Below are 288,358 nucleotides of genomic sequence, written 5' to 3' on the forward strand. Positions count from 1 at the left end.
TATCTCTGAAATGCCTGCTCATGTCTTTTGCCCATTAAACAAATTAAGTTGTCTACTCCTGTATGATTGATTTGTAGGAGCTCTTTATAGATTCTGGCCATGCCTGCTTTGCCAGTGGTATGTGTTGTTCATCTCCTCCAGTCTCCAGCTGGTCTTCTCTGTGATTTTTTTTTTGATGAATAGATACTTTTAATTTCAGTGGTCAAGTTCAATCTCTTCTCTCATCTTTCCTTTCACTTTTGGCATCTCATTCAAGAAATTATTTTTTACCTGAGGTCAGAAAGATAATCTCCTGCATTTTCCACTTGAAGTTTAAAAATTCCAAATGTCTGCCTTAGGACTGTTCTGTCTCTGAGCTCCTGAATCTTTTCATAAAATGTTTCTGGAAGCCTGAGGTTATTTCTGTTCCCATGGGTCTCCTCTTAGCACAGAGGGCTTTGAGTTCTGACAAGTATGAGAGAAAGCCTCCATTCATGGAGTGGGCTCTGCAGACTCAGCTCCCAAAGGGCCCCTGTGTCCTGAGCTCTCTAACGGCCTCAGGCCCCCAGGGGGCGCCTTCACACCAGACATGGGACTCCCAGCGGTCTGTGGGGATTGGAGACCGAGCCCACCAGGGTTCCTGCTGCTCAGCTCCTGCCAGCGCCCTCACCCACCTGCAGGCTGCAGGGGTAGCACCTCTGCATCAGCCATGCTCTCCCCTAGCTTCACCCTGAGCCTGAACCACCAGAGCCCAGGCCTCTCTCCTTGTTTTTGAAGGAACTACACAGAAGTTTCCTAGCAGGTCTTGCTTTCAAATCTGCTCTCCTATCTTTCTCTGAGTTGTCTTTCTCCTTGGAATCTTCCTGATTCCCTAATATCTTTGGGGGGACAACTCAGTAAAGATTTTTTAATTGGGTCAGAAGCTATTGTTGTTTAAGTCTACCCCAAACCCTGCAGCATGTAACTGATGTAACTACAGCCTCCCCAAAGGATAAAAAAATAAAAATAAAAGCCCACCTCGGGGACACAAAAGGTAGAAAATGTAAGGCTGAGGCATAGCACCCTTTGCTTGTTTGAACACTCAGTTTTGCCTTACCTTTTTATCTCCATCAGTTATAGCTAATTGTGTCAATTTAGCTCAGTTTTCTTATCTGTCAGACTGAGTCTTGTCCATGTGTCCTTTATTACTATAAAGGGTTCCTGCAAAGCCTTCCCCCCATTATTGCCTCCCCCCTCCCGTCTGGTTATCGCCAGATTGTTCTTAATTTCAATGTCTCTGGTTATATTTTGCTTGCTTTTTTCTTTTGTTGATTATGTTCCAGTTAAAGGTGAGATCATATGACATTTGTCCCTCACTGCCTGGCTTATTTCACTTAGGATATTGCTCTCCGGTTCCATCCATGCTGTCACAAAGGGTAGGAGTGCCCTCTTTCTTTATGTTGTATAGAATTCTATTGTGTATATGTACCACAGTTTTTTGATCCACTCATTTACCGATGGGCACTTAGGTTGCTTCCTGCACTTGGCTATTGTAAATTGTGCTGCTATGAACATTGGGGTACATAGGTTCTTTTGGATTGGTGTTTCAGGGTTCTTAGGATATAATCCCAGCAGTGGAATTGCAGGCTCTAACAGCAGATCCATTTTTAGTTTTCTGAGGAAATTCCATACTGTTTTCCACAGTGGCTGCACCAGCTGCATTCCCACCAACAGTGCACTAGGGTTCCCTTTTCTGCACATCCTCTCCCACGCCTGTTTGTTGATTTGTTTAGGATGGCCATTCTCTCTGATATGAAGTGGTATCTCACTGTGGTTTTAATTTGCATCTCTCTGATGGCTAGTGATGCTGAGCATCTTTTCAGGTGTATCCGGGCCCTCTGTATGTCCTCCTTGGAGAAGTGTCTGTTCAAGTCTTTTGACCATTTTTAAATTGGGTTTTGTGTCTTCCTGGAATGGAGCTGAGTGAGTTCTTTATATATTTTGGAGATCAAACCCTTGTCTGAGGTATCATTGGCAAATACGTTTTGCCATATAGTTGGTTCTCTTTTCATTTTAATGCCATTTTCTTTAGCCATGCAGAAGCTTTTAATGTGATGAGGTCCCATTTGTTTATTCTTTCATTTATGTCCCTTGCTTTAGGGGACAACATCAGTGAAGATGTTGTTGCGTGGAATGTCTGAGATTTTCCTGCTGATGTTTTCCTCTAGGATTTTTATTGTGTCACGACTTATATTTAAGTCTTTTATCCACCTTTAATTTATTTTTGTGTATGGTGTAAACTGGTGATTGAGTTTCACTTTTTTGCTGTCCAGATCTCCCAACATCATTTGTTAAAGAAGCTATTTTTACTCCATTTTATGCTTCTTCCCCCTTTGTCAAATAAGAAAATAAAATAATTAAAAAATACCCATCTAGTAATTAAAATATATATAAAGATATTAAAACTAAAGGAACAGCCCTGACTGGTGTGGCTTGGTGGGTTGGGTATCGTCCCACAAACTAAAAGGTCACTGGTTCCGTTCTCGGTCAGGGCATATGCCTGGGTTATGGTTCTGCCTCTATCAGGGTGTGTGAGAGGCAACTGATTGATGTTTCTCTCTGTCCCCCCCTTCCCCTCTCTCTAAAAACAAATAAATAACACTTAAAAAAAAACTAAAGAAACAAACATCAATTTGTAAATTGTGGTTACTTTTGGATAATGGTATCATACTTTTTATTTTCATCATCGTCTGTCTATGTTTTGGCTTTTTCTATAATAGGCACATAGTACTTTTATTTTGGTATAATAAGTAATAACATATAATGCTATTTTTCCAAAGCAAAGCTTAAACACATGGAGTTTGGAGCAGTACTTGCGCTGCTGCTGTTTTCTTCTTTCTCTGCAGGCGAATTCCATCATCATTTTCACAGACCTGGGAACTGGGCAGTCACCTGATTCAGCCCACAGTGGCTGGGTACCATCTGCCCCGTAGGATCAGATTCTGCTTTCACTTGTCCCCATTGCTGAAAGGCCCTGGGAGCCCCTGTCACTCCAGCAATTCCCTGAGGCTTCTGGCGTTCCCTAGTGAATACCTCTATGAGAAAAGTGCGTGATTGCCGTGAGCACGAGCTCACGAGAATGTCAAAGACTGACACAGAACCGCAGGCAGTGAGAGCACCTCAGAAGGAAGGCCTCCTCGTGGAGGTGAGGAAACTGGGGCCTGTCCAAGGCACACAGTGAGTCAGTGACAGCTAAACATGGGGACCCTAGTGGCCAGGGTCCTGTGCCCTGGTATATCACCAGCCACAGGCTCTTAGACAACCGGCCTTCCTAGGTTCTGGTCACATTAATTTTGGGCGTGGGGAGAATTGGTCAGATTCTTTTTTTTCTTTTTTGACTATTCTTCAGCAACTTCACAGTCAGATGTATTTGGGGTTAAAGCTCACTGAACCCCATTTCTTATCTATTCAGTTTTGTGGCTCCTTGGGTCCCTTTGATGAAATTCTGATCTTGCTTAAATCTAATATGGTATGAAAATGGTGAAAATATCCTCTGAAAACAATCTGAAAGTTCCTCAAAAAGTTGAACATGGAGTTACCATATGACCCAGCAAATTATACTCCTGGAGATACACCCAAGAGAATTACAAGCATATGTCCACCCAAAACTTGTATACCAAAGTTCACAGCAGTGTTACTCATAACAGCCAAACAGTAGAAACAACCTAAATGCCCATCATCGGATGGATGGATGGACAAAAAGGGCTAGGTCCGCACCCCGCGATGTCATGTGGCAATGAAAAGGCATGGGGTACCAAGACATGCTGAACGTGGACGAAACTTGAGAACGTTTGCCGAGTGAAAGCAGCTAGTCACTGAAGACCACGAGGCCTGTGATTCCACTTACATGAAATGCCCAGAACAGGCAAACCCGAAGAGACAGTAGATGAGTTGCTTCCAGACACCTGGGGGTGGGGACACTGGGCAGCGGCTATGCCTGGGGATAGGGTTTCTTTACTGAATGATGAAAATGTTCTGGAATTAGATATTGGAGAAAAGCCACAATGAGAAATGCATTTTCATATAAAGACCTCTGTTCCAGCTAGATGCTTGCTCCTAAAAGAGCATTTATAAGCAGGCCTCACACTGTGAAAGGCAGAGCAGAGTGGTGGTGGAATGGGTCCATGTGGTGGACTAGGCCAGGAACGTGTATGAATGACCATGGACCTGGGCAGCGGTGTGGGGAGTGACTGCAGGTGCAGTGGGTGGGCTGGGCGGAGGAGGGCAAAGGGAGGATCTGGGGACAACTGTAATAGAATGGCAATAAAACATTTTTTAAAAGAAAAGAAATGTAGATTCTGAGTCTCTGAGTCACAGCCTGAGATTCCGCATGTCTAAAAATCCCCCAAGACAATGCTGTCCTTCTGGTCCCTGAAAACACCCGCACAGCATGTTACTAAGTCACTGGAAATGCTAAGCTAGAATGATTTATAGAACCTTCCTCAAGTGGCAAAACTTGGAGTAACTATTTGAAGTTGAGAGAGAGAGACAATAAATTCATATGGGTTTTATAACTAAAATGCTTACACAGACAGAGTCTGAGATACTACAAAAGATCTTTACAGTCCTTTTAGGTCACAGAAATATTTTTAGCCCTCCATGAGGGTCCAAAGTTAACATACACAATTCTAATTTGAGCCATAAATATTAATAGTTGCAAGGAGTGGCAACCTTTTCCAAGCACAGTTTACATCTGGTATCTCTTTTAATCTTCATGGAAGCTTAGATGAAGTCTAGGAGGTAAGCAGAGCAGAATGATTGTTCTTATTTCATAAATGACAAATTTGAGGCTCAGCCAGATTAAGTAATCTGTTAACGTCACTTGGATTGTCCCTGGTTCCTCCCTGCACCTGGGTCATGACCCCCTCACTCTTACGAGGACACAACACAGGATTCTGAGCTGTCTCAGATCTTCCCTCTGGTCCTGTGTGTACAAACAAGGCAGCTTCAGGGACAAGGAGACTAGAGAACTTCTAGCAAAGGGTATGGTCAAAGGAGCAAGATAATAGAGCCAGTAATATTTCTACACTTCTCCCTGACCCCACCCTGCGTAAGTCAGGACTAAAAACGGTCAGGCTTGCTGGTACTAAAACAAGCATGTTTGGGATGCAAACACCATCTTGTTATCTTCTTGCCCTTGTTGTTTGTAGGACAGCAGGAAGGTTGGAAGGTCTCCAGCCTTCAGCCTGTACCCTGCCTCCCTTTCACACAGTACGCCTGGGCCTGTCTGATTGGTGCCTGAAAACTCAGGCTTTTGGGGGGGAGGGGAAGAAGGGGAAAGGGGTAAGAAACCAACTCTCTTCCAAGTTGGAGCTTCTGGGTGTTAATTTATCAGTTAGGCATTCATGAGTATAAGGCCGTGTGTGATTTTCAACCTTGAAGGCTTCAAAATAGTGATGTTGCGGACCCACCTCGGGACCAGGGATTTTAGAAGTTTCCCAGTTATTCTAATGGAGAGCCAGGGTTGCAAATTGCCAGAGTAAGATCAAGGCTCTGAATAGACCCCTCTACCCCAACCCGCACAGGCAGGTTACGTCTCTCCCCACTCTCCTGTGTCCAGAGGCTTTGCTTACCCCGAATTACAAATGTCATGAGAATTCCGTTCCATACAAATCAAGTTGTGGTGTGAAATGTGGGCTTCCAAGGGGGCTGGCTCGTTTCTCGGCTCCACCACTTACCATCAGAAAGGCAGCACCTGGAGCGAGATATGGGTAGAGACCTCTGGGCCTGCATCCTGGACACACTGCTCAGCTTCCTAAGCCTCAGTTTCCTTATCTGTGAAATGGGGCTATTGGTTGTTGAGGGGATGCAGAGCTGGGAAGAGGACAGGCTTACATGACCCCAAGCATGAGTGTCTCCTTAAGTTTTGCATCCTAGGCACCTCGCTGGCCTTACTTTTAGTCCTTGCTCTGAGGGGCTGCAGGGTGATAATGCATGGCCAGTGCCCAGAGCAGAGCCAGCCACAGGTCAGATGCTCAACAAATATTGATTAGGAGCAAGAGCCAGGTCTACCACCCATCTCTTAAGTCAGTCAATTCCATTGGGTGCAACCCATTTTCCAGAATCATCTCCCTCCTGTTGCAGACACTCCCCAGGCCATTCAGGCGGGTACCCCTGTCTCTGCCCCGAACAGGTCCATCCACCTTGGGCCAGGCGAGCAAGCTTGGCAGCTCTGCAAAACGTTGCCTCACAGTCATTTTCCTGAAGGGTGTAAGGACCTTAGAACCAAGTGACCCCCTGTCAATGGGAGGAGATGGCAAAGAATGATCTCATTTTACACAAACTGCACTCTCCCCAAAGATAATCCTCGGCTTCACCCCAGTGCATCCTGCAGAGACTGGAGGGGGAGTGATGGGGTTCAGGAGAAAGAAATGGGGTGCTGGTTCAGCAGAAATGACAATTTGTCTTTCAGAACGTTTTTACAGGGGATAGCTGGCCCCCCAGGTGGACTTGCTGTCAAAAGTGTTAAAAGTTTCCAGTTGTGGATTCTTGAGGGCAATTCTGGAAAAGAGGCAAGATCCCGCTATCATGATATGTTGTTAAAATACAGCCAAGCAAGTGCCACACCAGGGACATTTACAGGAGGAAAGGGGACCACCTCTTCTTGGCAGGGGTGGGGCTGAGGTTGGGCTGGGACTTGAAGACAGAAGGCACCTGCTAGAGAGAGGGGAGGAGCCTTCCTGCCAGGGAAGAACGTTTGCGAGGGCTCTGGCAGGAAAGGACAGGGCCTGTGGGTGTCTGGGGCAGGGAGGGGGATGATTCTGGAAAGGGTTGCGGCCGGTGGTGAGGGCGGTGAGTACCCGGGTAAGGAGTGTATGGCTTCTGTTGCTTTAATGGGGCACTGAGAGACTTTTAGTAGGAGAGTAACATCGTAAGATGTTTTATTTTAACTTTTGTATGTTGTCTCCTCATGACAGAGACTATTACAATGAACTGTATATTTAAAAAGTTTCCGCTGCTAACGTGTTTTTACAGTTATTGAGTGCACATCAACTTCCCAGAACAGAAATTCTCATGGGGTTTTATTTATATAACCAATAATTAAAAGTAGATACATTCTATGTGTAGTATTTTAACACAATAACATAGTACATATTTTCACATCTATTGAATTATAAATCTTGCTAAATAATTATGAAGTCTGAGCAACTCTGCCAAGTCTATAGAAAAATATGGCTTACTATTTTTACTTGCATTTTCAGTTAAAAATAACTTTTCTTTGAACAGCTTCACCCGGGACTGTTGACATGCACCTGTGCTCACTGGGCAACCAGGCTGCTCCCGCTGCCGCAGGCACACGGGCAGATCATCCAGTAACTTCTGTGCTTCTAGAAACAGTAGCCAAGTTTCAGAGTAAAAATGTCTTCCCTGGTCTTTTACAACTCACCTTGCACACTACTTAGCTATTTTAAAACTTCTTGTACCTCCTCCCCTTTTTTCTTGTTACTTTTAATTTAAAAAATTCAAATCTACTGAAATGTTACAAGCACAATACAACAAACTCTTGTATAGCCTTCAGCGCGATTCACTAGCAACATTTTAATGCATTCTCTCTCTCTCTCTCTCCATATCTGCCATTTTTCTTCTGGACCATTTGAGAGGAGGTTGCAGATATCATAACTCCTTCCTAAATACTTCTGCAGGTAACTTGTAAAAACAAAGATACGCTTTTTATGTGATCACCATACAGTAATCAAATTCAGAAAACTCAACATTAATATCATACAGTAATATACATTCTTTAATCAAACTTCACCAATTAGTGCAACAATATCCTTTATGGCAAGTTTTTTTCTCCAGTTCAGTTTCCAATTCAAGATCACACATATCTTTACATTTTACTTCTCATTCTCTTCAATCCTCTTTCATCGAGAATAATTCCTTAGTCTTTGTCTCTCACACTGTTGCCATTTTTGAAGTTTGTCAGCCAATTTCTTTGTAGTGCATCCCTCAGTCTGGATTTGCCTGAGTGTTCTCTCATGATGAGGTCTGGTCTGCCCATTTTGGGCAGAAATATGACAGAAATGGTGTGTCCTTCTCGGTGCATTGGACCAGGAGACACTGGTGCCAGGTCTGTCACCACTGGTGACGTTAACTCTGACCATTTGGTTAGGGTTGTGTGTCCAGGTCTCTCAACTGTAACGGGGCCTCTTCCCTGTATAATTATGAATAATTTGGGGAAAGGACTCGCAACTGTAGAAATATTCTTCTTCCCAGCAAGTTTTCACAGGATGGTTTTATCATCTGTTGAAGATTTTTTTTTGCTCATATCATTTATTAGTACAATGTCACTAAATGGTGATTTTCTTACCTATTATTTCTTCATTTATTAGTTGACATGAAAATAAACTTTCCTTTCTCTTACCTTCTTATTCTTTACTAACTTATCTATCTGTATATATGCTTGTATTTATAAGTATCAGTATAAGCAAATTGATTTTTTTGATAGACATCATATGTTATCATCTTTCACTGTTATTTATTTTGATGCTGAAATCATCCCTAATTTGTCTAGGAGTAAACCGTTCATGGTGGCTCCTTTTTAAAAAAAATTTTATTTGTATTTTTTTTTTAGAGAGAGGGAAAGGGAAGAAGAAAGGGAGAGAAACATCAGTCAGTTGCCTCTCACACGCGCCCAGACCAGGGACTGAAGCCACAACCCAGGCATGTGCCCTGACCAGGAATGGAGCCAGCGACCTTTTGCTCTTTGGAACAACACCTACTAAGCCGCCCCAGTCAGGGCTTTTTAAAAAAAATGTTTATGCCCCTATCAGTTCTTTTTAAATGAATCGAACTCACTTCCATAACACTTTTAGCACTCTCATTTCCTGGGCCCCCAGTATGTTCCAGGCTCCCCTGGTGTTTCCCTGCTGTAGACCTGGACTCAACCGTTCTCCGAAGCGTCCTCACTCCTTTTAGTGGAGAATGGGTTTTAGAAAAATAAAACGAGACGTAGCAGTTCATGTGGGGAACACTGCTCTACAGGGGGCCAGACAGTAGGCCTTGCCCTGCCGTCCAGTCCTCGCCGCACATGGCACACGGGCGTCCGCGGCCCTTCACTCCCGCCCACGGGCTTCCCTGCGCAGACACGGGGGAGCCGCCCTCTGTGGCCTCTGCCCTCTTTTGCAGCCTCCTGTGTATGGAAGTGTCTTGGGTTTCACCTTTGGTGAACCCGAGAGCTTGTCCTGCTCTGAAACTACTCAACCTTCCCTACGTTCAAAACACTTATCCTGTCCTCCTTTCCCCCACCCCCCATCCCATCCCCCTGCCACTGTTTTCCAATGGGCTCCAGTCTTTGGAAATAGGAATAGGAAGATCTGGACTCGCCCTGACTGGGTGGCTCAGTTGGTTAGAGCATTGTCTTGATACCCCAAGGTTGTGGGTTGGATCCCTGGTCAGGGCGCACACAAGAATCAACCAATGAATATATAAATAAGTGGAACAACAAATCAGTGTTTCTCTCCCCCGCCTTGCTCTCTCTAAAAGCAATAAATAAAAAAAAATTTAAGATTTGGACTCAACTCTTGTTGCTCTATCTGTATGACCATGAACAAGTTGATGCTTCTGGACCTCAGTTTCCTCACCTCTAAAAGGGAGGACTAATCTTGAATATAAAAAAATAGCCCTGGATAGTGTAGCTCAGTGGATTGAGCACCGGCCTGGGAACCAAAGGGTCGCCAGTTCGATTCCCAGTCTAGGGCACATGCCTGAGTTGTAGGCCAGTCCCTGGTGAAAGATGCACAAGAGGCAACTACACACAGATGCTTCTCTCCCTCTCTTTCTCCCTCCCTTCCCCTCTCTAAAATCTTTAAACAAAGAAAGAAACAAACAAATAAATAAACAAACTTCAAAGTGTTTTATGAATCACAACAAGTCCATTAAAAAGTAAGGGGCCATTATTACTATAAACTAAATCCTCTGAAGTATTAAAAGCTTAATGAGCTTACCCTCTCCAGTTACCAATATTACTAGAAACTAAATCCTCTGAAGTATTAAAAGCTTAATGAGCTAACCCTCTCCAGTTACCAAGGCAGGCTGATGAACTGGGAATCACTGTGAAGCCAGAGAGATCCAGTGTGCTATTCATTACTTCTGTGACCTTGGGCAAAGTCACATAACCTCTCTGGGTCTCAGTTTCTTCATCTGTAAAATGGGATCACAACACCTACTTGTAGTTTGTTTCTGGGTGTCTGCTGAGTGACAGAGCTTGCTCCACTGGCCAGGGCCAGGGTGGGAGGAGGGCGGAGATGAGGATTGGGCTTCAGGGTGAGAGGGCATAGGGCAGGGATGCTCAATCTTGGCTTTTCCTTAGAATCCCATGGGGAGCTTTAAAAAAATCTTGATGTCTGAGCATCACCCTTATTATTAGATTCACCCCAGGCTAATTACATCTGAATCTCTGGGAGGTGAGACCAGACATCAGTTGTTGCTAAAGCTTCCCGGGTGATTCCAATGTTAAATGAGCTAATAAACCTAAATTGAACTCCTGCCTTTTCTTCTCTGTCCTTTCTCGGAACCATGACCAGAAAGAGTAGCTACTGGTAGCCACCTGGGCCAGAGGGTAGGGAGGTGAGGAAGGCACTTCGGGGTGGGCGAGCCTTTCCGAGTCCCTCTCCCCAGAGCGGCTGTGCATTGGGGCTGCCCGTTTGCTAACTGCAGTTAAGTCAAACTCGCCAAGTGACATCATTTGAAAGCTGAACAGGTCAGATCGTGGCATAAGGCCGATACCTCGCCACCCCCTCTCCAAGAACCTAGAATCTTATTTTTAAAAGCTAACTTTAATGATAGTTATACACTGAAATGTTGTTGAAGCTGCCTGTTCAAAACATCAACGATATACTTAAAGGTATAATAAGTACATTATGCATTTAACCTGGGGTTAGATGGAGAATTGTCATCTTGACCACATGTTGTGCTGGCTGGAAAGAGGCTTCCAGGAGACCACGTGGGCGCCCTCCAGCCAGGCCCTCCCAGGCCAGGCTGGCCCCTGGCCCGAATTTGAGTAATTTGGGTTTGGGAATTACCACCAAGCTTTTGTGTCTGCTTTATGTTCTTGCTAGCATGTTTTGGAGTGCCTCAAATTTAATGCCTGAACTTCCCAAGATGGAGAGTTGTATCCCCTTGTTTTGTCAAAGGGGTGGCAAGAAGAGCCAGAGCAAGACCCACGAGTCTTGGCTCCCTCTCCTCCTGGAGCAGATGTCTTTGCTTCCCGGAGCTCTTTCCCTTCCCTGGTAAATGCCTGGTTCCATCGGCAATGAGGCCCGCCCACCGCATACATCATGCAGTAAATAGTGCAGGTGCTTCTCACATTGTCTAGGGGACAGAACACCTGGAGGGTGTGGCGCTCTTTCAACAGCTGCCTATTGATCAGCTAATACGTGCCAGGTGCCCTATGTGCATTGTTGTGTCTAATTTGGCCCTGCACCCTGCAGGGTGGATATTATCCTCACTTGTTTTCCAATAATGAAACCAAGGCTCCGAGAGGTGAACTAAGTTGCTCAAAGTTCCACAGCTAGTAAGTGGCGAGACCAAGTATGGAACTCCGGGCTGACTGACAGACTCCACTCTCAACAATAAGCTACTCTATTCCATGTGGCCCAGTTAGCAGCAGCACCGCCACCTCCTCTGGCTTACAGAAAAATGAGGATCCATGAGCAAGTCCGGCTTCTCCCCAAAACAATCAACTCAAGAGGCAGTACTTTCGGGAGTCCTGCCGCTCTTCTGGAACGACTCCCTCCCACTGCCAGCACACAAACTGACTGATAGTTACATACCAAGCAGCAAGGAAAGGCCTTCCCTTCACTCTGGCATCGGGGTTCTCACTCTCATTGTGACCTCTCTGTTTGTGCCCGTCTGTGGCTGGTCCCCCGGGGCAGCAGAGGCTAGCCTTGCAGTATATTTATCTCACCATGTAGTCTTAATTTGGGGCGGGGCGGGTTGCTTTAACAACACATTTATTTCTCACAGTTCTGGAGGTGGGGAAGTCCAAGATCAAGGTCCCCACAGCTTCCTGGCTCACAGACAGCCATCTCCTCACTGTGTCCTTCCAGGGAGGAAGGGATGAGCAGGCTCCTTGGGGCCTCCGTCATAGAGGCACTAACCCCATTCCTGAGGGCCCTGCCCTCCTGACCCAACCACCTCCCACCTCCCAGCAGCCACTGGGGATTAGGTTTCGACACACGAATTTTGGGGAGGAGATGCAAACATTCAGTTTATAGCCGTGGGAAATTCCTCGAGGGCCTGGATGTGATCTGTTTGTCTTTGCCTTTGTTTTTTTACACACCTAGTTTGGAAACCCACTCCAAAGTAACTGAAGCAAGACGCAATCAAGCAGATGGGGATTTACCTGGGTACCGGGGTGAAAACTGACCATAGTGAGCAAGACTGGGTCTAGGAACCCAAGCATTTAAGCATCCTTAACCCTCCCTCCTCTCCCCCACTCCTAGTCCCCTCTGTTGTTCTCTCTCCCTCCCCTCTTCCCTCTCCTTCCTCAGATTCGCCAGATCTCCTGTCCCCTCTCTAGACATTCATTATTCTTCTCCTCTCTGACATCTGGTCTTGATTTTTACACTCCAGGTCCACACAGTTACTCGTACAGCAGTAGAGCTGGAAAGGATGTGAAAGATCACCCAGTGAAACTTCCTCTTTTACAGTTGAGGAAACTGAGGTCCGGCGGTGTTTTGACATCCGCAACGCCATGAATCCCTGGTCAGAACTAACCATGAAAGGCTAAGTCACAAGGTCCTCTTCCCACTGTTGCCCTGTCCCAGAGTTTTTCCCTCTCTGACACTTTGATTCCTTTTCCGGAGCCTGCTCCTGGGAATCCTCCATCAGGAGATGAGGCAAGGGGGGCAGGACCTGTGGCGTCTGTGGGTGGGCGCAGAGGGAGGAACAGGAGGCCACTCACCTCAGTCCTCGGCCACAGCCTGGGATGGAACACAGCCTGGGGAGGCGCTTGTCACGGGGCATCTTTTGAGGTGGCAGCCTCACGTGGCAGAAGAGTGGCATTTGTCAGGGTCCCTCAGGCAGACGTCAGTGTGAGGTCGCCCCGTGGTAGGTGGGGAATTCCAGGCCCGGGTCCTGCCCCCGCTCGCCCAGGGGGCCGGCTCTGGGCTCCTGTGCGCTCCCTGGCGCGTGGCAGGCGCTCGGTGGGTGAACTGCCTGTGAACCCACCTGGGGAGCCCCACGAGGGACCCAGGCACATTTCTGAGGTGTCCAGTCCCATTTGGGACAAAGAATGGCCTCTCGCACTTACTGTGCAGTTTCAGTCCTGAATGACTTTAGCCGGTTTTCAAAAATCCAAGTTACCATTGAAGGAAGAAGATTGGTTACTGTCGATGAGATTCGAGGGAAAGGCCTGCAGACGTTGAAGACCTTTCTACCGGAAGAGTTCCCGAGAGGCTTGGAGCGTGATTCTCAACGTGCTGCCCATTCGAGCCACCTGGTGAGCTTCGACCACTCCCCACGCCCAGGCCCCACCTGCCTCATTTAATCAGCCTCAGGAGACTGAAGCCGGCATCAGGATCACCAAGCTGCCCTCGTGGTCCTGGGGTGCCTGGCTGAGACCCCGGGGGAGTAAGTGGGGTCTCCCAGGCTGCTGACTTTGAGCAGGGCGACGACAGTTTGAAGAGCTCAGTTCCCAAGTGACTGCTCCAAACTGTCCCTCACCACCTGTCATTCCAGTTTACCCTGGCAGTGGGGCAGGCCCGAGCCCACTGCCTCACTCCGATTGCCTTCAGGTGCCGCCAGACCCGCCACTGTGGTTGAGCAGCCCTAGATGGTCACTTGCAGGTGGCTCCAGCCTGTGACGTGACTTGGGGCGGAAAAGAGGGAAAGAAACTGTAACAAAACAGCGGGTCTTGCTATCATCCCATTGGCTGGCCCCAGGCAGTCCTCTCTTTGCCTCTTGTCTTTGCTGCTGGAGAAACCCAGCTGTCTGCTGGTGGTCTTGGGAAAGTTACTTACTGTCTCTGGGCTTCGGTCTCTCCCTCTGTAAAATGGGAATAGCACTGACCTTGGGACACTGAAGGAAGGAGTAAATGAAATTATATTGACGAAGCACTGGCCCACTGCCTGCCCACGGGAAAGGCGGGAAAGGCGCTGTCCGAATGGTAGGCAAGGTTCGTATTCACTCCTTTGCCAGGCCCTTTATTAGAACACCAAAGACTCGGCTTATTTTGGAAGAGGATGCTATAGACGTTAGTCCCATTTGAGTGTGCCCAGGAAAGGTGAGGAATTTCCACTTCTGCCCTCTTAACCGCTCAGGTGTGACTACAGAGTTCACAGCCCCCTGTAATGACACTGGTCCAGCACTGCCCTTCCGGGAATGGCCACATTTCATTGCCACGGTGGAAAGCAGAATTCTGGGAAATGACTCTGAGTCATTATCTTCCATGATCTAAAAAAACAGCTCCCACCTCCGACGTACTTTCGGATGGTGGCTGTTTTCAAAGTTGGGCACAAGGGGGCTGAGGGGCAGAGACCCCCATTGGTGACAGTCATAATTCTTTGTTTACAAGATGCTTTCAGTCCTCAGAGCATTCCCCATAATCACTGCAGTGACCTTGGGACAAAGGCAAGGGAGCCTTCTACCCACTTTACAGATAAAGAAACTGGGGACTAAAGGTACTGAGCAGAACGGGGGCTGAAACATGCGACGTTCCCAAGGAAGCACACTGATCCCAGGAGCTCTAAGGGGAGACGCTGGGCGCACGTGGTAGCAATGCACTCTTTCTGGCTCCCACTTCCTGTCTGAACCACGCCCTGTTTGAGTGTTAGGAAGGACAGCGAAGGGGACAGACATGGTTCTGTCCCCAGGAAGCCCACACTCTCCACCTCCAATCTGCTCCTCTGTTCAGGGGGGTCGCTCTTTCCAACCCGACCTCAGCAATGAGTCTCTCCTCCAGATCTCCACCGGGCACACACCCCAGAAAAGGCAGCTCCTCTTGCCCATCAGCCGGACACAGGCCTCCTCCGAGCCCATGGTTTCTGGCACTCCCCAGTCTGGTCAGCGGGCGCCCACATACGGCCGGCGGTCAGAGCCCCACACACGTCGCCTTTCATGTCTCAGACATCCAGGGCCTGTGGGGCCAGCGGGAGGCTGGTGCTCAGAGGCCCGTCCTCACTCATCAGCCCAAAGCGAACAGAGGAGCCTTCTTGCTGCTCCCCTGTGTCCCTTTCCCCACAGCGTCAGTTACGGGTCCTTGGCCACAGGCCCAGCGCCTCCTGTGTCAGGTGTGGGGGGTGGGAAGGCAAGGCCCAAGGAGGCTGGAAGCTATTTTCGTCTTGTCCCCGTGGCTTAAAACACCAGCTTCTGTTGTGCCTCATTTAGATGAATAGTCTTGCCCTAAAAAAAGTTAAGGCTGTGACTCAATGGGGCTTTCAAGTTTCTCAGAATGTTCTGGGCTCCTGTCTGGGGCTATTCTGAACATCTTCAGATGGAGTGCGGTGGACACAATGACTAGGCAACTGGAAGAGCGTTTGGAAATCATGCCCCTGGATTCGGGGCCAGGGTGAAACTCGCTGGTGTTTGGGGGCCCAGCTCCCTGTTCCTGCCCACTTTTATTTTTAAATAGCGTGGGTGGGAGGTCCACTAAGCCATCCAAAGAAAAGTGTGTTTCTGGCCTTCCCAAGCAGAGGGTATGGAACTTGCAGGCACACCCAGGTGAGCCCAGAGACCAGGTCCCACCTGGAGGACCGCACGTGCTACCTACGTACCACCAGGGACATGCTCTTGTGGAAAGGAGCCACGTGGCTGGGTAAACACATTCATTTCACGCCTCTTCTCCACACCAGGCGGCTGAGGGAAGCTGGTGGAACAGGGTGCGGACCCCTTCCCCTAGCCCCACTGTTGAGTCCTATCCGTGCCCCCCTTTCCCAGACAGCACCCTCTGCTACAAAAGGATCTCTTTGCCTTGCTGTTTATCCACGCAGAACCCCCAGTGGCAGGAGAGCAATACAGCCCTCGCTTTGTCCCAGTGCCCAGCCTGCCTGGTCTCAGGCCCTGGGCAGGACACACAGACAGGAAGAGGCGTGAGGGCAGGCATGCGGGTTGGGGACTGGGCTCAGCCCCGCCCACAGTGCTGCCTGGCTGGGCGACCACGGCGGGAGGCTCTTCTCTTTGATGATTTCAGGGGCCGCCAATCTACAGAAACATTCCTACCAGCGGCTTTAGACGAATATAAGCAATAGTGGTGGGGCTTGTATGAGTTCTGAAGTCAGCCTTCGGTCACAATGTCAATGCTAATACCACTCGGCCATCCACTCCAACGTGGAGAGGCCTGCCTGAGTTACAGTCAGATGGCGGCAACAGCGGCGATGCTCATAGCGTGCAGCCTGCAGCGCAGGCTCTGCGGCCAGACTGAGGCACGCCGCAGATACTGTCACTGGTGGTTCCCACACCTAGAGAGTACTCGGATGCAACATATTTGCACTGCGTCCGACAACAACATCCTGTGAGGGCAGAGAATCACACCAACTTTGCGAATAGGAAATTCAGATTCAAACAGGCAAAATGTCTTGCCTGAGAATAGGGCCCAGGTTTTCTGACTCCAAGACCAGGGCTCTTTGTTAATTTATTATTTTTTTAATCCGCACTGGAAGTCACGCTTATTGACTTTGGAGGAAGGGGAAGGAAGAGAGAGAGCGGGGGAGAGAAACATAGATTTGAGAGACAAACATTGACTGCTTGCCTCCTGTACGTGTCCCCGCCAGGGACCAAACCCAAAACCTAGGCCTGTGCCCTCACTGGGAATCGACCCCATGAACTTTCGGTTTACTGGATGACACTCCGACCAACTGAGCTGCACTGGGCAGAGCAAGATCAGGACTCTTTCTATTGTTTTCTGCCACATGGACAAAATAACTCTTAAAACTGAACAACAAAAGCTCATTACAGTCAAGACATACAAAGTCTGTCTGGAAATAGCCCAGACATTGTTAATATAATGAGCAGGGTTTGCGTGACATCGATGTGAACTGGCAGCCAAGGAGAGTGGACTGGAATGTGCATGTGTGAACAATGACTTCACTGTACTAGTCAGTGGGGGCGGTAGACACTGTTGAGTGAGCGTGTGTACTGTGTGGCCATTGCATTCAAAATGACTGAGCAAGTAGAGCAATGAATCTGTATCAGATTGTGCGTTAAGTTGGAATATTCCTCTGTGGAAACGATTTGGGTGATTCAGGAGGCCTCACAGCTCTGGGCCACCGGTGACTGGGCAGCCTCATCAAGACAAAGCACCACTCATGTATCACGTCTCATGCACTACGTCTGTGCAGAGTTTTTTGGCAAAATGTCGAATCACACAGGTGACTCAGCCTCCCTACAGGTCAGGTTTGGCACCCTGAGACTTCTGGCTTTTCCCAAAACTAAAATCATCTTTGAAAGGGAAGAGATTTCAGGACTTTGATGAGATTCAGGAAAATATGACGGGGCAGCTGATGGAGGTTGGGAGAACTGCGAGGTGCCCAGGTGCCTCCTTGGAAGAGGACAGAGGTGTCATTGTCTTATGTACAATGCTTCTAGTATCTTCTTCAATAAATGTCTCTATTTTTCATATTACATCGCCGGATACCTTTTGGACACACCTCGTAGGTCAATATTTTTGTAAATTTTCATCAAGGGCCAGATAAAATCAAGCAGAGGCTTAGATGTGGCTTTTGAATGGTGGGCTCCCAACCTCATTATCTGCAGCTCTGCAGAGCTGCAAAGTCAGGTGTGACCTGCCAGGTGACAAAGGCTCTGTGAGGATGACCTCAGAGGAATGACGAAGTGTCCCCCAAGGTGACCAATGGGAACAGCCTGGGCTCTCTCTGGGCTGTTGGTGCGTGAGAGGGTGAGGAGAGAGGAAAGGAGAAGTCAGATGACTGCTTCCAACCAGCTGTTTTGAGGGAATTTCTTCACTGGAGTTCAACTGTTCCTCTTAAATTCCCACTTCAATTTAAAAATGAAAAATGAATATTTGGTGAAAGGCAGAATCCAACAGTCCAACCTGAAAAATGGTTCCAGAAATAAGGAGGAGCAAATGCAACCGGAACCCTCTGCCTGTGGCAACACCCATGGCAAAGCCCCGACTCTTTCATGCGGTTCCTTCCCCGCACCCTGTGGTCCTTCTTTCATCTGGTGCATATTTATTAAGCTTTGACTCTTAAGGCACCCATCCAGAGCGGCTGGTGGCTCACCCCGCAGTCACAGTTAGCCACAGCTAAGAACAGGAGCCCTGGCGCCTCTTCTCAGGGGCAAACCTGGCTCAGAGTGGCAGTGTGGTCTCCTCAGAGTGCCCCTTCCCTCCCTCCTTCCCTTTTAATCTGGGCCATTGTTCTCAGATGTGGTGAGGATGGTGAGTTCCCAAAGCACGGCTGTTATTTGGTTTCCATATTCAGCCCACCTTGATGCCATATGTTTACCATGAGACCCTTTTTTTCCAGCCCCTCTGCTTCTTAGAAACAGGTCCTCCGAGAACTGTCCCTTGGCTCCTCCCCTGCCACAGACAGCTTGTCGCACCCACGCCCCCTCATCAGAAGAGCCCAGAATGATGCCTTCCTTTTGTCACTGTCGGGAATCCACGCCCTAGTGGGGAGTCACGTGGCTGTCAGGAGCGTGGGGCCCAGAGCTCCTTCCTACTAACAACCGGTGGGGGGAAGTGGGGAAAGGAAGGGGGACTCTGTAGCAAAAGCTGACAGCACACAGCCCTGGGAGGCAGGAGCCCTGGGGGCTTCCTGGCTCTTGCCCTGCTCTTGCACCTTTCTCTTCTTCAGTGTCTTTATCTGTCTCTCCAGGATGGGGGCCTGATTTGGCTATGGGGCAACAGGGCGGCCCCTAGAGACAATGAGATATCACATGTTAAAAGATTCCAGTCCTATCTAAAAATTAGTTATTTTGGATGACAGATTGCCACAGGGACAGAGAGTCCTGCTGATCCCCTACCACTTGCTCAGGCTTTTCTGTGGCTGCAAAGTCAGATGAATCGCCTCTGTGATCTGGGCCTGCAGGCTCATGCCCAGGCGGCTCTGGAAAGGGTTGAGAAACCAGGAGCCTGCTACACAACAAATTCATAGGGCAAGTACTTAGAGACGGTATCGCTGTTGGTACCTATGGTTGTAAAAGATGCAGCGTGGTTTCAAAATCTTTAGCAAGAGTGTCTTCAAAGGTACCAGTGGGAGAATATTCGCTTCATAGGCAGGTCTTTGAAACTTCTTTTTCTCTTTGTGCATACATCTCTGTTTCTCCCTCTATTTATCCCATTTCGCTTATTTTAAAATTACTTTGCCTTTTTATTCCCACTTTTTCTGGCATTTCTCCCTTAAACTGATCATAATTCAAAACAAGATTAAAAACAATAATTATTCGAGGTTCATTGTTCTTACCTGTGTTTATTGAGTTTTAAATACCCTGCTCTGATTTTTAAATTGGATGGAGAGAATATTTTATGAATATTTCAAGCAAGAAAGCTTATTTTTCACCAACATGATAGAATTTTTTTTTACAGCTGAGCATTTTGAAACTATTTGCAGAGGATTCTTTTCAGGTCCTTAATGAGAGCAAAATCTTCCTCTCAGGGAAGTTTTTAGAAACAGCCAAAAAGGAGTTGAATTCGCCTCGGAAGATTTACCAGCTCTGTCCTTAGCACCTTGAAAACACACTTTTATTTCTTCCTCCCTGCCTTGGGCAGGCTCTCAGGCTCTTATCCCTAGTACTTTCTATGTCTGCCTGCTCAGTTGCGGGGTCTGGGAAGCACCGTCCTCAGACCTGAGTAAAAGGGGCCCTTGTCCTGGGCCTTGCACTTTATGGGGCCTGCTCTGGCCCTGCTCCAGCCCTGCCCTTCCCACGGAGTGAGGAGTTCATGGGGCCAAGTGGCTCTGCCCTGTGAGCCTGTGCACCCTCCCCCACACTAGACCTTCCCTGGGATGCCAGGAACTCCCAAATTCCCTCCACGTTCAATTTCAGGGCCCACACAACCTCTTTCTCACCTTGCACTACTGCTGTGTTTGCCCTTGGCAGAGAGGAGGTCAAGGGCAGCTCTGAGTGTGTGTGTGTGTGTGTGTGTGTGTGTGTGGTTTGCCAGTGGGGCTGGGGCATGGAGGTGCATTCATCTAATGCCCCTCATGGTGTGAGGCAGAGCTGGGAACGACACGGAAATGGTTCAGGGGGACCCACAGGTTGGGGCTTGGCGGTTCGCCCCTGCAATCATATTTGGACTTAGCATTTTAAGGAGTATGAAAATTCTAAATCTGAACTTGGCATTCCATCTTGTTAGGAAGGGATATTTGTCAAGGCTAGAGGCTAGAACATAGTTTATTTCACATTTGTTAGCTTGATTTATAATTAAAAAATCCTGAGGCCCATGTTTCCTGTTTGTCCTCTTACCCTGCACATGTTCAGGGGCCTGAGCTGGGGCAGGCCCGCTTCTTTGGCCCAGCGCCTGCCTCGCAGCCCAGCCCAACCCACCGCTCCCCAGCGGGGTCAGGCCCAGTGGCCCGGGGCCAGCCTCCACCCAGCCCTGACTTCTGCAAGCTCTGGGGAATTCCCACAACTGGGAACCAGAGCTGATGAATGGGTGTGGGGCTTAACTAGGTCACTGACTTGTCTGTTCCCTGCCCCCATAGTTTATTTATTTATTGTTGTTCAGTTACAGTCGTCCCACTTTTTTCCCCATTGCTCTCCCCTACCCCATGCCCCGCCAACTTCCACAGTCAGTGTCCCCATTATCTGTGTCTATGTAACTCCTCTATTCGTGGTCCTCTGCTTGCCCCCACCTGCCATCACCCCCATGCTGTGGACAGCAAGCTGGCTCTTCAGGCAGCCCCACAAGAGATCTGGGGCACGGGCAGCAAGACAGTTAGAGGCACTGGAAGGTAGCTGGGGCTCTGCCAAAACCTCAGTGTGAGAGTTCAGGTGGGACAGGCTGGGAGATAGCAGAGCCCAGACCCAGGGCAAAACCGTAAGTGAAGCCTGCAAGACCCATTACAGAGTCAGCTGCAGGAGGAGCCGCTGAGCACCAGTTAAGAAAGGGCAGCACTGCCTGCTGTGGTCTGAATGTGTGTGTCCCCCAGAAACGCGTGTGTTGGATCCTAACCTTTGAGGTAATGGCATCATGAGGTGGGGCCTTTGGGAGGCGATTAGGCCATGAGGATGGGCCTCTCGTGAAGGGACTAGGGCCCTAACAAAAGAGACCCAGAGAGCCTGTCCCTTCCCCCATGCGAGGACACAGTGAGAAGGTGCCCCACCATGATCCAGAACCTGCTCAGGCTGGCTCCTTGATCTTCGTGCCTCCAGAACTGTGAGAAGTAAAATTCCGTAGCTCGTTATTTACCCAGTCTGGTATTTCATTAAAGCAACCAAAATGGACTAAGACAGCCCCCCTCTGGAAACCCAGCACGCCTCTCGTGGAGGCGCCGTGAGGTGTGGGAAGGAGCCCGGGATCGGTGTGGAGTCGGAGCTGAGAGCCCGGGGCCTGCTGGGAGCAGCAGGGCTCCTCAGTGCTCTCCGAGGCACCCAGCTCTCCCAGGACCTCCTGCCGCCTGGCGCCCCGCTCTCCTCTGGACATTCTGTGGGTTCCGACGCGGGGATCCCAATGGCAACATGAGTGACGTGAGGACTGGAGCACGTGGACCAAGGCACTGACGCACAGGGCAACTGCAATTGGCAGGAGTCCTGCTCACACTCCAGTTTCTTCAGAAACTTGCCTGACGGACCTACCCCTTGCTGGAACCCTCATGGCTTATGAGTCTGGATGCATATTTCTCTGTGTTCAGCACCCTGTATTATGGGGCAGGCATTGCTTTCCTCCAACAGTGGCGAATGAGGCCTTCTACTCTAGTGAGGAAGATGGACAAGGAATCAAACAGACACATAGATACCACATTTCAGGTAGGAGTATGTGCCGTAAACAACATAAAGCAGGGCATGAGGATTGAGGGGACTGAGTGGGGAAGGATCATGAAAGGCCTCTCCGAGGGGGAGACACTGGGGCAGGGGCCCGAGGAAGTGAAGAGGCCCCATGGGTAGGAGCTGGCAGAGCGGGCGGCCAGGCTGGGCGGAGGCCCCGAGGGCTGGCAGAGTAGAGTGACAGTGGCAGGAGGCAGCCGGGGGCCTGGGTCACGTAGGGCCTCGGTGGCTGTGGTGAGGACTTTGGATTTTGTTCTGGTGATGGGATATTGTCGCAGGGTTTGATATAATATGACACACATAGGAAAGGGGACACTGGACTTCTGCGTAGACAGTGGCCTGGGGGAGGCCAGGTTGGAAGCCTGGAGCCTCCTGTGAAACTACAGGCCAGAGATACAGGCATGTGAACTCGGTCTGATGTTCTCATCCAGAATTCAGGGAGTTCATGTACTCAGATGAGCATAGGGGGCAGAATATATATGTGTGTTCTGTCCACTCACTGCCAACCAAATTTTAGCATCCCTTCATGCTAAATATAGGCAACAGATCTCATTAATATGAGCCATGCCTGCGACTTTGTCAGCCAAAAAGAGGTTGAATTTGCCTCGGAAGATTTACCAGCTCTGTCCTTAGCACCTTGAGAACAGACTTTTATTCCTCCCTCCCTGCCTTGGGCAGGCTCCTAGAAATCACACATGTTCTTGCAGGTATCTAGAAACATGGTTTACATTCACTGCTACTCTGAAAGTATAATAGTTAGCAGATCTTTTTACCTAATGTGGTAATAATAAAGCAGATATATTAATGTAAGTTTGTTATTTAAAATATTTTCAATATGACTGATTTCTTTTGTCATCCACAGTATCTATATTTCAATATGACCAATTTCTTTTGTTATCTGCAGTATTTTATTTTATGTGTTTAAAAACATGACTCTGACACAGTGGGCCATAGGTTCCTGGCAGGACTGGTGGACACAGTGTATATGTTGAGATACCATCAGGTTCTGGATGTATTTTACAGGAAGCAGCGGCAGAGCAGACTGATGGGTTGGTTAGGTGTGGAATGGGAAGGAAGAGGATTTGAGAGTCCGGGGTCATTGGCCTGCGCAGGTGGGTGAAAACCGGCAGCATTACAGGGAAGAGGCATATGAAGGGATGAGCAGGTCTGGGGGGACATGAAATAGTAAGTTCCATCTGCAGCATGTTGATTATTGGACAGCCAAGAGCAGAAACCCGGTGGACAGTCATACATTTGAATCTAGAGGTCAGGAGGGAAACCAAGGCTGGAGATTTGAATCTGGGAGGCATTAGTCTGCAGACTGTGCTTCAAGCCATAGGACCGAATGTGGCAAATACCACTGTGCTCATCTTCTGGTACACTGAGGCACAGAACAATGAAGTGTGGTACTTACTATGGGCAGAGCCTGTTCTTTAAGGCTGGTCCTCCTCTGCTAGGCAGCCCCTACTCTGCTCCAGGAGGCTGAAGCAACTTAGTGTGCTGGGGCAAGGCCCTCACATAAGGACTGCCGCAAAGGGAAATGATTTGACAGAAGAAGCCTAGCATCCGAAAGACAAGCTGTGTGACATTTCCTTCCATCTTGACGAGTGGAACATGAGCTCCTAAGTCAGACCTTTGCGCACCTGGGGAGCCCAGTCATTTCACATGCACAGGACCGCTCCAGCCACAACGTATTTCGGCCGAGATCACTTTAAAAAGGTGGTAATTTAACTGCACAGCCAGAGACATTCTCATATGCAATTGCTCACCTCGCTGCTAAACCTCAAACACTATTTACCAGGAGCACAAGGGTGGTTAGTAATTTTGTTTTCAGACACGAACGTGTGGAGCAGTCGTGAACAACGTGACTGACTGGCCTTGGTTTCCTTATCTGTTATCCAAAAGGGTTCAGTGGGGTCTTGTGAACATCCCCAGGGCTCTAAAATGAGGGTTTGCTTCCCTCTCGACTTGCTTCCACATGTGCGAATGCCCAGCAATTCTAGGAAAATTCTCCCTCCAAGTAGAGGGGTGGGGAGTTCCAGGTGAGGTCATCAGTTTCTGTGCCCGGCTGGCTGCTCCAATCGGGGGTGAATCTTTTTATAGTTTGGGGTCTCCATCCTGTTTAATCTCCTGAATAAGAAAGGAAATGTTCAGAAGTGACTAGAGAGGTGAATTTCGTGATTGTAGAACTCTCTGAACACAATACAAGAAGCCCAGAAGACTCCTATGTTTGAATCCCCCTGAAAGTATTTCCCAGGAACTCTGTAGCACACAGATCGTGGCCTTTGCACAGAGATAAAATGCGGTGCAATGGGAAGAATGTGGGCTTTGGAGAAAGAAGATTCAGCCCCGTTCTCAGAGCTGCTACTTGCTAGTTTTGCGGCCTGGGGACAAGTTTCCGATCACAGCCACCACAGGGTGCCTACAATGTGCCAGGTGTTTCAAAGAGAAGGTTTCTTCCCAGCAGGATAATCACTTCCATTTTGCACATGCGGAAACATTACATACAGTCCAGTGCAGGTCCCCAGCTAGAGGGTGTCCAGGTTATCTGGTGGGCCCCGGTTCTGCTCGTTATAGCAGGGAGGCCTGGGGTAGAAAATACACGTGGAGAACCTGAGACATAATTGTTGCTCAGTGAGCACCAGTTTTGTCTCTCTCTTTTTTTTTTTTTTTTTTTGTGCCAAAGCACATAATGTAGGCTCACAGTTCCAGAGGAGATTCTTCCCAATCTGTAACTCCTTTTCCTTCCTCTTCTCCATCATTTACTTTCCACCAGCCTAAGAGTCCTTGAAAAGTGTCTGTCGCTGGTCCAGGAATCATGTGCTCACCAGGAGGCTGCAGCTTCTGCGCCCTTTCCCTCAGCAGGGCTGAGCTCTGCCCTCGATGCCCAGGTCTGTGGGAGGAGCACTTCTGCGGAGCTTAGAACCAGCTCTTGTCCGCTGAGCACTCACCATGGGCCAAGCACCGCAGCCAGAATTTGAAGTGTATTTTCTCACTTCATCCTCAGAAGAGAACCATGAGGTAGGTACAGTTAATATCTGTATTTCAGAGATGAGAAAACTGGGTCTTAGAGCAGGCCAGTTGCCTCCCTAAGGCCACGCAACTCACCAGTGACAGCCGGAATTAGACATCAGGTCTGCCCGACTCCTAAATTCCTCATTTCCCTTAGAAAAGAGGCGTCTCTTTGGGCAAACTGGGCTTTGCCCATCTCTTCCCAGCTGTCTGCTTTGCTCTCCCCATAACTCAGTAAAACAAAAACAAGCCTCAAACAGATTATTTGTAAAATGAAGATTTCTAGGCATTTGGAGGGCCCAGGGCTCTAAGTAAAAAGTCCAGCCATGGCCAAAAGGAAAGCTCTATGTGTCATGTGGCAAAGGCCACACGGACAGTCACACCCTTGACTTAGTAATTGTACACCTGGGATCCCACTAAGGTTATATTTAACATAAAAACACCTCCCTGAGTATATTTATCATGAAGTTATTTTAATATCTAAAATTTAGAAGCAATATAAATGTCCAGAATAAGGAACCGGTTGGGAACTACTCTGCATCAACACGACTGGCCACCATGCAGCCATTAAAGTGGTGACTGTTTAGACTATTGAGAAATAAGCAAGCATTTATGGGCGTATCATATATGATTAAGTGCAAAAAATAGTGTGGAATACATATGCAACTAAGGCCAGTGTGTATGCACATGGGCAAGGTCTGGAAAGGGATTAACGAGAATGGAACTGGTGGTGTTGGGTTGGTGAGATCGTGGGGGCTTTTGTTTTGTTTTGTGTTTCCAAACAGAATAAAATACCAAGGAATAAACCTAGCCAAGGATGTAAAAGACCCATACTCAGAAAATTATAAGACACTGAAGAAAGAAATTGAAGAAGATGAAAATAAGTGGAAGCCCACAGTGTGCTCATGGATAGGAGGGATTAGCATCGTTAAAATGCCCATACTACACAAAGCAATCTGTAGATTCAGCGCAATTCCTGTCAGGATTCCAATGATGCGATTCACAGAACTATACAAATAGTTCAAAAATTTATGGAACCACAAAAGACCCTGCATAGCAACAGTGATACTGAAAAAGAAGAACAAAGTTGGTGGAATCACACTACCTGATAGGAAATTATACTATAGGTCCATAGTAATCAAAACAGCATGATACTGGCATAAAAACAGACACATAGATCAATGGAACAGAATATAGAGCCCAGAAATAAACCCACACATTTACAGTTGATTAATGTTTGACAGAGGAAGCAAACACATATAATGGGTTAAAGATAGTTTATTCAATAAATGGCGTTGGGAAAATTGGACAGATACATGCAGAAAAGTGAAACTAGACACCTTCCTATACCACACACAAGAATAAATTCAAAACGGATTAAAGACTTAAATGTTACACCTGAAACCATAACAATTGTAGAAGAAAACAGGCAGCAAAACCTTGAACACTGCCCATAGCAATATTTTATCTGATGTATTTCCCCAGGCAAGGAAAACAAACGAAAAAATAAACAAATGGGACTACATAAAATAAAATGTTTTTGCACAGCAAAGGAAAACACCCCAAAATAAAGACAACCCACAGAATGGGAGAGCATATTTGTGATACATCTGATAAGGGGTTAGTGTCCAAAATTTGTAAAGAACTTATAAAAATCAACACCCAAAAAACAAACAACCCACTTAAAAAATGAGCAAAGGACTTGAATAGACACTTCTCAAAACAGGAAACACAGATGGCCAATAGATATATGAAATGATGCTCAATGTCACTAATCATTAGAGAGATGCAAATTAAAACCATGATGAGATATTGCATCACACCTGTCAGAATGGCTACCATCAATAAATCAACAAACAAGTGCTGGCGAGGATGTGGAGAAAGGGGAATCCTTTTGCACTGTTGGTGCGAATGCAGACTGGTGCAGCCACTGTGGAAAGCAGTGTGGAGAAAATTAAAAATGGATCTGCCTTTTGACCCAGAGATCCTGTTTCTGGGAATACATATCTGAAGAACCTAAAACACTAATTCAAAAGAACATAAGCATCCTTATGTTCATTGCAGTGTTGTTTACAATTGCCATGATGTGTAAGCAGTCCAAAGCTCCTCAGTAGATGAGTGGATAAAACAACTATGGTACATTTACACAATGGAATTCTACTTGGCTATAAAACACACACACACAAAATCTAACTCTTTGCGACAGGATGGATGGACCTGGAGAACATTTTGGTAAGTGAAATAAGCCAGTAAGAGAAAGACCAATACTATATTTCACTCATACGTAGAATCTAATAAACAAACTGAACTAACAAGTAAAACAGACTCATAGATAGGGAGCAGGATGACAGCTAAGTGGGGAGAAGTTAGGGGTGGAAGGACTGAGCAAAAAGGAAAAAGGACTCATGGATATGGACAACAGTGGGGTGATTGTGGGGATAGGGAGGTATTAGAGGACTGAATGGTAATGAAAAAAACATTAAAATTTTTAAAAAGTAAAAAAAAAAGCAGTCTCTGCTCATGTCAAAAAAGTTCAGACAATGAAGGTGTGAAGCTGAAAGTATTTCCACTTCTCAGTGGCAGTTTCTATTGCATTTTCTTGTGCTATTTTCATGGATAAATTTCTAAATTTAAAAAGCTCCTCAATACTATTTTTAGCTATAAACACTGAAAAACAAGTCTTTTTTCCCCACAACAGGCAGTGTCTTTTTCTATTGCATCATCTGGATTCATCTAATAAGATTTTACTTTGTTTATTTCCAATTTTTTATTTGAAAAATTTCAGACATGCAAAAAATTTAGAATAGAATGTAATGGTCACATGTATACCTACTACTCAGTATAAAAACAAAGCTGTATTTAAAATACAGTTTTATGTTTAAGACCATTGGGTACACCCCCTAATCCCATCCCTCCCCCTTTTCTGTTGGTGGTCGTGACTTTCTCGAATTTGCTGTTCATCATATTTTTCTACTTTTGCTATGTACTTGGTTGGCCCAAAAATTTGGTTTTTTCCCATCAGATAGCTCTAGTAGTGCTTAGTTGTCTTCAATGTCATTCAAAACCAATTGTGTTAGATTATATTGTGACACCTGTCATATCAGTGTGCATTTAAAAAAACTTATCAAAATTGAATTTTTGTGCATCCATTTTACTACTGAGGATAGAAGAAAATACGTAACATTTTCAGCATATTACACTTTCTTATTTCAAGAAAAGTAAGAATGCAACTGAAATGCAAAAAGATTTGTGCAGTGTACGGAGAAGGTGCAGTGACTGATTGAATGTGTCAAAAGTGGTTTGTGAACTTTCGTTCTGGGAATTTCTTCCTCGATGATGCTCCATGGTTGGGTAGACCAACTGAAGTTGATAGCCATCAAATTGAGACATTAATTGAGACTAATCAATGTTATACCACATGGGAGATAGCTGTCATACTCAAAATATCCAAATCAACAAAGTTATTGGTGAAAAATGAAAAATGTGTCTTTTATTTTATAGAAAAAATGCCATATAGATTTTTTGCCAACCTAATATATATAGCCCTCAAAAATATTTGCTCTTGCTTTGCATGTCTTGTTTTTCTATAATTTATACTATACTGAATGTCTCCTTTCCAACTTGTTTATTTCACTTAATATTATTTCTGTGAGATTTATCCACATTGACATAAATCATTCCTTCTTGCTGCTGTTTAATATTGCTGTGTACGAATGTAGAAGTCCTTGTTGGTGTCCCACCTGCCTATATCTTCTCATGCTCACCATTTCCTTGCACACAGAGCTGGCTCCCCACATCATTGGCTGAGGGCTTTATTTGGCTGCTGGGGCCTCCTTTGCTCTGGACTTAACAGATGCCAGGAGCAGCCCTCATGCATGCCTGAGGGGAGATGATGGACAGATTCCCCACTCCTTTGCTCCTGAGGTGGAATAACTCTGAGTGATGCACATGCTCTTCACTGTCTCCCAGACTTCCAGGTGGGACTAAGCTCCAGTTAGGTGCCCACAGTGGTAACTGGATTGCTAATCACCTCAGATTGGGTTCTCTAGAAGCTAATGCTAAACCAGGGCTTGGGGCACAAAGTAAAGTTACTAGGAGTTAACTTCTGCACAAGGAAGTCCAATAACCAAGGAGTTAAAGAAGAAACATTCATCCATACTGGTAGGAAGGACGGAGAGAAGCTGATGGGGTAGAGAGGATTCACCACAAGGCAGCAACTGGAGACGGGAGGACTCAGTAGCTGGTGGACAAGGTGGTCCCACATGTATGTGCAGATAAACCAGGAGGAAAACTGGGGAGTGAGACAGACCATGAAGTCCAGGTTTCCAGCACAGGGAAAGAAAGCCTCAAAACCTCTGGCTGTTAAAATTTGTGGGGGTTGTGGTGGCTGGAGAAACTCCCAAACTCACAAGAGAGTTCACTGGAGAGACCCACAGGGTTCTAGAATGTACACAAAAGCACCCACCCAGGAATCAGCACCAGAAGGGCCCAATTTGCTTGTGGGAAGCAGTGGAAGTGACTGAAAGGGGGGGGGGAGTGAGAGCTGAGCAGGCAGCATTATTCCCTCTCTGACCCTTCCCCCACATAGAGCATCACAGTACTGTGAAGTGGGTAGCCCTGTCCTGGCGAATACCTGAGGCTCCACCTTTTATAACATAACATGTGTGCCAAGACAAAGAAAGATGGCCCAAATGAAAGAACAGATCAAAACTTCAGAAAAAACAAATAAGTGACAAAAAGATAGCCTAACCTATCAGATGCAGAGTTCAAAACACTGGTAATCAGGATGCTCGCAGAAATAGTAGAAAAATGGTTGCAAAATGGAAGAAAAAGTGAAGGCTATGCAAAGTGAAATAAATAAAAATATATGGGAACCAACAGTGAAGGGAAGGAAACTTGGACTCAAATCAATGGTTTGGATCAGAAGGAAGAAATAAACATTCAACCAGAACAAAATGTAGAAACAAGAATTTAAAAAAATGAAGAGAGGCTTAGGAACCTCTGGGACAACTTTAAACATTCCAACATCAGAATCATAGGGGTGCCAGAAGGAGAAAAGGAAGACCAAGAAATGGAAAACTTATTTGAAAAAAATAATAAAGGAGAATTTTCCCAATCTGGCAAAGGAAATAGACTTCCGGGAAGTTCAGGAAGCCCAGAGAGTCCCAAAGAAGTTGGACCCAGGGAAGCATATACCAAGGTACATCATAATTACATTACCCAAGATTAAAGAGGAGAGAATCTTAAAATCAGCAAGAGAAAAGGAGACAGTTACCTACAAAGGAGTTCCTATGAGACTATGAGCTGACTTCTCAAAAGAAACCTTACAGGCAAGAAGGGGCTGGAAAGAAGTATTCAAAGTCATGAAAGGCAAAGACCCACATCCAAGATTACTCTCTCCAACAAAGCTATCATTTAGAATGGAAGGGCAGATAAAGTGCTTCCCAGATAAGGTCAAGTTAAAGGAGTTCACCATCACCAAGCCCATATCATATGAAATGTTAAAGGGATTTATGTAAGAAAAAGAAGAGTATCACAACTATGAACAGTAAAATGACAACAAACTCACCACTATCAACAACTGAACCTAAACAAAAACAAAAGCAAACTAAGCAAACAACTAGAACAGGAAGAAAATCACAGAAATGGAGATCACATGGAGGGTTATCAGTGGAGAGGGGGAGGGAGGAGAATAGGGGAAAAGGTACAGGGAATAAGAAGCATATGGTAGGCACAAAATAGGGGAAAGTTAAGAATAGTATGGGAAATGGAGAAGCCAAAGAACTTACACATACAATCCATGAACATGAGTTAAGTGGGGGAATGCTGGTGGGAGGGGTAGTGGAGGGTGAAGAGAAATAAAGGGTAGGAAAAAATGGGACAACTGTAATAGCATGATCAATAAAATACACTTAAAAAGAGCAGATGTTCAGTAATTAGAAGTTTGCCTTGAATTATACATGCATCATAAAACATTATCTATGGTAATAACTCTTACTATGGGCAAGGCCCAAATTTAAGTTCTTTAAGACAGAAGTAAAAGGAACATATGTAGGGGACACATGGACAAAGCCAAAGGAGTGTAGGATTGAGGGTGGAGGGTGGAGATGGTTGGGGTGGTGGGAGTGGTGAGGGGAAAATGGAGACAACTGTACTTGAACAACAATTTTTAAAAAAGAGGTAAAATTTTCTCTTGAGCCTGCAGCATCCTAATTGCTTTCAGTTCAAAATAATCTATGAGCCAATGTAGCACATCTTGGGCAGGCCTTTATGAACCCCTTCATAGCACATCATGTCTACCGTAAGAGCACACCTTTTATTAGCTTCTTCATCTGTCACACTTTCCTGTCACATATTTGGGATCGCTTCCCATGTAATCTACTTGTACTCATGTTGTCATCTCAGGGTCTGCTTTTGGGGGAACTCAAACTAAGATAATGACTATATATCAATGTACTTATCTACTTCCCTGTTCAAGGACATCCAAGTTGTTTCCAATGTTTTGGTACTGCAATGAACCTTCTTACACAAGTCTCCTTGTGTACATGTTTTGGAAACTCTAAGATAAATACCTGGAGGGAGAATTCTTGGGTTACAGGTATGCAGGTCTTCAGTTTTATTAGGGATTTGACCAAGGCCCTATAGCTAAGGTCAAGATTGTGGCCATGGATATACTTAGGGTACAGGGTCAGATTAAAAAGGGTTTGTGCCAGAGGGACTTCATCATAGACCAACACTCATAATCCTACCTCTAGAGCAGAGCACCTCAAACATAAATGTTCGTACAAACCCTCTGGGGAGCTTATAAACTGCAGATTCTAATCCAGTAGGTTTGGGCTAGGATCTGATATGCTGCACTTTTGAGCTTTAAGATACTCTTCTGCTGCGCCACGGACCTCACTTAGAGTAGCAGCTCTAGAGAATGAGTCTGATTATGGGGCTATCAGAATATCAAAGTATAATCCATGATTTTTTGGGGCCATTACTGACCAAACAGGGTGAAAAGAGATGGCCTAACAGAGGGGGATGGCCTGTGGGTTAAACCATTAGGAGGTCAGAGGGAGTGGGGCATTATGCTACTAGGTATCTATCTAGAGACCACTGGTGGGTTTGGAGGCAGTGCCCATTCCAGGTTACTCCTCATTTTTGTCATGGTGGAGGGTATAGACCAGAGTGGTCTTGCAGGAATACAAGTCTATCTTGTTACCTGTCATCTGATTTTTCACCTCTTTTTCATTGTTGTTCCAGACAAAATGTTTGGCTGTCAATTTAAGGGTACTGTGACATTTGCTTTTGAAAAGAGTGCCCAGGCCAGCTGGGTCTGAACTTGAGTCCCCAAGAGGGTAGAACTGCTGGGTTGCTTTGAGGATTCATAGCCATGAACCAGCCATGAACCAGCCATGTGGGAGGGTTCTCTATTTATTCCCATAAATGCAGAGGGACATTTAATATAATCTAAAAAAAAAAACACAGCAAATCTTCCATTTCTATTCAAGATGAGGTAACAAGGATTGAACTTACCCTCCAAAAACAAACAAACAAAAATAATGGACAAAATATTTGAAACAATGACAACAAATGAGTGAGACAACAGATAGGGAACAAGTGAGGTGAGCCCTACAGTTACCTATCTCACTACCTGGAGCAAGTTTTCAGGCTGTGGCATGTGGAGGGAGAGCCCAAGCAGAGCCGAGGATACTCTCTGTAACAAGTAAACAGACATGGGGTCTAAGGAAGCCAAGGCAGCTACAGCTCATGGGGCAGAGTAGCAGAGAGGACAGAGCTGAACACAGAGAGCCCTATGAAGACCTGTGGAGGGTCCCCCATGAGCATGCATATGAATAAAGTCAGCCCATGCTTGTGAAGAATCACGCTGAGATTAGGGGAAGAGCCAGCAAACAGGACTTGAGGAAAAGTATTCAGAATGTACGTAGGGCAAAAAATAATGCCTGTTCCCAACAGTCAGAATAGAAAACCTCATAATTCAGGAGGCTCTGATTAGAATACCAAGAAGGGTCTTGCCTTGGGGAAAGATTTTAACTCTAAATTAAATGCAACTCTGATCTGGCCTAACAAATTAAAAAAAATAAGACCTGAAATGATAAAACAATATCCAATTAACTGCATTCCAGAACAAAACCCAAGAGTATTTATAAAAATACAAAAATATTCAACATCTTACAATGTAAAATTCACAATGTTTGGCACTCAAACAAAAAGTACCAGCATGTGAAAAAAGGCAGGAAAATAACAATCCAGGATGAGCAGAAAAATTGAGTAGTCAAAATGACCAAAAAGAATGCAGGTGATAACATTTATATACAATACTATTTCTGAGGGGCTATTATGACCATATTCCATATCTCCAGAAGCTGACGCAAACACTCAACATCATAACCAGAGACATAAAGGTACAACATAGACCCAAACTGCACTTTACAGAGAACTATGACGTCTAAGATGAAAAACACACTAATTGGGACTGTTAGCAGATTGGGCACTACAGAAAAAAGAAAAGTGAACTTGAAGTCATAACAATAGAAACTATCCAAAATGAAACTTAGAAAAAGACTTTAAAGATTGAATCACCACTGAACTATGGGACAGCTTTAACAGGCCTGACACATGAGTGAGTTAGAGATGGAGTCTCCAAAATTGGGCCCAGGGTCAAAAATGGTGTTTGAGGAAATAATGGCCCAAATGTCGTAAATCTGATAAAAATGGTAAACTCTCAGATTCAAGAAGCTCAACAAACCTCAAGCACAAAAGCATGACAAAAGCATGGGGGCACATCACAATCAGATTGCTCAAAGCCAGCGATTAAGAGAGGATCGAAAGCAGCTGAGAAAAAAAGGGCATTATTAAAGGGAAAGGAAAATAACGATGATGGAAGATTTCTTGTCAGAAACAAAGCAAACTAGGAGACAGTAGAATTTTTGAAGTACTAAAAAGAAAGAAATTGATTAAACCAGAATTCTATACCCATGAAATTTTTTTTTAGAAATGAAGATGATCAAGAGAATGAGAAGACAAACCACTGATTGGGAGAAAATATTTGCAAAAGACATAACTGATGAAAGACTGTTATGCAAAACATGGAAAGAACTCTTAAAACTCAACAATAAGAAAACAAACAAAGACTTCTGCCAAGATGGAGGAGTAGGTGGAAGCACTGCACCTTCTTGCACAACCAAGTTTAAAAACAACAAAATTTTAGCAGTAAAAATGCAGCCAAACTGCAGAAAATTGAGCTACATGGAAGTCTGACAATAACGAACCCTTCAGCCAAACCAGTAAGAAGGGCAGAGCCAGCAGCAGAGCAGGGTAGGGCAGGAAAGATCCACCGGAATGACCTCAGCGGGTGACCCAGGTGCACCAGCAGCCGTGGGCGGATCCCAGGGTTGGAGAAGCAGGCGGACTCACCAAGGGCTGCTCGCGGTCACACATTCACACACAGATAAACTGGTGAAGGAGCTAGCAGCAGGAAGCAGCAGAGGGAACTGCCATTGTCCCTCTCTGACCCCGCCCCCACATACAGTGTCACAAAACAGCGACCTGGGTGGCCCTGCCCTGGTGAACATCTAAGGCTCTGCTCCTCATATGTAACAGGCACGAACAGATCAAAACATGGCTCAAGAACAACTCAGAGCCCCAGAGCTGATAAATCTAAGCGATGAAGAAATAGCCAAACTTTCAGATGCACAGTTCAAAACACTGGTGATCAGGTTGCTCACAGAACTGGTTGATTTTAGTCACAAATTAGAGGAACATATGAAGGCTAAACTAATAGAAATGAATGGAAATGCACAGGAAACCAATAGTAATGGAAAGGAAACTGGGTCTCAAATCAAAGGAGTGGACCAGAAAGAGGAAAAAAATGACCAAACAGAAAAGAATGAAGAAACAAGAATTCAAAAAAAATGAGGAGAGACTTAGGAACCTCCAGGACATCTTTAAACACTCCAACATTCGAATTATAGGGGTACCAGAAGGGGAAGAGGAACAGCCATGAGTGGAAAACTTATTTGAACAAATAATAAAGGAGAATTTCCACAATCTGGCAAAGGAAATAGACTTCCAGGAAATCCAGGAAGCTCAGAGAGTACCAAAGAAGTTGGACCCAAGAAGGAACACACCAAGGCACATCATCATTACATTAGCCAAGATTAAAATGAAGGAGAGAATTCTAGAAGCAGCAAGAGATAAGGGGACAGTCACCTACAAAGGAGTTCCCATCAGACTGTCAGCGGATTTCTCAAAAGAGACCTTACAGGCAAGAAGGGGCTGGAAAGAGGTATTCCAAGTCATGAAATCCAAAGACCTACAACCGAGATTGCTCTATCCAGTAAAACTTTCATTTAGAATGGAAGGACAGATAAAGTGCTTCTCAGATAAGATCAAATTCAAGGAGTTCATCATCACCAAGCCCTTATTATATGAAATGTTAAAGGGACTTATCTAAGAAAAAGAAGTTAAAAAGACATGAACAGTGAAAGGACAGCAAACTCACAGTTAGTAAGAACCACACCTAAAACAAAAGCAAACTAAGAGGACAGCTAGATCAGGAGCAGAACCATAGAAATGAAGATCCCATGGAGGGTTAGCAACAGGGGAGAGGGAGGAGGAGAAGGGGGGAGAAGGTACAGAAAATAAGTAGCATAGACAGTGGGTAGAAAATAGATAGGGGGGAGGGCAAGAATAGTATGGGAAATATAGAATCTAAAGAACTTGAGACACATGGTCATAAACTAAAGGGGGGGGATGGTGGGGGTGAGGGTGTGCAGGGTGGAGGGGAATGAAGGGGGAAATAGAACAACTGTAATGGCATAATCAATAAAATATATTTTTAAAAATAAAATATTGTAAAATTTAAAAAAATAATAAAATCATGCTTAAAGAAAAAAAAGCTAGAAAACAGTGGGAAAAAGCCTTTAGAATTATGAGGGAAAATTATTGCCCATCTTGAAAATGTCTCTGTATTATGCATTTGAATCTTTAAAAGATAACATTGCCACTATGCTGTAACCTGAAACTAATACAAAATAATATTTAATGTAAATTAGAATTAAATAAAATGTTTAAAGATTAAAAAAAGAAAACAAACAAATAAAAAAATGGGTCAAAACCTTAACAAACATCTTACTGAGGAAGACATACAGATGGCAAACAAGCACATCAAAAGTTGCTTCGCAGTACATATGTTATAAAGGAAATGTAAATGAAAACAATGAAATGCCACTATATACCTATTAGAATAGCCAGAATCTGGAACACTGATGTTGTCGAGGGCTGGTGAGGGTGTGGAACGGCAGGAACACTCATTCATGGCTGGTGGGAATACAACATAGTAATGGCACTTTGGGAGACAGTGTGGCAGTTTCTTATGAAACTAAACATACTCTCAGCACATGATCCATCAGTCAGACTCCATGGTATTTACCCACAGCAGTTGAAAACTTCTGTCCAAAAAACCCTGCATACGGATGTTTACAGCAGCTTTATTCATAATTGCCAGGACTTGGAAGATACCCAGATGTCCTACAGCAGGTAAATAATCACAATACACATTAAGGGACTAAACATCCAAATTAAAACAAAGCTTGTTATATTGGACTTCAAAAAAAAAAGCAAGGCTCAGCTATGTGCTGTCTACAAGATACCCACTTTAAATATAGAGACACAGAAGGGTTCAAAGTAAAAGAATGAAAAAAATATACCATGCTAACACTAGTCAAAAGAAAAGTGGAGTAGTTGTATATAAAAGGCGCCGGAAGGGAGGGAAGAAAAAAAGAACAAAAAAAAAAAAAAACTAAAGACCACAGGCTATCGCTCCGCTTCACTTAACAGCACGAATAGACCAAAAATGGCTCTAGGACAACTCAGAGCCCCAGAACCGATAGACCTAAGTGATGAAGAAATAGCCAGTCTTTCAGATGCACAGTTCAAAACACTGGTTTTCAGGATCCTTACAGAACTGGTGGATTTTAGTCACAAATTAGAGAAGCATATGGAAGCTAAACTAATTGAAATAAATGGTGATACAAAGGATGCCAATAGTAATGGAAAGAAAATTGGGACTCAAATCAAGGGAGTGGACCAGAAGGAAGAAAAAAATGATCAAACAGAAAGGAATGAAGAAATAAGAATTCAGAAAAATGAGGAGAAGCTTAGGAACCTCCAGGACATCTTTAAACGTTCCAACATCCGAATTATTGGGGTACCAGAAGGGGGAAAGGCACAGCCACAACTGGAACACTTATTTGAACAAATAATAAAGGAGAATTTCCCCAATCTGGCAAAGGAAATAGACTTCCAAGAAATCCAGGAAGCTCAGAGAGTACCAAAGAAGTTGGACCCAAGAAGGAACACACCAAGGCACATCATAATTACATTAGCCAAGATTAAAATGAAGGAGAGAATCCTAGAAGCAGCAAGAGCTAAGGGGACAGTCACCTACAAAGGAGTTCCCATCAGACTGTCAGCTGATTTCTCAAAAGAGACCTTCCAGGCAAGAAGGGGCTGGAAAGAGGTATTCCAAGTCATGAAAACCAAAGAACTACAACCAAGATTGCTCTACCCAGCAAAACTTTCATTTAGAATGGAAGGACAGATAAAGTGCTTCTCAGATAAGACCAAATTCAAGGAGTTCATCATCACCAGGCCCTTATTATATGAAATGTTAAAGGGACTTACCTAAGAAAAAGAAGATAAAAAAGATGAACAGTGAAAGGACAGCAAACTCACAGTTAGTAAGAACCACACCTAAAACAAAAGCAAACTAAGAGGACAGCTAGATCAGGAGCAGAACCATAGAAATGAAGATCACATGGAGGGTTAGCAACAGGGGAGTGGGGGGGGGGGGGGGGGGGGGTGTAGAAAAAAAAACAAAGAAAAAAAAAGATGGGGGGGGGGAAAAGGGGGGAAACCGGGGGGGGGGGGGAGGGGGGGGGGGGACAAAGTAATGAAAAAAAAAAAAAAATACCAGGCAAAGTAGATTTCAAAGAAAGAATATTACCAGAGATATAGAGGGTAATTCATGATGACAAAGGGGTCAGTTCATCAAGATGACATCGTGATCCTAAACATCTGTGTATCTCATACTAGAGCTTCAAAATACATGAAGCAAAAATTGATAGAATGGCAAGGACTTATAGACAAATTCACAATTATTGTTTGAGATTTTTATAAAAGGTTTTACTTATTTATTTTTAGAGAGAGGAAAGGGAGGGAGAGAAACATCAATGTGTGAGAGATATGTGGATTGGTTGCCTCTCCCATGCCCCTAACTGAAGACCTGGCCCTCGACCTGGGCATGTACCCTGACTGGGAACCAAACCATCAACCTTTTGGTTCACAGGCTGATGCTCAGTCTACTGATCCACACCAGCCAGGGCTGTTGTTTGAGGTTTTAAAGCCTCTCTCTCAATAACTGACAGGACAAGTAAAGAGAAAAATCAGACCCAAATGGCTTAGTTCAATCAGAATAAAAGGTGCAGGAAAGGAGTGAGGAGGAAATTAATTAACTCTCCTGGAGGGCAGATAATAGACCAAAACGTGCAAACAGGGAAGATGGATCAGTAACTCTGGGGCCAAGGAAAAGGAGGTGTTTGGCAAGCATGGAGCTCTCTTGTTACTAACCATAATTAGGTCAGGAGATTTCCAGTTTCCAGAGTCTTAGCTATTCTTCTTGTTGTTTTAATAAATAATCTATAAGTTTTTTGCAATCTATAAGTTTGCAAAGAGCAACAGAAATATTGTTGCTCTTTGATCTCACAAAACCAGTCTGTAGCAGAATCTTTCGAATTCTATAAAATCAAACTGAGAGGACAGTCTGTGACAGAGAGGAGTCCTGCTTTTCAGTCCAGTCCCGTATGCACTGAGTGACTCCGAGCATAGAAGGCTTTAGCCAGGAAATGATGTTAGTCACCCTAATTCACTGTCCCCCAAGGGACAGTGAAGAATGGGCAGAGATACTGAGGAGACAATCTGTCTGTCTACCCTACTCAACATCCATCCATCCATCCACCAATCATCCCCCTATTTATTTATAAACCCATCCATCCGCTCACCCATTCATACGACAAGTAGCCACTAACACTGTGGGCCAGGGAGCGTGGGTTGGGGAGCACCTTCTCCAGTGGCTCCCTGACCCTTGGTCCTATCAGGAGTAACTGAGATTTTATATCTTATTTGCCTTCAGGAGAAGTTACCATCAAAGTACATTCAGATCATCGCTGTCCCTTGGGGACACTCTGGCAAAAACAGATATCCTGCTGCATGCAGCCATGACCTATCCTGTCAACTCAAGCCTTTTCAGATCAGGCCCTGAAAGCACTGGTCTCCAGAAAGCAGGGTAGAGTGGGAGACACACCCAGGTCGAACTGTGTCGAAAGGAGAGGGAACCAGTCAGACACGTGGTCGTTCTCCAAAAACGGAAACGGAGGTGGATGGGAGCCGAGGTTCGCTTCTTTCTCTCTATTTCTCCCATTCCTCCACTGTTTCTATCTCTCCTACCTTCTCCACCCAAGAGCATAATTTGGTTCTTAAGAGCCAAGAAGTTAACAGATGTGCAAACCTTTCTTAGAAATGCTGCAATAAATCCCATGTAAGAGGGAATTTGGAATCCTGAAGATAACATCAGCTTTGGAGTGTAGGTTCAAATCTCAGAACTCAGAAGTTGTATAATATTGTCATTTAACTTCTCTAAGTCTCAGTTTTCCCATCTGTAAAATGGGGACCATACCAACCTTGTGAATGGGGTGATTGAGAGGACTGAACAAAATAGTGCATTTGTAGGTATTATATTTTCCAGGCTATACAACCATAGGTACCTAAACAGAAAATTTAACTTTAATTTCCTGGGATTTAACTTTAAACACTGGCCTGAGCTCCCATTTTGCCTCCTGGTTGAATATAAATGAAAAACAGTAACAAGAAGACAATAGTAGATTCCAGGCAAATGCAGGCACTGGAGGGTGTTTCTTGGTCATTTCCATTTTAAACTCAGTCAAGTCAGTATTTTCTCCTCTCTTTTCTTCTGGGGTGTCTGTCCTCCTTTATCCTGGGGGGCCTAAATGTTATCACCATAGTAAATGAAGACACATTCTCTTGTTTATTCCCTGAAATGTGATCCATCTCAACTAGCCTTTGTTCCAGAATACTGTGGCATCTCTCTCTAGAGTAGGCCTTAATTTCTCTTGGAAATTCTGGTCCTTATAAATCCAAGATCGGATGTGTTCACTCAGGCCTTAACTATTTCAGACCCAGGACTCACTGTGCATCTACGTATCACTGTTACTGTTCTGCCTTTCCCAGAGAGCGAGGCCTCGGCATCAGAGGAAAGGGCTGAAACAGGGACATTTAGCCTCAAGGCTATTTGCCCCTCTCCCCTGCCTCTGAACTTGGAGAACCTCTCTTGTAATTGGCTTGTCTGTTTGTAAAAATTGTTCCCGTTACTTTGGGATTTTCCAACTGAATGTTGCCTTATTAATGTGAACAAGAACCAGGGGATTCCAGACTTAAAAACCAATTTTGAAAACAAAACACAGAATAGACAAAGTTTTAGCATCGCAGGAAGAATTTTTAGGTGGAGTTCCTCTTTGACTCTCAGCTAGTCCAGGGCTGTCCTTATTGGTCCTCTGGGCACTGCACAGCCGAAGCTCCTCCCTTTGGTCGCCCAGCTGACACGGGCTGGCACTGGCACTCAGTACTAAATCCAAAGGCAGTGTACCCTTAGATTAGGGCAGTCAAGATCCTTGTCTTATTCCCTCTGTTTTCCAGGACCAACTGCTCAGAACTTCCTTTGGCTGGGCCCATCCCCATGGAGTGAGAACGAGGAGCCACGGGGACCAAGGACAATGAGGGCCTTCTAGATCAGGCTCTGTGTACCTGGTGCCCAGGAATTCTCTGCTGAAATGACCCCAAGCCACTGTCCAGGGCCTCTGATGGACTCTTCCCCAGATCCATCCTCCCAAAGGTGGGCAGTGTATCTGATGTGCATGAGAGGTAGCCAAGCTCTGGTAAGTGCAGGCAATTGAATTTTGGTTTTGTTAAGGGAAAGACCCAAAAGTCTAAATTCAGGATCAATTCTGAAGAAGTGATATGTAGCATTATTCAAATTCATAACAGCTTTAATAGGAGAAACTTACATGCACAGACAAAGTAACTGCTTGCTCCTTGTGGCAGCTGGCCAGGAAGAAATCCACACCATCCCAGGACAGGGTCTCTTGTTTATAGAAGGTTAATAGTAAAAGGATATGGTGGGTAGTCACATACACCACCAGAAAGTAGACTGCAATTCTAAGTTAACAGATAACATCAGGCAGTTATTCACACTCTATACATTTAGTAACCTCCTTTCTGGGAGTATACCTTTTATCTTTGGGTGGTATTCTGGCTCTCTGGGTAGTCATCCAGCCTGAGGCTACAAAGAGTTAAACAGTCACAGAAGGTTAAACAGAGAGTTCCCAGCCGCCTTTACTGCTGGAGCCCTACCGCATCTCTGAGTCTGCTACAAGGTTGTTTGTGTGCGTGCATGCAAATCCTTCCGTGGTGAGGAATAGAATTGGGGGGTACATAGAGAAGCAGCATGACCTGGGGCCAGGGAACCCCTTTTAAATTCTTGCCTTTTCCCCTGAAATGTTAGTAGTGGGCCTGCCAAAGAAAAACAGATGGAAAATACCCAGAGAAAATGTAAGAATCATGAAACTAACACATTTTCCAGGACTCTTGTTTTGGTGTAGGAAAAAAATTATCCCCAAAGTCATTGCATTCATAAACCTGCACTTAAAGCTTAATTAATTTTTTTATTTAAAAAATCAGATAAAATATGCATTATTCCAGAGACTGAGATTCATTTGTTTAAAAAATTGTGATAGAGACTTCCAGTCAAGATGGAGGCATAGGTAGATATGGCTCACCTCCTCACACAACCACAGCAATAATTACATCTAAACTGTGAAACAACTATCACCCAGAATGGTCAGAAAATTTAGCTGTATGGAAGCCCAACGACTAAGGAATTAAAGAAGTCACATTCATCCAGATGGGTAGGAGGGGCAGAGATGTCTGAAGACATGGAGACATGGAAAGGGTGGTCCCACAAGCACATGTGGTAGATAAAAATTGGAAGGGATAACTCGGGAGTGAGGGACCCCAGCCTGACACCAGAAGACACAGTGCAGGGTTCTACTGCCAGGAAGATAAGTCCTGATAATTTCTGGCTGTAAAAACCAGTGGGGGTTGGGGCAGCAGAAGAAACTGCAGGATTCTCAGGCATCTCCTCTTAAAGGGCTTGCAACAGACTTAGGACTTACACAGACTCACTCCCTCTGGGCTTCAGCACCAGCGCAGCAGCTGGAAGGTCACCAGTGGCATACGGGGAGAATATGAAGTGTCTGACATCAGGGTAAATGCCAGGGGACAACTTCCTCCCAGACAAAACTCCAGAGGCCAGGCAGCAGCATTGTCCCCTTTTCTGACCCTCCCACATACAGAGCTACAGAGTTGTGACACTGTATTGGAGATTCCATCGACCTGGTTCACACAGGTTGCCCCACCCTGGCAATTACCTAAGGCTCCACCTCATCCAACTTGTTGGTGTGCTCTTCTACAACAGGCTGTGCTACTAAGATAGGGAGTCATAGCAGCTTTACCTAATACATAGAAACAAACACAGGGAGGCTGCCAAAATGAGGAGACAAAGAAATATGGCTCGAATGAAAGAATAGATCAAAACTGCAGAAAAAGAGCTAAACAAAATGGAGATAAGCAATCTATCAGATGTAGAGTTCAAAACACTGGTTATTAGGATGCTCAAGGAACTCATTGGGTACTTCAACAGCATACAAAAGACCCTGGCAGAAATGAAGGCTATACTAAGTGGAATAAAGAAAAATTTAAGGAAACCAACAGTGGAGTGGATGAAACCAAGAATCAAATCAATGATTTGGAACATAAGGAAGAAAAAAACATTTGATCAGAATAGCAAGAAGGAAAAAGAATCCCCAAGAAACCAAGGGTAGGCAGGAGGCTCTGGGTCAACTTAAAACGTGCCAATATTCTCATCATATATACGGGTGTTGGAAGGAGACATGAAAGAGCAAGAAATTGAAAACTTATTTGAAAAAATAATTAAAGAAAACTTCTCTTGGTGGAGAAGTTTGGTGGAGGGAGTAGACATATGAGTCCAGGAAGCACAGAGAGTCCCAAACAAGATGGACACAAAAAGAACCACACCCAAGAGACATCATAATTAAAATGCCAAAGGTTAAAGATAGAGAATCTTAAAAGCAGCATGAAAATAGCAGATTTTTTCCTACAAAGGAATTCCCATAAGACTGTCAGCTGATTTCTCAACAGAAACTTTGCAGGCAAGAAGGGACTGGCAAGAAGTATTCAAAGATGAAAAGCAAGGACCTGCAACCTGAATTTATCCAGCAAAGCCATCATCTAGAATGGAAGGGCAGATAAAGTGCTTCCCGGATAAAATAAAGCAAAAGGAGTTTAAAAATCACAAAGCTCTTCTTATATAAAATGTTAAAGGGACTTGTCTAAGAAAAAGATCAAAACTATGAACAGTAAAATGGCAAAAATACATATCTATCAACAGAACAGAAACAGAATCACAGATATGGAGATCATTTGGAGGGTTATCAATGGGGAGGGGGAAGGGGGAGAAAAAGGGAAAATATGCAGGGATTTAGCAGTACAAATTGGTAGGTGCAGAATAGATAGTGGGATGTTAAGAACAACAGGAAATGGAGAAGCCGAAGCATGATTCAGGGATGTGAACTAAGGGGGGGCGGTGATTGTTGGAGGGAATGGAGGGTACCGTGTGGAGACGGTTAAAGGGGGAAAATTGGGACAACTGTGGTAGCATAATCAGTAAAATATATTTTAAAATACCCGGGTGCATGAAAGGCAACCATATATTTCTCTCCCTCTCTCCTTCCCTTCCCCTCTAAAGATAAATAAATAAAATCTAAAAAAAAAATGCTAAAAAATAAAAATAAAAAAATAAAAGTTTAAAAAAAAAATGACAGTAGTAACCGTGATCTGTGTGGCTCAGTGGGTTTGTGTCATCCTGCAAACTGAAAGGTTGCCGGTTCAGTTCCAGAGTTCAAGGTTTGACTCCCAGTCAGCACACCTGTCTAAGTGGTGGGCCAGGTCTCTAGCTGGGGGCATGTGAGAGGCAACCACACATTGATGTTTCTCTCTCTCTAAAAATAAATAAATAAAATCTTTAAAAACAATGGCAATCGTAGGTCCTTGTGTTATTGTGAGCATAAAACGAGAATGCAGGCAGTGTCTAGTGGAGGAAAGCACGTGATACTTGCTAATACGATTTTCCTGTTCTTCCCAGCTGGTCCCTAAGATAATGTTCAAAGCTTCACCTTTTCCTTCATCTGTCTTTCACTGTCTGGTGGGATATAACTAATAAAAACCAGATACTAAGATGTTTCTTAATATCGAGTTAAGACAAGTTAGGACCTGCTTTCCCACCATGTGAGAGCAGACTGTAGTCCAGGATCAAAAGCAATTGCTTTTCTACTTTTCGGAGCTGCCAGAATTCCCTTAGAGTTGTGCACCTGGTAGCTGTGCAGAAAAGCCTAGAATCTGAATGATATCATTACAGCTCACGCCAGACCCCAGTCTAATGAAGATACGATTTCATGCATCTCGTCTGGAAAGAAAGGAAGAGCTGGAAAACCATGCCGAGGAGCCATGCAATCCATTTAAATGTCAAAACACACTACCTGGGGAGCGCCTTCAAAGGCCAGTGAAGTTGTAGGGGATGCGGCTGATGCCAGAAATCACGGGGGCCACCCCCGGCGGCGCTGCGGGGCGCTTTGCTGTTTCCACAGGGCTGCCGCAGACACAACTGCACACCGTTCTCCCACAGAGGCCGGGTGCTTGTCCAGAGAGCACCTGGGGACGGAACCCTCAGCATTCCTTAAACTGCCACTCGGAGAGCGTGACATTAGCTTTGAGAGAGAGGCGGAGCACTGTGTGCTCAGTAAGTACCCTGGGCCACTGGGACTCTGCAAAATCCCAGTGCCAGGCACAATGCCTTCAGGGAGCCCCCTCCCCCCAGGGCCCCTGGGCGCATCCCCTCCAGCGAGGAAGCTGCTCCTGGACGCGGGGTTTCGTCCCTCCTCTGCTTGCTCTAGAGAAACAGTTGCTCCTAACACGGGTGGGCATCAGGAGGCCCATGTTTTGAGGTGTAGCTGTCTGCAAAGGAGCTCTGGTCTGCAGATCTGATTGGAGGGAATGGTCCGGAGGGTGGTTCCTCTGAGGGCTGGGGCCGGATGCTCAGCCACCTCGTCGTGAGTGATCAGGCTGGTGCACTCAGAGAGGAGCAAAGGCAAGCAGCCAGCCAGATGAACCCAAGCTTTGGCGGCTACCATTTATGGACTCTGTCTGCAGGCACGGAGCACTCTTACAAGTAGCCTCACTTAATCTCACAACAACCTAGTGTTGGTTTTATTATTCACATGACACAGATAAGGAAACTGAGGCTTAGTAGAGTGAAGAAATTTCCTGAAGACACGCAGCAGGAAGTGGCGGGACCAAGGGCTTCCCATCAAAGTCTGCTTATAGAAAGTCAGAAGAGCAGCCCTGGGGTCCGAGAGTGCTTCCCGGGCATTTTCTAGCGACCCTTCTTTCACACCTGGCATTTTCATACTTCCAAGCACCATCACCTAAGATTCTACAAAATGCACTGTGTTCCCTGTGTGTAGAGGCAGCGCGCAGCCTGGCACGGCTCACTTGCAGGTCTGGGCCTCCTAGTCCAGGGCCCCCGCCACACCTCCTGGAGGCTTCTCTGTGGTTACCGTGACTGAGCCTGGAAAGTGCCCAGTGTTATTTGTCAGCTCTGAGTCTTTCAGCAGCACAAGGAGCTTCAGTGGGGGATGTGCAGGAAGAAATATGATTCTTCCCAAGGCCTGTCTATCAGCTCTGTGGGGGCAGAAGCAACCCCCTGGGGCCCCGCAGTTCTTAGGAGCCAAGGCCTTGGTATTTTCTCAAACTTGACAACATACCCCTCTCATCTACTGTTCTGCTTCAGGCTACTCCACTTTTTCCTAGTAGAGGAGGAAGAACCAGTGGAGGTCTCCCTCCTGGTGCTGGTGGTTTTTAACCCTCTTGGGCCCAGGGGAGTGCAGAACCAGGGGTCCAATGCCCAGGGCTGAGGCTGGGTCCAGAGCTGGGCCGGGCAGATGGAGCACACAGGAGTAGACTGAGCCACGCCATGCAGGGAGAGAGAATGTCTGAAGGAGCTTGTGGTGGTGGAGTGGGCTGGGTGCAGGAGAATGAAACTGAATCTGAGGGAGGGAGAGAGGCAGGTGTGCAGGAAGGAGCCAGGTGGAGCAGGGCCACAGGAATCAGAAGGCCCTAGGTAGAAAAGGAGTGAGGGGGCAGGAGTTTGGCTAGAAGAAATGGGGCCTGTGGAGCTGGCTGTTCTAGGCTGTGCTGGGCCCAGGGATTCATCAGAGTAAAAGAGAGAGAGAGAGAGAGACAGGTCACTCCAAATGTTCACTCCTATGAGGCATTTTGTACAAATTAAACAAAAAAACCTCATAGGATTCAAAACAAACTTTTACACACTCTGGCTTCCACTTTCCTTTCCAGCCTTACCTCCAATGGTTCTTTCTCTCTTTTATTTTTAAATTCTCACCTAAGGATACATTTATAGACTTTAGAGAGAGAGAAGAAGAAAGAGAAAGAAAAACATCAATGTGAGAGAGGAACATTGGTAGGTTGCCTCCTGTACACACCCCGACCAGGGATTGAACTTGCAACCCAGGCATGCACCCTGACAGGGGATTGAACCCACAATCTTCTGGTATATAGGATGATACTCCAGTTAACTGAGCCACCTGGCCAGGGCCACCAGTTCTCTTTTTTGTGTCCCCTACAACCCAGCCAAAAACCTCTGTGTTCCTTCATATGTCGCACTCTCCTCCCTCCGAAGCCTGCGAAGCCATTCACTCTTCGAGAAGGGCCATTCTCTGGCTCCGTGCCTGTGGGAATCCTGCTCCTCTGACCCCAACGGGTAAGACATGGAAGAGGTGTAACCAGGGAGGACTTTGGAAACAGTTATCAAAGACATGTAAATTAAAATAATAACAAGGCATCACACAGAGTTATGAAATCAGCAGACTGAAAAAACAAAAAACCAAACCAAAACAAACAAACCCACAAAACCACACCCAGAGCTGACACAGTTTTGTCAAGCAGGCGCACCTGCTGCTGGAGAAGTTGCAAATGGGCCCAGTCTTTCAGGGAGGAACCAAGGAGCAATGCACTTCGGGAGACATCACAATATTCATGCCTTTTGAGCCCCAACAATCTTACTCTGCAGGGCAAAGCTGAAGAAGAGGATATTAAAGAACAAGCTGCATGCATAAAGATACCCTTTATACCATAATTTTTAACTGTGAAAAAACTGGAAATAGCCCAATTATCATACAATAGAGGACTATACAGGAAATTATATTCACTAACAGATGGAAATTATGATGAAAACTATTTAGTGAAAGGAAATGCCTATGATGCTTAGGAGAGCACAAAGCTGTACCAGGACTTTGCACAATAACAACCATGTACACACGTGAATAAGGATGTGTTAGAGTGCACAGGGAAAGGCAAGTGATTGCCTGTTAGGGTGCTACTTTTATTAGGATGTTGTTGATGCAATAAAAGTCTTCTATAGAAAAAGCTACCCTTCCTTCAGTCCCCCGATTCACCTTGTTCCTGTCTGGGATGTGGTCCTCATCGCATCACGCGGTGAGTGTCAAGGCTACAGCACGCCAGGTTTAGCCTCCGTGGACTGTGGAACTCTTCAAGAGCAAGGACTCTGTTTTACCTTTTTTTTCTTTGTCTCACCTGGGCACTGGAATTTGCCTGGCACATAGTACAGGATCAGTAAATGTTTGTTGAGTGAATTCAACCACTGCTAAGAATCATATTATGCTGAAAAATAAGACTCAGCAAAACACTGTGCACCCTCTTGTCTCTTGGCAGAAAGCACTCAGGTAAATAGATAACTCTGCCATTTATTTATTTATTTATTTCCTTTTTATTGGATTTATTGGGGTGACTCTGGTTAATAAAATTATACAGGTTTCAGGTGAACAATGCCACAACACATCAGCTGTACACTGTACTGTGTGTTCGCCACCCCAGGTCAAGTGTAACTATGTTATTTTTCAAAGGCTTCCTGGGAAGGCACAATTCACAGTTTAAAAAGTTAGCATTTTTGCATCTGGAGAGAAACATAGATGCAACAATGCAAACAATACTTGGGAATCTATCTACTGAGGCTCTTGGGGAGTATTCACCTTTGCCTCAGAAGATGGCGAGATGTTTAGTAATTGAAGCCTCACTCTTGCTGGTGTGGCTCAGTGGATTGAGCACTGGCCTGTAAACCAAAAAGTCACTGGTTCGATTCCCAATCAGGGAACCCAGTTCCTGGGTTGTGCGCCAGCTCGTGAGGGGCAACCAAGTGTTTTCTCTCACACATCAATGTTAAAAATAAAAAAAGCGAAGCCTTGCTGAGATTTGTCCTTGAGGGCCAGCTGGATCCGGCCAGAAGGAAAACTATTTGTCATGCCTGCTGGGAGCCCCAAAGGTGCAGCACCTAGGTCCTAAGTCGGAGTCTGTCTGGTATCAGCCTAAATGTCAGGGCTGGCGAGGGGGACAGGAAATGTAAGAAAACGGCAGAAGCTCATCCCAAAGAGTATAATGGGAATTTGCCGAGAAGCTGTTTCTGAGTACCCAGGTTTTACTGAGTGCCAGTCATGCTATGCACCTGCCCTTTGGTTCCCATTTTGTTGATAAAACTTCAAGTTCAGAGCTATTATGTGACTTACTCAAGGTCAATAGCCGGTGAGGGGCAGGTCAGGGCCTCAAAGCAGCCACAGCAGGACCCTGCCCAGCCATGCCTTGCAACTCGTTCTAAACAGCCCGTTTCGGTTATTTGTCCAGGCAGGCGAAGGCTCTCATTTCCTTTTTTCTTTTTCCTTTTTCAGTTTTCAGAAGGTAAGTTAACGTTTTTTCAGGATTATGGCGAGGTGAGAGGAGGCTAATTCTGATACGTACAGATACCTTCTTTCGTGAAGCCTGCGACTCAGACTTTTTCAGCTGTCTTTTTTTTTTTCTTCCTGTTTTCAGCCTGATTTTACTCCATGCTCTTTGAGTTGCTGTGGTCATCAGTCATTTTCTCCTTCAGAAAATCACCCACTCCCTTCTATCAGTGACTCTTCCTGTTACTTGAGTGTATGAACCATTTGAAGGACGTATTTTCTTTGAAGGAATACAGTCTCACATATTGAGGATAAGGTTTGTAAAACCATAATATAACCATTTTAAAGGAAAAGTAGTTGCTTAGACCTTAAAGACAATTACTTCTTTGGAAGTCCCCCATGTGTGGGGTACAGGCCAGAAACAAGCTTTCAAAGAGACAAATAGTAGACAGTCTAGGAATTTGCAATAGCAATACAAAACAAATAAAATGCACATATATCACAAATATATGCCGCCTCTCCCAGTGCCTAATCAGGGTGTGGAAGTATGCACCTTAAAGCACTTTTATTATGAAATATGTCCAGTCTACACAAAGGATAGAGAAATAAAGGTCAAACAGCATTTGCCACCACCTAGATAAAGAAAGAATATGCTAAGTGCAATGAAAGCCCCTCCCCCAGCCACGGTCTCTTCCTCTTCCCACCCCAGAGGGAATCATTGTTCCTAATTGGTGTTTACCAAACCCATGAATGTCCACATTTGACATATAGCTTTGCAGCTTTCCAACTTTCTATAAAGTAAAGCATCTGTATGCACCTACAATTTGCTCTCTTTGCTTTTCTTCAGTCAAATTTGTGAGGTTTATTCATGTCGATGCAGGTGGTAAAACACCGGATTCTACTCTTGGAAAAGTGGGACACTCACCCTCTGAGAGTCGAGTGCAGGAATCAAGGAGACGGTGGAATCTATGTTCCATTTCACACTCAGAGCATGCTCAGAGTCACCTGCCCTGCGTACCTCTTCTCCTCCCTCTCTCTCCCTCCTTCCAGTGCAAGTATTAACATGTCACACGTGTGTACACAAAGGTGATCCCACTGTAACATGATGTCTTAGGTTGCAAAGCAGAAGTCAGGGATTATATTGTGCATCTTAGCATTATCCAATACAAATGAAATGTGAGCTACATAGGTCACTTGAAATGTTCTAGCAGCCACGTGTTGCAAAGTAAAAATAAACAGGTAATTTTCATAACATATTTTGACCTAAATATTATCATCTCCATATATAATCAGGCTAAAATTACTACTGAAACAGTTCGCACTTTTTTCATACCAAGTATTCAAAATCTGACATATATTTTACAGTTGCAGCATGAGTTGATTTGCACGGGCAATGTTTCGAGAGCTCAGCAACCACAAGGGCTGGTAGCTACTGTATTAGCACAGACGTACCTTTAGAATCTGACCTGCAGACACACCCTGAGCAGTCCTAAGTGGGTCAATAACCCCATTAATGAATGAACATGGGGAAGGTGGTTGTGTCCTTCCATGACACGAGAGGAAGAACCTTTGCCCAGGGTCTTTGGGTGGCCAGGTTGGTGCAGGGGAAGCAGCACCAAGGGGCTGAGGAGCCTGGCGGGAGGCCCCAGCACCATGACCCCCTTCCACAATCTTGGGAAGGTCACTTGACCTCCTAACATTTTGGGGCCTCAATTTCCCTCTCTAGGAAATGGGATGGTAAACTGGAATCATTTTAAGGGCTCTTCTAGCACTGACGACCCTGAGCTTTTCGCCTCCTGTGGCCAGTCTTCCTCAGAGTCAGGACAGTGTTGGTCCTCTGCCAAAGGGATGGGCTGCTGTTCGTCTTCCCGACAGAGGGCAAACAGACTCCGCGTGTCCCATGGAGCCTAAGTGTCAACCTTTGTTCCTCTGGGAGAACCAGGAGTCCACCCCAGGCCCGTGTGGCACCACAGAAGTCCACAGTTGGCAAGAACCACAAGCCAACTCCCCTGGGCGGCACGGTCCAGGCGGCGCTTTATTTAGACGAGTGTTCACAGAGACGCTGCAGTTCTGTCTGGGCGTATGATTATATGTTTGGATGCCGTGTGGTCTTACGGGAAGTCAAGAGCACTGACTGCAAACCCCAGCTCACGCCAAGTTCACTGCGCCCTGCCTTGGTTTCCCCTTTTCTCAAACTGGCAGTATCACTGTTACTTATGGTGCAACAGTTCTGTCCCAGTCCCCAGGCCCCTTTTTAAAGAGACACGAGCTTTTACTCTAAATGCAACCTAAGTCCAAGTTTCGAAGTACCTTTGGGCTGGAAGCAGCTCTGAAATCAGGTGAGACCTCGGGCTCCATCCTCTTTTCTCCTTGAAGACCCAGTGGTGAGAAGGAGGCCATGCAGCCAGGCCCAGCGTGGGAGAGCTGTGGAAATGGAGGCGAAACAGTAACTTTGACCTTACTCATCGAGCCCTTATTGAAAGGGAGGTGGGTGAGTGTACCCCTGGATGAAAGGACTGCTCTCGGCTAACTTTCTTTGTCCTATTGAGACAAGCACCAAAGGGACGGTCTCTCGGTCATCTCTCTTCAGTTATGAGAGGGAAGGAAAAGGAAGGGCTTTTTCTAACGTAAACTCTACCCGCAGTCAGGAGGCACCACCGGCCAGGGCACTCTGAATCTTGGCAAATCATCACTGAACACAAATCTAAAGTTAATATCGTGCTACTTCTGCCCACAGTATCTCCTTAAAGAGACACATCATCACCCAAACCCTATGGGCTCATTTGGAAATTACCTTTTTTCTGAGAGCTCATTTTCCTGGGCTGTCTTTGGTTTCAGCCTCTCAGGATTGTGACATTTATTTTAATTTGAAAAGTACTGTAGAATTCAGGCCAGAGCTCTGCCACCATCACCGCCGCCTTTGTCTACACCACAACCAGGCCGCCCTGCTCCATTGTGCACTTCCCGGTCCAGGGCACAGCGACGCCATGGGCGTGCTGCTGGCCGACCAGGGCCAGAGCCCGAAGGAGGAGGTGGTGACTAAGGAGGCCTGGCTGCAGGGCTGCCTCAAGGCCTCCTGTCTGTACGGGCAGTTCTCCGAGTTCCAGGACAAAGGCCTCACCTGGTACCAGTCCAGTGCCATCCTGTGACACCTGGACCGCTCCCTTGGGCTACGTGGGAAGCACCAACAGGAGGCAGCCTGGCGCACACGGTGAATGACGGCATGAAGGACCTTCGCTGAAAACGCATCATCCTCGTCTGCAACAACTATGAGGCAGACAAGGAGGACAATGAGGCCCAAGATGCAGACCTTCTCGGCTTCCCTGGGGCACGTGGCCCTCCCCATCGGTGGCAGCGGGGACCTGAGGACTTGTGGTGCCCTGAGCAGGAGGCAGGGGCTGCCTTCCTCTCTTTCCTTGGGACCAATAAATTTCCAGGAGAAAAAAAAGTAATTTAGAGTTCAGTGTAATTTATAAGGTTACATACACACCAGTCTGATTAAAAATTAATACTATGGAAGTGTATTAAATAAAAAGTAAGTGTCCATTCCATCCAAGCCAAACACCAATCTATAACCAGTTTCCTGAGTTTTATTTCAAAGCTATTCTGTAGATAAAAAACATATTTTCAGGCATTAATAAAAAGTTGTACTGTTTAATTTTAAAGCTATTTTAACTGAAGACAAGGTAGAAAGGTAGAAACATGTGGATTAAAAAAAGCAAAAAAAAACCCAACAACAAACAGAGAGAAGGGCCTGGGGTATAATTTTTTTAAATGATGTGTTGATGTGTTCAGTTTAAAAATATTTTGATGTGTTTCAATCATGCAAAACAAAATACTGTGAATCATGGATGGTTCCAAAGAAACTGCCTCGCATGATTATATATTTTTGTGTTCACTTGGCAAGGCCGTCTTAATGAGTTTACATAATAATATACAGAAAGCAGAAGCCACCAAATTAAACTGGAGTGAGCAAGGAGGGAAGGGGCGGGGAAACACAGTCTGTCTCACGAACTGCCACAGAGAAGAGGTGCGGAGAAGGAAGCGTGAAAGGCTGGAGAGGCCGGCGAGCTGAGCTCTAGGCCAGCGCTGTCCAGAGGATTTTCTGCAGCGAAGGAAGGGACCACGCTCTGCGCTGTCCCGTACAGTAGCCACTGGTGCTGTTAAGCACTTGCAATGTGACTAGTGCGACTGAGGATTGGCTTTTTTATTCCATTTACTTTTAATTTGCTTGAACTTGAACAGCCACATGGGTCAGTGGTCGCTGTACTAGACAGTGCAGATCTGGGATTCATAGCATCTTTGGGGACATCAGGGAGCACAGAGGAGAATTAAACAGAGGGAGGGAATAAGTGAGGGGAAAGTAAAAGCAGAAGGGAAAATAAGGAAGGGGAGGACAGGGGGGAACTGAGAGGACGGAGGAGCCATTGGGCCTTGCCGGGGAAAAAAGAGAAGGGAAGAGAATAAACACAAAAAGGACAACTACAAGAAGTGAGGGTAGGAGATGGGAAAAGAGAAAGGCACAGACAGCTGAGATCAACTGTCTTAAGTGACAATGAGTGACCCTGTACTCCTGGAAGGGAGCTTCCACCACCTCTGGCATTTGAGTATTCGGGGGTCTCTGCAACGGCAGCACAGGAACGTCCTCTGGGGGGCTGACTTCAGGAACAACGTCCCACCTACGCTGACCTTGGGAGGCCTGTGGACCTGAACTACCTCACCTGTGACAGGAGCAGGGGTCCGCCACCTTAAGGACCCCGACACCCTGACATGTAAAATAAAATGGCTCACTCCAAGGAAAACCCGCAGGTTTGATCCACCACTAGGTGTCACCATTAACCAAAATGAATTTTTATTTTTTATTTTATTTTTTAACCTGCAACATTTGGTGTAGGTCTCTTCTTCGAATTTATATCAGATCTACACATTTTATTTGATATTTTGTCACTTTGTCCCACCAAAAGCAAAGTGGTTTGCACCCTGGGAGCCTACTAAATGGGGATACCCATTCTAATTTGGTTTATTTTTCTTTTTAGTTAACATTTTGGTAAATGCCACAAACGTGATGTGTGTGCATGCACACACGCCCACTTGCTCGCTTGTCATTCATTCATTTAACATTCGCCCCATGTCAGGCAGGGGCCTCTGTACGGCTGTGTAAGTTTTGCACTGAACAACTGCAGGGGTCTCTGCGCACACATAGGGCTCGATGTGAGGGGTTCTCCCTGAGGTCACTCGGCTCCGAGGCGCTGCAAGACTGACCGGGGCCCAGGGGACGAAAGCATGGTCCCTATTTTTTCCTTCCTCTCTGTTTTCTCTCTTAAGAAAGTTAGTTAGTCGAAAACTTTCTTTGTAATTAGAGACATTTGTGCCCTATATAAATTTTGAGAGTTATACATACCGCATGTTGCTTTACCTTACATTCTCATAAGACCTAAACTTCTGTTCCTTTTCAAAAAAGTCATATCCCTCACTGAGCATCTTTGATGAATAAAACAATGTACTAAGCCAGCTAGAAAAGTCAACTCGTGGCTTTTGCCCTTGAGGAATTCAAGAAAAGGTTTGATTGCACTTATGACACAAAACAATACACTGAAGTCTTGCGTATCTCAACCTCACCTTTGACTAGGAGAGGGGTAGTAGCAGCAACTGAACATGAACTCGTTGACTAGAACCTCTAGACTCTGGGAAATGTACCAATTAGGTTTTGCTGTGTCACAAACCACCTTAAAACTTAATGGCTTAAAACAACAAACATTTATTATTTCTCATGATTTCGTGAGTCATTTGGACAGTTTTGATCCAGGCTGGTGTGGCAGAGCTCTGAGGTCCAGGGGTCACTCACGTGGGGTTGGCCAGCCTCACTCATAAACCCAGAGGTTGACAGGAAGTTGGTCAAGGAGACTCCACTGGGATGGCTTGTCTCCGCGCCATGTGGGCTCTCGTTCTCTACCAGGCTAGCCCAGGCTTCGTGGGGTGGTCTCACTGTGGTGGTCTCAGGGTACCAAAGTGCACTAGGAGAGGGCAGGCTGCCATGTGTAAGCCCTGGTAAATTTCTGCTTGTGTCATGTTTGCTCTGGTCCCATTGGTCAAAGCAAGTCACATGGCCAAGACTGCAGTCTCTGTGTGACCGAAGGATGTAGACACAGTGAGGTATGAATAAATTGAAGGCCATTACTGCAACAGTGTACTGAAGCAAATTAATTTAATTCCTTTTTATTTCAGTTTTTACCAAAATGATGGTAGTGCTTTTTTTACCTACTGCCCAGGGAGGCAAAAAGAATAAACACAGAAGAAACTGCTATATGTCACTGTAAACATTATTAATTTTACTTCAGTCTCTTTTTAAAAATCTTTTTCATGTCTCTTTTACAACACAATCTATTTCACTTATTGAAAATTCCTATCAAATATAAAATAATATTGAATGTCGACTGTAATTGAACAATAAAATTTTTTTAAATAAAGGTAATAGTTTCAGAAAAATTTCCATTGGTCTCATAATCTTGACCTTTAAATAGGTACACGTCAAGGGCTTTGTGTAGGCACCCACCTGACCCACCTAACTGTGTACTAGGACATTCTTCAGGGCAGAGACCTAGGAATGTCCGGCCACCTGCCGACTCCCACCACTGCATCTGTATGTTAGACGCTGCAGGCACATTTTGTTCTAGATGGTTGCCTAGCATGGCGCAGGTTGGATACCTGCTGTTACCATGCTCTAAGGATTTATCTGATCCTAAAGAGAATGACTAGGCATTTGTGGTGTCTGTTCTCATTCCGGTTTGCATGTTGCTGGGTGTTACTAAAGATAACCACACCTCTGCAAATTCACATTCGATCCTGCTGGAACCAAGATTAGGCAAGAGCATTACTTCACCCTTAGTAATGACTTCTTTTTCCTGTAGTTTGTGATCTCTACCATTTGATTTGATAAAGAAACATTTATTATCTGCTATGTGTGAAGAACTGCTGCAGAGGTAGAGATGAATAAAGCTCAGTTCTTGCTCTCCTGGAGGTCACTGTTCTATCTAATGGGGTGGTTAGATAACTAACAACTATAAGGCAAACCTGGCAGATAAGTGCTGTGGGGAACATTCGGGAAAGAACGATTTACACCAATGGGATGAACTTGAGAAGACATCATAAGAATGATGACGTCTGTTCTGCACCTTGATGAATCAGTAGAACTTCTCAATGTGGAGAAAGAGTGAGGGGATCCCCTTGGGAGGGAACCCCAGGGTAAACAGGGAAGGTTCAAGTTCACGTGTTCAGGAAAAGGCGATCAATCTCCCAGGGTGCTTTGAGGTTGGGCTATGTTGTAGTTAATGGAAAAGGAGGTGAGGCCAGCTTGTCAAGACACTGGATGTTACAATGAGGGCCTCCAATGGCCTATGACTGAAGTATTCTCATGATTTAAATTATTTTAGAAATGTTACTCTGTCCTCTGCAGCCCTGTTTTAGGCTTCTGGCTGTGTCACACAGCCCAGCCCCGCGGGTGCCTTGGGAAGGAGGCGGTTGGTGGATACGAGGGTCTAGTGTAATGACTGAGAGAAGCTTCTAGAGGGACAGCACGTGGCTGGCTCCCAGGGCTCGTGTGTGTGCGACTGCAGTGTGGGGTGAAGAGGAAAAGTGCCCCAGCTGGGAAACTTCTGTCTTGGGCTCTTTTTCTTCCCCACATTTTCATGGACAGATTACAGTTTACTCTGTAAACGGAAACAGTTTACAGTTTCCTTTTGTCTTACTCCACTGTAAGACAAAAGGAATCCCCAATCCTGCACCAGCAGGAGATGGAGCATGTGGTTACATTAGGGCAGGCTTAACTCCTGGGTGTGGGAAGGAGAAAAGAGGTGCAGATTGATCCACATTTACTCCAAGAACAGGAACTCTGTAACAGAGTACTGGAGGTCTTGGCCAATGTGATAAGACGGAAAAAAAAGAAGTAATAGGTGTAAGGATTTGAAAGGAAGTAACAAAACTGTCACCATTTACAGGTGATCTGATTATCTACATAGAGCACCTCACAGAATTAATAGAAAATCCTTTAGAACTAGGCTGTCAGGAACAAGATTTGCTCACAAAACTCGGCATTCTTCATCAGCAATTTTCAACCAGAAAATATAATAGAAAATAAGATATTTTTTCATAAGAGCAACAAAACTATGAAGTACTTAAAAATTAACTTACAAAAAGTTCAAAATAAAGTTTTGGAGAAAAATGTAAAACTATGATAGAAAATAATATAAGATGTGAATGAGCAAAGAGATATGCTATATATTGGGGAACAAGACTCTTTAACATGTAAAGGTATCTATTCTCCCCAAAGTTATCTAAAAATTCAAGTTGATTTCAATATATGCTCAACAATTTTTTGACAGAATGAAAAGGTGTCTTCAAAAATTTATATGAAAGAGGTGGGAGGAAGGAAAATTAGATATGGGTGGTCAAAAAGTACAAATGTCCAGTTACAAAATAAATAAGTACTAGGGATGTAATGTACAACATAACTACAGTTAACACTGATATATGGTATACACAAAAGTTGTTAAGAGAGTTGATCTTCAGCGCTTCATCACAATAAAAACAATTTTTTTCTTTCTTTAAATCTATATAAGATGATGGAGGTTAGCTAAACTTATTTGTGGTAATCACTTCACAATATATGTAAGTCAAATCTTAAACTTACTCAGTGCTCTAGGGCAATTTTATCTCAATAAAACTATGAAAATATATATTGAAGAATAAAATCAAAGTTCATAATCAACTGAGTCAATTTTGGAAGAAGAGCAAAGAGGAAGGACACGCCTCACTGTGCTCCAATGCTGTACACACTATAACGTTATGTTACTGATGCAGAAACACGCACACAGATGAAGGGCCAGAAAGTGCTCAGAAACGTACATGTGTGTTTATGCATTTGGGGGTGAATGTACCTGCCATATGGAAAAGAAGTCACCACAAATCAGTGGGGTGAGGGGGGCTACTTAGGAGATAGTGCAGGGAAAACTGGCTTACCTTCTGGAGAAAAATTAAGATGGATCCCTAACACCATAAACAAGGGTGAATTTCAGATGCATTAAATGTATGAATGTGAAAGGCAACCCATCAAAAGATAGAAATATACATATGTATGATATTAAAATTGAAATGAACTTTTTCTTTAAAAAAAAAGACCTAACACCCTGACCAGTGTGGCTCAGTTGGTTGGGCATCGACCCACAGACAAAGCTAGCTAGTTTGATTCCCAGTCCAAGGGCATATGCCTGGGTTGTGGGTTGGGTCTCCAGTCAGGGCATGTATGAGATAACCAACTGGTGTTTCTCTCTCACATCAGTGTTTCTCTCCCTCTCTTTCTCCTTCATTTCTCACTATGAATAAATAAAATGTTTTAAAAAATAATATCTATCTTGTATAACCAGAGGTCAAAAAAATGGACGAACTAAGCTATGCAAAATTATTGGTAATATAATAATAGATATCAATTTCAAAATTAACTGACAGGTGATATACTGAGAAACATTTGAGACTTCTAAAACCAGGAAAGGATTATTACCCAGAACATATAAGAAAGTGCTGCCAGACTTCTGCCAAGATAGAGGCATAGGTGGAGACACCATGCTTTCTCACACAACCAAATTTAGAGACAACAAAATATTAGCAACAGAAAACACAGCCAGAACCCAGAAAATTGAACTTTTCGGAAGTCTGATAACAACAAATTCTTCAGCCTGACCGGTAAGAGGGGCAAAGCCAGCAGCTGGTGGAGCGGGGTTGCACAGGAAAACTCGGTCAGATGGACTCAGGTGCTCGAATCCCAGGTGTGGGGTTGCAACGGGCAGACCCAGTGAGCAACCCAGTGAGCGACCTAGTGAGCAACCGGCAGACCCAGCGAGGGTGCAGGGCGGCGGGTTGACTGTGGTCTCAAATTCCTGCGCAGATAGACCAGCGAGGGGGTGCACAGTGAGACAGGACCCAGCAAGCAGGCCCCAGCGACGAGAGGCAGCAGAGGGAGCTGCCATTTCCCCGCTCTGACCCTGCCTCCACATACAGCGTCACAACCCAGCAACCTGGGTGGCCCCGCCCTGGTGAACACTAAGGCTCTGCTCCTCATACTTAACGGGCACGGACAGACCAAAAATGGCTTAAGAAGATCTCAAAGCCCCAGAGCCCATAAATCTAAGTGACCAAGAAATAGCAAAACTTTCAGATGCACAGTTCAAAACACTGGTGATCAGGATGCTCACAGAACTGGTTGATTTTAGTCACAAATTAGAGGAACATATGAAGGCTAAACTAATTGAAATGAAGGGAATTGCACAGGAAACCAATAGTAATGGAAAGGAAACTGGGACTCAAATCAAGGGAGTGAACCAGAGGAAGAAAAAAATGACCAAACAGAAAAGGATGAAGAAACAAGAATTGAAAAAAATGAGGAGAGGCTTAGGAACCTCCAGGACATCTTTAAACGCTCCAACATCCGAATTATAGGGGTACCAGAAGGGGGAAAGGCACAGCCACCAGTGGAAAACTTATTTGAACAAATAATAAAGGAGAATTTCCCCAGTCTGGCAAAGGAAATAGACTTCCAGGAAATCCAGGAAGCTCAGAGAGTTCCAAAGAAGTTGGACCCAAGAAGAAACACACCAAGGCACATCATCATTACATTAGCCAAGATTAAAATGAAGGAGAGAATTCTAGAAGCAGCAAGAGATAAGGGGACAGTCACCTACAAAGGAGTTCCCATCAGACTGTCAGCGGATTTCTCAAAAGAGACCTTCCAGGCAAGAAGGGGCTGGAAAGAGGTATTCCAAGTCATGAAATCCAAAGACCTACAACCGAGATTGCTCTATCCAGTAAAACTTTCATTTAGAATGGAAGGACAGATAAAGTGCTTCTCAGATAAGATCAAATTCAAGGAGTTCATCATCACCAAGCCCTTATTATATGAAATGTTAAAGGGACTTATCTAAGAAAAAGAAGTTAAAAAGACATGAACAGTGAAAGGACAGCAAACTCACAGTTATTAAGAACCACACCTAAAACAAAAGCAAACTAAGAGGACAGCTAGATCAGGAGCAGAACCATAGAAATGAAGATCACATGGAGGGTTGGCAACAGGGGAGTGGGAGAAGGAGAGGGGGGAGAAGGTACAGAAAATAGGTAGCATAGATGGTAGGTAGAAAATAGATAGGGGGGAGGGCAAGAATAGTATGGGAAATATAGAATCTAAAGAACTTGAGACATATGGTCATAAACTAAAGGGGGGAATTGTGGGGGTGGGGGTGTGCAGGGTAGAGGGGAATGAAGGGGGGGAAACAGAACAACTGTAATGGCATAATCAATAAAATTTTTTTAAAAACTGAAAAAAAAAAAGAAAGTGCTACCAGAAAAAGACAGAGAACCCAATAGAAAAATGGGCAAAAGCAATGAATATGCAACTCACAGAAGGAAATCCACTAGTTTTGCTCAACCTAACTAGTCATTAGGCAAGGGAAAATTAAAACAATAGCAAGGTATCTCTTTTTACCCATGAGGCTGGCAAAAATCAGGAGGTTGGCTGCTATCAAACTCTGGCAAGGTTGTAGGGAAGCAGAAGCTCTTCTGCTGGTCTGGTGGGAAGTACACGGGTGGAGCTATTCTAGGGCATGTTGAAGATAAACAGAGCTGACGCTAGTTAAAGCTGTAAGGACAGGTTTCATTCAGTAACTCATGCAAGAGGGAAAATGAGTCCAAGGTGAACTGAACTCAATTTCCCCAAAACAAAAGGCTGAAGACATTTTAAAGGCTGGGATGTGATAAGGGAAAGGCCCTGAGGGGTGTGCAGAGGCGTCAGTCCCTGCGACTAGGTCCCCTGAGTTTGTTAACTGGTGCTTATGCACAGGAGAAACAAATTTCTCCCATTGTTAGAATGGGGTGGGGGGGGGCAGTGGCTCAAGTTGAAGTAAGGTGCCCACGGGGTTCAGGGGCTACTGCCTAGCAGCAGGTGTTGGTGAGAACAAATGGTGAATCTTCCAGGAAGGCAGTTTAAGGAGGGATGTCACCTTCAGGGCTAGAAGCCATTCTAGAGTTTGGTCAGGTTTCTTAGCAAAGGAGTTTGGATGGAGTCCCGAGGTGCCTGGGGTTCTGGAGGTCTCAGGCACAACTGGCAGTCCATTGTGAAAGCACGTCTGCACAGATAATACAACTCAGCTGTGCCCCTCCTGGGCACATGCTTCAGAAGGGCTGGCATAGGGTCTAAAGGGTTGTGAACAAAGATGTTCATCTCACTGTAACACTGCTCACAGAGGGTTGGGGCGGGGGTTGCTAGGGGAATGGAAAAGTAAAGGTGGTAGCTAAATTTAAAAATAGAAACCATAAAAATAACATCATCTATTTCATAAGTACACATACCTATCTAAGAACATATGATGGAAAACATCAGAGCAAAGACCTATGGGAGGGAGAGGAATGGAAGTGAGTATCAGGGATGAAGAGGGAAAGAATCAAATGAAACCAGAACAGCTCCTTAGACAGACGGATGGTGAGGGAGACGTGAACTCCACTCACTGCGCTGCAGGGAGAAAGAGAAGGGATAGAGGGAAGGAGAGAGGATGAGGGGGAGAGACAGAGAGAAAGTGTGTCCCTCTGGCAGGGCGGGTGAAGAATGAGAAGCTAAGATGGGGGAGGCTGGGGGGAGTTGCTGGGCGTGCAGGTGGGAGGGGAGAGCTGTCAGAAGTACATCAGAGGCAACAGAAGGGAAAATGAACTATCAAGGAGTGTTGAGGACCTAGTTCTCTGTGCCGGGAGCTGTTCATTCCTTCTGGGAATAGACCCCAGAAGTTCTCTGAAGGTGGAAGCATTTATAATGGAGGATATACTGAATGGGGGTTGGGTACACATCGACCCCCAAAGTTTCTGACTCAGGAACTGGGAGGATGATGGTGCTGGTAACCAAACTAAGACCAAGGTAAGGTGGGAAAGACATAAATTCATGGCTTGGGATCTCCCAATCCATCACTTTGCAAAATCAAGATTCCAAGAAGGCATTCCTGTTCTGGGGGGGGGGGCAGGGAGGGAGAGGCAACATTCATTGTGCTCCTAATAATCACTGGTGTTTTCACGACAACAAAAAATTTGAGTGCTTATTGGACATCAGATATTGTGCTTAAGATGTTTGTACCCGTTAGACCATTCGCCACCCTATAGTATAGGTACTGTTAGTACCTCCATTTTATCAATTGGGAAACTGAAGCCTAGAGGAGTTAAGTACCTGCCCAAGACCACACAGTTTCTGCAAACCCACGTCTTCTAGTTCCTCAGCCCTGCGCTGTGTCAGACACTGTGCCGCAGGCTTATTCTCCTATAATTCCCACAAGTGTTCCCCGAGATAGGCTCATTATCTTCACTTCACAAATGAAAGCAAGGCTCAGAGCACGCGGATTGCTGGCCCAGCCTCTCCCAGCCAATCAGTGGCCAGAGTGGGATCCAAACCCGAGGTCTGCCCTTTTCACAAATATCTGCCATCTCCCTATGCTACTGCTCAGACCATTCCTCACGCTCCAGTTCAAACTCTACCTACAGGCTAAACGAGTCTAAAGAGACGATATTGGCCAATTGCAGAGTATGGACCTTGTTTGGGCTCATTTCAAACAAGTGGTTAGTAAAACCACCGAGAGGACTACTGGGAAAACGTGATATTAAGGAATTATTGAGGTTCGTAAGTGGTGGCAACACTGTGATTGTGTTTTAAATAAGGGAGTCCTTTTAAAGAAGGAATAAATACAGATGAAACGATACAATGGTTCTCATGAACTAGCTCCCAGATCCAAAGCATCTGCGTCATCTGAGGACTTGTTGGAAATACACAGTCTCGCCCCAACTTCGGATCTGCTGACTCGGAAACTCGGCATGGGGCGCAGCAATCCAGGTTCCCACAGGCCCTCCAGGGACTTCTGATGCACAGAGAATCCGAGAATCCCTGAAATAATGTGACATCTTGAATGTGTTTCAAAATAGCGTCGGGGAGGGGCAGAGCTTGGTGGGAGCCCAGATGCAACAGGCTGGTTGTGAGGTGGTAACTGCTACAGCTGGTGACAGGCATGGGGGCTCATTATAACCACATGCTGGACTGTTACATGTGCTTGGGAGTTTTCATAATGCAAAGTTTTCAAAAATGCAAACCATTTGCTCCGCCATGCCCCTTAACAGTTCTCGCCTCACTTCTCTTGGTCTCTTCCTTTCCAGCTCTCCTCCACCTGGAACATTCCCCCCTGGCCTCAGAAACACTAGCTCTGCTTATTCTCATTTGCCCCAAGTTTTCCAAAGCTTTGGGGCTCCTTCTATGAAAGTTTTTAAATGACCCGTCTCTTACCATCAGTCCCCATTTCCCCTCCCAGTGTTCTCCTCCCGCATGGCTCACGCCGCCGTTTGCAGAACCAGACTTCTCTGAGGCCCTCAGGACCACCTGGTGTCCAGGGCCTTTCTCGTCACTCACCGCCTGTGGTCTTTCTGCTGCTTTTGTTGGCTAATGATGCCCTCTTCTCCCAGACAGTCTGTCATTTCTTTTCTATCTTAACAGAGACCACAGCTGCCTCTTTTAATTTTAAAAAGAATTTAACTTATGTGTTTTAGTTTGTAACAGATTTGCTGTTAAAAACAACCCAGGCAATATAGAAAGGTAACAAGTAAAGCTTGTCCCCTTGTTTCCTGGGACACTATCTTTCTAGTTACTTCCTGCTGCCCTGGCTCATCCCTTGGCCAGGTCCGAGTTCCCAGGGGCCAGCACTCACTCTAGGGAACCTGAAGACCACAGCCCGCTGATTCTTCAGGCCGAAGGGTGGAGATTGTTGAAGCGGAAGGAGGTGGCCAATGAAAGAGAGAAGAGAACAAGAGCAGAGCCAGAGCGGGGACGGCTGGCAGCTGCCTGGAAGTGGGAAAAGAATGAAATGTCCCTCATGGATGTCCAGCTCTGAGGACTCCCCAAACCTGCCCCTTCAGTGAGTGACCCTGGTTCTCAGGCAGGGCTCTTGGGCTCTTTTAGGAGCTCTGGGGCCAGAAGAACCATTACACTGTTCAGCATGTAAACTTAGAACGGAGACTCATTGTTATACACTGTGGCCACCTCTGCTCTCGCTATGAACTTGAACCCATCCTAGGGGGTCTCATTTCCCCCACATGACCAGCACTACATGTACACTCACTTCCTCTTGTCCCCGAAGCCACCAAGCCACTGACTTACTGACAATCTACCCATTGTCATATTTATCTGATTCCATGAAATTGTATCTTTGTTGCTTTTCTAGGAGTTTCCTGACCCTCTTGAGGAAATCACTCAAGAAACTTGACCCCTGTTTTAAATTGCTAGTTGTCTCAGGTTTTGTGACTTTTTGAAACTTGTGTTAAGATGTTATCAATGTTAAAATTAATACTAGGTCGAAATGAGGGGAAGTGCTTATGGTGCGATGTTTGTTTTTTAAGAAGTAGTGTACAAAATATGGTATTTTTACTCAATAGTAACCAGGTAAATGTTTTTGTTGACAAGGATGGGAACGAGAATGGAATGTGCAAGTAGGAAGTTATTGTCAGGCAGGCCGGATCAGCGGGCAACCTCTTCACTTACAGATTCCCTCTAACTGAGTTTGTATATGGAAATCACTGGGCTGAGTGTTTCCCTGTGCTAGTTCAGTGGTGAAAGTTCTGTTTCCCGTCGTGGCCAGGCAATGCTTTGTCTAGCATTAGACTTCCTGTTGAGTCTTCACCAAGTCACCCTGTTGCTCATGCACCAGCTGGAGGGCCAAGGAGTTCGCGTTCACTTCCTGGTCCCTCCCTTCTTGGCTCGACAATGGCAACAAGTTCGCACTGCTTCTTTCCTGGCGTTCTCCCTGTCCTCGTCGTCCACTTCTGCTGCAGCTAATTATACGAGAGCAGCTAGGATGGGATTTCCCTTACTTACTATCTCGGAATTGACTTCTTTCCTATGAACTGGGCCTGTGAGAACTTGTGTTTTCTCCCAGAGGCGCAGTGCGCCCAGGGATCCTTCTGAACACAGACAGGTCTGGTGCCACCACTAAAAGCCAACAACCCCAGTTTCAAGCACCACTATACTTTATGGTTATGGATTGTGGTGTCCTCCCTAAACACTCAAAAGAATTTTACAAATTCTCACTGCAGTCAAGTGGCACGGTCTCTATTATAAAAATGGAATAACTGAGGTATTTGAGACATTTTGTCTTCCCTGTCCTCCAGGGGAAAGAGAATTTGAAGAGAGAGCCCAAATTTCTTGGTCCTAATTTTCTGATTCTTTGAACATCCTTGAAGAACTCTCACTGTATCTTGTCATCATTTTGTCTAATCCTCACCAAGGATATGTCTATTGATTTCTGAAAGAAAGGAAGGGAGAGAGAAATATTGAGAAAAAACAATAGATCAGTTGCCTCTTATATGTGTCCTGACCCCTCACAAGTCCCCCCAGCCACCACGGATGAGAGTAAATATGACCAAGACATGATGTGATCTGCTTGGGGAGGAGAAGTGGCCATTTTCCCAGAGGAAAAAGGTCATGAGCAGTGGTCAGTTTCTCAGGGGGAAAAGGCATTGAGCTCCTTCCTCCAGGGGCTTTTATTGGGTTGTAATACACAGGAATACAGGGCAGCAAGGATCAAACAGTAGATAACATTTCCAAGAAATCTGAGGGCTTACTATGAGTCAGAGTCTGTCAGGAACAGTTTTAGGGTTTCCTGCTCCAACCCTTACCATATGAATGAAAGCACTCTTAGCAGAGCAGATTTCACAGGTTTATCAGCAAGTCTTTGTGATGCCAGATTTTTCCCCAGGATATGCTCTAGCAAGGTAAGGAGCTGCACCCCTCCCCAACAGGTATTTAGACTTAAGGGGATAAGAGCCAGGAAGTACTTCTCCCAGAGAACATGGGGACCCAGGCTTTGTCAAAGCTGGGGGGTGAGAGTCCATTGCTTTTAGTTGCAGCCCCACCCCAGTCCTTCCATGAAGGCCTCCCAAGTGATCGAGTCTGGCTTAGGTTGCCCCCCCGCTCTGAGGGGTCTCACCCATCATTGACTTCCAACCAAGCTTTGGGGGCAGGGAGAGGAAACTGAGGCAGCATTTGCTACCAGAGACAAGCTTTATCTCCTGCGGCTCATATTCCAAAGGTCATCCCTCGCCCTTAGCCACAAGAGGTAGAGATACAATTCCTAGAACCAGGCAGAGTGATCTACAACACAGACCGGGAATCAAACCTAGGGATCTGACCAGGGATTGAACTTTCAACATTTGGGTGTATAGGATGACACTCCAACCAACTGAGCCACCTGGCTAGGGCCTCTTGCTGTCATTTTTATCACCCACAAACTCCTGTCAAGTAATAAGGTATATACAATATCAAAACTAAGTTTTGCATATTGTGTTTAAAAACTGAGATACAGACATAAGTAGTCTAGCTTTGACTTGTTCCATTAGAAAGTGAGTCCAAACTCTCACTTTAAGGATGAAGAGTGGGGTGGGCGAAAGGAAGTTAGCACCATAGGTAAGATTTCTTTACTCAGCTCAGTGGGCTCACCACGCAGCCTCTCCTCAGGAAGTGTCTCTAGTTTGCTGGCTGTGTTGTCTTGGGTAAGAGAACTCTGAGGCCTTGGCTGCCTTTCTATTCTGCTGGCCCCTGGATACACCTGAGCCCTTTCTCAGGGCTTGAAAAGAAGCTGGATCCTCACCAGCACTAGCCTCTGGCCAGAGAGGCAGATCCAGTTGAGTGGTCTGCTGGGAAGCTCCCTGGTCTTCACCTGCCCAGGCTGCAGAGCCACTGATGTGAAGTGCACCAGGCTTCCAGCCTCCTGAGCTTTGCCAGGTGCCAGGACGGAAACAAGGTGGCCCAGCGGAATGTGCCGACTCCAGCTGAAGAATCACACTGTGTGTCCCCAGTACTCTAGAACCAGCAGAGATGAATGCAAACTGAAATGCTGGTGCCTGGGGTTTGCTTGCTTATTTTCTTTGTAAGGAACTGAAATGAGGGATCAGCTTATAAATTCCTACACTTTTAGGGAATTAGAGTATCCAAGCGAGATGAAATGAACAGCTTATTGCAATAGTGTATGGCATCTCTGAGCTCAGGAATACCTCCCAGCTTTGAGACTCCTGGGAGTAAGAGTTTCCTGTGGTCAAGTTGCTCTGAGCCTATTGGTTTAGAAGGCATATTCGTTGCTTCAGTAGGAAGACTGTTGGGACAAAGGCTACATTATTTCAAAGACTGATGTGTAGAATTATGGGGGCAAAAGATACCTGAAAATCTCCACTCATCATTCTTCTCTTAGTGTTTACGCACTTTGGTGGGCTTACCCCAACTAGAAACTTTGGGGTAAAATAGTTGACTTGACTTCAGCCAGTCAAGACCTTTCCATAGCAGAGAACTACCCTTTATATAGTGTTAATTACGTGTCACTGTGCTAAGTTCTTTACATGCTTAGTTTAGTATATTTATTTCTTCCTATTGCTCATTGGAGTATACATACTCTATGGCCCTCATTTCCTTACAAAGTAGGAAACTGACACTCAGAGAGGTTAAGTGACTTGCCCAAGGTCATACAGGTAGTGAGTGGTCGAGGTGAGTTTCAAAACCCAGGTTCCTGTGATGCCAGTGCTCCTTGCCCTACACCACTTGGCTGCCCTAACCCTGGGAGGAAGTTGTCAGTATTGATATAATGACTATTCACTCTAGGCTGGCACCTGTGAGCTTGCTGGAATGTGGTCTGTGACTGTACTTTGGTTTAAAAAACAGGGGTGAGAGACGATAGTGCTTCAGACTGAGAACAAGAAGAACAGGATCTGGACCAAACCCGCAAGACTAGAGGAGAGTGGATCCAACCAGCAGCTACGAAAGGAGCGAAGGTTCTGAGAAACCTCAGGCTGTTATAGTCGAGTGACGTCTCCCACGCAGCTTTGGGGTCAGCTAACTATGGTTTTCAGAATAATTTACCTGGAAAGGGTAAAACATATTGCACTAAGGTTTATTTTTATGTAAATGATAAATTTCCCTGTGCATAGAATTTAGAATTATCGTCATTTTTTATTAATCACACAGAGTGCTTTAAAGAAGTTTTGACAACAAGCCATTATTATTCCCTACTCGACAGAAGCGGCAGCTGAGGGATTTGGTGGACAAGTAATTGGACCGGAGTGCCCAGTAACCATGGTGAGTGGTGGTGGGGGCCGGGCGAAAACTCTCAGTCCCTTGTTAGAATCCAGTTTTCATTTTCTTAGATTAGTAAACCAAGCCTGAGATCAAAACAACTTCCTTTCTTTTGTTTCAAGCACACTGAGGAGTGTCTAATCGACTTGTATACAGCAAGCGCTTTTATTCCGTTGTCCAAAGGATGTGCACACCCATGGTCTCATGCCACACCAACAACCCTGTGTGGGGTTAGACATTCTCACTTCAGCTGAACAGATCAGAAAACTGAGGCACATTCCGGGCAAGAGATTTGCTCAGGGCCCAGGCCCAGCTCTTGGCAGAGCCTCGAGTCTGGCTCCTTTCTTGCAGGTCACATTGCCCTTCAACTGATCTGCCTGAAACTGAGCAGGGTGGTAGCCAGGGTTCACACAGAGGTTATGACTCCAAGCCACAGCTGCAGAGTAGCTGTGAATACGGCTACAAGACTATTTTCAAAGACATGGATCAGTGGGCGCATTCGAGTCTTGGCCTCCAGATTCCCTCAACTGCTGCCTAGTCCATGGAAACCCCATGGACTTTTCCTTCCTTCTCCCGCCTTCTTCCCTCCCCTCCAGTTCTCACTCTTGTACTTTGCTCCCCACCCTCCTCCCTTGGTCAAAGCAGGCTTCGTTAATATAACACGGACCCGTGCGGTTGGGCTCAGAATCTCCGTTTCCTTCACTGGAGAACCATGTTGAACGAAAACTCTGTGGACTCAGGCCCCTCCTGTCACACTTTGGCTACTCCCTGCACCGATCAGAGTGTAGGGTCCCTCAGTAACCCACAGGGCTTGGGGAGGACACAGCCACACCTGTGTGCTGAGCATTACGCTGCCGCTGCCACATGGTGCTCCTGGTCAACAGATAGCTGACCACAGTGTCTAGAGAATTGGAGAGTCCCCTGTCAGAGGGATCCAGAAATGAAATGTCCCCTTTGGAGGCATTTATTAGGACAGCTGTGGAAAGAACCTCTGGGCCCTTGGAGACAGAATCATCTGGCTGAGAATTCAGGCTCTGTCACTCAAAAGCCTCATGAAGTTGTGTCTGGAAAGGCTATAACTTCCCCAAGCCTCAGAATCCTCATCCGTAAGAGGGCAAACCTAACACTATCCCCATAGGTAATAAGAAGAAAGGGCTAAGCAAAGTGTCAGGCAAACGGTAGGTACTTAATAAATGTCCATTCTCCTCCCACCAGTTCTTTGTTTAGCCCCATCCACACGTGCACTCCCAATTGATTGACACTGTTTGAAGAGTTAATTCTTACCTTAAGAAACAAAATGCTCTGTACTCCAGCCCTTACGCCTGAAAGGTGAACAATTACGTCAAACACTGACAAGACTTTACTTCAAAGGCTTCATGAAGTCACAGAATCTAATCTCACACTGATGTCTTCCCTCACTGCCCCAGGACAGGACGGGTGCCTCCTGGTTGTACATCAACCTTCGATCGCATGTATTACCATCATAATTACATAGTTATTTATGAGAGCATTTGTTTTATGTTTGCACATTTGCCAAGAACAAAGACTATGCCCAGCACAGTGTGGCCCAGAGCAGGTGAAGGAGGGAGGGAATGAACGGAGAAAGATGTTCACTCGCCTTATCTCGTTCCGGGGACCCAGCAACTTGGTCAGGTATCCCAGGGACCAGGCTCACACCCGCACCTTGCAGACTGACGTGCAGAGCCTGCGTCACTGTCACGGCCCTTGAGTGAGAGGTGGGCAGCCCGGCAGCCTCGACCATCTGGCACCACACCCCACATTCCTTCCCTCCTGGCTCCTCTGCCCTTGCCCTCATACTGATGTTTAAACTGAGGCATAATTGACAGGTAACATATTAGTTTTAGATGTGCAGCATCGTGATTCGATGTCTGCATACACTGAGAAATGACCACCACTGTAAGCCCAGCTACCATCTCTCACCATACAAAGGCACAAAGGCGTGTTTTCCCCTCATGATGAGAACTTTCAGGACTTCCTCTCCCGGCAACTTCCGAGTACGCACCACGATGTTATTCACTGTCGTCACCATGCCGCCTACGGCATCCCTGTGCCTTACTGCGTCATCGGAAGTGTGTGCCTCTGCACGCCCTCCACCCATTTTGCCCACCCAACACCCTTTCCTCTAGTCAGCGCCATTCCGGTCTCTGTATTTGTGGGTTCCGTGTTTTAGAGTCCACATGCAAGGGAAATCACGTGGTATTTATCTTTCTCTGACTTATTTCACTCAGCAGCTTTTCCTCAAGGCCCATCCATGTTGTCACAAATGGCAAGATTTCATTTTTTTTATGGCTGAGTAGTATGCTGTTGCAGATGTATGTGTGTGTATATATATATAGTATATATACAATATATATAGTATATGTATACTGTTGTATATATGTATGTATGTATGTGTGCGTAGGTGTGTGTGTATATATATAGTATATATAATATATAGTATATGTATACTGTTGTATATATGTATGTATGTGTGTGTATATATAGTATATATATATAATATATAGTATATGTATACTGTTGTATATATGTATGTATGTATGTGTGCGTAGGTGTGTGTGTATATATATAGTATATATAATATATAGTATATGTATACTGTTGTATATATGTATGTATGTGTGTATATATATAGTATATATATATAATATATAGTATATGTATACTGTTGTATATATGTATGTATGTGTGCGTAGGTGTGTGTGTATATATATAGTATATATAATATATAGTATATGTATACTGTTGTATATATGTATGTATGTGTGTGTATATAGTATATATAAATACATAGTATATGTATGCTGTTGTATATATGTATGTATGTGTGTATATATAGTATATATAATATATAGTATATGTATACTGTTGTATATATGTATGTGTGTGTATATAGTATATATATAATATATAGTATATGTATACTGTTGTATATATGTATGTGTGTATGTATGTGTGTGTATATAGTATATATAATATATAGTATATGTATACTGTTGTATATATGTATGTATGTGTGTGTATATATATAGTATATATAAATATATAGTATATGTATACTGTTGTATATATGTATGTATGTGTATGTATATATAGTATATATAATATATAGTATATGTATACTGTTGTATATATGTATGTATGTGTGTGTATAGTATATATATAATATATAGTATATGTATACTGTTGTATATATGTATGTATGTACGTGTGCGTAGGTGTGTGTGTATATATATAGTATATATAATATATAGTATATGTATACTGTTGTATATATGTATGTATGTGTGTGTATAGTATATATATAATATATAGTATATGTATACTGTTGTATATATGTATGTGTGTGTATATAGTATATATAATATATATAGTATATGTATACTGTTGTATATATGTATGTGTGTGTATATAGTATATATATAATATATAGTATATGTATACTGTTGTATATATGTATGTATGTGTGTGTATATAGTATATATATAATATATAGTATATGTATACTGTTGTATATATGTATGTATGTGTGTGTATATAGTATATATAATATATATAGTATATGTATACTGTTGTATATATGTATGTGTGTGTGTATATATAGTATATATATAATATATATAGTATATGTATACTGTTGTATATATGTATGTGTGTGTGTGTGTATATATGTATATCTCACATCTTCTTTACTCACTCACCTATTGATGGGCACTTCTATTTCCATACCTTGGCTATTACAAATAATGCTGCAATAACTATAGGGGTGTATATGTCTTTTCAAATGAGTGTTTTCATTTCCTTTGCATAAATACCCACTAGTGGAATTGCTGGATCATGCCGTCAGTCCATTTTTAACTTTTTAAGGAGCCTCCACACTGTTTCTCATAGTAGTATGGCTACTGCTCATAGTGGGGGCGACTGCTTTGTACTCCCACCAACAGTGCAAGAGGATTCCCTTTTCTCCACGTAGGGCACCCTGGCCAACGCTTGTTCTTTCGTCCCTTTGTGATGAGGGCCATTCCAATGGGGGTGAGGCAACAGCTCGCTGCGGTTGTGATTTGCATTTCCCTGATGATCGGTGATGTCGAGCGCCTTCCCACGTGCCTGAGGGTCACCTGCGTGTCCTCTTTGGAGAAATGTCTATTTGGTTCTCTGCCCATTTTTAAAATGGATTGTTTGTTTTTTCACTACTGAGTTGTATGAGTTCTTTATATATTTTGGATATTAACACCTGATCAGATATATGGTTTGCAAACACTTTTTCTATTCCGTGGGTTGCCTTTTCATTTTGTTCATGGTTCCTTGGCTATGCAGAAGCTTTTTAGTTTTATGTAATCTGATTTGTTTATTTTTGTTTTGCTTACCTTTGTTATTGGAGTCAGATCTAAAAAAAGAAAAAACCCATCACCAAGACTAATGTCAAGGAGCTTATTACCTATGTTTTCTTCTAGGATTTTTATGGTTTCGGGTGTTACATTGAAGTCTTTAACCCATTTTGAATCAATGTTTGTGTGTGGTGTAAGATAGTAGTCTAGTTTCATTGTATATTTCTGCCCACTTTGTCATAAATTAGTTAACTACATACGTGTCATTTATTTCTGTGATTTCTATTCTGCTCCATTGAGCTCTGTGCCTGTTTTGAATCTAGTACAATCCTGTTTGGTTTGTGATACCTTTGTAATATGGTTTGAAATCAAGGAGCATGATGCCCTCACTTTGTTTTTCATTCTCAAGATTGCTTTGGCTACTCAGGGTCTTTGTGGTCCCACACAAGTTTTAGGGTTGTTTGTTCTGTTTCTGTGAAAAATGCCATTCGAATTTTAATAGGGAGTGCACTGAATCTCTAGGCCGCTTTGGGTAGTATGGATATTTTAATAATCTGAACTCTTCTGATCAGAGGGTGACCTTTTAGATGAGGAGCTCTGTTCCCTGGAGCCTTCTGTGCAGGTGTGTCACCTGGTGGCCATCTGCCCCATTGTGGGTGTGAAGGTCTATTTTCCATCCTCACCCACTGAGTTCTGGCTGTTTATGGGCTGACACGGACGGCCCTGTCTGATGGCGGCAGAGCAAGTTGCTGCATGTTCAGCCACTCAGGCCCCAGGTGAAGCCACTGGCAGGTAAAGTCCCCAGAGTTGGAGACTTAAGCTGGTTAGCTTTGTGCTGTTTATTGGGGTAAGGTGGTGCCCTCTGCATTTGGCATCAACACTTTAGAAGTTTGGTCATTTCATACATTTCTGTTTGCTTTTGCCCTTTGCCCCCCTAAGATTTTTGTTTTAAATAACCATCCAAAGCACTCGGAGCAGTGGGTCTCAGTTTATAGTCTCAATTCTCTTTTAATTGCTGCCCATTCTTCCTCATTAACCAGATCTCTGACCTAGACATGCGCTGAACATTCCAATCCTCTCCTTTCTTTCCATCAAACCCAGTTCACAGTTTTCCTGATTGTTCCATGAAATCCAACCCACTTTTTAAAAACCTCTCCATCTCTGAGGATCCCTGGAGAACACTTAGAGATGCGTGTTTGAAGAGAAACTGAACTTAATTTTTAGCCATAAAGGGAAAACATCTGGGGTGGGAGAAACAGAATGCACGTGCCCGGCCGGGTTTACCTCTGACTCGTCCTGAGACGTGGGACGAGTGATTTCACCTCCAGGGTCAGCATGCGTGTCTCTGAACTGCAGGGGCTCCTGCCAATCTGTGGTGTTCCTCTAACACATTCATCTTCTAAAGCCCTTGATGACAGATCAGAGACATGAGTGTCTTAAGAACCACAGGGAAACGCTCACTCGCCTCTCCGGAGCTCACACAAGGCTCTTTGCTGGGAGTTGCAGGCAGAAAAGGTCATCCTTAAGCCTACTGTGGTCTGGAAACACTTGTAACAAGATTTCTTTGTAACTACTTCCTTAACGAGACTTTGTAGCCCTTTATTAACCCAAACAATGGCTGGACTGAGAGGGACAGGACAGTTGCAACCCTTGAAATACAGGTGGCATATGCTCCCTCGTAACCCCCAGCACAGAAGTTGCTCTATCCCTCCAAGACCACCACCGATGACGAAAGGCTTCACTGGTCACTGAGGCGGGCCTGAGAGTCCATGTGGGCCGAGGGCCAGGACAGACCTGAGAGGGGTGAGGGCTGGCCAGGCTGCGTGGCCAAGAGATGAGGGCAACATGGACCAGGCCTCAGAACCAGGGATCATGTACCAGTGACCGGGGTGGGCGATTGGGGTGGACACTTGTCAGCAGACCGTGTGGCCTGAACAATGTCGGTGAGCAGCAGGGAGCCAAGAGAGCAGAGCAGGGAGGAAACAGCCCAGCACCAGGAGCAGTGCAGAGACACTCAGAAGGCCGGGGGAAGTCAAACGCCAATGACAAGGGTGGGGAGAACAGCAAGTCACAGGAACAGTGGCAGGAGGATGTGGGGAGTACCGGAGAGAGCAGATTAATGAGAATGTTGACTTAACAACCGAACATAGGTTACATGGAAAGGGGGTCAGAACCACATGCATATGTGGCTGTATGTGTATGTATACACATTTAGATGAGTACAAATATGTGAGAAAAGTGGGTTGAAGGGAGCAACAGGTGATAATATGCACTGGAAACAGAACCCAGCCACTGATTTAGATCTAGTGTGGTGCTTGGCACATACCAGGTGCTCAGCCAATGACGTAAATCCCTTTCCGGCTACCCAGAGAAGTGACCCGCCCCCCTCTTCCTAGAGAATGAATGGACGTTACGAACCAGCATGAACCTGGTCTACTTACCTGGTACTAGGGGAAAATCTAATTGCTTAGTAAAGCTGTTCACTTGTATCTCACTGTGCTATTTACCTCGTCTTAATTCATTTCTTCACATCTAAATTTCAAAGACAAGACCTTATGAGGATACACTGGACAATCCACAGAAATTCTGGGTTTGAATGCAGCCCCTCTGTGGTCTCATCTAATCCCTAACGTGTGCCCAGTCCAGGCAGGCGTTCCGAAGGAGGGTCTTGTCCATATGGCACTGTATTCAGGGGGCTTCTCATTAAGGGCAGTGAGAGGCCAAGGCCACGGGAGCAAGGACCTAGACGTGCTCTTCCCTTTCCGATGGGGCCCGATCTCACCCACGCCTACCCATTGCTTTCGCGGAAAACTGGGTTCCCAAGGCAGCAGCCACGTTCCATTGGAGCACCCGGGCCATCGCCCCACAAAGCATGACTGAAGTCAGGATGACACCTCACCTGGGAACTGGGGCGCCAGACCTCCTGTAGGCAGAGCGTCCTTCCCTTCAGCGCGATGACATCACGGAGCTGAGTCGCTGCATAAAAGCAAGCCTCCAGGAGCCGGGAGCGCAAAGAACTGAAGTGCTGGTCACGGCGCCTGCGCTGCGCGCACGCGGTCCCGACCCGGCGCGCGCCCCGCTGGCCGCAGCTCAGTGACCAGATCCAGAGCGAGCCACCCTGAGCCCAAGGCAGCCCACTCCAACCCCGCAGGAGTCACCCGCGAAGATGCCCCACCACAGCCTACATGCTGTGGCCATCCTCCTGCTCGTGATCTTAAAGGAACAGACTTCCAGCCCAGCCCCTCTCAACGGTAAAGTTTCTGCCTCTTCCCTAACAGTCCTGGCGCGCTCAGTCACACCTGCACGGAAGGATTTCCTGCGGGGAACTTTAATGATAGAATAAAATCATTTGGGGGAAGCAGGGAAGGACGTGCTTAGTATCAAATTGCACGTTCTTAGAAGGGATGCTGCATATTCCTTCGGAATGCGCGAGCCCCGGTGGCTGGGGGAAACGCATTGTCTTCACATGGAAATGTGCTTGCGAATTCTCTGAGCACCTGCGGCTCAGGAGGGGTGCTTGGGGACTTGCTCACTGGAGGGGGGACCCAGGATTGAAAATATTGACACTGTGCTCCACTTCGCGTGCGGTAGTGCAGTGACTGGAGCATCCCGAGTAGTGTCACTACCAGGAAAGGCTTGCAGTCGTTCCCGCACAGAACCCCCTGGAGCTGCGGTGAGTGCTCGGCTTTGGAGGAGACACTCTTTACCATTGACTTTTACCTGCAAGTCAAAGGGATGATGCATAGCTTCCTTAATCATTGTTTTTCTCTGGAAGAGCTCTACTATCCCAGACGTACTTGTGTGTGTGCCCTGGCATGAGCATACACACCTTATTTCTGAGTGTAATTAGGGCCCTTAACCCCCAAGGGCCGGAGGCCGAGGGTGCAGGGGGGAGGTGGCAGGAGGGGTGAGTGGACCCGACTGTCAACTCAGGTCTGTGCAGTGGGCTTTGTGGAGCAGCCAGGGTCAGGTTGGTCGGTCCTTTGTAACCGGCGGAGGATGCCTGCCTCCTTCACAGCGGAGTGAATGCTGTTCTGAGAGAGTAAATGGGGACTTCCGTGGAAACTTCCTGGGAACCTGACTGTGGCTCCTGTCCTGGACAGGTGGCCTTCAGTTGTGGAGACATTTGTGGGTGCTCTGATTCCTGGTCCCGGGTTAGGCTGAAATATTTATAGAAGAGCCCGAAGTGACCATGATGACTGAAAACCTGCTCCCTGACTGGGCAGTGGTTGTGAGGTATCTGTCCGCTTCTGCAGCAGGAAAGCCTGGAGCTCCTTTTCTTCTTGGAGGCCACTGTGCGTGCGGGGCAGGGCAGAGGAGAGTGGGGCGCGGGGCTGTCAGCAGCTGTGGTGTTACTCTGAATTCAGTTCCAATCCGCTGGCTGGCATCATATGCTTGATAGCATCTCCTTCACAGAGAAATAGAAGGTAGGCGGGAGAGAGGAGTTACATTTAAGCAGGGATTAATTTTTAAAACTGCAGAACTTGACATGTGTTCCCCTCTAGAGAGAGCTGCCCAGAGACCTGGAGTTTCAGTAGAAGTCTCCCTTTTTGCCTCAGGCTGTTCTAAGACAGGAGGAAGAAGCAGCCATTCATCGGCTCTGTTTTCCGAAAGCCTGTTACTGCCCTCACTCTGGGGACAGCTCCTCCTCCTGGCCTGTTCTTTCCCTGCCCCATTTCCCTCCCCATCCTCCCCTGCCCTGCTTGTCCTTCCTCCTCTCCCCCCCTCTCTCCTTTGCCCCCCTCCCCATTCTCTCAGTAGGGCGGGGGGAAGCTTGCAGTAAAAGCTCCACCTTTGCCCCACACTGAGGAGCCGCCTGCCTACCTCTAGTTTCTAAGAGCAGTTTTTATTTTGCTATTCTGCATGAGATTCTTGGCTTTTTTATCTGCCTTGCGGACAAGGTCAAACTATCACTGAGGTGTGGAGTGTCTGTATTAACTGAAGGTTGGGATTGGAGCAGGTGAAGCTGGGCAATGCGGTCCAAGCTGGTCGGCCCTCGGCCTGGAGCGCTTAGGTTTCCCACAGCTGGCACCGATGGATGTCTGAGAAACACTGGTGGTGTGGAGGGAGGGAGCAAAATACGGTGAAGTCAGGTGTCTTCTGGAGAAAACCTTAGGTTTCTTAGTTGCTGTGGGGGAACCTTTCAATGAATTCTGCTGAGCCTGCTGTGTCCAGACCTGGTGTGGCAATCTGGGCATTTTCAAGAACTCAGGGAAGCTTCTGGCACCTGGGACAGGAAGCAGACAGGGCCCTGAACCTCTGACTTGGATTTCGATAAATACCGTTTCCTCCATGGGCACCCAGGGCTTTCTCTTTGCCCAGCACACAATGGGCTGGCAGGTTCTAACAGGCTTCCTGCTTGGCCCCTCCAGGCCTCTGATCTTCTCGAGACGGAAACAATTCCCCTCGGGCCTGCTCCCTCGGCAAGCCACCAAGGTGCAGCTGCAGCAGCCTTGGCTGATCCCTCTCGCAGGGTCATTTGGTCCTGTTAAGAATCCTGCCCCAAAGCTAAAGGCGAGGGAATCAGGAGGTACCATTTCCAAATAAAACAAGCACACACAGCACCTTTATACAGTCTGCCTGAGGTCAGTTCTGAGGTGCCGATGAACAGGCTGGGGCCTGACCCTCACTGATGAGCCCCCGAATCAGATCGCTGTCCCTTGAGTTTTACGATTTATGTCTTACGGTGCTTCCTTCCCCCCCCGCCTCCCACTCCTGAGCCCCCCCAGAGGCTGCCATTTATAACCAAAAGAACCAAGTCTTGAGGACCAGTTGGGCTTGCTCAGAGAGAGGAGGGCAGGAAAGTTTGCTCTGGATGTTGCTGCTTTTCAAGAACAAGTCTCTGGCCCTATGTCACCACCTGAGGCCATAGAGCCCTGTGTGTCTGCTCTATGACCTTGGTCCCTGAGCTTCCCAAAGTGTTGTGCCTGTGCCTACTCTGAGGATGAACACTACAAAAGCAGGAAAAACCTCAGCCTCGCAAGCTTAGGGGAGCAGAGCAGAAGATGCAGGATATTGGGGGTATGGTTTGATTTGGGGGAAAGTGCAACTTAAAAAACTCCTAGCCAAAGCAGATCAGAGGCCACAGCTGTTTTTCTGGGGGCCTCCAGGACCCCCAGAGGGGTCTGTGTCTCTCCAGGGGAGCTGTGAGGGTGAGCTCCCAGCACTCGTAAAACCTCAACCTCACATCCCGAGCCTCCAAGTGCCCTGCCTGGTTAAGTGGAAACAGTCCGGCTTCTCTGTCTGAAATCCACGATTGTATTTTAATAGCAAAACGCTGAAGGAAAACGGTCAGGGAAGAGGTTTGGTGTCTTCTGGAGCTTAGGTCGAAAGCACAGCTTTCTTTGTCCCTTTTCACTATTGTTTCACTGAAGGGGCCAGTGTAAACCCGGGGGTCTCATACAAGTGGGGTTCACCCACGGTTCAGAGTGTTTTTGTCCAATTGCTAAATCAAGGGAGGTTCATCTTGGACGCTTCACTCCTGTGGGGTCCCTGGCAGGTTTCAGGGGTTCTGTAGGCCTCTTGAAATTACCTGTACATGAACTCTTGTGTGTCTAAGCTTATGGGCATTTTTATGAAGAAAAGATCCCTGATACACATCAGACCCTTTGGATGGTCTGAACTCCCCCACCTCACGAACACTGAGGAGGAGACTCAAAGATTCCTCAAGTTCAACTGGGAACTTAGGGGTGGGATGTCAAGAAATGTCTAACCTGAACGAATTGTGAAGGAGCAACAGGGATGCATGCTTTATAGCGAAGTGGAGATAATACCAAAAGAATTAATTAAAGTGGACTCAAAGTGGGCAGCCCTGGGAGCAGGAAAAGGACCAGGGTGTCGGGGACCAAATGCTCTTTAAAAATAAAAAGCCTTGCAGACCACCTGACTCCTTAAACCGTGCACATGTGTATTTTTAACAAAATCACCAATTAATGCGGAGAATTAAATAATTAAAGCACTGAAGCAAAGAAAAGAAATAGAACAAGAACAGAAATGTGCAATTAAACCAGCTTTAAAAAAGGAAAAAGCAAAGTCCTCTTTTAGCTTTTAAAAATGACCATTGGCTTAAGTAGGAAATGCCCAGTTGTGATAAGTGACCAGTTAAGTTTTGCTGTAAATCACTTCCCAAGAGAGAAAGGGGATGTGAGAGCCTTCCTCTTCCCACTGTCCCCTGTGGGTCAAGAACATGGGGACATCAGGGGGAAGCTAAGAGACAGGGACTTAGGAGCTGAACAGTCCCCTCATTTGGTGTGTCTCCCGAGACACCCTGAGGCTCAATTCGGGGTCTTGGTCTCCTTCTGGGGGTGAAGAGGGAGGTGTTAGTCAGGGTAATGGGAGATCAGCTCTGCAAGAACTTTTTACAAAACTGTGTTTCGATGTAGGAACGAAGGACTTTTCTGTGCGCAGGGTATGGAGCAGGAAGCGGTGGGTGACTTTTGTCATCTGTGCATTTCTGTGGCCCCTGGATTCTAACTGGGATGAGGGTAGTGGCTTCCCCAAAGGAAAACGTTCCTTTTGAGATTAGTGTTCTTTATATACTGACATGAAGTGTTCTCCAGCATATGTCCTTGTTGCTTTTAAAGATCTTATTTATTTTTAGAGTGAGGGGAAGGGAGGGAGAAAGACAGGGAGAGAAACACCCATGTGTGAGAGATGGCCCGCAGCCCGGGCAAGTGCCCTGACTGGGAATCGAACTGGCGACTTTTTGGTTCTCAGGCCAAGTGCTCAGTCCACTGAGCCACACCAGCCAGGGCCAGGATATGCCGTTACGTGGGGGGAAAACAAGATGCAAAACAGTGTTTCTGACATATTGACAGTTTGTGTGGAAAAAAGGGGGGGCAGAATACAACTGCATAAGCACGTGCAGCCAGACTATGAAGGGCCTACCAGCTGTTGAAACTGGCTGTCTCGGGGAAGCAGCGAGATCCCGCTGGAGGAAGGGCTTTTGCTGTTTACCCTTCAGTTGCTTTGGAGTTTTGAGCCTTGCGAATTTATTACCTATCTAGCTAATAAAACTTGGCTTCTTTAAGATGTCTGCGGAGGCTTCTGCTCCAGAGGGCTCCTCCCTAACCCATGAACCCTGCACGAACTCACTGCCTGGTTCTTCCTTGGAAGCACAGTGGCTCCAAGGAGCAGCTGCTCTGCCCCAGACCCTGGAGCAATTTTAAGTTCTGGGCATCCACCACCTGTTCAGTCTCACCCATTCCACAATACGATCGGTATTTCCCCCTCCCTTCTTCAAACTCAGTTGCACTTACTTGCTTTGTTTTGTTCTTTGCAGGACCCGACTGGACCTACTTTGGTAAGTAGAGATCTTAAATATTTTTATGAGAAGATGGCCATGTAGCATGATTGGTGGAGATTCTGTGTGTGTAGGGTGGGGGTGGGGGGGGTTGAGGAGAGCAGCTCTGACGTTGTTGAAAGGGCAGCAAGGCCTCTCTGAAGAATCGCTCCACACAGGTTGCATGCTGTACTTTCTCTGAGCAGATGAGCCTGCTCTGTGCACTTGAACTTTGAATCATACTGTTAAGGCTTCCAGACTCCTGCAGGGATTCCTCCCAAACCTCCCAGGTGAAGATGCCCAGGGTACTTGCACGCTGCCAGAGCCCTGGGTAAGAGAGAGCTTTTCTCTTCCACAGGACACTTGCCCTGCAATAAACAAAGAATAAAGGGCTCTTTTCTGAAAGGTTGACTCAGGCCCCAGGACTTAAGCTGTCAGATCTCTACAATCAACTCCTTCTTGCCCTGTTTGTGAACAAGCATTAGGTGAAGTGGAGATGGTCAGTCCTGAGTGGAGAGGGACACTTAACCTTAACTGGGGAGAGAGGGACATCACCTGTTGCTGTGGGGTTGGGTCAAGTACGACATTGGCCACTTCTGGCAGGACTGCAAGATAAGCAGCTTAAAATCAGCTTAGCTGGTGTGTTGCTGTGAATTAGAAACTTGGTTATCAGCTGGAGGGGTAATGAGAGGCAGAGCACCTGGGTCCACTGGCAAGTGCAGAAATATTAATACAGTAGTCAGTAACCCACGGTCAACCACGGTCAAGAATATATATATATATTCTCCCCCATAAAATATGGATATATTTTAGAGAGAGGGGAAGGGAGGAAAAAAGATCAATGTGTGGTTGCCTCTTGCTCGCCCCCAACTGGGGACCTGGCCTGCGACCCAGGCATGTACCCTGACTGGGAATTGAACCAGCGACCCTTTGGTTCACAGGCTGGCACTGAATGCACTGAGCTGCACCAGCCAGGGCCATGGTCTAGAATATTAAATGGAAAATTCCAGAAATAAACAATTCATTGGCTTTAAATTGCGTGGCACTCTGAGCAGTGTGATGGAATCTCGACCTGTGCCATTCCGCCCTGTCTAGGACATGACTCACCCCTTTGTCCAGCACGTATGTGCTGCACGTGCTACCCACCCGTCAGTCACTGAGGGGCTGTCTTGGTTATGGGGAGGGGAGGGACCACACGCATGTGACTTTTAATAGTATACTATAATTATTCTCTTTATTGCTTTTGTTGTTGATCTCTTACTGTGCCTCATTCATAAATTAAACTTTATCATAAGTATGTATGTATAGGAAGAAACATCATTTATATAGAGTTCGGTATTATGTGTACTAGTCTCAGGCAGCCATTGGGGGTCTTGGAATGTGTCCCTGGTGGATAAGGGGAGGACTGCAGTAATGTCCTGTTGGGGACGGAGTCACAAAGGACTTACAAGAATGCTCGTTATGGTGAGCAGGAGGGTGGAACTGGCCTCCTGGGCATAGCAGGGGCGGTGACAAGCAGGGAAGTTGATTACTACAGTGGAAGCAGAATCCAGAGAAAGACCTGGCTTAGATTTGCAACAGTTAGCCTTTAGATGTTTGTTAGGCCAGGAGGCATAAGAAAGTCATCAATCAAGCAGCTACCTATAGGCCGAGATCTCCTTGGGTCTAGCATTGTATGGCTCCATTATTACTAACATCTCTCACACTCCTATGTGCAAAGCACTGTTGCTAAGTGGGTGGGTACTTAGAAGGGTAGGCTGTGGTCTCCAGCTGGGGATTACTTAAGGCTCACAATTCAAAGCTAAATATAATAGATAATAACAACATATAATAACTGGTTCAGCGATAGACAAGAATGCTAGGGCGACATGGTGAAGGAAGGTTTCCTGGAGGAGGGGTGGCTCTCACTCGGATCTTGGAGGATGGGAGAAATCAGTGGGACAAGGCAGACGTGCTGTTGGCCAAGATGATGATGGCATCACGTGAGTGCAGGTAAATAAGAACAAGGTAGTATTTGAGGGAAATCATTGAGAGAAGAGGTTATAGGGGGAGTGATGGATTCTGAGGTCAAACAGGTAGGTTGGGTCAAAGGGGAGGCATGGAGCAGCCGGCCAGGCCCTTCCCACTTTGTCCCATAGATGGAGGGGTGGAGCAGGGAGTAGTCTGTGTTTTAGGGAGAGTGACATGGTGGTGGGGAGTGAGAGGGAAGCATAAGCGGGAGGCAAGGGATTTGGCCTTTGTAAACATGTCATTCTGTGTCTTAACATCGGCTCATGGTGATGGCAGTAAGAGGGAAGGACAGGGCAGGGCAAGAGACCCTAGAGCAGAGGCGAGACAGACCCGAGGCCTCAGGGCTCCCTGGGCAGGTTCCACCTGTTGGTTACAAGAGCAGCGCAGGCATCTAAAGAAGGTGGGACTCCAGTCCTGGACCCTCTTCCATTTGGCCCCGACTAAGCCTTTGAGCCCCCCGCGTCCCACTTTCTCCCCCATCTGTAACCTGGGGGAGGTGTTGTCTTGCTCAGTGTTCCTGCAGCCACAGCTTGGGGTCAGCTGCATCAGACCCACCTGGAAGGCTTTCCAAGTATGCAGATTTCTGGGACGTAGCCTGGACCTGGGGAAGGGAGGGAACCTAAAGAGGTTGTCTATTTCATGCACTTTCTGCGGGACTCTTACATACACTCTATTCAAGAACCTCTGACCAAATGGTTCCCAGGACCTTTCTAGCCTGAGTCAAGGATCCCTGGCCCCACCTCTTCTACTGGCCTCCCAGATGTAGTGGGAACCATCTTGAATTTCCAACCAACTTGAATTTCCCCAGGGTTCCCTTCCTCTGCGTGACAACCCCCACCCCACCTAGGGCAGCATGAGATCGCTACAGAGAGCAGAGTCAGGAAGGTGTGAGAGGAAAATCTTATTGCCCCGTGGTTGTGATATTCCCTGAAGGAGGGCTTCTCTGTCCAGCCGTGTCGGCTAGTGCAGGCACATTTCTTCCTGACCACTAGCTCTGGCCAGCTCCCTGTCCCTCTGTCCCCCCCAGTGCAAGCAGCCCTTTGCTGAGGAAGCAGAGGGCAGAGTCTACCGCTGCATGCCACGCATGGGGTGGGGGTGAGCACAAAGGCAAACCTGGCTTTTCATTGGTAAAAGGAGCACATGTGACGTGGGGTTAGCCCACAGCGGGGCCAGCGAAGGAAGGCAGACGGAGGATGGCCAGGGAGGCAGACAGGCCCTGGCTGGCAGCTGGTGCCTGAGCTCAGAGTCACACAGGAGGACAGAAGACCTGACATAGGTGCTGAGGAAAAACTCTTTCCAAGCAGTGGGAGCCACAGTGAATGGGGCAAGTCCAGCCGAATGCCACGTGGTTTTCCCAGGGCGCAGACCTCAGCTACTTTGCATGTAGATGCTGCTGAGTCATCCTGATCCAGGGACTGCCTGCTGCCTGGAACACGTGGCAGGACTTCTAGAACCACATAGAAAGAGAATCCTGCCCCCGTCCTGCTCTACATGGAGTCACCAGGCTGACCCCTCACATGCCTGCCCTGGAGACAGGAGGCCCATCTGGTAGCCAAGATGGGCCAACTGCCCTTTGTCCACTCCTCCTGGGTGGCTGAAGCAGCAGCTGGGCATGTGCTGGGTTTGCAATTGCTGAGTGGGCCCTCCCCACCAGAACTCAGTCCCAAATCAATCCTGCCGAGCCTTGGCAGCTTCACCCACTCAGAACTGAAGGGCAGCTGCGAGTCAGGCTGTCCTGTGAGCTGCGGACGAGCTCTGGCTGGCTGCAGCCAGTCTGTGCTGTGAAGTGTCAGGACGGAGGGGTGCTTCTGGGGCTGGAGGCGACAGCAAGGAGGCAGGAGGACCAGTGCCGGTCACGTTCAGTGCGTGAAAAGTCATCGTGCTGTTCACTTATCAGCAGGCACTTTTCTGTATGTATATTATAGTCCAAAAAGAGTTTAAAAACTCCAGCTGGCTGGGAGAGTCATCCTTACCCTGATAGTATTTTTAGCCTTCCTCCAAGAAAAACAACAGAAATTCCTCAGTGTGTTCAGAACAAGAGGGCAACAGAAAAAAAATGACTCTGTTGGAACGGAAACCCAAGATCACATCACGTCACACGAGCAGAGAACGGGCATCACACTCCGTCCCGAGGAAAGCCAGACATTGCTTTGCTGCTCTTCCCACGTGAGCTAGTTCAGAAATGAACAAATTCCACTATTTGCTAGAGATCTGGGGATAATGAGACCCTTAAACCTTGAAAGCAGAAGGAATGGAAAGGGACCCTGGAAGCCAAGCCCGCCTCCTGGAGGGTGAGGGAGCCCCAGGCTTCCCTTAGTCAGGGCCTGCAAGGCAGCCACCAGTCCTGACCCTCCCGCTGCAGGGAACTCTGCAGTGAGGGTGGCTTGGCCTGGGTATGCGGGGCAGCGGGCTGCAGCTGCTCTCAGGCCCTCCTGCCCACCTTCTCCGCCGTGGCTGGCCAGCCCTCTGCTCTGGCAGGACACCACATGACCCAGAAATGTCACAGCATTCCTCCTGCTGCTTTCCTTTCTCCCAGACTATAGATTCTCTGCCTTTGGGAACCAGGAGGGGATCCTTTATGGAGCAAACATCGGTTCTCGGGGCTCCTGCCTTCTGCCTCCACCCACTTTCTGTCCTGAATCTGCTGGAATATTAAATTGCTATAAATGACTTTCCCTGGGAGCCAGGACAGCCTTCCAAGCCCGTCGCAAACTCTGAGAACCAGACGTGGGACACATGGAAGGAGGCTGGGAGGAAGACCTCTGTCCTTTCTGCCGTTAGTAGTGATGAAGGCAGCAGGTGACCTCACACAACCGCAGGACGAAAAGCAGACTAGGTGAGAGCTACAGGGAGAGCTTGGGGTGGCCGTGAGGGAGCGCGTGCAATGAAAGGACTGACTGATGTAAGGAGAGCGCCTGTTTTTCCCCAAAGGTCCAGAGGTCCAGCCCGCTAAAGCAGCTCGGCGACTTCCCTCCCAGTCCCGCTGCCCTCCTGAGGCTGAAGGAAGAGAGGCACAAGGCACTCTCAGGAGAGAGAGCAGGAGAGGCCAGAACGTGTTTTTCACTTGAGACTGACAATCCACCAAACTTCCATTTATTAACTCTGAGCTATAGTTCCAGTTACTTCTCACTGAAGTTGTGACATCCTACATCCGATTAGATGTGGTAATGATTTACCAACTTGTAACTATTTCTCATCTTTCCTAAGTTGCAGCATTGAGGCTTGTGTGGTTTGGAGGATCTTGGCCTGTAGCTGCCCAAATGCCTACATTTAGCTGGCCTTACCAGCTGGGTAAAAAGGTCGGAAAGCTGGCATTAGTTCCTAAAGGCAGGTATAGAGTCGGTGGGCAGGGGGCGGCAGGCTGAGGCAGAAAACCAGGAGGAAGTAGTGTAAAGCGCACAGAGCCCCAAACCAGGCAGACCTCCATGGGAGTACCTGCTAGGTCACTCTCTGGCTTAATGACCTTAGGAAAGTAACCTACCCTCTCTGAATCTTGGTCAGAGTAATAGCACCTACTTCTGGTTCTACAAGTGTGGTCCCCGGACCAGCATTATCAGCATCACCTGGGGCTTCAGATGCCCCGTCCCAAACACTGAGGGTTAGAGGTGAAACACGGGGAAAGAGGTTGGGAGGAAAAAGCCAAACCCACCCGTCCTTTCCTGCTCTTCAGGAGCAAGGAAAGCATTACGTGTGACTATTAGAAATGAGGATTCTCGGCCCACCCCAGATCTACCTGTGAGTCAAAAACCAAGGTCACCAGGGAGTTCAGATGCTCACTCAACTTTGAGAACGAACTGCTTCATAGATTTGTGAGGATTGAATGAGATAATATAGCAGGATTAGATAAGATATGTGTACAATAAGATGCTTTAGGAATAAGTTGTTTGTGTCATTTAGCCTATGGTTTATAAAATTGGTTACATTTTGCTTGAAGTCACAAAAGCTATGGACGACGTTAGTGTGGAAAGAGGCTAACCTTGACTGGCTCATGGGACGCAGTCAGTAAAACTCATCATCATTTTCTTTCCCTTCACCTCACCGAGTTCCGGTAGAATTATACCAGCGAACACGTGGGAAGATGCCTCGTCAACTCTATAATACCAAACAAACGTTGGTTTTGTTAGAAAGGATCTGAATCTCCATGCTTTTTTGAACTGCTGGAGTTTTTAACAGCAAGGAGGTTCTCCTTTTACAGTCTGAACAACCAAAGGGCCTGCCTTTGTGAGCAAGAAGGGGATTGAACAAAAACACGAGGGCTCTAAGCCTCGCAAGGGCATCACAGGCCAGAATGTTCTTCGTTGGAGCCTCGTCCTTCTCCCGAGGGTAAAGCCAGATCTAATCTCCGTGGGGCTTTCCTGGCCTCGAGGGACCAGATATCTGGTTCCATAGCCATGGCCACCTCTGCCATGCAGCTGAAGTCAGGGGAGAGGAGGCTAAATCCCTGGCCTCCCCACCCAACTCATGGTGGCTGGGCCCCTCGTACCTGGGTCTCTGGGCTGAGCCTTGACTTGGGGCTCAGAAGCAGATGCCTGAACCTGGGGCTCTGAGTGGCATAAGCCCAGCCCCACGCCAGGACCCTCACCTACCTGAGGCAGAGCGAAGCCTCGGAAGTACAGGGCAAGAGCTGGCTTGGAGACTAGGAGCCAGCCCTGCCAGGCCTCTGTCTGTTCAAACTTGCTCTTCCTGCTTCTTGCTAGCCTGGAGCCCCAGGCATTCAGGAGAGGGCAGGGCACCGCCCACCAGGAGCCAGTTAATGCCCTTGGCAGTTCTTCCGCAGCACAGACAGATAAACCTGTGGCTAAACCAGCTCAGAGGAAAGATTTAATGCAAAGAGGCTGAATTCAAAGCAGGTGAAGGCAGCTCCAGGCAGGTATTAAAAAGTCGGATTTCCAGAAGGAAGAGAGTGGATCAGAGATTGTTTCAGTTTCCTCAGAGGGACAGGGGGCTCTTTCTTGGTCTGTTACTGTCTTCCCCTGCAGTGGCAGCCACGAGGCTGAAGGATGCAGGCGCCACTGTGGAGCCAGGAGCACAGCCCAACTCTTTCAGAGGCTGCGCCACGTGGCCAAGAAAGAGAGCACCTGCTGCAGACAGACTCTAGTTCACTGATACTCAGATACATACTTTCCCCACATTTAGCATCTCTGAAACTGGGACACATCATCAGTGACATCTAGAAGCCAGGCAATACGGTAGTTCCCTCACAGTCACTGAGGAGCACCCTGTTGGATGCTAAGAACACAAAAAAGGAGCTGAAATGATTAATTCCAACAATTAAATAATGAAAACGGTCATAGTGAAAAAGTATAAAACTAATGGCTAGTTTGCATGCTATAGCATACAGGAATGATGGGGAATATTAGATCTTGAACTATAACTTTTTCCAATTTTCAATCAATCCAAAGTTCACCTATACTTTTTGATGGTGTTCGGTCAATATTATAAGTATTTCTAAACAAAGTAAATAGATGCCATTATTATTATTTTAGTTTACAAAAGCACTCCTTTAAGGAGCAAGCTTTCCAGATACCTGACAAGTATTCGATTTATGTCGACCAGGAAGGAACAAATACTAGCTACCACATCCTTCTATCTCTAAAGGACATGTCTACAACTTGTGTAACTCTGGAACAGTTTATTCAGCTTGTTAACCTTTTAAATGATTTTGCAATCATTAACTTGTGACTAGATCAGCTACGTGACTTGTGTGTGGGTGAACTGGCTGAGACGCACCCAGATTCTGTGAGGACGCTTGCAGGTTTAGGGCGAATGGTTCACGCCGTCCCACCGTCCAGGACAGGTGGCTCGGGAAGGCTCATTGGACGTGATGAGAGGGAGATTTACTTGTAGCAGAACACGGTGACAGTGGTGCCTGATACTGTTATAGGGTGGTCCCCACGTTGTGCCCAGTCTTCTGAGGATTGCTTGAGAAGTGGAGACAGGAGAAACGGTGACTCTGAAGGTGGTGGGACAGAGCAGCCTTGCAGCAAGTGACGCAGTCATGCAAAGAGCCCTTGTCCCTTTTGGCTTTGGCCACCAAAGAGCCCAGAGGCAAATTGGTGACTCCAAGTGTTTTTTTTCATATTTTTTACTTTTATTTTTTTAAGTATATATTTAAAAAGATTTTATTTATTCATTTTTAGAGAGAGGGGAAGAGGAGAGAAATATCATTGTGCTGTTGCCTCAGTTGCCTCTCCTGCGCCCCCTGCTGGGAACCTGGTCTGCAATCCAGGCATGTGCCCTGACTGGGAATTGAACTGGCAACCCTTTGGTTTGCAGCCCGTGCTCAGTCCACTGAGCTACGCCAGCCAGGGCTTTTTTAAGTATATTTTATTGATTATGCTATTACAGTTGTCCCGTTTTTTTCTACCCTTTATCCCCCTCCACCCTGCACCCCCCTCCCTTCAGCACACCCCCACCTTAGTTCATGTCCATGGGTCGTACATATAAGTCCTTTGGCTTCTACATTTTCTGTTCTGTTCTTAACCTCCCCGTGTTCTGTACCTACAAGTTATGCCTCTTATTCCCTGTACCTTTCCCCCATTCTCCCTCTCCCCATCTCTGCTGACAATCCTTCATGTGCTCTTCGTTTCTGTGATTTTCTTCCTGTTCTGGTTGTTTGCTTAGTTTTTGTTTTTTAGGTTCAGTCCTTGATAGTGGTGAGTTTGTTGTCATTTTACTGTTCACAGTTTTAATCTTCTTTTTCTTAGATAAGTCCCTTTAACATTTCATATAATAATGGCGAACTCCTTTAACTTGAACACACTTGGGAAGCACTTCATCTGCCCTTCCATTCTAAATGATAGCTTTGCTGGAGAGAGTAATTTTGGATGTAGGTCCTTGCCTTTCATGACTTTAAATACTTCTTTCCAGCCCCTTCTTGCCTGCAAGGTTTCTTTTGAGAAATCAGCTGATAGCCTTATGGGAACTCCTTTGTAGGTAACTGTGTCCTTTTCTCTTGCTGCTTTTAAGATTCTCTCCATATCTTTCATCTTGGATAACTTAATTATGATTTGTGTTGGTGTGTGCTTCCCTGGGTCCAATTTCTTAGGGACTCTCCCACCTTGAGTAACTGTCTATTCTCCTACGCCTTGCAAATCTGAAGATTCTCCCTGACAGTGCCCTTCTAGTTAATGGGTGTGTTTCCTGATGCTGAGCCAAAATGTTGTAACAAGTAGATTTCAGGAACTTTTTTCTAGAAGTAGCACCCTACATTTTTATTCTTCTTTTATGCTGCCCCATTTATAGATACTATTTCTAAAAGATTTGCTTTTACAAAGTAATGTATGAATGAAATAGTTATTTTCCCCATTTATTATTAATCAAGACAGAGATAACCAGTTCTCAATTATCCCCAGAGAACTGCTTCTCATTCATTTCACAGATATTTATTAAGTACTAAGTACCAAGTGTTGGACTAGATGCTAAGGAAATGAGGAATGGGGAATGGTCCCTACCCTGTGGGCCTGAGCATGTGGTAGGAGACAGTAAATTAGTCAGAGCCTCACAATACAGGGAGATGAAGCACAGAAGAGAGAGACCTCACCCAGTATTTTCAGGAATGACTGGAGCAGGCTCCTGGTGGAGGTGATGTCCAAGCCCAGGCCTCCGACTAGAAGACACACAAGAGCCAACCAGGCAAAGGAAAGGGATGAGAGGGCTTTAGGGCAAAGGGACACACTGTGCAGTGACGACCTCAGCTGGTACATCCTGGGGATTACCAAGGACCTCAATGAGCAGGGAAGGGTCTGGGAAGATGGGCCAGGGCCACGGTGTGAAGGGCTCATGAATCAGGATGAGGAATTGGGACCTCATTCTGGAGGCAACAGGGGACAGCTGATGTGTTCTAAGTAGAACACTGAGGTGATCGGATACGCATTTTAAAGGGATCATCCTGGCAGGCTGGAGAGTGGATTGAGTGTGAAACACTGGAGGAAGGGAGACCAGAAGGATGTGGAGGAGAGGTGAGGGATCTGAACAAAAGGAGGGGCAGAGGGGGCCCTGACCCGTTGGTCTAGTTCAGCTGGAAATGTAGACACCTAACGTGTAATTGATCCGTGTGGCCTGATTGAGGACAAGTGCCCAGGCCCCCTGGGCTTCACAAAGCATTCAGAAGAATCAATCAGACCAACGTTAGTGCCTAGGTGGGACCCCAGGGTGGGGAGTGCTGGGGTCGCCATGCTCCCATCCCAACTTGTAAGTGAAGCAATGGAGACTCAGGGTTGTCAGTGGTGTGAACAGATTGCGAGGAGCTGAGCCAACGCCGGAACTGCAGGACTGCGTCCCCTGGCTCTGGCCTCATGTGCTTTCCCGGGCACTTGGCAAGCATCTGTGCTGTGCCAATCACTGCACGCCCCGCACTACGCATCATGAGGCCCTGCAAAAGCCACTGAAGAAATGCATTCATTGTTTTAAATCAAATAATATAGATTTGCCAGAAACAAATTATGCCAATTAACTTGCTTTTCTTCCCCACATTGGGATAAGAGGCTTAGTGGTTAAAGAAAACATGATGGGCTTAATGCCTCTTGACAAAAAACACTTGATACGGCTCCTTGCAACACAACCGTGGGAAATGCAGATCAAAGACCAGGGTGGCTGTGAGGGGAAAACAATCAATGGAGTCCAGTCATCATGACTGTCGTGACACAGCTGGGAGAGATGCCGGGGTTCCTGTAGGCACAATCCTGAATCAATGCCCTTCTGGGATTCTCAGGAAGAGGACAGACAGCTGAAGGCGTGTGGGGGCGCAAACTGGGAAGATCAGTGCTGGAAGGGAGAACAGGTTGTAGGGGAGAGGCATGCGTGAAGAAGCATGCCGGAAAAGCGGAGCCAGGTGAGTGGGTGGGCTGCAGGGCGGGGCAGGAGGTGCATGTAGTGAGCAACACCGCGCCAGTGCGGCACGACGCCAGGCAGAGCCCCGCTGCACAGACGGAACACGGAGGAACAGCTGGCCTCCGTGCTCAGTGGTTCAGGTTATTCAGGAAGGTCACACACACACACACACGTGTGCATGCCCATGTCCATGTTCATATGGGGATCTGCATTCTTACAGGTGTCGGTACTCCTGTGCACACTCACACCTCCATCTCCTACACAAGACCTTGGAGCGAGTCTCTCAGCCACTTTCTGAGTTACATCTCGCTGCCTGGAGCCAAGCAAGGGGGAACTTACTGTGACTCCTTTGTGCTTCCTCTTGGCAGCTCCCTAAGAATCTCCCCAGCTCTTGAAAAACTTTAGTGTAATGAGGAAACTTGTCCATCACAAGGATGAAGTAGGGAATGTCCATTGCTGAGTAAAACTGACTGTGCCAGTTAAGGTTGACTGTGCAAAGATACCTGGGCAGAAAACTTGCTGTGCCCTGGAAAAAAAGAACAGCGGGAATTTGATGCTCACAATGCACAGGTGCCTGTTGGGGTAATAACCAAGTGCCAGCTTTCCAGCCAAGGCTAACTTGCTAAATTATCACTGAAGAATTTTCTCCCTTGATGTTGGTTTTTGAGCGTGAGCCCACTGCAAGTAGGGCAGTGTCCTAGGCCTTCCAAGGGGTCCAGGGATGAGCAAGGGGCCATTTCTAGACTGGAGGAGAGTTCCCAGAAGGAACTTAATGCCTGGCGTGTGCGGTGTGGCACCCTCCCCACAGGGGCTGCTCGGGCAGATGCACAGAGTGCAGCCCTGGGGGGTCCAGGTGATATTTCTTGGGTGGATGAGGAAAGAATTGTTCATTCCTCTGTTTATTTTTGGCCCTGGGAGTTGGAGAAGGCACCAGGGAGAAGGTGGCACTTGATCTGGGGTGGTAGGATTTCAGAAGGGAAGCCGGTCTGAAACAGAATGCCACGTCACCACGCATTTCTCCCTAGGAGTGAGAGGAGACGCAGGAGCCCTAGATCTGTTTTCTGGCGAGGTGAGGGGGGAACTCGCTCTGAAAGGTTGGGAAGCGGCCCCTAAGCACAAAGGAAAGAGTTGAAACCATTCAGTTTGAAAAGTCCTGGGAAGCAGCCTGTGCCGGAAGCCCATCCCACCTGGACACGGTCTCACACTACACCTGTGCTCCTTGCCGCAGCCCTGGGAGGTGGCTACGGCCACTTCTACTTCGTAAGTGGAGCTCAGGGGATCTAAGAGGAGTGTTCAAAGCCACACAGCTTGCAGGTAACAGAGCTGTGAGTGGCAGCTCGGTCGGGTAGCTCCAGAGCCCCCTTCCGCCTGCCTTTTATGGCCTTCCCGCCACACGGCTTCTCGCTGCATTTCCTGTCTCTCTGGAAAGGAGACGGCCTGGAGAAGAACCATCGAAAAGCAAGTTTTCTCCTTATCAGGGAAAACTGAGGGAGTATCTTTAAATAACAGCAAGAGTGCTGTAGGTTAGATATCAGAAAGCACTTTCTCGTTGTCAAAGCTGATTGGTAAAGAATTGAGTCAACAGCAGGTCAGTTGGTCGAGGGGCCAGTCAGCTCTCACTTTAGTTCAGGCGCCAACCCCGGGTAACTGCAGAAGGTTCACGTCTCTTTCTCAGACACCCTTGTTTCCTTATTTCCAGACTCCCCAGGGGACGTTTGTAAGGTCACATATCCCTCCATTGCTGCCTCTCCCCTCTATCTCTGGCACATTCACCTCTTGCCACCTCATAGCCACCACTGCTTCCCGGGCTCTGGACCCTCCAAAGCCTGCTGTGGTGGGGATGTGAGCTGTTGGGGTCAGAGCCCAGCCCTGCCACTTATACGAGGGTGACTTTGGGCACGTTACTCGCCCTTCGTGCCTTAGTCACCTCATCTACTAAATGAGAACATAGCACCTATGTCGTCAGGTTGGTGTGCAGAGTAAGTTAATTAGTACATGTTAAGAATATAGAATGGCGACTTCCGCCAAGATGGAGGCATAGGTGGAGACGTCGTGCTTCCTCACACAACCAAGTTTAAAGACAACTAAATAATAGCAACAGAAAACACAGCCAGAACACAGAAAATTGAACTTTTCAGAAGTCTGTTAACAACAAATTCTTCATCCTGACCTGTAAGGGGCGAAACCAGCAGCTGGCGGAGCGGGGTTGCACAGGAAAACTCGGTCAGACGGACTCAGGCGCACGGAACCCAGGCGCAGGGTTGGACCTGGTGAGAGAGCCTGGGAGCAACCGTGGGGAAACAGCGAGGGAGCAGGGCTGCGGGTTGACTGTGGTCATGCATTCGTGTGTGGATAGACAAGCCAGGGAGTGGGCGATTGGACGAGAGCCAGCAGCCCCAACGGCAAGCGGTGGAGGAGGGCTCCGCCATTTCCCTGCTCTGACCCCGCCTCCACATACAGCGTCATAACCCAGCGACCTAAGTGGCCCGGCCCAGGTGAACAACCTAAGACACTAATCCTCACCCAGCTGTGAGAAACAGCAGAGGGTGCCGCCATTTCCCCGCTCTGACCACGCCCCCACATAAGCGTCACAACTCAGCGACCTGGGAGTCCAAGGGTCCTCTCCTCACACTTAAAGGGCGAGAACAGACCAAAAATGGCTCAAGAAGATCTCAAAGCCCCAGAGCCTATAAATCTAAGTGATGAAGAAATAGCAAAACTCTCAGACGCACAGTTTAAAACACCGGTGATCAGGATCCTCACAGAACTGGTTGATTATAGTCACAAATTAGACAAACATATGAAGGCGAAACTAATTGAAATGAATGGAATTGCACAGGAAACCAATAGCGATGAAAAGGAAACTGGGACTCAAATCAATGGAGTGGACCAGAAGTAAGCAAATAATGGCCAAACAGAAAAGAGTGAAGAAGCAAGAATTGAAAAAAATGAGGCGAGTCTTAGGAACCTCCAGGACATCTTTAAACACTCCAACATCCGAATTATAGGGGTACCAGAAGGGGGAAAGGCACAGCCACCAGTGGAAAACTTATTTGAACAAATAATAAAGGAGAACTTCCCCAATCTGGCAAAGGCAATAGACTTCCAGGAAATCCAGGAAGCTCAGAGAGTCCCAAACAAGTGGGACCCAAGAAGGAACACACCAAGGCACATCATAATCACATTAGCCAAGATTAAAATGAAGGAGAGAATTCTAGAAGCAGCAAGAGCTAAGGGGACAGTCACCTACAAAGGAGTCCCCATCAGACTGTCAGCTGATTTCTCAGAAGAGACCTTATAGGCAAGAAGGGGCTGGAAAGAGGTATTCCAAGTCATGAAATCCAAAGACCTACAACCAAGATTGCTCTATCCAGCAAAACTTTCATTTAGAATGGAAGGGCAGACAAGGTGCTTCTCAGATAAGATCAAATTCAAGGAGTTCATCATCACCAAGCCCTTATTATATGAAATGTTAAAGGGACTTATCTAAGAAAAAGAAGTTAAAAAAAAACATGAACAGTGAAAGGACAACAAACTCACAGTTATTAAGAACCACACCTAAAACAAAAGCAAACTAAGAGGACAGCTAGATCAGGAGCAGAACCATAGAAATGAAGATCACATGGAGGGTTAGCAACAGGGGAGTGGGAGGAGGAGAAGCAGGGAGAAGGTACAGAAAATAAGTAGCATAGACAGTAGATAGAAAATAGATGGGGGGCAAGAATAGTATGGGAAATATAGAATCTAAAGAACTTGAGACACATGGTCATAAACTAAAGGGGGGGTAATGGTGGGGACGGAAAGGTAGGGTGGAGGGGAATGAGGGGGGGGAATAGAACAACTGTAACAGCATAATCAATAAAAAATAAATTAAAGAAAAAAGAATATAGAATGGCAGTTGGCAAACTATGGCCCATGGGCCAAATCCAGTTTACCATGTTCTTTTGTAAATAAAGTTTTCTTGAAACACAGCGGTGCTCATCCAGTTACATAGTGGCTGTGGCAGCTTCTGCACCACAGCAGCAGAGCCGGGTGGCAGCAGCAGAGAATGCACAGCCTCACAGCCTAAAATATTTACTCTCTGGCCAATTGCAGAATGCTACCAACTTCTGACATAGAAGGCTGCATGGCACATAGTAAGTGCTCACTACATGGTCGGTTAGACAAACCTGACAACTCTTTAGGACTTGGAGTGTAACAAAATTTGGACGAGGTCCTAGAATGACACTAGGCAATTACAGGCTAAAAGAAAAAGCCAAAACAGGTATTTCTGTCATAGCTGCTCCTGGAGGGCACAGCCATCCCTTTTCCAGGGGTCCCCTGCCATCATTCTGAGGGCAGAAGTCTCACTCTCCTGGCCTGGACTCCTTCTGACTGTGTTTCCTCTTCCCTGAAGCCAGGCCCCTTTCCTACCCCAGGGCGATGGCCAGAGAGAGGACCCAATGCCCTCAAAAAAACCTCCTCCCAAGTGAGCGGTCTGGCCCTTCCACGGGGCCCAGACGATGCCATCATGATAGTCTAGTCCAGGCCTTCTCAGCATGTGCGCTGTGGACATTTTGGGCAGGGTCATTCTCTGTTGTGGGGGACTCTCCTGTGCATCGTAGGGTGTTTAGAAGCATCCCTGGCCATTATGCTCTAGATGCCAGCTGCAGAAATGTCTGGGGACAGAAACATTCCTGTTGAGAACCACTGGCTTAGTCTGAAATAATTGTCATGGGGGCAACACATCCCAGTCCCAGACGGCTAAATGCTCATTTAGAAAGGCACCATTCTTTGCAGGGGCACAGACCTGTTAAAGATGCACCCAGTCTGGATCACTGGCCGGCTAAACAAAATGCTTAGCATCTCTGCCTGAAGCACCAGCAGTGTACAGCCGGGCCTGTGCTTTTGCAGAAATACTGGGCAGTTACCTGCCTCAGGTCTGTGTAACTAAGGAGACTTAGCCAAGTGCTCCCTCCCACCACGTGGGTAGCACCTCCCCAGGGACACTTTCTGGTCCTTCCCCCAGGATGTGGAAAATGTTTATGAACCCCAGCCTGCCCTGCCCCTGACTCTAGGCCAGTTTTCCGGTTTCATCAGTTTTTACATCCTACTCCACCTCGAGCAATGGGAAGAAACTGCTGTCAGCTTTAAAATAACAGTTTATTCGCCGACTCACCTATTCTGCTGACCAGCCCTTAATGATTCCCTTTGTGGGCTGGTCAGTGGGTGTCAGTGGCAAGACGCCACCGTGCTTGCCTTCAAGTGGGCTGGCGGTTGAGGGGCTAGCAGACGTGTAAACAGGTGATCGCAATGGAGCAAAATAAGTACTATGATAAGGTTCACGGGTTCTGTGGACACAGAGCAGGGACGAAAGGCCTCAACTTAGCAGCAAGGGTAGCACCAGACCTGCCTGAGAAGCTGACTCTTGGAAGACAAAGGAGCCAGCAGGGCTAGGGAAGTGTGTGTGTGTTCCACTCGTGTGCATTTCAGGGACGGGACGTCACCCCACACAGCCAACAGGAGTCAAACGACGGGCAAGAGCCTGGGCACAGTTAGAGAGTCATGGTGGCTGCCACCGAGTGCTGAGCTGTGTGATGGGACAGAAGCATCCCTGGGTCTCAGGGTTCATCATGTGTGTGAGCAGAGGCACTGACAGCCTTTGCTCCAGACTTCATCTCCTCGTTCTGGCCCTCCCATCCTCCCCAGCCAGTCCTTGTTCAGACTCGCGGCTCCGTGTCTGTGCCCTCAGAGTGCTTTTTCTCCAGGCCTTCGCTCTCCTCATAACACACACCAGACCAAGACATTCCACTGCTGGAAGTTCTTCAGCAGCCCCTCGAGCCTCCAGGATTAGCACCAAGGCCCGCAGTGCAGTCCCCAAGACCCCCATGACCCCAGTCCCCTCTCGGCCCATCAAATCCCCGGGGTGCGGGGTGTCTAAGATTGCACGCAGACTAGCGAGTCAGCCTGCCGTGGTTTCACGGATGCTGGAGAAGATAGGAGACTCCTGAGTCAGAGACATAGGACACCTGAATATAGTTAAGTCTTCCGTGCTGACAGGCTCTGCAACTTAAAGCAAAACAACATGTAGCAAAACCAGTTTTAGCGGTGGCCAATCGCTCTGAACCAGAGGCGAGTTGCTGCAGCATGTTGTCAATGTTAAAACGACTTTGAACAAAATGATGGTGTCCGAGCACCTCTGTGCCCGTGAGAGTGGCAGTGTGACATCTGCGCCCATTTCCCAAGTCCCAGTCTCACAGGGCGGTACAACAAGGGCTGGGTGGCTGCCACCTACACACGCAAACTGCTCACACGTGGCTGAGGAGACCCCAATCTGTTAAAGGGGGCATTTGGCAAACCTGCCCAACCTTGGCCCCCAAGGGAGACATTATTTACTGGTAACGAATCGGCCCTCTGCCCCAGCAGGAGACACTCTGTCTTCGGAGACAATTTGCTATGTAAGCATCCTTGAATCCGAACCCATGGATTCCATCAACTGTGGGTCAAGGCAGCATTTTCCATCCACGGCTGGGAATCCGGGGTGTGAATGGCTTACAGTATACCGTGCACTCTACATTTTTGTATGAGGGACTTGAGCCTGTGGATTTGGGTGTGGGGGAGGGCACGTTCTGGAACCAGTCTCCTGAAGATACTGAGGGACAAAAGAAGTTTTGGGGAGTTAAGAATTACACAAGAGTTTTCAGCTGGGTGCCCCTAACGCCCAGGGTGTTCAAGGGTTGACTGTAATTTTTTAAAAAAACGACCTTACCTGACACCGCGGGGTAAAAAGTCCTGGCGCCAACCACAACACTGCCAATGAGATGAGAAGGGCCCTCTGCACTTGGGCCGCGCGCTGGAACCACCTGGACAGCGCGCAAGGCCTCCCGTACCTGGACCCCACCGAAGACCAATTAAACCAGACCTCGGGCTGGGCCAGGGGCAACGCTGGAAGTTTTTGGAGATTCCAGGGTGCACCCAGGGTTGAGAAACACTGCCCTGGACCGGAGGTTCTCCGCGTGTGGTCCACAGACCAGCAGCAGCAGCAGCCCCGGGAACCTGTTAGAAATGCAGATTCTGGGGCTCCGCCCAAAACCTGCTGGCTCAGGCTCGCTGAGGCCGGGGCCTGGCGAGCCATCCGGGGTTCTGATGCACACTGGGGTTTGACGACCACTGTTCAGAGTCTAGACCAAGTAAATCCCAGAAGTTTTCCTCTCCCAGTGAGTGTTTGCTGAGCACCTGGCACGAGTTTGGTTCTGTGTTGTGAAAATACAGCCGTACCTCAACTCTCCTCTGCATCTGGTGGGTTAGAATCTTGTAAGAGAACTTCTGCATCAAACTGAGATGACCCTCTTTATGGCTAAATAATATTCCATCCTGTGCATACACCACATTCAGTTTATCTGCGCGTGTGTCTATGGGCACTTAGGTTATTTCTGCCTTTCGGCTAATGTGAATAATTCCGTTTGAGTCGAGTGGAACTGCTGAATCACATGGTAATTGGGTGTGTAACTTTCTGAGGAGCCACCAAACTTTCTCACGGTGGTTGTCCCCTTTTGCACTCCCACCAGGAACATTTGTCTGGGCCAGTGGGAAGAGTTCAGGAAACAGATAGTGGTGTGGGTTCTCCAACACTGTGAAGGTACTCAGTGCCACTGAATTCACTCAAAATGGTTAAAATAGTAAGTATTGTTATTTATATTTGGCCACAATAATAAAAGATTAATGAAGTGAGTCAAGAAAACAGGTTTAAAAAAGGAAGTTCTGTTCCTCGTGGTCAGTAATGAGTAACAGTCTTTTTAAGGATAGAGCCGGACGTCCAGCTCTACGGTGGATGAGGGCTTTCACGTCTCCCGCGATTCCTGTGTGAATGAGTCTGAGAAGACCAGCGGGCACGCCCTGTATGTACCCTGGCGGGTGAGGAGGGCCTGGCTGGGTTTCACTCTTGAGGTCGGGCTCCCCCCACTAGAACCCTGCCTGACGTCCCAGCGGTGCATTGCTGCTGCTCCAGGTCCGTTTGTCGAGCACGTCGATGGGCCAGGCTCTGGGGCAGGAGGCAGGGATACAAGTATGGATGAGCTAGGAGCCACGTGCAGGGGTTCGGAACCTTCCCCACACATCAGAAGCACCTGGTGGGCTTGTTCAAGGGCAGGTGCCTGGCGCCACCTCCGGAGTCTGATTCACAGGTCTGGGGCGGGGCCCATGAACCGGCACTTCCAACACACTCCCAGGTGGCGATGATGATGCTGTCTGTCCAGGGACTACACCTTGAGAGCCGCTGGTCTACTGGGGTAGAGGGATATTAAATATTATTTTGATAAGTGTGGGGGCTGCTGGGCAAGGGAGATGCAAAGGGCTCTTTCTACAGGAGCACCGAGGAGGGGGCAACACTCTGTCCTGCCTCCGTGGGTGAGAGGGGCAGGGAGCAAGTGCTGCAGGGGGCTGGAGGCGGGAAGCAGCGCAGTGTGTGGGGAGAATGCCCACAGCTCAGCATTGCTGCAATCAAGGGTGGCGGCGAGAGCAGGCCCAGAGAAGTCCAGGAGCGGGCAGCCTGTCCAGTGAGCACTCTAAGAGCGGGGCAGAGAGAGGAGCAGAAACAGACAGTGGTCCCCCGTTTACCTTCGGCAGCCTGCAAATCACACTCTCCTCCCTATAGAAGAGTCTTCCCTCCAGAAGGAACCCGACAGCGTCCCCAGTCTCCATGACACTCCCGGTTACCTCGCCTGCCCCCTCCACCCCGGCAATACTGCAGACGGATTACTGGAGAGGGAGGGCCCACCGGATAGGGCACGGGGGAGAGGAAGGACGTCCAAGGGCTGGCAGAGCTAAGCTGGCAGCCTCAGTCCTGCTGCACATGTCTCCTCACCCCCCGCCTGCAGACTGGCCTCCACTGCCGGGGCTAAACCGGACACGATGCCAAGAGTGGTTTGGCAGGACTCTACCCAACCTCAGCCTCAGTCCTCCCTCTCAAGCTGACCCAAACAAAAACTGAAATAAGAAAGAGACAAGTTTGATAAAAAGTTTGGATTGAAGCATCTTTAGAAAACTTTCCTGTTTGTATTGACCTACATACAATCCGAGGAAGAAGGATGGGCCTGCTGTGGCCGTCCTGCTCGAAGCTTCATAGTGGTAAATAGCCCTGACCCTCCAGCCCTTGCTCACTGACCTGGCTCTGATTCATTTGTAACAGTAACAGGGAAAGAGCTTCAACAGCAGTTTGATACCTTGCCTCTGTTTGTTTATAATGAAATCATAAGACCTCATCCATCAATCATTAACCTACACCCCTGCTAGCCTAGCTTCCTTCCCTTCTGGGAGAGATCGAGGGCTTTGTGGCCAGCTCTCCCCTGGGTGGGCAGGAAAACAGGCAGAGTCAGCAGAAAGTGGCCTGCTGCAGGGGACCTGGAATCCAGCCAAGGTGGATGCTCTGGGGACTCATACTACTGACTGGCTGGACCCACTGGGCTTTTATGAGAACCTGTATATCTTTTAGTCAACTTCAGAAGTGAACTTCAGGAGCTATAAGGAATATGTTAAATCTATTTTGAAAATGTGGCCTCTGCATCCCACCAATATCCTGGGGAGGTGTGGTATGGAAATGGGTTTAGAGAGGACCCGAAGGCTGCCTTCCCTTCTGTGGCTCTGGCTGCAAGACCGTGACTCATGGCTGGCCCCAGAGAGAGGTGGGGATCAGCCCCCTGAAAGGAGGAGGTAACAGATGGAGGAGGTTACTGAGCATGTGCTGAATGATTCTTGCTTATCCTGGTGGTAGGGCAGTGCCCAGCCTGGCCAAGGGGAAGCCGGACGAATCCTAGGGGCTCCTGAGTCTGCACCACACACAAACATCCAAGCTCTCGGCTGCTGCGGGGCCTCGGAGCGCGCTCTGCCCTCTCTCGAGTTTTGCTCGTGGCTCAATTCCACCCTTTAAGTCTCAATTTTAATGGCACTTCCTCTGAGAAGCCTGTCTGCACCATTGCAGACTACATTATTTTATTTATGTGTTGGTCGGCTTATTTGTAATTTATTGTCAGCCTCTTCCGCTGGACTGTGTGCTCTGTGAGGACGGAGATCAGACCCGTTGTGTTCTCCATCACATCTTCACACCTTGCGCAGCGTCTGGCACATGGTCACGCTTACTGAAGAAACCAGTAAATTACCTTCAAAATTAAACAGCATTCCAAGGAGGGTGCTAAGCGATTTGCTCCTTCACTCAACATTTGAATGCTCATTTTTATTGCAAATATAATCTATTGTATTAAACGCGTATTCGAATTTGAGACATAGTCTGTGATCACTTTCATACAAACATCCAGGTCGGGGGCCCTTGTACTATAGCCAGCTCCCCTCACAGACTTTGGAGGCTGACCACGAGATTTTACTATACTGAAATGTGGACTAAAGGGCTGTCCACACCCAGAATGTGTCAGTCTTGTACAGTTTTATCTGTCGGGGCAGTTCTGACCTGACTGTGTTTTGGTGACCAGTGCACAGCGTCAGGCCCGGAAGCCGGTGGCTGGCCCGGGCCCCCGGCCACTGCGAGCACAGTGCAGGCACAGACGGGGTGGGGGTGGGGGGGATCTGCCTCGAGGGGTGCAGCCGCCAAGCAATGTCGGGGGCAGCAGGGAGACCTGACTCAGGTCCAGAGACAAACCCCAAAACAAGATAGTAATGAGTGCAGTTTTGTTTTGGTCCAGAGTCATCAATAGAGTTCAAGTTACAAATAAATAAAAATGAAAATTTTTATTTTCACTATTGTTTTTATTACTCTTGAGTGAATAGAATACATAGTCAGTGAGAAAGAGTAATCAGACTATACCAGTAATTGCATAGTTCTTGTCTTCTCGGGAGCTCTATGTGCTTATATTGTAACGTATGTTATAATGTGTCGTGTACTAGGTGTGTAAGAAATGAATCAGCCCACAAAAACTTTTACTACCTGAAACTTGTATGTCAACTACAGTTGAAAATACATTTTTAAAAATATTCACTTACCCCTATATCATGTCTGCAAAAAAGTTATAAAACAATGAAATTGCCCTTCATTTGCTTCCATAAGTTATTTGCCCAAGGCAGTAATGGGTCTGTGTACACATACGTATGTGCAGAGTAAATACCCCCACGTTGGAGAGAGGTGAAAGGGGGCCTAAGGTCAAAAGAAACTTCAGAGCCATATTACCAGTCCCAATACCTGGGCCTTATTTAGACCGTGACTCAAACAAACTGTTAAATAAATTGGTGGGACATTGGGGAAATGTGAACACTCACTGAATATTTGAAGACAGAAGGAAACTACTGTTAACAGTTTCTAGATGTGAAAATAATACCGTGGTTACTTTTAAGAGTTCTTTTCTGTAGTTGTATATAAGCAACTACAGACTTTTTTCAAAGGAATCCACCGGAGGGGAAATGGGTGAGGTCGGGGACGGACCGGAACCAGTGGTGAATAGATGGGTACATGGGATATTATACCACACTCCCTTTTTGTATCTGTTTTGAAATCTTATGTAACTAAATTTTAAAACAAGACACAGATATATCCATAGCCAAATATAAGTTCGGCTTTTCAATATCACATAAGACACTTTTAGGCTCAGTGGTGCGCCTGCCTGCGTCCGCCTCTGGGGGAGAAGGGCGTAGCCCGCCTGTCCCCTCCCCCCCCCCCACGCCGCTCCCTGACCCCAAGGCAGGCCGGCCGAGTCCCTCGGGCCTGACTGGCCTTTCGCCCTGGGGGGCGCCTTCCAGGAAAGTGTTCCGGTCTGATCCACCCGGCAAACGTTCACCGAGCGCCTCCTTCAGCCCAGAGTAATTTCTGCCTCTGCTGGCGGGTCCTCCCCCAGCACCTTCTCAGGGCCACACTCCGTGAGTGAGCCCCTCTGCCCCCGGGCCCCCCTCCCTTCTCCTCCGCTCTTTCCCTCAGCACGGACGCGCTCGGATGTCTGTTAGAAACCCCAGTTTCCCTGGTGGCTTCATCCTCCTGTAACGTGCATGCATGCGCACTCTTCTCCATCCCTTTATGCCTGCATTTCTGAAATGAGCTTAAAGAGCCTTTTAAATCTCAATTTGTTAAGTGTTTAGTAAGTGCCGCTATGTGTTCAGACATGGTGGAGAGACGTGACAGAAATTGTAGCCTTCAGAAGGTCTTCCAAACTTCTAGGCTTGCAGTTCTAGTCTGGGACAGGTTTACGCTCTAGTCTGGAGCCAACAGTTCCGGGTGAGCCAGGTTGGAGGACAATTCAAGGCCATGTACCACTGCAGGCTGAGGCAGCACCGGGGTAGCTTAGGCAGGACTTGAGCTGGACTTGGAGGAGTGGACGAGATTTGGAGGGCTGAAGAGGGAGGGAGGCATTTCACGCCAACTTTTCGCATGAGAACACTTGTGAAGGTTGGTGGGCACAGCTTGTTCCGAGGACGGGAGGGCTGGCCTGACCACAGGGCCGGCTGGGGAGGGCCTCCGAAGGCCTTGGCAGGCGCACTGCTTTGTCTAATTCTGGCGGGCAGGGCACGCTGCAGACAAAGGGAGCCCAGGAATGGGCGGTACCAAGGAGCACCTCTACACCTGGTTAAACCTGATTATAAGAAAGCAGCGTGACAGCTGACAGGAAAGGCTGAGGACCCTGCAGGGGGCCTTCGCAGTGTGACACTGCGGGGAGGGCCTGACCTGGGGGCAAAGGTGGTGGTGGTGGTGGTGGTGATGATGGCAACTTGACTTTGTGGCCGAAGGAGAGCAAAGAATGGGCAGAGCCAGCCTGGCCCGGGAATTCTGAGTCTTGGGAGAATGGGTCTGATTGTCCTCTGATGAGGCCCTGCCCCATGAAGTTGGGCTCTGGGCCATAACACACCAATTAACCCCCCCATGTGGACCGTATTGGAACCCTGAATTTTACAAATAAACCATTAAAGACTTCTATAATTGAAAATGTTTGAATTCTGCCTGGATTCCATGACATTAAAAAACTGTTTACTTTTAAAAGTTTTTTACAGTTTTTTAAAGATTTTATAGGGAGAGAAATATCAATGTGCGGTTGCCTCTCATGCATCTCCTGCTGGGAACTGGCCTGCAACCCAGGCATGTGCCCTGACTGGGAATTGAACCACGATACTCTGGTTCACAGGCCCACGCTCAATCCACTGAGCTACACCAGCCAGGGCCTCTTGTTACATTTTAAAACAGAAATTTGGTCCACTTCTGTTTTACCTAAAGCAGAAAAAATTCACTCACTGGAAAGAACTGATGCTTTGCTTTTTTGTGGGAAAACAAACTGGGATATTCACATGATCTCCTTTATCATAATCATGGAAAGGGTCCAGCCAGCTGAAGAGGCAAAGACAAAACTCAAGAGAAAAGTCACATTTTTAGGTAGCTGGAAATAAACACTTCCTCTGGGAGAGCCAGTCCGAGGGGCGGTCTCTGGCAGCAGAGCGTGTGGCATGAGTGTGAGCGCTGAGACCTTGGTGAGAAACTGCGGCCTGAGCCACAGCTGCCAGCGAAGGGGCCAGTGCTGCCGTGGTGGCAACCACACACTGCCAGGCAGGGTCTGGGGGCAGAAGAGTTGGTTATGCTGGTGCCCAGCCACACAGCACCTCTCTCTCTCACTTACAAACCACAGACAGGGAGGCTGCTCTGACAATGTCCCCAGCTGTGCAGTAAGGGGACACCAGCCATCATGAGTTGGTGGAGGGTCCTATGAACTGCAGCGAAGCCCCATGGTTGGGAAGTCACCTCCCAGGCTACAGGACAGGGACCAGATTTCTTTCTCAATGAGTGGTCCCAGACAAAACAGATCCTTAAGCTTCTAAACTAGAAAGCCAGGAGGGTCAATTTTGAACTTGAGTAAGTAACACCATTTTCCGTTTTTTTCTTCACTTTTTTCAACCATTTTTTACTGTCGTTTGAATACAGTTGTCTCCATTTTCCTGACAATACCTTCCCCTGCCCCACCCATCCCCACCTCCCACTCAATCCTACCGCCCTTTGGCTTTGCCCAGGGGGCCTTTACACAGGTTCCTTGATGACCCTTCCCCTTCTTCTCCCCCCCATTATCCCTCTCCCCCCTGCCCTCTGGTTATTGTCAGTTGTTCTTTTTTTTCAATGTCTCTGGTTCTATTCTGTTCGATTGTTTGCTTTGTGGTCCTTTCTTTTAATGAGGAAAAAAGTTGTAGCGGGGAGTGGGAGGCTGGGGGATTAACAGCAGTGTGTGCTTCCCTGGGGACGACCCAGCATGGAGTCGGCATGAGAACCCGGCTCAGTGAACACGTGAGGGCCTGCTCTGTGCCAGGCACGGTGGACACAGCAGGGATGGAGGAGACTCGATTCCTGCCTTCACGGAGAACAGGAGACGGAGGAGACAGGTGCACAAAACCCCTGGATAAATACTGAAACATAAGGGCAGGGAAGTCCTGTGACTTAGGCAAAGTAACTCTGTTACTAAAGTCTGACTTTGGGCAATTTGGTTAATCTCAATTTTTTGATCTATAAAATGGAGCAATTCTTACTTTGCTGACACTGTAGCATTGTAAGGACTGAGGCTAGTAAAATAATTGCAACAATACTGAATGAAGATGCATCCGCAGCTGCAGGAGGAACAGAGAAGGCTCTTAGACCCTCTTACCTAAGGCCTATGACAGGCTCTCGAGGAGGGGCGCCCCCCCCCCGCAGACGGCAGCCAAGGCCCACGGCAGGCTCCCGATGCAGACGCTGCCCCTCTCCGGCCAGCCCCAGAGCAGAGGTGCCCTGTGCCCTCGTTCCTGTAGTCGGTTCCCACTGGTCACCTTGTCACACCGGACCAGCCTGGGCAGGAGCCACCCTCTCCAACTCGTTCAGACTCGCCTGAATCAGAGGGTGAAGGCACTTAGTTCTGGTAATCTTCACAGATCTCAGAGCTCGAGAGACAGAGGGACATTCCGGAACATACTGTCCAGTCCTCCTGTTTGTGAGGAAGAAAAGGAGACTTGGGTGCGGAGTGTGACCTGCTCAAGGGCTTGGAGGTGGTGGCACTGCTGGTACCAGCCTGTTCTCTGGGCCCTCCTGGTCCAGCAGAGCCGCTTCCCTTTCCTGGGAGCTTTTGCCCCCACGGACCCTGTTGCCTGTTTTGACCTCCTGTCTCCAAATACCGAATTCAGCCTAACATCTAAGAAGGCGTATTTAGAGCAAATAAAAAAATTCTTTTTGGATTTAGCAAATGCTCTTATTTATTTTTTAAATCTTTTAATTTAATTTTTTCCCCATTACCATTTAGCCTTCTTGATCACCTTTTCCCAAGCTCTCTGTTCTCTGGGGTCTTTCGTTGTCTGGGAAAATGCTTCTGAAATGCCTGCTGTGTGACCCGAATCACAACAAGGGCTCCCAGAGGTGAAAATGAGATGGCCCAGTCCCCAGGCAGCTCTTGGTTTAGTTACCCCTGACACGCTTTCTCTGCGACCTAGTTCCCGTAGTCACCCGTGCGTGCCTTTTCGCTTCCTGGGGCTTCCCATTCACGCCTGTCCGGCAGCTTCTGCCACCTCGACTGTGGGCCCAGTGAGCAGAGAAGCGGCCGCCCACCTCAGGTGCCTCTTCCTGACCCTTGGGGTTCTCATGGTACCTCAGGAGCGTGTCATCTCTGCTCCCTCTGTCCCCGAGGAATTTGGTTTTGCCCTCAGCTGAAGGACTGCCTTCCTCCAGTGTGCCCCTGGAGTGCTGGCTTTGGTGTCCCCAGCTTTCTCTCCCATCACCTCTGGGAGTCGCTGAGCTGCCTTGAGTCCGGGCTTTGAGGCCTTGGACAGGAAAACAGTGGAGTTCGGTGGAGAGTGACCTGTGCAAATGAGGACACGGTGCTCCGGTGGAAGGCTGAACTGGAGATTCTGAAGTCCCCCCAGCTCTGACATTTCTGGAAAGGTCTCTCCAAAGGCGGACAGCCTGAAAAACTAGTGGGATTCTACTGTGTGTGCCCAAACTGAAGGCCAACTCCTCAGCATTTTAAATGAACGTGGGCACCAAGTTTGACTTCAGACTCTTCCTGCTCTCAGATGAGGTCCCCTGGTTGGAGACGAGGTGCAGGGGGACAGGAGTCCGTGGCCAGTGTGCACACTTGTGAGACAGCGCTCTCGTCTATGGAAGCGTTCCCATACCCTGGTGCCCCTTCCACTTCTGCTGGAGTCGACACCCTTCCCTGTGCTGAAATGCTGATGAACGGGCCCCAGGTGGCAAGGCCTTGGCGCCTGACTCCGGGAGAGCCCACAGTACCACGTTCTCCTGGAACCGGCCGTGACTTGTCAGTTATTTGCTCCTCTGGAGAAACCTCAGCTTGGAAATCTGTTTAATTACCATGGGAGATAATCTTTTAAACATAGCTCTACATTCTTCAAAGTCTTTTCCCTGTGAGAGTAGGAAAGTCTACCTGAATGTGGGATTGGATTGTTTATTTTAATTTCCAGCAGAAGGACTACTACCTGGTAGTTATCTATCAAGAAGCCTGAGCCCTGGAGGATTTATTTTTTGAGTCTGTTCCTCCTCACTGGTAGTTTGTCAGTTACATTGTAATAATTAGTCTGTAGTCTTGTCATACTTTCTCTCAGCGTAAACCCTGCACTTGGCTCCATGATTCCAGGCCTATAATTACTTGGTATTTTTCAGGCACCCGCATCAGGCTGGGTTTCGTACTTACCCTAGATGTGTGTAGCGTCAAGGTTCTCAAGGGTCTCCTCGCTAGGAGAGGATCATACCTGTGACTCCATTAGCCTCAGAGACCCTGCTGGGGCTGCAGTCACTCAGACACCGATTTTTCCAACTTGGGGCACCCGGCAGACTCATTAAATCCTTCCCCACTAGCAGGCAAGCCCAGGCCAGCAGGGGCTTTCGCACTGCGTCCCACCCGGCAGCCCTGGGCCCAGAGCAGTCCTGCTTGTGGCAGGGGAAGTGGCCGAAGGTCAGCAGGTCTTCGTGTGGAGGGGGCGTGTGCTGTGTCACAGTATGAGCAACACACAAAATCGAGCAGAGCTGGGTGGTCCCTGGCCTGGGGGCTGCCCTAGGCCCTTCCCCCTCATCACTTTAAGAGCAAGCGGTCTTGAGGCATTTTCTGCACCTGGTTCCGTAGGCTGAGATCTCTGGGCCTTGAAGAATATACCTCTGTGGATTAAAGAAAGGAGGGATTGTATTGCATACAGAGTTGGAAGGTAAGGGAAAGAGTTTGTGGAACACTGATTAAATCTTGGGCTTAAATCTTTTTTTTCCAGGTCCTGACGGGGAGAACAGCTGGCCCAAGTACTATCCATCATGCGGGGGCCTGATGCAGTCCCCAATAGACCTGCACAGTGACATCCTCCAGTACGACCACAACCTTGTGCCCCTTAAATTCCAAGGCTACAATGTGTCTACCAACGAGCAGTTTACGCTGACCAACAACGGCCATTCAGGTGAGGGAGGCCCCAGGGAGCTGCGGGGACGTCTGGGCTCCCTCTGCCCCCTGCCTGCCCTCTTCCATCTGCTGGGGAAGGGGCTCCACAGAGACACCGGGGGAGGGGCAGGGGGACCGCTCCCTCCAGGCAATGCCGGAGGCCCTGGGCTCGGCCGCTCTGCCAGAGCAGCACCTCTCAGAGGCAGCGCACGTCTTGAGATGGGAGAGGGGACAGGCCTGAGCCCCTTGGCCACTGGCTGTGGTGTGGGAATGAACTCTTGGGCCTCAGGAACTCCAGGCGCCACACAGTTCACTGTGGGCATGCACCCAGCCTTTGGAGTCAGACAAACCTGGCCTGGAATTCTGGCTCGAGTGCTTATGAGTCATGAGACTCTGGGGAAGAATTTTAACCTCCTTGAGCTTCCGCCTGGAAAACGGGCATATTGGTGGGTACTGTGAAGATGAGGGATGATGTGTGCTGGGATCTGCCTCGCAAATAGCAATTGTTGTTGCTGTGATAGAATTCTACAGCTCAGCAGGTACTTCAGTAAAGGTTCTATCTTCGTAGCCAGGTGTGTAATGCGTGGATGCATAAACAAATAGCCATCCACTGGTCTAGTACCCGTGTTCCTGCCATCATTTTCCAAGGAGAACCAAGAAGGTACAGGTGCCACCAGAACTGCTTTAGTGAAATAGGGACGGACATTCTCAGGACGAGAGGCCAGGTTCCTGACCTGCAGGCTGCCTCTCTCCAGTCTCCACCTTGCTGTACCCGCCCGCCCCAGTCTGGGCCAGGCACGTGTTGTCTGCCTGACTTTGAGCTGGCCTCTCCACTTCCCACAGTGAAGCTGATCCTGCCCCCCAGCATGCACATCCAGGGCCTCCCATCCCGCTACAGCGCCATACAGCTGCACCTGCACTGGGGGGACCGGAATGACCCCCACGGCTCCGAGCACACTGTTGGTGGGGAGCACTTTGCTGCTGAGGTGAGTGAGGTGTGGGGCTGACAGAAGCTGCCTGGCGGTGGGTGGCCTGGCATTCTTCCATTTAGCTGATGTGCAGGTAAGATCCAAGTGCACAGGTGGGAGTGGGGGGCATGGCCTTCATGCTCTTCATACTGGCCCCATCAGCAGCATAGGAAGGTGTAGCTACTCTGGCCTCCCTGAAGCTCCTCTGTGGTCTTCTGGTCCCCTTTCTGTCCGAGACAGACTGGGTTTTTCTCTATCTTTTACTGAGTGATGCTGCTCAGAAGGCAGTGCTCCCGGAGGGGGGCACCGTGGGACACATATGCCCCTTTTCTAGACATCGCCCTTCTGCTGGCACAGACTAAGATCCCACCAGCTTGTCTAGCTGATGTGTCCCACTGCTGAATCATACTGGGCTGTTCCCCCAAACTTCTGTTTCTTCACACACCAAGCTGTTTGCACAGGTCTTTCCCATCGCATCTTTCCTTTCCCTGGACATGGATGGTGCTTTGAATATGGGGACCTAGGTCCAGGGCTACTCTTCTGTTGTACTTGGCCACATTCAGAGTCCCCACGGCCTTGAATTTGGAGGAGTGTTCTGAATATTTACAGTGTGATACAAGGAGATAAATACTACTGATCAGCCAGTGGGGCCCACAGTAAATACTGACATGACCACTTTCCTCTGTTCTTAATTGCTGAACTGCTTAATGTCTCAGGCTAATTATAAGTTGAGTTACCAATGTGGAAAGACGAGAATTCTGGAGCGGCAGGATGCCACTACCGGAGGTGCACAGGTTTCAGACCAGGCCCCTCTCTGAACCTCCGGGCTGCAGCCCTTCCAGGCTAACTGCAATGTGGAGGCACCTACTTTCTCATGGGGAATAAAGAAGGAGTTACGGTGTAGGCTGGGAGAGTCTGGACATTTCAAGTTATTTCTAGTTATTATACTTTCTGCTCTTAAGCCTCATCATTAGACCAAGAGTCGGGTGAAGATGGACCATAACGTCAACAACAGAGAAAATACATGGGGTTGACCCTAAAGTGGTGGGTTCTCTGTGCAGGGTCCTCGGGGACACAGAGATCTTCAGGGTTGAGTCTACATAAGCAATCTCGCAGTCCCGTCGGCAGGGAATTCCCTCCCACCCTTGATTCAATCTGAGCACAGAGAGAAAAGTGCTAAGACAGATCACAAGCTCAAAGTCAGGTGTAAAACAGAAACAAGGCCCAGGGCCTCTGGGGTTCAAGCCACATGGCATTCTGCTCCGCTGGGCAAAGCGGTGCCAGGCGAGGACAGTGCAGGGCCATGCGGGAGGCACAGCCTTGGGGGAGGAAAGGGTGAAGTAGGAGCCCCTACGAAATCCTTAACAGAGGACCAGCTAAAAGCAGCAATAATTTAATATAACTTTTAAAAATGAGAAAGGGCCACCTGAAAAGTGGGGGACACTGAGCTGTATTCAATAAAATATTCTTGGATTCTAAATATAACCATGTAAGATGGAAAAAGGCGTGGATAAAGAAAAACAAAAGAGAGGTAAAGTCTCAGTGTGTCATAGCCCCGAGAGGCAAAGGACCAACAAGAGTGCACGCGTCACATCTGTAGACCTATTTACTACTGCAGTATTTTGGGGAACAAGTGATGCAGCCTTTAGGATGAAAAATCAGATCACACATTGTCAGAATTTGCCATTATAATGTCTTTTTTTTTTAAGATTTTATTTATTTATCTTTAGAGGGGAAGGGAAGGAGAGAGGGAGAGAAATATCAATGTGTGGTTGCCTCTCATGTGTCCCCTGCTGGGAACTGGCCTGCAACCCAGCAGGGGATGCATGAGGGGGCACACGCCACTAGGCATGTGCTGTAACTGGGAATCGAACCGCAATTGTCTGTTTTGCGGGCCTGTGCTCAATCCACTGAGCTACACCAGCCAGGCCATTACAATGTCTTGATGCTTACCTAGACTTTGTTTTTCCCTTGAGACCAAAATATTAGACCATATATTTTAGTATGCATGAGGAAGACAGATAAATAATTTAAGCCTGGTAAAGAGAATCCCTGGGTTTTCTATACCCTTCTCTTTCCACAAGTCTAATTATAAGGTGACTCTCTTGGCTCTTGTCATGACAGCCCCATTATGTCCATCTCCATGTCATCAGTCCCCAACAGAATTGTCCCCAAAGAAACAACATCGGCAGAATTGGCTCCCTGGATAGTATTCCCTGTAGTGATCTTTAGTGTCCCATACCCAGGAGGAAATGTTACCTAGTTGTACCATCGTTGCTTTCAAGAGGCTGTGCCAAAGCCCGTGTGGAAGTTTTCTTCTTGGAAGCCATGGTCCCAGTTCCTGACCTTTCTTCCGCTGTGTTAAGTGTTGCCCCATCACTGGGCCCAGTCATGGGGGAATTAGGAGAAACATCACAAGTATTAAAATGGACAGTAACATCTTCTGTAGGGAATAGAGGAGGTAGTGGCCTTTGAGTGTATTCATCAAATGTTATGGGAGGGAAGCAATTTAGCTTGTTCATACAAAGAAGCTTGTCCCTTTCCGAATGCAAACATAGTCTTCTGCAGTGCCCCACAGGAGTCTCCCGGCACGTGTGGACTGCCAGCCAGCCTGCGACTCTGCCATTCCACTCCTAGTTGTTTACCCAGGAGAAATGAAAGCGTATGTCCGCACCAAGGCTTGCACACAAATGATCAAGAGCAGATTCACTTGTAGTAGCCAGTGTAGATCTGGAAGCTGGAAGTCCCAGAGCAAGGTCTCGCAGGGTGGGTTTATGGCGAGCGCTCTCTCCCTTGGCTTGTTGGTGGCAGTCTTCTTGCTGGCTTGTCTTGTCACATGGTGAAGAAAGAGAGCGTGTGACACCACCTAGACTTTATAAACCTAAGATTTCCCCAAAACTTCTCTCCTTCTCACTTTGATAATGACAACTTCTGCTTTGAAAAAATGAGTTGAGAATTTGTTTTTGTGAAGGTTAGTGTCTATATTCATGGAGCAAGGTTTTTGTTTTATTGCCAGTTAAAATACACCTGATAAAACCTTGATAAGACCATGTGGTGATTTTCTCTGCCAGAGGGATTAACATGTGTCCTCTCTGGACACAGTGATGAGTAAGTTACAGCTAGAGGTTTACTGCCCCAGACCCCTGTGCTTCCAGGTCAAGTGCAGAGTGGCTAGACAACATGAGACTCTTTTGGCCTGGGCTCCAAAACAAGTAAATGAATCAGAAGAGAGAAGTGCTCCAAAGTACCCAAGGTTTTTCATGGCATAAAAACTCATTCATCCACTCATTCATTCATTCATTCACTCATTATCTATTGTGCACATGGTACTTTCCAAGCACCATATCAGACTCTGGGACACAGTGGCTCAGTAAAATGCACAGTCTGCCCTGGCAGAGTGCAGGGAGGAATGAGGGAAAGGGGAAACTGGGGAGGCCATGAGCGGAGGGCCTGAGAGGTGTAAGCCACCTGGGGGGAGGTCTGTTCTTCCCATTGAATTCCAGCCTCCTGCAAAAGTGAAAGGTTCCCGTGAGTCGTGCACCCCCTTATAAGCAGTTTCTCGTCCACTGCAGCTGCATATTGTCCATTACAACTCGGACCTGTACCCCAATGCCAGCACCGCCAGTAACAAGCCACAAGGCCTCGCTGTCCTAGCTATCCTCATAGAGGTAAGAGATGTTAAAGGGGATTTGACATGAAATTTGAGCCTGGGATGCCATCAGACTCGGCATTTGGTTCCATGTACACCTGTCTGCTGGATGTGCGTGGCTCAGTCACATTTAGGCTGTGCCTTGCCTCCAGAGCGGGGAAGGGGGGGGAGGGTAGGGCATTCCCCGCCAGAGTTGCTTCTCTCTCAGCCTGGAGGTGGCACTGTCTGTGGCTGGGCAGCAGAAATGGGCATCTCTTTTGTGACACTGGAAAAATGAGCCCTAGTCCCCGCCCCACTGCATAAGGTACGGAATTGCCCAGTTGGGTGGCACATGTGAGTGTGTGTCTGGGCGGGAGGGTGGGAATCATTCAATTCTGCACCATCTGACGCTTGAACCCCTGACACAACTCCTGGTATTCAAGTTCTATCCTTTGTATGCGCCCTGGGATAAGTTCTTTCCAAATCCCAGAAAATGGGACTATCTCTTAATTCACTTGTGTTATTTTTCCCTAATGAGGCCGCATGTGCCTTGTGTCTTACTTGCCTTGCATGAATTCACACTCCCTTAAGTTCGGGTTAAAGGACATGACTCCCGGCTCACAGCCAGATAATCAGGAGCACAAGCTGTATATCTTGATCTGGGACACTGCAGCCCCAGTGCCTTGAGCTGGAAACATTATGTCCTGAGCTACAGGAGGGCGGGACCACTGTGCCACCCTGTGCCAGCCTAGTGACCCATCATGGCCTAGCAGTGGCGACCATGTGCCCCCAGCCAGGCCCTTCTGTGAGCAGTTGTCAGTTCAGGCTCGGCCTACAGAATTCTGCCCCAGTTCAGCCTGCCCTGTCTCTGTTGCAGATGGGCTCCTTCAATCCATCCTATGACAAGATCTTCAGTCACCTTCAAGAAGTGAAGTACAAAGGTGAGTGGCCCCAGGATGCGAATCGCCCTCTGTTGGAGAAGGATATAGTGGCTCCCTAGTGACCTGAAGGGAAACAAAAGCTGAGGGCAGGTGCTGCCTGTGACCAAGCCCTTGGGTCAGAGGGCCCAGGAAGGGGCGAGTTCACATTTCTGGGCTCAGCCACATGCTCAGCTGCTCCTCTGCCACGGTGAGCGAGGACGACGCCATCCCCCAACATGTCTCTCCAGACCGTGAAGTGCACATTCCGGGCTTCAGCATTGAAGAGCTGCTTCCTGAGAGACCTGAAGAGTATTATCGTTACCAAGGGTCCCTGACCACACCTCCTTGCCACCCCAGTGTGCTGTGGACGGTTTTCAGGAACCCTGTGCAAGTCTCCCAGGAGCAGGTAAGTGTCGGGCCTCTCCAGTCAGAGACCACGTGGTGTCACCCACGTCATAATCGATGACTCTGGCCTCACTTAGAGTTCACTGGCAGCTACTCAAGTGCTCTCCAAATGCCACGGGTGCGTGGGAAGTGCTGCAGCAGTTACATGGGGCTGGCAAGTCAAGTAGGAAAATGAATCCGTTTCTTTAAAAAGAGTTAAGTTGCATTTCCTAGTCTGTCCCTCTGTGGACGGTGTTCACCTCTCAGGTGGGAAGGAGCACACTTCCTTCGCAGGGGTGGAATGAAGGAAGGATCAGGTTAAATCATTTAACACACGCAGGAGCTGGGACGCAGCGATGAGTGAGTGAGGTTCTCTGCCCTCAAGAAGCTCACAGTCTAGTGCAAAACCGGGCAACGGAAGCCTCAGTGATCATCTCTGACCCGCTCGTTTTACAGGTGATGGAAGTGAGGGTTAGAGAGTCGACGACACTGCGGGATCACCCACCGCTGGTTAGTGACGGAGCTAGACCAGGCCACTGCCCGTCCCTCTACTCTGCAGCCCCAATTCATGGAGAGGAAACAAGGCTGTCAGGGGCCAGGCCCGGGGCCGTGCTGCACACGGGCTCCACCCGTCGCCCCCTCACTGTGGCTCCTTTCCAACTATGAGCTACTGATCTGAGTAACCGAGAGAACAGGCAGCAAGTAGGCGGGTAGAATGACATGATAAATGAAGAGGGGAAATGTGTGGGGAAGCAGAAACACCCTAACCCAGAGACAGCCTTGGAAACAGACTGTATAATCTACTCAAGTACATGAAAATTCCGTGGAACTGGCGGTCAGGTGACCTGCGAAATTCTGCCTCCCTCTTCCTGTTCCTTTTGATGGGACCCACTAGGCCCCTCTGATTTAGAGGTGGGTTCCAAATCAGGCTCAGGAGAGTAGTGCGGTCTCAGGGAGAGACTGAGGGGTGCCTTCTGCACCCCAGATCCCCCTACCTGCACTCAGATTTCAAGCACAACCTGAAGCTAACAGCACTGACCTTCCCCCAAGCCTGGGAGGTGGGAAGGTGGAGCAGCTCACCCCATGGCCAGTCACCCGGATGCCCGCAGGGAAGGGGAGCAGTTCTCTGGCTTTCCCGCTGCTGTGTGGCCCACAAGGCTCTGGAAGTGAGAGCTGGTAGTCTCTTCCTCCTGGAGGTCAGGCAAGGTGGCCGTCCCTCTGTCTGCAGGGTGTGCTTCTCTTCTCCCCGCAGCTGCTGGCTTTGGAGACAGCTCTGTATTGCACACACGAGAATGACCCATCCCCCGTAGAAATGGTCAATAACTTCCGGCACGTCCAGAAGTTCAATGAGAGGCTGGTGTATGTCTCCTTCCAACAAGGTGAGGCAACTTGGGGTGTGTGGGGTGGGTGAAAGGGGAGTGTGGTGCCAAGGCACTCGTTGAGTATGGAGTCGGGTGCTGGTTCTTGGGTTTTGTCCCAGATGCCTTTAGGTGGATTAAGCATAACTCTGGCCACCAAAACCACCAAGGTACATGAGCAGCTATTGCGTGTGGGTTTACTGAGGGTGCCCTTCACCTGCTCTCCACTTCCCTGAGCCTCTGTAGAAAGTATGAGCCAGGGCCTCCAGGTGCGTGAGCCAGAGCCCTCTTTGAACCTGGGAGTCTCCGTGCTATGGGGAGGGAGAATGCTCTGGGGGACCTTTCTGCTCTGGAGACCTACCCCTTCTTCTAAGGCGTACTACAGCACCCTTTTCATGAGATCACACTTCCGACTTCTTATCCTGGGCCATCTTAGCACCATGGCCCATCTCCAGCCGTGCCGGGTGATTCACAGCACTGCCAGCGTCATCAGTGCCCAGGGACACTCCTTTTCGAGGAGTCATATCCACAGACACAAGCAGCTTATGGTCTAATGTAGAAGGGCCATCCAGCGAGACAGCATCTGCACTCACTGTCTTTCTGTGTCATCTCCTTGAGGCTCGCAGGAGCGCAGGTCACAGGATCTGTGCATGAAATGACACTGAGCAGTCTTCCTTGTCTCTGGTGCTAGGAAAGCTCAGTTCTTCCTTTTAAATCGGCAGCCCTACCTCCCCAGGACATTCAGCACCTTTACCTGCTCAGTATCTACATCAATACTGCTCGAATCTAGGGGTCTGGGAAAGGGGGTAAAGGAACACTCTTGGGGCCCACACCCTTCTTCACGCCTCCACATGTACCTTCTTGCTGCAGATGCTTGAGCGGCTCCCAACACGGGAGTCTCAAGTGGTCAGAAGCAGGTAGGCCTGTGGAAGTACCACTCTGTCCTCTTACGTCATTCGTGACCAAACTGGTTCAGGTCTTCACACTTAAAGATGGCCCCCATCACCCACGTGCCAGAAAATCGGCTCTTGTCTCACCTGGTGCACCATTTTGTTCCTTCCTTATTGTGTGAGATTATAAATGTCACCTACTAAGTTTAGTGGAACATACGAAGATTGTATTTCAGAGCCCTTGTCAGAAAGCTTTAGAAATGTGCACTTCTGAGTCAACCCCAACATCTGGTCAGAATTCTGTCCTTTGTCAGTTACTTAATCAAGAATGGCCCAAGAATTTCCCTCTCATGTTCTCCTCTCCAGATACTACTAGTTAAGGTAACTTCCCTCAGTTTTTTGGTCTGAAAACTAAGCCTGTGAGCAAAGGACCTTCCTAAGGGTTGAGGATGCATTGGGTATGTGATGATGACTGGGAAATCATCTTTCCCAGGAAATGCTTCCAATGCACAGAATTACCCCTTCATCATCTATTCTGGACATAACTTTCTCCTTTCCTGTTCCTCTAAGTGGAGTATGTAGTAGTCGAAGGTTAAGTGGTAATACTTCAACTCATAAATAAAATAAAAAACTCTGCCTAGAGATAAGGGACTTTGCCTGCATAGGTAGAATTTTGCTTGTGATTCAAAGATAAGGATTAACTCTGTTCTCTGGGCTAGTGTAAATAAGTCACAAGTCACAAACCATGGGGGACAGAGTGACAAAGACTCCCCTTAGTTAGAAGTATGCTCAAGGCCTCACTTCGCTTCCTTGTGGCTATACGACATGGCCCAGTGAGGTCCTTTCTTGGGCCTTGCTTTCCTCAGCCACAGGACAACAGGTTCGACTGGGTGAGCAAACCACCTTCCAGTGCTAATGTGTTATGATTCCAAGCGGACACTAACAACTGCCCACCCTGACTTTACATTGCAGGGACAGTGTTTGAGGGCAGATACAGAGGATCAGAAGAAACCACGCAGGAACTTGAGTTTGACATCTCAAAGTAACCCTCCACTTGTAATCGTCAGATGTGGCATTGGGAGTAATTAGCCATCTTCTTAGACCGGCAGAGTCTAAGATGGTGCTTGCAGACCGGGCAGCGCAGTCAGACGTGTAGCGGGGCGCTTCGGTAGAACCCCCCAGCCTGGCCAGGGGAGCTGGAGGAGCCTCCAGGCAGAGGCCCACGTCCAGGCTTGGCATGTCCAGATCAAAGCCCAAATGCAGCTTTGCCACTGCCTCTCCTGCACAGCTCACCCAGAGCTGATGCCCTCAGGAGCGAGAATCCATGGCAGTCCAAGACAAATCTGTTCATTTGGAGGCTGATTATAGAAACTTAGCCAGAATTCTCCCCTCCCTCCCATTCCCAAAAGATGTAGGGAGCAAACGGGGCTGTCACCAAGGAGAAGTGAGGAGGCAGCCCCAGAGGAGGGGAGCTCCAGGCCTCACGCCCCAGGGCACCTGCAATCACAAGAGCCTCTCACCCAAAGTGGCGTGGGCCTCGGACATGCCATTTGGACTCCACTATCTGTACACTCTGCCACTGAGGCGTGTCTGTCGTCAGGTGTGGTTTACTCGGGGTTTTCTCTGGAAGCTGTCAGGAACTTCAGAGTTGGAAGATTTCACCAGGAGGAAAGTAATGCTAAGGAAACCCTCCGGGAGAGAAAGTTCGTGGACTTTGAGAGGAAGATCTGAGATTTAACCCGAGTGGAACATCTGGGACTGAACTGTTTCACTTGACCCTGCTTTCCCCTCAGCTGTGCTTCCAGCAGAAAATAGGACCCGGTTTCTGTGCTCGGAAGGGGCGCAGTCTAACCGTGTCTCAGTCCCGGGGCAGGCTTCTTCTGCCCACGCACTTCGGGCACTGGGGGGATGGGTAATTCTGGTTGTGGGGGACTCTCCTGGGCACTGGAGCATTAGCAGCAACCTGGGCTTCTGCCCACTAGATGCCTGTGGCAGTCCCCCCTTATTGTAGCCCAAAATGTCTCCAGACATGGCCAAAACTGCCCCTGATCGAGAACTACTGCCCCGAGGACTGTACACGGTTTTCCTAGGCCTGGACTGATGTTTCCCACTCGGATTGCGGGATTCTAGAGTTCCAGAGCACGTGCCCTGGTCTTTATTCTACTGCAGTACGACATTTTCAGTCTGGTGATGGCTATCCCGAAACAATAGGGTTGGGGTTACTGATACAGAACAATCAAACCCAAGAGAAACTCTGATCCCCATATTTTTTTAGCACTTGAGTCTGTTTTTCATATACTTCAGTGTGTCTGAGGCCAGGAGCCGTGGGGACAGAGAACTGCCCACCCGTAAGATGACACATCGCTGTGTCAGGGTCCAGACGTCTCACAGGTAGCACCTTTCTTCAGAATCCCTTCATCGTTCTCCTCCTTCCCTTTTGTACAGGTTTTCTTCTGTAAGTGTTGTTTTTTGTTGCCTTTGGTGAAAATGCCCACTCTTTACGGAGAGGTCCAAGTCATACCAGGCACTTTTTTCATCTCTCAAAAGGTGCCCCTTCTAAGTGGCACAGACGGAAACTGGAGCTGAAGAGGAGAAATAAGACTCCTCATTTCCTTAAGGTGGGACCCCGGAGGGAGGGAACACATCCTGGAACCACTGTGGGTACGGCAGGAAGTCAGGTGCCCAGCGTGAGGAAGATGAAGGACTACGGAGGCAGATTTACAGTCCAGAGGCACAATTCTTGGTTCCTTTAAAAATAGCCTCTTAGCCACAGACACCAACCTGGGTCCAGACAGTGATGGGTAATCCCGAAAGGGCCCGTCAAACACAGATGTTGTCTAGCCCGATTTTCAACATGTCAGGAGCCAGAGGAAGCCAAAGTTTCTATAATCAAGTCTTTAGTGGGCCTGCTCTGAGCAGCTGCATGACCCCCGCCCGAGACAGAGCCGGCGGGGGCACCTTCAGCCAAGGGTGTGGCAGGGGGTGGGGGTGGGGCTCCCACCCACCTCGAATGTGTGGAATAGCATGATTAGAATCGCTTGACCCTAAGGAGACTGGGTAGTTTCATGAAACCTTTAAAGAAGAAACAGAGAAAGAAAAGAATCTTACAAAGCTAAGATGGCTAATTATCTAATTTTTTAAACCAGAATGTATGCTTTGTGGTCATTGACCTTGTGTTTCTAAAAGTCCCTTTTTGTAAATAAAGTCTATGAGATGGGAAAGTATCAGTTCTTCCACAGTACACAAACGAAGGACCAGAGGAGTTCCTACCTTCCAACTCCCCCGGGTACAGGGGGCTGAACAGTCAGGCATAATCGTCAAACATGCTAAGCAGGCAAGTCCCAGTCCCTTCATCTAAGGCAATTTAGTGTTTTCTGAGCACACCCCAAGTCAGGCACTGCGGGGAACAGGAAGCCCCACCACGCGTGTTGTCTTGCTACTAACCACACACCTCCGGCAGAGAGCAGACTGTGTGCAGAAAAGCAGTGGGCAGAGGCGTCAGGCGAACAGCCCGAACTGCGTGCACGTGCACACGCGGAAACATGGTGCAGGGCCTCCCTCAGCCCGGCAGCCTCTGTCCTGTGCTTGCACTGTTGACTTCGCCCACACTATCCCCTTTGGGATGCCCCTGACCTCCTCCAACTGGGGAATTCTTTCAAAGCCCAATTCTAATCATGTCCTCCTGGAAGTCTTCTCCATTCCCCTGAAGGTGTGTTACGGGAGTAACGTGTTCGCCGCTGTGCGTCTTAGCGCACCACCGGGTGCTGATTTATTACTATGCAGAAAAAGAAAAAGATGTCTGTACCATCCACACTACAAGCCCCTTAAGGAAGGGATGACTGTGACTGGCATCGTGCCTGGTGCTCACGACGTCTGAAAAAATGTGACCAATCTGGCTCCCTGCCTCTCCCCTCACCAGTGTCTTCTCTGCAAAACAATTTGAACACAAGCCTGGCCAATTGTTAAATATTAGTTCTGTCTAATTTTGTTATCAATTTGCCGACAGCATTAAATCGATTCATTTGTTTAAGAAAACTTAAAGATCAGAACTTAGTTGCCAAGTTTTGAAAGCCTGACGGGGAGCTGCCTAGAGGTGCTTTCTGTGCTCTGGCCCGACAGGGATGGAAGGCCCAGTCCCACCACCCATCGTTCCTTCGGCTCCGGCAGACCGGCTGCAGAGGGAGCTGGCCATACCGCCCACCCCCAGGGCGCCCCTCGGGGCAATGTGGCTCTCAGGGCTGCAGGGATGCGACCTGGAAGGCAAAGCCCCTAGTCCCGTCATGGTTGCAGAAAACCGGTTCCCTCGTGTAATCCGGTGGGAATCTTTTAGGCAGATTTATAAAAATTACTTCTTTCTTCAGTTATTTGTTTACAGTGTGAATAAGTAAAGGTCCCCAGTTAAATATGTCCTCCAAATACAGGAATGTTCTGTGGTGACGGGAGGCATCTTCCTCCATCAGAAGGGGGCAGCTGGCATGTGGGCTGCTTGAGTCTATGACTTGTATGCAGCATAATGACAAGAGTTTTGCCATTTGAAACTGGATTACCAAAACTCTGCCTGCCTCTATTTTCACTATGTAATATGTCACCTACCAAAACACTCCATACTTTAAAATAATACTTTGAAAAGGATCATATTCCTCTTTATTAAAAATTCTGTTTGAATAAACAGAATTGCAAATATACCTAGAAAATGCTAGACTTGTTCCAGGAACCTCAAGCTGTGTCAATGAGGCGCTTGTTCCTCCGGCTGGACCTTTCTGTTTGCGCTTGAGGCTTCAGAAGACCTCAAAAGCAGTTAAGCCGCATCCTTCGGTCCAGCAAGATGCCAGTGGAAGAGCCAGCTCCTGAGCCAGCCAGACCAGGTAGCGATGCCCCTGTGGCAAGCAGCTTGCCGATCTCCTCTGGGGTCTGCCCCTTCCTGGTGAGGCATGTGACAGCCAAGCCCCTCTGTGTCTATGTGGTTTCCTCCTGTGTGTTGTATTGCTCTGTCTCTGCTCGCCCTGACTCAGACCAGAGCTCCTTACGGTAAGCAGATGCTCCCCCATGTCTGTCTGGTGGGCACCCTTTTACCAGCCAGCTCAGCGAGTCCCTTCGCTACTTCCTCATCCAGTGGCTCTCGGCAGCCACCTCTGTCAACCAGCCTGTCTTTTTCTCCCATCTGTCCCATTGATCTTTCCTGGGAACCGCTCGTCTTATTCACTGTTCAGAAACAAAACATTTCTTTGTTTAGTCTGCAGAGGAATGTCTCTAGCTCTGTCTCTCCTGTGCCATCTTTGAAGCAAGTTCTTGAGAGTATCCCAGAGGCTCTGCTGTGACACAGGCTTTGGTCTGCCTCTCTGGGCCTTAGTTCTCCAGTCGCCTCTAGCAGCTCTCCCTCCGCCCCCTCAAGTCTCCTTGGCTGTTCTACTTTAGTTAGTAGGTGCTTTGGTAGCTGCCTCCAGCCCTACCCATGGGACCCCAGCACTGTGGGCTTCATCCAGCTCTGCAAAGAAGCCCTGCTTCCTTGATGGTTGGTGCCATCTCAACTGGCAGGGGTTGGCATCCCAACATCTTCCTGCCATGGGCTGCCCATGGGGGTAATTCCTGTCGTTTAGCGGGTTATGCTCTTGCTTGCTCAGTCAGGCTGCTTTGTTTTCGCTGCAGCAAAGTCTTAGCTGAAAGCATCTGTCCCAGTCTCTAGGGCTTTCCTTGTCTTCATGGTTGCTCTGTCTCCTTTCACTGTCTCTAAGAGAGGTGACCCAGGCCCTGGAGTAAGGAAACTGGGCTAAAGCCCTGGGTAAATTTAGGCTGTTATTTATAGGGCCTAATACAGCCAAGGGCACTGCTCAGTGAACCAGGAAACCAGAGTCTCCCTCCAGACAAGACACCAAGGTTCATGAGGCAAGTCCCACCCCTGGAGGCCCTGCTTCTGCAGACTTTGCCCAGCTCCCTCAGACTGGGCAAGGAGCATCTCCAGCCCTGGAGCCGGCTGCTCAGAGGTCTGCGGCCTCGTGGCTCTCAGGATGTCTGAGCCAACTGTGAAAGTAACAACTTCAGAAACTGTCCAGTTTGGTCGGCTTAGCCAAGTGGTTGGGCTTACTAGTAACAGTCTTCTGTGGTGAGAACTAGTTTGGTACCACAAGCATCTGGAGTTTTAGGAAGAACAAATGTGTATTTCATCAACAGGCTTAGAAAGGAAACCATGACTAGTTAGGGGTTTTCTGGGTTGTTGCTGTTTTTAAGATTCCAGAGGCCCTGTCTGCCTCTAGGTACCTTAAAAAGAAAAAAAAAATTGCAATGCGCAGAGGCCCAGCCATGCAAGGAACAGAGCGTATGCTGTGCAAATTCTTGACACTCTTCCCAGGGGCAACTCATGCCCCGAGTGTCTCCCCAGGTCACAGACTGATGCTTGTGTTCAGGTTACAAGAGGAGGCCTGGGGCAGGCAGGCAGGCCAGGGGAGCCACTCTCTGCCACTTGGGAGGCCATGGGCTACTGGTGGTGGCTGACAAGAGCCAAGAGAACAGGTCACCCTGTCCTTTGTGGATAGCTCCCCTCCATACGGGCTCAGTTCACCCTTACAACAGCCCAGGACCACCTGGGGAAGCCAACCGGAGGGGCTGCAGACTCATTATGAGATTGTGGAGGACAGCAGTCGGGAAAGGACACAGGGCCGATGGCTCCCAGGGATCAGCCAGCCTATGGCCCCACGACGGAAGGGGTGAGCAAAACCTCACCCTGCAGCTTCGGGTCTGTTCCCTAGGTTGTCCAGTGGCCCAAGGGTAAGTTCCTGGCCCCCTGCTGCATCTTATACTTGGTCAGGGCTCACTCAAGGTGTCGGCTGCCTCAGTGGGCTCTAAGGACACATGCTCTGCTTAGTGTCGGGCTGGGTGGCCACCTTCCATTTCTGGCCTGGAACAAGCACCCCTCCACACACACACATACACGCACACACTAGAAGTTCCTACTAAAGTCAGGGAACCACCAGACAAGAGTGTATGTATAAACAGACTTTCTTTAGAAGGAGGACTGATTGGGAGAATAGGGAACAGTTCTACGAATCTGGAAGAAGCAGGCTGGGCAGCCCAGGGGGACTTCATGACTGGGCTTCTTGGTCTTACTGAAGACGATAGTCACCCATGACCTTCCCAGGGATGTCCCTGACTATGGGATCTCTCCTTAGATAGTTGGACACTATTTCAGCCCCACTTATCTGCAACAATAACTTGCTGAGAGAAGCTACAGTCCTGTGCTGCTGGTTCCGCACAGCACAGAAGGGAGACTGGCATGGAACAGGAGTTTCTTCCGTTCATCCAGTGGGGCCAGAGTGAAAATAGAACCAAACCATGACAAGACGAGATGGGACAGGGCAAAATCTGGTGACAGGTTCCAATCTGGTGCTGCCCCAGCCAGCCAGAACATGGCAGGTTCCTCACTGAGGAAGAGGGGTAGGTACCAGAGAGGCAGATAAATCTGCCCAAGTAGACTCTGATTCTTATCCTTCCTCACCTTCCACTTTGGCCACTTTGTATCAAAAGCTGGAGTCTTGGCCAAGCCAGGAGATGCTGTGACTAACAAACATCAGAGGAGGGAATCACGGTGTGAATCCCCTGGGTGGGCCATTCCCTCTACCCCATCTGCGCAAGCCCAGTACCTCCAAACAAAATGTGGAGCTTCGATGCATTGGTCAAACCTACCACGGTTTGGCTTGGTTAATTTTCGATCTTTTCCTCTCCTTTTGAAGTGCAAGACCCTACCTACGCAGGACTGAGTCTGGGTATGTGGCCGTCTGGCCGTGCATGTGCAGCTGGTGATCGCTGTGATTCCCCGTGTGATCGAGCCTGTGATACTTCCTGCCCATCCTCTGTGCTTCTCTGTGCTGTTGCTCTGGTTCCTGGCACCTTCTCACTGTGAGCCTTACTGTCAAATCACTCTGTGATTCAAAGATGAACTGCCAATCAAACGCTCCCCTAACGAAAGACCTAATCACTCTATATAGCATGCGTACAAAGAACCTATCTAAGATCTTCTGTTGGTCATGGTAGAAAGCCATTGCCTAAAAACATACCTGAGCCCAATGTGGAGGTCAGGTGGCTGGCTACTTGACCTTGAGGATGGACCCCTGGTTGTTTTGGACTACAAGGACTGTGCAATGGAACTTGGGTGGCAACCCTGATAAAGGGGCAACCTAATGGGCCGTAAGCCCAGCAAGCAGCAATGGAGTAAGTTCTTAGCCTGTACCCCAGGTTTCTCAAAGTGTGGTGCATGGACCACACACATCAGCATCAGCCAGAGGTGTTTGGTTAGAATGCAGATTCCTGAGCTCCACCCCAGACTGACTCAGTCTATGAGGGTTGGACTCAAAAAAAGTCTACATTTTAAACAAGCTCTTCAGATGGTTCTGGTGCAAATTTGAGATGCCCTGCTGGAGATGACCACACTTTGCAAACGGTCCCCTCTAAGTACTCCGGCCAGTCCTGCTAAGCCAAAGACCAGAACCTGAGACCACATGTGGAGAAATCACACCTTTTGCTGGATGATTGTGCAGCTGTCATTTGACTTTACACCCAGGTATCATCCTTTCAGTGGCTCTGGCTGGCGCTCTTGGCATCTGCATCATCCTGGCAGTATCCATTTGGCTTTTCAGAAAGAAGAGGAGGTGAGCTGGTTTTGCTTTGCAATGGGAGTGGGTGGCTTATGTGCCTATGAGGAAAAATCTGTCTGGGAAGGCAGCCTGCATGGTGAAGAGCCCCTGTCACCTGTACCAACACTTATCCTAGGAGCCATGGTTCCTTTGAATGAGATGCTGGTCGTTCAAGGGTCATTGTGCTTAGAGCTAAGGTGAGTCTGCCAGCCTTGCTGTCACTGCTAAAGCTCTGGACAAGCCTCTTGCTTTGGCGGGGTGGTCCCATTTGCCTAAATATAAGCAGCAAGACTGTCTTCCTTCTAAGAGCTATACATTTATTGGGGTGACATTGGTTCATTAAATAGGTTTCGAGTGTACAATGCTATAATGCATCATTGGTATATCACACTGTATTCACCCCCCTATAAAGTCTAGACTGCTTCCATCACTATTTATCCTCTTTACCCCCTTCTACCTCCCCCGGCCTCCCCTCCCTCTGATAATCACCCTACTAAAGTCTGTGTCTATGAAGTTTTTCTTAATCCCTTCACCTATTTCACCCAACCCCCCAACCTGTGGTACCCCCCCACCAACTGTCAGTCTGTTCTATCTGTGGGTCTGTTTCTATTTTATTTTGTTCATTAGATCCCACATGTAAATAAAACCATAAGGTACTTGCCTTTGTGAATCAAAAGTGAAAGTGAAAGTGAAGGGAAACCTGATTTATCATTCACATGAGTTATTAATTCCCTTTACTTATGTTTTTGTTGTCATGTTCATTTTTTTCTAAAACCTAATTTATTTTTCCTGCTGTGAAAAAAAAAACAACATTGTCAGGAACTCCGCTATGGAGTGCAAGGTTTGACGCGGGGACAGAAATGAGACCTACTTCAAAATGCAGGCCTAGTATTATCCGGTGTTAAAGAAGAACAGTTGGAAAATGAACAGGTTCCATTCTGGTTCATCTTTACCTGCAGCCATTCTCTCCTAAAACCAACAGAACTGGGGAAAGGCCCCCACAAGAGGAATCTGACCCTTAGAACTTGCCCCATTCCACAGGTGAGCCAGGCTGCGCTCTATCTCTCTCTCCTCTTTGACTAACAAGACTCTTGTGTTCTTATTGTTCCAGTAGCAAAACAGGTGACAGCAGTAAGGGAGTCATTTACAAACCGGCCATCAAGAAGGAGACTGAGGCCCACGCCTGAGGCCCTGGTGCTCCAGGCCCATCCAAGGAAGGACTTTGCTTTGGACAGTACACACTGTGTCTCCCTGGACACTTGAAATACCCCAGGGTTCTCTGGAGCTCACCCTGCAGAAGGCCAGAACCCTGCGGTGCCCCTAGCTGGGTGCCCCACCATCTGGATGCTATGGCCACTCACAGTGCAGTCGTGGATGGGAAGAGCTCGCCAAGGAGGCAGGGACTCTGAGCTGTCTGCTTCATCTGCATGAGACCAGTAAGAGGTCTGGGTTCTGGGGACACAAACCATGTTCCTTGGTGGGGCTGTTATTAATTCAAAACCACTTTTATTCAGGGGCTCACTCAAGTATGGTTTCAAATGTCCTGGAAATTCCACTCCTTGTCCCAGCCTTCAAACCAGAATGTATGCCCTCTGCTTAGGCTCTGCTGTTGATACTCAACTGTGTTTTCTCAGGGAAGGTGCTGCTGCCTCACTCTCATTTCCTTCTGCTGTGACAAAACCTTTAGTCTAACCTGGCAACTTGGGGTGTTGTGGGGGGCCATGGGGGTGGGAAGCATTGATACAGGAGGGGTCGAGGTGTCTGAGACAAAAAGAAAACAAGATATTCTTCAAAAGACAGTAGAGGCATTTTCACAGTTGTGTCCTTTAGATCAGACAGACCTTAGAGAGAGACACGTAAGATCTGAAAACTCTCGGGAGCCGTGTGTGTGAGAAGCACAAGCATTAGGCCCAAGCCCAACCTCCTACCAGTATGGTGGTTACATTTCATACCCTCCAGAGTTTTATAAACCATTAGGCTGCTCCTTGAAAATGTGCTGCTGCTTTCTCTCTCCTAGACGAGATATGAGTACTGAGAATCTAGAGAAAACAGGCAGATTCAAAATGATTGAAGAGCTTTGTCTCTTGTGCCCAAATTTCATTTCTGCCACCTTTGTGGGGTCCCTACTGTCAACCCAGAACTGGGACTTACCTACTTCTCTGACCGTGAGGATGCTGAACCATGGCTTGCTTAAAATAGACTTTCAAGGCATAACAGCAGGAAGTTATCTGTGCTGGGGCTGGCAGTGTGGTATGTAGGGACCACACTAAGGGGATGTTACATAGGGTCCTTGTGGTCTTCCCCCAAAGTCCCAAAGGCAGTTTATGAGAAGCCTGAATTCCTTCACTCCCCTCCCACTGATGCAAGACCCCATGGGGACATCTTAGATCCACGACTAAGCAGGGGTCCCCACCACCCGCCTCCCGCAGTCAGCACCTCGCAGCTCCCAGAGAACTTCCAGTTCACAGCCCCACGCTGACTGACAGCAACGAATGTCCTCTTGAAGCACCGGTTTCTTTGTCATCATTTTCCTTCTGTTCCTCCCTGACTCTGAGAGGTCTTTCTCTACTGTCACAACCTTTCGTAGCAACGCAAGCCCTATGCCTCTGTAGCTTGTTTGCTAGGCAGAGTTACACATGACCTCCTGGAGACCTCTGACAGTGCTGGGGCCTGGGCCGGCATCCCACTCCTGCTTTTAACGCCCCTGATGCTGAGCAAATGACAGCAGGGACAACCCCCGTGACCGAGCAGTGTGAATTAGGGAACGCTTTCTTGGCCTTGGCCCAAAGTTGCCACTCAGAAACCAACACAAATGGCTCCAGAGCCAAGGGACCAGGTCAGAAAACTCTCCACACCTTTTACAGACCAACTTTGTGAGGGAACAGAGAGATCACTGTACCTGACACAATGGCTTTCATAAGAAGAAAGAAGTGCTGGCTAGTGACAACAACGATATTTCCCTTGTCCTCCTCCCCCTTGGCACAGCCGGGCCCCTGTTTCTGCCCCCCCCCCCCCCCGTGGTTGAGACAAAGCAAAGCCAAGGAAACAAACACAAGGATCCCAGAGTCAATAGGTGACTGCCCTGCTAACCCTGAAGGGTCTCCTGAGGCTCTACCTTAGGAACTGGGAAACGTTTCCTCAAATTTAACTCATTCACTGACACCAGTTGCCACGAAAGGGAACCAGTGCCATGGTGAGGGACACAGGAAGGCCCCAGCTTATCTGCCTCTCGCTAACGCAGGTCTTGAGTCTCTCTGCTTTGCTTCTTTAGTGTCATCTGCTGAAGACCATTCAAACTGATACCTGTTTTCTTAACAGACATTCTAGGGTTCTGCTGCATTCACTTCCCTCCCACTCCAAGTTCAGACCTTGAACTCTTCCTGCCTACAGTGAGCCCTCTGCAGGCCTCCTGGCTGGCCCCTGGGGGCACATGGTTCTGCAGCAGCCCTCTGTCCCTGTGCCCCAGATGGACCATAGGCCACTATGATGAAGGTCCATTCAGCACTTTTGTGTGTATTGTATGAATGACTGTAATGAAGAAGCACACTGTAAATATGAGAAATTATAAATTAAAGTTGTTCACATGAGACTGGGTTTTTCTGGAGGTGAAGTTAAAGCACTACTATTGGCAAAGCACTTTGGAGTTTCCTATCTATGGTGGTAAGTAACCAGTCAGAATGAATAATCATGTCATTTGCATCTGGGTCTTAGAACATGGCTCCAAAGGAAAACACAGTGAGGTACCCAATCACTTTACTGAGCACGGAGGCCTGCGGCTGTGCTGCCCCAGGGTCACACAGATCACACTCAGGGCAGCTGGGAAGTCTAGGGTGTTTAGGGAAACAGCCTGGGAAAACAGTCAGATTTCAACAGATGTTTGGAAAAGATGGAGACATTCTTAACCATGGTGCCATGAGTACAGGAACCGAGTCTTATTCTCTTTACTGGGTTTTGTACCCAGTAGGCTGGTAGTCTTCCTTGGTTGCCTGACTGACTGTTACCTTGTTTTGAATCCTTTTTGCAAAACATGCTACCACCCTCCATATGATCTTTTTTGTCTAATTTCAGATTTCACATTCTGGTTTGCTAAAGCAGGCAGTCCTCTGAAGGTTACAAATAGGTCCATCAACGTTTGTTTGAGTTACTTAGAGAAGCTTCCAGCTTTCACTTCAGTGGCCCTAGGACCGAGACAAGTGCAAAAGACGTCATCTGCCTTCTCTCTCCACAGTCTTCCTGCCCCTGTTGCCTGAGCTCAAGATTCACCTGCAAGGATGCTCAGGAAGTGTGGTGGCCAGGGCCAAAAGTTGGCAGAGGAGTCTCAAGTCCTCCTTCAGTTTGGCCATTACCTCCTCACTGAAATCCAGCTAAGAGGACAATCTAGAGCTCACAGTCCAGCAGAAGTACTATAAAATATAATGTAAGGCACGTGACATTTCAAAGTTCTAGCAGCCCCACCAAAGTAAAAGAAACCAGTGACATTAATTTTAATATATTTTATATAATGCAATAGATACAAAATACCATAATTTCAATATGTAATCAGTATTTTACTATGAAATATTTTCATTCATTTTTTTCATAGTAAGTCTGAAATCATAGTAAGTATTTTACACTTCTAGACCATCCCATTTCAGTTGCTAAATTTTCATTGAAAGTAATTGATCTATATTTGGACTTCATAAAATTTACACTCAGAAAAGCAGATTCACATACTTCCTCCCAAGACACTTTTTCCAAGTAATTGAGTCAATCAGCTTTTAAATTTAAATGCATTAAAATGAAATAAACTGAGTTTCTCAGTCTCACAAGCCTCCCTCCACGTGCCTGGTGGCCGCACGTGCCAGGGCCAGTGCAGCCACCGTGCGGGTGTGGAAAAGTGACCTCTCCCTTTGCAAACCCTATGAGCTGGTTAAACCTAGAGGACTTCTGCACAAGAATAAACCCTGGCAGAAAGCTCTGGGGAGGGTGTGGGGTGGGGGATGGGGAATGGGAGGTAGAGAGTAGGGGTATCGAGGAAGGCAGATATGGAAGGCAGTAGAAAAGAGGGCTAATGGAAAATCAGGCAAGGCTGGCTGGTGTGGCTCAGTGGATTGAGAGCCAGCCTGCGAACCTAAGGGTCACTAGTTCAATTCCCAGTCAGGGAACATGCCTGGCTGAGGGTACATGAGGCATCCACACACTGATGTTTCTCTCCCTCCCTTCCCCTCTCTCTAAAAATTATATTTAAAAATATCAGGCAAGCCAGCTTGGGGCATCCCAGGGCCTCGTCAGGACGTCAGGCTGTGGACACAAATGCGAATGGTTACCTGCAGGGGCTAGGCAGGGAGGCATGGGCAGGGTTACCTGAGGTAGGTCCCTGGCCAAGTGCTAGCTGCAACCCCACCCAACCCCCATCTCCTCAGAGCTCTAAACATCCTGCACTTGACCACCTGGTGTCTTCACTCTTCTGGAGCCAGCCAGTCCCAAAGGGGTGAGCACCTGCAACCTCAGTCTCTTGAATTGTTAGCTGTGCCCCTATTAGAATAAGCCATCTTCCTGTCTTCCTGTCTTCCTTCCTTTGAGGTGTGGGAAGAAGTCTTGAGACCCACTTATAAGAGGAAACTGGACCTCTGGGGCCACCTGTGGGGAAGCGGAGGCGTCACCTATGCAGTGGGCACCATTCAGCCTCATCATCCATGTCCACACTGGAAATGGCCTGGCAGGGATACATGGCCAGGGAGCAGAGGCAAGGTGTGACACCGCCGCAGAGGAGGAACCCCGTGCCTCACCTGTGCCCTTTCATTACAGAGTGACTGCTTTAAGGGCCCACGGTGGTATGGAATTATTCACCATAAAAACTTAGTGCAAGCAGGTCAGAATATCGTTACGACTGCAGGTCAACCAGGGAGTCAGGATTGCCTCCTACTTGTATAACCTTGACCATTTCAATGCACCTGCACTCCAACGATCCTGGGAAAGAGGGAGCACTGCCTGTATCTTGTAAGTGGGAAACTAACCAAGGGCTCCGACTCTGGGCTAAGTCAAGGTCACGCAGCTCCTGCAGTGCTAGGATCTTCAGTGACAATGTGGGGTCCACCTTCCACAGCTCCAGTGACATGGAAACATCTTCTTACAACAGAATTTACTATATTTATCTCAGTCACATTGTAACCTCATAAAACCCCTCAGGCTAAAGGCACTAAAGTCATCTGTGCCAATGATTTCTGGAAAATCAGCAACAACCTCTTGTATCCAATCTGACTGGCAACACTAAACCCTGGCCTCTGTTCAGGGAAGTCTGACCAAGGAGGGACAAATGCAAGTAAGCAAAGAGGTCAGCTCGGCTCCTGGGATGTTACCCTTACCTCCTAATTCAGCAGAACAGTTTCCCAGGGGCACATTCACTGAACTTTCTCTTTTCCAAAGGCTGAACTGGAGAGAAGGAATAAACACACCCACACACAACTCCATCTGTACAAAATTCTAAAATACGCAAACTAAACTACAGTGACAGAAAGCAGATCAATGGTTGCCTGGGGATGAGGTGGGGGATGGTGGGGGATGGTGGGGGATGAAGGGACTGCAAAGGGGTACAGAAATTGTTCAAGTGATGGATGTGTTCATTACCTTGATTGTGGTGATGGTTTCTCCACATATGTCAGAACTGTTCAAATTTTACACTTTAAATATGTGCCCTTTATCTTGTATCAGTAATAACTCAATAAAGCTGCCCCCAAAAGGAGGTACACCCTGATACCTCCCCGCCCAGCCAAACGATGCCCTGCCGCACCCCGGCACTTCCCTGCAGAGCGCATCCTCCCAGTGCACGCAGGAGGAGCAGCCGGTGGGGGCAAGCCCAGGGGGAACATGAGCTCTGTTCACCTGGCTGGGTATGGCCTCTCGGTACTCTAAGTCACAGTCATTATTTCTGCTGAGTTCACTCATTCCAAATATTAACTTTTAACTAACTGCAATGAAGACAACAAACACAGGGCCTATGGGTTCAAGGGCAGACTGAGACCTCTATAGCAGCTCCATGTCAGTGACTACAGAGTGAACTGGCTTCTCCGGGAGGAGAAGAGTCCCCTGGTGAGTCAGGTAACAACCAGTCAGTCTATCGGCTGAAACTAGTGTCCCAAGCTACCTAGACAATCAACAGCAGCTCTCACGTGTCTTAGTTTCTCTCCTTCCCAACTATCCAACACATAACCATCTGAAAATCTTTCCTGAATATGGTGCAACCTTTCTGTGGAGAACACACATGGCTAGGAACTTACTCCCTGCCACTAGCCACTGGGTGAATGGGGCAAAAATCTCCTGTGATACTGTGATACACTAAGAAATACATATTTGGTCCCCAGTTCCTGGCACAAAGTTCCTAAATCTTATTCAAAGTAAGCCCCTCTGCCACACCTAAGTTTGTGCTAAAGAGGTGATGCTGGACGATGGGGGGGCTGCTTGCCACAGGAACCAACCATGTGATTAGTGGGTTGGTACTTTCGGCCCCACTCCCTGACCTTCAGGGAGGGAAAGGGGGCTGGGAGTCTAGTTTAATCACCAGTGGCCACTGATTTCATCAGTCAGGCCTACCCAGTGGAACCTCCGCGAGAACCTTACACTGCAGCCTCCAATATGCAATGGGCCTGAGCCTGGAGAGGGCACAGAAGCTCTGGCCCCTTCCCCAAACCTTGACTTCTGTACCTCTTTACCCGGCTGTTCATCTGTATTTTTTGTAATAACCTTTATAATAAACTGGTAAATACAAGTAAATGTGAGCTGTTCTAGCAAATTATCAGACCTAAGGAGGGATCATGGGAACCCACAATTTAAAACCAGTTAGTCAGAAGCACAAGTGACAACCTTGGACTTGCAATCGGAGTCTAAAGTGGAGGCAGTCTTGTGGAACAGAGCCCCTGATTTGTGAGGTGTGCGCTAACTTTGAACAGTTACTGTCAGAACTGCGACACAACGCAGAACATCCACAGCTGGGGCCTACAAGAACTGGAGAACTCCTTGGTGGGGAAAATCCACACATTTGGTGCCAGAAGTATTATGAATAACCCTTTCTTTCTCATACCTCCTTAATTCAAAAGCGAAGATTTAATGAACTTCTGTTTGCTAGGCACAGGTTAAGTGAGGGGGGTGCAACTATGATTTAGATAGAGTTCCAATATTCAAGGATAATTAGTATCACGGTCTGACTTGGGGAGGCAGGCAGAAACCACTAATCATAATACACAGAAGAGAAGTATGAAGAGGATACTAGGTGTCCACCAAGAGAAAAATGGCTAAACAAACTGCAGAGCTGTAAGATGGAACCCTACTCAGCAAAAAGTTGCAAAGTATGGCTGTATACAAACACATGGATGACTCTCAGAAAATTATGTTGGGTGACAGAAGTCAGACAGAACAGAGTACATTTTGTGTTATTCCATTTGTACGAGATTCAAAACAAGTGACAGTAATCTATGGTGACAGAAGCTGGAACCAGCAGTCCTCTGTGGAAGGCGGAGAACCATCCGGGGAAGAGGAAATGCTCTATGTCGCCATGGGGTGGTAGTTACACAGGTGTGCACATTTGTCAGAACTCCTCTAATTATACACTTCAGATCTGTGCACTTTACTGTATATAATTATTCCTTGATTTTAAAACATGCTAGGGAATCACAGTGGAGAAAGCCACTTGCTTTTCTGAGTCTAATCAGGGAAGACTTCACAAACAGTCACATATTCCAAATATACTCACTCTTTTTAAAGGCCATAAAGTGTTCTGCTCTCTGAGGCAAAGCTCTATTGATAAACATTTGTTGTAGATTCATTACAATTACCTGAGGAATGCATAACTCCTCCACTGGTTTACAAGTTAGGTGCAAAAAACCCTTCATCCCACCCTGGCTGGTGTGGCTCAGTGGACTGAGCGCCGGCCTGCAAAACAAAAGGTCACCAGTTCAATTCCCAATCAGAGCACATGACTGGGCTGGGTCCCCAGTAGGAGGCGCATGAGAGGCAGCCACATACTGATGTTTCTCTCCCTCTCTTTCTCCCTCCCTTCCCCTATCTCTCCCTCCCTTCCCCTCTCTCTAAATAAATTAATTTTTAAAATCTTTTTAAAAAGGCTCTTGGTCCCTAAGGATTATTTCATTTAATAACACAGTCAGTATAAACCTGGAGCAGTCTCATTTCAAATCAGAATGAACAGGCATCACATGGTTTTGAGTTCCGGGTCACAACAAATTTCTGTGTGGCCTTTCTAATGGCAAAGGCCAAGCTCGACCTCTTGGCTGCATGGCCTCCTCACCAAGGAGAAGAAAAACCAGGGGACTCTACCGGCTGCGCAGGGTCACTTGGTAGAAACTAAACTGTGCTCTCCTTGCCAATCAACTCCCATCTTCAGCCACAATTATATGATACTCTGTAAATTCACTATTTTACAATTAGATTTTTCCAGGTGAGGTTCTGGGACCTTTGAGGATTCTCCTCCATTTAAGCTTTAAGACGTCTCAATGAACTTCTATGCACCAAAGTGTTTCTGAACACCAGTGTGTTCAGAACAGAGAAATGAAAAGGCCTCATGATTTCACATCAGACAGCAGAGATTTATCTTTGAAAAAGGTCTCGGAGCTGACCAGTCATAAACAATAGAATGTACAGCCAAGTTTTATGAGGGACAAAAACTGTGATGTTAACAGATACTGAAGGACACATTATCCCCAAAAAGAGGAAACATGGGAAGTTAGTAGTGCCAAACGATGTTCTTATTGTTCACTAAAAAATGCCGGTCTGGAAAGAGTCTATTGCACTGTGTGATGAACACGAGGTCTGACAGTGCGAGTACGTGCGACGACAGTGAAACGCGGAAGATGGTACACACTGCACCTAGAGTGCCCACCTCTCCAAGGACTAAAACTTGATAGAATGAAGTAAAAAGCCACTTATTAAATGAGCAATGTAAACACTGTAGTCACAAACGAAGTGCTCTGAGCAAAGCACCTTGAAACTGTTTTGTTGTGACATCTACTCGGTCTACCGAGATTTACGAATGGTGGGGACCAGGAAAAACTTAGCTAACAAAAACCTAGCACTCTCAAGAAGTGCTCAGGAGTGCACTCTATGGATAAGAAGGAAAACCGGCATTTCTGAGGGAACCTAACACTCTCAGCAAACTCTGGAATGTTTTTAGAATGAAGACATTAACACTGGGAACAAAAACCATTTCCTATGCGGTCTGCAGATATCATCACTTGTTCTTTTCAGCTCCATTTTCATTAAGATGCACTGAAAGGGGCTACCCTGCCAGTTAGGCCAGGATCAAAGTAACAAAACTTCTCCAGTTACTACCACCAATTTGAATTAATTTAAAGTAAATACACATTTATTAGAGAGCAATGAAATCAATCTCTATCATTCACATGGCAACATATTCAAGAGCTGCAATGATAATTCACATTCCAAGGTCAACTTTATTATACCTACATTTCCCTCCAAACTGAGAAAGTTCTGTGTGGAGGGCAGCATACATCACCACCGCCTCCTCCTCTCCAAACACTATCAGGATTCGGAAAGCTTAGTGCAGACACCAGTGTTTGAAAGTTGCATATATATGGCAACAGAAGAAGACTATACTCTCCCTCTGGGCTTCCCTGGCATCAGGCAAAGCAAGGCTAGAAGGCTATTTGCAACAGTACCTAACCTACTATGGCAATGCTCTCATTCTAAGAGAAATCAGGATTACCACGTTCCTTTATGCACAGGTAATCAGGGGTTATTAAATAACCCTGAACTGAGACAACAGTCTCACCATCAAAGAAAGTTTTCTTCTCACCCAAGAGGTTTTTATAAATATCTCAGATTTTACAATATCTCAGCTTCTTTACTTAAATACTAAACTATCAAAGCAAAGAGGACATCCTCAGAGCTGAAGAATGACTAATATTAATATTCTCAGATTTGTCTATACTTTATAGATCAGTAAATATTCTATCAGGTTATCCATTTAAGACAATAAAGCCCAGTTTGGTGGCTAGCTTGTTCCCCTCAACTCTGCACAGTAAACTGCACTAGTCAGTCTCTGTGTCCTTGACATCTCCTATGACTCTTCAAATCTAGGGACAACCTTGTATAAAGGTGAAAAATTGCAAACTCCTGCAGAAGCATTAGTATAAATACTGAAGTAGACTTCAAAGGAATGACTTTAACTGCTTATGAGACTATTCACAGCCTTGCTAGAAACCCTACTGCTCTCAAATCGCTGGACTGAGAAATTCCAGTAATTTAAACATGGGAGGGAATTTAACTGGGAAAGGTTCCAGCATAGGTTCTGGGCCCTGGAACGATGATAAGCAGCTAGCCCCAAACACTGGCCGCATTTCCATTTCCCCGTGTTCACAACTCTTCCTCACTACGGGTTGTCGAACTCTTCCACCTGTCACATCACAGGGTGAGAGCCCTGCTATCGCTGCTCCGACTTCATCTGGATGTTCTACAGCACAGGTGGGACTCACTGAGGTTATCTATCACTTTAATGGATTGGAAATTTCCATTTCATACCATCAGGTTCCTAAAGCCATCAACTGGGAACAATTTCTAGTGAGTAAAGGCACAATTCACTGGCATTTCCCCTTCATAAAGGAAATCAAAAGCATTGTTTAGAAGCTGAACAAACACCTTGGGTATCCTATAAAGGAACACTGTATCTGCTGCCAAAACCCAGGGAAATTTACTAGATATACAGACTATACAGATCATGTAAAAGCCCGAATTTGGCAGTTTAAGACGTACTCCCAATTTTACACCTACACCATTCAGGAGGAAGTGCTGGTTAGTATCACAGAAGCAAATTAAAAGTGTTACCACCACCCTTTTGGTTTGTTTTTGCCATCAACTGCCCCCAGCTCCAGTGAGGCCTGTCAAAAGCTCCGTCGCTCAGCAGCCTGCAGAGCTGCTCAGAGAGAGAACAACGGGAGTCACCTCCGCGGCCCAGCAACTAGCGCTCGGCTGTGTGGCAGAGCCCACAAAAAGCCTTAAACTCAGGGAAGACTCACAGAATGGCACTAACATTCTCGGTTTTATAATACTTTCCCAGGAAGTCAGAAAATAACTTGGTTTTTAATGAAAGAAACTGAATCTATGCTCAAAAACAATGAATGCCTCAGAAAGCAAAACCTAGAATGGAAAAACTACAAATTAACAGCTTGTTAATCAATAGTTTACTTTGGCTAAATTATCATAGTAAGTCAGTGCAATTTATTATTGTATTCAGAAGCACAGCCTACCATGTTCTCATAAAGAGAGCAGTGAAGTACACGAAAACAGTTTACAGAGATGCTGGCCCTTCGGCATCCTGTGACTTCAGCACTGAAAAAGACGAAGGCTGACCAGCATCTGCCATTCAGCACAAGGTGGGTTAGGAAACAGCTGATCTGATTCTTATTCACCTGTGGCAGTCTCAGGAAGTTCCTATTTGGACACTGATGGTTCTCAACCTGGCTGCACGTGAGAGTCATCTAGGAAGCTTTTAAAAACTGCCAAACGAAAAAAAATACAATAAAATAAAAATAAATAAAAATTTTAAAGAATTGCCAAATGCCCAGACCAATGAAAACGGGAGGGAGAAGGCCAGAAATCAGTGTTCTTCATGCTTCCCCACTGAGTGGTTCTCACACGCAGCCCGGTCACACCGCTCCCTTTCGGCGAGTGTTGCATGAAAGCTGTATGTAGATACTTCTGTTCTTTACTAAATTCCACTGGGAAAGGGGAATTTTAGAAAAAGGCACAGTTGTGCTTCCTCCAAAGACACAGCTTACTGTTTGAGAGGTGCTGGTTCTCCGCGGTTACGTGGAGCGAGGGTTGAAAAGGAGGAAGTCCCTGTCTTGGCAGAGCAGGCACATTTTCAGGCTGCGGCAGCTGCCTCCAGCCACAGCGAACGCCCAGACGCCCATGAGCACCATGATCACGTATGCCGACACCAGACTTACTGCATAGTGAGGACTAACGAAGGTCTGCAAAGGAAAAATAAATCAGCTTGGGTAGTAACGGCTAGCTTATTAACATGTGGAGCAACTGAAGATAAAGGCAAATGTGAAATAACTTTAATAGCTGGGGTGTGCTTCACCAAACATACGATGTATGTCATACCTTGAGGAGCACCAAAACCCACAAAGACACACCGACTAAACTCGTCAACAGACACCAGCCCACAGATCTGTGCTTTATGGTATTCAAATGGCAGCCCTAGAGTGTAACCAGAAGCCAGAACCTAGTGGAATACCCAATAGACAAAACATGTTATATAACCAGGCCCAATTTATAATCATTTCTGTGTTAACTGGCTCTCAGAATTTGGAAGAAAGCCAGAGAAGTCCAAACTACTTAGGATGAATCCTTAGTACCCAAGGGAACACGAAGGAACAGCATCTCTTTTTCAGCTGCATGACTGCTGTGGGTTCCACAAGTTCACCCGAAGAACACGAATGGGGTGGGAGGCCAAGAGGACTGTGTTACACAGTGGGGAAGGACCACAGTGTCTATCCTAATGGAGCTCATACACTGGTAAGGCAGACAGGGAATGAATGAATAAATAAATAATTACATAATCACAAATTCCAATGAATACCAGATCAGAATAATTATAATTGTGATGGCAATGGGATAGGTAAAAATACAGTGACATACTTAGGGTGGTCGAGCAAAGCCCCGAGGAAGTGGCATTTAAACTGAGACATACAGGAGGTGGAGTGAGCCAGCCTGTGAGACTGAGGGGGGGAACCGAAGGAGCTCGGTCAGCTGAGAACTTGGGAAGCATCAATATCATCATGTGAGGTCAGAGACGAAGGCAGGGGCCAGCTACGAAGCATGCTGGAAGGGAATGTGGATTCTACACATAGAGCAATGGAGTGTCACAAAGTGTTTTAGGTGGGGGAGCTGAATGACTAGACTTAGATTTTTGAAACTGCAGAGAAGGATCAAGGGAGGCCGTGATGAAAGCAGCAAGACTAGTTAGGAAGATTTTTTTCACTGGATTGGGGAGAGTACAGGAGGGTGAGTTAGACCACGGTGGTGGAGGCAGAGACGGAGAGTGGATGGTAAGAACTGACAGGACTTGCTAATGGAGGGCGTGTGAGGGATAGTGAGAGGCCAAGAATAACTTCCATGTTTCTGGCTTTAGGTAAATGGTGGTGCTATTTAATGAGATAACAAAAACTTGAAGAAGACCAAGCATGGAGTGGTGGGTGAGAATCCAGTTCAAAGAAGATATGCTAAGATTGACTTACCTGTGAGATTCCAAAGGCAGAAGGCAGAAGGTATAAGGTAAGCAGTTAGATATATGAATATGGGGGAGGAGAGGTCTGGACTTGAGAGAGGAACAGAGGTACAGTCCACGCATGGCATTTAAAGCCACAGCTACGAGTGCTTACCCATGGAGCTACTGTAGAGAGAAGGGAAAAGAGAAGTCAAGACCAAGGCCTGAGAATGCTTATGAATTATTTGTGCTATCGAAGGAGCAAATTAGAGGTGTCAACACCACCTTAGTGGCTTGACTAGGTGAACAAGACTCAGCAAAGGAGTCTGAGAAGAGAAAACAGAAAGGTGAAAGGAAAATCAAGAAGATGTGATGCAGAAATCAAAAGAGAACACCATTTCAGAGAGAGGGTGGTGAACTCTTTTTAAGGTTGCTGGGATGAAAAGAGAACACTGTCCATTAGATCTGGAAAAAAGGAGGTCCTTTTGACCCCGACATGTGCAGTTTTAAAGGGGTGGCTGAGAAGACGCTAGCTTGAACCAGAAGTATGAGAAGTAAAGCAGTGAAGACAGAATTTGTGGGGACAACACTGAGTTCTGCTGTGATGGGGAACAGGAAGAAAAGAGTCCTGGGGAAAAGGCAATAAGCTGATGAGGAGATGGAAAAGCTGGTGATATAGGCCAGGACAAAACTGAAGAAGTGAAATCGTTAAGTAGGAAAGAGTCAGGTCTAGCCCCAGGTCAGGGAACTGACCTTTGACAGAAGGAGGGATCCTCTGCTGGGACAGGAGAAGGTGGGGAGACAGGTTCCCATCTAGCCACTCAGCAGAGGAGAGGACTGCCCTGGCTGGTGTGGCTCAGCGAGCCGAGCACTGGCCTGAGAACTGAAAGACCTCTCGTTCAATCCCAGGTCAGGGCATACGCCTGGGTTTCGGGCCAGGTTCCCAGTTTGGGATGAGAGGCAACCAACTGATCAGTTTTTCTCTCACAGTTTCTCTCCCTCTGTTTCTCCCTCCCTTTCCCTCTCTCTAAAAAATAAAATGTTTTTTAAAAAAACAAAGGGCAGGACCTAATCGGGTCAGCTGGTCACCACACACCTCTGTGTATTGGGTAGAGGGGAGCGCCTCCGAAGCTCCTCACACTCCCCCTCCCTGCACATGCACCTGGCTAAGCACCAGCCCTGCCTGTCGGCTCTGGCCGTAGAAATAGGCTAATTTTGCAGGTAGCACCTTATGTAGAAGGAATATTTTTCTCAAGAGGCACCTGTGGGCATGGTAGGCATTGAACATTTTCTGGATTCTTTTTCAGAATAATTCTATACATCATATCTATTAATTTGTAAGTGCAAATCATAAAAAATTGATTTGACTACACTGAATAAATTTTGTTCATAAAAAGACATCAGGAAAATATAAAGACAAACCACCTTGCAGAAGAAGTTATTTGTAATATATATACCTGACAAATGCTTCTTTTAAATATATAAAGATCAAATCAAAAAAAAAAGAGAGACAACTGAATGATAGGCAAAGGACTTGAACAGGCACTTTACAAAAGGATTATCCAAATGTCCAATAAGTACATAAAGATAAGCTCGACCTTCTTCCTTTGGCTGCTCAATTCAGGATGCTCTTTTTCCGGACAGCTACATAACCAACTCTGTTTCATGTCTTTGCTCAAATGTCACCTTCACAATGAAGCCTACTCTGACTGCCTAATTCAAAAAAATTCCACACCCCTCCATCTCCCACACTCTGGATCCCTCATAACCTTCTCTACCCTCCTTTTCTCCACAGTACCTATCAACTTCTAGCACGCTACACAATTGCTGATCATGTCTGTTGCTTATTGCCTCTCTCCCTCCACTAGATTATAAAGACAGGGATCTTTAGTTTGGTCACTGAACTGTTTTGTTCACCTAGAACGGTACCTGGAACATAGGAAGCACTCAACAAATTATTTGTCAAATGAATGGTCAATGGGATCCACAAGAAAGGCATTTGCTTTTTCATGTAACTTCCTTTCTGATTATAAAATGTATGTTGCTTGTGGTCCCTCTGCCCCCCAGGAGGCTGCCCTGAGTCCCCATTCCTCCTGACAACCAGGACAGGGCAAGGCCTTCCCCAGGATGAACCCTGGGCCCCGGGTGGTGGAGGGAATACAGCGACAGCCCTGCCCCGGGCTTACAGGGAGGTGGCGTGCAGCCGCAGAAGCAGGCGCAGGTGGAGTATGGCTCAGAGGAGGGGCCTGAGCACGGAGGGCATGTGAGAGGGCCCGTACAGAAGGCCTCATGTGTGGGAGCAGCTCTGGGAGTGGCTCAGTGGACTGAATGTCAGCCTGCGAAGCAAGAGGTCACCAGTTCAGTTTCCAGTCGGGGCACATGCTTGGGTTGTGGGCCAGGTCCCCAGTAGGAGGTGCGTGAGCGGCAATCACACACTGATGTTCAGTTCCCTTTCTTCCTCCCTTCCCCCTCTAAAAATAAATAAAATATTTAAATAAATAAATAAAATGTATGTTGTAGAAAAATTGGAACATGCCAAAAACTATATAGAATAAAAGAATCCACCCAGAGATTAACGCTGTTAATATTTTAATGCATTCTTTCCAGTCTTTTTTCATGAAGATTTGACTTTACATAGTTGCAGTCTTATCAAGGGAAACATTAGTAGCCTGCATCACCAGAAGGCTTTAGGTGGGAGATGCAGTCAGACTGGGATAAGAGGAAAAGGAGGCCGGTATAAGGACACCTGACATAACTTCCACAGGGATGGAGAGGAGGGCAACATGAGGCAGGACACCATCAGAAGAAAGCTGCTAAATCCTTTAGATGAAAAATAATAAGGGTCTGAATGAGGGAGTGATGGGCAGAATTCTGATGTAAATATCCGACAAACTGTAATAAAAGTCAGACCCAAGACATTTGATAGTACTTACAAAAGCATCTAGTCAAGTCTGATCAGATAGAGTAATGGTACAACCTTGGGGACAGTGTTTTAGCAATTTGTATCAAAGACTTTAAAAAATATTCATGCCATTTGACTTTATAACTCCATTCCTTGGAACAACATATTGAAAAAGTTTCCTGTACAAAATGTCCAAGACGGCATTATAATAACCAAAGTAGAAACAGAAGGATCAGTCACTTAAGCACCTATAATATAATCTTTATGTCATGGTATAAATCCATTAAAATTTATGTTACAAGGATTTACAAGGACATGCAAATTGCTTAAGATGTGTTACACAGCAAACCTTAATGCAAGACTATTTGGGGTTTGACTATATCTATTAAAAAAGAAAGACAGTAGAAAAAAATCTTTAATGAGATCAACCAACAAATTAATAGTTGTCTTTCTGTAGTAAGACTTAGATGATTTTATCTATCATTCATCCATTCTTTTTTTTAAAGATTTTATTTATTTATTTTTAGATAGAGGAGAAGGGAGGGAGAAAGGGGGGGAGAGAAACATCAGAGAGTGGTTGCCTCTCGCACACCCCCAACCGGGACCTGGCCCGCAACCCAGGCATGTGCCCTCACTGGGGATTGAACCAGCGACCTTTGGATTCACGGACCAGCACTCAATCCACTGAACCATACCAGCCAGGGCATTCATCCATTCTTTTAAACAACTTTTCTGAATTTCCTCATTTTCCCATGAGCATGTACTCCATTTAGAGTGGAAGCTACCATTTGAGACGTGGACTTGAGCTCCAAAGAACAGTTTGAGCACAGTGGCAATACTCACCAGAGCTGACACCAGCAGGTGGGTCAGAAGAACTACCAGAAGGGTGTACCAATTTTTCTTCTCACAGCCATCAAAAAATACAATGCCCCAGAACATGTGCAGCAATATGATAACCAGCGTCATGAAAGCTGAAAGACAGTCACCCATTAGTGCCCAGTTATATGAACAGCTGATGCCAAAGCCCACTGAACACCTGGTCCTGACACACAGGCCCTTGGGGTAGACCACAGACCACAGCACTGAGAGGGTTGACCAACAGGCAGAAGCAGGACCGTGACACACATTCGCTCCAACGGTGACGCAGAAAGCAACATTTCTGAACAAGGGGCCAGCTCTGCAAGAGCTTCTCTAGATGGTGAACCTGTTAAAAAGACAACTTGAATCTGGCTTTCAAGGAGTTCCTCGGAGGAATGATGCAATACGTGATATCTAATCAGCTCTTTCTAAATTAGCCTTCTGCACTCAATAAGAAAGACTTTCCTCAGTTAAAAGGAGTATCTTCAGTTTAAACAAGCCTTTTCACTAAAGTGAAATTTCTCCTTGGATTTTTTAAAGGCCAAAGGAAGAATAAAAATATTAAACATTACAATAATTACTTAAGATTCTTGTTTAGCAACTGAAATTGAATTTGATTAGCACACACAGGTTTTCCTGTGGAATACTGTGTGTGTCCTGGATAACATTCTTCCACTTAAAATGGTCAAGTTCCACATATTCTGAAAGCTTTAACATAAAAAAAAGACATACAGATTTCCCTTTTTTGGCCATTTAACGAGATACCACTAACACCTACCAGTCTGGCAAAAATTGCACTCTGATGATGCTCTTTCACACTGCTGGTAGGAAAAAATCTAGCATTATCTACTAAAGTTACAATCTGCATCCTCTATTTCACTCTGGCAATTCTGCAGGTAAATCTATGCTCTGAAGCAGTCAGTTCTGGAATCAACAGATGAGGACTTGTTAGAAATGCAAATTGTTGAGACCCAGCCCAGACTTACAGAAGGAGGTGCAATGAGCCCAGGAGCCTGTTTAAACAGCCCTCCAGTTGATTCTGATGCAGTCAAGTTTGAGAACTGCTGCTCTGGAGAAACTCCCATATATGTGCATGAGGAGATATACATGTGAATATTTATATCAGCACTATTTGCAACAACAAAAATGTCCATCATTACCAGAATACATAAACTGTAGTGTATTCACACATAGAACACTATATGATCTGCAGTATAAATGATCTCAAGAATATAATGCTGAGTGGAAGAAAAAGGCACCTTGTGAAAAAATGACTATTACTTCACTTACATAAAGTCAAAAACACACAAAACAAGGTTAAAAAGACAAAACCGTTGGGCTGGAGAAAAGTCGGCACATCTCATGACAGCATGCCACCATTTCTGTAAATGATGGTGAATGCTTTAATTAAAGCAGAAGAGGGATTTTTTAAAAAATTCTGGGACAAGGGCAGACTAAACTAAAATGACACATTTTAATCCCAGTGATGATCCTAGAAAGGGAAGCTGTCCTAAGACGCTTCATCTGTCTGGCGATGTGGTGGTCCAGAGGTGTCTACCGAAGACACTCAGGAGTTAAGTTTACATCAGAAAAGACCAGGGGAGAAACTATAATCTACACAGGCACAAATGCTCACACCCTAAGGTTTTTCTAAAACCTAGATGTCAATTAAATGTCAAGGGAAAGCAATGACACCATAAATATGTCATCTGTCTGTCAGCTTACATTTGCCCATCTGTCTATGCGTTACCACAAAACGAACACTGAAAACAGCCAATCATGCTCCTATGGTCAGGTCCCGGAGCTTGGCTACTTGGGAAATGCTCTCACCTAGGAAATTTCCAGTTTATTCTCATCTTTGTCTGTGAGCTTCAGACAAGGATCCTCAAGATATCATTAGCCCTGACCTTTCTCTCAAATTCTAAGTCCATATTTCTGTTTGCAAGACCCTTTCCTAAAAGGAAAGACCTTTGATGTACTGACCCTGTCTCCAAAGTCAAGTCTATCTACACCTGTCTGTGCCAGGCACTGTTCTAGGTACCGGGGGTACTGTGGTGCACAAAACAGTCTCATGAAATTCTGCCCCATCTTTCCAGTATACTGTCTTATCAACACAATATCTAACAGGGACCTCTGGGGTAACTACTGAAACACTGTACACTTCTACTTAACTGCGTATTTACTCAGCTAGCACTATTTTCTGGCTGGCTTCCATGGTCATTTTAAGTCTTTATACTACTACAACGTGCTATTTGGAATACTGGGATTTTATTGTTTATTCTCTCCACAACTGGTCAGAGGTCCAGCAGAAACCAGGACCTGGCCATCTGAACTGCTCTGCCACAGACACACTCCTCTCCGGTAAATGGAAGTAACTCCAACTAGAAATGCAGATGCTAACAGTATCTATAGGGTATTATCTTTTAACTACAAAACATTTCTCATTCATGTTCCTAAATAGAAAATTCTGAAAGTCCTTCAGTGTCTCTAACCCTAAAATTTATTTTGTTCTTGTATTCTTAAAAGTAGAAAAAACTTCCCGAAATTAACCATAAAATTATCAAAATTAGTTTATCATCCAGATTAATGAAAGATGTTTCCATAATTTGTAATGTTTTAAAACACTAAACAGAAAGCAGAACAATTCTAATAAGTACCATAGTGTGAAATTGTGCTGTCAAGTTCAATAATGGACTTTTTCTTCTAATAATCTTTTAAATCAAATTCTCTTGGTATAGAATGTTTCGATCTAACCCATTCCTAAGCAAAATGTTTCAGTGTTATCTTTAAGAGGCTACATTTAACTACTTGGCTCTTTTATCTTTCCTGAATATACTCCAAACACTCTAGCCCAGATTCATAAATACCCTCATTCTCACATCTGTCCCTCTCTCCTTCGTTCCTGATACCTACTTTTCTGTCCTTGCAAAGGCAATACCCTAGGATAGCAGCTAATTCTAATACGGGGTCCTGCCAGCACAGAGATTGCTATCTGCTGGTTTCCCCTGACTTCAGAGTATCTCTAACCACGCCAGGGAGAGCCAAGGGCTGCTGCTGGGTGGTGGCGGCAACACACGGGATGTGATTGGGCTTCTGGCTTTTTTCCCCAAGTAAGAGAAGGGTCTAGGGTGTCAGGGTTTTGTGAAATGAGGGACTCTCCTCCAACCCCCTTGATCGCAGAAACTCTCTGGATTCTTGAACAATCTCTAATGACCTAGCCCAAGTAGAAGTCAGGCCACAGAATTAAATTAATGTTTCTGAAAACACCTTTCCTATAAAAGGGGTTTAACTTTAAACTTTTGCTTTAAAAAATGTAAGAGAATTCTGTGACCTAGTTTATTGTAATACAGGTGTACATATATTACTAATCAAATAACATTTTCCAAGATTAAAAAGAGACATTTTGAAAATCTTAGCTACATAACATACCTATAAGAAAGGTATAGTACTATAAGGCATTAAGGCATAGTACTTAATACCAACCACATCATAAAGAACATGTCCTGAAAGCAATATGAATGATTACAGGTGTTTAAGTAGCATTTACCATTTTATATTTATGAAAATGCCCTCAAAGTATGTTTATGAGCTAAAAAGACTGCCAAGGATATAATTTTATGTTTAAAGTCCTTCTAGCAAATGTTGAAGAACAAAGAAATTCTCTCCTCAATAATTAGCTCAACAGTGGGGAGTCAGTGGGAAGCCCCTTAGGGGATGTAGATCTAATCCCCCATTCGATCAAAAAGTAGATCCCACAGGGCCCACTTCAAATACTTCCATTTTAGGAGTTTACTTCATTCAAACAGTCACTGTAGGAAAATTCATTCTCATTCTAAACCCAAATCTGCCTTCTGACTCAGTGATTCTCAGCTGGGGTAATTTGCCCCCAGGGGCATTAGACATTTGAGGTTGCCACAGGTGGGGGTGGGGTGCCTCCGGCACACAGTGCACAGAAGTCAAGGGCACAGCTGAGCATCCTACCACACACAAGACAACCCCCTGCAACCAAGAATTATCTGACCCCAACAGTGCTGAGAAAGCATGGGATCCTTGTTGATCCAACGAAGGCTCTTTGAATAATCACAAGCCCACTCTTCTCTTCTCACAAGTAACATGTTAAAAAATACTTGCAACTCTGTATCAGTCAGCTGTTGTCACAAAAATGCTACATAATAAACCATGCCAAAACTCAGTGGCTGGAGCTGCCATTTAGCAGCAGGGTTCTAGGTGGTGCCCACAGGAACCTGGGGTATAAATCCCTAACGGGGCACCCACCTTCTGGCAGCAGACAGTGAGGGTGGGCTCTCAGAATGTCATCACTTTGTATTAATGCTTCACTGAGTTCTTGAAATTAACTAGGAACTTTCCACGTTTACCTCAGGTCTGGAATAGTTTCAGCACCAGCAGATTTTACTTTTCTTTAAATGTCTGTTCCAAACTAGCTCCCAAACCATTGATTCCTGCTGTCATATATAAATCAAAAGCAAGCCTAGAAGAACTTGGGTGGAGACTTAAATAGAAGTTGGAGATAAGATTTGCTGTTGAGTTGAATGTGAACTTTGAGAAAAAGAATTAGAAATGACTCCAGCTCTTGACCTGAGCCACAGGAAGGATGGAAGTGTCAGCTGAAATGAGGAAATGCTGTCCCACTGCCTTCTGTCCTCCAGAATTTCTGATGAGCAGTCAGCAATACTTCAAGTCATTGTTCTACTGAAGCAGGAGAAAGTCCTCCTAGAGATGGGAAAGCAGCCTACCGTGGGGACCTGAATCTCAAGAGACTTCAATCTCAAGACTGATATCCAAGTAAACCTCTGTAAATCAAAACATTCAAGTAAATCTTTGGTGAAAAACTTTAGGATAATGAAAAAGGTGAAAAAGATCTATCCTTTAAGCCTCCAGGTTGATTAATTTCTTAAAAGAACCATAAAGATTTCCAAACATTTATGTATATAATAAGAATAGTCTAGTTCTGGGAAATTTGGCTAAGACCCATTTCAGGAATTGTGTTGGGAAACCTCAGAGTGCACCAATAAAATATGTTAAAGTGTTACAATTTCCCCAGATTGTACAATGCAGCAGTCCTGATGTGAACTTCCTGGTTCTCTGTAGCAGAGCTACGGAGATAGAAAGGTGAGCTGGTCCAAGTGGCTCCCGTGGTGAAGAGCATCCTTGGTGGGCATGAAACAGGTCAGTAAATGCCAGGAGTCACAACACAGCTGTGGAGCTGCACAGAAGCAAGCTGAGGTTGCTGAGGAAGGCCAGACTGATCAATGAAGTTGAAAACGGGGTGGGTTATTTTCCCCTTTCAGATTATTATGCTGTACAGACTTGTAGCCTAAGAGCAATGGGCTATACCAAACAGCCTAGGCGTGCAGCAGGCTATACTATCCAGGTTTGTGTAAGTGCACTCTGATATTCACATAAGGACAAAATTGCCCAGTGAGACATTCTCAGCACATATTCCCTGGGCATGACTTCATTCATCCATTAAGTCTCTACTCAAACAGCACTTCTTCCATAAGCTGTGCCTAACCTTCATTTTTTAAAATAGGTATTTATGAGTCCATCTAGAAACAAAATATTCCACAAGGTGCTAGGGATACTGCAATGAACAAGACAGTCCTCAGCATCTGGCTGGAGAGAAAGACCTAAACAAATCGCTACACAGTTGACCAATGACTACAACTGCAGTAATTACTACAAAGGAGAGGGACAATACCATCTGAGCATGGGTTAGAGTTTGTCTTCTGTACTCATGGTTCTTCCTCATCACAGTATTTATCACACTTCATTATAATTAGCTGTTGTCTTCATTCCCTACTATGAGTGGAAGGTACAGACATTTACTGAGATGTATTTCCATAGCTTGGTATAACCCCTATAGAATAAAAATGCTTAACAATTATTTGAGATGAGTGATTAAATGATCAAATGGACTCATTAAAAATATTAAATTAATGAGCCAGGATAAGACTTGAACTTAGGATTCCAAGTCCCACAGTCTAGCCTCTACTTAGCATTATCAAGTGATGGTAAGGATTCTACAATAAGTTAATGCTAGTCTACCACACAATGACAAATAAAACAGAATTTATATGTTATCTGTAAACTATACTTACCTATACCATGAAAACCCACGTACATACAGATATCGTGCAGTATACATCTTACACCAGCACAGATATACTAATTAATAACCCCTATATTCTTTATTTATTTTATTACTTAGGCAGTTATAGTGGAATATGTTAAAGTGACATATAAACTTAATAGATTCAACTGAAAAATTAAAAATGAGCTCATGCCTAAATAAACGGTAACAATAGCAATTATAAATAACAAACAAAATATATACAAATAATGGGTTATTTTTAAATGCAAAACAAGTAATTTTTTAAATGTAGAATTCAAAGTGTATGCTCCAAAGAGCAGTATTATAACAAGTAAGAGAGACTCCTACACACGGAGAAGTGACAAGTGTTCTTGTACTTCATAGGTGTACATTCCCAGCACAGTCAGTCTGCCTCCCTGATTTTGCTAGATAGTAAATATTTTATTTTAGGTAAATTTTCCTGTGAATTTACAGAAATTACAAATCCAATCCTCAAACTGCTAGCATATGTTTCTTTTACTTTCATCCCAAAGGATCATTTAAAGCTGGTCCTAGGAAAACCACCTAACTCACCAAGGTGGAATAGCACCATCTAGTGAAAGAAACAGAAACATATGTTCCACTAGGAGAATGCCACTTCAAAACAAAAGGCTGGTGTAAGCAGTGTAACAGGCAAATTTAAGAATACATAAAGATCTGTACCAGTAAACCCCCCTCAGACTATGTTTAGTTCATTTATATTGGACTCTAACAGACTTTAGCTATTAACATTACATTTGTTCTAAAAACCTGACAGTACTAGAATCATTTTTTTAAAATTCTAAGTATGGAATGTTTAAAAAGAAGATAATTTGCTATGTTGGAAGCACCACTAAGTCAGTATGACCCCTTAATACACTTTCCCGTCCTCTAACTTGCAGCCAGATGTAAAGGACTTTGCCTCTATCCTCCAGACCTTGGACAGCTGTTACACAGATGTACCAGGGAGAATAGTTTGGCAGCTGTGTACAGGATGGACGCACTTGGAAAGTGTGTTGAGGAAAAGACTGACCAGTTGGGGGTGGAAGGTAATCATTGACACAAGAAATGCTGAGGCTGGAACTGAAACGGTGAAAAGTGTCCAGTGGGTTTAGGGATCACTGTGACGTGCAGAACGTCTCTACACTTCTGTAGCAATATTCTTTAAAAGTTCGCCATACCTCCTTATATCTTCTCTATTATTAAACTGTACTGAAATGCTTACATCACTTTTTTGAGGGTCTTATTTTCCCTACTAAAGGCTCACTTCCTTGAGGATAGAAATTACTTCAGTGTAGAAATTAAATAAATAATTACTTAATTTTAAGAATATGTGAATGAGGTCACTTATTTCAATGATATAGCTTGTGCAGATAACAAATGATACAGTGGGGTTTTTAAAAATTACTCTTAAAAGGTTCTATTTATAAAATTTAGGAGAAATCGTATGTTAATTATGCACATTACCAACTCTCAAATGTGTGATCACTGCATCATGATGACAATTTTTATCTTGTGAAAAAAGCACTTTAAAATGATGTGGTCCTCTCATGCTGCACCTTTGAATAAAAGGGTCAACTCATCTATTATCATTTTTTCCTCTCACTTTCTAAAGAATATAGTGTGATTTATTTTTAAATATTCAAAAGCAGGAAAATCAAATATTAATTTTCTTTCAGATACATACATGAAGGTAAAACTTTCATGTTTTATTGGGTTGGCCAAAAAGTCCATATGGTTTTTCCATAAAATAAAAGATATATTTTTTATTTTCACCAATAACTTTATTGATTTGGATATTCTGAGCATGTTGGCTGTCTCCCACAATTGACTTCTAGTAGACAGAGGCCAGGGTGACACCGACATCCTCCAGTGCCTAAGACAGCCCCATAGCAAAGAGTTATGTGGCCAAAATGTCAGTAGCACAAGAAACTTCGGAAACCCCATTCAATCAGTCACAGCACCTTCTCCATACACTGCAGAAATCTTTTTTTTTTTTTTGCATTGCAGTTGCATTTTTACCTCTTTTGAAATAATAAAGTATAATATGCCAAAAAATGTTGCATATTTTCTTCCATCTTTAATATTAAAATGGTTGCACAAAAATTACCAATTTTGATAAAATTGTTTAAATGCACTTGATATGACAGCGGTCATAATACAATTTAACAAAATTGTTTCAAATGAAGTTAAAGAAGCTAAGTACTACTAGAGCCATTGTTTGGAAAAAAACTAAACAAACATATTGGCCAACCCAATACCTTCAAAACAAACATGTATACATGTTAAAAACCTAACTTTCAAACCTGATTAACCTAGGGAATTAAAAACCCAAAAGCAAGACAATGGTTACCAGTGAGGGAGGAGTAATGAGGAACAAAGGGCTCTAAAATCTTGCTAATGTTCTAGTTTTTAAGGAACAGGGATGATGAGTTGTTATTCTTTAAATGATACATAGATGTTTAATTATATATTTTTGATATATTACTTCATATTAAACAAGAACCATTTTTTTCCTCTCAATTTCAAGATTAAATTATACTGACTATCCCCAAAAGGGGCCAAAGTAACAAATTAATTAAAGATTAGAGCTGACTTCCAGTCAAGATGGAGGTGTAGGCAGACATGGCTTGCCTCTTCACACAACCTCATCAAAATCACAACTAAAACATACAAGTATCACATACATCAAGTTCTGGTTCCTGTCAGAAACTGAGTTGAATAGAAGTCTGACAACTACAGAATTAAAGAAACCACATCCACCCAGGGGCAAAGACATGGAGTGGGCTGGTCCTATACCCATGTGTGGTGAATAAAAATTCAGGATGGAAATCACAGGAGGGAGGAGTCTCAGACTCACACCAGGCCCACCCCCCAGCCCAAATTCCAGTGCCAGGAAGAGAAGTCCCCACAACTTCTGGCTGAAAAAAAACAGTGGGGATTAAGATAGTGGAAGAACCTGCTGGACCCTTAAGCAGTTCCTCGTAAAGGACTCACACAGAGACTCACCTACTTGGACTTATTCCCACGGAGCTCCAGCATCCGGGTAGCAGCTGGAAAGGAACCAGTGGCATGCAGGGAGAAACTGCAGAGGCCACTGTCCCTTTTCTAAACCCTCCCCCAACAGAGCCACAGAACCAGCAAGCTGGTGCCACAGCTGAGACTCCATCAAGCTGGCTAACACAGTTTGACCTGCCTTGGAGATCCCCAGAGACTCCACCCCACCCGACTTAAGGGCCCACCCAAGCTCCTTTTCCATATGAATGGCTGGTCTTGGCTCATGCTTCACAACTTTCTAAACCCTTTCAGACAAGCAACAGCTGGCCTCAGTGAGCCCCAGGCATGGCACTAGCAGCAGCCAGCCTTGATTCAGTTTAGCTTCTCCTATAGCTCAGGCATGGTGGCCCCAAGCAAACATAGGTTGGGGATGACCCTGGCCTTCAGCACCCTGGAAAACCCAAGGACAGTGCACCCCCAGTTGACAGCCACAGACCAGGCTGGAGTATTGCCACCCTGCCCCTGCACAACTGATCCTCCATGGAGATCAGAGGTCGATGGTCAGTGGTCACAGCAAATCCTTGCAGCTGACTGGTCTGGGTAAATCCCTCCCATTGATCTGCCAATAGCAACCAAGGCTCAACTACAAGAGGAGGGTGTACTCAGCCCACACGAAGGGTGTACTTCAAGTACCCAGCTTGAGTGATATGGGAGGTTGTGCCACTGGCCCCTACAGGACGCCTACTACATTAGGCCACACTACCAAGACATGGATTCAAAGCAGCTCTACCTAACAGACAAACACAGGGAGGCTTCCAAAACAAAGAGACAATGAAACATGACCCAAATGAAAGAACAGATCAAAGCTCCAGAAAAAAAGCTAATTAAACAAAATGGAGATAAGCAATTTACCAGATGCAGAATTCAAAATACTCGTTTTAAGGATGCTCAAGAAACTTAGTGATAACCTCAACAGCATAAAAAAAGATTCAATCAGAAATGAAGGCTACACTAATTGAAATAAAGAACAATTAACAGGGAAACAACAGTAGAGTGGGTGAAGCTAAGAATCAAATCAATGATTTGGAACATAAGGAAGCAAAAAACAACCAATCAGAGCAACAAGAAGAAAAAAGAATCCCCACCAAAGGAGCAGAGTATAAGCGGCCTCCAGGGCAACTTTAAGAGGTTCAACATGCACATCACAGGGGTGCCAGAAAGAGAAGAGAAAGAGCAAGGAATTGGAAATCTATTTGAAAAAATAGTGAAAGGAAACTTCCCTAATTTGACAAAGGAAATAGACATGCAAGTTCAGGAAGCACAGAGAATCCCAAACAAGATGGATGCAAAGAGGCCCACTCCAAGACACATCATAATTAAATGCCAATGGTTAAAGATAAAAAGAGAATCTTAAAAGCAGCAAGAGAAAAGCAGACAGTTACCTACAGGGAGTTCCCATTAGACTCTTAGCTGATTTCTCAAAAGAAACTTGGTGGGCCAGAGGGACTGGCAAGAAATATTCAAAGTCATGAAAAGTAGGGACCTACATCCAACATTGTTCTACCCAGCAAAGTTATAATTTAGAATGGAAGGGCAGATAAAGAGCTTCCTAGACAATAAAGAAACTAATGGAGTTCATCATCACCAAACCATTATTATGTGAAATATTAAAAGCATTCATTTAAGAAAATGATCAAAACTATGGACAATAAAATGGCAAAAACACATATCTATCAACAATTGAATCTAAAAAACTGACTAAGCAAACAGGAAGGACTAAGACAGAATTGTGGATATGGAGAGCATTCTGATGGCTGCCAGATGGGAGGGGTGCGTGAGGGAATGGGTGAAGAGGTGAGGGAATTAAGAAATACAAACAAGTAGTTACAGAATAGCCAGGGGGATATAAATTGCAGTACAGGAAATAGAGTAGCCAAATAGAGTTTATATATGCATGAGCCATGGACATGAACAAAGGTGGGGGATTGCCTGAGGGAGTGCGGATTGCTGGGTGGAGAAAGGCTAAGGGGGAAAATTCAGGATGACCGTAATAGCATAAGTAATAAAATATAATTTAAAAAAAGATTAGGGCTTATATTAAGATAAATATAAACTAATAAAAACAAAAAAGAGCATATAGCCTATAAAAATTCACTTGTAATAATATATCACTATATAGCAACACTGTTAATATAATAAAATAAAAATAAACTTTATACAAGCTAAATTCCACTCTAAAATTCTAAAATACTCTAACCAAACTTTTTATTTTCCTAGGTCCTTTACCCTGTGATGTCTAACAGTGTTTTGCCTTTACAAAGTATAACATAAATTTCTATTCACTTGAATTCCTAAGCCAGGAACTCCAAAAGGAAATGATCATTTAGACCAGAAGCCTGAACATTCACAGCTACCAGGCACCTACCTGAATTGAGGAAGAACTGGGGAGAGTCTCCATGAATACCCACTGTGCCTGGTCCCAAGGAGTCAGACAGGGTATTTACAAAGGAAAATACTCCACTCATGATTCCAAAGCCCAGGCCAGACACTAAAGAAACATAGAAACAACAAAAAAACCCAAATCATGCCATGGTTTGTTTTCAAATAAAACTTCCAAAGACGAGGAAATACTATTTTGTTGGAGGGGAAGGGTACACATGCCATTGGGGAAACACTGGAGAGCAGCCTCAGAAATGGCCAGTGCTTGGCTAAATGATGCATCAGTGAGAAGGGGGTAGAGAGGAAAGGAAATGAGTAATAGAATGTAGCGGAGAGAAAAGAAAAAGGAGAGAGAAAACATCTAGCAGGCACAGAAGCAACAGGTGAGGTAGAGAAGTATATGATGCTGAAGCTCTGGCTTTAGCTTATGACAGCAGAGCCTGCAGAATTCTGGTTTGAAGGCTCGGACCTGGGAGCTGCACTTGAAGGCTGACTGTGCACTGTAATGAGTGATCCCTGGGCCAAATTGGGTGATTCAACTTACACACCCAGATCCAGTCTTTAAAACACAATTCTAAATGAGACTATGCAGAGGTATTAACTATAGTAATACAAAGAGTTCTCCTAGTAAAACCAAAGTCCTGGTAACCACTCAGAGAAGGTAGCAGTAACCTTACTTAGAAACTGTTAATTACCCAAAGTGTTAAAAACCTAATTTTCAATTCTGGCTAATATTTAATGGACACACACCTGTGATCACTTCCCTTTACCTAAGGGCCTGAAAAGCTAGAAAAACAAACAATGTACACCAACAGACCAAGACACTAATCAAATACTGTATCTACAAAGATATAAAAGATAAAAATGGCTTTTATGCCAAATTTGATTTTTTTTCTTAATGATGCTATGCAGTTCTAACTTACCATAGGCCAGCAATCGCATAGAAGGTGGTGGCTCATCTGGGTTTACAATCTTCAGACCCTCATTGGCTTTTCTAAAATAAACCACACAGATAATTTTTTTTAAAAGAAAAAGTAGTATATCAGGAAAATACACAAGATACTTCAAAATCGAGATACTCACTGAGGCATTTGCAATGGTTATACTCTAAATGTAAAATCAATTTAAACAAAAATACAGCAAATTTTCAATCATGTAAAATGTCCCCCAGAGCAAGGGACATAAAGGAAAGAATAAACAAATAGGACTACATCAAAATAAAAAGCTTCTGCACAGCTAAAGAAAACATCAGCAAAGTGAAAAGAGAACCAACCATATGGGAAAATATATTTGCAAATGATACCTCTGACAATGGTCTGATTTCCAAAATATACGAAGAACTCACATGAGTGCACTCCAGGAAGACAGACAATCCAATTAAAAAATGGGCAAAAGACCTGAAGAGACACTTCTCCAAGGAGGACATGAAAAGGGCCCAGAGACATATGCAAGGATGTTCAGCAGCACTAGCCAGCAGAGATGCAAATTAAAACCACAATGAAACGCCACTTCACACTGGTCAGAATGGTCATCATAAACAAATCAACAAACCGTAAGTGCTGGCGAGATTGTGGAGAAAAGGGAAACCTGCTATATTGTTGGTGGGCATGCAGACTGGTGCAGCCACAGTGGAAAACAGTATGGAATTGCCTCAAAAAACGAAAATGGAACTGCCTTTTGATCCAGCAGTTCCACTGCTGGGATTATACCCTAAGAATCCTGAATCACCAATTCAAAAAAACCTATTTATAATAGCCAAGTGCTGGAAACAACCTAAGTGCCCATCAGTAAGTGAGTGGGTCAAAAAACTATGGTACATTTACACAATGGAACACTACACAGCAGAAAGAAAGAAGGAGCTCCTACCCTTTACAACAGCATGGATGGAACTGGCGAGCATGATGTTAAGTGAAATAAGTCAGGCAGTGAAAGACAAATAGCACATGATCTCACCTGTAAGCGGAACCTAATCAACAAAATAAGCAAGCAAAATAGAACCAGAGACACTAAAATAAAGAACAAACTGAGTAACCAGAGGGGAGGGAGGCGGGGGATAATGGGAAAAAGAGGGGTAGGGTCGTCAAGAAACATGTATAAAGGACCCAAGGACAAAGCCAAAGCGGGAAGGATTGAGGGTGGGAAGTGAGGGTGGGGGGAGTGGTGGCGGGAAAATAGAGACAACTGTACTTGAACAATATAAATAAATAAATAAAATTGAAATAAATGAATAAATCTTAAAAAAAGGAAAATGCTACCCTCAGAAAAGCAGCTAAATGAGTACCTGAATGATTAGAATATTGTTTAATAAGAAATGATCCTCAGAGTGATCACACCTGTGCCTCTGTTGTGGCCAACACAGATGTGTCGGGAATGCAAGGTGTGGCCGGTCAGTTCACTGCTGTCACTATTACTAACCCTTGTTGGCTAGAAACCTGCAACAAGGATCCTGCCTCAAAAGATATTTAACTTATATCGACTGTAAATATAAGTATCATTAAATTAAAGGCAATGCAGAGTTCAACAAAAATAGTAATAAGCAGAACAGAAAAGGTCTTTTGTTTTTCTAGACTCAAAAGAAACAACTGGCCATTTCAGTGTTTTCCATTTGATAGGGTCATTTGGTAGCACAGACACGAGCCAATGACTGTCAACTTCTTTCTCTGGAGCAGTAACTACTTAAAATGTCCAATTTTCCTAAAAAATAAACTTAGCTGTCACCGGAATGTTGTTAAACGCTACTTAGCACTTAGAAACATGGGTAGTAGTAATAACCTCTATGGACAAATGAACATAATGATGTAATAGAATCAATAAATTTTGTAGAACTTCTGTTTTATATAAATTGTCCAGTAATGAATAAATGCTTTTTTGCTATTTGGTATAGCAAAGTCCTGCTATGACAAATATATTAAATATATACACTCAATAAAGTTGAGTTAATAAAGTTCCTCATTCTATATTACAAGTTTGTGGGGGGAAGGTCTATGGCACTAATAGTTCTCCACGTCGAGGTGAGGAAGTGAAATGTACACAACACCATCGGCTTCCGTGTTCCTGACAGAACACACAACTGATGACGTAAGAGACAGTGTTCTTAACATGACCACAGTGCTGAAGTGGAAAAGTCTTTGTTTGCATTTACTATAGTTTCCAAGAACCAAAAAGAAAAAGCCCAAGTTTCTTACATGCAATCTTTGAAACACTACTGGTAAATCATTCTGTCTTTCTCATTTGTTCTTTTTTGCATGTGTGTGTAAAAGAGGTATAGTACCAAGAAATGTACATACAAATTAAATACACTATTGTAGAAATTTTTTAAATTACTTATGCCTTTTAACCATTCTTTTTTTTTTTAATCCTCACCCAAGGATATGTTCATTGAGTTTAGACAGAGAGGGGGAGAGAGGGAGAGAGAGACACTGATGAGAGAGAGAAACGTCAATAGACTGCGCCTCCCGCACACGCCCTGACTGGGGATCGAACCTGCAACCTAGGTATGTGCCGTGACCAGGAATCAAACCTGCAATCTCTTGGTGTATGGGACCATGCTCCAACCAACTGAGCCACCTGGCCAGGGCTAAAATTACTTATGCTTTTTAAGAAATTTTAGTAATGGTTACCTTAACTCTTTCAATAAATGGCAGATTCTAAAATTACCAAATATTTATAGTATTAGCATTACAAAACAAAATTGAAAACTGCAAAAGCTCCAATCCAAGGAAAAAAATTCTAATGTATGTTTTAGGCAATGAACATACAGGATCATAACTTGGATTTTTTAAGAAGAAATTAAGGTAGAAAGGGCTATCACCTGTGGCCACAAGCCAATTTCTCAGTGTGCAACTCTTTGTAAGGCTGAAAGTTACATTTCACTCATTCAAGATGAAGTACTATTCTCAAGGTCTGGCCCATAAAAAAAAAATTCATATTAAACTGCAATGATAAATATTTTGATTCAAGTCAATATATATAAAAAAGTACTGGTACAAACTCTCCACATTTTCATCCTGGCATCAAATTCAGATAGCAAAAATTTTATTGAGGCAGTACTTTAAATTTACATGTTCGAAATGTACTTTGGCAGTGGAAAACTTGAAATATTGATTAAACCAGTGCCTATATTTGAATGCAGTGCAGCATAAGAGAGGAACTTAAATACATAAATGTTACATGGCTACATAAATATTAGCCATGAATACGGCATTCCAATTCTCAAATTTGTTTTAACACATAACTACATAACACCCAACATTTCTAAAATCTGCCAGAAAGATACTGTACAATATTCCAAAGGCTTGCTAAAGATGCACTATGCAAAGACAACCAAAAGCACCTATTAATACAGGTTTATCCTAATATCTTTTTGCAAATTTCCAAAGGTCCTTCGGGAGCAATGAACATGGTTTTCCAGAAAGCCAGGTTTCTCTGAACTTGCTGGCATGAAAGCCTGCACACTGATGGCTATAATTTCCTCTGCATGTGGCCCTGTTCCCTCACTGCCCTCAGTAAAACGTCAACCAATGTTCAGTGAGTAGCCCTCTGTAACCACCGGGTATTGCCAATAAAGAGTTGCATTTCAGATGGGAACTGTGAAGAAACAAGCAGATATCTATTCAGTTACTCTAGGAAAGTCAGGTTTTAGAACCTAAAGTCCTTAAGGCTTACTAAATCCATGTCCTAAACTGTGAAAATCCATTCAAACTTTTGCTTCAAAATTAGAACCATCATATGTGAAAATGCAACCAACATGAACCAAAGATGTTGCAACAGGAAAACCCAGTGTGGTCTCAGGCTGAGTTCTTAAAGAGTACAGTGCCAGTCAAGGGCGGGAAGGGCCGCTGTCCTCCGCACTACTGTGACCACAGTAAGACTCTGCTGGGTCCTGAGCACTGGTAAACTCCAGGCACCGAAAAAAGGGACGTGGCTACTGGCATAAAAAACAGAGACTGGAAAACGTTTGGAAGCCACAGACATGTCATTTGAGGGCCAGGTGAAGAAATGGGGAATGGTTAGCTGTGAAGGAGACAAGATGACTACCATGTGACAGAGACTTCATTTGACTGTGTGGTTCCTGAGTGGGGCAAAGGTCAGGAGAAGGAAGATATTGATTATCTTAATAATACTCTATGGTAAAATTTAATTTTGAAATGATAGTAACTGCTGCATACCAGATGAATGTCCATCTGTTAAGGATACTGTGTTCCCATGGAAACTTAAATTTTATCTTTGATAATTGTTGGTTGCTTTTTAACATTTCTAAGGACTAATGGAAATTTCATTTTTAAACTTTTTCTAAGATATGACTTTTGCTTGTTAGCAATGGCTTCATGGTTTTCAATTTGAATTTAAATTGCTTCATTATTAAATTTCAATACCTGTTATTGAAAGCAATAAGTAAAAAATGTTGAAAGCCTAGCATATCAGCAAGAACAAATTAAGAGACACTGGTGAGGTTCCATCTTCGTTACATCCACAAAATTCATGGAGTGGTTGAACTATCTCATTTGCTGAAATGTTAAGAGACAGCACATTTATTATTCTAAGTGTTACTACCTAATAATCAAAGCCAATCTCATGACTGCCTGAAAAAAAATATGGTTCTAAGTTCAAGCTGTGTTTCAAATCAGTGGTTTCACGTGAGGTCCGCATGAATTCCAGATGACCTACTTTCTGGCCTAACATTCCCTAAAGGGAACTTACATGCATTATTTTTTTAAATGTGTTTTTCTATTACAGCTATGAAATTACATTAAATATAACAAAACGAACCCCTATTTTCCTTAATACAATCAAAATAATGGTATGTATAACCTCTTTAAGAATTATTTATTTTTAGTAGGTGGCAAAGGGAAGCTGACGCAAATTCTAAAGTGGAACTTTTTTTGTCATTTCTATATTTCTCTAGCTTTTTTTTTTTTTTTGCTTCATGGCACTTATCTTCTAACATATAATGTACTTTCTTATTCATTCTTTTGTTGTCGGTTTCTTTCCACTATAATAGAACCAACATGAGGTCAAAAACTGTCTTTTAATCATGATGTATTCCCAGTCCCTAGAATGACAACTGACAGTGGGTAAATTCTCAAAAAGTATTTCTGAATGAGTGAATGAAGGAAGAAATATCCACAAGCTAACCTAGTCAGGATTTTCAGGTTAGAAATGTTCTAATCCCTTGGCTTCAAACTATGAAGGAAGGCACCTCAAGTACCCCATTACATTGTTTCAAAATACTAAATCATAATTCAAATTAACTGCAGAAAAGGTCAACAAATATTTAACTTACTTTAAAAGTCTGTAATATGCAAACCGAAACATCTCTTGAACAAGGACTGAGATTAACACTCCAAAGATCAGCAGATATTTCTGCGTTGATTCATCTTTGTTGTCAGTAATGGATCTTGCCATGAACCAGACAAGGGAGGAAAGGAGTAGAGACACCAACCAGAAGAATGCTCTGAAAATTAGGGGGGAAAAGTCACAAGTAAACATAAGTACAGGATTAAATTTTTTTAAGTATCTGTAAAGTGATGCTCTGGATCCATTGTTCTTAATCAGTGGTGAATTCTGCCTGGTGAGACAAACATATAATCCAAGAGGAATCTGGGATTTTTCTGAACAATCATTTTTCTTTTATTTCGTAAGTGATCCTATTATTTCTTAAGTATCTACAGACTATCTGCCAAAGACTGTCTGGCTGAAAACTTTATTTACTACTCTTCCTAATTAATGCTTTGCTCATTAATGTGCCGATATAAGTGTCTTTTCCAGAAAAATAATGTCTACATCTCTACTAACAGAGTGGTTGGTATAAAATCCAGAAGTTAAAAACCTGCACTCTGATCTAGAGCAGTTTTCCAGGCCTGAGTTTTACAGCATTCCTGTGGATTTTAATAATTATAACAAGTTTTAACAAGTTATAACCTTTTGCCCAAATCTCTAATGCTTGTTAAATGATAATGTGATGCGACACTTTCAATACAGTTGTGACAGGTGAAGAAACTCAGAAAAGGTGAGCATCACTGGCCTCCCGGGGCTGTTTCTCCAGGTGCCAAGTGAGAATCAAGGGTGTAGGGGTACGTGGGAAGCCTCAGTAAGGGCTGCCAGGCAGAGGAAAACTGGGATTATGACCATATTCACCACCAGAATTCGGTATTTACCAAGCTCCTAAAAAGAGACTGACAGATGCTTCTGTGTGTACAGGTTTCCACTCTTTGGATGCACACCTGAATCACTTGGGGAGTTAAAAAAAAAAAAAATCCGTCGTCTTGAATCCCACCCTCTAGGCATTCCAATTTAGTTGATCTGGGGTAGTGTCGGGCATCCATATGTTTTAAAGCACCGATGCGCAGGCGCTATGGCTCTTAACCGCTGTGGGATTACAGAAGCCTGTAAGAACCTTAAATTCTTAATGTAGGACCCCTGTGTCCAGAAAAATAAAACATGCATATTAGAATTTATCCACATTTTTTTCATACAGTTTAAGTGACTTCACAACTCACTATAACTCACCCACGGACACTACGCAAAAACTCAGGAGCAAAGTAGCAGGGCTTTCTGAGACCCACAATGTGAGCTCCTTCCCCAGAGCCCGCTTTCTGGGGTCCTGGGTCTCTAATCCTTTCCCTACGGACCCTTGGAGGCCGGCGAGGAGTCCCAGAGGAGCAGGGTCTCGGATCTCATCTCAACCCTTCTTTCCTCCAAAACCCAACATAGTCCAGCAGTTTGGTAGGGACGCCGGGGGTCGCCAGTACCCTCCGGGGAAAGGGGAGTCCCGGGTCTGGGTTTCCCAGTACCACCGCCTCACCCGACGATGAGAAAGATGATGCGCAAAGGCTCCGTGGCGATGGTGACGACGTAAAGGGCCAGCGCAGGCCCGAAGGCAATGAAGGCGCAGCCGAAGAACACCGCTGCCGTCATGGCGACCGCTAAAGCCGGCCCGGGGCTTGGCAGGGACGTTAGGTGCACTAGCGCCCCAGGCGCAAGCAGAGCTAAACGCGGGGTGGGGCGCGGGCGTGGCGTGGAGTGCAGAGCGAGGTCGCGGGCGTGGTGGGGCGTGGCGTGGCGTGCGAGGGCGTGGCGGGGCGCCGGGGCGTGGCGGGGCGCCGAGGCGGGCGGGGGCTGAGGAGGGGCGGGGCGCCGAGGAGGGGCGGGGCGCCGGGGCGGGGCGGGGCGCCGGGCCTCACCTCTGGGCTCTCAGTCCTATCCAGCTTCTGGGGGCCCAGCCAGATAGAGCTGCGGTTCTTGGATTCAGCGGCTGAGTTAGCTGACGACTTTAGTGCCGGAGTCGTAGCGCCCCTGTTTGCATCTTACTACAGGAACATATAATCAGGCCATTATGTGCCAGCTGCCATATGCTAAGGAAGGGGAGGTCCCCAGAAGGGACTGGGGACCTCCCCTAAGATTCCAAAACAACTAAAGAAAAACAGCGCAGGACAGGTTTCCATTTCTAAATAAAAGGTCTTTTTTAAGCAAATCTTTTCATTTGCATAGTTCTGAGAACTTCGTACTTTATCATGTATAAAACCCAAGTTGGGTTAACGGCACCAGATGATAACCCACAGAGAGAGTACAGGGATGAAACAGTGGTGGAACCGGCAGTCCTCAGGTTGTGTTGGACAGCTGGTTTTATTTGTTCCCCACCCCACGCCCACCCCCGAGTCTTCACAAAAGTAATGGTAATATCTTCTTGCCCTGTTTTTGTTGCTCATTTGTCTCCCTCATTAAAAACAAACTTTTGGAGGGCAGAGGCTTTGTTTTGTTCTTTATTGTTGCCACAGCACCTAGAAGGTACTGCTCACTAAATAAATATCTGTTCAGTTAATGAAGTAATATAAAAATTGGAAACATTTGCTATTTTGTATTAATTTTAAATTTTCTGAGAGATTTGAAAATTAAAACCAGAAGGTAAGCTCTCTGATCATTCACATCTAAGAATTTTTCCCCATGTTTAATGGGAGTAATATAAATAATAACTAATGGGTTATTCTGAGGATCATATTTGTATATCAGTGCTGTGTGTTAGCCATTCTTACTCCTTCTTTTAATGTCTATCCTGAATAAAGCTCTTGGAAATTAACATTGAAAAGAAAAACACCAGTAGGCAAAAGTTGGGACCTAGATGAAGATGTTTTGCAGGTCACCTCTGGAAATGGTCCCTCAAATAAGACAACTGCAGGTATTTAAAAATATCACATTTGCCCATTTAATATAAACATATATGTATTTCTGTTCACAGGGAAGTAAATGGAAATATTCATTTTGAAATATCCAGCATCTATCAAAACTGAGGTTGGGATAACATTTCAAAGTGGTGGAGTGACTCACCATTAGATAGATTCTTTGGGGTCTATCCTGAATCAAAGTCATCAAATGCAATTCCAATATTTCAGGTCTGTGCAGAAATGCCTTCACAGAAGCACAGAAGCATAATATGTTCATGTCCTCGGCATAAATACTTTTACACAAGAAATGGCCATCTACAATTTTTCCTGCATATTTTCTCAAACTGATTATCATTGTTCAACATCTGTATAGATCCATGGTTTACTATTTGAGTTCGGGGCTAGAAAAAAGTTTTGTTTCTCCTGACAAATCCATATACATCATTCGGGAGCTAACTCGTCACACTCAGGCTTTACCTTGACTCCCAAGAAGCATGGAGCTAAATTTAATAGTCAATTATAGCGACTATTTTTTATTATAATTACTGCTATGGTGTCTGAATATGACTTATTCTTTTATCCCTATTTTAATACTTTGTTTATCTAAATTTTAACCATGGTCTACTATGTCTCAGTTAAAACTGCATGAAATACTTTGTAAGTTGGCAATTCAACATGCAGAGCTGAGTCACAGGGATGTTTATTTATGCCATCTTGACCATATTTCAGTTCAGTCTGAGTCCCCAAGTGCAGTTAAAAAATGGGAAGGCAATGGAAAATACAATGAGTCTCCCCTCTCCCGCCCATCTGCAAAGACATCTTTAACTGATGTCTGTTGGAATAGAAAAGAAGGAAGCAACTACACCAAACTGGCAATGTAACCAATAAAATAGTCATCTTCAGGGTTTATGGTTATTTACTAGAAAAACTTATTTCAAGTTTTCTCTGAATAATGGCACCTTAAATGGCTGTTTAAAAAGCACTTTGCACTGATTTCAACAATTCTGTTTACAAATGAGAAATTTCAGGCTAAGTAACAGTTCTATTAACTTCTTAAGTTTTTATGAATGTACCATTAGTTTTCCCCCAAGACCTAAAAATATAAGGGTACTAAGTGATTTGGGGAGTTAAATCCTTAAAAGATGACTTGGGGAAGGAGGTAAGCATACACTATGAATACCAAGTCTGGTAATCCCTCAGAACTGGGTGTGTGTTGGTGGTGAGGGGCAAAAGCAATATCACCTTTTAGCAATTTATCAAGTAAGGCTTTCACGGAGCTACCGGGTAATTCACAATATAGTGATGAATTCACTTGAGCTTTGTTTTCTTGCAGTGCTGATAGATGTATATTCACACAAGCCTTTTATTCATCCATTCAAAATGCATGTGGAATGCCTACTAAGAATCAGGCATAATGCGAGGCCTTGGGAGCTTGGTTGGTTGGGTGTCGTTCCACAAAGCGAAAGGTCACTCACTGGTTTGATTCCCTGTCAGGACATGTGCCTAGGTTCTGTATTTGGTCCCCAGTCAGGGCACTTATGAGAAGTTTCCTTTAAAAAAAAATGTCCCTGGCTGGTGTGGCTCAGTGAATTGGCCAGTAAACTCCTGTGAACCAAGGATTTTACTGGTTCGGTTCCTAGTCGGGGCACATGCCTGGGTTGTGGGCTTTGGCGTGCATGAGAGGCAGCCACACATTCATGTTTCTCTCCCTCTCTCTGAATAAATAAATAAAATATTTTTTTAAAATACTGGTCATTGGGAATACACCAATGAAACAGAGGCGCTCCAGTCTCCATGGAGCTTACAGTCTAGTGGGGAAGCCAGCCAGGCAGGTATAGGATGCTATTAGAATATACAGGAAGGGGAAGGGGCACCCAGCCCAAACTTGTGAGTTTTGGTAACAATAACACTCACCCATTCAGGTCTCATCTTCGAAGTCAGCAAAACTAGGAAGTAGGGAAGAAATGGAAGGACAAGGGAGTAGGCCTCAAAGTGAAAGAAAGGAGTTCAGGGTGTCCTAGAAATGTGAGAAGGACGAGCGATAAGCCTGGGCATTGTTTTTGTAGTTCTCTGTTCCTTTCTTATTCTCCTGCTCTCTTCTCTTGCATGTTGATGACTTTCTGCGGTGCTGTGTTCGGATTTCATTCCCTTTATTTCTAGTATATCTCTTACAGATCTTTGGTTTGTGGTTACCATGGGCTTCATACATACCAACCTATGTTTATAGCAGTATAACAGCAGCCTGTTTCATTGTCTCTTTTAAGTAGATGGTCACTTAAATTTAAACAGTCTAGAATTTTCACTCAGCCTCTGCATATTTACATTTGTTTTTCTTTTGTGTGTGTGTTTGTGTGTATCTCCTAGTTTGTAATTACACGTGATCTTCCTATTTTTGCCTTTGTACTATGTTGGTTAATCCATTGCTCTTTTTGGCCTTTGTCAGTGACATTTTTTTCTTTGCAATATTTTTTATTTGTATTGATTTTTTTTCTTCTAAAGATTAAGCCCTTTTAACATTTCTTACAATGTTTGGTGGTGATGAACTCCTTCAGCTTTTTCTTGTCTGGGAAGCTCTTTACGTGTCCTCTGATTCTAAATGGTTGGCTTGCTGGGTAATCTTGCTTTAGCGGGGCTCTGGTGCCTGCTGAGTCCACTTTTGAGGTGTCATTTATGAAACTAATTGGGTGGTGCTCCGGTGTGTTCTGAAGCCTCTTGGGAGGGGCTCCAGTGCACGCCAAAGTCAGTGTCTGCCTGTGTTCGGACCCAGGGTCACCTGGGTTCTACCTAAAAAGGTTCTACTGTCTGCAGTTGGTAGCTGTTTGTGCTTGGCTTGGAGGCATCTAGGAGTGGTTACACTGTGACCCCAGGTCGGCTGCCACTAGTGTCCAGCTTGGGGACATTTAGCAAAAGGTATGGGGCACAGCAAGGACAGCCACTGCTTGTTTGTGGTCTGTGGATCTTTGAGAGATTTTAGGAAAGTCTTCAGTGTGGGCCCAGGACAGCCCTTGTGCAGACTGGCCTCTCAGAGAGGTTCAGGCCAGGCATGAGAATTGTGTGGGGGCAGGTCTCAGGGTCAGGGAAGAGAAGTTAATGGAGACTCAGACTCGATTCCTGCCTGCACCTGCTGGATGTGTGTATGTGTGTGTGTGTGGGGGGGTGAGCTTAACAAAGGAATAATAGTGCCTGTGTGCACTTTAGTCCTGGAGAAAGCTGCCTCTCCAGCCCTTTGCCTGAAGCCAAACAATTTAGTTCCTCCCCACATGTCCCTGAAGCTTCTCCAGCTACTGTCTCTTCACTGGAGTGTTGGCGGTGAGTCTGTGTTCGAGGCCCTTGAACAGGACATTAGAGTTCCTGATGGTTTGCACAGCCAGCTGTTGTGAGGAATTCCTCTTCCTGGCTGGGGTGTTCCAGGGTGGGGAGCCCGGAGTGGGAACCCCTCATTTCTCAGTGGGGACCTCTGCAGCCAAGGTATCCTTCCTGATTCTTAACCACCACATGTGGATGTGAGAACAGCCTGTTTCATTGTCTCTGCCTCGCTTACCATGTTCAGTGTGGCTGCTTCTTTATGTCCTTAGTTATAAAACGTCTCTTCAGCTAGACTTTAAGTGATTCTCAAGGATAGTTGTTCTATAATTTAGCTGTAATCCTGATGTGGTTGTGAGATGAGGCAAACAGCGTTTGCCTACTCCCCCATCTTGACCAGAAGCCTATATATTTTAAATTAATAAATATGCATTTTATTTGCTCTGGGGGCATTATCATATACCCCTGGGACCAAGTTGAAAACCTAAATTTTGAATACAGGAAACATGAATAAAGGGGTAGAGAGGGTTTACTCAATATATCAATTCATAAACAGCATTCTAGGTGATCTAGCTTATTAAAAGGAAATACTTCTGTATTTAATAGAGATTTTAAAAGTGTAAGATATTTAACAAAGATTAAAGTACTGTAAGGTAAGGGCCAAAATAAAAGCCAGAGAATGAAGTTTCTCTTTTTATTGCTATACTTACTAAGGCATTGGTGAATTTCCTTCAAATCTTTCTTTAAATTGAGAAATAAATGGTGAACAAAACATCTCCTAAATTATACTCAGCTTTCTCCAGTGACATGTTCATTTTGACAACTGCTTAAGTTCACTGATTCTCTTGAGATCTATTAAACACCTACTATGTCCCAGGCTCCTTAATGGGTAGCGTGGACACAAAAACCAAGGGCTCGGTCCCCACCCTTATAGGAACTTAGAGTCTCATAGGGAAGGAGGGTAAACAGACCATTCAAACCCAGTGCAGTAACACTTTGGGCAGGCACAGGAGGGGACTAACCAGAGATGAGTTGTGACTGAAATCTTCCCAGGAAAAACCCCTACCCAGTCTTGAAAGATAAGGAGAAGTTAGCTGGAAAGGCCTAGGAAGTCAGCAGCAGGAGCAGCCTAAGCAAAGGAATGACAAAGCATGTTTTAAGGGAATGGCATTTCCTGGTGACGTTCATGAGCTAAGTTGTGACAAGATCTAAGAGAAAGATGTAAGGATGGCAAGGACCTTGCTCGCCAGGCTGAAGAGTTTAGATTTCACCCCAAGGTTATGAAGTAGCACTGAAGAATAAAATTTGGCGGTGGTATAAGATTCCAGTTTTAAAAAACCTGTCAGCACTGTTTAAACTGGATTGAAGCTGAATAAAATTAGAGACTAGGATGTTGATTAGGAGAAGCTGTAGAAATCCAGGCAAAAGATGAGGAGGCCTGAACAAAGACAAAGGGAGAAATAATGGATGACTACAGATCAGCAAGATGGAGGAGCTGGGACCCCTAAGACTTGGAGGTTGGTTAACTAGGTAGATGATAATGGGGAAAGGAGAACAAAGAGCGAGTTTCCCCTCCTGGGACCAAGGGCTGTTGGGGGGAATTGCTGGGAATGGGGGAAGGGCGGAGGCCTGAGTGTGAGGTAGAGCGGGTCGTTTGCTGTGCCTGGGGCAGATCCAAGGGGAGAGAGGTCCAGAAGGCAGACTGACTTTGAAGTCTGGTTCTTTGGAAAGAAGTCGGGGCAATATGTACAAATTTGAAAGCTGTACGAATATCCTATTGCTGCTGTGACAGATTTAGTGGCTTAAAGCAACACAAATTTACTTACAGTTCTGAAGGCCAGAATTATGAAATGATTGTAACCCGATTGTACCGGGTTACAATCAGGCTGTCAGGGGTGGGTTGGTTCCCTCTGGAGACTTCAGCAGCAAATCTCTTCCCTCCCCTTCCCAGACCCTAGAGGCCACTTATGTCCCTTGGCTGAGCCCTGCATCACACCTTTTCTCCATGACATCATTTCCTTTTAACTGCGACTCCTCCTGTGCTCCTCTCATAGGGACCAGCCCCTATGGGATCACACTGGGCCCTTCTGGGTAACCCAGGATAATCTCCCATCTCAAGATCACATCTGCCAAGTCTCTTTTGCTACATAAAGTAACATTCGCAGGTTCTGGGGACTAGAACATGGACATCTTTTGGGGCTATCATTCAGAAACACATCTAAGAGCCATAAAAAAGGGCAAAATTATTTTGAATCTTTTTAAAATAGATTTTTACAGGAAAAAGGGACAGAAAAACATTGATTTGTTGCTCCACTTATTTATGCATTCATTGGTTGCTTCTTACAAATACCTCGATGAGAGACAGAACCCACGACCTTGGTGTATCAGGATGACACTAACCAACTGACCTACCCAGCCAGGGTGGGTGAAATTATTTTGGAAAACTGGGAAAGACTGTCCCAGAAGCTAAAGGAGAAGAACATTTCTGGGAGGGAGCAATATACTGGTAAAATGTTGCCAAGAAGTTAACCAAGATAAGGACAGAAAACTGTCCGCCACTTTTTCACAACTAGGCTGTTGTAAACGCGATGTCAGTGAAGTGACAGGGAGGAAACCAAACTGGAGTAGGCTGAGGAATAAAGGAAAATGAGACAATGAGGACAGTATTCATAGACAACCCTTTGAAGAAGCTTAGCTACGGCAAAAAGAAGAGGAAGAAGAGCAATAGGCGGGAGGGACGTGAGGCAAAGGCGTGGGAGAGTTAGGGATGCTTAGATGCTAAGGGGAAAGGGTCACACAGAATAAGAATTTGAAGATATCATGGCTGTGAGTTTCCCGAGACGCAGAATAGAAGGGCAGGGAATAAATCCAGAGAAGGGCAGAGAGAAGCACGGAGGAGGAGGAGTGCCTCTGACAGAGGAGGGAGGCGAGGATGAGGGTAGATGTGGCGAAGCCAGCCCGAGGAGGCTACAGGTTGGGGAGGGTGAGGCGGCTCAGGGGGCATGAGACTGGAGTTTAAAGATGTGTCTACCAAGAGTGAAAGGAAGGAAGCAAGGTGCTGGAGAAGGACAGCGAAGGCTAGAGCTGGTTGTGGGGACGAAGGCAGAAGGCCACGACTGGCAAAGTGCACAGCTAGTGATAGACCACCATCAGGGCTGGGGCGCTAGAACTACCATGTTATTTGGAAATGACAACCAAGCACGAGAAACAAAACATGCGAGGTCTAAGGAGGGAAAGATGAGCCACGGAAGGCTGCAGTTCTATCACAGAGTAATCTCAGTGAACGAGGTATGAGCAGGAGATGTGGCTATTTTCGTCTTTAAACAACTCTAAGTCAGAAAGCTTGCTGAAAGTGCCATGGTTCGAGTCACACGCATGCATTTGAAGAAAGATTTTCAAACGTACAACCCATTTCAGAGAGTCATGATTTTCATTATGTATTTTTTTTTATTTTAGATGAACATTATTGTAAAAAAAAAGTTCACCTGGAATAAAATCCTTTAAAAAAAAATCACACAGCATCAGTATCAGTACACAGTTCATGAATTGGCTTAAGCGAGATTAACCACAGGACAGGTGCACTTCATTTGCAGGAGCCTTTCACATGAAGCCTTCGGAGCCAAATAAAATACACTGAAGCACACACAGTAGGATAGTTCTATGGAAAAACTAGGTATTTTCCATTAGGGGCATAGTTTCAGTCAGACAGTTTATGGTTCTTTGCATTAAAGGAACTACAGTGTCGGCTGCAAATAAAATAAAACCCATCTGTAAGGCCATAGGAATGAGTTATAATAATTAAATTCACATTTTTAAAAAAGGTAAGAAAATGAAGCAAGACATTCTATTAGTTCTTGGCAATAAAAAAATGCAACTGCATACGGTACAAGCATTTTAAAAACTAAAGTAAAATGTGAAAATATCCCTAAAAATAATTGTTTGCTAATTTTCATTTCTGTAAATTTTAGTAATTTAGATTTTCTTTCCTAGTGAGCATGACACCCATTAGTTTTATTAGTCTTTTATAAAAGACTGGTTCTACTGTAAAATTGTACTGGCATTTGAAATTTTATTAGCATGCCCTGTCTCTCTAGGTTTCTCTAGGACAAGGAATTTCATTTTTAGACATTCCTTCCCCCTTTCTTTAGCTATAACAAGAAGGAAAAAGGAATGTGTTTTCCATTAAAATAAAAACTCTAAAAAACCTGATGGCAGAAACGACTGCTTAAAACCCGAGGCAAGTAAACTAACATAATGAAGTGCTGTTTTAAAATGTTAAGCTTAGAAGCTCATCTTTAAAGATTAAGAACTAAATTTATAAAGAAATCCAAGTCATGAACTAGAAAAGAAAATCTGCTTCAATGTGTCACTGTTCACAGGGAAAACTTTCTATAAGCCTTAATACAGACTCTCAGGATTAGAACCTATAAAATGGAGTTATAATCTCTTATTTAGAAATTTCTGCAAACATTTATCTATATTGCACAGCTAAATTTATTAATGGAGACAGGGAGATAATACTTTTCTTTTGCACTATTAGATATGACACGTGTGTTCTATTCTAAACTACCTGCTACCTTTCCCGAGTTCGAAACAAAACATATAATCTAAATTGTGTTGGATGCTTAAAGGCAGGCTCACTGTTTTCCTATCAGGTATTAGAATACTAGTTAGCTAAATGAGGTATAATTAAAAATAGTCCTTCAAAGTAAAGAGTATAGTCTTCTGAAAATTTATAACAAAGACTGCACAAAATGTTCATGTAAATAGTAAGAAACCCTGCGGCACCTCCTAACTGATGCACAGGTGGGTTATTTTCTTATAATCTGTCTGAAGTAAAATATAGCTAAAATAAGTTCCCAGTGAAACATTTTACAACCAACTGATTTACATGCTACTTAGTTACAGCACATTTTCATTGTCTGATACCCTCAGACGCTATTTGAAAAGGTCTAGTCCAATCACTGGCAGAAATCAGCGCACTGATAATAAAGTGCGGCCACTGGACACCACTAATACTGCTGCAAAAATCTTCATGTACCTGATCCCTAAGACCACAAAAATGTTCACTTAAAACTAGATTTCTTCAGTTTCAGCAGGGAACAGACAATTATCTCTCACTAAATTCATCTACAGATAGAAAAAATAATGCACTATATGTACATTATTAAGCAAAATGGAATATTTATTGGGTCATTTTACCATGCAGAAGGTGAAATTCCTATGTTCTTAGCTCAAATTATATACAATTTAGCAAGACTAAATGTAAGAAAATAGCAAGGAAGATTTATTTCTATATAACAGAGAATATACCCCCAATTTGCTGCTACTTCAAAGAGCACCTTTAGACGTATCTAGCTTTTACAGGCTTTTTCAAAGTGAAGTTCATGGAGACTACTTATTAATCTACATAAGACAAAAGAGAGAAGGAATAAAACAAAAGCCAAGCATTCTATTAAAAAATTAAAAAAAAAAGGCTAACCACAGAATATGTCAGTTTTGGTTTGCAGACAACCCCTGAGATATAAATCAAAGTGTTAAGACACCAAATAGTCGGAGGTAACTTACTAAGAGAATTACATTCATACGTGGTGTCAGAGCACTTGCCTTTTAGAAACTACTTTGTTACCCTCCAGAAAGCTTAACTGCTCAGATCTTTTTTCAGAAAATTAGTGATACAAAATGTTTCTAAGAAACTATTTCTTCTTTCCAAAAACATCTAATTTTAAGACGGTAGACTTGCAGTCAACACCCAGTGGAGGAACGGCCTGCATCACTGGGACACCACCAGGTGCCTTTAAGGCTAAATTTTGTTAACAGTAAGTTTAGTGTATCCATCAAAAATAGCTCTGGAATATTTGCCGCAGCTAAATTGTGCATAAGTTTTCAACCAAGTAGTAAAGGTTGAGCAGTTCAAGCCTTTTAATGATACATCTGAATTGGAAGCTGCATTCTCTGTGGTGACAGAGTCCGTCTCCACTTTCATTTCCCATTCTTAACCTCAAGCATGATGGTGAACTCTGTGAAACAAAGCAGGCCTAAGAGGAAGCGTAATTACCAACAGAACTCATTTCCTTCTTCACCTCTTTACTACTCCCTTCAGCCTGATGACACTGAAGGCTAGAATAAAAGCAACGACATAATGGTCTTAATTTGGCACGTAAGTTAACACTAAGTACCTTTCTTATGTGATGGTTTCATCTACGAAAGTTATACCAACACCAGTGCTTCGTGAGAATGGCAGCTAAGCTTTTGGTTGGCTTTGGCCCAAATGACTAGACCAAGTTCTGTAACAATGAACCTGAACAGATGGAACTGGGTTCTACACATTCAACAGTAATTACTTTAAAGCTGAAATCTTGCTCATATTTTTCTCTAATGAAAAGGCAAGACTTTTCTTAGAGATGTACTAGGTCTAATTACTTTTTTTTAAAAGCTCGAGTAAAACCAGAAAAAAACATTGTTTTCACCATTACCAAGAGCTATCTCTACTAAATTTATGTTAACAAGTTAGTCTTTCTCCCTACAGGTAAGCTTTCTGCAGACTAAAATCTAAATCTACATCCCATTAACTCTTATAGAAAGGGAACTAGGTATTATGACTACACCAGCCAGCTGAGAAGTAAACCGAAGAAAAAACATGTGTGCTGATGCAGTGGAACCACGGATGCCGAAATAAAACCCTAAATGGTGCACCTCTCTGCCCATGTAAAGTTCCAGCTCCACAAGTTCACAACTAGGAACTCGACGACAAGAAACAGACAACAGGGGTCAAACAGGTTATGTTTTGGATAACTGAGTGGCTGCAATAGGTCAAGCACAGGAAAAGAGAGCAAAAACACACCTCGGGAAAAATGAGATTAATGTAATTTCCCAGTGCAGTTTTATAGATCAGGTAGAGGGAATTAACTGAAAAAAGTGATTTATTCAGCTATCCAGACTCACTGGCAAAAAGGTTAGGAATGAAGCAAAGCACTAAATAATAAGAAATACAGAAATTATGGCCTCTGATGAATAGCTGAGCATTTTTATAAATTTTCAAGTTAAATTTTATCAGAATTTAATGGTTCTTATTTAAGAAAATCACAAATCAGAGACCTTAAATAAATGCTATGAACACAGTAACACCTAGTCGTATGAACAGGACCAGGTGTCCTTTAATTTTAGTATACTGACCTCTGCTTTCAAAGCTCCACTCTTGGTATGAACATCCCCTAAAGCACAACTGTGTCTAGAACTTGAGGCAAAAGTGTGCGCATACGGGTCTATAACAGGGAAGGGCTGACACTGAGTGCAAAGTGAAAAAGAGCGAGCAGCTTCTGCAACAGGAAGTAAAACAAAGGGAAAAAGCAAGTCTTGCATGTGTCTCCATATCATTGCTTCCATGTTTGAAAAAGGAGCCTGTGATCCTGAGGGGCAGGAGGCCGGCGTCCCTGCGCGTTCCGCGCAGAGAGGTCTGGGTGTGGGGGTGCTCTCAGCAGCAGCCTGGCGGTGTGCCTCTGAGGCTGGGTGATCTGTGCTTTCAGAGAAGCGGGAGAGTGTCCTCTGGGCGCGCTGCAGTCTCTCAGAGAAAGTTCATCAAAGTAGCGAACAACGGAAGAAACTGGTCTTCTTTGATCGGTTTTCTGTTATTTTCACTGGTCCACCTGCCCCTGATGAATTGCTGTCATTCTAAAACACAGAAGATAAAGTTACCCAGAAGTTTCATGATCTGACCCCAATTATCTAAATCATAACAATTCCAAACCATACCATAAATGTGTATTCAGTAGATTACTTTATTAGAAAAGGAACTGGTTAAGCTCTGATGGTGGTTTCTTTGGAAATGGTGGATTAAAATGAGAAATATATTTTTAGGATAGCACTTTTTATACATATTAATATCAGGTAGGAAGCGCCCATTTCCAATTCCAAGAAATCATTGCCAAAGTTTCAAGTGTAATGATGGAAGCAGTGTTAAGATATTGGCAATCCTGTGTTAGAGGTAAGAAGGGTTGGTTACATTAGGTATACAATTACACTCAGAATTCAGGTTAAAATAAGTTTCAAGGAAACTTTAGCAACTTCAAGATCATAATTACATATAATTATATGTCACATAAAAACTGAACTAGATAATACTATGGCAACAATCTAATTTGTGCCATTATCATTTTGACTATTCAGATCAAAATTCAATTAAGTCCACTTAATGAGCCAGATGGAAGAACTGAAACAGCCACAGTTCAGAAATGAGAAACCCGAAGAAAGTAGAGTCAACGCGCAACCAGGTGAACATGTGAGTCAAGGAAGGATGAGTTAATGTGAATATAGTGTAATCAAGCGCATCGTTTTAATCAAATAAATACACAGCACAAATAAAACAAATTTATAAACTGCATAATGAAAATAAAAATTGTAAGTGATACAAACCATTTTTCTGTTGAGTTTTGTCATTATATCTCGTGCAAGTGTAAAAAATGCCTAAAGGTAAACCAAAAATTGCATTATTATATATTTATATCTTAAAAATAGAAATATAGAATGTTTTCATCCTGTATTTATTATTTTAAAGCCTTTAGTTGAAAAACAAACATAACTGTAATCATAGTATACACATGACTACCATATCTTATTTTTCAATCACATCATAAGTATTTACAATATTATCGAATTGTCATTCATCCATCAAATATTCTCCACACATAATATCTGACCCAAATTCCTGGATGACACATTTTTGGGTTACACGCCGCCTCCTCAGCACACCGACAGCAGCTCGGGGGCGGGGCTCCGTCGGAGCCTCCCCTGCATACCCAGAGCGGCACAGTGTCTGGTCCAGGAGATGCTGAGTATGTGTTTAATGAGCAAGCGAATAGATACGGTTTACCCTGTACCTGTAAAAGCTGTTTTTACAAACATCTCTGCCTTTTATTCCCAATGTCCTCTCTTTCAAATCACTTTCACTCTTATACCTGAGAACATACACAATTTTAACATCCCAGAATCCTGACAGTGCCAGCAGCTCAGCTGAATCTGCCACAGTGGAAATCAGTTTCAACGCCAGCAGAACAAATCTGACTTATCTCAGTGACATTTCATGCCTAGTGTCTGTGGCCCCAAATCACGCATGTCTGACCCTGCTATCCACCCCTACTTTGTTTCTAGGGAGCAGAGCCTCTCAAAGCTTCTTCAGTGGTCTCTGTGCTAAACCCACTGTTATGCCAGCCTCTCTGTTCCCAACCATGCCAGAGGCCCCAAAATATTCTGCAGAAGGATTATTTCCAATCAAGTCACACAGAAGCAACACACTAGTGGTGTGTCACTGTCACACTGGTTACCTGTGAGTGTAAATTTTTAAACGACCCCACCCCAGTTTTTACGAGGCTAACCACACTAAGTTAAAGCTCTGGGAAAATTGCTAACTTCTGCAGAAAACCAGGCCAGAATAAGCAGCCCAGGCTACTCCCAGCTCCACATTCCCGTAACTCAATGTCTCTCTAAGCTGCAGGTGTGATGAGGGTTCAGACACTGATGGAGACCCGAGCCTACCCCAGTAGGCCCGGGTCCGAGTTCATTCGGAGGGAGAAAACCCACGTGGGCCATCTCAGTGCACAAGCTTTTCTCCCACTTCACCATGAAAGCTGATGGAAGAGGCTCCCCTCTTTCTGATGGAAGGAAATCCTCTGGTAGCAAGCAGAAGGTAGCATTTTTCTGCTTATCCATGCTCATGTAAATAAATCAGTAGGGGCCCTGTTTCCTAACACCCATTAGCCAACCTGAAAAAATGGGTTTTATTCAAAACCAAGAAAAAGTTCTGATCGGTATCCACTATCCAATAGTTACTTAAGCCTTAACTTTAAGCCATGATGAATTGGTGAACAGTAAGTAGCTCTAGAAATTAACTGTTTACAAAATCATCATTATTACTGTTAAGTGAATTACATGTATTAAAACCTATTACATGTAATATTTTTATGATCTGTTTTTAAAAAGTATTAACAATTCTACCTTTGGTAAAGAAAATCTATTCTTAGAAGACTTTAGACTGATTTGGTTTCCTTCATCAGTTAATGTCTTGAAAATTTATTAAAGTACTCTGATAAACACTTTCTTATTTCTACTAAAAGCTATCATGTTACAATGTAGCATGCTTAATCTACTTCAAACATGCACCTAAGGGAATCTGTTCAATGAGCTGACAGTTTAATTCTTTCTCTCTCTCAAGTGAGATTAAGACTCTGCTGCTACAGGCTGCCATAGGGTGACATGAACAATGATAAATGAGCAGAGGAAGGCACTGCACTTGGTCAGCTAGTGTGGGATCTCCAGCTTCTGAAATACAGGGCAAAACTAACCTTAAACTGAATGTCTATCTTCTGTCAGTCAATCTGAACTGAGCGATCAAATACATTCCACGTGGAGGCTGGGTGCTAGAAATCCAACAACCGGGACCCACATAAAGGTCAAAGCTTACACAGAGGAGGCAGAGTTCACATGAGGCACTCACTAAGTCAGAAAAACACAAGGCTTTGAGCACTGCTTGAACAAAGGCACAAGACACCAAACCTTTCTTTCTTTCTTACCTCTTCTACATTTGTACTGGATTTTGCACTTGTCTCCAGGAATTTAATCCCATAGTCAATTGCTAACTGAAAGGCAAACAGAAACATTTAAATTCAGTGCAAGTTGCTTGAACATATAAAGCACTTGTGTTTTCTAGGTTTTTCAAAGTCCCAAAGGTGGAGTATTAGTTCGGAACTCCTGTGGTTCTCAAATCTCTTTGTTTTCTTCCATTGTGTTTGAAATTGAGATATCGAATTCCTAAGGGCCACCACACCACATCCACTCAAAACACAGCTTACGTACTTCTCTTTTTTCCTGATATACTTTCAGTTCTCAAAATATACTTGAAAGAAAAACTATGAGACACTCACATCTACCATTTGGGATTCATTCACCCCTTTTTATCTGCTCTGAAAGTACAATGAATTCTCCAACAGTTACTATACTGACTTTTCATTATTTTTTAGTAAACTGGTGCTTAGTACAAAAGAAAGCCTGAAATACGAAGTCCTCACTGCTTTGGATGTTATCGATTGTAACGAATATGAACACTTCCACATTTCCATCTACTCGTATGAGCTCCCAGTTCATTTATGACACTGAGATTAGAGAATGTTTTTAGGAGAAAAAAGTTTCAGTCAGATTGAAAACTTTGTCACACACACACACACACACACACATGCAATTAAAGCAAAATTCCAAGACTTAAAAAATTGAAGCGTCTAAGTCAATTCAGAAAATGTCACAGAAGTACTGTATTTTGCTGTGTATAATGCAGAGTTTTTTGGCCAAATTTCTGAGCGAAAATTAAGGATGTACATTATACATGGGTAGTACTAATTCAGTATCTGTATAAATGTTTTTAATTCTTTTATTTATGCTTACATGTTAAAAGTGTAACTCTAGAAAGCAATAACAATATCCATATGCAAAATAATACCCTGGAATATGACAATCAGTTTTATATATAAATTAAAAATTAAATTAAAAAATGAAAATGAAATATTTTTTTCCTGAAAGTTTGGGCCAAAAACTTGGGTGCTTATTACGCAAGAGCACATTACATATGGCAAAATATGGGTAAATATGTATATATAATAAACTCCTTTGCTTTGCAACACACAAATAGAGAAATGTCTATAAATGACCTATAAAATGACATCCATGGCTTGCTCAGTTACCAGTTTATCCATAATGACCTAAATTTAATGTGTTGTATAATAAGTCTTAAAAAACATAATGAGTTGGAAAATGGTTGCTGTTGAATTTCACCTATCCTATTTTCTTTCAAAGAGAATAAATTATCTGAACTTCAAAACTGCACATTTTCGCACTGATATGGGAGAAACAGCCTGAACTCTAAGCTGCAGGAATCTGAGAAAGAACCTATTTGTATGTCCCAGAAAAGAGCAAATTCCTCAGGAGTGAGTCATGACCGCACAGTCTACAGAGCTGGATCTCGAATACTAATTCGTACCATTCAAGCATGGATTACATCTCTTTGTTGCTCTTAGAGGATTAAAAGGTAGATATTCAAAAACTTAAATCAATAATCATACTAAGAAAATAAATGCTTAATGTGAGTAAATTTGAATCGTTAAGCATTCAGTCCAGATTTACCTTCTCCCCTCGTTCTTTTGACACTTGTCTTCTGTCATTCATGTCACACTTGTTGCCCAGGATCATCCTCTCCACATCCGAAGAGGCGTGCTGCAGGGAGAGAATCGGTGTCAGAGAGACAGCCTGGGAACAGCGCCGTCGTTCAACAGACAAATCCCAACCTGTCAGAAACCTACTCACGAATTCAATAATTAAGGCACATAATCTTTCACTCAACACAAGGCATGATTCAGAGAAAACTTTAAAAGATGGGAAGAGGGGAAAAGCTACAGTGGAAGAGGCTATGCAAACTTTCTCCCCAAAGTTTTCGGTCATTCTCAGCTTTTTGTACATGAACAAGCAGAAATAACTTATGGTTCTCTGACACGGAAACTTCCAAATACTAGTTTGGGTCAAAAAGAAAAAAAAACGTGGTGCCACATGAGCCAATGGGGAAGGTATTCTGGATTCTGAGTTACTTAGAAAAAAATTCTTATAGGTTAATATGAGGGTATACAAAATTACTTCTGAGAAGATTTCTTTCTGAACGTCAAAGCCACTTAAAAAATCTTAATGTCAATCAATTTGAAATTAAATAAGATTTCAAATATCTAAGATGGAGAAAATGTTAGAAGGGCAAAATGATAAGTTGCCGGACTAAAGATAAGCTCTCTGCCAGTCAAACAGAGGGTGGAAGAGAGAGAACCCGACAATCGGATGTTTTAATACTAGCTCTCCTTTTCAAAGGCAAGTCACTTCTTTCTCACCTCAGCTTGCTCATGTGTAAAGTGGGGACTTGCGTTAAATTATTCTAAGATCTGGCCCAAGTTTAAAATCCTCTGTGTCTGCCTCCGCCCCCACCCAGACCCAGCAGGGCCGTCAGACCGGCCCACAGGCTGCCGCCCTGGGGGCCAGGAGCCCCGTTTCAGCGCCTGGCAGCTACCCTCGGGACGATCTCCAGTACCACCGTTCTCTTCCTACATGTACCTCTTCGATGTTTCTTATCCAGTTTTTAATATTGTCAAAGGACTTTTCATTTGTGATGTCATAGACCAGCATAATTCCCTATAGGAGAAAACAAGATCTTTATTTAGTACTGCATACATTTAAAGTTAAAAAATATAATATAGATGCACTCCTCCCCTCCAGAAACGTTCTGGGTGTTTCCTTTCCTTTTCCTTTTCTTTCCTTCTTTCTTTATCAAAGGATTTCATGATACTATTGGGTTGGCCAAAAAGTCTGTTATGTTTTTTTATGTAAAATAAAAGACATATTTTTCGTTTTCACCAATAACTTTATTGATTTGGATATTCTGAGTAAGTTGGCCATCTCCCACTATTGGCTTCTAGTGGGTAGAGGCCAGGGGTGCTGCTAAACATCTTCCAAAGCATAAGACAGCCCCCCAGCAATTAATTATTTGCTCAAAATGTCAACAGAACCAAGAAACTTCACAAACCATTACTGACATGTTCAGTCAGTCACAGCACCTCCAGACACTGAACAAATCTTTTTTGGGGGGTTTCAGTTGCATTTTTAACCTTTCTTGAGATTATAAAGCATAATATGCTAAAAGTGTAGCTTATTTTCTTCCACCTTCAATATTAAATAGCTGCACAAAAATTCACCAATTCTGGTAAGTTTTTTAAAAATGCACACTGATATGACAGCTGTCACAATACAATCTAACAAAATTGTTCTGAATGAAAGACAACTAAGCACTACTAGAGTCATCTTATGGAAAAATGTAATGGACTTTCTGGCCAACCCAGTATTTTAAAGTACAGAGAAGCAAAAATAAATAAATAAATTCTTCCATTGTCTTGCTAGGTAAATAAATACTCTTTTAACATTTTCACTGTTAACCTTTAATGAATTAGTGATTATGGTAAAGATGATACAGCCTTTCTACCTGACCTCACATGATAAGAATCGGCACCAACTAGAGCTAAAAGAGTGTTTAAGTTACAACAGAGATAACATTGAGTGTAAGAGGCAATCACTTCTGTTGTGCACTTGTGTATTCCAAGTAGAAATTGTCTTGCTTCTTACTTCAATACTAAGATTGTAATATATTGTTTTTAAATTATTTCTTTTATATAGGCTGATCAAAATGTCACTATCGCTCTGGCCAGGTGGCTCAGTTGGTTAGAGCATCATCCGGTACACCAAAAGGCTGCAGGTTCGATTCCTGGTCAGGGCATATATTCCTAGGTTGCAGTTTAGACCCCTGGTTGGAGTGCATATGGGAAGCAACCAATCCATATTTTTCTCTCTCTCTTTCCCTTCCGCACCCTCTAAAAAACCAATAAACATATCCTTGGGTGAGGATAAAAAAGAAAAAGTCACTATCTAGGTAAATCACAGACACTTAAAATATAATACATTTGTCATACGACTTTAATGAAAGACACTGTCATCATGTTTCTAAAGATCTCATGGCTGGTGTTTCTACAGGGTCTCTCTTTTAAGTACTTTAAATGATATCTGTATGCTAACTATCTCAGAATCTATCACCAGACCATTCCTCTGTATTAAGTGCTGATCTACCCACCGACTGAGCCATCCCACAAGTGTTCAGTAAGCAGCTGCCGTGTGCCTGACCCTGCGCTAAGTCCTGCCAGCAGTGAACGAGATAGACAGGCTCCTTCCTCTCATGCATGGGTAGCAAACAAAACAAGAAACCAATAATTATACAATTAAATGTAATTTTGGTAATTGCTATGAAGAAGTACTAGGAGCTTGAGTACAAATGCTAACCTAATCTGACTGATGGGCTGGGGTGGTCAGGGAAGGCTTCCCTGAGAAAAAGACATTGAATTAAGGCCTCAGGGCAGAGCAGACCTGACCTAGGCGAGGGGCTGAGGCTGGCGTAGAGGAGAAACGTTGTAAATGTCTTGCTGACCAGGAAGGCCCAGAACCCACTGGATGTGAGTGAAAGAAAATCAGCTTGGCAAAAGTGCACAGACCCAGTGAGAGAAGAGCATAAGATGTGGCCAAAGAGACAGACAGGGGTCAGATGCGACTTGGAGACCACCACCTGGACATCACTTCCCAGATGTCCTTTCATGGTCACTGAAAACTCAACTAAGTAAAACACAAGGTTGTCTTCGTCCCTCCAAATCTTCGCTTCCCTCTTGTCCTCTCATTTTGATGAAGGGCGGCAGAATCCTGTCTGTTGGCCCAAGCAGCCCCTGGGAGCACTCACTTTCACAGTCAGTCAGTCACCAAGTCCTGCAGGCCCAACGACCTCCCCACCCCCGCACTTGAACTGCCTTATTCATATTCTCAGCAACTAACCTTTACCTGGGCTCCCTCACAGTCTTTAACTGGTCCCCTGCTTTCATTCTTAACCACTGCTAATCCACTCTCCACAGGGACACTAGCTACCACTTCACTGATCCCTCTCCATGGTACTTATAATGAAACTAAAATTTCCTAACAGGGCAGGCAGCATCCTTCGGGGTCTGGCTTCCAACTTTGTAAATGAATATAAAACAGAAATGGGAATAAAAATAAATCATATACAGTACAAATATCCACACAGACAAACAACCCAGAAAACAACAAAATGTTAACAAAAGCTATTTCAGGGTGGTTAAGATTCTGGATGATTTCTTGGGGTTTTTAAAGTTTTCTATACTACATGTAACCTTTTGACAACCAGAAAAACATGTATTATTGTATAAATGACAAACAGTAATATCCTCTATTATTGCCTGAAATGCAAATATTTCACTTTGGCCACATAGTAAAAGATTTTTTACAACTGTCAATGTAAATAATTTAAAAAAACAAAACCCAAAGTGAAGAACTATACACTTAAATGGTAAATTTTATGTATATTTACCACAAAAACAAACCCCTCAAAACTGAACTGGAATAATTCCTGATGCAAAGTGTTTTAGCTGCCTATACTATCAACATTAACCAAATAATTGCTATAGCTCTACGACCCTTTGGGCTACACAGACAACCCTGACCTTTACTGCCCTGTGCCTGTCGAGCGACGCTCTGGGTGGTTCACACAGGAAGCGTGAGCGCTGTGCGGTGGTTAAGGACACAGGCTCTGCAGTCAGAGGCATGTCCTCCGAGATCCTAGAGATGTTATTTTATCCCTCTCAGTCTCCATCCCTCATTTGTAAAATGAGGACAGCATGTTTTCCACATTCAATTCTTTTGAGAATCTACAAGATATTACATACAAGGTACTTAACCTAGAACTCAGGACACAGCTTGGACTCAATAAATGGCAGCTATTTTTAATTTGTATCTTTGGTTTCAACAGCAGAAACCCTTTGACTATTTCCTATGTAAGCAAACTGATATTATAAATTAGATGGAAATACAAACTCAAGTATACTAGTTAAAATTTTATATATCTGATATGTACCTATAATAACAACAGTTTCCTCAGGGTTCTTAAGACAGCGTTTGTCTATGAGAAATGCCGACAATGCAATGATACGGTCCTTTTCTCCAAAAGCCTGACTGTTCACCAGGGTTACTGTTAGGCCTGCCTATAAATGTTGTGAAGAGTTTAAAACAGACCGGAAGACCCTGTGACGGTGGCAGACCCCAATGTAGGGCTTACCGGCCCGCTGCATACCTAACCCAGCCCAACCGAACCTGGCAGAAGCACCACCCACTGAAATGAGAATGTGCCCTGGCAAGAACACAATGGCCCCAACAGAACGCGATGGCTCCGCAAGCCACTGGGACAGATAACCTCCGGATCTGGGACTCCAGCAGAGCAGGATGTCCAGAGGATTCACCTAAAATTGTTTCTGGGCCTGAAATTTTCCACTGCCTCACCCCTTCAGCAAGGATTTACTGAGCACCTACTACATGTCAGGCGCTGGCATTACAGCAGAACAAAAGAAACGAAAATGCCTGTCTTCAAAGCAGAAAAGACAAGACTGTCTTAGAAAAGCCACAATTTCTAATTATCTGAAGTAATGTGAAGAAGGTCTGGGCAGTAGATAAGTGAAAAACAATCTTCACATCTAAATTAAAGGACAAGTTTCAATGTCTTCCTTCCTCATACTGTGAACCAGAGCCCGACAACCACGGGAAACACTCTATACTCTAATCGTTCCTACCCACCTTCTGGCGAAAGCCAGCAGGCCAGTGTGGAAAATAAAAAACTGGTCAATAGAAAAGCTTGTATTTATAAAATGTCTCGAATTAAAATTACCTATGAACCACCATATTTTGCTGTGTAATAATGTGCTCCCATGTATAATATGCACCCACATTTTCTGCTCATTATACACAAGATTATTATACCCCTGGTATGTGATCATTGTACCCATGTATAACGTGCGTGCTTATTTTTCCCTCAAATATTTGGGCAAAAAGGTGTTTGTTATACACGGTGAAATACGGTATTCCAAATCATCCCTGCTAAGATGTTCTTATTTATCCCTAAAATCATGCCTGGGGAAAACAAACAACAAACAAACAAACTTCTTCCTGGCACAGAAGATAAGTCCCTTCCCTTTGATTATAATCTAAGTAAAACAGAGAGTAGCTGACAACTGTCTTTCTTAAAATGCTGACCTTTCACAATTGTAAAAGTATTACAAGGGTGAAGAGTGGGGAATACGTGCATTAAATGTCCAGCAGTATGCAGTGCCAAGGTGATAGAGCTTTGAAGAGGAATACCCACTATGTCTGTGAGGGTGAACTACTGGTACTCAAATAACACAGGGTGTGGCAGTGCGAGAGGAAGGGAGGGCAGCATGATGATAAAGGGGTCTGTGGTTTGGGTCACGTCTCTTGAAAGCAAAGGGATGGCCACCAGCCCTCCAGCTCTGTCACCTTGACACCACTCCCAGGAACACAAGTCTTTTACACAATAAGCTGAGTATGATGGCAGCTGATACCCACATTCTACTAGGTTGAGTTTCATGATCTCAACTGCTCGGTCTCCCAAGATTCTCTGACTACACTGAGTTTCATCAAAATCAAAAGTCCCAGCTAGTGCCTGGATTAGGCCTAAAAGCCAGAGACGAAGCCCTGGCCTGGGCCTGACATTCCAGACATGGTTCAGTACAGCTCTGCTTCTATGCTGCCTTGTTCGCCACTGTCCTCTCGGCACCACACAAAACCTGCTTTGAGCCAACAAGCAGTAGAAATGGGTTACATAAATGAAGCCATACGATGGAAAATAGCCAAATGATGAGGTTATGCTAACAAGGATAAGGCTAGCATGTAGCAAAGGACTTGGCAGTCAAGATTCTAAGCCTCAAAGAGTCACCTATCATTAGGCTGCTTCCTAGCCAGCGGGTAGGTGCTGGTGGGGGAGAATCCACAGAGCTGAGCCATTAAGAGTGGATATTGTGGACCTGGTGAGAGATAAGGAATGATAGTGGCAGGCTGAATGACGAGAGGGGCGAGGAATGAATACTTACTTACAAAGCTCGTGGTTTGCTAAGATATTGACAGAAAGAAAAAAATCACAAAAGTATATAGTAACTCAGGCTAATTACCTATTAATATTATGATGACTAATGGCAAAGTACACATGTACTAAATTAAACACAAAACATTTCTTTCACATCAAAAAATCCCTTTTCCCCATTGTACTAGATGTTAGCTTGAGTCCTATAAATTTCGACAAATGAATATTTGTGTTTTACTTTCACCTGAGAGTCACAAAGCCCCAAAAACACACTTACCATGGCTCCTCTATAGTACGCTGTCGTGATGGTTCGAAACCTCTCCTGGCCCGCTGTGTCCCTAAAATTTTAAACAAAGGGGAGAGTGATTTTAAAAGGCATCACCAGCATGACTGAGGAGAGACCTGAAACTGTAGGAGAGATAATTCTGGTTTGCTCACAAATGCAGCAGTTTCAGGAAAAAGGGGAATGAAATACAAAGGGAGCCTGTTGTGTGTCTGGGAGCTGGGGGCGGCGGTGGCCACGGGAGCCTGTCAAGAGTTCACAATGACTTGGGTGAAAAGCTTGGAGCTTGATGATAAAAGTGGCAACAGGAAAATGCATGGCCTGCTAGGAGCTGGCATACTGCATTAGTCCAACACGTGTGGGAGAGAACAGAGAAAAGTTCTACATCCCTGGACTCTTAGAGGTAGTTAGAACTCTTTTTACAAATGCCTAATGATTAAGGCATTTTGCTCTCTTGAGTGAAAGTCGGATTTCTGTGCAAAGAAAGCAATTGGGTTGGACGTACTACTGAGTGAATTCTGCTCGGCAGAGCACACTCAAATGGATCTCCTCATGAACTGTTCCAGCTATGGAGCCCATAATTAAATGGGAACCTGGAGTTCAACACATAATTGTTGACAATGTTTCCAAAGGCTTTAAAACATGAACAACACTACAAAATTACATAAGCATTCATATATTTTTGCTTTTTAGCTGATGCCATATTCTAATGGCATACCATTAGAATATATTCTAAAAAATACAAAGGTTTCCAATTATATTTATTGAAGTAATGCCTATAAAGCAGGTGAAATTTCCTTGGTATCGGGGAAAATCACTATTGCTACATTTGCCACTTAGCAGCAGAACTACCATATTTTTCAGACTGTAAGATGCACCTTTACCCCCAAACTTGGGAGAAAACGGGGGTGTGTCCTATAGTCCAAATGTAGCTTTACATTTACATGGGTGAAATATTATGTTATTTATGTTATTCAATATTTTACCACTTTTAGCCCTGGCTGGTGTAGCTCAGTGGATTGAGCGCGGGCCTGCGAACCAGACAATCGCGGTTCGATTCCCAGTCAGGGCACATGCCTGGGTTGCAGACCAGTTCCCTGCAGGCCAGTTCCCAGCAGGGGACACACAAAAGGCAACCATACATTGATGTTTCTCTCCCTCTCTCCTTCCCGTCCCCTCTAAAGATAAATAAATAAAATATAAAAAAAAATATTTTACCACTTTTTTGCTTCAATTTTTCCCCTATTTTTCTCCTCTAAAACCTAGGTGCATCTTATGGTCAGAAAACATATGCTAATTCACTCCTTGTGCTACTAAGACAAACTAAGCTGTACAATTTAATTATAGGAGGGAAAGAGGCACTTGCAAAAATAAACTAGAAATCCAATGCATCCCAAACCCAAATAAGAGATGAAGGCCCAAAGGAAATACAACAAATCAAAAACAGTAAATCCTTTAATACTCATGTCTACCTTAGAAAGTACTCTCACACGATGCCCACCATAGCCCAGGGTGTGGCATTACCACCACCCTTGTTCTGCACTAGAGGAAACAGGGGCTTGGGTGGATTGTGGTCCCAGCTTGGCCCCTAAGCAGATCATACCCTTGAATGGGACTCAAGCCCCTACCTCTTGGCCATTTAGTGCAGGGTCAGGCCTCACCTCACAGTCCAACTCTTCCATCACTGACCAGGATTAGCTGCACAGGGCACTTGTTTGGTACATGGCAAACAAGCCACGGGGAACATACAAACCAAGCACCTTTGCTTATGGTCAGAACCATATTTTGATTCTCACACTACTTGATTTAGAGCCAGCTCTGCAGTGAGGCTGGAGTAGAAACCCTTCTGTACTACGTCATGAAAACTACCATATCTTGCCATGTATAACACACACCTTTTTGCCCAAATTTTTAAGGGAAAAATAAAGTTGCGCATTATACAGGGGTAGGACTAATTCTGTATCTATATAAATGTTTTTAATTCTTTTATTTATGCTTATGCATTAAAAGTGTAGCTCTAGAAAGTGATAATGATATCTGTATGCAAAATAATACCCTGGAATATGATGACCAGTTTTGTTTCTATAAACAAACAAATAATTTAATTAAAATGAAAGATTTCTTTCCCTGGAAGTTTGGACTAAATATGTGGGTAAGCATTATACATGGGAAAATATAGGTAAATAGAGACCATTTTGCTGGGGAGAATATCCACAAGTACAGCCATGATGTTATATTAAATTCTAATTAGCTGATCACCCACAGGCTCCTGGAAGCACTCTCTATTGCTATGATTGGGACTATACAACACAGAATCAGAAATTCTCTTTGCTTTCCCCTTTAAAAACTGTTTTATAAGTTTAAAATATGTGGTTTCTTACTAAATACCAATAAATGAAAAGGGTAGCCCGTGGTAACCTTCACGATGTTTTCTGAAGATGTCTACTGGGGACTAGCATGCTGGTGGATGAAGCCGGCTCCGTGTCCCAGAAGACCTGGGTAGTCGTCTGGGCTTCACCACCAACCCAGACATATGCCCGGAGATGGACTTAGCCACACTAACTCCCCCCAGAAGAAGGGCTAGTGAATTTCAAGATAATGTTCTAATTCTATCCCTGTTCTGAGATTCCAAGAAGAAAAACAGCCTAAGAAATAGGTTCATATGTATGACTTCGCTATTTCACCCTGTGCAGTCTGTGTAGCTCTCCATCTCTAAGCTGTTTATCTACTGCTGTCATCATCACACATGAGATCAGCAAACAGCCCCAAAAACCTTTCCCAAGGCTCCAAATCCACATGGCTCCATGGAAGGCCCTGTACTGAAAGAAACTAAACCAGTTTACAGGAGGTTAAAAGAAAATCCATGAAGAGTTTCTGAGTTCAATCCAAAAATGTTCAACCTGGTAATCTGGAAGAACTGTATGTATTCATTATAGCTTGACAAATTCTTCAGGAATTAGCCAGTCAGATTTGGGTGATCTTAAGATCTTTGCCTTGCATATTGCAACATGAGAGATGTATGACTTTTTTTCTCCATTATTTCCTAGTCCAATGTTTCTCTTTTTATAACATAATGAGAAGATTTAGGCAAATAAATATCAGAGCTGGAGGGGAACTCAGATATTACCAATCTAATCAATCAATTTACATAGGAGGGAAAGCAGGCCCTCAGAAGGGAAGCAGCTGGCCCCAGATGTCAATTCAGAGGTAGTCCCGACTGGGGCAGATCTGCACTTCCTGTTCAGGGTTCCTGATTTCACAGCTGCAACAACTACAATAAAGAAGTAACTTATGCTCTTCTAGAATTTACTTTCCTCCCCTCTAAAATTAGCATTGGGGAAGAAGGAGTTCTCAGATCTCTTCTGGCTGTGAGTTAGCACTATCATTCCTTACCTTTCCAACTCTGAGTAGGGAGACCTTTGAATATTTGCTCACTTCCCCTTTGTTCTCATAAAGAAAATACATTTTGGGTATTACAGAATACCTCCAATTTATCACAATCCACATTTTAATGCCCGCTTTCAATTCCTGACTAAAGTAGAAACTCTGTGTATATATATTTACTTACCATATCTGAAGTTTAATTTTCTTTCCATCTAGTTCTATCGTTCTGATTTTAAAATCAATTCCTGCCAGGAAAAAAAAAGAAAGAAAGACATGCTAAATTTCTTCAAATATAATCCAAGTCTTATTAGGAAAAGGACAAAGATTTCTATTGAAAAAAAAAAAAAAAAGCTCTCCAACGCCCTGGAAAATGTGAACACAGGGTGTGAATGGTATGTTTCCTCTGAATACAGGCTGAAGAAAGGAATGCTAATTACCCTGCAAAGAATTCCCACACATGTTAAATGCAATGTATTATATGCCTCATTATTTTGACATAAATGGATCACATCCTTCAAGGTTACATAATTTAGATAGATTGAGAACATGCCTTATTTTTTACTTCCTGAAATACATGTAAACAATGTTTCCCACCCCTCATGCTCCATCCATCCCTAAAGACGGCCAAGGGGCCTCTTCACAATGTCATCCTTCACCTACTTCCACTTGTTTCTTTAAAACCTGCAACTGGCTAAGCCCCCTCCAAACCCACAAACAAACAAACAAACAAACAACCCTGCCTATCTGAGAGGGGGGGATGGGAAAGCCTGTACACTTATTTAGTGTAGCTAAGAAATATTTTACATATATCTTAATAAATGTTCCCTGCATCTTACTGGCTAGAGCTGAAACAACTAAAATAGTTTCAGCCCTGGCTGCACTTTAGAATTACCTGGGGAATTTAAAAAACAAAACAAAACAAAAAAACCAAAAACCCCTCATAACTAGGTCTGATCTCTTCCCCAAATTCTGAGATACTGACTTAATTGGTCAAGGGTAAAGTCTGCACATGATAATTTTTAAAGCTCTCTGGGTAATTTATTCTAACCTGAAACCAAATGGTTCAGAAGCACTCACCTGAGCTGACAGGTAGCATGTGACAGTCATTTGGGACTCAAGCCCTCCCTCGCCTATTTCCCCCCACCATGGAAGCTCATAACTTACTTAGCAATTTCATCTACAAAGCCCCACAAAGTCCTGGACAAGTATCCGCATGCTCCATCAGGAACAAGCTGCTACTCTTCCTGAAGGGAACTGTTAGTGAATACAACTCGGCAACCATTTACTAAATCCTCATCTGGCTACTCGGCCTTGTTTTTGTTTTTTTAATTCTTTTGCATTCTATACAGCACCCCATAAAGTGGTTTCCAAGACATTTCAAAAAACACATGTCAATTATGTATCCTCTAAATTGACTTGAACCCTCCCATTGCTATGTCACCGCAATGTTTCTACATAGCAGCACTGAGAGCATCCAGAAAGGCTGCTTGCCAGCTCCAGCTGCATACGATGCCTAGGCATAAACGAAGTGAGTCTTGACCTTCTACTCCGTGGGGCACTTTTCCCCCAGGGACCCTCTATAGGTACTCTCCTGTATCTTGAAATAGACAACAATCACACTCAAGCTAATCTAGCAGGACAGCTTCTCGATATTTCCCTCCCACCCCACTAATAACCACCGTTACTGTTAACAAGAGCAAACTGAGACCTGATATTCCCAGGGTATCAGGCTCACATTTCCTGTGGGTACCTCAGTATTTCAGGGTCAGCAGTGGCAGAAGCAAAGCTTAGCAAAACTGTATGAATATTATTGTTAGCACCACACAGATTTTTACTGTGGCCATTGTTCATCTAAGACTTAACATGCATTGATTTTTAAAAAATGATTTTTATTGTATTTTTTGCATTACCACTTAGTCCCCTTTGACCTCCTCTGCCCCCCGCATTGATTTTTATTGTGGTTTATCTTTTTATACATCTCTGAGTCCAGTGTAACAAAGACCCTCTAGGGATTCTCCACTATCCTTTATCTCTTTTTTGGTCCAGGCAGCAAGAACGCCCAACAAGTGCTCAGTAAATATTCCTTGATAATAACATTTTAAAAGAATCGTAACTTTCCAGATTCACAGAAACAGAAAATAGGATGGTAGTTACCAGGGACTGGAGGGAGGGGGTCCCACCGTGGAAAGGACAGTTGCGGTTTAATGGGTAGAGCTTAAGATTTGCAAAAGATGAGAAAGTTCTGGAAGCCTGTCTGACAACAATATCACTACACTTAACACTCCTGAACTGTGCATTTAAAAATGGCTAAAATGATAAATTTTATTTTATGTGGTTTTTAAAAACCAAAATAAAGATGAAAAAATCGTAACTTTCAAAATGCCTACTGTACAGCTGGAAACTTAACTTTCTCAATCGGAAGGCTGATGTCCAACATTCCATCAGCTAGTAGTTCCTTCACAGTTTAAGTAAGAGATGATGTGTATTAAATGCCTGTTCATGGGAATGCCCCCTTATTCTGGCTCACTGAGACTGCAACTCCTGGTCTTGCACGGCTGCTTTTGCCTGCAGTTGAGAGTCACGGGCGACTTTTCCACCTTCATTCAACAGAGCCATTTTCAGGCTCCCTTGAAGTCCCAGTTACTCTCCATTCATTTAACACACTTAGAAAACTTTCTACTGACCTAGCCTCTTGTTTTTTGTATTTGCTAGAAGGATTACCTTTCTGTTATGTGAGGAGGTTTTACTATTATCTGGGAAACTTAACCATCTTTTCACTATTCAGTGGTTTTCAGTGTTTGTAGGAGCTGTGAGCTGGTATTGAGCTTTTGTTTATGCGCCTGTTGGAGCCATTCGACAGACAAAGGCTGTGGAGCACAGTCAAATGAACACAGCTTGAATTTCACTAAAAATGGAAAATGCTGCTTATGTTATTATGGAAAAGCACTGGACCTGGAAGTCAAAAGACCTAGATTATAGATAGGGCTGTGTCATTTAACAGCTTTTGGGAGATTACTTAATTGCCCTGAATTTCTATATTCTCATCTTTAAAATAAATAGAGAGCATGTATCAGATAAATTAGATAATGTATTTGACTGTGCTGTGGGAACTCAGACATTCCATATAAATATGCGGTTCTACACATCCAGATTCTACTATCCCGCAGCTCTTGTCTCTTCCTGTGCGGATTATGGTAACAGCTTCCCAGGACACTGTGCCAACCACTCTCCCTGGTCTGATTCCCTCACAAGCCGCTGTGAGAATAACGCTCAACAATCCCCGTGGTAATGCCCCTCACTGTTTAAAAAGCCGTGGAGCCAACCTCCGACTTCCTCACCCTGGCAATACAGCCTTTCCCGCTGGGCGCACCGCTCTCCCCTCCGGACACAGAACCTCTCAAAGCCTCTCTCCAGCCTTAGCCTCTGTTTCTCCCAGTGGGCTACGCACGCCCTCCCCCTGCACGTGCCCGGCCGCCTCACTCAGCAGCCTGCTCTGAGGATGCCTCTCCACCCATGCCACCCTCTCTCTTCTTCCTTCCTCAGCGGTCCACTCAGCCATGCCCTTCACTTCCTGAAGGTCTGGCTTATGCACAGTAATTCAATCCTGTGTTACTTGGTTTATTAACATATCGTTCTGCTGTGCTCTCACTTCAAGCAAGGGCTCTGTCCTCTCTGCCAGGTAGGTTGCACACAGACACATGTACACAGTAGATACCAAATGGAAGGTTAAATACTCTTAGGAAACTACACAAAGGTTAAATGCTACTAAGTGTGGAGGGAGGTAAGAAAACCATGGAAGGCCAAAGTTTTCTTGGGATATGCTACAGTAGAATCTTTACATTATAATTAGTTTGAAAATAACATCGGAATATACAGTAGATGAATAAGCACCTTAAAAATTAAAGGAAAAATAACTTCCCGAGGCTACTCCAGCTTTAAAAGAACAACCAGTCATAAGAATAACAATACAATGATATCAATTAGGTGCTTTCTGCTGCAAACCACAGAAACCCCAAATCAAACCATCTTAAGGTGATTTGTTGGCTCATGTGACAAGCCCGGTGGTGAACCGGGATTCAGAGATGGCGTGGGCCAGGAGTTCCAGCTGTTCCTCTGCAGCTCCTTTGCCGCTGCCCTCCGGGGAGCATCAATTTCATCCTCTGGCTGACAGCAGTTCCTGACCACAGCGGCAACACCAAGAAGAAAGAGATCACCTTCCTGTGCCCCGTTCTTAAAAGTAAAGAACTGTTTCCCCAAAGCCTCTAGCGATCTTTCTTTCATGTCTCATTTTTGGATTTATAACCGTGGGAATTGTCATGTTCTGGGCGCTAGGGCTGAATTCCTGAGCCAATCGCTGCATGGGTAGTTGCCGAGATTAAATTAACCTCAGCCTATCCCAAATTTAGATTAATCAAAGCCCATGCCTGGAGCTGGGTTGCTCCCCCGAGATCCAGAGAGCTGCTAAAAGTAGGAGAACCGAAAAGCTGTTGAATCAATCTTATCTGTTAGAATAATCCGCAAGTCTATCTAATTAGTACAATTACAGTCATAGCCATACGCAACAGATAAATCATAACAGCTATCCCTACTACCCTGGCTGGCACGATGAATGTTATTAAATTTTGTGATAACTATAGCTCTTTTCTGAAGGTAATTTCGTCCAGGGTTCACCACAAACCAGAAAATATGAAGATGAAAAAGGACGATGAACGACCCAACTGGCTGCCACGACGTCTCCATGCCAGACCCGGGGGAGTGCCTGAGCCCGCAGCCCCAGCCACCTGGCTCCTTGTCCAGGCCCAGACGAGGAGAGACCGCAACTGCAGACGGGGGCTGTCGTACCAACAGCGGCGAGACCTGCGTCACAGCTCGTCCTGCCGTAAGGGAGCACCTTCTCTTTTCTTTCATCTAAAAGGACTATATCATCTCAAAAAACAGAGCTTCTGAAGGGCACTACGTTTTGGGTCACAATGCCCTTCATATTTCAATGCCTTTTGGAAAGCATCGTTTTCTTTTGGCAGCGTCTCATACTAATTCATGTTCGCAATAATGACCCTGAGTCATCCCAACTCATGAGCGATCCGTGAGCCACCAGGCTGTGTGCAGCCTGCCCAGCTGCCGACACCGCCAACACCTACATTCGAGGACAGGACTCCAGCGCTGCTTCCATGTTTCCTGAACGTGCCCTGTTGTCAACTTTTGGGGCTTGAAAGCAGTGCCAGTTTTCTCATTGACATTTATGCAATCAGTAAAACAGGAAATCTAAGTGATGAGAAAACACTCCCAAAGGACCCAACATCATTTCACTTTGAATTAAATCCACACACAAATAGATTTTCATTTTTTCTGAATTGATTCTCATGCTAAACATGCTCATACCTGATAGATGTTACACTGTAAGGAGGCAGGGAAGCAAGCATTAAGGAATCGCAGATTTCTCCCCCTACAAAGTACCCTAGGGATCGCTAGTCCAGCATTCCCTTTGTACTCAAGAAAACCGAGGCCCAAGAGACATAGCATCTTACCCAGACTCACAAAGACCAATTCAAAAAGGGGCTAAAAGTGGATTTTGGTGTTCCAAGTCCAGGCCTTCCCACGCAGACAGGTATGAGAATGTCCGTGTCCCCTGGGGAGGCCTCCTCTTCCAGGGTCAGAGCAAAACCCGGCACCGACACGCATGCGCACAGTAGGAGCTCACCTTGGAATATAAGGGAACACTCACCAGCAGTGGGCAGCAGCCACCCACCAACATCAGTGAATCTAAAAATGACGTTAAGTGAAAAGAGCAACTGCTGAAAGTTACAGTCAAACCATTTCTGCAAAATTTCAAAAATCCCCAAACCAACAGTATGTATCATTTTTATATATATCTAGGTATAATTTAGGTATAAAAACATTCATGAGAATGATTATCAACAAAATCAGGGCAACTGTTACCTCTGGAGAAGTGGGAGGGGAGGAATTAGGGAGGGGTTCACTGGGACTTCAACTCTGTAATTTATTATTTCTAAAACTGCATGGTAGGACATGAATGTAGAAGTATTTTACATTAGGTGTACTTCTGTATACCTGGAATTGTTCATAATTTTAAAAAAGCAGTTATCTAGAAAAGTGTCATATGGAAGCACCCATTCATTGGTGGTAGTAGAACAACCAAACCACATTTTAGAGATGAAAGGCACCTTCTAGATTCAGTGGGGAGGCGGAGCAGGCATGACCTCCTCCGGCCCCTATTCAATATAAAGAGGCTTGTGAACAAGAGCAAGACTGGGTCAAGTTCAGAAGTGAGGGTGCAGACCAGGGGCTCCAGGCAGCCAGGAATCCTGGCTACACAGGTTTTAAGCAGGATTCAGCAACATTTCCTTCCTTGCCTGGAGGAATAATAGGGGCTTCTTTTGGTCACTGTTGGGAGTGGCACTGGGGGGAGGAACAAAGGAGTTCTGATTTTTCATTCCAAAGGCTCGAAGGAGGGAACCTGGAAGGGCAGCTGGGGGAGGGGCTGTGCCCTAACCCTCTGAGCAGAAGATAAAGTGGTCCTACTTGAGGCCTCCTAGCTGTCCTCATTGTCCCGGCAACTCTCCAGAACGAGAGCTGGCAGAGACCTGGCAGTGAGGCTTAGTGAGGACTACGAAGTCAGCACTTGAGAAGAGCACCGCTTATCAGATATGTCTCAGAAACCTGTGGTGCACATGGAGGCAGCTGGAAGGAGGGCTTGACCAGCCACAGGAGGGAAGGAAATGCTGAACTTGACTCAAGCGCACAAATTAACAGACCTGACAGGGACAAGGAATTGGGAATGACCAGTATTGGGCCAACTTTCATTCCACAAAGCAGATATAACTTAACATGGAAAGGGAACAGGTTGACAAAATTCTTTTACACTAAAGTTAAATCAGTCAGACATCAGATATTAATAACATAACCTTTTCTGTTTCAAAGGAGAAAGGAAGCTTCCCCTGGGTTTGTAAATGGATGAATGGATGTCACTGCTGGAGTGTGGGAAAGAGTAGGAAGAAGGACTTTTCCTGGCCTTAATGCTAACTTTCTGCAGCCAGCCTTGTCCTGACCTTCAGCATAAGCTATGACATGACACATTTTTGCCCTGTGGGTGGTGTAACACACACGCATGCGCACACACACACAGCTCTCCCTTCTGTGTGGTGTGCTATCTTGGCTTCCATGGGGAAGTCTGTTGCCTGGCCCAGGAAAATCTGGGGTGAAGAAACATCAGGGATCTTTAACTGAGGTTTTAATCACCTGGAAATTCTTTTCAAAGTCCAATTTGGATGCAGTCAAGAGAGCCATGAAAAAAAATTCAGATTTCTGGGACATTTAGGCTTCCAGTGAATGACAGTAAAGCGAGATTCCAATGATGGGTTTAACATCAGTGAAGAAAAAACATGGGTTATCTATCCCCTTTGACCCATTTTAAGAAGCAGAAAGTTGACTGCACTTTTACAATGGAAAACACGTACTTTGTTTCAAAAGGGCATTTGGAAACAACATCTGTGATCCCAAGCTATGTGAATACGGGTTATGTGGTTTGTCTATTTACATTTCAGAGATATTCCAGAAACAAAGTTTCCTAAATACTAAAATCCACTTTAAGAAATGGTACATTCACTTCCTTACTCGGATGTTTATTGTTAATGATGCAGACACAGTGTAGATGGATCCTGCCAGTCTCAAAACCCTGACACCCACATTTTGCTTACACTATTTTTTGCAGGCTTTTAAACATAGAGATTAATAAAATTTTAGAGTAACCGACTTTAAAATAATTAGCTAAAATCTTTAATTAGAAAAACAGATTCCTGAAGTAGGAAAAATATGAGTCATAGATTGAAGCTTTAAAATATTTTTTTCCAAAATAAGTTAAGGTCTTGGAGAAAGTGTGTGAATGTAGAAATAAAGTTAAGAATGTTACTTACATTGAAAGAGAGGAGTTCAAGGCACTGTTTTTTAGTAAATACACATTTTGTAAGTTCATAAAAGCACATTTTCGCTGAGTACCAAATATTCAGAACCGTTTAATTTTTGTTTTATTTATATTCAAATTTACAATCTGTTTTTTTGTTTGAGAGTTAGAAAAGTCTAAATTTCAGAAGGAAAAACACTTTAAAAGTAAGTTTAGAAGACACTTCAACAAAGTGTGAAATGACCAGTAGCAGCCAAATATGTTAGTTTTGTGAAATCCAACATAAGACAAGGAGTATTTTTTTAAGTGGACTAACAAGTGGCCTGTGAATATAATTTGCCCTTAAAAGGGGCACCTGATATATTTTTTTAAAGAAGACAGAAGGAAGACTAGAACTTTTCAGACTTCTTTGGTCCTTCCATTCTGTGAGTAGGGGGTGATAAATGAAACCCCATTGACAGAGTAACTCAACAGTGACACACATTACTACTTCCTGCTGAAAAAGCTGCACATCTTGACACTGTGTTAGAATTTCCTGTTACTGAACTAAATTCAACTCTTGGCATTTTTCAGAAGAAAGCTGTATCCATAAAAATCTAATCACACCAACAAAAGATAAACTCTAATTCTAGAAATTAGGAAGGGTTTACTCATTCTTCTTTGAGCCATATACATATGCATGGCAGATACAAAAGTAGCATGGTTAAGAATAGTTTTAAGTAATGTCTATATTTGAGAGTCTCCAAGGGCTTTATAGATTTAAGTATAAAGACTTAAACAACACTTTAAATGTCTTTGGGAACATAAAAAGGCAAAATGACAAATCATTATATGCTAAAAAACTACTAAAATAGAACTGTTTGTTGAATCACAAATACGAGGCTCTGAAATGCTAGAACTACCAAAATACCAAGAGAGAAAAATGCAAATAGCAAACGAAGTGTAGTAACACAGCTACAATCCCAGGAGGGATTGAGAATTTTAATCTGATTAAGGAGCCAGCAGAGACTGTGCAGGAGTCAGCTTCCTGTTTGAGAATGGCCACATGAATCCGTGACCAATCTCTTTTGCAAATCTTGCACTTTCAAAAGGAAATGTGCTTTAAGTGTTACTCAGTCTGTAAGTAGCAATGTAGAGTCGGGAGGTTTTCCACGAACATATGTTTTATCTTCAATAAAATCTCTTTATGAAGAGCCTAATTTATGAATTAAATCTGAAGACTAAAAAATCAGAATACCTCTAAGATTTCCATCCCTTTCCTGTTATTAATTCATGAGCATCTCAAGAACCAAACTGATCCTAAATGAACTCAGTTGCATCTCCTCTGTTGCATCTACTATTTCTGAGAAAGTGTACCTTTTTAGCAGGCAAGCCACTCCAGTATGAATCGCTATCACTTTCCTAAACCTGGAATTTCCTTGTTTGCACTTTGACAACTCAGGGTCAGGTATGTTTCATTTAAGGGTGGAGCGAATACTGTGGTTATTCAAAAGATAAAGATAAAAAAGCAAATCCCTGAATTTACATACTATTGCTATGGGAAAACCATACTGCCAAATCACTGGAATTATCACTGGAAAAAATTAGAACTATATTTCAATGATGTTGCACCAAAGATGCAGTGAAACTGACCTATTAAATCTTTCCAAGTATTGGTCATGTACCATATTTTCCATTCATCTGGAAGTAAGTAAAAGTAGGAGGGGGCTCGGGGATATTACAAAGTAGTAAGTAACAACACTACATGGTGCCAACTAACAAAAAACAAATGATACATATTTCTCCCTTTGAGAATGAATTCTTAAAAAGGAAAAACAAAAGAGGTTGTTACAAAGTAACATATTAGCAATTAGGGGTGAAACAAACTCTGGCTACAATGTTGTTATTAGCCAGGAAAATTTCCAAATCACTTATTTAAGAAAGATTTCAGCTTATACTGGAGCAAATTGCAAAATTTAGTAATTCTCCTCACCAAGTTAAAACAAACCAACTTTTTTTTTTTTTTTTTTAGGTTGGATATCTGTATCAGATTACTGGAGGATGAAGAGAAGAATCATCCAGTCATCTTCCTCTGCAATTTACCTGCCTTACCTCTCCCCATGCTCTTCTCCTACTGACTTTTATCTGGATAAGAGGAAAGTGATCAGAGATTATAAAATAAACATGACAGCAAACTCACAGTGCTCTGAATCTAGTCAGCCAAAAGGGCTTTTGTTGATCAAAACCAACATTGAGTGCCACAGGAGTACAGTAAAAGTAAGCACCACTTACAGCTCGCTGCAGCCCTGGTGACAGATGGACAATGATAACAAGCCACTGCTAATGAGGAAGGTTAAAACAAACAGATGGAGTATACGAAAGTAAAAGGATGAGACAAAAATCAACAAAAATGGCACAGATTATAGTTTTTCCCCAATCAAAAATGAAAAATTTCTACTGATGACTGTATCATCCTGATTTATAAACACAATTTCCTGTAATAAATGCTTAAAGTTACTGATACTCCCTAACCTTCATATCACGTAAACAGTTAACACTTCTACAAACCAATTATGCATCTCTCATATATATATATATATATATATATATATATATATATATATACACAGTCATCCATCTCTAAATACTTAAAACACTTTTCTAACTTTATAGGGTGATAAAAGATTCTGAACCTAACTATTTCTTTGACTTGGCTTTCAATACAGAATACAGTGTTACAGCTGCCCTGGGAAACCCAAGATCTTCTCTAACCTATGTTGCAGACTTAAAGATGCCGCCGGGAATAATGAAGGAGTTAGAGCACTTCCTTTAACCCCATTGTCCCCTAGCTAATGGCCATTTGTTTACTTCAAATACACAAAGGATGAGTAATAATCATATTCAAAGCATAAAATGAGTGGGTTGTCAAAATATGCTACAGCGTACTTCACATTCGATCATTAGTCACCTTAATTCCAAATCCCAATGTTGGTTGGGGGTGGGATGGAAGAAAACCTAAACAATATTGACAAGAGACCATTTTTAAAAAGCCACACTGATACTATCATGGCTTGGAAGGTCAGCCAGTGCCACATAAAATAATTTCTCCAAAGCTGATAAAAAATTATTTCCAATTATATTTTATCAGCTTGTTTTTTATAAAACCAACTTCAAAGTGTAATATCCTATCCAAGTCCCCCAAAGTTCCCCCACCCACCCCCAATACCAAGGAAGAGGCCTCAGGTGTTAAAGCAAGAAACTAACTGCACAGTTTCTGCTGGCTGGCCCTCAGTCTTGGATAGAAGAATTATCCACTTTATGTTTCCCTTTACCCACTTCTTTCAAGATACATAGTTCTTTCCAAATCCTGAAGAAGCATGTTAAAGGTCATGGAATGACTGGCACCTGTCTTTCTCAGTCAAGTTTTACAAAGTTACGAACACAACTTGGTTTTCAAACAGGTCATGATTAGGCAGTTGACCCCAGTGACAGACATGTAAAAGACAAAAGACTCACTTGGAAGTCTCTAGCCTGACCTTGGGTTCTAGAGGGCAGTGACCTTACTTCCTCAACAGAGTAGCTGGGACTGAACGACCAAGAGCTGTCTTCTCTTAGGTAAGCACAGACCCACTTCCTTGAAAATAGTACCCCCTCTGACACACACACATCCCTTCCCCTTCCTTACTTCCTACAGAAGGCCTTGTGCCTTTTTCACCATGATGGAATATTCTGAAGTCATGAAAAGTAATCCTTGATTATAATCAAGATTATACAGAAACTTAAAAAGTATTTGTTACAATGTTATAAAAGTAGCAAAGCATAAAACGTACTATGTCTGTAACTATGCAAAAACACGTGCATATGGTCAGCAACATGTAAAAGAGCAAAATGGTTATAATAGGGGATATTACTGTACAGTGATTTTCAGAATTATGAACTTAAAAGTTTCACTTATTCTTTTATTATTTTTGCCATTGAGCAATTTTGAAGAAAATATTACACATGCTGAAGTTGAAATAGAGCTCACAACTATACTTCAAATTCTGGGTTGAACGAGCTCTGAAGGACCACTCTTGCAGAATCTTACCATTGAGTATAACACTGTTTCTATGAGAGGGAAACAACAGCATAAAAAAAGCACACCAAACAATTCACACACTGCATCTGAAGGAACCGTGTTAACTGAAGACTTCGGCCATTATTTACCAAATAGCTCGGACAAATGTTCCTCTTTCTCTAGTTCCTGCAGCCACCTGAAAGAGAATGTGTGGCAGACAAAGGGACCGAGAAACATGAGCTTGCTTTCACATTGACGGATCCTCACGGCATCTGCAGAAACAAGCCCAGGAGGAAAGGCATCCATCCTCCGAAGACTGCATTTTCCCTGCTGTCTCTGTCACTAATTAACACAGATGATTCTGAGTTTGCCATACAATAATTTATTAATCATGTCCAATTAGCCTAATCAGCTGTAAACCAGGAGAGGGCAACAGTGCAAGCTGCAATAAGGCGAACGCCTTGGACTCTGGGAGCTGCCCAGCTGAGGCCCCTGTGAATGCCACACACACCCGAAGGGCCAAAGTAACCTTGGGGAATCATTCGCATTGTCTATTTTCAACTCGTCTTTCTATTCATAAGGACCTATATTACAATGTGGATTAGAAAAAAGAAACATCAGGTATTTATAGATTATTTAAAAAGTAAACTCAGGGGCAGAGGGTAGAGAATTCTGGGTTCTTAGGTGTATAAGGGTTGACTGGAGCCAGAGTGTTTACATACATAAACAGCTGAGAAAACACTAAACAAAAGAAATGACCATCAAGCTGAAAATTTTACATCTGCAACTGAAAAGGTAGTATTTTACAATGTTAAATTTACCTCCTCAGTGTTTTACTGGTGCAAAAGTACATTGGTAGAACCCTAACTGTAAGCCTCAGTTACTGATACTAAAAACAAAAGCAGCTTTGTCCACTCACATGATCATTTTACAGACACACTGTCATTTCAAGGATGTCCTTAGGCAAGCCTGGGGCAGGGTTTCCCCATCTGGTGGCCACAATGTTGCCTTCCCACTCCGGACAGCATCGTCATTAGGTCAGGAAATGCATACGACAGTGATGCAAAAAAGTTAAGAAACATGATACACGATGACTGTGTAGTTTCACCCCCAAATGATCTGTCAGCAGAATGAGGAAGGGGGTGAAGGAAAACGTCACTGGCCCTTTTGGGAAACAAAGAGAACACACCTTTGGCCTGCTACTCTTTTATGAGTTTCTGAAAGTGACAGAAAAAAAATTATTCATTCAAAAAACCTGATTTAAATTTACTTTGGATGAACCTTTGCAGGTCTCAAAGTTGAAGTCCATGCTTATAGATACTGATTCTGCAACCAACTCTTCAGCCCACATGTGAGTATAATCCGTTCTCAAATTATAGAACAGAAACAGAAACTGACAAGCTTCACTTGGGCTTTACAAAAGACAGGGCTAGAGCTTTCTCAACTACATGATAGAATGAGGTTCAGCTTAGTCAGACGTAAGTCACACTTAATGAAAATCAGGTTGACTAACGAAAGAGCAACTTTTAAAATTTAATTGGACAAGAAGTATTGAGCCCACATGAACCTGACACTGTACCAGGCACTAAAAAATACAAAGAAGAAAAGTTATGGGCCTCAGGGAGCTCCTAGGCTGGCAGTCACTAAAATTTCCTAATGTGAAGATACACCGTACTTGTACCTTTTGTTAAAGATAATTTTCTAAGGCCTGGTCTTCAGGAGCAAGAACTAACAACAGATGAACCAAAAGAAAACATTTTCTTAAGATATGAATCTGCCTGCTTTGATTCTGTCATTCCCACAAACAAGATTATAATTATTTCCCTAAAGGCCGAGAGTAAACAAGTGACATTTGTCTATTACAAATGGCAAAAATGGCAACAGCAATTTTTCACTATTGTTTAGAAACCAATTTGGCTTAAGCTTTAAGACAGTTGTTTTTTTTTTTAAGTACTCACTATCCTATCACCTTGACATTCTCTCTCAGCACCCCAGTATATAAATTATAGTCTTTTTTTCTTTTTAATCCTTACTCAAGGATATGTTTTTATTGATTTCAGAGAGAGAGGAAGGGGAGTGGAGGAAAGAGAGGAGTAACAGAAAGAGAGAGAAACATTGATGTTAGAAAGAAACATTCATCGGTTGCCTCCCATACGCACCCTGACCGGGGATCAAACCTGCAACCTTTCGGTGTACAGGTCAAAACTCCAAACAACTGAGCCTCCTGGCCAGGGCTATAAACTATGGTATTGATCAAGTTTCAACTTCTCTCTGAACTCTAAGAGCTTTGATGACTAGCTGAAAGTCAAAATGAGCAAACATCTTATTTACAAAGAATGTTTATATTAAAAACTCCATCAGTGTTAAGCCATTATTAGTAATGGCCAGTGAGTGCAGCAAACCTATGTAGTTCAGTGCCGGGTTTTGAGCCCCAGACTCCAAAGTCCTCTGTATGATAAACATGATGAAAATCTTTTAAAGAGCTACCTTTTACGCTACTACTATGTGCCAGGTATAACTAGGAAATGGGCACCATCTCCCATTTCACTAATAAAAAACCTGAGGCTCAGCAAGGTCAAGTACACTCATCCAAGATGACAAGCTAGTAAGTGGCCAAGCTGGGATACTTGCTAAGAAGGAGAATTCTGTGACTCGAGTGGCACTAACAGCAGAATCTCCTCTCAGAGTCCTCCCTGGAAGTCCTGACTCAGGCTATGAAGGATCTGTGAGGAACCAGTTCCCATCAGCACGGAAAGCTGAACCTAGTTCTCGGTCATCTCTAGATCAGAAAAGGAGGATGGGTCCACTCGGAGGGGACCCGAATGGCAGGTATTCGTTTTTTGAAACTTCTGAGGGTGCTTAGGAGAGTCATTCCATAAAGAATTCTTATTCTAGAATAATCTGAAATAGATCTGATCATCCTGGCATGTTTCCAACTGGAAGACCCAGTCACTACAAGTCTATTTTGAACCAAAGTAAATTTCTCCCCCAGAGCAAGGCCCAAAGTAAGGAGAGTTCAGGTGAGGGGCAAAAAGCTCTTATGAATGAAATCTGTCCTGTGTTAGCCTTCGAGGCCGGGATTGTGACCCACTCCACCGGGGAACAAGCTCTTGGTTCTATAGGAAAGTTGGGAATACGCAGAGTATTACCAGTGGTCAAATGTACATCCTGGCCATTTGAAAGCTACCTTTTAAATACCCATAAATTTCCTCCTACAGGAGATGAATGCTTTCTACCTAATTATAGTTGCATCTTCCAATTCTCTGGTTATAATGAGAAAGAAACAATATTGAAAATAACCATAAATGCTCATAAAAATTAAAATATGATCAGCTGGTAGACTGTTCTATAGCATCTCTGGGGCTCCAAACCCCATGCTTTTTTACTATATATACTGCTTCATTAGGAGACATTTTGTGGGTAAGGAAATGGGTTGTTTTATACCATTTCTAAGACTGTACCATAGGAAAAAGACACAAAAAGACAGAAGAAAACCTCCATTATGGAGCAATATATCAGTCAGGGTCTAATCAGGAAAAAGAAAGCACTTCAAGACTTTACAACAGAAGGAATTTACTACAAGGACTTAGTTACACAGTCATAAAGTTGCTGAGAGCCAAGTGCAACAGAAGGTAGTTAAGGTTTAGCAATAGCAGGAAGCCACAACCACCCCTAAGGCAGAGAGACAAAAGGAGCTGGGGTTATGGGAGCTGAAGGCCTAGAGTCATCTGACCAGAGGGTGGAAACATGAGGGCCTGTCCAATGGGACCTAGAGCCCCAAAGAAGCAGGGTTCCTTCCCCTGCTTTCTCCCTTTTTCCTCCCCTCCAATCTCCTGCCAGTGTCTCTGACTGGCTGAACCCAGACTGCAGCCACCTGAGCCAGCAGTCTGGTCGGAGGGAAACCTGACCAAGGACACAATCAACTTTTAGCTGCAAGAATTGACTGTGTATCACTGTAGTAAGCCACTGAGACCTTGGGGCTGTGTAACAGCAAAAGCTGATACTACTAAAAACAGCAAGCAGGTACATAAATAAGCAGACAGAAAACTCAGATAAATGAAGCATCAAATGTGAGATAATATTAACAATTATTTTCAATAATTGCTTTGAGAAAAACAGTCCGACCATTAATTTGTAAGCCTGGGGCAGAGGGCAGGCACCTGTACAGATAGGTCCCCAACCATGCCCCAGTCCTGAAGAAGCAGCACATTTAAGAACCCGTCTAGCTGGAAGTAGAAAACAGCCCCGGCCATTTCCATCTTGCAGCTTTACAATCAACCGGGCAGTTCAGGACAGGATGACCTGGTGAACTGGGAGTGTCCGATGCTGGCAAGTGGGGGGGGGGCCCTCCAAAGAGGAAGCGAGACACTGAGTCAGCCCTGTTGCCGAGCTGTAAGCCAGAGGAGTATCAACATAGCTCAAGGGTAGCCACTGACATGCTTACTCCAGCTTTTTGCTTCTAATACTTTCATCACACCACTCACAGTTCAGCCTCATTAGTTATCTATAATCCTTTCCTTGGCCCAGAATAGACAGGGAGCACCCACCGGATGTGGGGGTACCTTTTTAGCTTATGGAACTCTACAATTACCCCCCTTAAAATACATGGCCCCACCCAACATAGCCAACCTTACTTTGTGCAATTCCTTAGCACACACCCTCAGAAATGCCTCCTTCATGTTCCACTCTGATATTCTCTGCTTCTACGCATTTTTCAGGACCCTTCCACTGTCTGGAATAATCTCCATCCTTCCCATTAAAATTCAGTAACTCCACTTCCTCTGTCCTCTAGATATTCCAGTGAACCGAATCTGCTCTCTACCCAAATTCCTGCAGAATTTACAATAAATATTATTAGATATGGCATTGAATTATTATTTGATATGTTTTGCTTTTCCACTGAGACCTAGGCAGAGAATATAGCACAGTATGCCACTAAGTAGGTGATTAATACATGTTTAAAGGTATGATTTTTTTTAAAGCCCTTTAGAAGCCGGAGCGTCATCTTTTACTCGAAGCACTGCTTCTGGACCCTCCCTCCTGTGTGCCACGCACATCACAAGCACCCGGGAGACACTTCCTGACATGGAGTAATCACTTCTGAATACAATCAGATTCATGTGTCTCCAAACTGATGCTGCAGTGCATCTTAATGACCGACAAATTAAGTTACTTATTTGTATAATAACTTTAGGTGATAAATGCAAAAAAAGAAGAAAAGGAACACACTTAAACACTAAAATATTTAAATTTTAGAGAAAAGAATAAATCACATAACACACTACGTACTAAGTAAACATAAAAGAGATGTCTATCTAATCCTTAAAATCATATGTTAATTCAGATGAGCTCAGGAGTCTGGGTGATTTTTTAAAATGCACACTCAATGAAAGAAATACTGATTCTGTACTTATGTTAGGAGGATCAATATAATTGCTACCACAAGGGGAGAAAACAAAGAACTGGATATTTCACATTGGTTAGACAGTTTTACTTTATTCAGAAAGTGTAATCTCTTAAAACATTGGCAATGACCACAAAACCGTACATTGCAAATGTCTCTGCTGTGTTCGAACTTCTACCATTGCTCCAACAACCAGAACAGCGTATAGGGTCCACTTTGAGAGAAAAGGCAGAAAACAGAAAAAAGAGACAGTAATAAGCTCATTGACCCAAAAGACCCTAACAAAAACGCAGGAGGTCAAACCAGTAGTGATGCCCTCCATCCACAAGGGCTTGACAATTGAAAGGCCCAGTTTTCTTTCATGGGGAAAAAGGGGGATTTCTCCGATTAAGTACAACCTCTATAGAATTGGTTTAAAATTTTTTTTAAGTCTTCAGCAACAAATTCAGCCACAGCAGTAGCTTTCTAGCTTTTTCTGATCCACATTTAAGAAATACTCTTTATATCACAGCATATTACACACACATATATATATATACTTAAACAACTGAAACAAAAGCTTCAAAAAAGAGCACTTGACCTAAACTCCCTGTTACCCTTGTACATATGACTCTGTTTTCTTTTCCATTCTCTTACATTCTGGTCTATTCTCTTTCCATCCATTAAAATAATAATAATAATAATAATTAAAAGTTGGTCTGGACACACTAAATTGACTTCATTACCCAATGGGATTGCAACCCGCACTGAAAAATACTGGCCTGAAGAACATCCTGGAAGTCAACCAAAGGTCACATGCCGTTTCTTTCTTTCTTTTAAGGAAAAAAACCACTGCTGATGAGGAAAGGCCACTCCGCCTTCACTTTTTAGAGAGAACGAGAGGAAAACAATGACAGCTGCAGCCCCGGCAGGGTGGCTCGGCTGACTGCAGCTCACCCCACACACCAAGGGCTGCACGTGCAGTTCCTGGTCAGGGCACACACCGAAGCTGTAGGTTCGATCCCCGGTCAGCGTGCATATGGGAAGCAGCTGATCAATGTTTCTCTCTCACATCAATGTCTATATGTGCGCGTGCATGTGTGTGTGTTTTGTGGGTAACGTAAGAGAAAGCATCAGGGCGGCTAAGACTCAGAGGAGACAATGGAGAATTCCAATCATGGAAATACTGGGCAACACGCCCAATTTTTTTAGCATGGCATTGCCAGAGGTTCTGCTTCCTCTGTCACTTGAGGTGTTTTGATCCATTGCCTAAGGCCACGAAGCAAAAGAGAAAAAGGGCCATCACAAAAGGGCAGAAGAATCAACATGGTTTGATAACTGACCTTACTTCAAATGCATGGGACAACACCCTTTAAATGAGGGAATTATTGCCTGCATAATATCAAGGAGTCTGGTGTAAATCAATCCAGAATGGCTACAGCACAACTTGTATCAAAGAACAAAATGCAGCCAAACAAAATGGGCACCAAGCTAGACAACCCTATAGAATGGAATCAAAAGATGTTCCCCAAGATGCTCTCCTGAGACCCCTTCTCCCCCTCAACAGAAAACAATGCTGACAGCTATATTGGGATAGGCTATCATGAATAAAAGCAGCTATCACTTCTCAACCACCCATTTAGTTCCAAGCACCGTGTTAGGCACTTTAGTGATATATACCTTATCACTAGTCTCATTACCTGATAAGGTATGTAGCGATATATACCTTATCACTAGTCTCATTACTATCACTAGTCTCATTTGTGTATGCCCTTGTTTTACACCAGAGGAAGCTAAGGTCCGGAGGAAGGCTAGAGTCCAAATCACAGAGTGGGTGAGGGATGGTTATAACAGAGGAAGGGCCCTGGGACTGATAAGCAGACATCCATTTTCAACTTGAGATGCCCTGGGTCCCAACTGGTGCTCTGGGGCGAACACAGCATGTGGCCACAAACAGCAACAGAAGGTATCTGCTGTGTTAGGAATGGGGAAGGGGCTTAGGTTCCTGTTCCACTGCAGACACTTGACTCAGTGGTAATGAGGTGGAAGGTATGAGGACATAAGAGCTCAGGGTACCCTACCAATGTTAAAGACCTTGATAAACAAGAAAAAAATATATAAATACTGTATATGCATTTCATAAAAAATATTTTTTCTCTTTTCTTAAAAATAAAACCCCCACTATATGCAGTTTTTAAGTTAGGAGAAAAAAGCAGAATCGTGAGCTCCCAAAAGCAGAAACCCACATTTCAAGGGATACACAGGAAGGAGAAATGAGCCGCTGCTGAAGCTGAAGGCCAGCGATCCGCCTAGTCACATCCATTGTCAGAGGGCCGAGCTTTGTACACTGTTCCAAACTGAGCACGCCCATTTCCAAGGAATTCAACCCCACTGCAGAACTCTTTTTTAACTGAAGTTAAGCTCTTCAATGACTGCATTAGACAGACCCTTTATCTCCTATACTGTAATACCTTGAAAAGAATGACCGATTGGAATTTTTAAGCACTTAAAATTTCTATATTTTACAAAACTGTTGGAGAGAATAAAGGCACTTTCATTTGTTCCTGAGAGCAGATATGACATAGGAGTAAGTGGGAGATGGAGAAAACTATTTGCAAGGCAGAATTTACCCATTTTAAATTTCCATACTCATAAACAAAAGCAGTTGGAAAGAACTTGTGTAAAAATTCCCCTCAACCAGAGGAAAATTGTTTTTTTTTAGTTTAGTTTTCAGCATCATATTACAACTTAAATTAACCACTTAAGCTTTTATCATTATTTTTAAAATGAATGCTGCATTGTCTGCAGTCATAAAAGCACAGGCTACTGAATTTAAAAGAGGCACACATTACGGTCTTAAGCACAAGCAGAGTGAGTAAATGACCAAGATATCCTTCAGACACTACAGTGGCTTGTCTGGGCGCCTGGCACTATCTGGAGAACCGTGACTTACTAAGCACCGGCCCACTGACCAAAGTCAAATTATGACTGTTCCACTAACCTAACCTCTGTCTTCCTCCCCGCATCCCACTTCCATATATATCTACCTGTGTTGGTGACACAGTGCCTAGAAGACATTTAGTCTCATCAGATTTTATTTGAACCATAAAGCAATGATCTAGAACTTAGTTACAATTTCAGGTACCAGCTTCCTAGGAAGCAGAAAAATGAAAATTAATCTATGTACAGTTTGAAATTGTCCCTAGTTTTGAAAAGACATTAGTCAGAACCTTAAGAAAAAGAAGGTAGAGAGGGAAGGAGGGAGGAGAGAGGGAAGACTTAAGACACTAAAACATGCTTTAGTTCTTGCCAAAGTCTTATAAAAACCTAACACAAACCTCACAGTTAACTACTGGCAGTGACATGTGCTTTTAATTATATTCTGAAAATGTGCAAGCAAGCAAGGCAAAATTATATCATGATTCTCATTTGTAGTTATCATGCCCTCACTATGGGAATATATAATCACATGCAGACATCTGCAGATGATTATACATGAAGATGAGCCTTTCAAGATCAAGCTTAAGAGTTCTAGTGTCTTTCTCTACATACAGCAATCGCGAGGCAATTCACTAAAACTGTCCTAGTGAAAAGGGAAACATGCGGGGAACTCCAGAGGCTATCTCCCCAACAGGTACACAAATTTTATAATAATTTCCCTGATCCCCACCTTCCTTCTGACTGTGAAGTTCAGAGGACATTTCCTCTCCCCATTTGTATTTATAACAATCACTTTGTACTTTATAACACTTTTCTTTGTACGGATTCTCTATTTTTTCCTGAGTTAAAAGTAGTGCCAAATTGTCACTACAGTATCTTGACTCTTCTGATCCTCGGTCAGAATTTCCCCTCCCCTAGTTGAAAGTGACATTTTCTAGTACAAAACTTTCCAAACAAAATGAGGTTAGACCAGAATAAATGAGTCACAGCTGAGCATGGACTGAAACAGAAAATGTGCTGGTAAAATCCCTCCCTTAAAAACTTTATCTCACAGCCCGGATGTTTAAAAGCGATAAACACGGCGACCTATGCAACGACAACCTGGATGTCAAGTTTTTGTGGCTATTTGTTTTTGCTGTGAACTAACTGAGCATGCTCTGTTATGCTCCAAGGGTGCTTCTCCACCAACGGCGCCAACTCAGAAGGCAGGACCACAGTGCACTGTGCTAGGAAGACAGGGCTCCGAATGATGTTGAACGCCCCGTCAACTGGGGGCGTTTCACCTCCATCCCATGTACATAAGCTGCATTGGTCAGTAGAGATATGGCAATGCTAAGGACAACGTGCTGGTGGGCAAAATTCCACCAGGACCGAAACTGGATTTAACTGGAGATTCTGGACTCTACCTCACTCATTTTTACTTTTAACAAGATATATGTAAAGGAGGCATTTGCTCATCATAGTACAAAAAAGCTTTATAAAGAAAATTTCAAACCAGAGCTTTCTCTAAAGTCTTACATATTCTTTCCTGTTCAAATGGCCATCATAGTTAAGATAAAACAGGGTTAAAGAAGCCTGTCAGTGAGAGAAACAATGAGTGCATACAGCCTGGAACGGAGCACTGTTATAATATCCCACTAAGTGAGACAATCTCCCAACCTCCCAGCACGTAAAGGGGCAAGAATTCACTCAACTTGGCTGTAGTTTCAGGAACATCTGTGAAATATTTCCCCATAATCTCAATAATTTCAATACTTCTGATCTACAATGGATATTCTACTATTTGTTCCCCTGTCAAAAGAGTTAGGCCAGAGAAGCCAAAAGAGATTTTAATGCAAAACACTTAAGCCAAAGAAAGCAAAGTTAATCATTCACTTTTATTTGCACTTTTGAAGACTAAACATACATCTGAAATAAACCTCAGAATCCTCCCCCAAACTCTTTTCCTGCTTTTATCTTTCGATATTGCAAAGGCTCCAGTAGGTCACTGGGTAGTGGTAGCTTTTGGCAAAAGAACTTTCCTTAGGATGAGTTGAGGCCTGGTCCTTCAAGGCTCATTAAAACCATAGCACATGGTATGGTTAGCATGCTTCTAGAAAATGCCTGTATATGATGTTAAGTTTTCATTCTCTTCAACAGACAATGTAATTTTTCATCTTTTATTTAAGTACCAGTCACTCATAACGCAAAACAAGCCTACAGTTAAGAAGGCCAGGACTGGTCACAGCTGCAGCTGCTGCCACTACGGTCACTACTCAGCACTGTGCCCACTCCTTTTTCAGTAGAAAAGACGAGACAGACGAGATAGGAGTAAACGCTTCCTTCTCCATCAGGGTCTTCCATGTCAGAAACATTGCCCTTTCCACAAGTCCACAAGGACTGCAGTGCTCCAGTGGAAAAAGCTGAAAAGTGACTTTACCACAAAAGGTCTGACACCCAAAGGAAGAGGCGCTCTGTGCTGCAGGACGGTTCGTACGAGGAGGCCTGGCTGGGTACCACCTGTCTATCTCCTCTGCAGGTTTCCTTTTGCACGATTCACACTCAGGAACCAAAGATTCTGGGGGAGAGGGCAGAGCTAGACAAAGCAGCTAGGAAAGCCTTTTTCTCTTTTTAAAGAATGAAAGTGGCAGGTCTGTACCTAGCTCAAAAATGGCCTTCTCTTAGACACCGAGAAAGCCTCATTATCTAGATCAGACCAATGTGCGCAGGGTGCCCACAGCTCAAGAGAAGGCCAGAGGCAAAGAAATTATAGTCTATCATCTGGGGGAAAGATTTTCAGGATGTCCTCTGTCAAAATGAAATCACTTTTCAACACAGGTGTCACAGGAGAATGTCAAACAAAATGTGTAATTTCTCAATTTAACCACCTCAACCACAGCCTACCTAAATCCAGTACTAAGATATCTAGAGATGCAGTCCGAGATTATTTTACCTTCAAAAGATAAGTGGGAAATCCTTCTCCTTTCTGTCCTCATCTGAGGACACATTTTATTAGTTTTAGAGAGAGGAAGAGCAGGGGGTGGGGGAGAGAAGGAGGGAGTGTGTGAGAGAGAGACAGCGATGGAAGCTAGAAACATCAGTCCGTTGCCTCCTTTATGTACCCTGACTGGGGATTAAACCCGCAACCTTTTTGGTGCATAGGACAACGCTCCAACCAACTGAGCACCACAGCCAGGGCTGCACAATCATTCTTAACATGTTTTAGTAAACAATTATAAATCTAATTTCAGAATCATCCAAAAAAAATCTAAGCTGCCCCCAAAGGTGACAGCTTTATTTAATCAAATTATTTCATCCATATCACTCTGAAATTTCAGTTCAATGACATTTTTTTGAGCACCAAATACACTGTTTGGCAATACAAAGAACCAAAAAATAAAACGAGCCTTTGCCCTAAGAGAAGTTATCATGGAAGTGGGGAGTAGGGTAGGTGGAGAAAAAGAAGACAGTTCTACTTTTAATGCAGACAGATCATAAAAACTGCCATGCCAAAGTCCAAAGTACTGCAGGGCTCAAAGTGCCATTGAGGAAAGAGAAAGCATCTTCTGATGGGGGAGGGCAAGGAGAAGACTCTGACATGGTAACATAAAGACACATCTTGGGACTTCCTGTCAAGATGGAGGTGTAGGGAGACGTGCTTCACCTCCTCAAACAGTCACAAAAAGCATTACAACTAAATCTCAAAACAAATAATACCCAGAACTGTCAGTAAATCAACTTTATTGAAGTCTGACAACCAAGGATTTAAAGCAGCCAGGTTCATCCAGACAGGCGGAACGGGTGGAGAGGCGCAGCGTGGTGCGGAGACGCGATGGGGTGGAAAAGGCAGGGGCGGTCCCACATTCACATGTGCTGGATAAAAACTGGGAGGGATGCGTTGGAGTAAACGATCCCAGCCCCAGACCAGACTGCACAGCCCAGGGTTCCAGTACCAGGGAGATAAATCCCTATAACTTCTAGTGTAAAAACCAGAGGGGTTTGGGGGAGTGGAAGAAACTGCTGAATTTTCAAGAAGCTCCACTTAAAGGGCCTGCAGGGTCTCAAAATGTACGCAAACCCACCTACTCTGGGATTCAACACCCAAGCAACCGCTAGAAGGGCACCAGTCACATACAGGGAGTGACTGAAGTGACTGGAAATGGGGTGAGTGATAGGCAAACCTCCAGAAGCCACCAGTGGCACTGTCCCCTTGCCAAGCCCTTCTCCTACATAAAGCAACAAAGCGGTGAAGTGGGTTGCCCCACCCTCAGAGTACAAGGCTCTGCCTCACACAATTCACAGGTGCCTTTTTGACAATAGGCCACACTACTAAGATAGGGAGTCAAAGCAGCTCCACTTAATACACAGAAACAAACACAGAGAGGCTGCCAGATTGAGGAGACAAAAAATGCAGGCCAATGAAAGAACAGATCAAAATCCCAGAAAAAGAACTAAGTGAAACAGAGATAGAACAAGTGCAACCTATCAGATGCAGAGTTCAAAACACTGGTTATCAGGATGCTCAGAGAACTCCCTGAATACGGCAAAAAAATAAAAGAAGAAATGAAGGTTATACTACATGAAATAAAGAATAAGCCACAGGAAACCAACAGAGAAGGAAACGAATCTGGGATTCAAACCAACGATTTATAACATAAGGAAGAGGTAAACATTCAACCAGAACAAAAAGAAGAAACAATAATTTTTTAAAAATGGGACAGGCTTAGGAATCTCTGGGACATCTCCAAACGTGCCAACATCTGAATCATAGGGGTGCCAGAAGGAGAAGAGCAAGAGCAAGACATTAAAAACAGAGTAAAAAAAACATGAAAGAAAACTTCCCTAATTTGGTGAAGGAAATAGACATATAGGTGCAGGAAGCAGAGTCCCAAACAGATGGACACAAAGAGGACCACACCAAGACACATCATAATTAAAGTGCCAAAGATTAAAGATAAAGAGAATCTTAAAAGGAGCAAGAGAAAAGAAGAGAGTTACCTACAAAGGAGTTCCCATAAGACTATCAGCTAATTTATCAAAAGAAACTTTGCAGACAAGAATGGACGGGCAAGAATTATTCAAAGTGATGAAAAGCAAGGACCAACAACCTAGATTACTCTATCCAGCAAAGCTGTCATTTAGAATGGAAGGGCAGATAAAGTGCTTCCCAGGTAAAGGAGTTAATCATCACCAAGACATTATTACAGGAAATATTAAAGGGGCTTATTTAAGAAAAAGATCAAAACCATGAACATTAAAAAGGCAACAAAGTAACAACTATCAACAACTGAATCTAAACTCCCCCCCCCCCCAAAAACTAAAAAACCAACCTAAGCAACCAATCAGAACAGGAACAGAATCATAGATATGGAGATCATTTGGAGAGCTATCAGCTTGGAGGGGGAAAGGAGAGAATGGAGGAATGGTACAGGGAATAAGAAGCAATTGGTTGGTGCAAAATAGATTGGGGGAAGTTAAGAATAGTATAAGAAATGGAGAAGCTAAAGAATATACATGCATGACCCATGGACATGAACTACAGGAGAGGGGTATTGCTGGAGGGAAGGGGAGTACTGGGCAGAGAGGGTGTAAAGGGGCAAAAACTGGGACAACTGTAATAGCATAATCAATAAAAATATAATAAAAAATTAAACACAAAGGACGGGAGATGGAGAGATAAGTGACTTGAGGAAGCAGCGAATTTAAAAGATTCTGTCCCCTTATTTGAATGGGGACAGTTTCAACAGGACCGAAAGAACAGCAGAAAGGGCAAGAGAAAGAGAAGACGGAAGATGTAAGATAGGAGGGGACACTGCCAGAGCTCGGTCCCAGGACAATGGGCAGGTATCAATTAAATCAAGAACATCAACCAACAGGTCAGCCTAGCTCCTTGGGGAGAAGGGGAAAGGAAATGAGAGAAGGTGAAAATACCCAGAAATTAGAGATAGTAAGAAAGTTGAGGAAACTCTCGGTAGGGAGTCACGCAGTCTTTTCTCGGAAACAGATGCAGAGGGGAGTCACTTGCTGTGATCTGAGTAGGACATGAACAGCTGGACTTGAGGACAGTACCGTTAGCTGTCAAGTGTCCATTCAACAAGCTATTACTGAGGGCCTTCCATGCCCCAGAAAGTGGGCATTTATGCCTAGGCATAAATGAAGTTAACAGCCATTTGTTATTATAAATATTCTGGGTGAAAGAGAAACAGGTTGCTTTTATCGTTCTCACATCTAGAAAAAGACCAGAAGCAATAACAGGTGATAATTATACATCCTTTGAAGCTTATGTATGTGCTAATGGATGAGATACCACTATTGCAGGAGCCCAAAATCCACTCCTAAGAAGGAAATATATGGTGTTGGTTCACTTACCCCACAAACAGATACAGTGTGCCTGCGCAACAGATAAAGGAGCTCTGAAGAAGCAAGTTCCTGTTCTCCAGAAGTTCGCAATCAGATGTGATGTCCCGAAAGCCTCTGTCCTTACCATCATTTTGGCACACTGGAATGCTTGGCGCATTAACTGAACCCACCATCACAATCTTTATGCTTCATTAGAAGACAAGACTCCATCCATATGAACATTTTTAACAAGACACTTCTCCAGATGCAACGTCATTTTAGGGAAGGGACTGGATCAGACTTCCATGGCATGGTTTTGCAGCGCCATTCAACCTGAAAATTAACTCTCTCAAAACCACTGTAGCTTTTTAGTTTATAGATCAAATGTGTACTTCCCTGCACATAACCCTGCTATATGTCCTTTCAGCTATGGTCAGAATAAAATTTATCTTCCTTCCACTGACCTTTGAGACCCTTCATGATCTCATCCCTGTCACCTCTTTTTATGGCGGGTTTTTTTTTTTTTTTATGTTTAAAAAGATCTTTTAAACTAGTGAAGAGCATCTCAACTCACTCTTCTGGTTCAAAGCAAGTAGGGTGAAAAACCAAACCCAATTACAGACTTCCACCTACCATGTATTTTAGTCATCATCATATACTAGATAGCACAAGAAGGAAAAGTGTTAAAAGGGGGGAAATCATGCTCTATGCTTATAATGACACGTTTGTTTCACTAATTCTCTTGATGAGACAGTTAAATGACTGAAAAGAAATTAATAGAACATATCAATATTATTAAAATGTGAATAATGATTTTTTTGAGATTAAAGTATTGTCATCTTGACTATTAGGTAAGGAGAAGCCTATTAACTAACTTTCAAGTTGGGTAATTTACTCCACTAAAATAGGCAACGGTATTTCAAGATTTAATGTATTGTTCAAATTCATGTATGCAAACAAACTCATTAAGATTCAGAAGACTTCATTTGGAAACTCACTGCACTTAAAATTCAGGGCCCCGACAGAGGATATTTACACTGAAACCTTTGTCCTTTCTAAACAGGGTATTCTACACTGACTTGGTTTTTGTTTTTATTTTGACCCAAAGGATGAATTAAAAATGCCCTCAGAGTTTGCAGCAGCTGGAAGGCTGCGTAAAAAGAACTTGCCTCTTACATTACACTGACATTCTGGGCCCAAGGTCAAGGACTGCTGCTCTGGGACACCTTCTTGTGCCAGAGGATGCCAGAGACAATCACCTTCACTCTGGGAATGAGTTTAAAGACAAATATTTCTTTCTAGCTTTGTAAAATGCATTATGTGGTCCTAACCTTTAAGAACTAATTTTCAAGAAAACTGAAGCACATCCCATTACGTAACCAAAATGTCACTGAGCCCTACTGTGGGGTAGGCCCTGTGCTAAACGCTTCATTACAGGACTACTAAACCGCCGCGCAACAGTCCTCTGCAGACGAGGGCACTGGGACCAAGGAGGTTAAAAGAACTGGTGACACCACCCAGCTGGTAAGGAGTGGTGCCATTGTTGAACTTGCAGCTCATGGTTTTCTTAAAGATAACCCATCTTTTTGTTTGTTTATTTAAATATTTCTGACTCTCTTGGGACAAAAGGCACAGTGGTTAATAACACATACTCTGAAACCAAACTGCCTGGATTCAAATCTGAGTTGATTCCACTACTTACCAGCTGTGTGACCTCGAGAAGTTATTCAACCATTCTGTGCCTCAATTACCTCATTTGGAAAATGGAAAGAATAATGGAATGCACCTAAGAGGTTGCTGTGAGAGTTAAACAGTCCATAAAAAAGTGTTAATTCCTGCAAAATGCCTAGAGCTGCACCCGGTATACAGGGAGAACTTGGTAAAGGTTAACTCTTATCATTAAGAGCATGTGTTCTAACAGTGAAGGCCCCAGGACCTTCACTCACACATGTTCACACACAAATGCCTTTTTGTGTGTGTGTGTGTCTTCCACGTGCCAAAGACAGTATACAAACAATAATTCATTTCATTCTCAAAAATAAAATGAAACAAAAATCTAGCATGGGACTTACTATCCTTCCTTTATCAGTAAGGAAAATTGGTTAAATAATTTGTCCAAGGCTCACAAATACCTAGTAGCAGGATCAGTATTCAAATTTGAGACTTTGTCTCAAAAGCCCAAGTTCTTTTATTTACACAATGTTATTGTGAGTTCTCATTTCCACTTTTTCTATTTTGTCAGGGAGTCCATAGGTTATCATTTAGGAGCAGAGTTTGGGACGGGACTTCTGAGTATACACAGCACAACATTTCCTTTTTGCTTATGAAGAAATGGAAGCCTAGAAAGTTTACTACTGACTTGCCCAAAGTCATACAATGAATGCCATCGCTGGGTACCACACTGCCATTTCTTCCTCTCGGATGCTGATGACCTGCCTCTAGGAGGGCCTCACCCTTGCTTCTGAGCCTTCAGGGGCTCAGTGAAACCAGTGACCACTGTGCTAATCAAGAATCCAATGGCTAAGTGGGGACCTAAGGGCTTCCCTCTCAGGCAAGTTCATAAATTTTAGCAGATGGATTTTATTATACCAAATTTAGCTACTTTCTGCTCTCTGGCTCACTGTGCCATTCTGGAGACTTGGGGTTAGCAAACAAATCAGGTGTTAGGCTAATCTACAATGTGCTGTGACTCTGAGGAAAACTCTGCCAACCAGGGCTTTCCAAACAAAACCCAGAGCGGAGACAGCTTCGCTCTGGACAAAAGGAAAGGACAGGCTCACAGGAGGTTTAAATCTAATCTGTCCAAGGAAGGAAGCTCACAATTATAGCAGCTTTTCCTAGTAATGTTATAGTCTATCTAAGGCCAGTGACATACAAACTTAATCCTATGAACCACGTGGAGAGGCAACGCTGAGATTTCCAACACAGTTTCCTTAACACAAACAGTTGGACTCATAATTAAACATGGTCCCCTCCTGCCCACATTCTGCTGTGTGTATCTTTGATTGCTCCTATGGGACGGGGTTAGAGGTCAGGAGACAACCCAAAACCACAAGTCCACTGACCTCCCAGGGCCAACGGCAATGTGATGCATGTCTGCAATAACTCTTCTGGGTCCTGTCCACAAAGAGGTTGATCTCATCTTTGCACTCAACACGTCTCTCAAGGGTTTGCTGCTCAGTTTACACAGTTCTCACAGACCACTGGAAATGACCGCTACCACACACTAAGTGCCAATGCGCTGAGTTCCATGAAACACTCCAGGACCTGTTAGGAGGCGCCCAGAACCGAAGTGTGAGGCTGGAGTCCTGGCCCCTCTACCTGCTTCCTTGGTTGATCAGAACCTTAGCTATCTTGCCTAGAACATGGAGATAATGATCTCTGTCCACACACAGGAATATTGAGAAGTTTAAATTGTGATGTAAGTGAAAGCACTTCGTAAACAGTACAGGTCCCAGTGAAGGGAAGGGGCAACTGAGACTGCTCATCTCCTAACTGGTCTCTGGGTATAAAATACCCAGGGACTGAGCACTCGGGATAAAAGTGCAGACTCCCGAACAGGTTTAAAATCCTTTCTAAATCTGCCCTCTATTACCCTCCAACTTCACCTCTCGTTGCATACCCCGCTTCACTCGAGGTTTTAGTCGGACAGGATTTCTCCGAGTTCCTGCAGAAGCCCTGCCGTCTGCAGATGCAGGGAAGAGTCGTCCCTCCTTAGGCTCTCCCATTTTACCCAGCCGACGCCTTTGGGTTCTGGTTTTAGTTTAGGTGACATTTCCTCCTAGGAGTTTGCCTCTACCTCTCCTCTGTGCTTTCCTAACACAAATACAAGTATTTACCCATTTCTGGTCATTTTCATCATTGTAGTAAAACGGCCTGGATACTTGTTACTCTTGCTACTCTCAAAATTTGGGGACTAAAAATGCTGTTCATGAATTTAGTGAACCTACCAACAAACCACTGTTAGTTGACTAACAAATCCCTGAAGCTCTCTCTCCCAACTTCTTTTTACTGATTAAGACAACAAAGGCCGAAAAAGAAAAAGAAGAAAAAGAAAAGGCCCCGAAAGGATTAAAGACTTAGCCGAAGTAAATGGTGAATGGAGGGTGGAGAGGTACTCGGACCCATATCTCCTAGTTCGGTCTGATGTTTCTCCCATCAGATGTAGTTGACTAACTACATCCAGATTTTATGCTATACCATCGATGTCTTTTCACAACAGGAGAACTGAAGGTATATGGGGTATAAGAGACACTTGAATTCAAAAAACCAAAGCCCAAGGCCAGGCTCTGTGTGACCTTAACCAGTCTCCATGCTCCTGAACCTCAGGCCCCTCATCTGTCAAACAGGAATTCAGCATCAGCATTACCTAGGCAGCAAATGGCTTCTTATTATTTTAGGTTCTATTTCACCTACTTTGCCCTATTTTATATTAAGAAAATGAGATAATTTGAAAATATACACCTCCTTTGAAGTAATATTTTTACAACTTTCCAGTAGTTATTCTGGTGCAATTTGGCCTTATTATCAAATTCAAGGCATTTTGAAGGACAGGGCTCGAACACAGTGAGCCGTTTCTTTATTCCTACAGAAGCTGAACTGGTAAGATCAACACAGGCTAGGCTTGACTGAACTAATGTTACTGCTTCTTCCTTCTGTCTTCATGTCATCAAAACACTGGTGTCCACCTGCGAAAGAGCCCTGGCCCTTTTTTCTTTACAGACACTACTTGGTTTCCCAGATTCACAGAAGGCTGCGGCCAGAGAAACTCTGAAGACCATGAAGCCTGCACTTGCCTGCATAATGAGAAAACAGGCCTAGTCTAGTGTCCTTGGGAGGAACTTGCGCCATGACTGGCTGGAAACATGCAGCAACTGTTTTTCAGAGAACTACACACTCTATTTCATAATAATAAAGAGATAATTTGATCGAAAGCGTGATGAATCATACAATGAGATCACAACATAAATTTAAAATGGAATGGTGTTTATCAGAGTTGAAGTCTGAAGGGCCAGGACAGAGACACACCTCTGACTATAACTATATAAGCATGTTTTAAATTTTAATTATAATGGAATTTTGTGAAAGTGAAAAAAATTATTTTGATTGTCTCATGAGTTTTTCATGCTTCTATAAGAACTGAAAATTTTCAAAACAGTAGTTGAGAAAATAAGAAATGCACTCACTCAAATTACTGTCTGTGGCTGATGCCCTTACCCGTGTCACTGTGTGCCACCGCTCTATGTCAGCTGTGACTGGGACAAACACCATTTCTCAATGTGCTAGTTCTAAACAGTAAGAGAGTGATGCAGTCAGAGATCACTATTCATTCTCCAACTATTTGAGGCTGGAGTTTCTAAACCCAATAGTTTACTCCAACAGCTAACAAAAGCAAGTGAATACACAAGTAGCCAAAGAAAAAGATAAGGGAGGAAGGTGGGGTGGTGCTTTCATTATTCTCGGTCCAATCCAATCTTTTGTCCCCAAGTCTTGGTATGGGTGAGGTGTTAATGGAGGAGTGAAATGAGAAGGTGGTCTGGGTCATTCTAGAAATAGAAGTTAACTCCCAATAAAGGATTGTTTCCTACGCCATCTCGTAGGAAACAAGAAGAAAAAAGTTAAGTATTCTTTATTGGAAACCATAAACAGCTACTCCATCCAAATTTATAAGCAAAAACAAATTACAGTAGGATTAGTCACTTACATCTCAAAACATAAACTCTTTTTTTTTTGTAATGGATTTTGTATATTTTTGTTGTTAAACAAAAACTTTAATTTCCATGGCTAAGAATCTTTTGAAAAGAAAGGGTTTATTGGGCAACTGCCAATAAGAGGGGGCAGGGGTGGGGAGGACCAGGTCCTGGGGCACGAAGTCTAAAATCAACCAGCAGCAGCACCAGGTGACGAAGACAACACGTCCGCCACCTGGGAGTTGGCCGGCCTCTTCACTCATCCCTAAAGTAGGGGAAGAAAGAGGTATGTCGCTCATTGGCTGTAGGTAAAGGGGGTGGGAGAGGGTGAACAGGGGCTAGCGCCGGGATAGGTGCAGAGTCTGTATGGAAGAAGTATTTGCTCCGTTGGACTGGTTATGGGCAACAGTCTGAAAAGTTTGTGTGTAAACAAGATGCGAAGGCTCCAGGGATTTGATGGCGCCTGCTATCCCTGCTGTTAGATAATAGCCACTTGGAAGTTAATTCAAAGTTCCAACATACTCTCAGGAATGTGAACAGTCTGGTTAGCTGGGTCCCAGCTATTCACAGCTTAACTGCTCTTTCTCTCACTCTACACCCTACTGTAATTTAATTAATTAAGAACATCTTAGAATTTATTTTTTTGTCAGTGTGTAGGACATTAGAATATTTTGCAAAGCTATCCCAGATAAACAAATATTGCCTAGTGTCCCAAGAAACAAACTCTTACAATTCAGCTCTTAAATACATCACTTATGTTTCATGGGAAAACCTCTTCACATATTTTAGAGATTGTCCTTCTACTTTAGTATCAGGAAAATATCTATGAGTTATTAAAATGGTTACTGCCAAGTGCTTTGCCAAAACACGCAAAATTATAATGGGATGTGGGGGGTGTCACATCAGTCCAAGCTGTGCCAGTGGAAAGCTGTGCAACACTACACGTTGCTTAACTGCTTTGTGGTTGGTGTGCGTCATGATGAGGAGAGATTCCAACCTGACCCAGCTTTTGCGAGGTGCTCTGAAATCCTACAGTGCTGTCAGGGGCTGCAAGCAGCACCGTCGTCCAGTCTCTCTCAGTGGTGACAAGAGTAAACCTGATGAACATGAAGGACATGTAGGGCTTTAGCGTTTTCTCCTGGGAGCCAAGAATTAAAGTTCATGTCCAAAGGTTCAGCAACAGGTAAATACTAAAGGGGCTAATTAAACTGATGCTGAATGCTACAGGTAGGAGAGCAACAAAATACTTCATCACAGCCAAGTAACAGGGCTGCTGTGGAGACTTTCCAAATTGTTTCCAACACTGTACATGGCTTCCCAGAGGAAGTCCTGAGTAACTAAGTAACAAAAAAATAAAACAAAAGGCAGGCTTATTTCTTCTTCTGCAATCAGGCATCTACTTCCTTTAAGGTTCTTATTAATTCAAGTCAAAATATAAAAAGTTCCAAAACACAAATTCAGGGGCTTTCTTACATTCAATAGGAAAAACGAGAAAAGGACATATCTCTATATACAGTATATCCAATAATCACTCACCGATATTATTTCTAATACTGAAATTTAGACAGACTGCACTGGACTGTTCCGTATTCACTTCAGAAAACAGGCAGTGTATGGGCATGACGCTGCCATCCTCTCCTCCCTCCACCGCTAGGGCAGACACCAGGGATCCCCGACAGCCCTCGAGATTGCTGAGCTGAGACGGGACCTCAGAATTCTCTATGACATAGGATTCCAGGTGGTCTCTACCGACCTGTCAGTAGTGGCGTTCATGCTAAAGCCTATTTTGTCCAGCCTTTGCATATTCCTTAACGTACTATGCCAAAATATTGAAATGGATCTTCTTTGAAGATCCATTCTTCTTTGGATCTTCAAAGAAGATCCATTTCCTGATAGTTTTGAGATACAGTAAAACCTGCATTTAAGCTAAAAAATGGTATTTTTTCCTTTAATAAGAGCAGAAAGCACAACTGCAAACACTAGTTTTACTCCAGACACTATGTATGCTATTCCAGTGAGATATGCAAATGGTTCTATATAATAAAGGTTTATATTCATCGTTTTAAAAATAGAATTTGGCTTTATTCAACACAAACACCAAGTTCCAATCCACTCACTACCCTGTCACTCAAACGAGCTGGGCAGAACACAGACACAAACACGGCTCCATCTGCTAATTAAAACTGGGCACAAAACTGTTAACAGGCATCTGTTGCATTGTTTGAATCTAATGGGCAGAGACGAAGCTGAAATGGCTCTTCAAAAGCAAATGCAGTGATTTCACTCATTTTCTCTTCGGTATTTATGTTAGTGGGGATTTGGAAGCACGGTGTTAAACAGCTTATTATGGAGTCTGGAAAATAAGTGAAATAAGTTGCATATTTTAAAACATCCCTTTAAAACCGATCGTAGAAAGACATACAACATTTTATACTGGGGCAAGTAGCATCCTTGTACAAAGAGTTCATATTCATCGCTTTTAATCTTATCACAGATGTCACCTACAATACTCTGAACATAATACCTAAAACACAAGCAATACTTTACAGCTTACACAGTGCTGTCAAAGTTCATTATCCAGTCATTCATTCATCCAACTGAGTGGTCATTTAATACAGGCCTAGGAGATTTAAAGATAAATAAGACTTGATTTCTGCCCTAAGGCATTCACAGCAGTTCTGAAAAATTGGTATGATGTTATTACACTTGACAATAGATGAAAAAAACTAAGGCCAGGGAATGGTCTAACTCACAAATGGCCAGGAAACTAGGAAAGGCAGATGCCAGGACAAGAACCCAGATCTGGCCCCAGACCCACTGCTCTCCTGAAGGCATCATGCTATCTTCCTTACACCAAACACGAACAAGTCCACTTCACTGGCTACTTACATGTCAGAAGCTTCACATTATGTTTATTCCACAATAGTAATGCTAACAACCTAAATCTACTGCCCCAACCCCACTCCAATCTTCCTCTCATCCTGCTATGAAAATGTCTTTCCTACAAAATTTTTCCAAGTAGCAATCCTGACACATACAAGAGAGCTGGTACCAGGACCGCTGTGTGTGCAGGCAGTCAGGCCCAAAGGAGAACCAGCTCCAGGCCATGCCGGCAGCATCCTGGCCATCCATCCGCTTCTGATTCCATGGTTCTCTCAGATTCGGTCATCAGATTCCATTCCAAAGTCAACTGCTAAATTTTTCCTTGTCTTCAAAGACTAGACTTATTTCCCTCCAAGACTGTATGCAAACCCATTTCCCTCCAGCTCTTCTCCGTGGATCCAAACCATCTTGGTGCTGCTGCCAAGAGAATCTCTTCCCTGATTTGCTGCCACACAGAACAGCTGGCCAAGATCCTTATTACAGTACACTTACGCTTAAGACATACCGATGTCTGTAGTCTAGACTCTGTTTCCCCACTCCCCTCCTTAATTTTGGGGGCAGCTTTTTTCATTTACTAGAACATGAACTGAAGACATGAGGTTAACCTTTTATTATCAAGTATTAAATTCTACCTTTTCTGAGGTACTGTTATGACTTTAAAGCTATCACTTAGAAATCTACTGACAGCTTTGAAAGAACACAATGAGATTAAAATAAGGCTTTATGTACAAAATGTTCAATTTGAAGATGAATGTTCTGTGCATATTTTTGTTTGAAAAGATGAAATGAACAAAAACAACTACGAAAATTAAGATCAACTTGCTCAACGTTATCTATCTGGATTACACTCAGCCAAATGTTGATATCATCTTGGATAAAAATGTAAACATGACAAAGTTTGTTTTTCCATCAATAAGTCTTATTTTAAAAAAAAGCTTTGAATTGCTACCAATGAGAAACAGTTTTTAATTTTAAGCTGGGTCGGCAAACTTTTCTGTGAAGAAACAGTAAATATTTTTAAGCTTTGTGGGACACATATGGTCTCTGTTGCATATTCTTCTTTGATGGTTGATTTTTTAATATCCCTTAAAATATGTAAAAACCATTCTTAGCCTGTGACTGCGAAAAACAGGCTGCAGGCACATGTGGCCTATGGGCAACAGTTTGTCGACCCCTGATTTTGAGAAAAGTGAATCCAAGGGGAAAAAAATGCAATGTTACCAAATAAAACACCTAAAAGTGCTCCGGTGCAAGGAGGCTGCAACAATAACCAGCACAGCACTATTAACATGGTTTCATTAGCTATTTTGCACATCGAAGGAGTTTTAATGACAGGATGCCCTTTGATCTCCTAACCTGAAACTGTCGACACAGAAAGGGCAAAGGACAGCTACAGTATGCTGAGCTACCCCTGCACTTACTCCTACAGCACTCTGAATCACTGCATGAGCATTTACCATTTCCCTGAACAGAACTGGCTAATCAAAGCGGGGACATTTCACTTTCTCCACATAAAAGCCTATGTGCAAAATCTAATTCCTTTCTAGAAAAGGTGGTGACAAGTTTATGAAAATGGTCATACTGATCAGAAATAGTAGCAACTTGATTGTGAAAAGTGACACAGATTTGCATTTGGGGTTCACTGGGGGCTCTGCTACAACCATCCATTTGATCTTGACAACATCGACTTAACCTTAGCTTTCTTATTTATAAAATTAGGGCCGGAGCATAAAGTAGATAATCTTTAAGACTCTTTCTGCTGTCAAACTATGACTACACTAAAATGAAACCACTCAGGAAGTACCCTAACAGGAAGACGGTGGGGGGGGGGGGGGGGGACAGCAGGGGAAAGACAGCAAAGGGAAGAGGCTTAGGCTGTCCTGGTAGAGGACAGGCCTTGGTTTTCTTTTTCTTCTACCAGCACCATATTCAGTACAGGCCATTCCAGGATGTCAACCTGCCCTTGTATCAGTATTAAAAGGCACCCATATCCCATAGAAAAGATAATAAAAGCTAACTGTACAGCCGTTTCCTAGCTGTCTTAATGTTACATTTTATAGACATTTAATTACACATTAATTATGACGAGGTAAAAGGTTTGGAGAAACCTATCAAAAAAATTTTTTTTCAGTTCTCAAGTATGAATACCGAAAGAGCAAAACGGAAATGAGGGGAGCCAGGACATCCGAGAAGACAGCAGCACCTTAGAAAAGTAAGAAGAGAGTACCTGCAAGACAACCGCATCTGTAATGAAAATACCTAATGGTCTCCTCCCTTTCATGACTGCAGAAGCCCTATTAAAAGTGTCTAAAGATGGCAAGATGCCTTTTTTAAAACTACTGAAAGTGTGACAAACCAAAATTGAGTGTTAAAAGGTACCCTCCTGAGAAAAAACAGGCCCTGGGCACACGTATCTACCAAAACACACACACACACACATACACACACACTCACTCGAACCCCAGGTGGTAAGCAATGGGTCTCTGTGACGTGGACCTTATCAAGTTTTGTCAGCAATGCTGTAGCAGGCAAAGTCCAGTCATAACAGCCCAGGAACTTACACACTTAGGGACTTCAAAAACTCAACACTGGGAGGAGATGGCTCACTAGCTCTACTAACCTCAGCGACTTCAGATCCCTGGGGGTGGGATGGGGTGCGGAGAGAGTGGGATGTTGCGGCTACAGATGTGGACGCTCCAAGCCTATGTTTGCAGTCAGTGGAAAGTGTGTGGAAATTTTTACTAGGATGGTACTAACGCTCACCTTTCTTTCCTAACTTACTTCCAACTACAAAGCATTAGGTGTCAGGTATATAAATTGTTCTACTGTTCAGAGGCAGCGTGCTGCCACTTCCTGTCGGGGCTCTGCGGCTGGACAAGAAGCATGGAGGGTTTCCCCTTCCTCATGTCAACCGAAAACGCAGCTCACAGCCTCTTTTTACCACATCCACCCCACAGAAAATGCAAAGACTAAGATTATTCGTGAGATTCACCTCATTTAACTGTCTACCACCTGTTCTAAACAGTTCCAGGACCCTGTTTTTCATGCCTTAATAGCTGCAACCCTCTGCTGAACTGAATTTCAATTAAAAAACAAAATCCATGCAAGATTCTCATCCTTCAGAATAAAAAGTAATTCTTAAAAGCTACTATTGTAAACGGAAGTAGTCCCCCTCACAAGAAATGGGGGACAAAAATTAAGGCAAAAAGGGGAAAACTAATAAAACTATTACGAACAAGCAAAGGTCATCCAAGGAGCTTAACAGAAAGAGCATCTGTAGGACTCCCGCACTTTCAAAGCAGGAGAATGCTTCTGGGAGGGTCGCACATGGAACGAACAAAAGACTACCCACTCGGGCTGTCAGAAGTTGTCGTTTACCAACTGGACTGCTGCATGCATTCAACAACATAGGACGGGCTCTGGCCGGGTAGCTCAGTTGGTTTGAGCGTTGTCCCAATACTGAAAGGTTACAGGTTCCATCCTTGGTCAGGGCATATACAGGAGCCAACCAGTGAATGCCCAAATGGGTGGAACTACAAACTGATGTTCTTTCTGTTTCTCTTTCTTCCTCTCTCTCACTAAAATCAATAAATTAAAGCAAATAAACAAACAAACAACAACTACAAAAAACAACGTAAAAGGGTTACTCAGGGTTTTGCGATTAGTACCAACATCAAAATTAATGCCCTTTAGTTGCTGTAACAGCTCCAACCAAATCTCTAAGGAATATACTTGAGACATGACATTTAAAATCTGCTTCCTCAGAAAAGAAAAAGTCCCACTCAAGACTGCCTGCCAAGAACTTGCAACTCAAACTTCCCTAAGCCTAGACATCAAAACACCCGGGAGGTTTCAGACCACTCAGTCCATATGGAAGAGGCCAGAACAAACCAACCAACCATTATCCTAATACTCGATTTGAAAACCACCCTACAACCAAATATTCTTTTTTTAAAATGATAAATTATCCTTCAAACATACAAATAATCAAATACACTTATTACCGTTGTACTAGCTCCCTACAATAATCTCCAAAATTCATGGTGAAATAGGACATAAGAACAATTTGAAAGATGCTTAAGTGAGCTTCTCTTAGCAGCCATAAACACCACCCAGACAACGAAAAGCTAAGATTCTTAAGGTACTTAAGTAACTGTCGCTATTTAACAAGGAAAATAATGTTGTATAGGCAGTGTAAAACCAGCTCTGATTTCATCTTCAGTTTATAGTGAGAGAATTTGTTACCTATACAGTCTTCCAGTACAAAAGGAGGACAGCTCTCAGCCAAGATCAGAAAACACTGAATCAATGGAAAGTATTGTATGTTGTGATTCACTGAGCAACTAATAATTAAAACTAAAGCATCATATACAGGGAGGCAGGGAGACTCCTCAGCTAAGTTACTGAACATTCAAGCCCAAGAATTTTAAAAATTGAAAAGTGTTGCTTTGCAGGAGATGGTGGTTAAGGAGTCATATTTTCCTGACCACACCATTCCCCAAAGTCACTAATTCTCTTAATACGGGTAACACTCACAGAACAATTTATTGCTCCATAGGCACCATCCTATAGTTAGTCACTCTTTCTCTTTTTCCTGCACTTGATTTAAAAAGGAAGTAAGGAGAGAAAATGGTAACAGTGCTCCCTGTTACTGAAGAAAGTACTGCTTTCCATTTCCTCTCCTTTTGCCACCTTCTCTGTCTTCACTGCTCAGCCTCGGTACTGTATATCCTGCTTCCTTTTTCCGTTTTTATCTCACACCCAGCTCTCCTTTACTTTCTCCACCAAGTACCCTCATTGTATCCTCTGGTCCCCTGAACTCCTCTCCCACCTACAGTTTCCTTCTGCCCCCTACTATGACATCTGTCAAGACCTCTTATGCCTCTCATCCCTCACCTCCTGATGACTTATTCCCCTGAATTCCCTTCCCATTGCTGTATTCTCACCACTCTTGTCCCTTGTGTCCTCTGTTCCTTTACTTCATGTCCCTCCCATTACTCCAACCTTTCATTTCCCCCTTACATTTCCTTCCTTTTTCCTGTCTTTTAATCCATTTTACACCCACTATGCCTTTCTCTCTCACCGTGAGATTTCTTGTGCTCTCCCCTGCCACACACTTTGTCCCTCTAAGACGCTTCCCTGTCACCTCCCAACCCTCTCATTTCCCCTAACACCCCTAGTCCTTGTTCCTCCGGTTCCCCTTCCCCGTCCTTTGCCCCCTCGCATCTCCGCCCGCTCCTCTCCCTCACGCCTTTACCCTCTCCCACTGCCCTCGCCGTCCCGCCGTCCCCGGGGTCCCATCCCCGGGGCCCCCAAGGCCCCCTTGCACCCGCCCCCTATTCACTCCTAGTCGCTGTCCGGGGCCCCTCCCTCACCGATGGTGGAGATGAAGGTGGTGTTGAAGGCGTCCTCGGAAAAGCGGAAAAGGAGGCAGGTCTTGCCCACCCCCGAATCGCCGATCAGCAGCAGCTTGAACAGATAATCGTACGTCTTCGCCATCTTCTCGCTCCGGCCCTCTGACCGGGGAGCGAGAGCAGCGGCGGAGCGAGGAGGGGAGGGGGCCACGGACTGGGGGGCGTGCCCGCCCAGCCGCTGCTCTTAGCCCCGCCTTCACCCCGCCCCTTCCCTTACAGAAGGCCTGCGCGCCCCGCCCGGCCAATCCGCGGGGGTTTTGTCATCACCGCCCTGCGCTCCCGGGGCTTCATGGGATTTGTAGTTCTTCGGGGGGGGACTTTCGGGTGTGCCTGGCGCCGGCTGTTTGGTCTGCCCCAGAGAATAAAAGATCCCTGTGGGCGGGGTGACCAGGTGGACTAGGCGTTTACATCCCAGCTAGCAAGGAAGGCTAGGTTTCAAACTCTGCTTGTCGTGCCGCAGGTACTTCGCCATTTCTTTGTGTGCAGGCTCCTTTCAAATACAAGACCTCGGAATCTTGAGTCCCGCGGTTCCTGCTTGTCTTCCGCCGGGACCCAAAGCTGAGAGGCTTTCTTTCCAAATCGTTGGTGTGGCGCAGCCTGTAGATTATCTGCAGTGCACTATCGGGCTTCTCCTTCAGTTTCTGCCCTGAACCTCCTCAAAGCCCCCCTCCAGCAACCCCTAAGTTACAAAGCTGTAAAAGAATGATTGCTCTACTAACCACATTCCTATTCTCTTCTTCAGGCCTGCAGACCATAGCCAAATATGATGGGTATTTTAGAGGATCTGTTTTATCAGGGGTATCCAACCCGCGGCATAGACTATGCAGACTGCTCCCCTGCTCCCGCAGGAGGATGGATTAAAGAAACAAAACAAAACTGGAATTGAAAACATTAAGGGTGTGCTACAGGTCTGTACCCTTAAAAATTGCAAGCAGCATGTGAGGCAGGAATTATAACCATGGGAATCTAGAGGCAGTTGAATTTTTGTCTTGGTTTAGCTACTTAACTGCACACAGGCAGGTCGTCTGCACCTTGGCTTTTCTTGTCTGTAAAATGGGAATAAAACAAGCTGTTTCGTAGGATTGTAGGGAAAATGAAATGAGACACTGAATGTGAAAGCACTTCGAAATTCATAAGGCATTGTATAAATGTTAATAGTGATGGTTACCTTCTTCAACCCTTCAAGGCAGGCTCTCACTTAAAGGATGACTAATGCAGGGGGGAAAATTCCCAATTTAACCTTTTATATCTTACACTACTCTTTATTTTTGTAGAAGTACTACTTGTTCAGGCCTCTTTCATTTGCTGGCAGAAACCCAACCAGACCAAGCTGTCTGAAAGGAGTGTTCACTGGCTCAGATAAAGCCGAAGGACAAGTAAATAATAAGGAGGTCTGGGACCAGAAGCCCCACCCAGACAGAGGCTCCCTGTCTCTCATCTCTTCTTCACCCTTCGCAGTTTTAATTCTAACATGTCAAATACCAACAGATAAGAACCATGTGAACAAAAGCTCTTTAGAATCTTAATTATTTTTTAAGAGGATAAAGGGGTCTTGAGGCCAAAATATTTGAGAAACATTGGCCTAGGCATTTCCTTAGATCTAAGGAAACACCTTCTAGAGGTTGGAGGAGGTCATTAAGGGACCCACTGGACTCAACCATTAGTGGAATAAGGAAAAAACTTTCTCACTTTTCTGCCACCTCATGAGGAGGGATCCTGCCTCCTGCCACAGGCTGAGCCTCCTTGCCCCAGCTAGTTCTTGGGCAAGTCTGTGAACTTGGCATTAGCCAAGGCTGAACAAGTGTGGACAGCTCAGTTCTACACCTTCCTCTTCATTCTGGAAAAGAAGAAAAAATCCGCAAAAACCAGTGGGATCTTCTTTCTTTTATAAAATGTGCACTAATTAAAGTAACTTTTAGTCCCACTATCTGCATGCAACTGTTGGCATTCTCTTTGTGTGTGAATAAGAACATGCCGATGTGGTAAAGAACTTAAGTTCAGAAGAGAAGTTATAGTTAGGAATGTTAAAGTCCCTAAGTTTCCTTAAGGGAATTTCTTAATGGGAAATTTTTAAAATTCCATTTTATTTTCACTTCCCCAGTTTTTGTCTACTACCAAGTGTATATAACATTGGTACTTTCTAGCAGGTAACTATGTGCACCATTGCTGAACCATCCAAGTATTTTGATATATTAATATTACTTCAAGAAAAATCCAATTTTTCTTTATGCATTATTAATTTTTATATTTTGTATAAAATATAAAAATTAAGTAACATAATATGTTTCTTAGATATGTGATTTTGGTGGTAGTAGCAGTGTTATTGAATCAAGGCATTTTGCTCAAAGGACTAGACAATATATTTGTAGATCTGAGAGTACCACAGGTAACAGTTGGCTGTTTGCCACTTTCTCCAAGTGGCATCTACAGATAATTTTTTAAAGGAAATCACATCACTACTCTTTTGCCAGTTACCCAAACCCACTCTTGAAATGCTACATCTCTGCAGAGCACTAGGCAGACCGGCACATTCCATGTGACCCTGAAAACGTTTATTGAACCTTTTGCATGTGGCAGCTTGACTTACAGAAATCTAGACATCCAAGAAGTTTATCCTCTTTGGTTTTTGCCAAGCCAGCACTCTTTCTTCCTGCTTTTGGGAAGCTGCTCCTCCCCCACTGGTGACTGTGAATCATGGTACTTTACTCCTCCAGCCACAGAGATGGGCATATGACCAGGCTGGGTACATTTGAGTTCTTTTTTGTGAATTTTCTAATGATACTGAAAGGAAGTCTGTCTGGTGTGAGGTCTGTGTGAACTCTTGGTTTTGACCAGAGCTCTAGTTCATTTTTCTGTATTCTCTTGTTGCTGCCCTTCTCAATAGATTTAATTTGTCATTGGGCTAGCTTTCCTTGTGGTAGCAAGCGGGACTGCCATGTTGCACAATTCCAAAGGCATTATTCACTTCTTACAGTAGTTTATTCATCTTAACAGTCAAAGACCTCCAAGAATCTATACTCATATTCTTGAGAGTCTGTGTGTTCTCTAGGAAAACTTTCAAATTAATTCAAGCATTCTTTAACTGGTTTAAATTCCTCTGTGAAACTTGATTGCAAGAAATGTCACCTTTCTTAATTGCTTAAATGAAATTCTATTTGGCTGAGACTCCTTCTCGTCAAAGGCTGACACATTTGGTAGTAATCATTATTGGGACTTTTTCTCCCCTTAATTTTATCCTACAAGAATCCAGGTGCTTATGTGGTCTTGAAAAATTAGGGGCACAGCATCCTCTGCCTGTCAGTCTGCACCCATCCATATTGATGCTTCTGTCCAACCACTTCTGAGTTCTGGTTCTCTGCCAGCTGTTGAGCACAGCTGTCCCGGTGGGCTACAAAGATGTCCTTCATGATGATTATTTTCACCGACTGATGACTCAGCCATTGAATAAGTTGTCTGTTATCTAATAATAGTTTGTGTACTTCTTTGTCTTCTCCCTTAAAACTTGAGCTGATTGAATAAAGGGACATTGCTAATTTCTCACTTTGTTCCCAGAATACCTAGCATGATGCCTTACACATAGTAGGTGCTCATTTGAGTTGTTGAATGAGCAAACATCTGACCATCATGCCAGCAGTCTAGGTATTTTAAAAACATCTGGGACACCTTCAGTTTATTATTTGCTGCACTATCTAGGTTTTTTTTTGGCCTCACCAATACTCTTTTGGTTGTATTCTAAGCCATGTATGTACGTTATTCATTCTCTAAGTATACTATTCATTGTTGTGTTTAAGAAATTAGTGTGATTATATATTATTTATTTAGCTTGTCAAGATCATATTGAATAATAACTCCTCAAAAATACCAACTTCTCTTTATCACTTACATGTCATCAAAAATATGCTATTTGTTTAGTGATATTCCAGTGGGATAATTCTATAATTATTTTTATCAGAGAGGGGCTAACTATACTCTTTCTACCCACTGATGTTTCCTGAACAATCACAGAGAATATTGTCTACTCAAATATTCATTAAGCTCACACTATAAAACCAATGAAGCAAGGCAACCTGGAGAATACAAAGAGATCTATCATATGTATGGTCCCTGCCCTAAGTTTATTTCCCAGCTAATCTAGGAGAGGATGCATACGTGAAAAGTTTAATGATCAGCAGGAGGCAGATATTTGGCTGGTACACACTTCATTTATTCTGATGGGTCCGGTGTCTATTCTGATTGGTTGGTTTTAATTAAGATTGATTAGGCATTCATTCTGGTTCGGTGTCCATTTTGATTATTTGCATATACATTCTGATTGGTCACACTCCCAATCTGATTGGTTAAATGTTCATGCAAAACTGATACTAAAATATTTTGCATATTACAACTGGATGCAAAAGTTAAATAAAAATTATATTATAATCTAAAAACTTGCTACATGAAAGTACAGTATCTTCTTGATCAACAAATCTGTATAAAGGTAGCTTCTTAGAACAAAGTCAGCAAGGTGTAGAGGGGATGAGTAGACAGTCCGCATCCCTCAGGCCTGGGTTCATGAACATAATTGAATGGAAGACCATCTATGTCATGGGCCCCTAGAAATAGGCAAGCGCCATGGTCAATGACCAGATGAAGGCAAAACTCTTTTCTTCAGAGTTGAGAGCAGATACCTAATCTCCTAGAATAGACAAGAAGCCACCCAAGTTGCAAATATTCTGGGGGGCTCCATTTCTAAATAGGGTTTAAACCACAGAAAGAGGAGGTACAGCTTAGCTCTCATAGAGAGTTGGCTCAGTATTTTACTCTACTAAAGGGGGATGGGAAGGACCCATTCTTTTACCTCTTGTATTATTTCTTTCTCTGATAATAAAGTTTTTGACACTAAAACATGTTAGTAAAATTACTTCCTTTCATTAACCTCGGTGTTGCTATGTAAGATTGGTGTCAGATTGACCATATGCAGTAAGTACTAGGAATTTTGAGTGCAGTTTCTTAATAAGCTTGAGTGATTAAAGAAAGACTTTCGGGGCCAACTATAAAATGAACTCTGATCCAATGGCAAAGTTAAGACAAACCAAAACTTACAATCAGCATCATAACAGGTACTGGGAAACTTATGGTAGCAAATAATAGGACACTAAATGGCTTAATTAATAAAAAATATTTATTTAATCATATACTGAAATAATAGTGACAGGTGAGTAACCCAGCAGCTCAAATGACATGGCTGGGACCTGGTTTTCTCTCTTTTGGTTTCTTAGCAATGCTTCCTCAAAGTAACACTTATTTCAACAGGCTGGTGCCAGGTGGTTACAAAATGTCTTCCTGAAACTCCTGGGACTCTTGGTTTCAGATTCAGACAGAGAAAAATGTAGAGAATCTTCTTTCTTGAGAGTTCAAATAAATAGTCTAGAACTGAGTTCCCTGAGCCGTGACTGCCCTTGCCTGAACTAACCCTGGGGCCAAAGAGAATGGTATAAGCCAACTGGCTTAAACCATTGGAGCTGAGAGTGAGGTCAAACTCACCCTAAATCACAGGGTTCTGTTAAAAATAGAGAAGATATAAGGAAACAAGGCTCAGAAGCAGCAAATGAATACCTCCACCTGTTTCAGTGTCAAGTGCATATTGACATTTGTATCACGTACTGCTACATAGTTGGTTATGTTGGGACTTCTGGAGGGGTCATGGGTTGAATACGGGGAAATTCTGACTTGTCATTTTCTTAAACAGATCTTGAACTGGGAAGAAGAGGCATGAAAGAAACATCGTTTCCTTAAGAAGGGGACGTGTAGTCCAAAGTTAGAATTAACATAAGCACCTAAACATCTGGTCCCTTTTCTACCCTACTTTAGCAACCAGCTAAGGTTAAACACTCCCACAGCATTGAACTTTGTAAATTCTCTGTCAGGCTCAGTCGAGCCTGTTCTGGGATTCTGTAAAGGAAAGAGGAGTGAACTAAGCATCTGGTGACCTGGGTTCTGTTCCCAGCTCTGCCAGTAACTAGCTCTGTGACCTTAAAAAAGAAAACCGCCTTTCTGTGGCTCTGTTTCCTCATCTGTAAAATGAAGGAGTACCAGATTAGATAATACTTTTGTGTCTATAAATTCCTCTGGTTCTTGAATCAAAGTTCCCTTAACAGATGACCTGAGGTTTGCCGTGGGGTTTTTGGTTTTACAGACAAACCAAACACCCTGGTGAATCAAGGGGATTTATCAACAGTTTCCAGGCCTAGCAGATCCCATGGAGGCCAGACAGGGTGCTGGGAAAGGTGCCGAGACTCCTAGTTCCTTGTTCTAAATAGCATTCAGTTCACCCAATGACTCAGTTATCAGGACTTCTCTCTTTACAAGGCGTGCAAAGTTTCAGTCCCCTCTGTAACAGCAGCAATAATTTATTGGGTTGCCAATCTATAGGGGTAAGTGAAAAATGAAGTTCTGCTTTGTATTTGGAACCATATCCAATTAGATTCTTGCCTCAAATTATTACTGAATAATTTTTCTCTCCTGAATAATTATCTATTATTGAATAATTATCTCTCCTGAATAATCTTAAACATAGACTATTTTTTTCCTAACTTAGTAGCAAGGGCTTATAGATAGAGTTAATCAAAGAGCAGGTTGAATGCCCCAGAAATTATGATAAGCCACACTATCTCTCTTGAAATTCTTTGCTCTCAATGTTCAGGCAGAACCAAAGAGTTAATATGAAATCAAGCAGAACTCTTGGATTACTCATTTTTAAGATTTATAATGATAAATTATGGTGATAATCTAATAGAATGCCTAAGAAATAAAGCTGAATAGGTGATTCTTTTGAGCAAGGATGAATATTCAGATTAAGAAAAACTGCTTATGAAACTGCAGTCCCAGTAATTCCCCACCAATTACTTTCTGAAACTCAGTCCCTATATGATCTAACTGGGACTGTGTGGAGGATTATCACAACATCTCATTTCTGCAGTGAATGGCATCATTCGACATTTAATATTCATTGAGGCTTTTAGGAAACAGAGAGGTTTCCATATGTCTCCAGAGCAAAACATTTGTGTTTGCCATCTGCTACTCAAGAGTAGTTTTGTTGAAAAAGAATGCAATTGCTTGGTTCTTTAATGACTTCGAGGTTAGACTATAGTGTAGTTGGGGCTGTGGGACAGCCCATTCACTGCTGGGAGAATTCTGTTGTTTACTTAGGCAACAACTTAAAGAATTCTTTACAAACAAATGGCATGAAAAGAAACTGAAGCCTAATATTATCTTTTTTAACTCAATGCAAAGACTATTGTGAAGTGATGTATGAGGTTTTTTTTGTTTAAGTTGGCATTAAGGACACATTACCTAGGACACAGGACTTTAAGGTCAGTATAGCAAGCAATGGTTCTCTTTTCCTAGTCCTGACCAAAGACATACATGGCTCAGTACTTTAAAAAATAATAATAATTAAAGGATCTCCTTGAACTCAGTATCAGAGAAAAGGCAATTTAGTCTTAGCCACCCAGGAGCTAATAACCTGGGCTTTGGACTCTGCGGTTTGTTTCTCCTTCCCTCTTCTCATTGGCTTCTTGAATTGTGGGTAATTCTCTGCTCAGTACATCTCCACTAGCCTGTGAATATGTACCATTGGTTTCACTTAATCAGAAGTAACTTCAAACAACAGGGTTTAACCAAAAGTGAAAACCCTGAGTTTTCACTTTTTTTACAGATTATCTGTAAATTCTATTATTGATGTTTTTCTAGCCCTCCTCACTGTAAAATTTCATTCATTGGGGTTTTTAGCACATGAAATATAAGAAATTGCCAAATTGAAGGGGCCTAGTTTGGCAAGACTAGCAATGAGATCTCACTCATGGATGTCTGATTTCTTAGACTAGTTTCTGCTTTATGATGCTATTAAACCAATAAATATAGAGATTGTTGTAATGCTTCCAAAGTTCACACCTCCACATACTAGGTGAATCAGCAGATATTAACAGGCGAAACTAGGAGAAAGGGTTTCATGGTCAAACCCTTCTGAGAAATGCTGCTATCACAGTGTTTTGATGGCACAGCCTCTCAGACCCTTAATAGGCTGATGTGCCTTGTGACTCCATAACTGGGTGTGGTGTGCTCTTCCCCAGAGGAAGAGTGGTGTGCATCCTGCCTGAGGTCCCTCTTTGATGAAGCATCTTATGGGACCTGTGTCCTGCAAAATATATGTTGAGAATCTCTGGTTTAATCTAAGCCCTTAGTTTTAGATATGCAGATCTAAATAGTAAAGTCCTGCTCTTATGATGAAAATCAGCATGTTTACAGGAAGCTGTCTGGAAGGGAGGCAGCATCCATTACTAGAGTTTCTGGCAAACTGGCCCCAGAACACCTGTTCCTACCTCCTGGGATTTTTTTCCTAAATCCCGGAGCAGGGCTTCCTCATGCTGCTTTGGTTCCTTATCCCTTATTGGGCCCACAGAGAGATCAGCCAAGGGCCTGGGGGTGCCACATGGCTGTTTCCTCCCTACCTAGGCCAGCTGCTTTACCCCCAAGTTCTGGGGGACTGGCAGACATTGTACTAAACTGAAGTGAAAATCACCTTATGTGCAGAAGCACATTTACCTAGAATTCTGAAAGTGCAAAACAACAGATTTTTAAATAAACATTCTGGATGCTGTATTTTTGTTTCTGTTTTTTTTTCCAGAGAAAAACACCACTAGTAAGTAATTAAGCTAACATTCACTTTTTTTTCTTTTGCATTATTCTGTATTTTGAGTGAATTGTAGGATATATCAAAGGGTCACATCACACTCAGGCTAATTTCCTATAGTGACATGTAAATTCTGTAAAATGATCTGCACAGTAAAATGTTTTTAGAGATGAATTATTTAGATTTCTTGAAGGCATGAATCATATTCACATTGTATCCCTAATGACTAACACAGAGCTTGGCATACATTAGTCATAAAGTGATAAATATGTTTGCATTAATTACTAAATTATAATCTGATGATTGGACTTTCAAAAATAATGGTAATATTATACTAATGGAACTAATAACATACTACTTTTTCAAAAACCTCAAAGATAAATTCCTTGACCTGGCTAAGATTTATAAGCTGGTTAACACTCCTTATTGCAGTCCGTTCTTTTCATAAACTGCACTGTGGTGTGCTGCCTCTTTTAGGCAACAGTGAATGACGTCACTTCAATATCTGACTTTTAAACACACGCACGTGCGAATTGGAATGAGTCAGTAATAGCCAGTCCTAACTTCCAGTCATTGCAGAATTCCCCTTTCAGCCACTTGGACTGTATTAAACATTCTGAGGGCTATTAGCCATAAAATGAACCTGAAGAAATGTGTAATCCTAGAGGGCCTTCTGAGTCATCAATGAAGGATGCAGTTATGTTGGTAAATTAGTTTGTGTTCTATATTTCCATTCATTTAGTACATTATTTTTTTACCTACAGTGTATAAAACAATTCACTGGGTGCTCTAAGAAAATAAAGATGAAATTGAGATAGACCATCCTGTAAGAAGCCTATGACCTTAAAGGAGAGATGGGGCACACAAGTCAATAATTACAATGCTGGGTAAAATTAGGAAATGCCAGTAATGTGCTGTTTTGTTAGTTTCTGGTTCTTTCCAAATTAATTTTTCTGTCCAAACTGGCAGTCTGCAGTTAGGCAGATTACCCAGTGCATTAGAACTTCCCGTTCCCTAGCTGCTCTGGATAAGTGAGAGTTTACGTCACTTGGTATCGGTGATGCCAGGCTTTACCAGCAGTCATCAGTATCCTCCGAGAGCCACGCTTCTTATTAAATGGCAGGCCAGGATCCCCCCGGCAAGTGGGGGTAGCCAGTACTAAGTCACTTAGTTTGGACATACACTGCACTTGAACTGAGCAGGCAAAGAAGATGAATTGCATTGATGTGAGAACATGAATTGTGGTGGGGCGGCTGCAGGTATGCTTTCAGGAGGTTGGACACTTGTGTGGGCAGCAGCTCAGTAGTAGACAGGCCAAGTCATCAAGTGACAACCAGAAATGGGGTCATATACACATATAAAGTGCTCCTGACTGAACAGATAGTAAATTTCTTCGGAGGGGTGGGCGGTGGGAAGAAGACTATGGGAGCCAGAGAAAGACCTGTCTGCCACACCCTAGAAGTGACTACCACCTGATGCTCTGGATTGACTCACAGAAAGTGCTCCTGGCTCTGCAGAGTAGCTCTGACTGAGCAGATAATGGATTTGTTCAGGGTGGGGGCGGCAGGGAAGGGAGAAGACTCTGGGAACAGGAGAAGGACCTGTCTGTCCACACCCCAGAAATGACTACCACCTGATGTTGTGGATTGACTCTTATTCTGATTTGGGCCATATCTTTATCTCTGTTTAGAAAGCAAATTTTTTTAAAGACTTGATTTATATGACCAACATGGGAAGGTCATTAAGGAAATACATCATTTATGTATCAGGAACAAGGCCTTCAGGGAAGGTTGGACTAAAGCCTTTGAGCTGAAAATCCAGAATTCAATTCCATCAGCATTGTTAACATATACACGTGTTAGCGTAACACATCAGCAACAAACCAGCATCAAGGCACACACTTTACACATTTTCCTATTGCCATCTTTGCCTTGAGAATTGATGATAAAAATACTTCTTATGTGTGGACATAGTTCCTTTAAAAGTGTTGTGAATCATTAATTTAAACAAAATTGAGGTATGAGTTAATAAGGAAGCTCATAATTTTAACTTACTTGCTTGTCAACCCAGGACTGTGATATGACTCCGATTCTGAGGGAAATTATAAGGACAGAGGGATCTGTTTTACCCGGCAGCTCCTTGCAACCCTGGCTGGTTCAAGGACACCTCCACAAAGGCAAGGTAGCACATACCCACCTGGTGGCCCAGAGGGTCATGCTTTTTTTTTCCTCCCACTTGGTCCATTTGGGCAAAACGAAAGCAGGGGTACCCACCCTAGGATCACCTGGCAGGGGTGTCTAACCCATGGCCCACAGGCTGCATGGGGCCCAGAATAGCTATGAATGTGGCTAAACACAAACTCATAAACTTACTTAAAACCTTTTTTTGCTCATCAGTTCTCGTTAGTGTTTGTATATTTAACGTGTGGCCCAAGACAACTCTTCTTCTTCCACATCTCTGGTGTGGCCCAGAGATGCCGAAAGGTTGGATGCCCCTGCTAGAGCTTTGATATCTGTTTTTTTTATGGGAATGCAACCTCTCCAGTTAAATATTTAAGTACAGAGTTTATTCATTTAATTTCTAGCCCTTATACCTACCAGAGACCATGCCTACTGCCCAGAATGAGTAAGTTTTCTATGAGAGGCAGCAGACAAACCACTTGAAACATCTTGTGCCTCTGTGTTTTATAGTTGAACAATTACTTACGGCTATCCAGATCTGTGCAGGTTCCAGCATTAACTCATGCTTTTGGCTTATTTATTATTTGGCCAGATATATTAGCTCTTAGGTCTTGGCAAGCATAACTCTTCTCCTGGGGACCACTCTTTAGAGACCCCTACCCCTGCCCTTTTCTGGTCACTCCTCCTGGCAGGGCAAGGAGTCCACAGGCCAGATGGATTTTTTACTCAGAGCCATGCCTCCCCTATTAGGTCACACTCTGGGTTCCCAGCCCCCAGAATTCTTGCCCAAAGCCCTGCTTCCAGGACTGGTGTGGGCCTCTAATCTTGATCTACCCTTCAAAGGGCCGACTGTGCCGCTGGTGTGGCACCAGCAGCCCAAGTGGTGGCCAAAAGGCGGTGGTGATGTCGCCAGAGCTTGAACATATGGGCTGGGATCCTCATCGTGTGTGTGTGAACCCGTCACGGTGTGGGCTGGGCCTGCAGGTGGGGAAGAAGGACATTGGTCTGGGCCAGGACTGCTCTGCCTGAATCACCACATTCTGGTGTGGAGCTCTGAGCAGCCGGAATACTCTAAATTCAAACCCGTTTTCTAGGTCATTAGGAACATATTTCTGTTAGGATAGAAAACTAGCTTGTTAGCTTCGGCTACAATTTTTAAGTATTTAGATACATGGTGTGTGGGTCTCCATTTTTACTCTTGTCCAGGGCCCCACCAATATGGGACTAGACCTGCTGTTGGAATAGGTTTGATTTTAAGTTTGTTTAAAATTAGAATATGAAGGACATGGTAACCGAGGGTTGCAGGGTGAGTAGTGGGTGGGCTGCTTTTTACCAGGTCGAGTGTAGCACTGCTCCCCAGCAATGTTCCAACGATGTCTCAGTGTCCTGGCCCTGCCCCCAACCCGACAGGAGAACTTGTGTGTGTGTGTGTACACATGCATATGTGTATTCAACATCCATTAAGAACCAGAAGTATGTGATTAGCTATTTTCAAATAATTCAAGCCCCACACTGCTGCTCTGGTCTAGATCATTGCTGCTTCTCTGCCAAGCATCCTTAAGCTGCTCGGAGTTAAGAGCCAGGCACTCTGAAGGCCTCTTCCAAGCAAAAAAAGAATAAACTAGACAGGGAATTGGGCCAGGTGTCCTTGATTGAACACCACTTCACTTCAGCAAATCCCTAAGCCTTTCTATCTGTGTTGTCAGCTGTAAAATGAGCAGACAGATTTGGCCCCACCGCAGAGTGGCAGGTTTAATTAATGATGACTGGGATGGGCTTTGTAATGTAAAGTTGTATATAAATGAAAAGGGAGCCCTGGAGCCCTTTTATCCAAAGTCTGGAGTGCATCCTGCCTTCTGCTGCCACAGTTAAGCCTCTAAGTCCTGATCACAGACTGCTGCAGACTTCAGGGGTCCCGACAAGCAGAGCTGGGCTCACATTACCTGGGCAGAAAGCAGGGTTTCTGGTAACAGGAGTGGCGCTCAGAGTGAGTAATCAGCACATGGTTCCGATTTCTGGCAGCACCAAGATCCACTGGTCCAGCTGGCAGCAGGTGATGGAATGGTTTCTGCAAAGTACAAAGAACAAGTGTCCCGATTTATTCTTAGGATGATCCTGGGAAGATCCTTGAGATCTAGGTGTCACGCTGAGGGGAGAGCTCTTTCTCAAAGACCTCCCCTGTACTTCTTCCTGTTGGCACTGTCATGGTTTGTTGGCTGACAGCTCACCTTAGAGGTGTTGTCTTCAGGGGCAGTGTGGGTAAAGCCTGTCTAGGACCCATTCCTTCCTTTAAAGTCTTGTGTCTTATTCTTGGGGGTCACATCCCACACTTCACCTACAGACATGGGTATGTGATTTCCCAGAAGTCACACCCAGACTGGTGAGAACCAGGGAATTGTTGATTACTTTGGCTAACATGGGATTTCTGTCCTTCTTACACAATTCATCTAAAAACATGCATATGCAGTGAATCATAACTTTTAAATACTTAGTAGGCATGCTCTCTCTTTCCCGTAATCTCCTGGAGCCTTTGTGTTTCTGGGATGGAGTAAAATATTCACTATTATGTCATAACTATGTTTGTACAGCTTCTTACTTAATTTAGGAGACCTTGATCTCCTTGAAAATCCTGAGAGGGTCTTAATCATTTTCTCATTGCCCCTGACATCAGTGCCTTCCTTAGAGGACACACACACATACACACACACATTGTTCAATGTGTTGAAAATAAAAAGACATAATGAAGGATGAAAAGTAACGGGATGAGGAATGCGGTGGAGCACAGAGTGTGTAATCAGCACATGGAGAAGAAGGCCTAATGCCCATTAGGGAGCTTCATTTTCAAATATTTTTAAATGTCTTGTTGGAAGATCTAAGTATATTATATTAACACCAAAGGCCTTCAAACAGACTTAGACCTCTATCTTGGTTCTGCAAGTTACCATTTGTGGGAACTAAGGAATGCTACTTGACCAACTCTGTGCCTTAGTTTCCTCATCTGTAAAATGGGAATAATAACACTGTCTATCTTACAGAGATGCTGTATAGATTAAATGATAATCCATGTAAAGTGCTTTACACAATGCCTGACGCAAAATGAGTGCTCATGAAAGCATCTTTATCATCATCACCATAGATTGTAGGGGAAGGAGTCTTGGTTGCTTTGAGAGCCTAAGAGGATAACCTTCAGATTTAACAACCAGCCCCCATAGTTCCATTAATGCCACCTTATTAATCTGAAGCACAATCCAGTGGGTTAGAACCTCCATATTTTCTGCATCTAGCCCCTGATTTCAGATTATATTCTTTGGATAGTTCAAGAAGTATGATAAGGTAGTTCTCATTCAGACAATATAAAAGCTGTTTTAAAAAGACACTTTACAAATTAATTACTTGAGCCTATGCATAAGTAATTTTGTTGCTTGTAAAATATATTGTTAGGCAGTGTGGATCCCTGTAAACAGGCATAATTCCAATATGTTGGTATGTTTTTAGTTTAAACTGGCTTCTCTCCTCAATATTTGGTCCCTAGATTTGATTATTCTACATGAAAAAATGTTTTTGTTGCATAATATTCAGCACCAATTTGCTGACATTCATGAAGGTGTTTTCAGTGAACAAACTGTGTCCAGCTCATGTTCAGTGGTTCAGGGAGGAAGCAGAACACCAAGCAGCAAGGCAGCCTGAAGGATGATGACTTAGACCACCGAGGGGAGTAGCCTTGTGGGGTCTCCATTCAGCCTGTGCCTCCTTTCCAAAGAGCTTCCTCCGTTCCCTGCCCCAGGGTGGCCCCAGGAGTCACTATCACCCCGAGTGCCCAGAGATGATGAGCACAGACACTCCTGACCCAAGCTGAGACAACCAGATTCTTTTCCAGGGCACCTGGAATGGGGACATAGGCCTTCTGGTCAGGCACTACTGGCCCCAGAACTAGGACAGCACATAACAGGGAACAGGCATGGTCACTTTCACTGTGTGCTCTGAGAGGCAGGAAAAACTGGGATGGAGACAGAGGACACCGAAACAGTGTCAGGGAGAAGCAGAGATGAGAAACCAGGTCACCCCTGAGAGAAAAAGAGACGTGGCAAAAAAATAGCCATTTCCATTCCCAGTGGCCTCTCGGGCTTTGTTCTGACCCCCATGAAGCCCAGCTACTCTTCCTGCCCTGGCCCTGGTCCAGTACACTCTCCATTTTAGTGCAGGCAAGCTTCGGACATATCTGTTACACGAAACCCAAGGAGCCTTGGCCAAGCGAGTGAGCTGGCGCTGAGAGAGAGGCTAAGCCAGGGATTCCAGTTACACGGGCAGGGTCTGCCTCATGAGGACTGCCTGGGTGGTCCAATCACACTGGCCTGCCAAAATCAGGCATGCACACAAGTAATTTTTGCTGATGATAAAATTGGATGGAACGGATTCAAAGTTATTCCTGAAAGAAAGTGCTCAGTCACTTCCTGATAAATAGATGGCTTTATACATGGTGCACCCTGAATTTTGTCCAACCCTGAATACTTCTACATGGTTATGTGTGTTTGTGGCTGTCATTGGTCATACATGTTGTGGCAAAAACAAAAAACACTGCATAAGCACCGGTCTCTTCTAACACTTTGTCAGTCCCCATTGCTGGCCACTTAACACTCATCCACATTTTTGGCCTTGCGCCAGATTCAGCGACAGATCCCGTCTCTAGCTGAAGGCTCTGAGAAGCCTTGTTTCAGTAGTTTAGGGGACACAGTTAGGTTACCCTGTGACTTGTCCTGCTCTGATCAAACACCCTGGTTCTGGCTTCTGGGCCTCTGCCTTCATCCTGACACTGAGTCTCAGTTTTGACTTCCTCTTGCAGGACCAGAGTCCTTGATTGTTCAGGCTTCAGCCCCTGCCTCCATAACCTGACCGAGACTGTGGTCTCTTCAAAATCAGGACTCTAATTTTCTAATGTCTATTTTTCCCAAGTAACATACCTGAAATGCAGACCAAGCTGGAGGTGTGCTACCTGTCCCTTGCCCCGCCTGGCCCACACTGCCAGTCTGGGTCACTCACACTGTTTTCCCAACATCGCCCACCATTCCACCACCCCCACTTCACCACTGCCAGTAATCACATTTGTTCCACTTATGGGACGCCTGCCTTTTGCTCCCTTCCAGACCTTTCTAACCCTGAATCTCTCTAAGTCACCATATGACCTGTTACTACTTGAAGGATCCACGTGGTCCTGCAGCTCTGACTGCCTAGCAGACCCTGTCCACTGACTTTGACTGGTCACCAGTTACAAAGCCCAGCACAGAGCAGGGTGGCAGGGGGACAGTGAGGTGTGGTGAGCCTGACATGAGCATGGGCATCCTAAGTAGATCTGGTTCAGATCCTTGCTCTTCTACTTCCACAAGTTTCTTAATGCCTCCAGAACACCAAAGGATTGTTGAAAGCAGCATATGAGATAATGTGTCTGGCAAAATTTAGCAGTTATTCAATACAAAATTTAGTATTTAATAAGATACATCTTTCTTTCTTTTTTGCAGTTATATTTTTCAACAGATTTATTGGGATATAATTCACATATTAGTCAACCCGCTGTTTTAAAAGGTATAATTCAAAGGTTTTTAGTATATGTACTGGACTTAGATTCCTTAAAATGCAATTATAGCATAAAGGGTATGAGGTTTAATAACAGTTAAAAGACTAAGGATTTTAATGAGCTCTAAGTTATATAAATCAATCATGTGATGCCACTGAATTACCCAAAAGCTTATGTGAGACTGGGCTGTATTGATGCACATATAATTCCAGAATAATACAAGTAATGGTTCCATGTTATTCCGAGCTGGCAGGGTGTGAAGTCATTGGGCCTGTTTTAAGGGGAATGTGGACGAACTGGAGCGCGTCCAGAGAAACAGAAAGGGTGATGAGAAAGTGCAAAGACTGCTTGTAGGAGCCTGGGATGTTAATCCTGAAAAAGGAAAGCCACCCTCAATGAGCTCGGGGGACGTCATTTGGAAAATAAATGAGTGTGTTTTTTATGTTCTCTTCCTGGGCCCGAATCCAGGAAGGGTTAATGTGAATTTTGTTAATTTAAATTAAAAAACAAGGAGATTTGGCCCTGGCCAATGTGGTTCAGTTGGTTGGAGTGTTGTTCTATAAACTGAAAGGTTGCAGGTTCAATTCCGGGTCAGGATACATGCCTGGGTTGTGGGTTTGGTCGCCTGTCTGGGTGCATGCAAGAGGGAGCTGAATGTTTCTCTCTCACACTGATGTTTCTCTTCCCCTCTCCCTCCATTCCCCCCTCTCTAAAATCAGTCAGCATGTCCTCAAGTGATGATAAAAAAACAAAAACAAAAACAAAGCAGATTTTTACAGGATATATGGAAAAATTAGAGCCCTGGACAGGTGGCTCAGCTGGTCGGAGCATCATCTCATCCACCAAAAGGCTGTGGGTTCCATCCCTGGTTAGGGCACGTAGCCAGGTTGCCGCCTGAGGCAACTGATGGATGTTTCACTCTCGAATTAATGTATGTTTCTCTCTCTCTCTCAAAAAGCAATAAATACATTTGTGGGTGAGGGATTAAAATATAATAGTGATAAAAATAAAATTAACAAAAGAAAAAAAAAGAAACAATTAGAGCTGTCTAAAATTGGGATGGACTGTTTCTTCCTAACCTGAAATTCTGTGTTTAATGTAAACCTGTTTATTTGCAAGTCAGACAGCAATGTGTTATAGAACTCTCACTCTGTTATATGTTGTGCTCAGGTAGGCCAAATAATCCAGTAGGTCAGCTCTTCTTTATTCAAGGTCATCTATTTTGGGCTTGTCTAGTCGTCTATTCTTTCCCTGATGTTTCATTCCCACTCTCTGCTTTTTGATCAAGGAAAGAGAATAGGAAGCCCCGAACTTCCTTTTATTTTCATTAGTAATTCTGATGGTAGGGGAAATATTCCTAAAATAAGTCTATGGCATTACCTGAACAAAACATTGTGCTCATTTATCTCTTCCCCATTTTAGTACATGACTTTGTCTTAGTACCTGACACTGGCCACAGTGGCAACATGTATGGAAATTAGCAAACACTACAGGTCAGTAACACAACTCTCCTGCCCCAGCTCATTTCCCAGTGCTCTGCTGCTTCGGTCTAGGCTACCCAATGACTACCAAGCTGGCACAGTTAATAATGAAGGTAGACCTTCTATAGATTTTTGGACTATATGTCTCTATAAAAATGCATACTTAGAGCCAGTGGTATTTACTTTTATCTAAAGGCAATCTGAAATTTAAGTAGTTTAATATAGTTAACTAGTTCCAGATGAGTGGGATACGTAGGGGAAAATATTTGCAGAAGACTAGAGTCACTCTCCCCTGCCTTCCAGGCCATATCTCTTTTTCCTTTCGGAAAACCTATAATAACCATGGTCTGCACAGCTACTAATGGAGTGACCACATAACAGACTAGGAAGGCATCTCCAGGACAAGGGCCCTTAGCAAACAGAAAGATAAGCTGTGTTGTCCAGTGCTTGGCCTGCACAAGAAGTGGCTTCTTGTGCCACCTTTTGGATTTTGCAAGAACAATCACTAAGCTTTTTATCAAAGGTAAGACTCCTGCAAACATTTTCTGCAGATGGAATGTATTCATAATCTTCCTTAAGGCATAACTATTGTAAAAACATTGCATTTTACAGTTCATTATGAAGGAAATCACCATCAGGCCAAGATTCCTAGAGCCAACTAATTTCTATATCATCAGCAAGCTCTAGCAACCACAACTGAGCATTTATTGAGCACTTACAGTATGCTATACACTTTAAAGCATTATCTTACTTTATATTCATTTAACCTTATGAAATAGGTATAAACATTTTCATTTTAAAGATGGAGAAACATAGAACTTAAGTGGCTATTAGAGTTAAAAAGTTTCTGTGCTTCTAGGAAACAGGGTTTATATTAGCTACTTCTTTGTATACAGTAGACATTCCACAGTTGAATAAGTTTTTTCATATGAATAAATAAAATACCATTCTTAATACTTTGAACCCTTGGGCTCATTAGCCTTTTAATCTGATTTTATCTAATGGTAAAAGAGAATGATTTCATTTATTTTGCCTGTAACACACTTTCCAAGGGAAGCACTCACTATAATATCTCGACAACCCTAAAATGACTTAGGATTATTTTCCCAAGTTTAAAAACAAGTTAACTGAGGCTTAGCCAGAATTAAGTGGTCATTTGGTTGTTTTATCATACCAGGTTGAGGCAGAGGAAAGGTCAAAGGCATGTGTCACAAAGAACCTCATAAAGTTACAGCTAGAATAGAAGGGCTACAGGGAAACTAGAAGGGCAATAGTTATTAGTCCTCAAAGAATGACCATCAGGTTAGTTGTCTTGAATGTGGCACTCGGGGGTCTCATTCAAGCACTTATTATGCAGTTTGAGGCACGTGGGGAGATGAGACCAAATCATGATCTTAAGAAGGCTGTGGACTTTTAGGGAAGAGAAGACATAGATGCATAAACATAAAAGGAGATGAAATTACAGTATAGTACAAGAGCATAAAACAAAAGACCGCACAAGATAGAAATAGTTATTAAGCAATGATTAATGTAGGCAATAAGTGCTGCAGGAGTTCTGAAAAGGGAGAGATTACATTTGCATACATTTTTTGTTTACCCAGCATCTTCACAAAACATCTTCACTGTGAGATGTGAGAAGACAATAGAGTCTGAGAGAGCACTTGGCCTCTAAGTAGCTCACTTTCTTCCCTGGAGACTCATGCAGATCCTGACTCGGAATGTCTGAAGTGGGGCCTGAAGGTTTACATTTCCAAAAACGTCCTAGGTTTTCCCAATGCTGCTGGTCCATGAGGTGGCAAAGATCTGCATGGCTAGGACTCTGGGCTGTCTCCCTTAAGGTGCCCATATCCATCTCAAGCCACGACCTGTTAAACCCGAAGTGCTCCATAGTCAGAGACGATGTACATCTATCTCTGGGGTGACTAGGTTGGATGACTGAAGAGCTGATGGACCACATCCACACAGCCTTCCAAGCTAAGAAGGAGCACATTCCGGCAGGGGATCCCCATGTCTGGGTTCTGGCAGATCACAGATGGCCCATGCAAAATGGGCAACTGAAGTTAGCATATTGTAGGGACTATTTACAAGGTTGAGGCAGGGTTAACAGAAACCAGCAAATGATTATAAGGTATCACCTCAGGTAGAAGGGCCAGAAGGGGAGGAAGCAGTGATTAGAATCCCATGAGAGCTGAGGGAAAGGAACACCTGAGCAACTGAAACCCTTAAAGAAACACAGCCACTTGGGAGAAAATGGCCCATCAAGGAGAAATCCATGGGAGTAAATAAATAAATCCATGGGGACCCCAGCACTGCTCTTCTCCTGCCCCGTGATTTCCTGCTGATGCCTCCCATGAGTCTAACCCAACTAGAAACCAGAGGGCGAGAGAGCCCAGCTGTGGTAGCCCATCAAAGGCAGCCTCCTGGGCACAGACTGAGTGGTTTAAACAACATATATTTATTTCTCAAAGTTTTGGAGGCTGGGAAGTCCAAGGTCAAGGGCATCAGCAGATTTGGCGCCTAGAGAGAGTCAACTTCCTTGTTCACAGAAGACACAGGCTTCTCACTGTTTTTAAATGGCAGCAGGTAGCTCTGAGGCCTCATTTATAAAGGCACTCATTCCATTCACAGGGCTCCACCCTGATAACCTAACCACCCTCCAAAGCCTCCACTTCCCAGTATGAACATATTGGGGATTAGGATTCAACATATGAATTTTTGGGGATACTAACATTCAATCTGTAGCACCAGCTCAATAAGGGCTCAGCCTCAGTCAGAAATTAAGTTGGTATGAAAAATAAAGAAAATGACAGCATAGTCTGTGCCTGAGACTCTTATCCCCTTATGGAGGGGAGCTTACCTGAGAGTGTCAAACATCTTTATGAACGACAGGCAGGTGTAAACTCTTACAATGGAGCTTCTGGAACAATGGTTGTGACTCTGTTGAAGAAGTGGTATGTAGAGAAGAGGTGGGCTTTCCAGAGGTTGCTGCTGATTTCAGGAATGTGTTGAGAATAAGTCATGTGTACTTTGAAACCTGCAAGCAGTGGGCAATAGAAGGAAGAGAAAAAAGAATGCAACCTTTTTAAAGTTTGCTAATGACACAGATTTCTCTGAGCTTCTCAGAAAAAAAATGCCTAGAAAGGCAGGAGTGTGAAAAGTTACTTAGGGCTCCCACCTCACACCCCAATCCTTTCTTAAAAACAAAACTAAACTAAACCTCTGACCATCTTTCTGGGAAAAGAAGGGCATGAGCATGAGGAACTCTAACCCAGAGGAAAATGGGACCTGACCTACTTAGAACCAGTCCTGGCCAGCTTGAAATTTAGCATGAGTTGGGTTCCCAGCTTACTCCCGACCAGCTGCGAGTTTTCCCAGTGTCCGAAGTCGGTAAAGGGGGAAGGGAGAGGAGATGGCTGCACACTTCTGAGGGGAATGGAGCCAGAAGCTGACTGGGAGAGCTCAGTAGCACCTTCTTAGACCTGGCCAGCTCAAACAGCTGGAGAGCTCTTAGGCAGTAAACAGAACTCCAACAGGCATTTCCTGGTTCTTTGGGAAGCCAGGTGGGAGCTCCTTCTGCAGGATCCCAGGGGACAGTCTACCAAGGCAAAGGGACTCTGGGCCCCTGCATCTTTCTTCATGTTCCTTCATCTACCATCTGCAAAAACCAGAGGGAGATTTTAGGAGAAACTGAGCTCTGGAGGGGGAGGCAGAGTTATAAAAAGAGTTCAGGTCTTCTTGCCCTTGAGAGTTTTGTTTCTCATGCTACCCCAGTTTCCAGAAGTTGGAGGTTTTGATGCTGTACTGGACACTGGTTAAGGAATGGAAGCAATAACTAGGCCTGATCATTAGAAGCTATTCCGATACCTAATATAGATCAAGTGCCAAAATAAATTCTAGGTTAATTAAGAAGTCAAAGAATAATGATCACAACAAAAGAATTAGAAGACCCTGACTTGTGTAGCTTAGTGGATTGAGTACGGGCCTGTGAACCAAAGCATCACTGGTTCGATTCCCAATCAGGGCACATGTCTGGGTTGCAGGCCATGTCCCCAGGAGGGGCTACATGAGAGGCGACCATACATTAAGGTTTCACTCCCCTTCTTTTTCCCTTCCTTCCCCTCTCTCTAAAAATAAATAAACAAAATCCTAAAAAAAAAGAATTAGAAGAAAGTATAGGCAAATATTTAGCTGTTCCTAAGGTGATCAAGGCATTTCTTTAAAAAAAAAAAAGCAAACTAATAGGTTTAAAATATAAAAGCATACTTGGAGATACTGTGGGTTTGGTTCCAGACCACTTTAATAAAGCGAACATCACACTTAGGACAGATGTAATCCTTTTGCTGGTGGAGGGTCTTGCCCTCCATTTGTAAAACATGCAACATGTGATGTGCAATAAGGCAAGATGCAATAAAACAAGGTATGTCTGCATTATACAGTATATATGTACATATATAAATTTACTGTATGATTTTTAAATCACCAAAAACTAAAATTAATAAGACAAAACTAACAGAAAACAAGTCGGGAAAATATTCGGTTAATATCCTTAATATAGAAGAACACAGAAGTATGAAATAGACAACCATCCCAACAGAAAAGTGCTCATAATGAGCAATAAGCATATGGGAAGTATTAATACGACAGTGAAATATGACAAAATACCATATCATTCTTCTGGATTCACTGACATGAGGAAAAACATAATATCCAATATTGTCGAGGGAGCAAAAAAGGGGCATTTTCAAACATTTCCACCTGGAAGGTAAATTGGTTTGACACTTTTGGAGGATAATTTGGTAGTTTATCTTATATAAGTCTGCAAATGTGCATGACTTTTAACTCAGCAATTCCTCCTCCAGAAATTTATCCTAAGGAAATAATTGAGTATGTGCACAAACACTTATCTACAAGAATGTTTACTACAGTGTTATTTTGTGAAACATTGAGGGTCGGAAGTATTGATTTTGGGATTGACAGAGTTGGGTGGTGGATACATGGGTCTCCATTATTGTATTAGTTTTCTATTGTTGCTGTATCAAATTACCATGAAGTTTGTGGCTTTAAACAACACAAATTTGTCATTTTACAGTTCTCCAGTTCCGTCTGATCCAGGTCTCACCCTTCAAATTGAGGTACTGGCAGGCATGTGCCCCTTCTGGAGAGTCTAGGGGAGAGTCCATTTCCTGTCCTTTTCAGGCTTCTGGAGGCAGAACACATTCCTTGGTTCATGGCCCCCTTCAGCCATCTTTAAAGCCAGCAACATAGCTGGCTTCTTCATCAACACATCTTTTTCTTTGATTAGCTTTTTCTGGCTTCCTCTTCCACTTTTAAGAACCCTTGTAATTACATTGGGCCTTCCCAGATAACCCAGGATATTTTTCCTGTTTTAAGTCAGCTAATTAGTAACCTTAATTCAACTTGCCATCTAACTACAGGGCCTGGGCATTAGGACACTGAAGTCTTCGGGGGCCATTATTTTGCCTACACAAGTGTATTATTCTATATACTTCTTTCTGAACATAGTTAATATTTATTATTATTTAAAATATTAAATACCTAACTCCAAGTTAGCATTTGGATGAAAGGAGGTTATATCTTCAAATGATGAACACTGTATGTACCCAGTAAAAGTCATAATTAGGAAAATGTTCATTATATACTAAGTTCGGGGAAAAAATGAAGTCTAAAAAGGAATAGGCACAAGATGATACCAATTATGTTAAAACTCAAAATAAACTTATATGTAAGTGAATAAGTGTGGAAGGAAGGGCATAGGTCAAAATGTTTAACATGTTAATCTCTGTGCAGTGATTTTAATTTTCCAAAATGTGTATTTTGCATATATTATGTTTGTAAACAGAGAAAAAGGCAATTAGAAAGTCTATCTAGGACAATTCACTGGTCAAGGGTCTTCCTGGTTTCTTAGCTTTCGATCACATTCCCTCACACACTCATCCCTCAAGCTTGTCTTCCTCATCAAAACTATTTCAGACCTGTGACACACTGTTTTCAGGCCTGAGCTGTCCATTCTGCAAAGTTCACACACCCCCTGAAGGACAGGAGGGAGCCTTGCAGTGACGTAAGCACGGTAGAGAATCCATGCTTCTTAAAAACTTTGTTAGGGCCAAGCAAACCCAAGGCACAGCCTCAGCCCATAAAGAACTTTAGTAGTGTCTTGGAAGCCTTGAAGCACAAATTAGGAGTCTATTCCATAATCTCCCTGGCACATATTAATAGTTTTAATTAGTAACATTGTTTTTAATACATAAAGGACAGTGTCCCAGTGAAAAAGGAGCAGATGGGCTTGGCTGCCAAATCGTGACTAGCGACGCCACCCGAATGCCCTTTCCGTAGCCTGCGCAGGAGGGGGCTTCCCGGCCGGGCACACAGCGTGTCCCCTGGTCCGGGCTCCGGTGGCCCCAGCCCTGCAGCCCGTTAGGTTCGCGAGGTTCGAGGTTCACAGAGTTCGTGGGGTTCACGGACTCCGGGCACTCGGACCGGCACAACACTCACGTCTCTCCTCCACTAGGGACGCGCGAACCCGGCCGGAGCCCTAGCAGACCACCGAGAGGAGCGGCTAGAGCGCACAGCGCCGCCCCGCGGCCCGCCCCTCCTCTCCCGGCCTCCTCTCTCCCGGAAGTTGGTGCCCGGCGCCCCGACCGCTTGCACCCTGCCAGAGGTGTCGCCTTGGAGAGCTGGACGGCTGGCTTTGCGAAAGGATCGACATGCCTGTGAGTTGTTTACTTTCAGCCTTGTTTCGGGTTTCTCAGTGTGTCCACTGGCCGGGGTCGGGTCAGCCCGACGGCTCCGCGGGCCCCTGGGGCTCCGTGCGGAGCTTGGCGACTCGGTTGGGATCGCACAGCCCTTCGCGCGCGTGGCGGACTTGTTGGGACTTGGCTGGCCAGCGACTTGTGCGGCCCTGCCAGGGCGTGGGGTGGGGACACCTGGGCTGGGCGCTGGCGTCGGTGGGGGTGGGGGCGTCAGCGTCCCCGGGGGTTTACCCGTCCGGGTTTTTGGTGGGCTCGCGCCACGAGGTCGAGGTGTTTAAAGTCCTTTTGGCTCTCTGAGGTTGGGCTCTTTCGGGCTTTTCGGGGTGCTCGCCCCCTCAGCCCCCTCTCCGAAGCGATTGTCGGCTTGTTTACTTTTTCAAACGGACTTCGCAGTTGCCTTACGCGCGGCCGCTCCATCCGGGACGGTCACTCCTGCGCCACCCGGAGCTCCTGTCAGATCCGGGAACCAGGGCGGGAACCAGGGCGGACGGGAGGGCGTGGGGTTGCCCGAATCTCCCCCGGCCCGGTCTCGCCCGTCTCAGCGGTTTCTCGGCGCAGCCAGGTCGAGGTCGTGTCCTCGCTTCGCGCCCGGGTTTTGGTGGTTGTTAATGGGGACCGTTTCTCAGCTGAGCGCAGAAGAACAGGGTTAGCCGTTCCATATGTTTCCCGATCGTCAGGGAGCGCCTCTGTCGGGCCCGGGGGAACGCCAGCGTCACAGAAAGTGCAGATGGACGTTAAACTGTAAAAAGTACCCCCCGAAATGTTGCCTCCGCTGAGTATGACTGTTGTTTTTGCATGCGTGTGTCACGCCTGGTTGAATCTGCCAGCATTGTGTTTCCATTTTAGTAGTAATAACAGGCTGTTTTATTCAGTTGGCTAGAGATTTACTACATCCGTCCTTGGAAGAGGAAAAGAAAAAACATAAAAAGAAACGACTGGTTCAAAGTCCAAATTCTTACTTTATGGATGTAAAATGTCCAGGTACATTTTCAAATTTAATTCCTTTCCCAGTGAAAATCTCAGTAGTGGGGGGTGTATATTTTTAGGGTCCTCTGTTGAGCCGAAGTGGGATAACAGAATTGAACCTTTTCGTAATAAACTATTCAAACCGCTGTAGAAACATTTTGGGGAAAGAGGGATGAAGATGAGTCTCCAAAGGGAATATGACTTTTGATTTACTAAGTCCTTAGGCTGATAAGAGGATGAGTTTTCCTTTTCATGATGCAATGAAAAGTCTGTTGATTCTTCAGTGTGAGGCCGTGCTGCCCAATATGGTGGCCGTTGGCTGCGTCCGTGGCTGCTGCGCCCTGAAATGTGGCTGGCAAAATGGAAATATTCTTTAAGTGTAGAGTATACACCAGATTTTGAAGTAGCACCCCCCCGTTATTGATTACATGTTGAAATGATAATATTTAACAATTTTGTGGCTACTAGAAAAGTTTCAGTTACACGTACAACTTGCTATCGTACAACACTTAAGTACTTAATCCTTTGCAAAGTCTTTACTAGAAATACGTTGAACAAGTGCCGCATTTTCTGCTTTTCATTTTTAACATGGCCCCTTTTTAGGCTGCTACAAGATCACCACGGTCTTCAGCCATGCACAGACAGTGGTTCTCTGCGTAGGCTGTTCGACGGTGCTGTGCCAGCCAACAGGAGGAAAGGCCAGACTCACTGAGGGTATGTCGTGCGGCACTTTCTAACCTAGTGCTGAGATTTTATCATTGTAAATGTCTCTCCCTTCACTAAAAACCAGTTTAAAAGAGATCCTAAATTCAGAGTTACCAAAATAATTTTGTCTTTTACTATGTACACTTTCAGTAAAGAGTGCCCTATTTAATTGGGTAAGTTTATACTCTTGACCTTGCAAAGAACTCCTTTGAATATTATTTTTCTTAGTTTGGAACACTGAATTCTGTTGTATTTAGTCATGTAGTTTGCCTAATTTTGAATATTAAATCAGAATGGAGCAAAAGAATAACTATATACAATAGGACATGGATTTTTTTTAAACATAGGATTTAAAATTTTCTCTTGTAAAGAATGTGTTTCATGTGTATTGTAAGACTCAACAGTTATCATTGTTAACTAAATAACAGATAATACGTAAATTTAAATGCTAGAGGTTTGATATTTATGGGTACCTACTTAATGGTTAATAAAAAAAATCTAATTTTGTCTCGACTTGTGTGGCTCAGTTGGCTGGGTGTTGTTCTGCAAAGTTGCCGGCTCTGCTGGCTCAATATCGGGTCAGAGCACACGCCTGGGGTACAGTTCACCCGGTTCAGCAGCATGTGGGAGAGGCAGCCTGTCGATATTTCGCTCTCTCCTTCCTCCCTCTTTTCCCCTCTCTAAAAATAAAAAAATTAAAAAATTAAAAACCTATATATTTTAATTCCCCTCTAACTTTTGTGCAGTAAGTAAAAATAATAGTTATGTATAAAGTTTTCTGTAGTACAACTTACAGATTTAGAATTCCATTATCATATTTGAAATTTGCTTGTAGATTTAGAATTCCATTATCATATTTGAAATTTGCTTGTGATATTTTTGGGAGCTGTGAATTCCATGTTGTTCTCACTGGATGAGTTATAAGTGGATTTGTAACAAAATCAACATCTATTTGCTGTGACCTGGTAGGATATAAGAATGAAGTTAATGTACTTGTAGTATTTCCAAAACCTTTATATTATGCCAGTGTTGAGTTTTAACTGATGAATTCAGGCTCACGGTCTTAAATACACTCTATCAAAGCATTTGAGAAACAAGAGTGACAGTTATAATCACATCAGAGTAAATTCAAATATAAACGATTTATTACAGCAAATTTCTGGTATAAAAGGATAAATAACCTGTATATCAATATTAATGTAATATTCCTAAAACACAAGTTTTTTTACTTAAGTACTTTTTGCCATTAAAACTAGACCAAAGAGCCCTGGCTGGTGTGACTCAGTGGGTTGAATGCCAGCCTGCTAACAGAAAGGTTGCCAGTTCAGTTCCTGGTCAGGGTACAAGCCTGGGTTGCAGGCCAGCTCCCCAGTTGGAGGCGTACAAGAGGCAATCAATTGATATTTCTCTCCTTCTCTTGCCTTTTTCCTGTCTCTAAAAAAATTAGTAAAAATAAAAAATACATATACCAAAAATAGAATAGACTTGTGTTTAATATGCTGTTGTACTTCTATTGCAGGGTGTTCATTTAGAAGAAAGCAACACTAATGATCCACACAGCTTCCTGAATTTGTGTTATATCACAGAAAGCCTTATCAGTTTAGTAATTCTACTTAATCTACCAAGATAACATAATTACATTTAATTTTGTAAGTATACAACAATGATTTCCTATTTTGGTGTCAGTTTTTCAATAAAGTTTTGATTATGGGAAAATTCCCCGTTTTTCTTTTTTTCTAAGTATGTGTGCATGTTATAAATTAATATATATATCTTGTATGTGACTTTGGTTTAAATGTATAAAATATATATATTCTGATTCATTTGTGCTTCATTTCAAGAGTGGAAGCCCTACATACTTGATTTTTAGTCCTTTTCCAAATTTCTCTAAATGAGGCTAAACAATTACAAGTGGAAAGAAGTCTCTTGTTATTTATAAATATAATTTTGCTGTTGTAACTCTGGAAACACGTTTTAGAAGTACATATTTAATATAATAACAATCAAAGTGTAATGCCTTGGATTTATGTGGCCCTGATAATACAGCATAATTAGGACTGCAGTTGGGGCTTGAGTTACAGGGAGCTCCTTTTAGGGTAGAGAATTGTCCCTGGACGGGTGACTCAGTTGATTTTGTAGCATTGCCCTTACCTCAAAAGGTTGCAGGTTCAATTCCCAGTCAGGGCACATACCCGGATTGTGGGTTCTCTCCCTGGTCAGGGCACATATGGGAGGTAACCAATCAATATTTCTCTCTCCCCTCTCTCTCTTCTCTCCCTAAAATTAATAAAAGCATGTCCTTGGGTGAGGATTAAAAAAATATATAGCATGGATTGAAAAAATTTACAAACATGAATATAAGATCGAGAGATCAGCAAAAGCAAGCAAGAAAGAAGGAGACAAAGTACATCCACTCATAGAAAGCTACTTTCTTTATACTTCAACCAACTCAGATATCCCTCTATTTACCTTTATAAATCAAAGTGGAAAGTGAAGAAATGGGCTTAGGGCCTAGAATGACAGAACAACCTTTTATTAGGGTATATAAAAACATCAGTTGCTTTTGGAATTTTATGAATTCAGTGTAATCTCCAATATACACCATCTATGGCTGTTACAACAAAATTTCCCAGTATGTTCACTACAATAGGCCATTTGTGGAACCAGTCTCCAAGATGGCTCCCAATGATCCCTACTTCTGAGATTCACCCTTTATATAGACTTCCCCCAAACTGAATCAGAGTTGGTCTGTGTGACCAATAGAATTTGGTATAAGTGATGTTACATGTCTTCCAGGGCTGGATTATAAAGTACATTGTGGCTTTGCCCTGTTCACTCTTCACCTAATCTAAAGGAGGCCTTTCAGTCTTTCTGTAAAGATAGTCAAGCATACCTATGGAGATGCCCATGTAATGAAAAACAGAACTCGTGTCAAATCCAGCAAGCCCTCTTGCCTATAGCCACAAGGGTGAGCCATCTTGGAATTGGATCCTCTAGCCCCACTCAAGCTTTCAAATGACTGAAGCCCCTGTTAACATATTTCCCACAACCACACTAGAGACCCTGAGCTAGAACCACTTAGCTAAGCAGCTCCCAAATTTAGGAAACATGGAAATTGTGGGATGGAGTAATCTGTTACACAGCAATAGACAACTAATGCACACACTAAGTGAAAGAAGCCAGACATAAAAGGCCACACATCGTATGGCCTCATTTATATGAAATGTCCATAATAGGCAAATCCAAAGAGATAAAAAGTAGGTTGGCAGTTTCTAGAACCTGTGAGGAAAGAAATGAGAATAATGGGTATAAGATTTCTTGAGCGAAGATGTTCTAGAATGGATACAAAACCGTATGGGCATACTAAAACCCACTGAGTGCATACTTTAAAAGGATGAACTTCATGGTATATGAACTGCGAATTGTACCTGAAATAAGTTTAATAGATTTTGATACTGGGAGAGTGTAGCTCTAACAAAAACAGTTGTGGATTTGAAACAGAGCAGTGAAGAGAAGTTGGAAGGACTTTGAAGACAGTATTAGTGCAGGCCCAAGGAGCCTTGACAAAACTGTTGGGAAGTATTGGGTTGGCCAAAAAGTTTGTTCAGTTTTCTTCTGTATGACAGCTCTAGTAGTGCTTCGTTGTCTTCAACTTCATTTGAAACAATTTTGTTACATTGTACTGGAACAGCTATCATAGCAGCATGCATTTTTTAAAAAACTTAACCAAAATTGGTCAATTTTTGTGCAGCCATTTTAATATTGAAGATGAAAGAAGATGCACAACATTTTCAGCATATTATGCTCTCTTTAAGGAAGGTAAAAACACAACTGAAACAAAGAAGATTTGTGCAGCATATGGAGGTGCTGTGACTGGTCGAACATGTCAAAAGTGGCTTGCAAATTTTCTTGGTATTATTGACATTTTGGCCAAATAATTCTTTGCTGTGGGGCTGTCTTGTGCACTGGAAAATGTTTAGCAGCACCCCTGGCCTCTGCCCATTAGAAACCAGTAATGGGAGATAACTGACATACTCAGAGTATCCAAATCAATAAAGTTATTGGTGAAAATGAAAAATGTGTCCTTTATGGAAAAAGCTAAACAGATTTTTTTGACCAACTCAATATGATGGCTTTTGAGGAGGCTGCAGTGTGAACTTAAGGAGAGTAAGTTAAATCTTACTAGAAATTGCCAGAAAAGGCATTATTGTTATGTAGTGGCAGGAAGTTGAGCAACACTGTTGCTTGCAGGGACATAGAAAATAAGTGATAACTGGGTGATCTGGCTGCAATTTCCAGTGTTCATTCTGCTTCCTGGCTTCTTGCTGCTTATATGAGAGAGGTAAGTTAAATGAAAGACTACTAAACAAAAAGGAATTCATATCGATAGTTTTTCAAAAACTTCCCAGATTCCCCAGATGGCAAAATAATGCTAAATTTAAGAAATGGCTTCAAGACAAAGACAAAATAGAGGGAACTTTCAGGGAAACATGATCTAAAGATGAAATTGAAGATATAACCCTAAAAGTCTTAAAACTAGAAAAAAACCGAGATGTTTTATTAGAAATTTAATGGTGTTTTCTCCAATTGTCTCATCAGAATCCCAAGCTAGAGGTGGCTTATTTTAAAGAAATTTTTGGGTATGGCTTTTGTTTACTACCATGAGTCCCAATGAGATTTGTAGGAGGCTAGCAAAGTTTTGAAGATTTATATTGGAAGATACACTGCTAAGTAAGACTGAAAGGAGAGAGTACAAGAGGCTGTTGGACCCCCACATATCTACAAGGAGAAAACAGACTGAAAAAACGTCCCACTAAGCTGCACACACATGCTGCCTTACGTTAGAAAAGAGTAACCCAGAAGACAGAATCAAGAACCCAAAAATACTTAGCCAAGTATCAAGAATTGTTCCCAAGTCTTGAATATTGATCAAGGAGCTTCCAACCTGTGTCTGGTTGGATTCTGCAATTCCTATGACTTGCATGTTTTCCATTTCTCCACTATTTGAAGAGGATCTATAATAATCCTATATATGTCATGCCATTGGATGTTGTACATGTGAGGGGCAAATAACTTGTCTTTAGTTTACAGGTCTTCAGATCAATAGAAACTGTACTTGAGTTACTGTACTTAAGGAATTACCCACAAGGAGCCTCATTCACCCTTAGACCTGATTTAGATGATGGATACTGGGCTTTGAGCTGATAACATAATGAGATGAAGTTTTGGGAGGACTTGGGAGGAAGTAAATGTATTTTGCATTTGGGAAAGCCATGGATCATTGGGAGCCAGAGGTTAGACTATGGTAGCCAACTTCCAAGATGATCGCTACCTCCTGATATTCACACCCTGAGTAATCCCTCTAAGAGAGTATCAGCGTTGGTCTGTGTAATCTATGCAAATGTGATGGCACATGACTTTGGAGACTAGATTATAAAAGACAGTGACTTCTTCCTGGCTGGTTTCTTGATTAACTTGTTCTGGGGAGGCCAATTACCATGACATTAGGATAACTCAAGCAATCATACAGAGAAGCTCACATGAAAAACAGGCCTCTTATCACCCACAAGCAGACAACTGATTCTTACCACCAGTCATGTGGGTGAGTCATTTTGTAAGCATTTTCTCCAAGATCTTGTCTGCATTTTCATCTTAGATTCTGGCATCAGACCCACCCAGCCAAGCTACTTCTGAATTTCTGAGCCTCAGAAACCTCATAAGATAAATAAAGATTTGCTCTTTTAAACTGCAACAGATAGACTAATATACTATTTCTCATAGTCTTGTTTCTGTCATATTAAAAGAATAAGGGATCCAAGATGGCAGTGGTGTAAGATGCTGAATTCGTCCACTCCACAAGCACACTGAAATATACACCCATATAGACAGCAGTTACTCATGAGAGACAATGAGAGAGCTGAATGAAACAGCTTCTGAACAACAAATGACAGGAAGAGGCTGAATAGAGAAGGCTGGGAAACTGCGGGAGCCCTATGGAAGCTGTGGGAGTTCTATGAGGTCATTGGTACCAGTGAGTGAGATTGTTTACATCCCCCTCCACCTTGATAGGGTAGGAGTTCTATTCAGGTGCTCTGGCTTACGTGGAAGGGTACGGCACCATATTCCTGGACACACTGCTTGAGCCCATTTTGGCTCCCAACAAAGGGAGCAGACAGGATCAAAATGGCATTACCACACATACCTGGTCTCCCCACCCAGAGCCACTCTGGCTCAGTAGGCCAGTGTTCTGGATGCCATTGTCACCCACTCAATTCCAAAAGCATCTGCGCACACAGCCTACACAGAAGTTGCTTCTACACAAGGCCACCTTTTCAAGACTGGGGGAGAGAACTATTTTATCTAGTTTATATTAACATAGAAAGTCAAACAAAATGAAGGCAAAAAAAATATCTCTCAAATGAAGGAGTAAGAAAAATCTCTAGGAAAGAGCTGTAAGGAAACAGAGTTAAGTCATTTGCCTGATAAGGAATTCAAACAGCCCTGGCTGGTGTGGCTCAGTGGGTTGAGGTCTGGCCTACAAACCAAAAGGTCACTGGTTCAGTTCCTAGTCAGGGCACATGCTTGGGTTGCAGGCCAGATTCTCAATTGGGGGCATGAGAGAGGCAACTGATCCATGTATCTCTTGCACATCGATGTTTCTCTCCTTCTCTTTCTGCCTCCCATCTCCTCTCTCCAAAAATTTATAAAGAAAATCTTAAAAAAAAAATAAAAGAATCCAAAGAAATGGTCATAAGGATTCTCACCAAACTTGAGGGTAGAACAGTAGAATATAGTAGAATAGAAGGACTGAGGAAGCACTTCAACAGACAGAAACTATAATAAAGAACCAAGCAGAGCTAAATACAAACTGAAATGAAAAATACATTAGAAGGAATCAACAGCAGATTAGTTAATAGAGAACGGATTAGTAACCCAGAAGATAGACTAGTGGAAATCAATCAGAACAGCAAAAAGAAAAAAAAAAAATCAATCCCCCCACCCCCAAGGGATATGCTCACAGCATGGTGGTGTTAGAGGACCTCTAGTCCAGGTCTCTCCCCTTGAAGTTACAAGTTGGACAGCTGCAATTCAGCTAAGGATTTGCTGTTCAACACAACGTGTCTGAGACATCACACACTGAGATGACGGTATGGTCAAAGGTGGGCATATCTGAGCAAACAAAAACAGGGCAGGGAGGGGGAAGGATGGAAAAAAAAGCCTCATATAGCCCCAGGCTTGCCACAGCCCTAGTGGATGCAATAGCAGTGGGGCAGCTCCAACTGGCACACCAGACTCAAGGGCAGAGACAGCAGTCGGGCCGAGGTGCCTGGCACACATTGAGACTGCCCCCCACCCGGGGCAGAAAAATGATGTAAAAAACTCACAGTGCTTCAATGCCCCCCAGCACTAGACAAAGGATTCTGTAGAGGACGCCCACCCCATCTCCCTGTGGCCCACTCAGAAGTAAAATCCTCTCTCCTCAGATCATGAAAGGACTAGAAAAAACTTACCAGCCTAAGCAGACTGAACTCACTGTGGCTAAACCCATGAAGAGAAGCAGAACCCTGGATGTACAAACCCACTGTCCCCCGCCCCTGGCACTGACTGTAGTGCAGCCTCGTGGAGGCAGGTAGGTCAGCTTAGAGCAGCCCTGTCAGTGCCTTCTGGCTACAGGAAGGTGGCACCAGGAACACACGGGACCCTTAGCCTGCCACTTCCAATCCATGGGAGTGGTGCTCTGAGACTGAGGTAACGGGCCCCACCTCCTCAAGGAATTAGAAACATTTCCCACAGTAAAGGTGACACTGTACCATAGAGATCTCAGAAGCCCCAGCAGTGCAAGTAATTGGAAATAAAACTTGTGCTTCAGTGCCACCTACTGAAAATCAAACAAACAATCTACTTATCCACCTGCTAAACAGTGAAGTGTCAAATTTACAAAGCAGTTTTCATTCCCACAAATACCCAGGCAGAAAAATAATCCACCAAGCACAATGACTAATCAAGATAACAAGGGAATTCAGAAAGACAATAAAAAATCTCCAGAAAAATAAATTTAAAGACATTGAAGAATGTGATTTAAATGACAGAATTCAAGATTTCAGTTCTAAAAAAAACTCAACAAGATACAAGAAAGCTCAAAACAATAATTCGACAAATTCAGAAATAAAGTTGATGAACAAAAGTACTTAAGCAAAGAGACTGAAACTATAAAAAAAAAACCGACACCCCCCCCTCCCAGAAATTCTGGAGCTAAAGAACTCAATAAAAGATACGAAGAATGAACTAGCAGGATTAGGAAATAGAGAAGACCAAGAGGAGGAAAGAATTGGTGACACAGAAGATGGAGATTTTGAAATGGTTCAGGTGGAAGAAAAGAATCAAGATCACAAAAAGAAGGAAGACAGAAAGCAGAAGGAACTATGTGACTTCACTAGAAAAAGGATTGTAAGAATAATGACTATACAAGAAGTAGAGAAGGGAGCGAGACAGCCTATTCAAACAAATAATTAATAAGCAAATCCCAAACCTGCGAAAAGAGCCATGTCCCAGAATCCAAGAAGCTAATAAGAGAACACCTTATTATCTCATCCCAAAAGGCCTTTTCCAAGGCACATTATATCGAAACTGTCAAAATCAAATGGCAAAGAATTCCCAAGGCAGCCAGGGAAAAGAAAACAGTATCCTATAAAGAGAATCCCATTAGACTATCACTGGGTTTTTCACCAGAAGCCCTACAAGCTAGGAGAGAATAAAACCAAATATTCAAATTATTTAAAGAGAGAAATCACCGGCCAATAATAATATATCTAGCAAAGTTATCCTTTGGATATGAAGATATAAAGGCTTTTCAAGACATACAGAAGCTGAGGAAATTTACCCAATACAAGACCTGCATTACAGGAAACACTGAAGTGTGTTGTTCTACCAAAAACAAAATGGTACAAAACCATGAGCACAGTAATTAACAGACAGCTGCAAGGGCAAACACAGACTCAAAGTGAAGGGGTGGAAAATGACTCTCCAAACAAATGGCATCTGGAGAAAAGTGAGTGTAGCTGTATGTATATCTGAGTATTTGTGAGGACACAAAACTAGCCTCAACAAATTTAAGAGACTGAAATCATGCCAAGTATATTCTCCAACTACATACAATGCTTTGAAAGTAGGAATCAACTGCAAAGGGAAAGCATATATGCAGATCAAACAGCATGCTACTAAACACTGACTGTGTCAAAGAAGAAATAAAAAAATCAAAAGATATATAGAGAAACATGAAAATGATAATACAACTAATCAAAATTTGGGGGATACGGCAAAAGTGGTAATAAGAGGGAAGTTTATATTCACAGGCCTACCTCAAGACTCAAGAAAAATCTCAAATAATCCAATATTTTGCCATAACTAATGAGAAAAAAAAGAACAAATGAAGCCCAATGTCAGTAAAAGGAAGGAAATAATGAAAATCAGAGTAATTTAAATGAAATAGAGAACAAAAAGACAACAGAAAAATTAATGAAACAAAGAGTTGTTTCTTTGAAAAGATTAATAAAATTGACAAATCTCTGGCTAGATTCACTAAGGAAAAAAGAGAAAAGACTCAAACAGAATCAGAAGGAAAAGTTACAACAGATACCATGCAAATACAAATGACTATAAACGATACCATAAAAGGCCAAATTTGATAACTTGGAAGATATGGACAAGTTGTTAGAAATATATTGAGTTGGCTGAAAAGTCTGTATGGTTTTTCTGTAAAATAAAAGACATTTTTCATTTTCACCAATAACTATTGATTTGGATATTTTGAGTATGTCCGCTATCTCCTGCTGTTGGCCTCTAGTGGGTAGAGGTCAGGGATGCTGCCAAACATCTTCCAGTGCATAAGACAGGCCCACAGCAATGAATTTTTTGGCCAAAATGTCAGTAATGCCAAGAAAATTTGCAAACCACTTTTGACATGTTTGATCAGTCACAGCACATTTTCTGTACACTGCATAAATCTTTTTTGTGTGTATTTCAGTTGTTTTTACCTTTCTTGAATAAAGTATAATACACTGAAAATGTTGTGCATCTTCTTTCATCTTCAATATTAAAATGGCTGCACAAAAATTCACCAATTTTGGTGTTTTTTTAAAATGCACACTGATAATGACAGCTGTCACAATACAATCTAACAAAATTGTTTCAAATGAAGTTAAAGACAACTAAGCACTACTAGAGCCATTGTACAGAAAAAAACTAAACGACCTTTTTGGCCAAAACAGTATAACCTTCCTAGACTGAATCATTAAGAACTGGAAAATCTAAATAGACAGACCAACAGTAAGAAAATTCAGTCATCAAAAAACTCCCCAAAAGTAAAAGTCCAGGACCAGATGGCTTCACTAGTGAAGTCTTCCAAACATTCAAACATTTAATCCATATTCTTCTCAACTCTTTCAATAAATTGAAGAATAGACAATACTGCCTACTCATTCTACAAAGCCAGAATTACCCTGATACCAAAACTTGGCAAGGATGACACACACAAAAAGAAAATTACAGACCAATATCTCTTATGAATGTAGATGCAAAAATTCTCAACGAAGTATTAGCAAACTGGATTCCTCAATATATTAAAGAGATAAAACATCACAATCAAGTAGGGTTCATTCTGGGGGTGCAAGGATGTTTCAATATATGTAAATTGATCAATGTGATATACATTAAAAAGATAAAAATTATATGATCATATTTAATAGAAACAAAAAAGGCATTTTACAAGATACAATATTCATTTGTGATTCAAGTATTCAATAAAATGGGTATAGAAGCATGCCTCAATATCATAAAAACCACATATGACAAACCAAAACTAAAATTATACTCCTAGCCACAGCAATCAGACAAGAAAAAGAAATAACAGGCATTCAGATTGAAAGGGAGGAAGTAAAACTCTATTTGCAGATAACATGATGCTATATATAGGAAACCCTAAAGACTCCACCCCAAAACTGTTAGAATAAATGAATTCAGTAAAGTTGAAGAATGTAGAATATATAGAAATCTATTCCAAATATATAAGGATAATGCATACAACTTAATGTCAAAAACCCCCAAACAATCCAATTAAAAAATGGGCAGAGGCTCTGATGAGTGTGGCTCAGTTGACTGGTCAGTTGACAGGGTCAGTTGACTGACCCTGCAAAGTGAAGGGTCACTGGTTCATTCCTGGTCAGGGTGCCTGCCAAAGTTGTGGGTTTGGTTCCCAGTTGGAGTGCATATGAGAGGCAACTGACCAGTGTTTCTCTCTCACATCAATGTTTCTCTCCCTCTTGTTCTCCCTTCATTCCCCTCTCTCTAAAAATAAATAAATAAAAATATTTTTTCAAAGGGCAGCATATCAAATAGACTTTTCTCCAAAGAGGACATATGATGGCCCACAGATATATGAAAAGATGTACAGCATCACAAATTATCAGGATAATGCAAATCAAAACCACAATGACATACCATCTCACACCAGTCAGAATGGCTATCATAAAAAAATAATAATGAGGATGTGGAGAAAGGGGAACACTTGTATACTTTTGGTGGGATTGTAAATCAGTACAGCCACTATGGAGATTCTTCAAAAAGTTAAAAATATAATTGCCATATGACCCAGCAATTCCATTTCTGGGTATTTATCTGAATAAAATAAAAACACTAATTTGAAAAGATATATGCGCCCATATGTTCATTGCAGCATTAATTACAAAAGCCAAGATATGGAAGCAACATCAGTGTCCATTGACAAATTAATGGATAAAGAAGTTTATATATACACACACGTGCGCGCACACACATATACACACAATGGAATATTATGTAGCAATAAAAAAGAATGAAATCTTGCTATTCACAACAACATGGATGGACCTAGATGGTATTATGCTAAGTGAAATAAGTCACATGGAGAAAGACAAATACCATATGGTTTCAGTTACATGTGAAATCTAAAAAACCAAAACAAATGAATAAACAAATCAACAGGTGATAGGTATAGAGAATGAGCTGATGATACCAAAGGAGAGGAGGTGAGGCTGAGGGGTTGGGTAAAAAAACAAACAAACTAACTATATTTGGAAGTTCCTGTTGAATGAGATTTTTCTCTATATCACACATTCAAAAAGTACATATTTTTATCAGAATATTTTATTTCAAGAGTTAACATTTTTTCCCAAAAAGTAAATAAAATACAGTTATTTCCCTGAGTATAAAGAACTAACCCTACAATAAGACAATTACAAAAGTAAGTAATTAGAGGTACATACTTTTTGCATTCAATTTTACTTACATTACAAATTTATTCTTATCAAAACCTCTATTTTGGAACTTTAACATTTAAAAACAGTTCATTTTTCCACCTGCGATGCTAAGGAATGTCTGACCTGTCTTTATCAAATTCCAGAGCAATCTTTAAAGCAGTGCTATTGAGTCCAACAGACTGCATGTTACATATGATAGAAACAACTATTCCTCTCGGAGGAACCTTGTTATACAGAGAGTCTGCGTCCAGTTCTTCAGGAAGGATCAGCAGGACACTGCTGGCACCCACGGCACCTCCAGTATGTGAGGCATAATGACGTTGCTTCCTGCAAGATCCGTATGTTTGCTTCTTTTCCACAACACCCCATGCCATCGCGTATTTCCCCTCTTTATCCCAAGACATTTCTGTGTTAGGGACTGGTGTCCAAATCATAACCATCGTTTCTGGTTTGAGATATCCAGGTAAAAGGTTTTCATTTGAGTTCTTAAACAGCCCGGCTTGGTAACCGTACAACATTGCATTCCCAAATTTCAGAAGGTCACCCACCGTAGACAGAAATCCACCACCAGCCCATTTATAGGAGTTATCCACGTAAGGTGTGTTGACAAGACGTCTCTTTTTATTGTAAACATAAAATCTAAAACAAAATAAGAATGGTCATTAAAAATTTAAGTCTATTATTGACTTTACAGATGAAAATGAATAGGAAAATATACATGAGAGATTGAATTTCAGTGTATTGATCACACGTTTTTAGGAACTAACCACTAATTTTCAGTGTGAGTCAAATCTTAATTTTACAGATAACTGAGTAAGTGAGTCTAATTACCTTATGAATTAAAGCATCAAAGGTAACTTTTTTTTCTATTGGTATGGCTTGCTCATGCTGAGTGTATAAAAATTTTAATGACTGCAAAAAAATTAATGATTAAGATTACACATGATATATTTGCCCATGCATATGCAGAAACACCTATGGTTTGGTAAATATTCCTTAGGCATAGTGAATCATGTCCCACATGTGAATTTTGCTAAGTATTGGGTTGGCCAACAAGTTCATTCGGTTTTTTTCTGTAAGATGGTTCTAGTAGGGCTAAGCTGTATTTAACTTCATTTGAAACAATTTTATTAGATTGCATTGTGATAGCTGTCATATCAGCATGCATTTAAGAAACTTATCAAAGTTGGCAAATTTGTATGTAGCCATTTAAATACTGAAAATGGAAAAAATACTTGACATTTTCAGCATATTATGCTTCATTATTTCAAGAAAGGTAAAAACAACAACTGAAAGGCAAAAAAAGATTTGTGCAGTGTATGCAGAAGGTCCTATGACTGATCTAATGTGTGAAAAGTGGTTTGCAAAGTTTTGTGCTGGAGATCTCTCACTGGAGGATGCTCACACCTGCCCCCCCTTCTTTCCTCAGGCATGTAACCTCATTTTCTTTCTTTTAAGCATTAAAGGTTCTCAGGAGACTTACACCCAGGGAATCAGTAGGCACAGCACCTCGTCCTGGGTTGACCCCCTGAACCTCTCTCCAAGGGCCCTTCTTGTGCCTCTGTAACTTGTTTCCTGAGTCCGCACAGCTCAGCTGGCTCACTTCTGCCTGTATGACTTTCCTTCTAAAAGGCCAAGGCAGCTAGCTCTCTGAGCAGCCTGCTCGGTTGTTCTTGAGAGTACTTTCACTTTGCTTGCTAAACTTTCCTTAGTTCTGGAGTTCTTGGCTCTGAATTCTTTCTTTGCCAAACTCAAGAACTGAGAGCAGACATTGCCATGAACACAACTGCTGAAAAAATTGAAGAAAGACTGCATTTTATTTTGCTCAAAACTTTAGCCAGAGTTGGCCAGCAAGGTGAAGCACCAATACAATTTTTTGGTTTGCATTTACAGTTGTCACATTTGTAATGCTTTTCTGTATTAAACTGTATCTACTTTTATGATGTCTTCTAATGTCATGAATAAATTTTAACATATTGAAATATCTGTTATTTATTATACATTATATTCCTTTTCTTCTTTGTATTCTAACCAGAGTACTGAGTGCAGGTATATATGATTGATGCCTTTCATTTTGGTGTATTGAAGAAGGTATTATAAAATATTTGTTAAATTAGGGGGCAGTTGGTCTAACAGCATTGAAACTCACTACCCAGAATGATTTATCCCCCAGTTACCTCTTTGATTTCATTACTTACAATACCTTGCTTTGTTTCTTTCATGTCAGAGTTATTTCGTATTGCAACAAAGCAAACTAGCTTTCCTTGTCATTCATGTCTTGGCTTAACTAACATGGCCTAAAAACAAATATATTTTAAATAAATCCCACCCCTCATCCTCTCCTTGTTACTTCATATCCCACTGCCATTTTATTTTCTTCATATCAATATGAAGAAATTCTTATTTAAATTATAGTTTATGTCTCTTCCCACAGAATATAAATTTGATAAGGGCAGGAACCTTGTGCAATGATGATTCCTCTACCCAGAATGGTTTTGCCATCCAGTAAGTGCTCATTAAACATGCTGAGTAAATGAAAGCACCATTTGTTAGTCAAATATTTTAATGGCAACATCTTGCAAGGCACTAAAGACGCAAGTAAAACCACATACTGTGGTTGCTCTCGGGGGTTAACAATCTTGTTGGAAAGCTCTTAAATTATTTTCAAAGCACCATATGAATCATATGGGGATTTTGTTAAAACACAGCTTCTGCTTCAGTGGGTCAAGGAAGGGCCTGAAACCGTGCAGTTCTAACAAGCTCCCAGGTGATACCAGTACTGCTGGCCCCAGGGCCACTCTGACTAACATAACAGGCTGTGAGATGACTGGCTGAAATGGATGCAAGAAATTCTGAGCACTAGTGAGAGGAAGCCTCACTAGATGGCTGCTCACACAGGCCAGGCTGGTGAAGAAGGTAGTTCAGTTTGGCCAGAGCAGAGAGCTAGAAGGGATAAGTGGCAAGAGGTGATGCTGGAGGAGTAGACATGAAACACGTGACTAAGGATTGATTTCCTGTGCTATGCTAGGAACTTTGACTCCTTCACCTTATTTCACAAAATGCTCGCTTCCTAGATCCTAAGGAAAAAAAAACCCTTTTATATTTTTATTATTTTTTAAAATATATTTTATTAATTATGCCATTACAGTTCTATTTCTCCCCTTCATTCCCCTCCACACTGCACACCACCTCCCCCACCATTCCCCCCCTTTAGTTTATGACCACGTCTCAAGTTCTTTAGATTCTATATTTCCCATACTATTCTTGCCCTCCCCGTCTATTTTCTACCTACCATCTATGCTATTTTCTGTACCTTCTCCCCCCTTCTCCTTCTCCCACTCCCCTGTTGCTAAACCTCCATGTGATCTTCATTTCTATGGTTCTGCTCCTGATCTAGCTGTCCTCTTAGCTTGCTTTTGTTTTATGTGTGGTTCTTAATAACTGTGAGTTTGCTGTCCTTTCACTGTTCATATTTTTTATCTTCTTTTTCTTAGGTAAGTCCCTTTAAAATTTCATATAATAAGGGCTTGGTGATGATGAACTCTTTGAACTTGACCTTATCTGAGAAGCACTTTATCTGCCCTTCCATTCTAAATGAAAGCTTTGCTGGATAGAATAATTTTGGATGTAGGTCTTTGGATTTCATGACTTGGAAAACTTCTTTCCAGCCCCTTCTTGCCTGTAAGGTCTCTTTTGAGAAATCAGCTCACAGCCTAATGGTAACTCCTTTGTAGGTGGCTGTCCCCATATCTCTTGCTGCTTCTAGGATTCTCTCCTTCATTTGAATCTTGGCTAATGTAATTATGATGTGCCTTGGTGTGTTTCTTCTTGTGTCCACCTTCTTTGGGACTCTCTGAGCTTCCTGGACTTCCTGGAAGCCTATTTCCTTTGCCAGATTGGGGAAGTTCTCCTTTATTATTTGTTCAAATAAGTTTTCCACTTGTGGCTGTTCCTCTTCCCTTTCTGGTACCCCTATAATTCGGATGTTGGAACGTTTAAAGATGTCCTAAAGGTTCCTAAGCCTCTCCTTTTTTTGAATTCTTGTATCTTCATCCTTTTCTGTTTGGTCACTTTTTTTTTCCTCCTTCTGGTCTACTCCTTTGATTTGAGTCCTAGTTTCCTTTCATTACTACTGGTTTCCTGTGTATTTCCATTCATTTCAATTAGTTTAGCCTTCATATGTTCCTCTAATTTGTGACTAAAATCAACCAGTTCTGTGAGCATCCTGACCACCAGTGTTTTGAACTGTGCATCTGAAACTTTGGCTATTTCTTTATCGCTTAGATTTATCGGCTCTGGGGCTCTGAGCTGTTCTTGAGCCCTGTTTTGATCTGTTCATGCCTATTACAAATGAGGAGAGGTGCCTTAGGTGTTCACCAGGGCAGGGCCACCCAGGTTGCTGTTTTGTGACACTGTATGTGGGGGCAGGGTCAGAAAGGGACAATGGTGGTTCCCTCTGCCACTTCCTGCTGCTGGGGCCTTCGCGGTCCATCTCACTGCTAGCTCCTTCAGTCTCACTGCTAGCTCTTTCACCAGTTTATCTACGCGAGAATGTGTGACCGCGATCAGCCCTGTGGGTCCAACGCCTTGCGCCCTCAGTTGGTCCGCCCGCTTCTCCACACCTGGGATCCGCCCAAAGCTGCCTGCGCACCTGGGTCGCGCACCCAGGTCATTCCGGTGGATCTTTCCTGCCCAACCCCTCTCTACTGTTGGCTCTGCCCCTCTTACCGGTTTGGCTGAAGGGTTCATTGTTGTCAGACTTCCATGTAGTTCAATTTCCTGTGGTTTGGCTGTGTTTTTGTTGCTAAAACTTTGTTGTTTTTAAACTTAGTTGTGCGAGAAGGTGCAGTGCTTCCACCTACGCCTCCATCTTGGTGGAAGTCTCCCTTCTTATTCTTGTTACACCTTCCAGATCATAGTCCTTTCTCTCTTCTCATTTACTGTCCACATCTCCTGTTGCCATGCACTCACATTCTGCATTCATTCAACTCCTTAAAATCTGGCTGCCATTCCCCATCACAACCAAACTATTTCTACGGGTTATCAGGGATCTTTCATTCCCCTTTGTACAGTCCTCATCCCATTTGCCCGAGTGTTACCCAGAATGCCCCTGACACCCCTCGGGCAATCCTGCTCTGAGCTGTCCTCCAGCTCTCCATCCTATGGCTCCCTATACCCCTCCAGTCCCCAGTGGCTCCAGTTCCCTGGGTTTTTTCTTCCACAGAGATAACTGCATCTGTATCACAACCCCTGTTCCAAATTTACAATAAAAATTTCTGCTAGCATTAATAATTCTCAAATTTTGTTTTGGAGGAGGGCAGGAAAGTTGTTTATCAGAATCACCTCTGGACCTCCTCCCTCCCAAAATTATATCCTCCCTTCAAAATTAATAACTTTGGAGGGACTGTGGGCATAATTAGAAAAGGAACTCTTTTTCCTTCAAGATTCTTATTATCTCCCCTAAAAGCCCAAGTGATAATATTGGGTGATGCAGGGGCGGCCATAAGTATGTGCTCTGAGGATGAAAAAGGAGTCTACAGAGAATCTTAATATGTTCTCTTGAGAACCAATGACTTGATAGGTGGTCTTCTCATGTCTCAAAATGAACATGGCTAAAATTAGTATCTTCCAAACCTTCTCATATTTTCCCTCTCCATTAAAACCTTGGTTGACTCTCTTGCTGCAACTCTTATATCCAACAAGATGCTAAATCCTACTATTCAACCTTTGTTTTGTGTCTTATCCTTTCTTCCTTCCATTCCTATGGCCACTCCCATATTTTAGATCCTAATTACTTTCTGTCTAAACACTGATTACACTTGGAATTCCAAGCCAATCAAATCTAAAAGAAGCCAAATAACAAAAATACATTGTCTCATTCAGAAACATAGTTCTTAAAGTGAACTCCAAGTTTGTAAGCTAGGAGAGAAAGCAGTATATTTCGGCTAATAACCAGCTTTGTGCAAACCATTTCAAACCACTCATATCAAGGCTAGAAATTAGAACTCTTCTGTTATTCCTCCTTTAAAACACAAAACTATGGAGAATTTCAGATTTTAATCTAGAATTCTAAACTTTAAATAGTTATATTTTAGACTTTAATCCCTTGATTCTTTTTCATAGAGTACAAATTATGTACTTTTCATAAATATGATTTATTCAGCTGGATAATAACTTTCAAATTCACAAGGAATTTCTGCTCAAAACAAATAGGGTATAGACACAAGTTCCTGAGTAGGTTACGAAGACACCTTTGTATCTGAATAACTGATGGAATGATGCCAGATGACAAGCAACCTCTTCCTATCTGCTTAAGAATCTCTAGATTCTGCATTAGAACATTATATAACCACAGAAATCTATATCTACAAACTTAGAAATTCAAAATACTTTTATGTTTAAAATGCTTCTTAAATGTACCACTTTGTATTTTATTGTTGTGAAAAGTTTAAAACCCCACAAGATTTAAAATGCATATTATAAAAACCAATCCACTTTAACATTCAGCATTAACATCTGGATTGAATTTACGACTAAAGTCTGTCAGCCAAAGGCATAAGAAACAAGGTGTAATTTTAAAAGATAATCTAGAAAATAAAAATAATAAATAAGAATAAAAAAGAGAATAACAGAAGGTAAAGGCCATACCTATACTGTAAAAATGTAGCAAACACTTCAGAAAACATTCATTTTATTTAATTTTGGACCCCAATTATAAAAGAGACTTTTGTTACAAGTATTGTGCCAAACACATAAAAATATGAACCAAGTCCCCTGGCTGGCTGACTCAGTTGGAATGTTGTTCTGTGCACCAAAAGGTTGTGGGTTTGCTCACCGGGTAGGGCACATACCTAGGCTGTAGGTTCACTCCTGGTTGGAACACATACGAGGCAACCTATAGTTGCTTCACTGTCTCACTCTCTGTCTCTCTTTCTCTCTAAAAATATCGATAAATATATCTTTAGGTAAGGATTAAAAATATGAACAAAATCTAGTAATAAGCTAATGCGTTGACTAAGGATTCTGGTATCAACAAACTTTCAATAGCAAGAACATTCACTCCACTCCCTTGCAGATATTTGCTTAAAGGGTCATTTAGTTTATTTGTCTATACAGAATACACCTGTTATACAGACTCAATACATATATTTGCACACACCAAATCAATATTTTTATTTTTACATTAAAAATGATTTTACTCAAGAAAGCAATGTACCATGCTAAAAATGAATTTCTCTGCTTTCTTTACAAGTAAGTGTGGCCTGTGGCTAAAATTCTGGCCAAATAAATGTAAGTAGTATGTTGGGGTGGGATTCTGGGGAAAGGCCTTAATAGGTGACAGAAACTGAGAGACATTTTAAATATACAAATGTACACACAGAAAAGTGATGAAGACAATAAATATTTACTCTTGGATACAGTAACTCTAAAAAAACATGACCAGGATAGCATGGACATATTTAATTTAGAATTATGACCTATGAGTCAGTAGACTAAGTAACAAAGCTAGAGACTTTTGCTGGAAATTTTATTTCCTGCAAAATGGTAACATAAAACAAATTAATAGAAATATGCATTTACTAAGTTTACTTTAAGCTTTTATTTAAAAAAAAATACATATGTTGAAATGATTCCTTTTACTCCCTGAACTCTCTAAAAAAGGTGGTCCCTTTGAGCTCTTTTCAAATAATTACTACAAAAAAGAAAAAGAAAAAAAGAGGAATCAGTTGACTTTTAGAGGCTCAAGTACATAATAAGTCAACTAAAATTAAAGCAAATGGACAGAACCTTTTCCTAGGCAACATTCCTACCATACTCTTTTATCAGTAGCCCATTTAACTTAAATCAATCGATCAACTACCCCTGTAGCACCACTGGGTACTACTAAAAATCTGAAGAAAAAACCCAGAGCAGATAGGAACCTTTAATAATATAAATGGAATCCCACTGTCTTTTTTCAAAGAATGGGAGATAAAAAATGAACTCTTCATCATATGCCAGATAGCTGCTCTGCAGTCTGTACACTCACAGAGGCTTCATTTTTAGTTTAGAAAAGCAGCTCCGTGATACATAATCTTCTCTCCCTTATATATGCCTAGATCTAAATCAAAATAAGGTCATGGATCTATGCCATTTTTATTAGAGAATCTTTTAAAGATCCAATTGAAAACCTATGGTTATTTGTCAAGTTTTCTTATGCTTTCCAGTAAAATAAAATGTTGTACTGGAAAACAAGCAAGCACACAAACACACACACACTAAGAGTCTGAACTGGTTGAGAACCACAGGCCACTTTTTAAATTTATATTTTTAGTTTCTTTTTTTTTAATCATCACCCAAGGATACATTTTTATTGCTTTTGAAGAGAAAGGTAGAAGGGAGGGGGAGGGGAGAGAGGGAGAGAGACATGAATCAATTGCCTCCTGTGTGTGCCTGATGGGAGGTGGAACCTCCAACCCAGGTGTGTGCCCTGACCAGAGAGACCAAAGCTGCAACCTCTTGGTGTACAGGAAGATGCTCCAACCAATGGAGCCAGCTGAGCCACCTGGCCAGGGCCAGGAAATTTTAAATGAAAATTCATCACTTGTTGCTAACCCAATTTCTTTCAGGTCTAAAAAAAAAAAAAATCTTCAGACTGACTAGGAGTGCATATTTAATTCCTTTAAATAAGCTGATAACTTTAAAATGGCAACTTAAATACAACAGATTAAACAAAACTCGTGTGGAGACAGAAAGATAAAACTAAAAATATTCCACAATTTCATCTATTTCAAGTACTGTTAAGGCACTTAAAGTGTGTGCATATGGAAATAGGCAACAGTAGATTTGTTAAATGTTACCTTTTTAACAAACCAAATAATTAGAGTAAAATGGATAAGAAGACAACATAACCATAAAATTCTTACTAGCCATTAGCTTCAAAATTTTCTCCCAATGCCCCTTTACAGATTACTAGTAAAAATTATGATATATTTTTCATTTGCTATATTTCAATGAAATGACTTTCAAACTTTTACAGTGGAGAAACCTGGCAGGTACCACCTCAACAAAGAAATTAAAATTACCATCACTAATGATGAGACAGATAGACATCATGAGACTTCTGCTACAATGGACATTATTGAGACAATTGGCAAAATTTGAATAAGGTCTGTAGATTTGTTAAAAAGCATGTGTCAGTGTTAATTTCCTCTACTCTATAAATGAAAAAGAAAACATGTAGAAAAGCTCCCAAAATGTGTCAAGTTGATTTTGGTAAGGAAAATTTGAGTTTTAATTGATAAAACAGTATTAAAAGTAACCATTTACCTTGCTCTGTTGTAAATCACTGGTTCATTTTCTTCCTGCACAGTTGTCAGCATATCCAAGTCATGAAATATTTTCTGCATATAATCCAAAAATTTATATCCTGAAGCTCTTTCAACTATGGCTGCCAGTAGGGTATAGCCGAAAGTTGAATACAAAAACTGACTACCTTGAGACATCATTGCAGGGAGGAAAAAAGAAAATGATGCATTATTATTTAAAAAGATGTAAAATATTTTCCCACTGAAAATTGGTATATACCTTAAAATTGGAATATTTCACTTCAGCATTTATAAAACATCACGGATAATATATTAAACTTACTCAGCTTTGTAATGGCCCTGCTTATTCCATGCCCCTAACACAACAAAATGATGATCAGTATACTTAAAATTTTACATGAATCTACTTCTTTCTATAATAATAAAATAGACAATCCTACCTCAAACATAACAAATATCCTACAAACTGGCAACAAAATAGGAAGGGGAAGAAAAGCAAATTTGGATTCTTGAGTCAACTGTCTTGTTCTGAATATACTCACTCCCCATTATTTAAGGCATAAATAGTTGTACAAGTTATTTTAATAAAACATATGTAGATATAAAACACTTTTTTCAAATATATATTACAATACAAATAAATATTCAAATACATATATTGTTTCAAATATTAACTTCTCATTTTAGATTCTGGAAACCTACTAAAAATGCATGAGAACCTTATTTTTAAAGACAAAATCCACAATTATATATTAATGTCTTCACTGTTATTAATTACACCTATATAATACTTACGGTAAAACATCTTTTAAAATGAAAATGGAATAAAGGAAATCTATGGTAAGTTTGAAGATATTAAGTGGTTTCAGTAGGCATCATACCAAAAGGTATACAAGAACAAAAAGTTATTTTTATAAATTAGTTTTTTTTTGGAGATAAAATTAAGTTGGTGAACACAAAATTTCTTTAAGGAATAAAGGCAAAGTAAGTTGAGCAATTTAAATTTTAACTAAATATTAAGATACTAGCAATAGTTTATCATGTCCCCTTTGGTCCAATTTGTTTGGACCATTCAGAATCCACTAATGACCGAATAGCCTCCATGAGGCTAAACCTAAACAACTAGCTGCATGGATGCTAGGCAGGAATTATGTGTTAAGTTCTTAACTACTGTTAAGAAATGCAGACAAGCCCTGGATGGTGTGCCTCAGTTGGTTGGCGCTTACCAGTAGACCAAAGGGTCGTGGGTTTAATTTCTAGTCAGGGCACAAACCCAGTCAGGGCACAAACCCAGGCTGCGGGGTTCAATCCCCATTTGGAGCACATATAAGAAGGCAGCCAATTAATGTTTCTCTCTCTCTCCCTCTCTTTCCGAAAGCAATGAAAAGCTAAATATCCTCTGGTGAGGGACAAAAAAAAAAGGAAAGAAATGCAGACAGAAGGCAAGCACTGGACTAATAACAAAATCTGTGCCATAATCACCTACCACATTGAAAGCATTCAGGATGGTATTTTGAATTTTCTGAAAATTAATATTTCAATAATAATGAATTTGTTAAAAGAAGAAATTAACACTCACCAGGTTTAAAGAACAAAGGATCATTTTTAAATAATCTTAGGGATTCAATTGTATTTTCAAACTTTTCTTTCAAATATAATTCACCTTGTTCAAAATCATTTTTTTTCTTGACAGGTTTGGAATTTCGGCCTTTGGCTTCATCCTGCTCTACCTTAGCTTTAGCAAAGTCATTCCTTTCATTACTTTTGCCTCCTTTTTCTTTTAACTCTTTTTCTTGGTCACATTCTATTTCTTTCATCATTTTCAAGGCTTTGTAAGCTTTCTCTTCTTTCACCTTTTTCATGTCCTTTTCATAATGACGAATTCCACTTAAATGGGAAATCAATAATCTTGTTGTGACAGAAACCTAATTGTAAAACATGAGAATTAAATGCATTATTAAACTATAACAAAAACTATCCTCAGAATAATACCTCAGTAATAGTTTCCATTTTAAACTGCTGTTGGAAAAATATGTAATGTACAAATCTTTAGCCTCAAACTTCAAGAAATACCCACTTGGTTATCATCTGGATTTTTAAAAAAACTAACAATAATTAAAAACAAACCAGAGAGCCCTGGCTGGTTAGCTCATTTGGTTTTAGTATCGTCCCCAAATGCCAAAGTTGTGGGTTTGATCCCAGCCAGGGCACATGCAAGAAGCAAACAATGAGTGCACAAGTAAGTGAATGACAAATCAGCGTTTCTCTCTTCCCCCATCTTCTCTCTCTAAAGATCAATGAATTAAAAAAGAATTTAAAAGAAACCAAACTAAACCAAAAATCAAAGAAGCCTATGCAACTTTTTAACTACTATTGAATGTGCCATTTGTCAAATGACCTGTTAGTTTCATTACCTTTTCACCTTCATATTCTTTTTCTGGGAATTCGGGAACATAATGTTGTACCGGAATATCAAGATCCAGTTTCCCTGCTTCCCACAATTTGGCAAGAGCAACCATGGTAAGGCTTTTGCTGATACTGGCAATTCTCATAACTGTCTCTGGTTTGCACGGTACACGGTTCTCCACATCAGCATAACCTAAACCTTTGGGGGAAAAAAACAAACAAAAAAAAAGTCATTACTAATTAGCTTCATGGCCAAAGGAGTCTTGAAAAACTGAAATAAAACTGTCTTAAAATATCCCGTGTATTCATTTAAAGAAAAGATTTCATTAAAAAAATATATACATTTACTTATTTATTTTTGGAGCTAAAGGAAGGGAGGGAGAAAAAGAGGGAGAGAAACATGGATTGGTGGATTGGCTGCTTGTGGTGTGCCCCCAACTGGGAACTGACTGCAACTCAGGTGTGTGCCCTGACCAGGAATTGAACTCATGGCTTTTCCTTTGCAAGGCCGACAACTCAACCAAACTGAGCCATGCCAGTCAGAGCAATATGCCACTTTTATAAGCTAAAGAAAACTTAATGTGTGAGGGATGAGTGTCTCGACAATGACCACAGTAAGTCTAACAATCTAACCTTGTAACTGAACTGGACTGTACTTTGGGTTCTACAGTAGTTTTCTGCCTGATTCAAATACTAATTTTTCTTAGTTTACCTAAACAATTTGGTTATTCCACATTTTAAATAAATTACTACACATCCTTTAAAAAATCATTGTTTTTCTTCAGATTATGTTTATTCTTGATTTTTGAGTGACTTTCCACTGAATTCCTTAAAATAGCCTCCAGTAAACACAAATGTGAAGAGGTCCTACACACCCAATCTAGCTATCAATTCAATTCAGCTGCAAAACAATGTACTATCAATTTAAAGCTCCTACCCAAAATTTTAAGTTTTGTTTCATCTTCTTCTAAGAAATTTAAAGAACTGAGGTCTGAAAAGAAAGGCATACAATGATTGTTTTTTAAACTATAAAAGGTTTATGCTATAATATTTGCATGAAATCAAAGCCTTCACCTATAAAGCTGACATTTGTATGAATTCAGTTACAATATTTTTCATAAACTAGGTATACTGATTAGGCTATACTTATACTGGGGAAGAATCATTTTTCTTTAAATTTAGTTCTCCACTGCCCCCATAAAAAGTAGTAAATAAGTACTACTTTATTTAAATGATGTCTGAAACAACATTTCCTGAAAGTATTTTTCCTCAAAACCTAGGATGACCAGTTGGTCCAATTTGTGTGGAATGAAGAAGTAAATCAAGTTGTAAAATATGATTTGATAAAAATATCATAAAGTGATTAGAAATCCCCAAAGCTTCTAGCTTTTTGTTTCAAAACAATAGCTGCCACTTCTATGGACTCAAAAAAGTAATAAAGTAGATAGTAAACTCAATAAGGTCAAGAATCGTGTACCTATTATGGAATAGGCGACTCAATAAATTGTTGACTGAATTAAAAAGAAAAACAAAATTCGGACATTTTATCTACTCAGAAGGGTTATCTACAAATATGCGCTTAACAGATTGTTCTATATACAACTTTCAGAACAATAAATTCAGTCTTTAAAGAAGAGTGGGCACAGAAACAAGCCACTTTTAAAAGACTCCAACTTATTCATTAGGCATATTTTAAATCTTATTGATAGGAATTGGGTACTTTAGTCTATTAGATACGTTTTCAGCAACATGGATACTGTCATGTAAACTGAACAGCATTTCATGATATTTCACGCCAAGCAGTAAAACATCAAGATCTCATTTACCAACTGGCACAAAACAAGCTACTAAATAACACTTTCCTGGGCCTACCTTCGGACCAGATTTCTTTCCCATCTACAGAGACTCCAACCACTATGCCGGGCGCGCCCACCTCATCCTAAGAGCGAAGGGGAAGGAAAAGGACAGTTCAGACTCGCAGCAATACTTCACACAACCACCAGCGCTAGCACCCTGGGCGAGCTCCAGGCCCCGCCCCCAACACGCCCCTCTATCCAGGCCCCGCCCACTTCGGCTCCGGCGGGGCCGGGCGCTAACGGGTGAGGGGTGTGCCTGGTTGGCACTCTAAGAGGGAAGGGGCGGTCCCCAAGGCGGGCGGTGACCTCTACCCCGATTTGGGCAACCCCCCAAGAGCGTGTGACCGTGGCCGGACGATCAGAAAATGGGAAGTCTTTCTCGAAACTAACTGTGGGCATCCCCTAGCCCTGATTGGAGTTAGCTCGGCCCGGGAAGTTGCCCACCGAGCGGTCCCATTCCGGGTTGGGGCGTGGGGTTCCCGACCGCCTGCGACCCTCGTCGCCGTACCTTGATCCTGTGCAGCAGGTCACGGCTGCTGTCAATGGCTCTGGCGTACAGCCTGGAGGTGGGCAGCGTCGGGGTCTGGGGAGACCAAGGGGCGAGGGGCTGCTCTTTCGGCGGCGACGGCGGTGGCGTCTCCACCTGAGACGACACCTCGGGGTCGGGGGCCGTCGGGGATGGCGCGGGGGCTGCGCCCCTCAGCCCGCCGGCCAGCTTCACTCCGAGCGCAAGCCCTAGCCCTAGCCCGAGGCCCCCGACCCAGCCGGGGCCGAGCGGCGGCAGCCTAGCGCGGTAGTGGGCTGCCCGGCGCCCGCAGCCCCAGGCCAAGCCCCCGGGAGTTGCAGCTCGGATTGTCACGGCTGACGGGAGCCGGTACATGGCGTCTCGAGGGAGACAGCAGCCTAGAAGTTTGCTCTGGCTGGGCCGGCGGCGGGAGCACTGGGGAGAGAGGGGAAGGGAAGGGAAGGGAGTGGAGGGGGCGGTGACCGCGCTCAGGCCCTAGCAGTCGATGCCCGATAGCCCGAGCGCCGATCGCATCGAGCCCTTCCTCTGCTTCCCCACCCTGATCTAGTCTCTAGATTATTTCTTCCACTATTTCCCCTCAGATCAAGTGTTACTTCCTCAGAGAAGCCTTCCTACTCCCTGGGTGAACTCCTTTGGGAGTTCTAGCCACATCTCGGCCTCCAGCGCACACACCTCCTTAAAAGCACCTAAAACACCTACTTTCGTTGAACTGATCTGATTTCTTACCAGACTGTGACCTCTCTGGATCCCCCGCTCCTGGAACAGCGCCTAGCATCTCCTTTTCCTCTCTGCACCCCCTTTTCTCTCTCTTGCCACCCTCATTCTTTATGTCTCATTTCAGCTCCAAAGGCTCTTGTAAAAGTCTCTTATATCCAGAGGTCCAGCTCCACACCACATCAAACATATTAAGTTATATACAGGTGTTATATTAATTTTTTATTGTAAAGAAAGGTTTTTTTTAATTGCACTTGAAAATTTTTAATCCAAAATAATTAATATAATTTACAGTTAAGCCATAATTTCTGGCACCTCTAGATGATCAGATATTCTTGTGCAATAAAAAATCTAACCTCAAATTGCTACAAAATCTAAAAGCTGTATAATCCTAATTGAACAAGTAAAGGCATAATGTTAATTTTGAAGATAATTAAATAAACGTCCACTCCAATTTTACAATTTTCTCTTTATACTTTGGGATACACACATACACATGCATTCCTGAAAGATTTTTGAAAGCTTGTTGGTCTTAACTTATAGGGGCAATGTACCCAATAGGTAAAATTATCCTGTCTTTTCTTGAGGGTGGAGTATACAGAGAGTTCACAGATTTTAATAGATAAGCTGTTGTCAGGGGGAAAAAAACGATAAACATCTTCAGCTAATAATTGTTAATGGGAGAACAAGGCAATAATGGTAACCACACATAGGCAGAAAATACTGAGGCTAAATAATAATAAGACGCAGGGGCTTCTCACGAAGCCCACACCCCAAGAGGTCAGGGTATGCGAAGACCCAGAGGGTTTGGCGACGGGACTCACAGAAGTCTCCGGAGCGCCACCTGCAGTTAGAGTGGAGAGGTGCACTCTGTCAAGAAGGTATTGGAGGTTCCTGTCACTCAAGCATATGATAGTGAGAGAAAAGAATAAAAGAGAAAAATGTAAAAGACAACCAGTGGTGGTTACCATAAGTACTGACTTTATCATTATTTTAACCAACAAGTCATGTATATATGCATTCCTTTGTACCTCTCGGAACAGAAATGGAACAGAAACAGAGGCATATAGAGAGCAAAAGCCAAGGTCTGGATGGACTTCCACCAGTTGAGGAGCCCGTGGAGGTCACCCAAAGTGTGGCTTCTGTGAAAGTGACAGAGAATAAATATTATCCATGCAAATTGAGTGCCTAGGAGGCAACCTGATCAAGCAGTTAGCAGATTTCTTGGCAAGATCTTTACTACCACCATGAGACAGGAACCCAGAGCCCCAATATTTCAGCTGGCTTTTGACTGGGAGCCATAAAAACCAGATGAAAGAAAAGTAAGTCACTAGACAGGAAGAGAAATGAAAGACAGAAAGAGAAAGGAAAAGGAGAGGAAGAAAATGAAAGAAGGGAAAAAATTCCACTGAAAATAAATCTACAAACTAAATTTCTAAAACACAAAAGAAAATATTTCTAAGAAAGACTGGCAACAACATCAATAATCAAAAAGTGAAATCACCTTAGACAAAACAAAGCAGAACATCTACAGGAAAAGGATTGGGGTGGGAGTGGAGGAGCCATTCCCTGGCTTAAAAAAATAAAAAAAAAAGATGGGTTAATAGAAAACAAATATATTTTTTAAAGGCTTTATTTATTCACTTTTAGAGAGAGGGGTAGAGAAGGACAAAGAGAGGGAAAGAAATATCAATGTGTGGTTGACTCTCATGTGCTCTGTAATGGGGACCTGGCTTGCAACCCAGGCACGTGCCCTGACTGGGAATTGAACTGGTGACCCTTTGGTTCACAGCTTATGCTCAATCCACTGAGCTACACCAACCAGGGCAGAAAACAAATATTTTTTAAAAAACAATGAGATACCACTACACACCTGATAGAAAGGTCAAAATCCAAACTACAACAATGCCAATATTCTAGTGAGGGTGTGCAGCAACAGGAGCTCTCATCTACTGCTGGTGGGAATGCAAGATGGTACGACCACTCTGGAAGACGGTTTAATGATTCCTTAGATCATTCTAAGGAATCTAAAGATCATTCTTTAGATGATCCAGCAGTCATGTTCTTTGGTATTTATTTACCCAAAGAGTTGAAAACATATGTCCACACAAAAACCTGCCTATGGGTGTTTACAGAAGCTTTACCCATAATTGCCAAAAGTTGGAAGCAACTAGGAGGTCCTTTAGTAGGTAAACAGATATGTAAACTGTGGTACATTCAGATAAAGGAATGTTATTCAGCAGGAAAAATAAATGAGCTATCAAGCCATGAAAAGACATGAGGGAGACTTTAATACATATTACTAAGTGAAAGAAGCCAACCTGAAAAGGCTACATACTGTATGATTGCAACTACCTACATGACATTTTGGAAAAGGCATAACTATAGGGACAATAACAACAACAACAACAACAAAATAAGTGGTTACCAGAGCTTACAGGGTAGGGAAGGATGAATAGCCAGAAAACAAGATTTTAGAGCAGTGTGACTGCTTTGTACGATACTAATGATAACTACACGCCATTCTATATTTGCTCAGACCCACAGAATATACAACGCCAAGAGTGAACCCCACAGTAAACTATGGACATTGGGTGATAATGATGTGTTCATTTAAGTCCATTAATTGTAACAAATGTTTTACTCGGGTGTGGGATGTTATAATGGGGAAGCCTATGCATGCGCATGGGCCAGGGGTATATGGAAAATCTCTGTACCTTCTGCTCAATATTGCTGTAAATCTAAAGCAGCCCCAGAAAGTAATCTATTTTTTCAAATGCAGGGTACAAATGAAGTAGTGATGAGTACTGGTGGAGTTCAGATCGCCGCTCTGGTACTGACTGCGAGAACACACAAAACAAACCCTGTCATCTTCAGAATGTTTTCATGTCTTTTCCTGAATGTTATTATCGCACAATTTTCAAAGCCCAACCCAAGAGCTGCCTCCTGCATGGAGCTGTCTTTTGATCCGGATCAATCCTAAATGTTCTCTCCTCTTTCCTGTTCTTTTGTTTTCTAATTATTGTCCGTGTTGTCTATTCTGATTTAGACTGCAAATCATTGAAGGCATGACTTTGTCTTACGCATGTGTGTGTTCTTACAATTAAAAAAAATTATTGATGAGAGACAGAGAGAGATTTTGTTGTTCCATTTATTTATGTATTCATGGGCCAACGGGAGATCAAAACCTCAACTTTGGTGAGAACTGGGATGATGCGCTAACCAAACCCCGGCAGGGCACGTGTTTGTGTTCTTGGTGGGTTCGAATTTGGGTGGTGAGTTCTAAACCTCAGCTTCTTCATGGGTAGGTTGGGCTAATAATAATGACATTGAAATTTTGTTGTGAAGAGTAAGTGTCCCTTAACTTGTAAAAAGATAAAACATAAATTTAGGGAAGAGACTGGCTCCTTAGGAGTAGAGGTTAGAACTGTTTATTTCACTTTAATAATATTTTCAGTTAAAAAAAAAAAGGTCTCAGCTACAGGTCCCAAAAGAGGAGGCCCCTAGTTTTTTCCCTGCTACATATGAGCTAATCTTCCAGTTTATACTTGCACAATTTTTCTTCCTCGCCACATCGCTTTCCCTCAGCTTGTCAACTTAGTTGTCTGGTCACTGCCTTAGTGATTAAAGATGAAATAGGAATTTAATTCCTGTCAGCCGAAGAGCCAGCCGATGCCTCCCCTGGATTGGGACCAATGGAAAGTTAACCATCGGTCCCCAGGTCTGTCTTGAAATGTCAGAAAGACCTTTTATGGAAAGTGATCACATCATACATGAGTGCATTCTCACTGTAGCAATGGGAATTTTAAACTCTCAGGGACCCGGGCCAAACCCTGCAGCCCTTCCATGTCTCATCTCTGCACATCAGCAGGGAGTCTGAAATGCTGCTCTTAGCTCTGCTGCCGCAGCTCACCCTGTCTCCTGAATTAGCAAGGAGAGTGAGATGGGTGTCGCACTTCACTGATGAGCAACAGAGGGTCTTTCAGTCCGGCAATTTCTCCTGTGGCCTTAATACCAACTAGCCCCAGATAAACGTGCCTCCTGGGGAAACGGGAAAGAATCGTTTTTGAGGCCCCAAAGGCAAAGAACGAGGTGACAGAATGCTGTAAGTGTCTGTTTTGATCTCAGAGCTCTAAACAATTTTCTGCTGCAGATGTTAAAATATCCAGAATCCATGGAGAGCAGAACAGATGATATTATTCATCCTGCCTCTGCTGCTCTGAGAGCCTTCTGCAAATCACAGCATTTGATGACTCGCCTGTGGAGCAACCCTGCCTGTGCTCCCAGGCTGCATTCAATTCATTTCAGCTTATAAAACCTTTTTCCAAAGGGTCACTATGGGGACTGGTTTCCATGCTAGAGACATACAAAGATGAATAAGTACCAGCAGACACTCAGGAGCTC

The 288,358-nt window shown here is 43.9% G+C and overlaps 5 protein-coding genes, 1 long non-coding RNA gene and 1 pseudogene across 15 annotated transcripts; 3 read left to right on the forward strand and 4 right to left on the reverse strand.

Annotated features, from left to right (window-relative positions):
* Positions 1–48,985: 48,985 nt before the first annotated feature.
* Positions 48,986–52,402, forward strand: LOC119053458 (glutathione S-transferase P-like; annotated as a pseudogene).
* A 23,059-nt stretch (positions 52,403–75,461) lies between these two features.
* Positions 75,462–129,292, forward strand: CA12 (carbonic anhydrase 12). Of its 6 annotated transcripts, none has more exons than XM_037151098.2 (12): positions 75,462–75,716; positions 80,747–80,767; positions 108,773–108,952; positions 109,777–109,919; positions 113,474–113,569; positions 114,407–114,470; positions 114,698–114,855; positions 116,086–116,212; positions 124,806–124,838; positions 125,633–125,720; positions 125,842–125,902; positions 126,817–126,905. In XM_037151098.2, the coding sequence occupies exons 1-11, from the start codon at positions 75,632–75,634 to the stop codon at positions 125,861–125,863; spliced, it is 1,017 nt and encodes a 338-aa protein (XP_037006993.2). In that variant the 5' UTR covers positions 75,462–75,631; the 3' UTR covers positions 125,864–125,902; positions 126,817–126,905. The 6 variants fall into 6 exon arrangements, with proteins under 6 accessions (XP_037006993.2, XP_037006994.2, XP_037006989.2 ...); XM_037151099.2 differs by having other exon boundaries at positions 125,648–125,720; XM_037151094.2 differs by lacking the exon at positions 125,842–125,902 and having other exon boundaries at positions 126,817–129,292.
* On the reverse strand, positions 106,778–163,302 carry APH1B (aph-1 homolog B, gamma-secretase subunit). Of its 4 annotated transcripts, none has more exons than XM_053670001.1 (7): positions 163,054–163,302; positions 161,533–161,703; positions 156,173–156,243; positions 155,236–155,358; positions 143,669–143,796; positions 138,488–138,682; positions 106,778–108,665 (listed from the first exon to the last, which is right to left on the reverse strand). In XM_053670001.1, the coding sequence occupies exons 1-6, from the start codon at positions 163,164–163,166 to the stop codon at positions 138,515–138,517; spliced, it is 774 nt and encodes a 257-aa protein (XP_053525976.1). In that variant the 5' UTR covers positions 163,167–163,302; the 3' UTR covers positions 106,778–108,665; positions 138,488–138,514. The 4 variants fall into 4 exon arrangements, with proteins under 4 accessions (XP_053525976.1, XP_037006996.2, XP_037006995.2 ...); XM_037151101.2 differs by lacking the exon at positions 106,778–108,665 and adding an exon at positions 137,771–138,205; XM_037151100.2 differs by lacking the exon at positions 106,778–108,665 and having other exon boundaries at positions 137,771–138,682.
* Positions 163,303–171,137: 7,835 nt separating this feature from the next.
* On the reverse strand, positions 171,138–230,679 carry RAB8B (RAB8B, member RAS oncogene family). The gene is made up of 8 exons (XM_037151015.2): positions 230,471–230,679; positions 190,112–190,172; positions 186,538–186,598; positions 180,845–180,922; positions 179,879–179,968; positions 178,279–178,344; positions 176,126–176,176; positions 171,138–175,384 (listed from the first exon to the last, which is right to left on the reverse strand). Exons 1-8 carry the CDS (start codon positions 230,592–230,594, stop codon positions 175,292–175,294), a joined length of 624 nt encoding a protein of 207 aa, XP_037006910.1. The 5' UTR covers positions 230,595–230,679; the 3' UTR covers positions 171,138–175,291.
* An 11,022-nt stretch (positions 230,680–241,701) lies between these two features.
* LOC119053480 (uncharacterized) lies at positions 241,702–253,947 on the reverse strand. The gene is made up of 4 exons (XR_008392479.1): positions 253,530–253,947; positions 251,268–251,444; positions 243,304–243,428; positions 241,702–242,338 (listed from the first exon to the last, which is right to left on the reverse strand). It is a non-coding gene; the product is annotated as an uncharacterized LOC119053480 (long non-coding RNA).
* A 67-nt stretch (positions 253,948–254,014) lies between these two features.
* On the forward strand, positions 254,015–258,670 carry RPS27L (ribosomal protein S27 like). The gene is made up of 5 exons (XM_037151073.2): positions 254,015–254,023; positions 254,992–255,141; positions 256,053–256,161; positions 256,750–256,860; positions 258,371–258,670. Exons 1-5 carry the CDS (start codon positions 254,015–254,017, stop codon positions 258,397–258,399), a joined length of 408 nt encoding a protein of 135 aa, XP_037006968.2. The 3' UTR covers positions 258,400–258,670.
* A 10,343-nt stretch (positions 258,671–269,013) lies between these two features.
* On the reverse strand, positions 269,014–283,676 carry LACTB (lactamase beta). Of its 2 annotated transcripts, none has more exons than XM_037151055.2 (6): positions 283,223–283,676; positions 282,731–282,797; positions 280,867–281,057; positions 280,116–280,377; positions 278,454–278,619; positions 269,014–269,783 (listed from the first exon to the last, which is right to left on the reverse strand). In XM_037151055.2, exons 1-6 carry the CDS (start codon positions 283,592–283,594, stop codon positions 269,252–269,254), a joined length of 1,590 nt encoding a protein of 529 aa, XP_037006950.1. In that variant the 5' UTR covers positions 283,595–283,676; the 3' UTR covers positions 269,014–269,251. The 2 variants fall into 2 exon arrangements, with proteins under 2 accessions (XP_037006950.1, XP_037006948.1); XM_037151053.2 differs by having other exon boundaries at positions 280,032–280,377.
* Positions 283,677–288,358: the final 4,682 nt, after the last annotated feature.

This window comes from Artibeus jamaicensis, unplaced genomic scaffold (assembly GCF_021234435.1).
Source record: "Artibeus jamaicensis isolate MK-2021 breed Jamaican fruit bat unplaced genomic scaffold, CSHL_Jam_final contig_548, whole genome shotgun sequence".
Classification (NCBI taxonomy): Eukaryota; Metazoa; Chordata; class Mammalia; order Chiroptera; family Phyllostomidae; genus Artibeus; species Artibeus jamaicensis.

Coding starts and splice junctions, on each gene's coding strand:
- CA12 (XM_037151094.2), top strand. CDS start 75,632: ATGCCCCACCACAGCCTACATGCTGTGGCCATCCTCCTGCTCGTGATC. Junction 80,768..108,772: donor ACCCGACTGGACCTACTTTG/GTAAGTAGAGAT, acceptor TTTTTTTTCCAG/GTCCTGACGGGGAGAACAGC. Junction 114,471..114,697: donor TCAAGAAGTGAAGTACAAAG/GTGAGTGGCCCC, acceptor ATGTCTCTCCAG/ACCGTGAAGTGCACATTCCG.
- APH1B (XM_053670001.1), bottom strand. CDS start 163,166: ATGACGGCAGCGGTGTTCTTCGGCTGCGCCTTCATTGCCTTCGGGCCT. Junction 161,704..163,053: donor ATCATCTTTCTCATCGTCGG/GTGAGGCGGTGG, acceptor CCTAATTTTCAG/AGCATTCTTCTGGTTGGTGT. Junction 143,797..155,235: donor CCAGTTCTTCCTCAATTCAG/GTAGGTGCCTGG, acceptor ACTGTCTTTCAG/CTTTCATGACGCTGGTTATC.
- RAB8B (XM_037151015.2), bottom strand. CDS start 230,594: ATGGCGAAGACGTACGATTATCTGTTCAAGCTGCTGCTGATCGGCGAT. Junction 186,599..190,111: donor AAAATTAAACTTCAGATATG/GTAAGTAAATAT, acceptor TTAAAATTTTAG/GGACACAGCGGGCCAGGAGA. Junction 178,345..179,878: donor CAAAAGAACGAGGGGAGAAG/GTAAATCTGGAC, acceptor TTTGCCTTTCAG/TTAGCAATTGACTATGGGAT.
- RPS27L (XM_037151073.2), top strand. Junction 256,162..256,749: donor TATGGATGTAAAATGTCCAG/GTACATTTTCAA, acceptor GCCCCTTTTTAG/GCTGCTACAAGATCACCACG. Junction 256,861..258,370: donor AAAGGCCAGACTCACTGAGG/GTATGTCGTGCG, acceptor CTTCTATTGCAG/GGTGTTCATTTAGAAGAAAG.
- LACTB (XM_037151053.2), bottom strand. CDS start 283,594: ATGTACCGGCTCCCGTCAGCCGTGACAATCCGAGCTGCAACTCCCGGG. Junction 281,058..282,730: donor GAAAGAAATCTGGTCCGAAG/GTAGGCCCAGGA, acceptor TTTCCCCCAAAG/GTTTAGGTTATGCTGATGTG. Junction 269,784..278,453: donor GTGATTTACAACAGAGCAAG/GTAAATGGTTAC, acceptor ATTTTGTTTTAG/ATTTTATGTTTACAATAAAA.